Raw genomic sequence first — 288,358 nt, 5'->3', positions numbered from 1 at the left:
TTTTTCGTCGATCCCCTGAGTGAAATCGAAAAATATTCCGCGTTAAGATTGATCACGATTCACGGCCCTTGACAGCTGAGAATCCTATCTTTTAAGGGGAAACCTGTGAGATTTGAGTATTTAAATTAATTCAACGATTAATTTTCACGTATATACAGATGATTAATAACAGGGTTATGTCTCGTAACTCCATATTTTATAACAAGAAGACCGAAGAAGTCGCGGTCTATTTATTATTTTTAATTTAATAGATAGACAGGCTAACTATGGACCCCCTGATAGTAAGTGGTTATCTCGTAAAGAAATATTAACCATTCCCTAGATCACCAATCAAAATCAAAATAAAAATATACTATATTCAAGTAGGCTTTTACAAACACTTTTGAATCGTCATTTCACAAACTATATTAAGTGAAGCTACTACCGGGTCGGAATTTAGATTCTACCGAGAAAAACCGGCATGTAACTCAGTAGTTACTCTTTTGTAACATTTAAAATACAAAGGTTTTTTAGTTAATTATATACATTACATTCAATTATATATGTATAGTAGCTGTTAACCGCGGCTTTGCCCGCGTAGAATATGAATATATTTACAAATTAACTTAAAATATTACGTTAATGTAATACCTCTTTGTATACCACATTGGTGTGTATTTTAGCCCTTAGGGTAGAATATCCAGAAACGCTTAAATACGTATCTACTCATTTTTAATCAGTATACCCAAAAAACAGTTTTTTGTTTTTAATTTAAAAAATGATGGACTTCCATAAAAACTTTCATCCCTTATTTCACCCCCTCAGAGGTAGTTTATCTAGAAACGCTTAAATACGTATCTACTCATTTTTGATCAGTATCCCAAAAATAACTAAGTTAGTTTATAAATGTACAGTCTAAAATATAAGTTTTATGCTTCTAGTTCTAAAAATTCTAAACATGACAATACTTTCAACAACTTACAATATTTCATCCCCCTTTTCAACCCTTTAGCCTATGTCCTTTTTCAGGCTCTAGACTATCTGTGTACCAAATTTTATTTAAATCGGTCCTGTAGTTTTTGCGTGAAAGCGAGACAGACAGACAGACAGAGTTACTTTCGCATTTATAATATTAGTATGGAAGTATGGATAATATATCCTATCTGGAAGTCAAGAAGTATTAGCTCCACGATTTTTTGTCATCTATCAACCAATTATGATAACTAACACGATAATACGAGTATGTCCTTTTGTACCTGTTATAATGTGGGCTGAAATCCTTCAATCCAACTATTTATGTTACTAAACAATAATAAATAATTATTAATAATAAATATAATAATAAATAGTGCTGTTTGGTGGTAGTATATGTATGTATTTGGTGTTATTTATCCAGCATATACACACGTACAAACTCCTACAACAAAGTGATCCAAAGTTGCGTGAAACATAAGAATATTCGTAGCAATATAAATCGGTAGAAGATTAAAATCTTCACAATGTGTTTCCTTCAGCCCGTTTAAGAGTTGGCATAAACTCCAAATATTTTTCTCAATAGGGGAGGAGATCTTAGGCAATTAATGAAACATATTTGGTTGTTACTTTCTTTGTGTTTAACTAGCGATCCGCCTCGGCTTCGCACAAGTGTAATTTATAAATAAATAATATAGAATAATATAGATCTACCAGTGAAAAAGTTTGAATTGGGTCATAAGTCTCGAAGATTACCCTACATACAAACAAATTCATTTTACCTCTTTATAATATTAGTAGATATGATCCTATATATTTTAAATATGGTTGAAATGGAAACTTTGCCTTAACAATACTACCCTGATACTTTAAATGTATTCTTCCAACGTATGGACGAAGTTAGTTTTTTTTTACAGTAAGAAACAAACATAATACAATTGTTACAAATATAATATAAAGCATGATGTAAAAATTACTGTTTATATAATTTTACCGATAAGAATTTCTCATTTTAATCGTTTTGTTTTATTAATTTTTATTTTTATTTTATACTTACGTTGGTATTCATTGTTATGGTAAACTTCAAAAGCAGATACAGTTCCAATTAGTTTTCATTATTATTATTAATAATGTTTGTACGATGTCGCAAACGACGCCTAAAAATATATTGGTAAATTTATTACAAGGCAAAAAAAGTTGCGTTAAGATACCTACGGTGGATTTATGATGGACAAATATCATTTACAGAAGAAGGCAATACCAACTTAACATAAACCAGTCAAACAGCGTCCAAGTCTCTAAACTCAAAGAGACCAACATCCATATATAATAATGATTGAACCCTGTCAAAATTCCAAAGTCACAAAAAGTTTTATAATTACGGATCATGTTCCAATCCGCTTTTTATAAAGGAGAATGATTCGAAGTATTAAGGGTCGTAACTAGTACACCTCTCGACTGCATGATATTGAGTTTATAAAGTACGTATCTGCGGAAAATATACATCTAAATAAGTTAAAAAAATATTATTATTAAAGGTGTATTGTACGGTAATGTTGCAAATATTTTGTTATTAATGCTATAATTATTTGCCTCGTTGGTTTAGTGGTTAGATAAATGGCCACAGATTTCGAAGTTCAGGCTCAGGTACGGCTCATAAAAAGTATTGGTTTTATTCGCAGCAGCCCGGAGTATGGATGTTGGAAGCGTGTGCGCCTCGGAAAGCACGTGAAGGTTGGTCCGGTATCTAAACTCCAGTTGTGTCTGATTTGCTGTCCCATTGGATTATGAAAGTGAGAGAATAGAATTTTTTTTTTAAATGTGTATTGCTATTGGTCCTAATGGCCTCTACAGCGTCACCGGGCGGGATAGGCGAGCTAAACTACTCAAGACTTGATGTTGAGAACCCACTTAAGGGCTCCGAATACGCGCGTACTAAGGCTGCCTCCTGTGCGGCCGGACCTCGGCATAGGACACCGTCGTCGACGGGAGGGAGGAATGACGTGTGCATTCATCGTAGCACGCCTAGGTGTCGACGACTCGGTAAGAATAGAGAATAGAGTGCACCTCTTTTTGCATATTAACTTGTGCAGTATAATATGTCCCTGGTTGGTCTCACTTAAGATTGGACGTTGTGTCCTAAAACCGTTATACGGGTACAGTTATAACGAACTTACAGGCAACCTCGAATGTCTTAACAATATAAATATATAAACAAAGCTAAACTACATCTACTGCAGGACAAGTGTTCTAAAGTATTTGCAAATTTTCAAGAGGATGGTATGGCATTAACAATTGATCTTTGTGAAGAAAATGTTGATGCAACGATTTTGCACTGAATGTATGAGATTTTTAACTATTTCATTATGATAACTTATATTTTTATAATTGCTAAGCCTGTATTGACATTTATTTTATAAAAATGAGAAGCACAGTTATAGTACAAAGTTTCTGATTTCGCAAAGTTAAAGAGCATATATCGTGTTTTTAATAGGGGCATATTCATTCAATAAAATTTTATGTGTATATAAAGTCTGGCGTTAGAATATATGTAAAATTATGTAATTTTAATTTTATATGAGATTATACAATTGTAAATTATTGACATAATACGAGTATCTATGCAGCTGTAGCTAGTAGAAAAGATATTAATTTTATTGCTGATTGTCTTTGTTCTTTTCGGTATAAAATTAAGAGTAAAATTACAAGGTCTAAGTTTATTTATATAAGTTTTAAAATAATTTACTTGAGTCGAAAGTCGAAAAGAGGTAAGGGAACGGGCAAATGCGTCAGCTAGTGGTAAGTTATCGCCATCTCCCATAGACATAATATGTATGTGTTAAGTGGGTGGTACTTACGGGCTTGCCTAAAAGCCAAAGACCAAACATACTCATTCATGAGTACTCCAATGTACTCACTTTTTATTCTATAGAAATAGTGTATTATATTAGCGATATAATTCGTTTTGGACATGGGTAGATGTCATGGATCATTAATTTCCAACGACATTAATTAATCAACAATTAAACAACAATTAATCTTGTCAATAAATATTTTATCGATGATTTTATGAGAGTGTAGATGCACAGAAGATTTGGAGCATATTCCATAACGCTAATCTGAGTGAATACGCAATTGACTGACTTTCATCCGACGCATGTAGGTTTCCTTTAATCAAATGAACGTATCCACCAACTCTCCTAGGAAAAGCGTGACGATTTTTATAAGTGACTCAATAAAAGGGTAAAAACTGAGCATTAATTTATTAAGCTTTAGTCGACTAAGAAACACGGATATATTTAATCCCTACAGCCGTTTCGAAGTGACAGTATTGATTAGTTAAATATGCTAAGCATTGCTGATTGCGAGTTTGTCTTCATTGTTCATTAACATCAGGTTGATACAATGGATTCACCCGAGAAGATATCTTACGAAATGAAGTAATCTATACATACTTACATATATTGAAATTGTAATAGAACGGCGTATGGTTTAAATTGAGCATAATTTTATGATTTATTATTATTATTTTTATTTCTTTATTTTATGATATATGTTGGCGGACGAGCAAATGGGCCTCACCTTATGAGCTCGTCACCCATAGACAATGATATTTTAAGAAATATTTTTAAAGGAATGGTTAACCATTCCTTACATCGCCAATGCGCCACCAATCTTTGGAACTAAGATGTTATGGTTCCTTTTACCTGTAGTTACACTCGCTTACTCACCCTTTAAACCAGAACACAACAATACTGAGTACTGCTGCTGCGGTAGAACATCTGATAAGTGAGTGGTTCCTACCCAGACGAGCTTGCACAAAGCCCTACCTCCAAATAAAACAAAAGTTATGAAATAAATTCAAATCAATAGACACAGATTGAAAATATTTTTTTAGCTTTGGCACTACGAAAATAGCCAGATTGAACAAAATTTTAAACGGACTATCATTTGACTTAAACGACTTTATTGCGTTAGAAACCTAACAACGTTACATATGTAACGTACTATATAATTTACCCTTATAGCTTTATTGTATTTTGAGAGTGAAAGCATTTGTCACAATGCTGTTTAAAAACCAAATCTCGTATTGAGAGTATATAGATGTGGTAGATTTTAATTCGATTCGTGCATGTTTTATCATGATGTTTTCAATTGGATTTGAATCCGTGGGTATGGATTCAAATCATGGTAGGCTTTTGTGCAAGCCCTACCATGGTACCTGGATAAGTACCTCCCACTCATTATATATTCTATCACCAAATAGCAATATATAGTATTGTTCTGATCCGGTTTGAATGGTGAGTGAACCAAAGTAACTACAGTTCCCAAGGTTGGTAAGGAATAGTTAAAATGCTTACGATGCAAATGTGTATGGCAGTGGTGACCACTAAATATCAGGTAGCCCATACGTCCGCATACCTACGGTATAAAAAGATGCATTGTCGTCGGAACTGGACTAACATCAACATCAGTTTGCTAGATTTGAACGAAACAAACATTGCTAGTTAAATAAATGCTTATAATAATAATAACTATTTTAATAATTATTACTCTATAAAGCTTGATGTATTTTATCTAGAAAAGAGTTTAAATAATCACGAATTCTCGTTAATTGTACGTGAAATACGATTAATTTTCAATGAATAAGTGAACTAGTTTGAGGAGAAATTACAAAAATTATAATATCGAATGAAACTCCTGAATATTTAAACGAGCTCAGCAATTAGTAAACTTCAACTCATTACCGTCACTTATATGATTGATGATCAATTTCACTAAATAATTAATACAATTATATTGGATCTGTTATTGATGGAACAATCAGCGTAGTTATAAAATATCAATGAATTAATATATACTAGATAATCCTTACAATAACTTAAAAGCAAAATGCGATCTGTGGTCTACTTATTGGGTTTTTCTGACGGAAGTGTTTGTGAAGTTCAGGTGACTCCAGTGTTTCGGACAGCACGTAAAGCAGTTGTTCCAGTATCTGAACTCTTTCCAGTCTTGTCGGAATTGCATTCCGTCGGATTATGAAAGTAATGGTCACTTTGAACTCACAAAACGAGTATAAATCTTACATGAGATTTAAATTGTATGGCTTTGACTATTTTTATTCCATTTACGACTTTTTATAACATATGCTATTGAGATGAGTTTTGTCTATGTAAAAACATTATAAGTATTGAGCTTATCTTGCCTCTTGAAATAAAACTTGAATATTCGTTTCTATAAACAAGCCCGCAGGTCTCCACAATCAATTAGCGGGTGCGGCGCAAACGTTCGTTATTCCCGGTCCCAAAGTTGCAAACAATTCGCTTTTAAACGCCGAAGCTCTTAGTGGTTTTTGAATAATTCCCTCTACATCAAACGTTGGAACTTTGAACTTGGGAATTTCTGCGGTATCTTTGCCAACTTAACCGCCGACCTAACTTTAAATTGTAGACCTTAAGTATCGGTTTCGTTTCAAGAAGTTCTTTGATTTTATTCTTCGATTGGAGATTGATACGAGAGGAGAATGCTTGTCTACAAATAGCCGATTTTCGGCTGCGGTGTTTTGAATGTTTTTCTAAAAGTCGACTTAAGTATTTATCGAATCGAAATTGTATTGAAAGCGTAAATAATGTTTGTAAGAGGATTTACAGTCGTCGGAGTTTTAATATTTAATCAAATTTGATGAATAACTTTATGTTAACAAAGAAGAACGGAATGTGGTTATAGTAACAGTTTTTGTAAAGCTTTCCCGATTATTATTTTCATTTCAAGGCAAATGTTTGTATTGTTCCGTCGCTCTATACATTATGATTATGAAATCCCTAGTTCCATTTTACCTAATTATATTAAATAAAGAACCATTGTTTTTACATATTAAAATGATTATAATATTATTTAAAAATGACACATTTGTAATAAAAGACAAATGTTATTAATTTACAAGTAGACAAATATTTATTAATTATAAGTAGAAGATCTCCAGAGTACACAGGAAATTTAGTGACTAATCTTAACGTTACAGGGTCAAGACCCAGAGGACGACCTAAAACCAGATGGACAGATGTGGTCAGAAAAGATCTTAGTTCCTGCAATGTTACCGAAAACGATACGTCAAATAGAGCGAAACGGAAGCAAAAGACTAGGAAGGCAGACCCCACCATCAGATGGGAATAAATGTAATAAATGCACAGGATCTCTCCTGAGAGAGATAAGTAAAAAATATGTCATTTTAATAATATGTTCAATTAAAATGTGAGATTTTAATAAATCACAATGTTTGTTTTGAATTTAAAAGAGTACTTAGATAAAACGGTTGTATTTATAAAGAATATATTCCAATTATTTCTGGCATGTTCCATCCTTAAATCGCCGTCCTCGATTCTCCGCCAGCGCTAATTAGGCGTAATAATTCGTCGAAGCAATTACACGCTCTCTTTTATATTATATCCTAATGTTTTGTAAATAATTTGAAGATAATTTTGTTAAAACTTGAAACACATTGTTTTAATACAACAAAAAGCTTGGTATCTGTGACAAATTATTTTTGTCCTTTTCTAGTAGATATTTATGTCTGATCATTTGATATATGGATATATGATGATTTATAAGGCCAGCAACGTACCAGTAAGCCCCCAGTTGACGCTGTGGTGCTCACTTTCCATCAGATGAGACTCCTGCTAGTTTGCCACGTATGCTATAAAAAAAACCATTAAAAATGAATATACGAGTTTTCAATTAATTTGATTTTAAATTTGGTACAAGCCGTATTCGGCATTTTTATAAATATGTTAAAATATCCGGAATTAAATGAGATCGAAGTTGTTATATTCCTTGTGCTTGTAATTAGACAAGCCCAAGCTGCCTACAAATTTGATCGCAACAATACTGAAACAGATTTTATAAACGTCTCACTGATTTCTTATGTCTCCTCTCCTGTAATATAAGAAATTACGCGTGTATGTAACGGCAATAGCTAAAACTAATTTTAAAGAAAAAAGAAATAATAATTGTGATTGGAGAATAGGACTTTGTACTCCTGCTTCCATGCCAGATGTTTCACATTCTAGGCAAAGGCCTCCACTCTTCTCTAGGGAAATAGTGACTCAAAAATTAATATCGAATGTTATTTGGAAATCGCAAAAACATTATTAATTAAAATGTTGACTGGCATTTCTTTACTTTCAGAAAGTTGTATGACAGGTCGAATTTATTAAATAACGTTCAACTTTACAACTTCCAACGCCGGGTTTGTTCTAATATCCAATAATTTTAATTACTTTAAACTCTGTATTATGAAATATGAAACTGAAAATGTAAATACTTGTAAATGCCGTTTGGTCTCAACATTTTTTTGCATAAGTTGTCAGATTAATTATTAATAAGTTTGCTTGTATTTTAACATACATATATATTTGATATTGACGAAATCTGGGATCTTACTGTCGAAAATATTTCTTTTTAGGAGCGCCTCCTTGATCTTTACCTCCTTAAATAACATGATCCGATGGATATTATTTATAGGATAGGAGAAGGATAACTTTAAACACTTTAGTTTGAGGTTTCGTTCGTTACATTAACGATACAAACGAGAGGAGGATACGTCATACGTCAAAATCATACCATGGACAATTATTATCAACGTTTTAAATGAATGCATTATCCTAAATACGATACAGGACTATCTGAGATTTTTCTGAATTTTGTAAGCGACTTTTATCAGTTCATATGTTCATATCGTTTTCATTTTTGAAAGGCATGTTATCTTCTGTGAAATATGAAATTAATCGCTAGCACAAATCACAAGTTTCTGTTCACATTTATGACCTTCAGCTAACCACTACACTCCTACATTGTCCATCAAGCTATTAACGCTTTTGACAATGAACTATATATTTTTATCTAATATTATCTGGCTATAAATAAACGAAATAACTTGCAAAATATTCGAATCGCCGATTTGGCCACTAACCTTATTTCGTACTACCAATTAAATATTGGAAAATATAAGTTGCACTTGACTGTTGGCTATCGAATTCTGACTTCATCAAGTAATTGGAGCATGGATCTTCGATGGAGATGAACTCGTCAATTTACATTAAGGTTTTATATTTAGAATCGATTTGACTCAGCGGTTACAGTACGAATATTAACCATAGACTGTGGCTTTAGTGAGTCCTGATTACTTGTTTATAATTTCGCTATCGGCGTTTAAAGAAAACATCGTTAGGCAATATATCTAATCTATGAGTTAGATGAAATTTGCAGTATGTATAATGCAATACGAACACCGTCTCCGTTCCCGTAGCGTCGTGAAATAAGTTCTGAGTCTTATGAAGCCTTTATAGCCACAGCTGTTTTATATACATTTTTATATTTTCTGGAAATATTTTTGGTTTATTATATTTTGGAAATTCTTTCATAAAATGGTATATTTGACATCGTTCGCTTGTTTAGAACCTGCATACAAATGATAATTTCACCTATTTCGTTTGAACAATCTTAATTTCTATATTAAAAATATATACAACTATTTCTCACCTGCGCCTTCGCCCGCATGTTAGGATAGGCGGTCTTAAATGCTATATATAAAAAAATAAGTCTAAGTCCTTCCTGGTGGTTCAAGCTTTCTTCATACCAAATTTCATAAAATTCAGTTCAGTGATTTAACCGTGAAATCGTATTACACAGACAGACAAAGCATCTATAATATTAGTTTTGTTACTTTAAAAAAATATAATTTACTAAGTTCGTATTAATCAGATTTTGCGTTGTATTCAAATATTCGATTTTTGACGAACGATTAATAAATGGCATTAATGATTATTTCGATTAATTTAATACGTTAGATAAGTTAATGGTCTTTAGAAATGTATATCAATTAACAAAGGTTCCCTTATTTCTCTCCGACAAGACCATTTAAGTACCTTCGACATTATACCACTCCTGATTTAATTTTACTTTTTATTTTCACGTCTGTTCCATCCTCGTATTCGATTCCGCCGTTTCTGATTTTCAGATCACTTTCCACTAGACTGAATTCAACCAATACGAGTCGGCTTTATATACCAACTAATTTGAGGAACTTTAAATTTCATTGAATTTTTGGGAGCTCATTTGAATTTAGAACCGATTTCGACAAAATGATGAAATTGAAAGTTTCTTGAAATTTTAAAATATACTAATCATATAATATTAAATGTTAATAGTAATAAAGTTTAATCAAACAAGAGTTGCACACACATTGTTACAATGTTTCCAAAATCGACAAAAAATTAAAATTTATTGTCGTTCGCATCCTATAAGAAAATCACAAGATATCACAAAAAAAAAATCAAAATCTTTTAAGGCTATGACACAATACTCTAAATTAACAGCAATTTTCATTCAAGTTATTTAAATATATATTTTAATAGAAGTTAAGTTTTATTAATGATCCAATTAATATTTTGAAGCAATCAACTCAATATCAAAAGAATGACTAATTAATTATTTTTATATATGGAATGATATACAATAAAACTACAGAAATAATCTAATTAAAATGATTAACAATAGAAAAATAATTAGCGCAGTGACATTGAGAGTTGAGTTTTTAGATTGAACACAATTAGCCGAAATTGTCAAATCAGAACATTTCAGTGACAGTAAAGCCGAATTCGATCAATATCCAGCATTAGACTGCAAAGATTAGCATATGAACAGCCCTGCACTAGATCGAGGCTGCATAGTTCTGATAATCCTTACAGTCGGTTCTGCGTCAAAAGGCTAAACATTTATATTTTTTTCTATAAATAGCTTTACTTGCAAAAACCTTCACGATACCTAAATAATGCAAATGTCGTTTGTAAAGTGAATGAATGAATATTTCACTTTGAAATAAAGAAAAGGTTAACTGGGTTGGAAAATATAAGTTGGAAAGGTTGAAAAGGTAATCCTGTAATTTCAATTGTTTTGATACCTGGAAATAAAAATAGCAATTAAGATAATAATAAGATACACCAAAGGATGGAAAACATTTCTGTGAGACGTTGGTCAAAAAAGATATGAAATTTGTATTCATCGAGATTTTCCGTGAATATTAATAATAAAATATTGTTAATAAAATTAAACTTAAATTAAATGAAAATATTATATGATGTTTATTTTATTTATTAGTAGCAAATTAGTTTATTAATTATAAGTATAAATATAAAGATTCTTTAAAAAAATACATACGTTTACTTGTTGAACAATAACAGGAATATGTATGTATATATAATATATAAATTATAAAGTCAAATTCACAAATAGTCAATTAAATTGTTTTTTTTTTTAAATTAAATATTGATACAAATATATAGTTTTGATTTGACTAACAAACCAATTGAACTATATGAAAATTATAAATAACAAAAAAATATACGTCATTGATTTGGTATAAACAGATTAATTAAAATAATTATAGACCTAGTTAACAATAGAAATGAAATCGTTACCAGCGCTTTCTCTTTGCAAAGAGACAATAAAAATACTAATGAAAGCATTCGCGTTTCGAATGTTCGCGCTGTCGGATTTGTGTACAGTACGTTTTATTAAAACAGTATTGAAGGCTTTTACAATTTGGTGGATTGGTTTGCTTTATTAGCAAACGTTAATCGGCAACGAAGAAGGAAGCTAATGCAGTACAGTTAATTCGGGTAACATTGAATACTTTTTGTAATGTATTTTATATTATCAGTAAGAGTTGTATGTGTACAAAATTGCTGTAATTTTATGGTTTAATTAGTGTTCTCATTAGCTTGTTTATCACAGACAATAGAAAAAAATCATAAAAAGGATGATTAACTTCCGAAAATTTAATCTCAAATCGGGGTTCAAAGTTATCACGAATTTTGGGTAACTTTGAATCATCAATTTTCGGAGACGAAAACCCTTATTTTTATAGCTTTAACACTGGTAGCATGGGTTGAAGCGAACCATGAGAAGCCGGGATACGGAGAAGAAAGCCAAAATCATAAAATAAAATATAATAATGCATCGATATTTGATAGAAGTTTTATTTTATGTCACTTGTCATTTGTCGATAAAATTTAAAATTATTGCTGCATAATTATATTCGTAAATGACATATCTGCATGGAAATATGAAAAACATCAAAATTTTACAGAAAAAATGACTGAAGGGGTTGTTACTGGTCGGAAATGATACGTGCCGCAGGAATAACAAGTATTCAACGAATTATATCTGATTCGTTTCGCAAATTAGGATACACTTCGGATTGAGACTTACTACTTTTCATATTTTATATACAATAAAATACTATCTTATAAAGCTAAGTCATTCCAGCCACGTCTGTCGGTCTGAATACGATGAAGTCAATAATAAACGAATAGATTTTCATATGGCTTTCACTGATTGTTGCAGTTATTTATGAGGTTTAGGTATATAATTCATTAAAGGTTTTGTGTGACTCTTATTCTACCCTTGTTATCCCTACAGATATTGTTTTGATATTGTAGGGCTTTGTACAAAACCGTCTGAGTAGATAACACCCGCTCATCAAATATTCTACCGCCAAACAGCAGTGCTCAGTATTGTTGCGTTCCGGTTTGAAGGTCGAGTGAGCCAGTGTAACTGCAGTTACAAGTGACATAACATCTTAGTTCCCAAGGTTGGTGGTGCATTGATATTGAGTGATAAGGAAATATTAATATTTCTTACAGCGCCATTGTCTATGGTAGATGGTGACCACATACCATCAGGTTTTCCATTTGCTCGTCCGCCTACCTATATCATTAAAAATATCAAACAAGTTAAAATATAGTTTTAGTTTTTGTCATAACATATACAAATTTATCTTGCTATGATTGGAATGTATATATGAATCAAATGTATATTTTAATTTTGGTTTATTACAAGTAGTACGTACTATATGTATTAAGATTAAGGCTACCATAAGCCTTTAAGAAAAAAAAAAATCTAACGACTACAATTGATCTAAATTTTTGTTCCTTTTAATTAGAATCTTGTTATATTTATCATTAAAACAGATTAACGTAAAATATTTTATTTACGTTGAAAGCATAAAAAGGCCTTAGACGTTCTAGATTTAAGCGCTTAGATGTTACGTTTGGCATTACCAGTTTCGTACGCGTTTCGTTTTTATGCCCTCGTAAAAGATCTCCGTTAAACTGATTTCTTATGTCTGTGCTTATTCTTGCCGTGATTGAGGGATGAGAAATAAGAGTATGCATTACGTATTTAAAGGCTAATTTTCTATAATGCTTAAGAAGCTGTTAGAATTATATTCTTGTGATTTCAGATACCGTTGGAATGTTTAGTGTGATGTGTAAAGAATTATTAGACATGTAAAATATTAAAAGTATGTTATGTGGTTTACAATTAAGAGTTGAATAAATAAACCTTTGAATTAGAAAATTTAATGTTATTATATTTAAGGCACGTCGGATTACGTACTTAGTTTCCAACTTCGCAGGGTCAATACCTTTTTATTAAGTCATATATTTTTATCTGTAATAAAAGTCCACAGATATTCTTAACTTAACCTAAATTTAAATTCTATGTCAAACAACATTTTTAATTATTATTCAATTAAGGATACATTAAAAACATTATTTTATTTTATTTAATTATCGTACTTATGTAAAACAGAGGGAAAATGTAACTATTGAGTTTTTTTGCCCGTTTTTTTTATTGAATCTACATTCCGCTTGTAGGTTTACATTTAATTGAATACTACATTATAACCATTCAAAAGTATTTTTATGAGTCTACTTGAATGAAAAATATTTTGATTTGATTAAATTAAAAAAAAATAACATAAATTTCGATTTACGTAAAATTTATAGCACGATAAAATAAAGACTTTTTATAATGAAATTTTGAATGTCAAATAGTATAAGTTCGTTCATTTAGAATTTGAGTTTGTCGATAACAATTTACTTTAATTTTGTTTACGCTAAACTATTCTTCATGTACAATAATCGCAAATCAAATCAAATAACTGATATTCATTTAAAATGAGAAAATATTTTTTTATGTCACACGTCGGCGTTAGGTAAATGTAACCTTATGTTAAGTGGTACTCCCCATAAATATTGTCAATGTAAGAAATTTCTACCATAACAAATATCTCAAATGATCTTACGTTGATACGTCTGTTGCGCTTGTAATTACTGAATTACTTACCATTCAAAGCGAACACTTTGTATGTTACAAAATATTGCTATGCGATGAGTGGATATTACCTACCCAGTTGGCCTTGTACAAAGCTCTACCGACAAACAAATTCTATGTGTAGGTAAAATGGTCACAAAGTTCCATATGAAATATAAATAAAATATTCATAAAATTCAAATTAAAAATAAATTGTGACTCAATAAATATGTTAGTATATCAAACGATTCGAAAAATGTCAACTTTAAACATTCATGTTTTGTTTCGTATTTGTGAAGTTCTTGTATTGAGGCCAAATACACGATATAACTTCTTTGAATCAAAGCTTTGTACCATTACGAGTGTTCTTTGAATTTATAACGAGTATATTTTTTATTAGAAATATTTCAGAATTCAATAGTCTTGTTGTTTTAATCAAGTATTTAAATATATGAATAACCAGCTACCCGTGGCTTTGCTCTCGTAGAAGTTGAATATATTAACAGATTAATTTAAAATATTACGTTAATTAAAAACCTCTTTGTATACCACATTTGTTTAAATTAAAAAATGACGGACTTCCATATAAACTTTCAGCCCCTATTTCACCCGCTCAGGATAGAAATTCCAAAATTCCTTCCTTAGTGGGTGCTTTCTCAATAAAACGACCCTACTCACCAAATTTCATTGCCCTAACTAGTTTACGCTCGGCGATGATGAATCAGTCAGTCAGTCAGGGCATGTCATTTTATAATTATAGATATCTAACTAGTACCATTTTGTTTCAAGAGCGTAAATTATAACATAACACTATTAATAAACTCGAACTGTTATGTGCAGTGCAGTAAAGCCTACTCATCACTTGTTTTAACGCCAAACATCAATACTCTGCATTGGTGTGTTCTGGTTCGATGGTTGAGTGAGCCAGGGTAATTGGTGCCTCAAAATATAGAACATTATGACCAGTTTGAAAACACCTTGCCGATGCAAGAGTAGAGGTACTTGCAGTGTCGAAATATTATGACGTATTTTTTCGAAATATTTTATTACTTTCAAATTTTTTTGCATAAGTTTTTTATTGACTATAATAAATACAAATATTAATGTAAACCTTGCAATATTCAAATATAAAATACTAGCGACACGAGCTTACTTTGCAAGTGTGCAATTTATTAATAAAGGCAAAAAAATTATTGTTAGAATCAGTTATCCGACTGTCCATTTTGCAGTGAACGATTTATAGTGGCGCATAATTTGGAATCAGTGATATCTTCTAGAGATATTCTGTTTTAACAGGTATTTCTTTCTGAATCGTTAGATACAATTGTGATTGCTCGGCTACTATGCATACTATAAATAAAATTCATATCTCACAGATATCAGGAATAATAAGCTTTCTACCAGAGAAAGAAATAGAACTAGATCAGTTAACTACGCAGGAGATATTATAGTGCACGCCAATACAGATACACTCTTCCCTTACTTGCTTGCTGAGAAATTCTATAGAAAAACTAATAACTTTTTAACGGCCCGAAGTGGGGTTTGAACCCAGGACCTTAGGATCTGCGGCCATATGCCTCGTTGGTCTAGTGGCTAATTATATTATTCTTTCCACAGATTACCAATTATTATACACGAACAAACAAATTTTATCTCTTCATATTTTTGTACAGATGTAAAATGAGACAGTTAAAAATAAACGCCGCGTAAAAACATTTCATAGTTTCGCTTGTAAATAAATAACTTGATTTCAACAGCAGAAGCATGAAAAATAGAAGTGGCAAGCGTAGCTTAATAGAATCGTTGTGGAAAGAAAGTGGGTAAATATTCTGAGGAGTTTTTCGAGGAATTTACTGAGATATGTATTCCGGCCCGGCGCAGTGGAATAACCTGATAATGTACGCTCTAGATGTTTTGGATTCTGTACTAAATGTATATGAAATTTTGTTTAAGAAAACTTATTGTTTATCTACGTAAGTTATTATTAAGGTGATATTCCTAGAATATAGCATTTAGTAAAAGGAGTTTTGTAGAAGAACGGGTTATTGAACCGGCGATGTTCGTTTTGTCTATTTATGTTCATATAGTTGGGAAAACTCAATGCCAACAAATTTTGTCCATTTGCGTCAACCTTACATTCAAATAAAGATTAAAATATTATGATTAATAATACTATTATATTTTTTATTTTGTTTACAAAAAAAATTATTAGCATAAAGACCTTAAATATATATGAATTAAAAATAGTTACTGTATAAATCTAGACCTTGTAGAATGGTGGCAAGAATGCTAGTAGCATTTCCCCGTTGATTCGCAATTCCAATCCTCTGGGTAAAAAACGAACCAGCCCCCTTGTCACAAAGTGAGCCAATAAGGTGAGGTGTTAAACTTTTAATCAAACTTTTTGCATTACTACGCCAAGGTTCAAGTGTTTCAAGTGTTTCAACAGCAAATGAGACTATAATAATTTGACATAAGACTTTTATTATTATTAATAATAATAAAACGAAGTATTTCAATAAAATAAAAAGTTTGTCTTGAAGATAAAGTTATTGTGAATATTTACTATTTAGAATCTGCAAAAATTAAATCCGTATCGCACGGGTAAAAAATAGTAGGTAAATTTTGATGCGTGACACAGTAAGTCAGAAGAATGCTATAATAATAATTATCTTTTTGACATTTCACGATCGTGTTCTACGGTGAGTTTGACTTTGTTACAAATAATTTTATTATGAGTTCTTTGATATAGTTTTGAAGCTGTAAGATTATGTATATTGTGTCCATTGTTTTATTTTTTTAATATATAGTCATATCAATGACTTACAATAACATATTAATGTTTAATATTAATATGTTAATATTTAATACAATAACAGGTTAATGTTTTAAAATAAAATATGAGATAATGTCTACCATATTTTAAAATTAGCACTACATCTTCATTCATTTACATAAAAAATTTAAACCCTTCTGATATTGAACGTTGTAACTATCCCCTAAACTAATATATTAATCACATCTAAATGAGGTTAGTGTATAACGAGAGCGTACGTACTAACGTAATTTCAATAAACCCTGGACCCTTTGACACCTAATCGGTAGTGGGAAGGATTACCAGGGCCTCTTAAATCCCAACTGTTGTTTTAGGTTATAAAGTTATTTACGATTTGTGTAAAAACGCTGAATTTGTATCCTTACGTTCTTAATATATCAGTGATTATCGTAAAATTGTAAAATGTCACGTGGAATCTTTTATGGATAAAAATTGATTTCGTCTTCATCATTTTAAATTAAAGAGTATTTTTATGTCTGTATATACTTAATATTACTAATATATTATATAATTATAATATATACATTCCCAATTATAATATGTACATTCCCAAGTAACATCCATATGATACGGTGCAGTATCCAGATCATAAATCTCTCGAATGAGAGATAGATAAAGCAACATATCATTTATACGTCAAAGAAGATAAAAAAGCGGCCAAGTGCAAGTCGGACTCGCCCATGAAGGGTTCCGTAGCAGCAAGTAACAAGATTTATGTTTATGAAATTAAATGTTTTTTTTTATATTTGAGTTGATTGAATGAAAGGTAAATTGCTGTTTACAATTTATGAAATAAAAAAAAAACTACTTACTAGATCTCGTTCAAACCAATTTTGGTTGAAGGTTTACATAATGTACATCACATATTTTTTTTTAGTTTTATCATTCTCTTATTTTAAAACTTACAGGGGGGGGGACACATTTTACGACTTTGGAAGTATCTCTCGCGTAAACTATTCAGTTTAGAACAAAATTATGTTAGAAACCTCGATATCATTTTTGAAGGCCTATCCACAGAAACCCCACATGGGTTTAATGAAAAAAAAATTGTGAGATTCAGTTCTTAGTATGGGGAACCCCCAAAATTTATTGTTTTTTTTCTATTTTTGTGTGAAAATCTTAATGCGGTTCACCATCTCAATCATGTAATTAATAAATCAACACTTGGGCTAGACTTATATTTTTAACAGACAAGACCTATCTGCAACAGACATTAAAATTGCACCACCTAAATGTCCGAAAATCCACAACAGCGCGATTATTAAGACAATTTCTGCCTCGTACAACCCACTCTGTGGAACCAGCTTTCGCCGGCAGTTTTTCCGAACCGATACGACTTGGGAACCTTCAAGATTGTACTCCTTCCTTAAAGGCCGGCAACGCATCTGCAAGCCCCCCCGTGTTGCAGATGTCCATGGGCGGTGGTAGTCACATTCCATCAGATGAGCCTCCTGCTCGTTTGCTACTTATCATATAAAAAAAGACATGGTATAACATGACGTATTATAATGTTATTAAAATTTCTACGAAAAGCGCTGCAAATTCTGGTGTAATATTCATGTAGGTATATTTATTAAGAAGGTTTCTTATTTTTTAGTATCAGACTTAAATGATCGCGTAAAAAATGAAGTAATTTTATAAACTTCAAAGACGCGAAAACAGTTAGCCTTAAATATGAACTTATTACATTGCTCACAAGGAAAAGTTTCTCAGATGAACTAAACGACGTTCCGTTCTTTCTTTGAAAACGCTTTCAAATATATCCAAGCGTTTCTCCCGCAGTTCTAAAGGCGTCTTAATCAGTTAAATAGATCGAGAGCCCGCTCCAGATACGCGTAAAGGTTCTCCGGGATCCAATTACGTGGAACGAGAATTCAATAACCATTGGCCAAGTGATGCTTATAGTTTCCAATAATACGTAATTAACGACATTTTATAACGAGCTATTGTTTTGATGGGTCCATAATTCTTGCTGATTATTGTTTGTTGATTTTTTCGAACATACTTAATGTTTGAATTCTTAATTACTTGTTATATGAAGGTCTTGTAAGTTCAAGTATGATGTTATTATTCCAAGGCTTGCAATCATTTTGTAAAAGGAAAAGAAAAGAGAATTAGAATTTCATAATATTAACAGGTCTTCATTTTCATATTAATCAAAATGTTCTTTAATTTATTAAATTTTATATGTCGATACCCTACTCCCTTTGTCAGCAAAAAAGGAAGTACTTAACACCTCCACAGCTCACTGACGAGTGCTTAGCAGCTCCTACACCTGAATATTTTTCAAAAATATAAATATATTGAAAAGACTATTTGGACATGATAAAATTGTAGTTTTTCTGTTATCTTCCACCACAAGCCCAGCTGTGGGATATTCACAGATTGTTACTATACGCTATGTAAATTATTTTTATATTAGTCATTGTATATCTCTTGTTCTAAAATCTAATTCAGAATATCGTATGAAAATTCAATAAAACTTAACAAGTGGAACCAGTTCGGAGACGTACAGTCGCGCACGAAACAAAAGTTAATTCGATACGGAAGCGAGTCAAAGTGAAGTGAAATTCAAGTCTCCTTGCGAATACGTTGCGGACGTGTACAGTTTTGTACATATTGCATCTTGAAGAAAATGTTAAAAGATTTTTATTTTTTATTATTTTTCTTATACATAAAATAAACGAATGTATTCGTTTATTGAAAATGTTTGTGAATATTTCAATACCAAATTACAAGACGATACATTACTTAAATTTTTGAATTGTTCAGAATTTTAATTAGGTACCATTCAAAGAATGTAGCTCCATTTTTTAAATTATTTTCATTGGGTATATAGACTTTAAGAAATCTTATATCGTCAATGCGCCGATAAACATGGAAACTAAGGTGTCCCTTCTATAGTTACAGTTCAGCATTTTAACTTTAACACAAAAATATTTAGTATTACTATTTGGAGGTGAAAAAGATCTCTTCTCCCTTTGAGAAGGCTTGGAGCTAATTCCACCACGCTGTTCCAATGATACATACACATTAAAACACATGCAAGTTTCCTTACGGTGTATTCCTTCACTACTGAGCATGAGGATTATAAAAACAAATTAAGAATATCGAATATCGGTGGTGGTCGCCTTCTAACCACTGGGCTATCTCCTCAAATATATTGCAAGGAAAAATATAATACCAAGACCACATCTGTTCGGGAATATACCGCTACATTTCAGTTCGAAGGCAACGAGAACTGACGAGAAATCTATACATATATTATTGAACAATGTGTCTTTCTGTCAGAAAACTTGTGGTATTTAGAACAGCATTTGAATTCACAGCTTACGTTTGCGTGTATTCATTTATATAGATTTCTAAATTCATTTTTTCAGTAACAATTTATTGTTCTTTAAAAATTTTTGAATTGTATCAGGTTTAGTTAAGACGGTAATTCGGAAATTGTTTTCTTGTCTAGAGCATTTAGACTCAAAATTATTATTAACCTGAGCCTCCATCTCTCCAGACAGTACATATGTACAAAAACACAATTGGTTTATCTTGTCTTATTTTTAAATAGATATTAGAAAAAAAAAATTGTCTATAAAAATCTTAGGGTAAAAAAATTAAATCTTGTTCGATATTCGAAATAATTTCGAGAATCTAAAAAGTTTTAATTAGCCAAATACAGGTAAATTTTTTCATGCTATTATTCGAGCTTGGTATAAAATAAACATTCCTAAACAAACCTGACTTAAATCAGTTCTCAGCCTCAGTTCCCGGTAAATGGCTCATAAGCTCAAACAATGGACATCAATATTGACCACTGAGTACTTCTCTAATCTCTATGGGGAGATTCTGGACTCTATTGTTGATTGCATGCTTATAACATAACAAGCAAAAGTTTCAAGGTTTAGATTTGCCGTAGTTTTGCATGGGTTTAGTATTACATTTAGACAAAACCTTTGACGGTCGGATTACTTTGTTTTTACACAGTACTAGTTGTCCCGATATAGTATGGAAAAAAATCATACAAATTTATTCCTCCCACATCCCTGAAGTTGAAATTTCTAAAGATCCTTTCTTAGTGAGCGTCTGTCAAAGAAGTAACTATGATAAATTTCAAGACTATTGTAATTATAGTTTCGGAAATCTCGTGATGTGTCAGACATTGGTATTTCGTTTATATATATTGATTACCAATTTAAACCCGTGTTGCTTATATTCATAAATATTTATAAATATGTTACATTCCCTCGCGACGTGGGATCTGCTGATTAAGTTATTGTCCATGGCGTGATTCATGTGATGAAATGTGTTCATAAAATAAGATTTATGACACTAAATTTTGGTAATACTTTGTGAAATAAAATTAAGTAAAAATTGTCACTTTTGATTCTCGCATCGACCAATTTTCACATACATTTTAGATTTAATTAACAAAATTATTTTAAGAATTTTTTTTTTTTTGGAACCTACGCTACCGTAGGACATAATTAATAAATTAGAGATGTCTCCCACGCTGCCAACGACGTATATGGATTTTGTAAAATGTATTTTTCAAACATAGTCAAAGAAAAAGAATTAAGTGTTAAAAATTATAACCTGATTTTTAGGTCGCGTTGCAGGAAACTTCTAAACCGTTCAACTGATAGCTGCGACAATTGACCTCTAATTCACAATTTCACAATTGTGGAAGGAGTATTTTGACGAGAGATTTTTAACTAAGGGTATATGGTATAGAACAATTCAACCTCACGCGAATTCCTTGGTTATCTGATTCTACTTTATCCAGACTGAATATTGTTCTTGCTTTGAGACTTCGATCCGGACATATTCCATTAAATAGTTTTGCATTCCTAATGCCAAAACTAACACACCTGAGTGCCATAAAGTAGAAGACGCTTATCATGTCATAGTGTGTCCGGAACGAAGTTGAAAGGTCGCTTATGACATTTTAAAAAGGAATCAATTTATGTATATGAGGTTGGAAAATGTAAAAGCATTTTGGCTTCCTCAATCGGAAGAAGCACTAATGATGTATAAACTTGTTTTACGAGCTGTTAAGCGTAGATGATTATGTATGATGTAGTAAGGCTGTGTATGTTCCAATGACGGTGGCATGATCATATTTGCTCAAACCTTCTATAATAAAGATTTAAAAAAAAAAAAACTTGTTTTTTAAAAAATCAAGGGAAGAATATTAAAAATGAAGACTACTAAATATATATTGCATTACAAATTTTGGTTAATTTTGTTGTAAAAAATCCTTTTTTGTTTAACGAGTAAGGCTTTTCAAGTGTCGTATTTATATAATGATAAAGTTTTAGTATAAAGAAAGTTCTTTTTACCGTTACTTAGCTGGAAAGTTTCCTGGGGTTTAGGCTACATAGAATTCAGGAGTTGTATCTTAAGAGTTTTACTACCCTAAGTACTTAAAACATACTAAAGATGTCTCGCAGAGTTGCTTAGCCAATTTATCATTTTTAATAGCTTAACCTAATGGCTAATATTGCATGCAATATGATATTGTAATTATGACTTTAATTTGTAAGTTTATATAGTTATCAAATAAAATTTAAATATATAAAATATTTACATTTTTCATAAAATCAAATATAATGTTTAAATATGTTTGTTTAAATTTTCTTACTTTTGTTACTATTACCGATAGCGATAATATTTTAAATTACATATAAGTCAAACGTAACAGATAATTTTAAATTTTTATGGCCCTAAAGTAATTATTGTCTATGGTTTATAGAAAAATAAAAGATCAACATTAAACTCGCATCGTTACTATAAAAGCTTTGCTTGGATTTGTTCTAAGTATATTAATACTAGTATAATGACCACGTCAGTTTTCAAAATTCGAAATAAATGAACTAACATTTCTAATATTTGTATAATTATACATAGTATGGCAGAAATGTGCTTGTTGGAGAAGTTGAGACGACAATAGCCTGTTAATGTTAAACCCCTTAAAAGCTAACAGTGCATCCCGTAGCTATTAAGGGGTAAGGTTATTGATTCTTTGTATTACATATAAATATTATTGAATCTGTAAATATATTTAAAAAATATATATATTATTGTTCACACAAAAACCTCAATTCTGTTTCTGCAATTGCATTTGTAGCCACTTCGTAGTCACTACAGTTACTATCAGCGCAATTATTATGTTCCCTCTGGCATTTCTCTGAGCTATGTTAGTAAGTTTGTTCTTGGAAGTTTGAATGGTAAATCCTTTGGAAACATTTGCTAGACATATCTCTTAAACAATTAAAATTTTGAAAACTGTAACGGGCTGTTTTATGTTCGATAAATGAGCACTCTAACGGTCGCTCGGTTTTTCGGGTATAAAATGTCAACGGATGCCTTTGTTTTTCAAACTTTTCGATTTTACGATAAAACTGACGGATTATCAAAAATATGATAATTGTTATGTAATTTTTTTATTTTGACTTTTTTTATGTTATGTTAATTAATAATTTAATTTACATGACAATTGACAATGACAATTTTACTTGATGGTAAACCTTTTACTTGGTCGTAATGATTTGTACTTCTGGTAAAGCTTTGTACTTAGTCACAAGACATCTTTCTTGGTGGTAAGGCTTTGACCGTCTGGGTAAGTACGATCTACTAATAAGCTATTCTATCACAAAACAGCAATACTTAGTATTATAGTATTCCAGTTTGAATGGTAAGTGTGCCAGTGTAACTACAGCCACAAAAGACATAACACCTATTTCCCAAGGTTGACGCAGTGGCGTTATAAGGACCGATAGATTATCAATGTTATATAAAAAAATATTTAAAAATATATTATGTGTCTGTACATATACCTGGATTTGTGTTTGTTAGGAAGATTAACGAATAAAGGTTTCTAGTGTTGCCTTACTTTAAAAAAAAACTTTATTGATAAATATGATTTATCCATGTATGGTTATATACTTCGAATAAAAACAAATAACATTTTTGATGGTCGTTAAACGTCTTGTTCTAAATTCAACCATAAACATACTTATTAAATATATTCTATGTCTATGTTTTGTGCGCATTAGAACTATTAAAATGTATACTATCTTGTTGCAAGAAAAACATAAAAAGAAATGCTTTTTCCATAAAGGCATACCTTAACTAAATGTAAGATACCAAAATGATATTAAACCAAATCAAAATTCGTATATGGCCGATGTTAGATATCATTCTCTTCCGAAGATAATCTTTGTTCGATATTAGTAACCTAAGAAAAACGTTTGTCATTCCTTTAATATCATTCATGAATACGCTGCTAACCGGGAAATATGTTATTATACCTCGGAAAATGTTACCTTGTGTATAATAACAATGATTTTTTCTCAGATTATAAGTATAATATAAAAGGCAGATACAGAAAACTAATTACCAGTAGTGCGAAACGACACGTCATCTTGTTAATGCGTCAATAAAATTAATAATGACTATGATAGTACTTTTGACGTATTGAAAAAAGACGCGTCGTTTAGTACTACTGGTAATTTTGTTAATCAATTTGTCTTAACTGAGCCAAGATGGCCCAGTGGTTAGAACGCGTACATCTTAACCGATGATTTCGGGTTCAAGCCCAGGCAAGCAACACTGAATTTTCATATGCTTAATTTGTGTTTATAATTCATCTCGTGCTCGGCGGTGAAGGAAAACATCGTGAGGAAACCTGCATGTGTCTAATTTCAAGAAATTTTGCCACATTTGTATCCACCAACCCGCATTGGAGGAGCGTAGTGGAATATGCTGCAAACCTTCTCCTCAAAGGGAGAGGAGGCCTTAGCCCAGAAGTGGGAAATTTACAGGCTGTTAATGTAAAAAAATAATGTTGTCTTAACTATATACGCTGCCAGAGTATTGAAATAAGATATATGTGTTATATAAAAAATAAGATTCTTAGAATCCGAATATTTGATAATTTGATATAATAAGAATATTAAATCAGATTGTATAAGTAGTATTATTGTCAGTATTGTGATTGTATTGCTGAAAAACTACGACAAAGTAACTTTTGTACAACGTTGATTCTGTGATTTTACGCAATGACTCTTTAAATAATATTGTTTGTGGATTCAATAGTACAATATATTAAAATTGCTGTCAACTCTACGTATAACAAAGTTAATGTTCCCTCATTTCTCTGAGCTATGTTCAGTAGCCCCGAAGTTAGCGAGTGTAGTTGTGAAGTATGTAGACTTCAACTAAGTTTGGAGAAATCTTGTCGAATATTCCCTGTGATATTTGTCATGCACATTTCGAAGTAGAAGTAAAGCGGGTTGGACTCGATATGAAGGCTTTAAAGTATGGAACTTGTGTTCAAGTTAAGGAGTCCAGTATTAATATAGATTTAGAAAATGCATCTGCTTTTAAAGAATATTACTTGGTGACTTATAACTCTTTATTAAAGATCATTTTATCTATGATCTCACGTTCTACTGGCAAGGAGAACTGGCCTGATTTTATTAAAAAAAAAAAACAATAAGAGACCAAGTACTCCTTAGAAATAAAAAATGGACAGGATAAATGTTTTATTGGAAGATAAATTTCGAACGGTAAACCCTGTAAATGTCTTACTAATGGTCCAAGGTTTCCTCGCTTATTGAGGAGAAAGCCTGGACCTTATTCCACCAGGCTGTTACAATGCAGATTTATGGATAATCACTTGGTACATTTTCATCCCGCCTGTGCAGATTAATGAAGATTTTTTATTTTATATTTGTAAGAATAAGAGATTAATTATAAATATGCATGCAAATATCAACTTAGCGATATTTGGCGGCAATTTAACCTGTTCTTAAATTAACATTAAATTGGTGGCGCTTGTTCTCGGTTTTTTCACATAGAAATCTCAACGAAATCAATATGGAAGCATAGCACTTGCTTATTGATTAAAAAATAAAAAAAAATATTATGACCGGAATTATATTATATTTGAAATACTAATTGTTGTTTAAAATAAAATTAATATATTTTTATTTGAAATTTGCCTGGAAATGATCGCTGAGTTCCCATTATAAATAAAAATTACCTATAAAGCAAATATGGAACGGCAGTGCTATATTTTAAAGAAGGTTTTTCAGTATAGTAAGCTAATATCTAATGCTCTCTGGGAATATTGGATAGGACTGCAGTGTGCCAAAGTTTCGTTTCTCCCTCTTTTTCAGGAAATACTCTCGATCGCTGTAGTGACTATCAGGAAAGGAATGTTAAAGTGAGAATTTATATGAGCGATAATTTTTGTTTTTTCTGAAATTAATAAATAAATAAAACATCGGACTGTCATTTGTATCGAGTTGCAGAAGCTAATTTTTTTAATTGAATTTATACAAAAATGTCTCTGACACAAGATACCCTGCAAGTGTGACATATATAATTTCATGATTGTTGATAGAATTTGTTATAATATTATATCTTATTATAATAATATATAACAATGAAGTATATAGAGAAAGATACCGTACGTCATAAAAGAGTATCACGCCGCTTGCCGTCACGGCATACGTTTTTATTTAAAGGCATTGTATTCACTTAAGGTAAAGGTTTGAAGTTAATACTTTAAGAGTTGAGTATTTATATCGATTGATTTTTATATCAAATAATTTATACTTCAATTCGTATAAAAGGTGATACAATATCATTTTCAGAGTATGGCAATACGTATGCAAAGGTACCAAAATATTCTGTGCAATAATATACAATGTTGGTCTCCCTACACGGGACAAGCTACTGAATTTTTAAAGTGACATGGACTTTGAGCAAATGCAGCTCAGAAGTGTCTTGAATTTTAGAATTACATGCAAAAGGCTTCAATAGCTATATCGAATATTTTAAAAGATATGCATAATGTTACTTTTATATCCATACATTTTATCTTATAGATATTTCAAATCGGAGAAAGATTATGATTTTCACTTTAGATGTATGTTACTATATCTAGCTGTTCTTCAGTGCCCGTGTAGTGCGATTTATGCGAGTTATATAATTACATTTACTCATCAGATATTCTACCAACAAATTGCAATATTTCGTTTTGTTGTGTTTAGTTCTCAAGGTTGATGGAGTCAAGTCTATGGGCGGTGGTGATCACTTACCAGGTCTAATAAAAAATAGACAAATAAGGTATACTTAGCTTCGTTTAAGAGTCCCACGTAAAAAACTTCCTTATTAAATTAATCGTGATTAAAATGACTTGCATAATAAGTCAAACAAAAATAATAGACATAGATATCGGGTTTAGTATTAGGTAAGTGGACATAACAGATACAAAAAAAATTATAATAATTTAAACATATTTTTAGTAATTGAATTTTCGGTTTTTAAACACAGAAAATATAGCTGGTTTCATATCGAATTACCATTAAGTAATCTTCCTAAGAAATGGGAAGTGCCAAAGATGACGTGAGTGAAGGGAGCACCAAGTTGCGGAAAAGCAATTCAGATTATACGCAATTTTAATATTAAAGAATACATTGTAGTTACCACCATGACAGAGGCGAAGAAAGTCTTAAGTGATAAAATCACCAGCCGGGCGGAAGCGGACGCGATGGAGAAATTACTCGCAATAGCGTCGATCCTCGCGAATGCCATCAAAAAGTAAGACCGAAAACAGCGTAAACGGCTTATAGTTGACTTGGCACTCACGAATCACTTTCGAAGCATCGTGATGATATTGCGTATTATAAAAGCCGGCGAGCTCTTACACATCGGAGACGTCAATCAACTCCAATACATTGTCAGAGACAATCTCTTTGAGTCAACATATATTCTCGCACGTGATATTGGCGAAATAATCTGTGCCATCTCAGCACAAATAAAGGCCAAAATTTAAAAAAAGAAATCGTATATGTGTCCAAATTTCTTCAACCACATCAAAAGAATTGTTGTGCCCCTACACAGGTGCCTTACATATGTATGTATGTAGCGTACTACCTTAGTGAAATCTTCAGAGAGATATACTAACCCAGCAAAGTTAAATCAAAAAATAATAGTTTAAAAAACTAAAACACAGTTTTAGCACGCACTAAAAATTACAAAAGAAAACCCTTTCATTTAATACCCATATCATGTGGGTGCATTTAAAATAGCCTGTTCGCCATCTTGGACGTCCGCCATATAGGATTTAAGTCACGTGACTATTTTTTTCGTATTTCTGACAGCAAACACTTTCATTTAATATCCATATCATGTGGGTGGATTTCAAACAGCCAGTCCGCCATCTTGGGGGGGCCGCCATATTGGATTTGTAATGACGTTTCTTAGCTAGTCATGTATTGTCATCAGAATTCGGAGCGTGTGCAAAATGTCATCCTAATCGAAGACCGTGAAGTGGGTCATTAAGATTCCAAGGTTTTCCTACATAGATAGTTACAAGTGAACCTAATATAAGCGTGTTAAAAAAATAAAACATCATAAATAATCTGATAATAAATAAAATCACGATCGTTTAAAATTTTATAAACAACACATTCGACATATCTGAAAGCGATTTACATAAAAATTCTACGTATGCAAATACGCAGCAAATACCAGCGTCGGTAATGTTTCAATGCAATTGAAAAGCTAGTTTGTTTATACGTATTTTGATTACGTATCGTTTTCAATTAGCTTACTTGAATAGAACGAGATATTATATTAATATTTGTAATTAAAACTGTATGTAAAACTTTCCTACATTACTAAAACGTTCGTACGGGTATTCGTGATAATTTTTAATCAATGCGATGTTCACTAATCATAGATTATGTATGCTGTACTAATACCAAATAAACACAAATTGCCTACTTGTGTTTATTTCTAATATTTCTAAAACTACTAGTTGAAATATAATACAATTTACTTTGTGGTAGTACTTTGTACAAGCCCGTCTGGGTAGGTACCACCCACTCATCAAATATTCAACCGCCAAGCAGGAGTACTCAGTATTGTTGTGTTCCCGCTTGAAGGGTGAGTGAGCCAGTGTAACTACAGACACAAGGGACATAACATTCTAGTTCCTAAGGTTGGTGGCGCATTGGTGATGTAAGGAATGGTTAATATTTCTTACAGCGCCATTGTCTATGGGCGGCGCAATTAGCTCGTCCGCTTACCGATATCATAAAAAAAAAACAATATATGCCTATATAAAACGTCTCAAATTAAAGTGTTATCAATTTTGATAAGGATTAATGTACTGTAACAATATTTATGTAATTAAACTGAAGTAGCCGTTAACATTTCTCAGATTTTTTAAAAATATAAAATGTATAACTGGCCGTACCCATAACAGATATATTTATATATGTAGATAGATAAATGCCATCGCTGACTTTTATACACATTTTGTAGCTTAAACAGCATTCGCTTTGATAGCCCGGACCGACAATTTTCTCGGACCGTGTCACAATAAGCTATATCTCACAAAATCTACATATAAATCAACAACATAGCCAATATCCTCCCTAAAACTATATTTCTGTTTCAAGAAATGAGTTATTATATATAGTAAATATTTACAGACGAGAAAATACCGACCCTATATTTTATTTTATCTTAAGTTACCATAAGAGCATAAAAAATTAAAAGTCGACCCAAGGTAGCATAAGCCTATCCAAAATAAATATTATCGTCTAAGCCGACACACAAACCACGGACGTAATCTGACGGCGAATAAGAAGGGCCTAGTATCACTGCAAAGAATAATGTGCTATCATGTTTTAGTATTTAAGGGCGTGATTTGCTTAATAATTTTTCGGTGGTTATTTTTATAGATTCTTTGTATGTAATGCAATTATATTGATAAATGGATCATTGCTTACGAATTCCATCTTCTACATGAACAAATTTGTGTTTTTTTTTCAGTATATTAAATAAATAATGTTAAAATTATTTAGTACAAATGTTCAGTTGTGTTTCCAAATAGTTATGACCTCCGTGGTCGAGTAGTGTGTACACCGGTTTTCGTGGATAAGGTGAGGTTCCGGACTCGATTCCCGGCCGAGTCGATGTAGAAAAAGTTCATTAGTTTTCTATGTTGTCTTGAGTCTGGGTGTTTTTGGTACCGTCGTTACTTCTGATTTTCCATAATACAAGTGCTTTAGCTACTTACATTGAGATCAGAGTAATGTATGTGATGTTGTCTAATATTTAGTTGTAATTATAATTTAACAAAGTGAGAATCACAATTGATAATCCACTCTACTCATTTCTTCAATTTATGGAAACGACTTTTTGGTTAAATATAATAGAGATTCACACAGCTGGTATACTATAATAATTTTAAGTCGTCATGATTTGTATATTCTATTTGAGTTTTTATTTGAATAAAATTAGTTAAAATCAAAGTTACGATTTTGCCACAATATCTCTGGGCGGTAATGACTTTATAAGTAATGCTCATAAGTCAAAGACTAATAGTATGCCGACAGGAGACCTTAATTGAAGACGAAAGTATATTACTAAACTTTATATATAACTATCAAAAGCGTACTACGAAGATAGCACATGAACAGACACACCTTTTTAAATTGAATACAAGATAAACAAGACATCTTAATATTACTTTCAAGCACAATACTGACGACAAAGGTTTGTTGATCTCCAGTTACGAAGCAAATCAACGAGTGACTGATCATCTGTCTGTCCAACGCCGATAGATTAATTTTGATCGATTGACGACTGACTTTCTTCTGCCCATTACCTCGCACCTAGTTTCTATAGCATGTCATTTACTTCTTCCGGCATTTAGCCATAAATATAAGTCGTATTGAGGAACGGAATGAAATCATAACGTTTCTGACATATTAATTTTCCTTTATTTAATAATATTAAGTGATATCTGCGACTTCGCTTGATGTATTTTAGTAGTGTACTCTTTTTTCTATACATGGGTTTTTAAGTACGTTTGTGTAATCCCGAAATCATTTAAGACCATATTTTTTTGTTTAGATATCAATTTAATTGTACTTTTGAACAGTTCGATTAAATTAACTAAAGATTAAGTAACACCTCGTAAATTATATTTTCAAAAAATCTGGTAACTTTTTTACGGTAGGTGAAAAACCAAATGTGCTAACTGATGGTAAGTGGTCACCAATGCGCTACCAATCTTGGGAACAGATAAAAGTTTCTTCTGATCGTCGGTAGTCAGTCAGAACATATGTATTTATAGATTTCATTCAAATGAACAAATTCTGTGTCACCAAGGATGTCATGTACTGATATCCGTATAGAGGTTATAAAATCCTGTTGGCATTATTTACAATTCCTCAGAGTTTCTCGATCGCAGCTACTTGTGTTCCTCGGAGTAAATATTGATATTAGAAGTGATAAATCACAATACCCATAATAATTGAAATATAACTTCGTAAGTCGGTATGTTTTTTTTATTTTCGGTTGCGTTTGTTTTTATCACATTCGTTTGGAGTAGCCTCCTAAATTTCTTTAATTATACTTATATACATAATATGTTTACCTATTGATATATTATTTGGTAAATATACTTAAAACGATTGCTTATAATTATCAAAATTTTGTAATAGAAAACATTAAATTGTCAAATGAAATCTGATCAAATTGCACCTTAAGTTATTTTAGTTTTAAAACTGCAATGTTTTATTAATAATGAATGTAGTCGCTGATGTACATAAGTACATAATTAAATTATTGTTTAGTTTGTTTAATGATATCAAATTACACAATGGAAAAAAGTATGTTCATACGTGCCATTTTTTTTTTGTTTATAAAGACTAGTCTTACAAATGGTTCTCTAATATGCAGTTACATATTAGTGAAGTAGATTTACGTCACTTCTGCAAAGGTCTTTAATCTATACATATATGGAACGGTGCCGAATCCCTAGCGAGTTGTTCGCTTGTCAGAGTCAAAGACGACAGGTAACGCGTACCTTCCTGTCTCCAATTTGCGTTCGCATGTAAGTCTACCCCGTTTATGGTTTTAATAGAGGGTTGGATAACAACGTTGTAACCATATATACTAAAGTGTATGTTCACTGTTTTTTTTCATTTCTGTTTATGCTGCTCATTGTTTTTTTTTTAAATATTTTTCTGTTTCTGTCTATATCTTTGCTTACTTCTTGAACGGATTTTAATACGGAGGAACATTTGTTGAGATAATTTGTCGATAAAAAGTCACAAAATGTCTGAACTATGACGGTCATTTGACGTATAACAATGTTGTATACGCTTATATGACTAACTCTGGCTAAGTTTTAGGAGATAGGTCATAACAATGTACTAGAAAATTTTAGGTCTTAAAAAAACTTACATAAAAGACTTAACGGTATATGTTTATCTACTTAGGTACAAACATATTCACTCTTCTCTATTATTTATTATAGATTAATAAAAGTTACGTTGAGTTACGTAATATTAAAAGAACGTCCTGCAAATGTTTGTCATCATTAGCCCAGGCTAAGATCTCCTCTCCCTTTGAGAATAATCTTGAAGCTTATTCCACCACGCTGTTCGATGAGGGTCGGTGGATATACATGTGGCATAATTTGATTGATAGAATTTCAATAATGAAATAATATTGTTTAACAAAGCCATAGAATTAAAATAAAATAATTATAATTAATAGCAAATAAATTAAAATTTTAAACTATAGAATATATGCGTGTTCGAGTGTATTTATGTGAATTTGGGCGAAACTGGAAAATAAACTAGCAGCAAAAGAATTCTCAGCCGGCCCAGCTTTTCATAGACATCCAGCCGGCAAGATCTTCCAAGGCATTTTTTTGTAGTGTTATAAAATAAACTCCGTAAACTTCAAATTAATGGCGAAGAAAGGTAAACAATTGATATTCATGATTTACTGGCTACGCTTAATTGATATTGAACTGTTTACTTCCCTCGCAAAGCATCTTGGTAAAGTAATAAATTGGTTACGAGTTCAGCCACCTTTGTCATGTAATAAAATAAGTTGTATAAATAAAGTCAGTCAATGTTAAATAAATAAATATTTAATAAATTAAACTTAACAAATATAATCTGATTTGTCATTACAATTTATGGTCTCACACACTAAGTGTTACTGCTCATTCTGGTACACGTCTATAATAATTCACCGTGGACTTGTCTTCGTGAGTGAATATATCTAATATTGTTCAGTATTTAATTGTCACCTATGTACAGGAACAACATACTACTTTGGATAAAAACACACAATTTTAACTTAAGGCAAGGATGTCTATGGGGCCCTGAGTATCCCCTAGGATTTGGAGGCCTGCAGACGTGGACCTATCGTCGGGACGTACACGCGCAAGCGATTCTGTGACGTCTCCCGAAAAGACGGAGTGGGTACCGTTGGTTATTTAGTGGGTATTCCGGCGCCTCCAGCGCCACCGAGTTCCACATACCCCACATCATGTGGGGAAAAGGCGTAAAGGCTTTATTCCAGCTAAAAAAGGATGTCTATGTCTGTGGAAAAAAAGTAATGATAATCATTATTATACATAGTATAAAACAAAGTCGCTTACCGCGGTCTGTTCATATGTGTGTTTAGATCTTTAAAATTACACAACGGATTTTGATGTGTTTTTTTTCAATAGATAGATTAATTCAAGAGGAAGGTTTATATAATACGAGCACAATATAGCAGAAAAACACTTATAATTTTAGAGGTTTCTATAGTACTGTCGTAAATAAAAAATTTTTTTGCGGTTACATTGCAAACGCTGACTGAACCCTACGAGATAGATCAAAATAATGTACTACAGTATTTTACACCCTAAAAGGTCTTGAAAAAAGTTCTTGATATGTTTATCTCTTAGGGATAACCCACAACAACCATTTGTTATCCTTTTCATTTTTACGAGAAGTAATGGTTTATTTTCGAAGCGATTTTAAGCAATACAGCATTAATTTTATCCAATTAAGTATCTTAAATACATTGTGCATTTAATATAGATCAATATGGCCCTGTACAGCATGTAATTTAAATGAATATTTTCGAAGATATTAAAGATTTAAAACTCAGGGATATAGCGGTTTGTATCAGCAATACACCCGTGCGAAGCCGGGGCGGGTCGCTAGTAATTACTAAAACTGAATTAATCGGTAAACACGACATTGAAATTAACAAATGAAAAAAACATAATCTATGTTAATTTTTTACCTGACTTTTTAATGGTGAATGTTGCGAAGATGTCCTATGCCATCCTCATTGTATGTACATTATTTATATATATATATATGATAAACGCAAACGGACGGCCATATTTGCCACCTGACGTTCAGTAATTACCACCTCCCATAGACATTGGTGCTGTAAGAAATTTTAAGCCTTACATCGCCAATGCACCACCAACTTTGAGACTAAGCTGTTATGTCCCTTGTGCCTATAGTTATACTTACCCTTCAAACCGGAATACAACAATACATAACGTTCGGTGGAAGAATATTTAATTTTAATAATAGAGTGGTACCCAACTAGATGGGCCTATACAAAGTCCTACCAAGTAGAGTTATTCTATACATAGATATATATATTATATATACAACATTACTGATTAGATGGGCGACATATTAAAGGCAGGTATTGAGTAATTATCGTTCCGAATAATATATTTGACCTAATTATCCAATAAAATACATTAATTATGAATACAATTGCGCGCGGGAGATATCATTGCATCGGATAATAATTGTTCGTCTGCTATGCGTTCGCTCATCGTTCAATTTACGATACGTATGGCGAGCTAGAACCGAGGTGGTTAGAATTCGTGAATCATAACCAAAGATTGCGAGGTCTAAACCGAGCAGTCATCACTGAATTATCTTATCCTTAATTTGGGTTTAAAATTCGTTGCATTGCTTGGCAGTACAGAAACATCGTGATTAAGAAGGTGAGATGTATATGTTTGTGTACCCACCCACCACGTTGCAAGTCTCTAAAACCTTCTCCTCCAAAGGATATGAGTTCTTAGCCCAGTGGGATATTATCGGGCTATTATTTCTATTGCACACGGCGAACAAAATTACTAGGTATAAAAATGTTTGACTTTAGCGTAGCCCCACTTTAATCTTCAACTTAACCCGATCATCTCGTTCAACATGTAGTTCTTTCAAGACTAACAAAGAAGTCTATTTATGCAAAATAAACCCTTAGATAATACGAACGCTTATTCAGGCATAATATTTACTTATAGTATTTTTACTTAGCCTATTATCGAGTACAATTCTCGTAGGTATTCATAAGGAGCTGCTCCTGTTTGTTACTTAGATTATTATGTTTTCCCTTTGTTGACGTTTACAAATAATTAAACAGAAGCCGAACGTACAATATATCTTTGTTTGAAGTTCATTCAAAAACTTAAATCGATTTACAACTTCGAGTTCCTGCCTTTATTAAGGTAAAACAATAAGTTTTCAACAATATAATTTAAGTTTTAATTGTAAATATACTTAATCGAACTTTAAAAAAAGTTTTCATATTATTATAATTGTAAAAATCGTGATGAATTTATCGTGTTTTCTTCTTATACGTGTTTATAGAAATATTACTATAAATATTAATATCGTAAAAAAAATATGGTTGGCGACACGAAATACGATAACTATCTCGACCACACAATGGAACATAATTTAAATCGGCTCTTTGACAGCTTTCATTCGATTAATTAAAAAAAATATATTACCTTATTCTATGAAACGACCCTTTTCCTTTCATAGAATAAGATCATTTATTCGGCTTCGACCGCGCGTCATTGTTATGTATGTTCACGGCATTTAAAGTAATGTATATGTGCTGTTCCAGATTATAATTTATTCCTGCGTCAAATTTAAATTTCATTTAACTCGCAATGTAAGTATGTACGGATGCAATCTTGCAACTCAATTTGGAAGCAGATATCTTCAACCGATGGAGCTGAAATTATATATACACGTACAGTTTGAATGACAATGCATGGTTTTTAGTGCTTGCCTATAATATGGGTATTCAATGAAAGTCCTAATTTAAAAGTGAAAATAAATTAAAAGTAAAAAATATAAGCTTTTTTAAAATGCGATAAAAAAATAAACGTTTACACTAAAACTTTTACTGTTAACTTATAACGACATTTCACATTTGACATAATTTTTTATATGATATAAAAACTTGTCGTGGGATTTAAGTGCTCGTATTTACTCCTACTAAGTTTGAAAATTTGAATAGATAAAATAGTTCACATCAAATTATTTAGTTTACTTGTTCGTCTACACAAATAAATCACGGGACAAGGTTTATTTTATTTTTTAAATGAGCTGAAATTTACGGAAGTTATATGTTACACACAAATATTTTTTGAGTTAAAATTTCTTTTAATTTTCATTGAACAAATAAGTAACTCATTAAAAATAGAATCACTTAAATATTATTAATTCTATTATTTAATATTAAGAGCGCGCAAATAATCTAAACGTTTAAGAATAAATTATTTCATCTTGCTTCTACACTGTAGGTATAAGTATAGGATTTAGCCGAATTTAATTTCGACGTGTGGTTACAATGTCACAGAATATATTATCATCACTGCGCACAAGATTAATTCTAATCACAAACTAAGCAAGTGTAAACATAATGTTTGCCTCTCATCATTCACTAAACAAATATATTAAACATAAACGAAAACATGTTTTAAGTACGTATTTTAGCTTATGAAAAATATAAAAACGTTGCCTCTAAAACCCCATAACCCAAAGAGTTTAAATAGGGATTAAAAGTTGGCAACTCTTCTCAAAGTTGTTAAGACTTCATACTCAAGTTGCTTCTTTTAAACTTAACGAGCTATTTTGAAAGCGTTTATTCTGAATCATGTTAGTCACGTGACTTCTTTAATATGAAAACAGTTTAATAACAACTTAAATTATATCTAAAATTTGAACGTCTGTTACTGTTGTGTCTGTAAAAAACCAGTATTTTAAAGTTAAACAAAAAAAAAAAAAAGGCTTTCGATTTCGAAACGACCAAACCCAAAAAGGTTTTTCTGATCGGTTTATAATATATATAGGATTTTAAAAATAAAAAATAAACGTAGTTTATAAAATTACTTAGTGGTGCCATTTTATATAATCGGATAATACATTATCGAACGTGAATGGACATTTTTAATCTGACAGCTTATTAATTTTTTTCGAGAGATTATTTTATACTCATTCTGGTTACCTACACATACTGCACTTTATTTTTTTAATTTTGATATTATATTGTCAAATAATTATTATAAAACTATAGTATAACAAGCTATTACTCGCTGAAAGTTAATGGCGATCTCTAGTTGACTGTATACTCCTCTGAGGATAATCCATAAAGTAAAGTAAACTGAAGCGAAGTGAAGTCAAGTGATGTGACGTGAAGTAAAGTAAATGACTTAGTTTTAGGCTAAGCTCTCCTCTTAATTTTGAGTAAGTTTGAAGCTTGCTTCACCGGCTGCGGGTTGAAATTGAACACATAACGACACCACACTATATAATATTTATAAAATATAAGCAAAGCAGTTCTGCCCTCTTCTCCTCTTTTAACCAATTCATTTTGGTAGTTATCGAAGAGCATTAGCGTCATCAATAAAAACATTAAAATTAGAGTACAAAATATAATAACTGAAATTGTTTCAACCATAATGGTTGAATTTCGACCACTTGATGAATGCTAATATGCATAGAGATAAAAAAAAAATAACAGTTTTCAAACTACAAACTCCGGTATCCATCTAGTATAAGGGTTTATGTCAATCATTACAGCGAGTTGAACTCTACTTCATAACTTTGAAGCTGTAAAGTTAATTAGCTTCGGTTGAAATTACGGAAACTTGAAGTGATTTTACAAACGTTGCTCAGATCTTGAGTTGTTTCGTGTACGACATAATATATGAAGAATAGTACTTATATAAATGTAGATAACTTTTTTCTTTTACCTTTGCAAAATACTTTAAACAGTCCAAACCTTTATTGATTTATGAAAGAAATAATAGATAGATACCAAGAAGTTTAATAGATTAGACTTAATGACATTTTATTATGATTTCGTCCTCAGTGATTTCAGCTACAATTTCCATTGGAAGACTAGCCTGTACAGGATACATTATAGAACTCAAGTATGTGCATTATGTTAAATCGATCGATCAGTTCTTCTCAGGTCTGAGATGAGATTTTTTCCAAGCCTCTTGTAGATTTTTAAAAACAGCAAGTATAATGCTTCTATATTGAATAAAGATTTTGACTTTGACTTTGAACGAAATATCTTAAATAAGACTATATCATTCAAATTGCATATGCGTTATTCAATATATATACATCAACTATTTCCATTTAAGTAAGCTGAAATTGTGTTCTCTGTTCTCTATTCGATACTGACCTTACTATTTCGGGACGGACAGCTAACATCAGTTAAATACCAACGTGAACTAATATTGGAAATCGCATCAATAACACAAAAAAGAGAATTAATAGAAGATTAAAATATAATGGACAAAGAAGTGGCTATTTTAAAAAGGTTTTTTGAATTATTCATACGAATTCTAACTCTTGAGACTTCCTTTATCAAGAAAGAATATACTTTGATGCGTGAAAGAATTTCTTCGAAAGAACGCTTTGTTGGTACGTTGTGATTTTCAGCTACTGGTCAAAGTTTCAAACTTGAGGATTGACTAGAAATTTACTTTAAAAATAGTGCCGGAAGTATGACTCATGAGTTTCTTTCTGAAATTAAATAAGTCTGATTGTTTACGTGATGGTCGTGACCACTTACCATCAGGAGCATATTTGAAAAAAAAACGTTTTTTTGTATTGCGTCTAAGAGAACTTGAATAAATTGTTCTATTCACCGTTTATGCATTCAATTAGCTGATTCAATATATCATTTACTAGAATGTTCGAATCGTATTCAAAATGTTAAAAGTCATCTACACACCTCTTCACCGCACAATTTGTCAGTACTCAACAAATTGCTTCAACAGGTGAAATATAAAACTGAATCGGAATAGGCTCACTTAGTTTGAAAAATGAAAGCTTTTTCCTTATCTTATTCTGTGTACTACATATACATAGGAAAAAAGTTACAGTAAATCTTGTATGTGTGGTTTGGATTTTGGTCTTTCCACACGACCGTTTCGTTTCTATATACAGGGTTATTGGTAATTCGACGTATTCCCGTTGGGAGGTGATAGGGGTGATTATTTGCGATAATTTTAACCTTCATATGCATGATGAAAAAGTGAACCATTTGTGAGTTATCACGTTTTTTAGATTTTTTCAAAAAGAGTCGAAAATGCAACTTCAATAATTTATTTAAAAAAAAGTATCAATTAAAATCTATATTTTTCTTCTGACTTATAAAAACAAATAAACACTGGTGATTTGTCAATATTAAAACAATAATTATCGGTCCAAAAGTAAAAATGCGAGACGGAAAAAGATATTATTTCAATTATTTTTTTTCCACAAAAATGCCTTAAAAACAAAAAAAAATCGTTATGAAACTTGTCCTGCAGATTATTTTAAAAACATATCCGTTTTATCAGCTCTCCAAAAATATATATAAACTGGGAACTTATTTCAAAACAACCGAAATAAAATGACCACAAAGGACGCCGGTGGAAATGCGTATTCGAACATGAACGAATTCGGACTAAAGTTCGCTCTTTTAAATTCACACAAAATTAATTAAAAACAAATGTAAATAAAACTAAAATACAAATTTAAAATAAAATTTAGAACTCAACTACCGAATTGGTCAAATCATTCCGCATCATATTTGATGCTCTTTTTTTATTCTTATTTCGGGGTCTTCCGCGGATGACACGCTGAGCCGATGAGACGGTGGCAGAAATTCATATTCGAACAAAACTTAAATTCGCTCTTTGAATGTCTCGCAAATAAGTTTAATACATACCTAACCAATGCAAGATTGTGCGCGTCGGTTTTAACTTTAACCCTGTATAAAAATCTAAGTAAATTCACCACAATATAATCAATTATTATACGTTTTATAGATATTTCTATTCCGTTTACACCCACATAAAACCCTAATTTATCTTCAGCGCATAAATCTCGGCTCAGATCTGCTTATTCAGGCTGAGACGGGGATAATTGAGTTTAATTGTCAGATCTGTTTACTTAAATTACACAACGGAATTATTTACTAATGCCGAGCTATGAATAATGAATTTGGCTTTATATAAGACGATATTTTAGATTTATGAAGCGTTGCTGGTGATGTCAAAAGATGTTTATGGAACGTTTATGGAGAATTTACCTGTGAACCGGCGAAAGTAATAACACAACGGTTGACTTCAGGCCTATTTAGAGATCCATTTCACTAAGAATATACCTTCTATCTGTGATTCAAAGGGATCTGTTTCTTTAGAATCGTAATAGCCACATGAATATTTGCTCAGTAAGCGTAACTATAGCCACTATCGTGACAAATAATAGTAGCAATAAAATGTCCAAGTTCAAGGACGGTATGGTGATTTAACCTTTGACCCTTAGTGCGCGTTTCGTACTCAGATGTAATATTAAATAAACTGTAATGTTGTGTTAATAACATCAATGTCACGAATTCCGAAACGATATTTTCCCCAGTATTTTAATTGCATACTATTTCTTGCTAACTGAGAGTTAAAATTAGATCCCGTGACGGCAACTCTTACAATACCTATAGTCTATGGTAAACGCATTTACTACAACCAAAATATAACGTTTGCTCCAACGATTTTTTTATTGAAAAGCATGTAGCTTTTCCGGCTGATAATTTATGAAAAGATTTTTATCCGTACAAATATTTCGTCGGCGAAAATGTGATTGTTTCGCTTTTATAGCTCGCTTTATGAGTGCGGAGTAAATATATGATCAGATAGCCCATTTGTTATTCTAGCAATTATTTCTCTAGCTTTTTATTACTCTTGTATTTTAGCATTAATATATACTTAAAGTATATTATTCAAATACAGAAATATTACAGTACAAATATCCTACTTCAATATGTTTAAAATATACATTGGAATATTTTAAAAACTTTTTCTTACGATACTATCATTCTTTGACAGAATGCTGAAGTAAATTTAGTGGCTTCTGTATGTAGTAGTTTACATGTTTTTGTATCACGTTTTATATATGAAGTTACAAATTAATTTTATAGTGAAACTGATTTCATTAACTTATGTTTATGAAAATATTTATCTGATCGAGTTAAGATATTTAGAATCTAGTGAGTCTTTGGTAATATTTGATAAGGTCCATTATCACTTTATTTATGTTAGCAAAAATAAACAATTTTCGTTTGTCGTATTTTTTTTACTTTGTGTAACTTAAATTAGAGATATAACAAGATATTTGAATAAAATAGAAAATTAAATAAAAGCGTGTAAAATATTTTCTAAATCTCTTGACATGATAGTGTTATAAGATTGTTAATAAAAATAAATCAACACGAATGTTTTTCTATTTTCTAAGATGGTATGTCCCTTGTACCCTTAGTTAAACTACTTCACTCAACTTTCGAAGTGGAATACAACAATACTAAATTTTGCTGTTTGGCAGTAGAATTTATTGTAATGAGTGCGATCTACACTCTTGGGCTTGCACGACGCCCTATTATCAAGTGAACCAAGATTTCAGCCATGGCAGTTATTCTATTTATGGCTAAGGGCTACATCCGCACCACCTAGATTTTCTGCAACCCACAAACACACAAGTGAAACAAACTTTCGCCGGTGGTTTTTTCGAACCGATGTAACTTGGGACCTTGGAACCTTTAAGAACGAGCTTACATTTCATAAAGTCCAGCAACGTATCTGCAAGCATCCCGGTGTTGCAGTGACAGTCACTTTCCGCCAGGTGAGCCTCCTGCTCTTTTGATAAATATACCACAAAAAGTCTAGTCAATCACGCAAGGCATAATTATATGCACTCTCTATTCTCTATATACACAAATAGATGCAGTCTATACTTACTCAACCTCATAATCTATTGGAACGGCAAATCCGACACAACTTTAAAGGGTTCAGGCGTAGGACCAAGATTTTATATTTTTTTCGGAAGACTCGAAAATTAACGCACTTTTATACTCCTGCTACTGTGAATTTTCTGACATACAAAACCAATAACTTTTTATGGAATTACCCTGGGTTTGAACGATTTTACATATTATGACGATGTGGATAGTATAGTTAAGTACTACCTAACTAACTAATTTTAAAAATAAAATGATGAGTATTACTACATCATTAAAACATGGCACTTTTAAAATTTGTATTATTGTAGCAACCAATGCTACAACAAAAGTATTCCCAAAGGGAATTAGCGTCAGACAGCTAAAATTGGATGTACATAAATGTCTGACACATCCTGTATGAATTATGCAATATTATGAACTTACCACACCGACACCTGAAAAATTGAATAAGAGCAATGATGATGATGCTTTAACGATACGGACGTTTACATTGATTCCCAAAACTTTAGAGATGATTACTTTAGATACCGCGATGTGCCGGAATAGCCCAGTTGTTAGAACCCATGATTGCGGGGTTAAACTCAAGAAAACACCACTGAATTTCCATGTGTTTGTGCTTATAAGTCATCTCGTGATAGGCGGTGAAGGGAAACTTTGTGAGGAAACCATAATGTGTCTAATTTCAACGAAATTCTGCCACATGTGTATCCACCAGCTTTGCAGCAGCTCTGCAGCTATTGGAGCAGCGAATGAGCTTCAAACCTTCTCTTCAAACGGGAGAGGAAGTCTTAACCTAGATATGAGACATTTGCAGGCTGTTAGTTTACTTTAGAGATTCTACAATTTCACGCCCGTATACAGAGGTAATACAGATCATTCTCTAATAACAAACTCGAAAGAACACAGAACACAAACGAGTAATGTCAGAAAATGACATGGACCATTGACTATAATATTATTTTTATTTGAATGAAATACACATTTTATTTTTATGCTCTAATAAGCAGTTATGCTGTAACAATTCCCGTTTGAGTTTATCCAAGCATCAGCATTCGTGGATATTACAATTTTATACAATAAGAAAAAAATGTCGTATAATATAAGTAAATAAATACGTTAATAAGATAAAATGAAACGTAAACAGCGACTGATCATCAAAACTAATTCTATGGGACTTAGTTTAAGATCAATTAATGTACACGTTTTCCTAAAATTCTGTGGCGTGATGCAAAATAGAGAAAACTAGCGACCCGCCCCGGCTTCGCACGGGTGCATTGCTGATACTAAATATACTACAGAAAGTCATTAGACAATACAAACCGCTATATCCCTGAGTTTTAAATCTTTAATATCTTCGAAAATATTATTTTAAATTACATGCTGTAAAAGGCCATATTGATCTATATTAAATGCACAATGTATTAAAGATATTTAATTGGATAAAATTAATGCTGTATTGCTTAAAATCGCTTCGAAAATAAACCATTACTTCTCGTAAAAATGAAAAGGATAACAAATGGTTGTTGTGGGTTATCCCTAAGAGATAAACATATCAAGAACTTTTTTCAAGACCTTTTAGGGTGTAAAATACTGTAGTACATTATTTTGATCTATCTCGTAGGGTTCAGTCAGCGTTTGCAATGTAACCGCAAAAAAAAAATGTTTATTTACGACAGTACTATAGAAACCTCTAAAATCATAAGTGTTTTTCTGCTATATTGCGCTCGTATTATATAAACCTTCCTCTTGAATTAATCTATCTATTGAAAAAAAACACATCAAAATCCGTTGTGTAATTTTAAAGATCTAAACACACATATGAACAGACCGCAGTAAGCGACTTTGTTTTATACTATGTATAATAATTATTATCATTACTTTTTTTCCACAGACATAGACATCCTTTTTTAGCTGGAATAAAGCCTTTACGCCTTTTCCCCACATGATGTGGGGTATGTGGAACTCGGTGGCGCTGGAGGCGCCGGAATACCCACTAAATAACCAACGGTACCCACTCTGTCTTTTCGGGGGACGTCACAGAATCGCTTGCGATTATACGTCCCGACGATAGGTCCACGTCTGCAGGCCTCCAAATCCTAGGAGATATTCAGGGCCCCATAGACATTCTTGCCTTAAGTTAAAATTGTGTGTTTTTATCCAAAGTAGTATGTTGTTCCTGTACATAGGTGACAATTAAATACTGAACAATATTAGATATATTCACTCACGAAGACAAGTCCACGGTGAATTATTATCAACGTGTAACAGAATGAGCAGTAACACTTAGTGTGTGAGACCATAAATTGTAATGACAAATCAGATTATATTTGTTAAGTTTAATTTATTAAATATTTATTTATTTAACATTGACTGACTTTATTTATACAAATTATTTTATTATACGACAAAGGTGGCTGAACTCGTAACACATTTATTATACGACTAGCTCCTGCCCGCGACTTCGTCCACGTAGATTTCGGATTTGTGACAGGATTGCGTATCTCAAACGGAAACCAAAATAACCCATAAAGATACAAAATATATTTTTTTAAATAAATAGAAGTAAGAAGTAGAACTTTTTAAACTTTGCGAAAATTATGAAAACTTTATTACACTATACAGATCATGGATGTGATGTAAATAGTTATATTATGACTTTATTTCTGATCTTGTAAACTTATTTACCGACAATTTTTTTCTATACATATAATTAAGGAGTAAATCGACCGAATCTGTAGGTGTACACTGAATATTTTTTGAAAATTCAAAGCTTATTATGTTTTTATATGTTTAATAGCGGTCGCCCGCGATTCCGCTCGTATGGATATCGGTTATCGCTGCAAAAAGCCTACCCGGGAAAGACACGGTTAGCAAAATGATGCCCAGGTCAATTCACCGACACCGACACTAACATCGACGACGCAGTCATTATCCGCAGGCTGCATAGATTGTCTTTATGTAGATGTTAAAGTTGTTAATGATGAAAATATTTAAATGTAATTAATTCTAAGTTTTCACTTCTGCCGGCAGTCCCGGAGTACAACCCGTTGTTTTAGGATAGATAACTAAAGCGATTATTGTAGAACTTCTCTATACACAACATTTGATGTTAAATTATTTCCAGGTAACAAAATATACTGATGGTCGGGAGCCCCGGCCCGTGATGGGGCAACGTAAATTTGCCCATGTGTAAAATTTTTTTTTTTTAATTTTTCTTTAGTTATATTAATATAGATTTAACTATCTGTTTTGATATTGAATTATCTCTTTGAATGCTTTTTTTTATCAATCCGAAACGGTATAAAGACAAAAATTAATCATATTTACTGTGCTCTGCTTAGTACGTAATTCGATATACACATCAATTTGATCTTTACAGAAAATTGTCTGAATATGATATATGATATAAAGCATACGTAAGAGCTAGAAAAATAGAATCAATTTGATGATGGGGGTGTCTTATTAGCTGTATCAAATATCAGTTTCTCGGATTCGCTTATTATAAACTGATACATTGGGTAGCCGGCAATTAGGAAACAAACGCGAATAATCTTGCATTGGTTAGGTATGCATTAAATCAATTTGCGAGACATTCAAAGAGCAAATTTAAGTTTTGTTCGAATACGAATTTCCACCAGCGTCCTTTATGGTCATTGTATTTCGGTTTTTTTTAAATAAGTTCCTAGTTGTTATGCATTTTTAGAGAGCTAAGAAAACGGTTATGTTTTTAAAATAATCTGCAGGACAAGTTTCATAACATTTTTTTTTGTTTTTTAATCATTTTCGTGGAAAAAAAATATTAAAATAATATGCTTTTCCGTCTCGCATTTTTAAATTTGGACCGATCATTATTGTTTTGGTATTGACAAATAACCAGTGTTTAATCGTTTTTATAAATCAGAAGAAAAAATTCACAAATTGACGAAAAAAACCCGTTGAAGTTCTTCCGCCGGTTCTTCTCAGGTCAATGAATTTTATTTTCCGAACCGGTGGTAGTGTTTAATTTGACAATAAATAAGTAAGTGTAATGCTTCTGCATTGAATAAAGGAATAAAATTTGATTTTAATTGCAGTAGGCTTTATCAAAAGAAACACATAACATTCTAAGAAATCAAATTCAATGGTTTCTTTGTTTAAATCATCTAAGAAGTAAGTGAAATAAGAAAAGAAAAGAAAAAAAAAATTGAAATCTTTGAGTTATAAAGACAATAAATCTTTGAGTTATAAACATTACAACATGGGAACATAGTTATTCCGATACAAAATTCAAGGTTTATAAATATAAATATACTTTCAAATATCGGCTTCAACAACAAAATAATATAGACAAAACAGCGCCTTTAAATATTGCCCTAAAAATAGATAATAATATTTATAAAGAATAGGATATAGTACTTACTTAGTGCCAACATTAAATAATACAGAATTAAAATATTAAAACAATTTATACACATAGATATTAAACTCCGAAAAACGTTATCTATTTTATTTCGTTTTTGTTTTACTTTTTATCATGTTACGTTAGTTAAAACCTTATGTCACGTTACGTTACGTTACGTTAGTTTATATTTTAGTATTTTTTTTTTCAATTTAATATTTTTTATTTACTTTCATACATATCATTTTACTTTAAAGCAAGCTTCGATTGAAAAATGTTAAATTGGAGTGAGAACAACTAGATCTCTGTAATTCCACGATGAGTCAGCTTATAATTGCAATATACCGCAATTGTAGGATAGTGGGGCCTCAAATGAGTCAGGATCGAACTAGTGATATTTTACATCGCTAGGCAGCGCGTAAACCTTTGCGCTATTTACGTTTAAGTACAATTATATATATTTTACACATTATATATATGTATGTTATAAGTTAAAATATAATAATATACAATCCATGCATATAAAAATATACAATTTACATTGTGTTGCTTTCCAATTTAATAAAATTAAATAAAACCCTTTCTTGTGGTGATCAGAATAGACAAAATGAACAGAAGTTGATGTTTTTATGTAAAATATGACTTTTTGTGTGATATTGTTTTGAATAGTAATGTTAAGCATGTGTTGTTTTATCACAAATATTAATTTATTTATTTTGAAATTATTTACCAATTGGCAAAATGTGGGTAACATTTTACTTAAAACATTTACTTTGGCCCTTTAACCAACAGACCATATAATGATAAATTTATGTGAAATAATAAACAAACCAAAATAGGATATCACGAAGTGAGTTTCTTGATAACAGTATCGCTGTAAATATAGTGTTGATTTACGCGCGTGTCAGATTAAGTAAGAAATAAATAAATAATTAGACAATTACAAACAAGGCTTACACTATGTATTGTATGTTTTAATCAATTCTGTAATAATAATAATTTAATTTAAGTTATTTTTGAATTGTGTTGATAACATTGATATTAAATAAGAGGGTACTTTGACTTTTCTGTTCAATATTGTGAGTCACGTGATTTGTAGTGAGGCTTATATAAGTGATGGAAGCTCCGTACAGAACACTTTTTTACTTCGACTTTTACTTTACACTTTACTCTTCTTGTAGCAGCAAGGTGCTAACATTTAAGGTACGATATAATTTTGTGATATAGTGTAATTGTTATTGCTTGTTAAATTATTCATGAATATATATGAATTGTGTTTTTGCAATTATCAATATACAAAGTTAGTATTATATATACAAAGTTAGTATAGTAGTATTTAACTAACATGACTGTATTTTTGGATATTGAAAAAGTACTGAAAACTACTGAGTTTCTTGCCGGTTCTTCTCGGTAGAATCTACATTCCGAACCGATGGTAGCTTTACTTTAAATAGTTTGTTAAATGACTATTCAAAAGTGCTTGTAAAAGCCTACTTGAATAAAGTATATTTTGATTTTTATAATGGCTAAATAAATATTTGTGTTTCATATATAATCTTTTATTGTCTTATAACCTTAAAATATAATAAAATAATAAAGAAATAGAAATTATTCTTAAAATATCCTGACATAATGTATTAAATCTCTATAAAAAATCTAACACGCGCAACAAAGATTCCCCTGGTTGGCCTTTAGGACACTTCAGCTAGGGATGAGATTGCTCAATTCTACTCAGCCGGAAACCACACGGCTACTTGCTTAAGCGCACATAAGGATGCTTCACAGAAAACTCCAGGGACGAAAAAAAAATCAAAATTAAATCACGCGTTATAAATGGGAGGTTTCAAATGAATATTTGAGTACGCATACTTTATCATATCGCAATATAAAGCAGCGCATGGAGATTTTGTTTTTAATATTTAAACTTCAGCAACACAACTATAAAAATAACATTACACGTATATAAAGTTAAATTCACTAAGAAAGGTTGTACCTTATTGGTCAAGGTCTTATTAAGTTAACATAATTTTCATAATTCAGTATTTGCGCAACTCTTTTCAAAGTTGTTATCATCGTTCGACCCTAGTATGTCTTCAGCCTTCGGAGGGGACGCACGTCTGTTCCCGTGAACCCTCCTCATCGCGTATTACGACTAAATATATTGAGGTGAAATTGTGCTTTTTAAAAGTGTTTTAAATAATGTGAATGATGGTTTAGTGTGTGACATTCTAAAAATGGTCGTGTTACTGATCTTTGGCCTGTTTATTGGTAAGTTTGAGCGCGAATATGAATATACGTCGCTAAATTAAATATTCACAGGACACGACTGTAATTTATTAAAATCTAAGTTGTTTCTACACGTTGAACATGGAACAAAAATCATTTTACTCTGACACATTTGTATGGAATATTTTATAATAATGATGAAATTGGCGTCATAGTATTTAGGATCTTTTCTTTAAAATAAAATGCAGTATTATGCATTTATATTTTTAAACATAATGAGAACATGTTAATTAAAACAAAATAGCGGATTATTATTATGGATAATTAATTATTCCAATTAACCTAAGATTTAAGCCATTTATTTATATGTTTAAATAAATTTAAAAAAATATCACTAACAGAAAGATCGATCCAAAAATTACAATTAGCATATTTATAAAATCAAAAATAAAATAAATAATAATAATGATGACGTGATATTACTTTTAGTCTTTTTTGAAACTTACTTAAAATTGAGGTGACTAAAAATTTTATAGATAATTTTTGCTCATAATAGAGAAACAATTCCTTGATTGCAAATAGAATAATTATATTCGTGGTTTTTCAGAAGCTACGACTGACTGACTGGTCGCTTACTTTTCTTTAAGAATTCAATTAAAAAATATAAAATTATACCTTCTATGCATCCAGAATAATCTACGTTACGATTAAACACAAAAATTGTGAGACTTTGTGATACACATTGTTAAGTTTGGGTTCGAAGAGTGCGTGAGCCAGTGTAATAAAAGGCACATTGAAGGCGTAAGCAGGGGTTGATTACTTATTATCATCATCATCTCATTATGAAATTATACATACTGAAATTTACCAGAAATGACCTGAGGTTTTTGATTTTTGCTTTATTTATATAAAAGTAGGTGTCAATAAGTATGTTTCTACGAGCTATCCTAACCTACGTCATTGGTTGCCTGGAAGAGATCGTTATGTTGCGATAAGGTCGCCAAAATTGTAAGCCTCCCTCACTAAGGCTGGATCTATGTTATAATTATTTATTTTCTCTGTGTGCTATATAATTATGTAAAGTAAAGTATGTTATTTGCCTTTATTATTAGTATTCCAAAAAATTATCGATAATACACTGTTTGCCTGACATAATCAAATAAATCCAACATAAAGAGTAATTCTTAAACTATAATTGCGTGTACAAACACGGACAAGCAAGTCGTGAAGAAAACGTGAGGAAAATTTCTCGTAAATTAATACTGAGTAGGTTAGTAGAATAAGTATCATGCCTTCTCTTTAAGAACGTTTGTCTACTGTTGCATTGGATATTACATATTACTTTAACTTTCTCTACCCCTTTTCTAAGAGGTAGTGACCCAGCAGGTAATTCCACCAACCCGCATTATTCCACCAACCCGCATTGGAGCAGCGTGGTGGAATATGCTCCATACCTTCTCCTCAACGGGAGAGGAGGCCTTAGCCCAGCAGTGGGAAATTTACAGGCTGATTATGTTTATTATGTTTATGTTTAGTGACCCAGTGTCACATCTTGGCTTTGTATCGACGGCTTAATGAGAAGTTAATTCTTGTCAAGCCAGTGTCTAGAGACAATGATGTTCACGTATCATCGGTATGCCTTTTTGTCACCTAATATTATAAAAGAAATATATCAACTTCTATACCAATAACTTATAACATAAATATCAATCAATGAATATGCATTGTCGGAAATATATTTCAATAATCTGATACAATATCTCATACGTATGAATGCATTTTCGTCGTAATCTGGCAAGCTTGTGGTATCATTTCAGGCCGACTCATTAGTGAGCGAAACTTGCGGTGCTCTATGTCAAGAAGACAAATTGCATCTCCCACAATTCTACGTCTTGATAAAACGGCTCATTTATACAGCCTCACATTACTAGACGGATAAAATATATGTCTAAATAAAGTTTTACTTGTAGTGAATTTACATTATATGCCAAATTAACTGAACTTACCTTCGTAATACGTTCCGATTAAAACAAAAACGTAAGGAAATAATCATTTTAATTAATTTTGCTTAGACAGTTTGTGGTCACATTCATATCAACTTTATTTAATTAATTTTAGTAATTAGTTTAAATGTTATATTCGTGGTTTGTTGCTATGTTTTATGATAGTTTTAACTATCTAGGAAAGATAACCATAATAAAGCATGTCAACCTATTTTTTTTATTTTTTATTTCTTGGGTGTAGGGCTTTGCGCAAGACTGAGATAGTACCACCTAGTCGTCAGATATTTTACCGCCAAATAGCAGTACTCAGTATTGTGACCATTCACTATCAGGCTGTCCATTTGCTCGTCCGCTTATCTGTTTCATAAAAAAAAAAAAAAACATTTAATTGAATATACTTTCTGGTTGCAGCGCTTCCTATTGAGTCCAATCTAAACCATCCTACTAAAATACACACAAAAAAACTATCGAAATTTGGCCCAACAATTTATGAGGAGTTCAGTTATAAATGCACAAAATTTATTTAAAAAAAAATTACCGGTAATCGTTGTATGATGGCTGCATAATACTTTATTTATTTATTTATTTATTTATTTATTTATTTATTTATTTATTTATTTATTTATTTATTTATTTATTTATTTATTTATTTATTTATTTATTTATTTATTTATTTATTTATTTATTTATTTATTTATTTATTTATTGGAAAAGTTACACCATCAACTTATCACTAAGCAATTAAAATTAATATCTGACTTGGGTAACATACAAAGTGATGCGTCTTTAAAGGTGTAAACGCTATCTTTATTTATGTATATATTTTGTAAAGTACTTCTACAATTATTGTATCCCCGCGTAAATCTTGGACAATAATTTATGTTCTCCTTGAAGACTCTTTTCGTTATACGTAGTGCTTGGTTGAACCGCTGGCTCATTAGTTGTGGTTCACTCCGTCAGCGAGATAAATTGTTACAACGATTTATCTTGATAAACTGCCTAAGAGTAAATAAACTCTTCAGCTTCGTGATGCTGTTTCTGACTTCTTCCTATATTTGAAAATTCTTCGATTTCCTTTTTGATCCTTTAAAGGAATAGTTTTAAACACGCATAGCAGAATGTTATTTGATCTTTGAAGATATTTTAATTTAACGAAAAACTAAATTTGTTGTTTTACTTTTTTGGAAATATTAGAATGAGTTATTTGAAAAAAAAAACCATGCATTGATCTTTTTATATATGTATAGTCTAAACTATATCTATGTTTGAATTAGGTAACACACAAATATATTTGTGGTTAGAAGTTACTGCGTTCAAAAATTTCTTAATAACTCAGATTATTCTTCTTTGCATTACTATAAAGATTTTCTCACTTAACGCTGTTTTAATGATTCAACGACAGAATTTGAAAGAGTGCTTAACTTAAATATTTAAGTTTTTACACGTATTTAAAAATTTAACTTTGCAAATTCATTTTCTTCATTTCGGAATAACTTATAAAAAAAATATCGTAGACATTTTCTTTAAAACTTGGTAATAATGCTTGGTAGGATATTTTTTGCTAATAATTAAATTATAATTATTTTTTTAATAATCATTAATCATATACATTAATACACATAGTGAAAACATGATCATAATATTGCATATAAACACTACACATATGGTTCTGGGCTATAGCGTAGCCTTACTTTAATAACCTTTACAATTTATTTTTCATTAATATAATTGTTATTTATATGCAATACTGGCACTCAAGGTGGGGCAACGAACGACAGCATTAATAGATGTTATTTTTTTAATGTAATACTGGCGCCCAAGGTGGGGCAAAGAACGATTAAAATGCTGCTTAATTTAACTTTAGACTACATCTGCACAACATTATATTACAAACTCTTATAAAACGTATATATAGGTTGCTATTTAAATTATAGATTTTTACTCAACCGGGCGCATTCTAACTGAAACATCTATGTCAGACAAACTCGCAATTACTGCTATGTTTATTCTGATAGTTGATTGTTTGCTTAAAATCAAATCAAATAATAGAGTTGTTTGTGAAAATTTCATTCTTATGTCGCATAATCATCATTACAATTGTCATTTATGTTTGTCAACAATTATTACATTGTTCATCCGGCATTATAAACATACACTTCAGAAATAATTATATCCATGACGTGATTATTGACTTATCAAATTTGGAATGCTTATATTTTATCATGAAACATATTACTGTATGCAATCATTTAATGCTTCTTAAAGAAATTATAGTTTATTTGATATTTTACTACCATAAGCAATCAATATGATTGTTTATGTCTGGTTACTTTGTGTGAATATACATATTTATTTATTTATTTTATTTATTTAATCATTCGCAAAGACGTAAATTATCGATCTGTATGAGTATTTTTGACGTTCGTGCTTCGAGATTGCCTAGCGTACGTGAAATGATTAATATACGAAAAAGATAGCTAAAAATCCAAATTTAATTATATTTTGAACGCCGATAACGTGGAGGGTCTCGCCTTGGTAAGTGAACGGTACTATATCTTAAGCAGTAAATAATTTTGAATTACCCAATCTATCAATTAATTTTTTCTTACATAATCTATTTTCTAAAAAAAAAAAAAAGAAACTTGGAAATGTTATTATATTTACTATTGTACAGAATATTTCATTTCGTTGTAAATTATTTTGTACAGGATTATATTGAGGATGGAACAGCATAGAACTTAATCTACTAAAATGTCTGCTAAAATGACTTCAGATAGCTAACTTAAGAGTTTCTTACGGACATTTCACAATTTAAAGTTGTATCATCTTGTAAAACTATCATGACATATTTATTAAGTGACGATTTTATATATGAAAATGTAGAAGTTGTAAATTTTCCACCGAACAAAGGTCTAACCTTCAAGAGTCTGTTTAAAACTTTATTGCGATGTTACTTGCTAGGTCCCCACGATGTTTTCTTTATCGCAAATCACGAGATGAATTATAAACCGACATTTCTTTTCTTCAAACACAAATTATGTTACAAATTTCAACCCAAAATAATTGCTTAAAAACAGAGGCATGTTAGCATGTTAATACATATTTGTTATATCTAATTTCCTGCATTTGTAATCAAAAGTGACAAATCAAAAAACATAGTAATACCTACAGTATTTATTAGGATGAAGTTTTATTGTATTGTATGTATGTAATACTGAATATTAAGTTTGAGGTAGTCAAAATGGATGGACTGACGACGAGGAATTATAAGGGTTTGTAGCAGCTTAACTATGGAACCCAATAATCAGATTAATAATTTGTTAAACTATAAATCCTCTAGAGATTTGATTTCATCAACAAGTTTTGCTGAAAAATATGAATTCGGCATTGTATCGTGTCCACATCATGATGTTAAAAAGCGCAGTTTTCTCGAAATGTGTTGTTAATTCCACATTAAATAAAAAAATACCAGAACTTTTAATTTTACATATAAATAGATAAAGGTGAAACCATTTAGTACCTTTTTATGTTATGTTTGTCAACCAATTGTCTGTTTCTTTTTTTTTTTTTTTGTTTTGTAACTTTACTATTAATAAAACTTTGCTAAGTGATATCGCTTTGTACAAATCCCCCTGGATACGTACCACTCACAGATCATATATTCTAATTCCAAACAGCGAAAACAGTAATGTGTACCGGTTTGAAGAATTAATGAGCAAGAGTAACTACACGCTCAAGGCACTTCAGAGTTCCAAGGATTGGTGACGCATAACTGAAGTAAGAGATAGTTTTTTTTTTTTACAGTACCAATATCTTTGGTCGATGGTAACCAAAATTCAGCCATACTAACTATCCATAGTAAATAAAAATAATTATTATTATTGTTTCCACTCGTGTTGAATGAAATCGTAAGATGAATGATAATATACACCTGATTCAAAATTAGAAAAATTCAAGTTGGTGGAAGAACATACATATGACATGTATCACATATTGGAGGTAGGGCTTTGTGCAAGTCCGTCTGGGTAGGTACCATCCACTCATCAGATATTCTACCGCCAAACAACAGTACTCAGTATTGTTGTATTCCGGTTTGAATGGTGATTGAGCCAGTGGAACTACAGGCAAAAAGCACATAGTTCCCAAGGTTGGTGGCGGATTGGCGATGTAAGGAATGGTTAATATTTCATACAGCGAAATTGTCTATGGGCGTTGGTGACCATATGCTCGTCCGCAAACCTATGCCATAAAAAAAATACTTTCATACGATACTATAAGTTTCTTTACGATGTTACTCTTCATGACCAAGAAAGGGTAAATTTAAAAAAAAAAAATCATACAAAGTTCCAAATAAGGACCAAGATTTTTTATCAAAATTAATATATTATTATTCAGTACATGAGCCACGTACGAAAAACTGAGCTCGGAAATTAAATGCCTTTTGTTTTTTATTTAGCAGTAGTTTTTAAATACTGTAGTAGGGATAATCAGTATAACAAAAGAAGGTAGTTTACAAAAGTTTTAGTTATTGTAACGTTTAAAACAGGGTCGTTACTTTCATGTACAATATAAATCTATAAAAAAACTGTTTAAAAAATAAAAACAGTAATGTAATATTATAATATTATTTCTTATATTATAAGTTCTATAGAACTTAATGTAATGTTTTAGAAAAGACGGGTTGAAATGGATTTCAACATGTACATTAATATAAGTATAATTAATTACAATTTACTGGCGACCCGCCCCGGCTTCGCACGGGTGCAATGCTGATACTAAATATACTACAGAATGTCTTACAACGTTCACAGTTTTTCATCGTTAGACAATACAAACCTCTATGTCACTACGTTTTAAATCTGTAATATCTTCGAAAATATTCATTTAAATTACATGCTGCAAAGAGCCATATTGATCTATATCAAATGCAAAATGTATTTAACGTACTTAATTGGATAAGAATCGTTGCTGTATTGCTTAAAATCGCTTCGTAAATAAGCCATTATTTCTCGAAAAACCGCATCAAAATCCGTTGTGTATTTTTAAAGATCTAGGCGTACATAGGGATAGACAGCGGTAAGCGACTTTGTTTTGTACTATGTAATGATAAATAATTTTCTTAGTGGAACTAAAGCAATATAAGTTAGACGATCATCTTAAAGATTAAGATGGAAGGCAGATCTAGATAAATTAGATATTGATCGCGTTACAGACATTAAGATAGACAAAGTTAAATTCACCATTCTCATTCGATTTTAGAATAAGCACTTATATACCAGGTATATTCTAATTATTATTAGGATAATATTACAAATTTATTTGATTCACGTATTTTGTTAATTGTCGACGAGAAATTTCAAGCGAATTATTAAATACTTGTACGCTTCGTTAATTAAATATTCGATCATGTGTAAATACGCAATAACTTAATATCTAATTACAATTTCAGTTGATTAAATTATTAAGTGGTAGAATTTTAGAAAATTACGTTTAAATTTTGTGTATAACTGCTATTTCTTGTCGATCCTTCTCAGAATCATTACTTAGAAACGTTTAATTAATATTATAAAATAATGATTCAAAGAGCTCGAAAGTACCTTTTCGAATGAAATATGTCTTGATTCTAATGTATTAATGCAATTTCATTCAAGTTGAATGTTTATTATAATGAACACTTCACGTGTTTGGAGTAATTTGCAAAACGGAAATACGTGCAAATAGACTACATATAACACTCAAATAGTCTATTATTAATTATCAATATACTTCATTTAACATGCAATCATATAATATAAAAAATAATAGGATTCATAATAAAATTGATGTGTTATACAATTGGCAGACTTATGGCTATATAGCCATCTCTTACAGATAACCTTATCTGAGAGAGATAGTGCATAATACTACTTAATCTGGGTAGATGGTGCAGTCATAAACATAATATAATAAAAATATCCATAAATATTTGAAGACACTAAAATGCTACTTTACACGATTTTTTTTAAAATATAGAAACGGACTTTGTTTTATTTTTATATATTCTGAAAGAGCTTTCCATAACTTTGCCGCCTATACATTGAAGGAAAGAGTCTAGATAAAACTAGACTACAAACTAAGCTATAGGTTAAGTTACACATAATATTTTGTTTCGAAATAACATCGAAATTTATTAATAAAAAGAAAATCGGTCTAAATATTATCTTCAGAGTTCTGTATAGTTTTTATTGTCTAGTCCAGCGTTCCATTACTAGTATTTTCTTAAGAGTTCTTACACTTTGTAAATTTAAAACCTTTGATCACACCGTTGGTGGATCAGTACTTTATACTCTCATTATTAGACATATTTATAATCGCAGTATGTAAAAATTAAAAAAAAAAAACAAACATTGTAAGGCATGTGATATCTACGATCCAATGATTGATCGTATATGAATGACTTATTGGTAGATATTTCTGAATTTAAGTTCGATAATTGTATTGTTTTCATTTTATTTATTTTCTTAGTCAGTTGTTTTATAGTAATAAAAATTCAACGTAGCTCAAAATTGTATATGTAGTATGTAATTTTAATCCATGTTCTGATTAAATTCTGTTTATATACCTTTTTAGTATTTATGAGGTTAAAATAAGACATAAACTGGAAAACTCTTCTTGTTGTTGTGATAAGACATTTAGTGGAAAACTTAGCCAGTTTTTATGTTTCTCATAACACTTTTAGTTTTATTATAAGAGGGTTAGATAAAAAACCTTTATTAATTAGAGAGAAACTAAGAAAATGAGGATGGTAAATATTTTATCTAAAGTTTTATAAACGAATGTTTTGAATACATACGTAAAGCATTTTATGAACAAGGACTTTAAAATTAATGAATTAATTTGTATATAGTCGCATCGTTTGTTGCTAAAGTTCTTATGTATTATTATGTATAAGTTGTGAGACTATTTATCTGTTATAAAGCGATTTTACGTATTACTCACGCATATAATTAAGGTATTTTTAAATTACTAAAATGTTGAAACACAAGTATTGACGATTTGCTTTTGTTTTAAGAGTATATTTTAATTGCACATTATATAATATATATTACCGATGAACAGATAGACAACTAGATCCTAATGCTCATAGTACACTAATGTTAAACGAATATATTAATAGATGCCGCCGATAATTAAATTAATCTTAGTGCACTATATAAAAGAAATTGCGAATCTTGCCACCGCGATGTAGAAATATCAAAAATTTGAATTAGCGCCATCTAGTATTTAGAAGTAACAATCAACTGGTAAGTGCACAGCTGATATTAAAAAGCAATCATTGACATTAATTTCTCGTACATTTAAGAAAACAGACATTTAAATGTTTCTTTCTTTTTTTTTGTAAACCTATTATTAATTAATAGGTTTATAAAATATATATAATTAGTACTTACTAATGATACATTATATATATACATATATTATTATATATATATATATATATATATATATTATATATACATACATATATATACATACATATATATACATATATATATATATACATAGAATACTTATTCTACACAACGCTTTTACTTTCTAAGTAATTCCAAAGTAACTTAAGAAGCTATGTCAGGTTATTGGATTAATAATCAAAGGTACTATCCAGGTATATTGTATTTTAACGCTGGGGTAAGCAAAGTGCCCGGTACAAAAGGCTTCAGCGCTGTAGAAGGCTACGATATTACCTTTAGGAAATGCATTGTGTCGGTATATGTAAGGTTCTGTACTGAAGGTAACTGACGTGAAATATTTTGAATAACAAATTCCATAATAGGTTAATACCAAGATGAAGAAATATTTACGTTTTCTTACATCATTTCAAACCAACATTTGAGATATTACTTGTGTTTATTTTCAGTGCAATATGTTAAGTTATATACAGATGTAAATATTAAACTTAGTACGTTAATATTAAGGCAAATATAACTTGTATATACAATTATACAGACCTTATTATTAAGATATATTTGAGATTATATCAATGTTGTTTTTAACTTCAACTACTTCGACTCAGGAAGACGTTCTATTTTTAAATTAAATGAATGTATGCTTTGCGACTTTTTAAATGTTAGTAACCTGAATCTGCTGCTTAACTCAAAATTTACTTTACTTTCTCTTTACGTTACTTTATCATTTATAATATTTGTATAGATTATTTGTAGTGTTGAAGTGCAAAAGTAATTCTTGATCGCCTCTATAGGCTCAATATATAAACTTGATTGAAACATCGCAAAAGCTTAAAACTTATTAACTAGAGGCTCTCAGTCATTATCATTCAACAAACGATTAATTCACAACCAATTTTAATAATCAGTTAGATCTAAATTTAGCCTTACCTAAATACCAAACAATTTAGTACCACTGAAAAAAAATACACTATCGTAACTTCAATATTCTATTACAGCCTTTGTTAAAGGTTAAAATAATGAAGATCATTTAAAGATTTAAAAAAGTAAAAATATTTTATTAAAATAAGAAATAGAAAAATGTTAAGATACGTAAAATTGAAAAGAGACATGATATCATGCAAATTAAATTAGGCTTAATTTTAGGTCAAATTAACATTGATATGAATTTTGATAACTTCCTTCAATTCTAATTAAGATGCTTTGTATAAGGAGGAAGATTTGCGAAAAAAATATTATTATTATACTTTGTCAAAAGATTTCTAATGAGACACTTGACCCTTGAACATGACTGTATTTGAATAACAAATGATCTACTTTTATTTTTCTTTTAACATGATTATGGTTATGTCGCGCTCAGAAATTCATGACAGCTTAAAACATAATATTATAACGTCATCTTCATCTTGTTTTTATAGCTTTGTTTCAAATCCTATATGAAGCACTACACATTATTTCCCTTCGAACGCGATTAAGACTTGAAGTTTTAAAAATGGAATGTTAATGACGTGACAATTAAATCCCTTTACGACACGTTCCTCGCTACAATTATATTGATTACGTAATTGATATTTGTTTGATCACTACATTTAAAAAAAAATCGTATAAATGTAATTTTTGTATTTATGCTATGTAACTATCTATTGTCATTTTTTGGTTCGAAAAATGAACAACGCTCTTTTCACAAGTGGAAGCAAGGGCTGTTAAATATTTATAAATTATATATACATACATCATTAGATATATATTTTAGATATCATTGAACTCCTTATAAGTGGTTGGGTTTTTGATGAATTTGAGTGGGATGGGCTAGATTGGTCCCAGTAGGTGGCACGCGATCGGGACCCATGTTATTTTAAGAAATAAATATCAATCACTAATATCCTTCATCATCCTCCTGCCCTTATTTTATTTGGGGTCGGCGCAGCATGTTCTCTTCTTCCATACTTCTCTGTCTGACGTCATCTCACAATTAACATTCTTTCTAGCCATATCGTCTTTCACAAAATCCATCCGTCGTTTCTTTGGTCGTCCCCACTAATATCCTTTTTTCTTCTTATTACGAAGTCAGGGCTGGCACGTTGTTAGTGTTGTTTATTTAAATCAAAAAAACAAATAGACAAATGACTTCCGTACTGCAATACTATCTTTCAAATTCCTTTCTAATAATAATTGCCACAAAATGGTTAAGAAACACCCATATTTGACCTGAGTTTTGAATTCTGGACTTCAAGATAAAACCTCACAAGATAGCTACTAGACTAACGAGGCAGTTAAATCACCATAGAACATGAACAGTAATTTGACTACCACTAGGCGGAAATCTTAAAACCGTCTGTATAACGAGTTGGCTTCATTAATAATGTATAATGCTAACTGTAATTTTAGTCTATTCAACGTTTGCTTGATGGGCGAACAAACAAACACATTGCTATATTTTAAATTATATATATCAATGGAATACTTTGACAGTTTTGTTTTATTATAAGCTTATTTATAATCATATAAATAAATCGCAATATATATAATAAAATAATATATAAACACAATATCTCTAAAAGCGTTCATAAATACAAACAAAGTTACAATTTCGAAAAGATCTTTTAAAATGTTTCAACAGTTCACAGTACAGATAAAAATATCGTCGCCTTGCCAATTTTCAATATTCCAATAGCTGAGACTACATTATGTAAGGATATTATTTGAACTTTCGCAGAAATAATTTACTTAATGTCGTGACGATAAATCGATACCAGATATTATTCAAAGATTAAACACACATTTTTCAAATTTTTTTAGGGCATCTGTTGGCGCACGTTAAAATGTGCCACCTGATGGTAAGTGGTCCATAAACGTTGGCGTCGTATGAATTTTTAACCATTTCTTACGTAACCAATACGCCACCATCATTGAGAGCTAAGATGTTATGTCCCTTGTATGTCCCTATAAAGTGCAACACAATAATAGAAAATATTATTGCTAGGCCGTAGAATATATGTTGAGCGGGTAACCTGATATGAGGGTAGTAACCTATCCGGGCGGGATTTCACAAAGCAGATAGAGCGTAGACTCAATGTTCTAAGATGACCATTTTTTGTGTTTTTGTTCAAAGACATGATATTGGAGTTAAGTATATATTTTATAGAATAAACGCAATATTTGAATATAATTATTAATTTATTCCATTTACTTTTTAACTTTTCTCATTAAGTCACTTTTTTTCAAATATATTACTAGATATCATACAAAGTTTTCTGGTAAAATTATGTCGACATTTTTACAGTAAATGAGGTCGACGAAATAAACGTTGTAAAAGGTCATTCTCATGCGAACTTTCATAATGTTTTATTAATAAGTCTCTACCGTAATTATTGAAGCGAATAATTTTTTCAAATATATTTTTTTATGCCAGTTCTTTCATATTAGCATAAAGTTTTTTTTCAGTTATATATTACAAAAAAAAGTCTCCATATTTATTAGTTTAAATAGGGTAGAATAAGGTCTACATAAATCGTTCAATTCTTAATATTATTTTGGCTCACGCACGCAACAAAGGTCCCAGTCAGCATGATTTTTCTCGACAGATTCAATAATATTGATAATTGTAATTATCGTTATATTTCAGCGAATTTCCCAAGAAAATTAATGAATTATACATCGAAACCTTCATGAATCACTTCGTCCATTAGTGGAAACCGCGATGGGGGTTGGGGACTTTGTTTTATAATATGTAATGATTGTGATTTATTTGCTATTTAATTGTCCCCTTGAAGGCATATAGGACGTTAATGGGTCACGTATGTGTGAGTCGCAATTGTATCCTATTGCCGATAAACTGATAGCTTTTCGAGTGTTTATTATACAATTATACTATTTAACGTGTTATTTTATCCGTTAATGTATTATTGGAAGTAGAATTAATGTAGATTAAATAGGAAGTAACCGGTATACCCGAAAATGAAATCGAATTCCTACCAACTTACTTAAATACTTGGTGGTAGGACTCTGTGCAAGACCGTCTGGTTAAGTACTACTCAAGGATCGTATACATATATTCTAATCCCAAATAGTATGTATTTTATATGTTATGTATCCGAAGTATGACAGTTCCAATTTCGATGGCGCATTGGTAATATGATAAACTATTCATATTTACAGTACTAATATGGAAAATGGTGACCATTTAGGTACCATCAGTAGGCCCATTTGCCAGTTTGCCTACCTATATGATATAAAAAAAACTTACTAAATATAACTCCACGACGTAAAATACCAACAGTCACTGTCGTCGATAAAATGTCGTTACGACTTTTTGAAAACCCACTTTAAGAAAATTAACTTAAGTAACATTTGTATTCTGTACATACCATAGCTTTATTTCATATGTACGTACTATTTACTAAATAATTTTGTTATGGAAATCCATATCCGTCTTCAAATATGTATTTTAGTCGTATAATAAATGTCCTATAATAATATAATCGACGGCCTCCGTGGTCGAGTAGTGTGTCGATGTAGAAAAAGTTCATTGGTTTTCTATGTTGTCTTGGGTCTGGGTGTTTGTGGTACCGTCGTCACTTCTGATTTTCCATAACACAAGTGCTTTAGCTACTTACATTGGGATAAATGCGAAAGTATCTCTGTTAGCCCTTCATGCTTAAATTACTGAACCGATTTAGATGAAATTTGGTGTGGAGATAGTTTGAGTCCTAGATATTTGCTTCATTCTTATAGACATTCTTTAATTCACACCTCGAGGGAGTAAAATAGGGGGTGACAGCTTGTGTATAGGTAAAGATTTATAAAATTCCCGCAGATACGCCGCAGGTTCAGCCAGTGTATATATAAACTATAAATTGACATTTAAAAAGTCGCGTAGCCTGCATTTATTTATCTTTATACTTTTTTGATTCATCCCTCGAGAGAGTAAAAGGAAGGGGGGGGGGGGGGCGTAACGGTTATGTGCTATAGGTAAAGTTTTATAAATTTCGCGCGGATGGTGCCTAATCAGCTAATCCATATTAATATTATAAATGCGAATGAACTCTGTCTGTCTGTCTGTCTCGCTTTCACGCAAAAACTACTGGACCGATTTAAATGAAATTTGGTACACAAATAGTCTAGAGCCTGAGAAAGGACATAGGCTACTTTTTATATTGAAAAATGCTATAAAGGGTTGAAAAGGGGGATGAAAGGTTCTAAGTTGTTGAAAGTATTGTCATTTTTAGAACTAGAAGCATAAAACTTATATTTTAGGCTGTAAACTAACATATCATGACACCCACTAAGGAGCGATTTTGGAAATTCTACCCCTAAAGGGGTGAAAAAGAGGTTGAACGTTTGTATGGCAGTCCGTAATTATTTAAGTTATAAACATGAAACTTAAATATTGGGATACTGATTATAAAGAAGTAGATACTTATTTAAGTGATTCTGCATATTATACTCCTAAGGGGGTAAAATAAGGGTTGAGTTTTTATGGGAGTCAGTCATTTTTTAAGTTTCAAACATGAAACTTTATTTTTGGGATACAGATTAAAAATGAGTAAATACGTATTTCAGTGTTTTTTGATATTCTACCACTAAGGGGGTGAAATAAGGGTTGAAAGTTTTTATGGTAGTCATAATTTTTTAAGCAAAAATATGAAACTTTATTTTTGGGATACTGATTAAAAATGATTAAATACGTATTTAAGTGTTTCTAGATATTTCTTATATAGGATAGTTTGGAAGACCGTCATTTTTGAAGTTAGAAGTACCAAACTTTATTTTTGGGCTACTGATTAAAAATCAGTAGATACGTATTTAAGCGTTTCTTGATATTTTAGGCCTAAAGGGAAAAATAGGTGTTAATATTTCATATTCAGGTTAGTCTGGAAGTCTGTCATTTTGAAGTTAGAAGCTCGAAATTTTATTTTTGGGCTACCGATTAAAAATGAGTTGATTCGCACTTAAGCGTTTCTGAATATACTACCTTAAGGGCTGAAAAACCCACCAATGTGGAATACAAAGAGATATTACATTAACGTAACATTTTAAGTTAATTTGTAAATATATTCATATTCTACGCGGGCAAAGCCGCCGGTAACAGCTAGTAATTCTATATTTCTTAATGTATTGGACATTCAAAATCCTATAACCATATATTCTTAACAATACATAAGATAAGTTATGTAAAATGATTTATTTGGACTTATAGAATTTCACCTTACATTATCAAAGTTTTATTGAAAAGTTATCTTAAATGACCGTTCAAAAAAAAAATAGTTTATTGTACAAAATTAATTTTGAAACAAAACAACACGACCATTTTTCATTCGAGACGCCGAAAGAACATCGTACGTACTTATTTACACATACAACCAAAATAACACATAATTATGTAAATAAATCCAATTACAATGTTTATTCAATACAGAAAACTCAACAATTGTCAAACATTTATCGCAATGTAATCCTTATTTCATTCGCAATAGAGGCTCTATTGTCCTAACCATATTATGTGCGAGAATAAAACAGTGTTCGGCATGAACTTCAGAAATATGATTAGGGCCCGCAAGTTTTAACTAAAGCAAATAAAACCCGCCCGCCTGAACTTTTCTTTGAATAAGAAAATATTATACGTCTAAATAATGAATGTACGTAAATTTAAGAGAAGGTAAATGAGGGACGTCCTTTATCATTTGGTACGGTTTTAGCTTGTCTTCTCATTTTCTTTAGAGAATCGTATTTTGTTATAATAAGCTTTTAAATTACGCGTATTATGAGAAAATGTTGAAAAGAGACGACCGCTTCTACTTCTTCGAAATATTCCTTTGTTTCGTAAGCGTTGGACAGTCTGCTAAGTTATGTAGGATACGAGGTACTACTAGGTGCTATTACCCAACCATGTTTAATTAATACGCACGTGTTACGTGCACACATTCAAAAGTTTTAGTCTCATATTTGTGTTCTGAATCACAGCAATATTTCAGAAATAGACGTTTGTATGCGAGTATCTTTCCCTGCTTAATATATTCAGTGAATATTACGGAATGACGTCAGTACACACTTGTACTTTAGAGGTCAATGCACCGCAATGCTAAGTGTGTATAATGCTTTTAATGCGATAGATATGTCATGTCCAAATGTTGGTCTGGAAGAGATCGTTCGTTCACAAGAAAATTGCTACGAGCTAGTTTCTTTCTTTTCCTTTGTACATTGGTGCAAAGTATAAGAGAGTGTTTGTTACTGTATGTCGTTGATACATTACAGTGAGAACTTTATTCCGGTTATAACAACTTTAACTGACTCATTCGAAATGTACTTTGGTGAAAAATTTTAGGTTATGTTTTATTTTTGGAAGCGTGATATTTGACGGATAACATAACTCAAAAAGTACGAGGATCACACTGTCGAGTTATATATGTTACCGTTAGATTACAAACGTCGTTAGATTACATCTACCTCGTCAGATTGTAAACTGTCGAAATATTGTGAACCGTGAAATATGATTGCAATTTAACGCATTATTTTTAGCTATATTGTAATCTATAGCAGAGAACGTTCGAACATTCGATATTCAAAATAAAATGTAAAAGAAAAATTTCGGTCAGTAAAGCACAATTAATATAATATGTAATATATGAATTCAATGTTTGTCGCAATGTAACGTACGTTTAACATTTTTCCATGTATAGTTTTATTGTATTAGTTGTAAGCCCGATGGGATTTCCCCTATCGGCAACTTCTCAGTAAACATCGGTCTCTTCACAAATGTCAAAGTTTTTAAGTAACTTTCATGCACTCATCGCAGTCTTTCCTTTAGTTGCGGCGATAAACTAGTACCGAGGATTCTAAAATAAAATGGCGACGAATTTTCAACATTTCTTGCTACAAAAATTACGAACTTTCGTACAAACTTTCATCGCTTGTTTAACATTTAAACTACTATACTTCCTGTATTTCCATAACCACTGACAGAACTGACTGTTATTTGTAAGCAGTTAATAATCACCAATATCTATATCTCTTTCTTCAAAAATGACTATTCTCTGCAAAATCTTATTTTTCATACAAAATAATTTTGTATTTTATAATATTTCAATAACTCTTATTTTATTTTCACCAATTCATATAAGCTTTTATCACATATTTGAACACCTTTAAAATTTCCTCCACCGATCATTTCTTATTCCCGGAGTTTTGGGGAGTTATGTAAGATGGCGGTGGCCGTCTTAGGCATGGATCGAAGAGGCTGCTGGACCGTGTCGATATAACACATCCGCAGTTCTCCCGTGCTAAGCCTCGCTAGTGGCTGGGCAGTGCTCTCCTCAAGTGCCAATTGCCTTTTAGACCCAACGCCTTATACTGTGCATTTTACATTCGTCGCAGTCTTGTTATTCAGTTGAAGGCAAAAACTTTTTTCGACGAAAGAAAAATATCAGACGTGAAACTGACGAAAAAAATTCAGTATTATAAGAGTTTTATTCAAATATAGGTTTTACATCAACCTTTGTTTTGAGACTTCATTTTACACAAAACCTTGACCATTTTTCTTCACAGTGTGTACTTATCTAACATGATAAAACCCTTACAAATTCCAGAGTCAGTCGTGTAATGTTCTCGCGAGGACACCAACGACGCGCCGCTGAAATAAATTGCCTTTTCTGATTCTTGATATAAAAACTTACTTAAGAAAAATCTGTGATATTTTTCTCATGTTACAAGTAATGTTATGTCTCACAAATTATATATAATGCTTTGAAATATGGAAAAATACGATTATTTCAATAGACAGAATAGTCTAAGGCGATTACAAAAAATATAGGATTAGAAGTTTTGATACAGATATGTGTTTGAAGAAAAAGCAATGCTTTGAGTTGTGACTGTATCAAATACTACATTGTACTGTATTAAATACTGATTTTTTTGTATATCATTTTGGCTAAATTTATTGACCAATACAGGTTCGAGGGCACTAAAAATTTTAAAAGCGTTTAATGAGATTCTATTTCGATCGTTTGAATTTTCAATACGTATGGAACATTTACAATAACTGTAAAACAGGTGTATATAATACGTATAATAATACTACTAATATAATAATACTTACAATAATAAACTGAATTTGATGAAACATAAAGCGAGCTTAAACTCCAAGGACGTACATGGGCTACTTTTTATGCCCCTGATAACCTGACAACCAATCCTAAAACGCGATTAAAACCGCGGGCGATAACTAGTTGTATATCTCTGTATAACCGATATAGCATAGATACAAACGAGATTCCATTGTTTAATTGTATTATAAAATACATATCTTTTATGTTTGTTTTATTCATACATAATTTATATACACTATATATATATATATATATAACAGAGCGCGGAAGACCAATAAATATATATGTATTTATTATATATATAATTTATATACACTATAATGTAATAGAGCGCGGAAGACCAATAAATATATATATGTATTTATTTATTATGATTAATACGAGCATTTGTAGACGACTTTGCTTGGTTTGATTATTTATATCGGAGTTCAAGTAATAATAATAAAATACCAAATGTTTTAATATTTAAAGAGCTGTGCTGGTCTTATTATTATAAAGCGAGTTCTATCAGATGACCAAAGGGTAGAATGTAAATGTTGCTGGTTAATAAATAAAGAAGCAGATGCCAAAGTTAGTTCAGCAAATGATATCGAAGGATTTTGCACTTGTTCAAATTATGTAAGGTCATAATTGCGTTTGATAAGAGAAACGTCGTTAAGAAACGAATTTATCCAGTAAGAAAATGTCATAATATTTGTTTTCGGTATACCGCTTCGACTAGCGTGGTGACCTTCTAAACATGAAAGGTGACTTTTTTTCTTATTTATAGCTCCAGAAATGCTGTCCGTTATGTTGGTGCGCCTTCAATTTAATATTGTATTATTTTTTGTATTTTGTATGCGTACCCGTACTATCATGAAGCATCACAATTTAAGTTTAAGGATTCTTTTTTTTATCGAAATATAGTATTCATATTATGTACGCACATATACGCTCAAGCACTTTGTGAAACCAGCTTTCGCCGGCGGATTTTCCGAACCGATACGACTTGGGAACCTTCAAAAGAGCGTACACATTTCATAAAGGCCGGCAACGCACCTGCAAGCCCCCCGGTGTTGCAGATGTCCATCGGGCGGTTGTTTTTACTTTCTATCAGTTGAGCCTCCGGCTCGTTTGCCACATAAAAAAAATGATAACAAAAAAAAAATGTAATATAAATCTGTCAATACTGACGTTGAATTTGAATGTGTCATATGATAATGATTTTCTACAGTTACATTACTTTTTTTACTTTATTGTACTTCTATGTAGTTACTTTAATCGTAGGCCACACGAGACGCCATATTCAATCAATAATTATAAGATTACATGTGTTCAAACACCCTTTACATATTAAATAGATTGAAATTATCGTATGTCAATTCGCTTTGATTGGTTCTGCATAAGTCAACTGTTGCCTTAATAACATTCTTGGTGTTAATGAGTATTAAATTCTAGTACTGGAAATCAAAAATATGATTATAGGCAGGTACATGTAGACTGTCTAAAAATACATACGTTCAAGGCTATGTAGGAAACGTTTTCGTTAAACAAATTTGTTTTAGAAAAGTTACTTGTTGAAATTGACGATTTTAATTTAATAAAATATACCAACGTCCGCGAGGTGAATACAGAGGTAAAAATAGTTAAACAAAGAAGTACCGCTCCTTGTTGGCGAGATTTTAATTTAACTTGCAATGTCATTCACGAGATTCATTTATGATTCTCATACAATAATAGGACAAGTTTTTCCAAGTTACTTAAGAATTATTTAGACCTCGGTTATTTCTAATAATAAATCCTATTGTAAAATCTGTAGTAGGAAATTTTTTTATACTAAAATTATTATTATATTATCAAGCACCATTTAATTTTGATCTGCTTAGTTCGTGTTTATTATTCATCTCGTGCTCGACGGTGAAGGAGAACATCGTGAGAAAATCTGTATGTTTCGAACGAAAATCTCTCAGACCTGTATCCACCCACCCTTATTTGAGAACCATAGTGGAATAAGCTTCAAAATTTCAAAATGAGCCTTAGCCCAATACGCGGTGAAATTGACAAGTATTTAATTCAGGTAGGACTCGAATAGAATAAGAATATTTTTTTAGTTTACTTGTCGTAGACTTAACAATTATATTTTTTAATAACTCCTGATCCGATAGGACGAGGTTGTAATTTTTTTTAATACCAAAGTTTTACTGGCCGAACACAGAGTTTGGAACTAAATTCTCGAAATGACAGCCTAAACAGCTGTTAGATAAGAGGCAGTAAAACATAACAATAATATTATTATAATAATACACTTGATTGCCCACCAAGACGAAACTGTTATAATGGAAACAAATAAAACAAAGTAAAAGATAGCACAAAAGCCGGTCTTATCTCTAATAAAGGATGTCTTTCAGACAATCTTGAGGCAGAGGATATGCTCCAGTGTCAATGCGTATACAATGTACAAGTTTTATACAATACGTTTAAGAACATTGATATTATATGTATATTAAAACGTATAAGATTTACTAATAGCAACAATAATAATATTTCGATTTATTCCTTTAAGTGGCATTATTAATATAAAAAATCCTTAAATATATACAAATATACATTCAAAATAGTTATTGTATAAATCTTGACCGCGTGGAATGGTGGCAAGAATGCTAGCAGCAATTCCCGCATCGCAATTCCGATGCTCTGGGCAAAACACGAACCAGCCCTCCCGTCGCCAGTAAAGGCAACAAGGGGCTGTTATAACGAAGCTTTTTGCACTATTACTCCAAGGTCCAAGTATTTCAATAGCAAAGGCTGCAAAAAAGAAAACGAAAAGATAGATTTACTGTCATCGTATTAGAAATGTTTAAATTAGACAATGAAATAATTTCGTTTTCAAAACACTTTAATAAAACAAATAGTTTAACATTATAAACCTTTTGTCGTAAATTGCAAGCAGAACGCAGTTGATGAAGCTAAAATATTTACACTACAAAGAGACATGACAACAGACATTTAAAACTAATTGCGAAATGAACACTTCTTACGTCCTTAAGCGCTATCCTTAAAGTTTACTGTAACGTGACATTTGAAACTTTATCTTTACTAATAACAATTTATAAAACGAATGAATCCTTGTATTTTTATTGTTAAGCCGTTTTACGCATATCAGTTATTATTTGATTCCATTAAAGCGAAGTTCTAACGAGTGGAATAAAGTATGTTTATTATTCGAGTTTTATTATTATTCTTTATTACATATAAATAAATCCCACTACCTATTATAAATTATATATTTAAACTACATCAAAAACCTTAGTCCATTACAAAACAGTATAATATTATTCATTGGCTATTATCGATCACGGTGTAAAAATATCAGACTAACTGAAAAAAATTACTAAGGTCTTCTAAAAAATTTCCATTATATACTTCTGAAGATATAGCAAGATCAATAAGAAACGATCAGCCAGTGTCTGCGTCGTGACTTTGGTACCTCATGACACTCTTCCGATTGACTGAGGACGATTGTTTTTACTCTGTCCTAAAACAGTCAGTCTATCGAGATTCAACTGTTTTATGAATGTATTCTTTTTATAAAATTTTTCCTTTGCTATGGTGATAAATGAACTAAGAAATTATTTCACCCGAAGTCTAGAAATTAGATGGGATACCCACATAACACATTACTTGTTATGTGGTAATCCTATATGATTGCTAGACTATCGATTTATATTCAAAATATTTATATTTCTTTGATTTGTCGTTTTTATAAAATTATATTTCCTTTGCAGCTATTGTACCCACATTTACACCTTCATTTATTTAGGGTTAATCTAATATGACTGATAGACGATGTACTCAGGCGTTAAGTCCTTGATTCTAATAATTTATTATAAAGGTAATTAAAAAAACCTGCGTCGAATAAAATCCAGAAAAATTGCTTACGCCTGCTGTCGTGACGCTGTTTAATTCCCAACTGTAACCAGAGTTACTTTTAGAATGAATATTGTATCTCTTTATGGCGCGACATCCGTTAGTGAGAATGTTAATAGTTAGGAACTCTACGCCTGTAATTATGACTATCCCAAAGTTTATCGTCGAACTCAAAGAGCACAGATTTGACCGTTATAATTGGACTATAGTTTTTGATAGACATGAAATATTCATGTTGAATCGATTGTATTATTAAAGTGACTTTAAATGTGCTTTATTTAAAGTTCCTAAGCGTTATTAGCGCCATTGGTTTAAGGTCCGCCTAGCGATGTTAAAAGTCGCAGGATCCATCCTTACCCCTTGGGATATAGTCATGCCCACTCCTAACATACATTTTAAGCTACGGGAAAGCTAAATAGGTATATTAGTAATTTATTATAATGTGGCATTGCTACTATTCTTTAAAAAAATCAATATTATCTTATTTATCTTTTTGTTTTTCAATAGAATTGAAATTGAATTGGAAAGTTAATAAAAAAGTTTCTTTAAAAATGTTGTCAAGTATTGTAAATATTTCATATATTGTAACAGCGTCTACAGGTGACTGAAGTCAGTCGATTGTAATTTGATCGACTAAGAGGAATGTGAAATATTTTACAGCATGTTAATGACAATGCTATTGCTTTTCAATGTATTAACATTTAATGTAACGTAACGTATATTTAGATTCATGTCTAATGTGTAAAGAATCTGTTCAAATTCGAATAACGCAAATAGCTATTAAGATTCTGCGTAAACACGGTTCTTTGTTAACCATCAATATAGACAGATAAGGCATATGTTTTAGGAGATCGACGACCATTTTTTTCGTTCTGTTCGCTCAACAAAATTTTTAACGTAACATAAGAATGTTAAATATATGGCGCCAAGCGCCTTTCAGTTAGATGGACTGATGACCTGAAAAGAGTAGGGGGACCTAACTAATGCGGAAGGTCGAAGAATCGGGAGTTTCAGTGTACCTTGGGAGATGTCAATGTCAAAACTCTGATTGCTTGGATGGAGAAATATTGTTTTAATAAATAAAAAAGTGTTTTCGCGATTACAGCGTATGTATAAGACGCAGGATCGATCCTGAAACCTTGAGCTATTTTCGTTCCTACTCCTAAACAAGTAATAAGCTTAAAATGAGAAGTAAAAAGAAGAGAATGGAAGGAAAAGACATACTGCACCGACCCCAAATAGATTGGGCTACGGTCAGGGAACAGAAGAGTATGGAGTAATATTTTAAATCAAACAACGATATCGAAGTTTAAAAACACAATTGTCTACATGCAATACACTACAATTTACATGCAAATTAAATATTTCTGTGTACATTTAAGAAACCGACATTGTTTCGACATTCATACTACATTTTTCAGGCACAATAACTACAATATTAGAGTTGTAATTAAAAAGCTCCTAATTAAACATTTATTATCCTTAACTATTACGTATTAAACTACCTAGTTACTAACTTCCAGGTAAAACGAAATGAGCCCTATTTCGTTAGAGCTAAAACTCATTTTGCAACAAGTCCCCAGCTAAATGTGGATTTCAATACTTAATGTATTAATTTCGGATTCCGTTGTACCTCTGAACAGGATTTGAAAACGGGAAACTTTGTATACAATGGGTTAAAATATATTATGCTTTGAAGAAGGTTTAACCACAGATTGTAGTATTTATTAGCAAAAAATACATTAGAATTATTCGCTTTGAACGTTAGGTAATGTGTCCCTCGCCTTTTATTAACCCGCATTTACATCAGAATACATTGTTATAAAGAATTCGTATTTGGTGATAACTTTTCATGTGGTGGTGGTGATGATGTTGATAACAGATTATTATACAGATTAATTGATCTGATCCACGAAGGTTATTCTCAACAAATTCTAGCCAATTGAGCAGAATAGATATTATAGTGAACAGATACTCGTATTAGTACAGGTGCGCTCGGTTTTCATGGAGAGAGTTCAACACAGACTGTTTTACAAGCATTCGGAGACAAGGAAGTGTGATACCGGCAAAATCTCGAATTCAAGCTATATATATATACCAGCCGAATAGAACATAAACATTATTCGAAATAACTGAGCGACAGCTCGGTAGCAGCAGGGAAATTAGATGCTCACCCACTACGACAAATACATTATCTATACTAATATATAAAGCGGAAGAGTTTGTTTGTTTGTTTAAACGCGCTAATCTCAGGAACTACTGGTCCGATTTGAAAAATTCTTTTTTTGTTGAATAGTCCATTTATAGAGGAAGGCTTTAGGCTATATAACATTACGCTGCGACCAATAGGAGCGCAGCGACAGTGAGAAATGTTGCAAAAACGGGGAAAATTATTCACATTTATGGACTTTCGATGCGTGCGCAGCATAAACGTTTTAAGTTACTCAAAAAATGTGTATGAAAGATATATTCCTCTTTTAATAATAAAAAAAAAGTCCGTGACACTATATGTCTATTTGTTAAGAGTGTGCTAGCAGGCGGGGCGCGGCGGCGGATGAGGGGGAGGCGGGTCAGCCCCGCCGCCGCGCTCGCCACTCTCACCCGCGGGTGTAGTTCTGCGAAGTAGCAATGCACATAACGACTTAAAAAAATTAACATTCTTAATAGTTAAATTATTTATCAAAATTAGGTTTTGTTATCAGCTTATTTGCTCATTATTTTTTATCGTTTAAAATCGATTATATTTAAATCATAATCTGCTGTAGTTTTAACTTACGATATAAGATAAAATTTCAATGAACATTCCTTCGTACTTTGCAAGTAAACAATTCAAACGTTTCACGGTATAAATAAGGTATAAAAATTACATTACACACGTAAAAAAGTTCAAAATGGCGAGCGATACTTTCACCGATGCAGATTAATCATCACTGAGAAAATAAATTATGCAAATAAGCAAATAGGTGAATATCGTTTAAAATGACTACACAAATAAATTAGTAGTTCAATATTTCAAGTCATTTCTATTACGTTCAAGCATATTCAACACGGTTGTACTATAATCACCTTATGAAATAATAACACCAAAGGAGAAACAAATCTAAACTTCTTATTGTTCGGTTTGTTTATCTTATTACGTTTAAGTTAATATTATTTGTTTTCAACCGACTTCAAAAAGGAGGAGGTTATCAATTCGTCTGTATTTTTTTTTTATATGTTTTTACCTCATAACTTTTCACTGGATTTTGATAATTTTTTTTTGTTTGAAAGGTAGTGCTTCCCGTGGGGCCCCATTTTAATTTTATCCTGTTACGATGATGGTATCCCTATGAAAACGATATAAGTCTTAAATGTGCATTATGTATGTGCGCGATAAATAGGTGAATAACTCAAAATTGTGCCAACCAATTTTAATGATTCTTTTTTTATTATAAAGGATATACTTCAAGGGTACTATGGTGAAAGTTTGGTAAGGTTCTGAGCATAGGATCCTTGACAAAGTAACGGTACGGAAGGGAACGGAACAATTCTAAGGAGCACGTTAGCGATACTCGGCCGAATCTTTTAGAAACAAAAATTTTGACAAAAAAAAAACCGACTTCAAAAGAGAAAAAAAGTAATATGCTCTAAAAAGTAAAAAATAATTGCTTATTATTCTACAACTTAATAATCAAGTAACTTATTCTACTTACCAATATGTAGGTACGTTCTGTGTTTCCACGCAAGGAGATAAGTATGTACCTACCCACTTTAAATCTAACTTAACACAAACCTATGAATAACAAACAATGATCACAATATTTTTTAGATTTATACTATGTAAAATGAAATTAAAAATATTTAGCCTATTTAAAAGTCAGCAAAGTTATTACGATAATATATTATAGTTAAAATTATTGTTATTTTTGGAGGCGGTGTCAGCCAAGGTAGGTTTGTAAATATATGATATACTCCAAATTTGTAAATCTGGTCTATCGATAAATACACTTCTTCTTGATGTTTTTTTAAACCCTATACGTACATAGTGGTCCTATATAATGACAGAAAATTGGAATCAAAATTGAGTGTTTAAGCAAACATGTCTACCGTCAGGTATTACAATTCATGAACTTTTCTCCTAATCCAAGACAAAAAAAAGTCATTCAGATTTACTATTACATTTCCTGTTGAACGTTTTGTTTGTTTTGGCAGAGTATGAATTTTGTTTGTGATTTATTTATTTACAATTGACTTTTTCTTTTGTCTTACATCCAGATGTCGATACACCTGCATCGAATTGTTAACAAAAAAAATATTCGCAATCGTACACTATTGTACAATATTTCTTTTATGTTTAAGAAAAGGGTTGTCATAATTGACCGTATAACAATAAGCAATAAAAACACAGATGTTGGTAATTTATTTAGACAAACTTTACCGGTAATTTTAAGAGGAACTAGAGCAGACATTGTAAGGTCTTGCCTTAAAAGTTCACCGTTATGGAAATTTGTCCATACCTTAAAACTATCTACGAATATGAGAGCACATTTGGGGGGAGGAAGTACAAATTTTCCTTCAAAGTTACTTTTAATAGGAGATGGAAAAGTACCTCATTCTGAAAATAAAATTGAAATTGATCGCGATTTAGGAGAAAAAGTGACTAGCATAGAGGATTTAATATCAAAAGTTTACCCTAATATCGTCGAAATAGAAAATAAAGATTACCAATGGATGTGTCAAAGGGCAATATTGGCGGCGAGAAATAGTAGCGTTGACGAAATTAACGACCTAATTTTAACCAAACTTCCAGGCGATATAACTACCTACACATCTATTGATAATGTAATGGATCAAGAAGATGCTGTCCATTACCCACAAGAGTTTCTCAATTCTTTAAACCCGAGCGGCCTTCCACCACATTCCCTGAAGTTAAAAATAGGTGCTGCGATAATTTTACTCAGAAATCTTAAACCACCAAATTTATGTAACGGGATCCGCCTTCAAGTAAAATTCCTTCGCAATAACGTGATCGTTGCAACAGTTTTGACTGGTCCGGCAGTTGGTCAAACAGTGCTTATACCTCGCATCCCAATGATTCCAAATGATTTACCTTTTAATTTTAAAAGAATTCAATTTCCCATTAAGTTATCTTTTGCCGTAACCATTAATAAATCACAGGGCCAAACATTTAAACACGTAGGAATCGATTTACGTCAAGACTGCTTTTCACACGGCCAACTATATGTCGCGTTGTCAAGATCGGGTTGCGGGCAAAATCAGTATGTTCTTCTACCACAAGAAAATAAAACTAAAAATATAATCTACGCTGAAGTACTGTAAAACATATTATTAAATCTTATTGACGATTATAATAACAAAAACCAACGTGAGCAATCAAACGATAATCATGATAGTGTTTCCAACAACTACGCGAACGAAGTCGCGGGCACAGCTAGTGATTTCATAAAGAAAATAAGTGAACAGTCCATACAATAAACCTGAAATATCAACCGTTCATATAAAGTCCATACAATGGCTGCATTTATCGAAACGTTGACAGAAGGTGAGGCAATTTTCACTCGCTTAAATCCCGAATTCCTCAGCAGAATTCTTTTCAATACTTTGAAATATCGTGAATAAGCTGAAAATATTGTCCATAAGAGTACAGTCCATCGGTGCTGTCCAAACACATGCTTTTGAAATGAACTGTATTTTATACTTTTATATGTAATCTGTGCTAAATAATACATAACTCCATTATAAATTTATAACCACAACAGTTATAATACATATGCAGTTGAAGCGATTTAAATTTAACTTTAAAATGTCGTTTAAGTGGTTTTCAAAAGTATAATTAAATCAGTGAACTAATAAATAAACCGATACATAAATATTGCAAAGTCAGAAATTTGCGGTTGGTTTTTTTTTATTTTTTATTATGAGCGTACATAAATATTTTTGTATGTAAACAAATAGAACATAGGTCGCTAGATCGGTGAGACGCTACATCATACGAAGAATCTCAATACAGCTACGACATTATCTTTGACATATAAGTGCCGTCGTTACTTAAACGAATTTTCGATTTTTAAATTATGCATTTAAAAAAAGAATGTCTTCAGTTTTTTTTTTCTGTTGTGTCATATTTCGTTCATTAAATTTACAGAGCACTATTGGTGTCACTGGTGGCGGAATTAATATTGTGACTCATTTGAAAAAATGATCCACGTGATTCGCTCCACGATACCATAATACAATACCACAATAATATTTATACCACAAAAAGAAAACATCTTTATAAACAATTACATGATTGATCTAGGACAATAAGTCTCCGTGTATAATAATAGCTGAGATGGCCCAGTGGTTAGAACGCGTGCATCTTAACCGATGATTTCGGGTTCAAACCCAGGCAAGCACCACTGAATTTTCATGTGCTTAATTTGTATTTATAATTCATATCGTGCTCGGCGGTGAAGGAAAATATCGTGAGGAAACCTGCATGTGGTTAATTTCAACGAAAATCTGCCACGTGTATTCCACCAACCCGCATTGGAGCAGCGTGGTGGAATAAGCTCCATACCTTGTCCTCAAAAGGAGAGGAGGCCATAGCACAGCAGTGGGAAATTTACAGGCTGTTAATGTAATGTATGTAATGTATAATAATTATTATAGTCATCAAACGAAACACATATCAAGTACTGGCTATCCTAGCTAGGCTAATTAAGAAACCTGTGTTAAGGATAATCAGTCCTCTCCCCGAAAGTTAAAATAAATTAGAAACATATCGTATGTAGAGTGTTTGTAGGCAAATAAAATCGAGGAATGTTTTTGTGTGTCAATTTTTTTGCTCAAAACGACGTTAGTTTTAATTGTGATTCTGTCGAGACATCACTTTGGCAGGGAACCTCGTCAAGTTGAATGATGATGGACGATAAGGCATTATTCATCTGGGGTTTACATGATATATATGCCGAGGCTCGAGTTTATGAGGTACATTTCTCCTACCTGAATACGTTCTGGCTTGAACGATCAACAGATTGGAGAGATAAACTGCCCAACAATGCATTCAGTATCAGTATTTAGTTGACAATTTTGTTGATGGAAATAAATCGTAAAGATCTGTAGATCGTTTAAAAGTTTATTTAACTAAATAGTAACAATTTAGGTTTCAAGGAAATAACGTGTATCTTTTAAACATTAGAAAAACTTTCTCTTTTTATCGTAATTACAATGTATGAAAAATAAAAAATAAAAATTAATAGTGTGGGCTACGGCTTCCAAGAAGACGACTAGCATGAAGTCCAGCAAAGATCGGCAGGATGTTTAGTAATAAGATACAGTATAAAACGCCAAAATGTAAAAAAGACAAGGGCAACTGTGAGCCCGTCGATGTTGTTAAATTATAAAAAAAACGACATTAGAAAAGTCGTTATTTGTATTATTTTGTCATTTAATGTAGTTATTCGTCTTGAGTTTTTTTTTGTATGTTATTTTTTGTCGCGTCGTCGTGATTAATTACATTTAATGATAAACTTTTGAACTTATGTATTAAAAAAAAAATATTTAAAAATAGCAAGGCTCTACAATCGTTATCAAGAATCCTGTAATGACCAGTTTTTTAGATTCATATATGCTTATGTCATGTATATGTAAGTATAACTAAACAATCAAGACTATTCAGATAGTAAATTTTAAATCATATTTGTGTTTAACCTATTATGTGACGTTTCTGAAGTGTAAAAGTTCTACCATTTTTAGGGTTCCGTAGCAAAATGGCAAAAAACGGAACCCTTATAGATTCGTCATGTATTGCTGTCCGTCCGTATATCACAGACACTTTTTTCCGAAACTATAAGAACTATACTGTTAAAACTTGGTAAGTAGATGTAATCTGTGAACAGTATAAGATATTCACACAGAAAAAAACAATAATTTTGGGGGGTTCCTCCCCAAATTGAACTCAAAAAATTTTTAAAATATATGATGTACATTACCATGCAAACTTCTAACCAAAATCGGTTTGAACGAGATCTAGTAAGTAGTTTTTTTTTTAATACGTCATAAATTGTATACCTTTTTTTGCATTAAATGGTAAGTTAAAAAAAAAATTTTATTCCAAAAAAATAAACTTTTCTATATAAATTTTGCACGTGTAATTTTTAAATTAGATATTGAGTTTTCGAATTAGTTATTACTTTTAAATTAAGACTAAATAAGTTTTATTCGATTGTAATAGGAAACTTTTTATGTCGTTAATTAACAAATTTAAAGTAAACTTTTAAACTTCAACTAAATATCGAGAATACGGCGAAAACAGTTTTTTATCCGGTACACTTTCGCTCATCCAATTAGGTAAAATATACTATATAGTGTAGTAACTGTATATAACATGTTTGCAAAACAACGAATACTAATTCCACACTGTTTCACAATCTGCTGTTGATTTAAATTTCCTAACAAAAAACATTAATTGAACCTTATTTATATCAAAATGTTATAAGATAAATATATTTATTATTAGCCATTTGTTGCGTGTGGCTTCGCTCGCATTTTAGGGGTTGAAGTTCGAGGTTGCTTCATACCAATTTCATCAAATTCCGTTCCGTTCGTTTGTAGGGCCGTGAAAAAACAACAGATAAACAGAGTTACTTTTACATTCATAATATAAGTATAAAAGTAAAGATAATATTAATATTTTTTTTTCATTCTGGTTTTCTATATCTACTTACAGAAACTACCGAAACGAATAACTGAAATAGTTATTTTAATTAAAAATTGATACATGACTAGCTGACGTTTATATCTCTGCAATGCCGTTAGAAATGTTTTAATTGCCTGAACAATTATTTTATTGATAACAATATGACAATAAAATAATAACAATATCGTAATACAGAAATGAAAATTATTTATCCAGACTCACTTGGGTTCATGTAAGGATTCTAACGATAGTTCATACATCGGAATCTGTTCAGGCAAATAACACTTACGGTGAAATAACGATATAGATACATATATATATATATACTCGCGTAGTAAATAAAGTTTTTGTTTTTATATTCTTGCCTTATAAATAATATCCCAAGATAGTTCAAAAATAGTAAAAGGAACTAGAATTACAGTATACGATACAGCTGAGCTGATTACAAACAGTATAGATACGAACTTTGCCTTAGGATGCTTAAGAGAAGCAGAGTCTAGTTCGCCAAGGCGGTCAACAACTCTTCCTTTGAACAATCGTGTTGGCAATTCGATCCTCCCACGACACCAAATCCCGGGGCTTAAAAAGATACTCTCCGATCTATCTCAAGGCCATCGTAGGCATTTTAGTGGATAATATTCAGAAATAACTTGGTTCTGTCAGACTTAAGTATCTTAAGAAGTTGTGCGGAATACGAGTTTCATCACTCCTTTGACGAGGATCCTGCCGAAAGTGTGCAGATAAGAGTTTTAACACTTTAACGTTCGTAATACAAGGACTAAGTGACCTTTGAATATTTAAACGAAATTATTGCCGAAAATTGTCGTATTACTATCGCAAGGAAGTAACTAAAATTATAAAACAAAATTAATATAAAAAATAGCCTTCTGGATTTGCTGAACATAAATCTACCACTCGTTCGGATTGTAGATTCTACCAAGACGAAAAATTCACTGCTGAATCTTGAATTGTGTAAGTTAATGATTAAGAAGTACGTTTTTTTACATTATACATTAAAATCAGCGTATAATCATTTGACGTATAATTTATAAAATCTATCGACTTATAAACATTGCCAAGGGTGTGATTAGATAATCAATGCTCTGTCCTCTTCTATCGTATGTTCAATCGATGGTTATAAAAAAGACAGAAAGAGTTTTAAGCTTCTGCAAAAAAAATATTTATAAGCCCGAATATATAAACTATATTGGTATTATTGTTTAATATATTTAACTTAAAAGGTACAACCCACATATATTCTACCGCTAAACAGTAATGCATAATACTGTTGCAATCCGGTTTGAGGAGTGAGTTAGCCAGTGTGTGCCATAACATCTTAGTGCCCAAGTTTGGTAGCGCATCAGCGATGTAAGGAATAGTTTTAAATTCTTATAGTGCCAATGTATATAAACAGAGGTGACCATGTACCACCAAATGGCCCATTTGCTCATCCTCAAGCCTATATAATAATAATAATAATAATAAAATGAGTGCGCATGAGTATAGCCCAGTCAATTTTAAAGCTTCAAACTTATTTAATAGCAAATACATAAATACCAACGGAATCTAATAGAATCGAATACCTTAAACACGAATTTAGTTAGACAATGTTCTCAGAAGTAAATAATTATTATTGGACCGAAAACTTTTTCCGATACGTCCGTTAAATTTCTAAGTTTGTATAAAGTTGGAACGTGATTGGCACTTAGTTATAGGGATTTTATTTCCTACACATACATTTATAACTTTGTCATAAGCATTCACAAATACTGGTGTGTGCGTGCATGTGTCCAACTTTTTGATGTTACTATTTTTACTGATGATAGCGTAGAATATTTTTTTAGGAAAATATGTATGCAGAATTTGAAATAGGAATTTCAAACGATCCTCACCAATCTTCGTCGAGGATGGATGTCGCAAGGCTTTTAGTGTGTAAAAACTATACATCAACCAGTTTTTACCTCTAAGACCCCTAGTATCTTTCGAAGATTTCCTCTGAGCTAAAAAAATTGTACTTTGGATAACAGTGGTTTATTTGACCAAAACATCTAGACTACCATTAGTAGTGTCGTTTTCAGGATAACGGGAAGTATGTATATAATTTTGATGTTGTTATGGTAATTGAATAATTAATTGGTATAATAATATTTAAGTGAATTCATACACTATGACAAATTTTGAAAAAAACTATAGTATTCTTATGACCTCCCCTATGAATACGTCAGTTGTAACGTTTTTAACTCTAACCAGTTTTATATATAACCTGCCATAAAAAGAGGACATCCTATATTAAAGTATAAAACTGATCCGTCTAATCCTTTAATTCCCACTTCAACATTCCATATAACAACACATAACACATTGTAAATTACGTAATGTTTATTGTAAAGCAAACCAAAGTAAAGCAAAATCTCGTAAGAAAAGACTTTTTTCAGATAACACAGGCAGTTCGAGCCCTGGTTCACTTATAAGTTGTGAAGTAAATATGAATTTGCTAACTTGGAGGTTGTCAGATTTGATTTGTGATATCTTTGGGACTTTTTGTTGTGACTTTGTTTTAAAAATTTTCTTGAAATCACGATGTATGTTATAAAAGCTAAAGTAATTCTGTCTGTTACCTCTTCCGATTTTAATGAAAATTGGCTTAGAGATAGTTTGAGTCCCCGGGAAGGATAGTAGTTTTTATCGTGGAAATAATTCCTTAAGGGTGTGATAAGAGAAATTGAAGTTCGTTTGGGATATCAATCATTTCTTAAGTAAGGGAGACAAACCTCATTATGATATAAATAATATTTATTTATATTACCTTCTATCCATGACCTTCCGAGTTTTTTTTTATTTATAAAAATAGTATGTTCAAACAAACTATATTGGAATTAATTAGTATACTATTTTTTTTTAATATTTTTTTTTTTATTATTTTATAATAATTATTGGTAAAATATGTAAATGAAGTGAATAGTGAATTAGTAGCTACTAAATATTCCACCGTTGTCAAAAATGTGCTTTAAGACAAGCACTTGGAACATACAACCACGATGCTCTACTATGAGCTGGTGGATGAAGACGAAAATGGTAAGATATTGAAACGATAACTCATAGCCTTTTCAATAAGTTATGAAAGTAGCCATCGATTATAGTGGTTTAGAATCTGAAATATTAGTGGCTTTTTTTAAACTATTTTTTTCCTACATCATCATCATCAGCCCACATTCGTCCACTGCTGGACATAGGCCTCTCCAAATGCACGCCACTGTGGTCTTTCTTCGGCAACTCGCATTCAGCTCCTGCCAGCCGTCTTTCGCAAATCGTCACTCCACCGTGCCTGAGAACGTCCTACACTACGTTTGCCGAGACGCGGTCTCCACTCTAGAACACGTTTTCCCCAACGGTTTTCGGTTCTACGACAAATATGGCCGGCCCACTGCCATTTCAGCTTACTAATCCGGTGGGCTATGTCGATGACTTTGCCTTTTTTCCTACAATAAAAGATTTTAATGTCTGAATTGTTAAAATTATAATTTTAAATATACTGTGAATACGTTGTATTTATATTTAATATTACATTAACTTATTATCACGTTTTAATTAAAAACCAACATATGTATTATTTCCATACATAGAGCAACATTTTGTGTGAAACCACGCATTTTAAACAACTAATCCGGATAGCGTGATACATATTATGAATTTCACTTAATTAAATATAACAAAATAATTCCCTGTAATTTTAAATACTGTATAATGAGAGGGGCTTTATAGCTTTGTCATTAAATTATAAACAGCTTTAATAAGCTAATAAAATATTATAAATTATGACGTTGTTGTCCTGACCGATTCTGGTGACGGCGTTTATACCCAACAGTGATGGCTAGTTTATTTTTTCAATGGCTGAATAAGTATTTGCGCATAAACATGTATTTGTTTTCCTTAACACTCCATAATTTGGTAGTCCGAAGAGACTGGTGTCAGATCAGGCACATAAATAATTTTGATTTTCCAAGGCACGGGTATATTGTTCAATAATCAAATATTCGTCTGAACTGGTATTTAAACTCAGGACCAGACCACAGACTACTAAACTTTAAGAGAAGTATGTATACGCATAAAATATATTTTCATCAAATGTAAATATGGGTTTTATGGAGTCTATCTCGCATAACATGTAGATAAGACATTAATATTTAATCATATAATATATTCAAAAGCTGAAATGTTCAAAGCATTTAATTTCAATTCAATGAACTACTCACAAAACTAATTAAAAGTAGTTTGTAATGGCACTTGTGCTTAAACGTAAAACTGATATGAATCCTGCGCTTCATTTCTTGTCGGCCTGAAGCTGTCTCATATGACTATCAATTCGTACAAGTGTATATACACTGTATATACCAACTTATGCATTTGCAGCTGTATGGGTAAGTTAGTCTTTGAAATTGCTTACCAAAATTCGATCAGTTTGACTTCACTGAAATTCTGCTACATGTGTATTCCACCAACCCCCATTGTAGCAGCATGGTGAAATATGCTCCAAACCCTTTCCTCAAAGGGAAAGGAGGCCTTAGCCCAGCAGTGGGAAATTTACAGGCTGCTAATGTAATGTAAAAATACAATTATAGAATATTTAATAATAATATATGGTAAAAAATATCATAAACCAGAATATAAAAACAATAAAGTTACGAACTTTATATGAAATATGTTCATGCTTTTCTTAGAGAATTAAAGCAAAACGCATACTTTTCTTGTTTAAAGTGCACGCGAGACCGATATAAGTTACCGATCTATTTAATGACGGGAGAAATTATGTCAAAGTAAAAACAAAGTTCCGTTTATTATGCAAAACGCAAAATTCCCGGACACAGCAAGGCGACTTAAACAATATTAAAGTGTCATTTAATGAAATTTCTTTCTTCGCAACAGACGAATCGTATTTAAATTCCACTTAAGCAAAAGAAGCTTGGGCAAAAAATTTAATTTTCCCTTCACTTTTTCGATGGCGGAATGAAAGCGCTGAAAAAAGATTAGTTCATTTTTGATTGAATTTGTAATAAAAGCGGTATCGTGTCATAGCCCTGGTTTCTGAATCACGCTTACATTGTGTTCAGTTGAAAAGTATAAGTATAGCAATAAATAAAATATTCATTTTCCATTTATATAAATATAAATCAATGATTTAAATGAGTGTTGATGGAATTTAAAAAACTTTAAATAGAATAAATGATTTCAGTTAGTCGAATAATTATTACAAAACTAACAATATTTTTATGCTGCAAAAGTTTCGATAAACACAAATTTTCGTCGGTACATTTGAAGTTTGAATAAATTATGAACGATATCGGAAAACGGCAGCTGAAGCGCAATATTCCCGTGTTTATTTTATACTTGCAACACTCACTATTATGTAAATAAGAGCACTATGAGCTCAAGACTATTTTTCATCGTTCTAAGCCCTACTTTTTTATACTTCATGCAGCGTGTTCAGGCTAATGGGAAATGTTGGGAGGTTAATAAAATCTATAGTGCATTCGAAATATATTTTTATGAAATAGATCTTAAGTAACTTTACCATAAAGATTACTTTCATGAAAACAATATTAGAACAGTTCAATTATTCTGTAAGAAACAAATTCTCAAATGCAAACCTACAAACTGACATACTATTCTGATATGTTTATGAATTAATAAAATAATGTGTATTACAATTTTATTCTTGTCGATTTCTGGTCACTTTCTAACATTTCATAATCGAATTCGTGCCCGTTCGAGTTTGAACAACGTACAAATAATTGGGCGAATTTGAATTTGTCCAAGAAAGGTCATCCACTCGCGACATTATTTATTAAAAGTAATACAATATTTCATGTCTGTCTGCCTGCGCACACAAAAACGACGTGGGAAAATAATTACAATTTATCTAGCCCAAGTTGCATGCTCGATATGTTTTTCTATCGGAAACATACCATCTGGAATTTCTCAAAAGCTAGCGGCGGCTGGAAATTAGTTTAACGAAAATAAATAAATACTAAAATGAACTACGTAACATTGTCTCTAATATTTAATGAACACCCTTAGGTTATATATTTTCTAAAACGACTATACAACTAACTTTATACACAAACATAAGTCAAAAACGAATATTAATAATTCTAAATTTGAAATATAAATGAATAGTTAGCAAAAGTATTTACACCACGTGAATCATAACCAAATATAACGGGTTCGATTCTAATTTCTATTCTTAATTCATCTCGTTTAAAACATTGTAAGGAAATCTGCATTCGTACTGTTCAGCTTCGTGGATTTTCAAATTAGCAAATATTCTTATAAATAAGGGTTAACCTTAGCTAAATATATGCAATACAAAAGCTAATAAATATATTTTTAAATTCAAAAATATATAACTTTATGATAATATAAGAAAAGACAAGACGTATTATGTCATAACTCAAAACTCTTTTGTAAATTCTCTTGCTTTTAGACACACAGGCTTATGTTTTGCGTGGTCTGTTAATCAGTGTTTATTATATGTATATAAGATACATAAATTCATATATAGAAATATTATAAAGCTGAAGAGTTTATTTACGGGTGAATTTTAAATGAAAACATTTTTCTGGATTCATTATCATTTTGTTAATTTTACACCACTTTTGTAAGGCATTTAAATCCTCTTGAAGTTGTACAGAGTCTAAATTACTCTTAATTGGTTTAATAAGTTTTAAATCGTCTGCAAAAAGGAAAACCTCACTGTGCATGATTGTATTTGTTACATCCCTTATAAAAACATTGAAAAGCCACGGACCTAAATGTGACCCTTGAGGAACACCAGATAATAATTAGCTTTCTAGTTTGACTTTAATATTTTAAATATTATTGTTTAATTTTACACTCAAAATCATAATATTTTTTATTCGAATAGGCATTAAAGCACGTTTGAATCGTAGTTACAGTGTAGAACTAATTGTCAATGTACCACTGGTTCGGAAAGTAGATTCAACCAAGAAGAACCGACTACTTAATAAAAAAAACTGTTATTATAAAAATAATGTATCAAAATATCAAAATTATATAATATTCAAAACTAGCTGAACCTGCGGATTTACCCGAGCGAAATTGATAAAACTTTACCTAAAGCACGAAACCCACGTCACGTCATTAACATAATAAGACTTGTTATGTCCTTCCCCGGGACCCAAACTATCTCAAATCGAATTCCATCGAAATCGGTGGAGCGGTTAAAGCATGAAGAGGTAGCAGACATACAGACAGACTCACTTCCGAATTTATAATATCAGTATAGATTAATATTTCATACTTAAGTATAGTATTGTTCATTTTAAATTATTAAAGTGCAATTATGCTTCATTCATTCGTACGCCCGTGTAACGTGTACGTTCTAGTTCGTGATTGAATATTTTTTTTTCTATTGATTAATTATATACGTCATTATTTCGAATATGTTTTAATCATTCATCGCATTCATTCATTCATCACATACGCGATTGAGAAGATCTACTTATTCTGCGTAATCCATAATTTTTTTATATGCACGTAAATAAATAATACCATAAAATTTGATAATCCACTAAATATATTTATTTCCTTTTTCATCTCTACTACAAAACTGTCTCAAAATTTGAAACAAACATAATTTAAATTTGTAATAAAATAACATTGTAAAATAAGATGTGTAGTTGTCTACTCGTATTTTGAGTGACTCAATTAATTTAGCGAGCATTTTTATCATGTATTTTTCATGTCATAACAATGCAATCTAATCATTTTTATAACGCACCAAAAGGAGTATAATTCTGAAAATAAACTCTTCAAAATATTTTTTATTCATATAATATTATAAAAATCTGTCCTTATTGGCATAAAATATTAAAACTCTTAGTAAAAGTAAACACAGAGTAAAAAAGTACCTATCCAATCATCACTTCGAAATATTTATTTAAATTAGCGACCGGAGACTCTGCCTTCGATATATAAGATCTTTATAATTATTCGACTTAACAATTTTTCCTCATTTTCCTCAATATTTCAGACTTAACATACATATATAATGAAGTAAACGAATAGTCCGTTTTGAACAAATTTTATTTTTATCGTGAATATTTCAATCATATCAATTACATATTGCAATTATAGGAGATATGTGATATATCTCCTATTTAAAAAAATTACGATAACTACAACTACATATACTATATTGTTCGGGAGTCTCGTTTATACAAAGGTTGAATTTAGGTCACTTAAAGGATCTCTGAGTCCAGCAGAGTCTTCTTCGATGATATTTTGTTTACACCATTCGATATTGCTATATCGTTGAGCAAACCTACCATAAAGGATAAAGTCTATCTATCCACTAAAATCTAACACGTGAAGGCGAATCCATCAATTTTTCTTTAGATTCTTACAGAATACTCTTCATCATATTTATAGATTTACATGAACAAGATCAACATAAAGTTATCATATCGACAGCTTGTAATCCTTCTACTACGCCCCAATTTACTATTCAATAAAAACTTGCTATTCATCAAATGAATTATCGACTCGACCTCGACTAAGATTTACCTGTTCTAGTCACTGGACCATCTCAGCTTTATAAAAATGTCCTTTAATTAATAAGAGCAGTAAATAAAGAGCAGACCTCAAGTAAAGAATTATCGTACTAATTCGTACAAGAAAATAATAATCGATCACAGAGGTTTCCTTAAAAACCTCGATCACTATCATGTCTCGAGTCCCTTTGCAAGCATGTTTTAATTTGCATAATCACGCTTTGAGCTGCGATCAGACGCTAAATCTCGTTTACACGATATCGTGCGTAAATTAATTGAAATTTAAATTGTTCATGGATTAAGTGAGATTTATATGTTCACGTACAAGCTGGAAAAGGTAGCTTAAGTGAAAATTATACGTGACTCTCTAGCTCCGAATACATGAGCTCTAACACGTTACCATTTGCATAATCTGGCTTTGACCTTTGATTGTCAGTTTATGTCTCGTTTACATGTTGTCGTTGTGATATCAAATTAATAATTAATAAACTGATTCCTATTGACGTTATTTATGTAAACCTTATATTTCTGATAACCTACATCTTAAACAAAAGTATCACCATTTTACAGACATTAAGTGACTTAGATTAACAGATTTAAGGAGTATTATACATAGAACAGTGTTATTATTATACAAATAACTTGCGCTTGTACTACAAACGGTAGGTTTTATAACGCGGGATTACATTACATTGTAAAGATCTGTAGTATTTATTCATGTTCTCCAAAATGCTTTTAATAACTGATCTCATTTTAAAGTTTCAATAAACATTTTAGCATAATTAACAGCTTACAGAAAACAATATATTATAAGGATATAGAACCTTATTATCCGGTAAAGTTGATTTCATGAACATTAGAGCGATAGCGAAACTCACTTTCGCAAAGTGTAAACCGGATACAAGTTCTTATAGAAGCATTGAATTGCTCTGAACCAGCATCGACACTGCGGAGCGTTTACGTTTTACGAGTTTCTAGGGACTGATGTACGTCTGCAGTAATTTCGAGGTAACGTAGCTTATAACCAATATTTTATATACCTAGTAGTAGATTTAAATTTTTTTTTGTTTGATTTATGATTGCGTTACTTCTTGTGTTAGATAGATGACTATTTATGTGTTTAATTTGCAATAAATAGTAGTACGTTTATTGGCGTTTTTCTCTGTATAATATATATGCTACTTTCTGAAAAAGTTATATCTTTATATTAAAATGAACATTATCAAAAGCCGATTCAAAAGAGCTTGAAAAGTAATAACATTTATATTGTTTTTTTTTAATAGAATTAAGATCCATGGTCTTTGTAATAATTGCATAGGGACACAGTAAAGCAACTGCAAGATCGAAACTATGATTAAATAAAAAAATTTAATGGTAATATAAAAAAATATATATCTAATTTCAATACAGATGTGAAGCTGTTCGCACCTCGTACGTCGAAGTTTCTATTTGTTCTCCGATAGCGAGGGCCGGGAAGTGAGCCACTCCGAACCCTATTACAGAACATCACCCCAATATTGGAAATGTCGTAATAATAGGGAAGTTATTTGACTTGAAATTGTTTCCAAAAAGGCGTTTATTTTAAGATGAAAAGACGAAAAATGTTTCTTTTAACTCATATCTCGAAGTAAGTTCTTTATAAAATAATGTACTTTATCTTGAATCAAATCTGAATTTGATAAACGTAGTAAGGTTATTTATTCCATTCCTTTCAAAATGGAAGGATGGAATTGGAAAAATGGAGCTAGCTATAAATTTATGAGCTAGTTATTAGCTATTAATATAGGGAGCTAAAATTAATTTATATTACTTTTCAAAATACAATATAGACAATATTGTATTTTACGCATAGTCCTTTAAGCCCTTTTTAAAAAACTTGTATTGTGATTACCTTTAATCTGCTTGTTTAAACTTCAGTTAACATAACTTTTATTAAACTTAATATACTGGGCACTTTCACTTGGTAGTGGGACTTTGTGCAAGCTCGCCTTGGTAGGTACCACCCAATCATCAGATATTCTACCGCCAAACAGCAGTACTCAGTATTGTTGTGTTCCAGTTTGAAGGGTGAGTGAGCCAGTGTAATTACAGACACAAGGGACATAACATCTGAGTTCCCAAGGTTGGTGGTTCATTAGCGATGAAGGGAATGGTTAATATTTCTTACAACGCCATTGTCTATGGGTCGATTTTGATTACTTACATCATCAGGTAGCCCTTTACTCGTACGCCAACCAACATCATAAAAAATAAAATCTTTCGTACAGATGTATTCAATTATAAAATTTATAGTCTCGGATGAGTACATCTGATATAAAAAATCATGATGAGAATAGGCCATTTAACATTCAATTTAGATGTTGAAAAAGAGTAACTACTGAGTTTCTTGTCGGTTCATCTCGGTAGAACTACATTCCGAACCGGTGGTAGCTTTACTTTAAATAGTTTGTTAAATGACGATTCAAAAGTGCTTGCCTACTTGAATAAAGTATATTTTGATTTTGACTTTTGAATATATCGTTAAAATAACTCGGTTATTCGTAGACCGATTTGGAAACGTAATTTGAATGAAAACCTACTGTAACTGTAAAATATATATGATTTTTTGGAACGGTGTTCTTCACTCGGCTTACATATAAGACCGGCAGAAATCGTCAAGCGAAGAAAAAACGTTATACGCAGTCCAGGCGACCTTAACCCCTCTTTATCTCTGTATCTTCCTTTTATATACGGTTTTATCTATACTTATTTTTAATTAATGTTTTTACACGAGAGTTGTAATAATTTTTTTGTTTCTTGGCACTTAATTATTGTCAAACTTTGGTAATGCTTTGGAATGTGTCTATTATATAATACATTATAAATAGCGAAACTAACTTCGTTCCAACCGGATGTCCCACGACACCTGTAGTTTTTTTTTTAAAGGAAAGTTGTAGTTTAAATGTCCTTTAAAAAAGCCACTAAGATGTGTTATGTTACGGTTAATTTACAAATTGATAAAATAAAACTAGAAACGTTAATAGCTACAGGGAATACATCTTCCGGGTTTTATCAGTATTTTGGTATTATATACAAACGCCGACAATTTAGCAAGCAGGGGCGTGCCTTCCATAGTGAATAAATCTATATGTAGTTTTAAATTTGATTAGTATGAGATTTCATTAGAATATAATTAATAAGGAATAACTTTTACGTTATTACGTATTTAATGATTCAATTACTATATTGATTACCCAAAGCATAGTTAAGTAAAAGTTATGGTAACTTTAGATAAACATTAAACGACTACGTTAGATAAACCCGAATTCATGAAATGGCATTACAACGCCATCAAGAACAAAATACGAGACAATATTGGAGTAATTGACCACAGAAATAGCTACAGTAGGGTAAAAAATACGCCAAGAGAGGGTAATTTTATTCTACACCCGTCGTTTCGCTGATATATGACCATAATACGGGAATAATCTGACTGTTACAGTATGTTACTGTTCCCGCTGAGATCCGAGAACTGGATCGAACTGTTTTTTAATATGTTTAACAATCTCTCACGTATAATATAATACCAAGGTTTATTTGTACACTTCAGTGAGAAGTAAGTGACGGTTTGCGGGTAGATTATTCTGGGAATCATTCAGAATTCTTGAAACAAGATCAGAGACTGTTATTGTCATTGACATTTTTATTAGATTAATATTATTTGTATGTTACCTAAAATATAATTTAAGCTTTATAATATGAAATAAAAAATAAACTGTTAGTATAGCTATAACAGATATTATAACAGATATTTATCTTTAAAATCCTCAAGATCGGAGATCTTTTGTATATAATATTTTATTCGTATTTTAAATGCGATCATTTTAAATTTGGTCGACGACGTTTCGACAGATTTGCGTCTGTCATGGACATGAGTTGCCCGCACAGCGGAATTTTATATCGGTTTTTGCATATGTACAGTTAAATTTATATTTTATACATGAAAATCAACGAATACTAAATCCTATTATCAACATTATTAAATATTATCAACACTTAATAATATTGATAATAGTATGCCTTCATAATTATCGTCTACATTCATCTAATGGTAATCCACTGTTTGATATAGGCGCCAAATCTTCCGTTTCTCTGACTTCCGCATCACATTGGGTGCTTCAAATCATCAGTTCATTTGGCTGGAGGGCGCCGTACGCTGTATTTACTCGTATCAATCCGCGGTTTCCACTCCACTCAGATGCTATTACGGACATCGATTCTTCGACGTACATGATCAGGCCACTGCTACTTCTGATTTTAATCTTCAAATACACTGTGTTTACTCGTGGATATATATACGTTTCTAACATGAGCAGTGAATGATTAATTTATTTAAAGGTTAATGGAAACATGTAATCTTGAACCACTAATACAAGCCCGTAACAAATTACCTAATCGTCTAATTTGACGTATTTTCTAAAGTTATTAATGGTGCCATTCAAGGGACCATTCCAATTATTCCTTTCCATCCAAAGAATAAAGATCTAAAGAAATTCTAAATCGTTCAACGTGACAAATTATATATGTCACCTCAGATTCAGGGCACGCTACAATGTTGTTTCTTTAGAGTAAAAAATGAGTTATGGCTCTCCGGGGATAGATTTATTAAATACAAAATTATTTCTTATAAAATATTACGGTTGTATCAGATCTACTAGTTATTTGAATTTAGGCGATCGCAAATCTATTTTTTCGAATCACAACATTTCTCGTTATATATATGTACCTATATTCTATACATAAATTGGATGGAAATCTATTCATAATTCTAGAAGAATAGCCCAAATCATTTTATTTTTATCTTTATATTTTTGATCGATCAATCAACTTTATTTAAGTATATGCTGCTCCTAATTTCAGACTAGTTCCACTGGACTTTTTGAGCTGGTGATAAAACAATCTAAGTACTAAATATTTATAATATCTACATTTTTTATACACAACACTTTCTATGGTTATTTCATACTTTGATGATGAACGTCCTAGGTCCCCTAGATGGGGCAGAGGGCGTCCACAGATGTCCTCCATCGCGATCGGTCTTGGGCTTCAGCCTTCACCTCGCTCCAGGTCATTCCGATGCTCGCCGCCTCTGCCAACACGGAGCGTCGCCAGGTTTGACGGGGACGGCCACGCTTTCTTTTCCCTTGGGGATTCCAGTCCAAAGCTTGTTTGGGAATATGGTCGGGGTCATTCAGTCTGCCATTCTGATGCCTGTTCCAGTATGATTCGTAGAGTGTTGATCTGGTCCGTACATGAGCGGTTCCTCCGGAAAGCAGCCGCATGGGCTACTGCAACTTTGAGCCGGACTTCAGCAACCACCAGGTGGTGATCGCTATCAATATCGGCGCCCCTGCGATTGCGGACGTCGAGCAGTGAAGAACGCCATTTGGAACTAATGGCAAGGTGGTCAATTTGGTTTTTGGTGACCCTATCGGGAGAGTTCCACGTGTACTTATGGTGATCGCCATGAATAAATAATGTTCCTCCGATGGTAAGGTCGTGGTTCTGTCAAAACACAATAAATCTCTCCCCGTTCTCGTTGCACACTCCAAGTCCCTGTGTTCCCATATGATGTTCGCGGTTAGTGTTAAGACTCCCAACATTTGCATTCAGGTCCCCCATGACGATGACGATGTCTTGCTTCTTGATGCTCATAAGGGTGGCGTTAAGGGCATTGTAGAAATCATCCTTGGTATCCTCAGGTGTAGAAATCGTTCTTGGTTGGAGCATAGCACTGCACAATGGAAATCTTCCGTGCTCTTGAGTTGAAACGGGAGTAAATGGTCCGGTCTGAGATCGGTTTCCAGCCCAAGAGCCTTCTTTGCTGTATTAGAAAGGAGGAATCCCACGCCATACTCTCGCACATTTTCCTCACTTTCTTTACCTGAAAACAGCAAAGTTAAGCTCCTGGACTTTTTCAGCTCTCAAAAACCGTTTCTCCTCACTTCGCTTAGACCGAGTATTTGCAGGTTGTAGCTAAGCATTACTGCTTCTAGTTGGGCTAGTCGGCTATCATCGCTAAGCGTGCGTACGTTCCAATAAGCAATTCGTTTTTTCTGAGTGAGGAGGAGAAGAGGTCTTAGCTCAGTAATTGTACATATTATTAGTTAATACATTTATCACATTTTATGTTATTCATAGAATTTAAATGAAGATCCTGTTCATTCTGAAATATGCGACTTATTAGTATCGCGAGACAAACGCTGATATTTAAGATGAAAGTAAAAAGTATTCATGGAATCTCACAATAGGAAATGATTGCACAAATTCTTTTGAAGATATAAACATTTTTACTCACAGCGTCTTTGTTTTCGAGTTTTGAGAGAATTTATTTGGAGTTGAAAATATATTGCTTCGATTCGCAGCGTGCATTAGCCACGGTTTCGTAGTAAAAACTAGCAAGCTCTATTACAGCGTCACAGTCCATCTTTTTAGGCCAACCGTCGTATCTATATAGATTTTATACATTTTAAACAATGTGTGATTATTGAGATAATTGTAGGCATTCATAAGATAAAAGATTGTATGATAGTGTGGCCATATTCACTGCCATGAATGATCTACCGTGTTACTTAAATACAGATATTTCGCTCTCTCTCAGCCGAAGGACGTCCACTGCTGGACATGAGCCTCCCCCAAAGATCGCCACAACGACCGGTCTTGTGCAGATTTTATATTTACGTAAAATTAATTTAATGTTTTGAGTGAACGTGTGATGACTACTCTTCATACAGCTTTCAACAATATTGACCGAAAAACTTGTCCGAGCATTTTTTAATACAGTTTTTAGGTTCAATATGTTCCATCCGTCCAAAAAACACCATGTATATACCGCATTAAACATCATTTAGATATAAAAATATATGAACGTGCTATTAGCTGCTGAAGTTTGTTACAAAGTTTTTATATAGAAAAACTCGACAGATAAAAACTTGCGATATGAAAAATTATTAACTTCCACCCCCGCTATATCAGTATACCGAATTGTGAACGATGATTCCCTCAGGAACTCGAGTTTAAGCTCGATGCAGAACGTTGGTTCTGGTAAACTACTGAAAAGTTTGCGATATTATCGGTCTAGTAGACCATTCGTTACTTTGAGAGGATACTTCAACATTTTATATTCTTATTTAAAATTCTTTTACATTCAGACTCAATTGGCGTAACTGTGAGATGGCGATGTTGATCGTATTATGATCAGTTTATTGAACTATTTTTTGCATTAAATTTTAAAATTATATTTTAAAATTGCAATTTATGGTATTATTTATTTTTGTAAGATGATTCAAATGCAACAAATAGTTATAAGCTTAGCCGCGATTACACATGTGTGCGCATTTTTTTACATGTCGTGTAACTTACTTTTATTACCTACAATATATTGTTTGCCCTCGTCTAAATTATATATGTGCCCATTACGTATGACGAGCAAAAATTTTTTCACAGGTTTGAGCGATTGACGGTATTTTTATTGTTATAGCAGAAAAAAAATAATACGACTAAAATTAGGATAAATTTTAGTCGTATTAAATTTTTTTCTGAAATTTCGTCAATTCAATGGGACATAAAATTTTTTCTTCTTTAGGTTGCTTTATTTGTTTTATTTGTGACATCGATAATATTATAAGGCCGACGCTTATTAGTTTATTTTTAATTCTCATCTATTATAATTTATGTGCTTTATCAGAGTCAAAAATATTTTGAAACAAAATTAAAATAAATAATCCTACATGAGATTAAAACAAATAAATGTTATAATCGAAAATTACATTAATTATCTAAATTATTAAACAATTTTAAGAATATCACTTATTAATCATATGAGAGAAGAAAAAGGAACGAAGAGAAGAAAGAAAATATAATGTTTAAATGTTAAATTCCACTACAACAAAGAGGGTTGTTTTTGTAATCAAACGAATATGCTTGAATCATCAGGGATTCAGAATTTTCCGACGTCTCACAAAGTGTAGCAGTAACAATCTAAAACCGTATCTCAAGGGAGGGAGTCGGATGATGAAACATACTGCAAATCCCTTTATTAATCCAAAGCAAAATAAAGATAAATAATTTCGTCGTCGTTGATAAATAAGATTACGTCAAGGTAAGCTAGTTAGGGCACGCAAATCTTAAGGAAATTCTCGCAAGAATCACTGAATTTTAATGTTTAATTTGTGTTTAATTCGTTTCGTGATTGTGAAGAAAAAAAACCGTTAGAAAATATTTTAAAAGTTAATTAAGAATAAATAAGTCGAAGGTTCCCTTGGTATTGTTTTACGTAATATTCGTACGTAAATAGAAAAAAAATTGTTATATATAACTTAGGAAAAAAAAGCTAACAATAACAAATATTTATTTAAATTTATTATTTTGCTGTTATTTTTTTGCAAAAGTTGCTTTAATTTTAAAAAGGTACATATCTAAGATTATTGCAGCTAACAATTACCGAGAACATTTTTTAATTGTACGCCTAATGTTATGCTCCATATGTATGCAAATATTATAATATAATAGTGATGTACTGTGCGATATCTCTGTCCATCCCTTCTAACCTATATAGTGCTAATACAATACATCTTACGGAACGACTCGCGCCTTCTATTTACTTGACTGCTCTATATGGAGAGTAATGTTTTTTAAATATATCTTTGTGCGTCTATGTATTTTCAACCTAAATGGCTTGAAATATTTAAACATAATATAAGGTATGTGGGTAATATATTACGTGTATTTTATATTTATTTTAATTGTAGTAGTATAAACACCTACACTTTATGGAATTTATTATATAGCATGGAGTTAGTATTTATGGACTGTTGGGCAGGATATTAATATTGATATTTAAATTAAATCGTATTTCAAATAAAAGTAAAGAATATACTGAGTTTCTTATCGGTTCTTCACGGTACAACACTTCGAGCCTGTAGTAGCTTTACATATAATATAATTCTGTAAAATTACTGTCTACTTGTTTATAATACTTTATTTTATAGAATTGAGTATTTAATCTACCAGTACCGATAAACGTCCTCACTTTAAGACAATTAAAATCATTTATTGCAACTGAGTAGTTTTGTAATAAGAAGCTTTAGTACTTAGAAATACTTTAGACCTTTATCAAAGTTAATAATTTATTATTTTGAATTTAATTTGGATTTGTAGCAAGACTCGCTTAGGATGCAAATTGCTTTTCTACTTTAAATTTTAAGTAACTCATTAATGGTTCCATTTTCGAGAAATTTCGTTTGCTTCCTAATGAAAGGGTAGAGTTTAACTTTTAATATAATTATGGTTGGTTATTTGCTTTAAATATTACCGTTTTCATTGGTCTAAAATATTGTTAACGCTTTGAGGTACAGCACACAATAGCTAAGTGATTGTTATAACGTCTATAGTCCTATGTCGTCATAGAAAGTATAAATATTTTCTTGCCTTGAAACCCTTTCAGGCGTGATTAAATATCAAGGTCGAATTTGAGTACAATGGGTTCATTTATATTACTTTTTATATAAAAATTCTCGTGAAATTTTAAAATGAGAAAGTTTTGTTATAGAGAATTTATGTACATATATCTTGCTGCCACCTTAGAGTTTGATTAATATGAGCTTGAAATTACATTAAACAAGAGTTAGTTCTTTGATTGGACAGGACAGGACTTAACTTTGAATTTAATTTTATTTTGTATAATTACGATTCAATAGTGCTCACAATCTGTTTGAATAAAATACGTCTAAATTAAGTGCAAGCCCGTCTGGAATAGACTATATGGCGAGTGGGTACCACCCACTCGTCATATATTCTACGGTCAAACAACAAGACTTAATAATGTTGTGTTGAAGTTTAAAGAGTGAGTATGCAAGTGTAACTCCAGGCACAAAAACACTATCACATACACTGCATTTTAGATAATGAGTTACCGCCCGCGGCTGCGTTTGTGTGTATGATGATTGGGGGTGGGGTACATAGTGCTATGTAACCTATATCCTTTTCGGTACCTTTGAATCTAAGCAAGATTTCAATGTGATTCTTTGAGAAGATAAGATTTGAATAAAAACAGTAGTTAGTTAGAATATAAATATGTACAGCATCCACGTCTCATTGCTTTTATTGATGGTAGAATTACCTTCCAGAGAATCCGAATTGCGATTCAAAGGGAAAATGCTGCTGGCATTCTTGCCACCATTCTACGCGGTCACAATTTCCTCTGTAGCTATTTTCAATTCAGTTTTGTGCGTACTTAACATGTCAATATAAATTAAAATATATATTTATTATATGTAGTTAGCATTTTATAATACACATAACGATTTGGTTAGAAGAACTAGTTAAATTTATATTTACTGAATAACGTTCGTTGTTTTTATTTTTATTTTATTAAATGACGTCATAAAACAAGAATATTTATAGTGGAGCTTAATTAGACAAATTTTAATAGCAGTGTATATGTTTGTCGTTTATGCAAACCCGTCTGGGTAATTCGTCAGCAATAAATGGTACTATTGTTTTCATGTTGGAACTGTGGACTATAGTAACTACAGGCACAAAGGATATAACATCTTAGTTCCTAAAGCTGATGACGCATTGATGATGTAAAAATAGTTCATATTTTACTTACCATCAAGCAGCAAATTTGATAGCTCTACTCATTTGAAAAAAAAATCTATACTTATATGATACTTTTTCCTATAATTTGTTAATATTTCTTCTCAAAATCTGACGAAGGTTTAATTAAATAAATAGAAACAGCAGAACGTAGGCAGAAAACATTAAATTCAATAAAATTATGGTTATGATTAAAAATGTATGCATATAGAACATTAATACTGAGAACCTAGTTAATAAAAAACAAATGAAAATAATTATGACGCGCTTATATAAGTGCATTCTCACTTTGACTAATTTTTTTCTTCATTTAACGCATTCAGAAAGTTTTCCTTGTGAATTCTTGTTATTTCATAAATACTCTGATAGTGTTTTTGTGGAAATTAAGATTTAGATAATAATTAAACTTGAAAATCACAGGTCTGGATGTATGTAATAATATTAACATAATCTAACAATAAATTTCGAAACTGATTGATCAAATATATTGAAGTTAGATAGTGGAAAATTCCTGCTGTGTCTTGTTCGGTTTGAAAAGCCTTTCGACTGTTACGAACCACTGTCGATGTTTTGACCGACGAAGAGGAATTCGTAACAAATTCCAATGTATCTGGGTATCTCCATGTCATGAATACATAGTTTCTATAGCATAGATAATAGTAAATGACTACATTTATATTTATCACTAGTTTTCGCCAGCGGCTTCGCTTGCGCTTGTCTATGTGCAATTCTATGATACATCTATACCTAATTTCATTTTGATCCGTTCAGCCGTTCTGGCGTGATTGAATGACAAACATCGTAATATTAATAATATTCCAATCGATATAATTATAAAGCCTACTAACAAATGCGGGCGAAGCTACGGGCGGAAGCTAACGAAACTTTAAATGGGGTAAACGTGACCGTATCACGGTTATGTAAAACATGGAAATTGTTGGTTACTGAAATATATTACAACAATTTAAAAAAAATTAATCCATACTAATATTATAAATGCGAAAGTAACTCTGTCTGTCTGTCTGTTTGTCTCGCTTTCACGCCAAAACTACTGGACCGATTTTAATGAAATTTGGTATTTTCATTTTTTATATAGGTTAGTCTGTAAGTCCGTCAATTTTGAAGTTAGAGGCATGAAAACTTTATTTATGGGCTATTGATTAAAAATAAGTAGATACGTAATTAAGCTTTTCTCGATATTCTACCTCTGAGGGGGTGAAATAAGGGATGAAAGTTTTTATGGAAGTCCGTCATTTTTTAAATTAAAAACAAAAATCTGGTTTTTGGGATACTGATTAAAAACGAGTAGATACTTATTTAAGCGTTTCTGGATATTTTACGCCTAAGGGGAGAAATTGGGTTGACATTTCGTATATAGGATAGTCTGGAAGTCCGCTATTTTTGAAGTTGGACACCTGAAATTTTATTTTTTGGCTACTGATTTAAAATGAGTTGATACATATCTAAGCGATTCTTGATATTTTAGGCTTAAAGGGAAAAATAGGTGTTGACATTTCGTATTCAGGTTAGTCTGGAAGTCTGTCATTTTGAAGTTCGAAGCTCGAAATTTAATTTTTGGGCTACCGATTAAAAATGAGTTGATTCGCATTTAAGCGTTATTGGATATTCTACCCTAAGGGCTGAAATACACACCAATGTGGTATACAAAGAGGTATTATATTAACGTAATATTTTAAGTTAATTTGTAAATATACTCATATTTTACGCAAGCAAAGCCGCGGGTAACAGCTAGTAAATAAATATAGAGTAAGACAAAAACATAGCGATGATGGCGTCCCAGCCGATATCGGTAATAGCGGTCAATCTCTAGGGAGACCACACAAACACAGGTACGCTCTGTTTTCTCTCACTATTATAATCGAACGGGGTCGCAAATTCGACACGACCGGAAAGAGGCAGCCTTTACATGCTTTCCGAGGCACGGGTGTCAACATACATCCAACTGTCAGACTCCAGGCTGTTATTGAGTATTTTTTAACAGCTAGCAGTTTGCCGTGAAGTACACGAATCGGTCCTATTATAGTCGCAACTCATGTCTGTATATATTTAAAGAAGGTACCTGAAACAGTAGGGTTGTGTTACGACACACCAAAAATAATATTTATTTTTTTAAAACGTGACAAACATTTCGATAAACATTTCATTTCGTTAAAAATTATTACTTTAATTAAGAGAAATGAAATTCAACTCAACAAACAAAAGGAAGTTATTTGTCGAAAGTAGCCTTTAAGGTATTTCGAAGTACAATTGCTAAGACTCTTAGTCTATTAATTAAAACAAGTGCTTGCAAACAAGAAGGACTGCATTTTCTTCTGTATATTCTGAATATAAATTTAAGATTAGTGAGGTCAGTAATATTTCTATACATATTTCACCTGCGGTTTCAGCCAAGTGTATTTTGAACACTATGAGTGGATTGTAGAAGTCAATAATAATATAATGCACTAGTTTTCGCCTGCAGATTAGATCGAGTTTTAGGGGTTAGTCCTATATCCTTCTTTGGAGTTCAAGCTAGCTTTACACCTATCAAATTCGGGTTAGTTCTTTAGTCGTGAACAGTTAGACAGATAGACAGACAAATCATTGAAACTTTTGATATATCACGACGTATCAACTGTTATGCGTTTTAATTGTCGGAAAACAGACGATAAAATGCTTGATTTGTTAAATGTGTTCATCCTTTACAAAGATAAATAGAAACTATTCAACACCGTCAACCACGAATTTCAAGGTGTTATATCCCTTGCGTCTCGAAGCCGGAACATAGTATTACTATTGGAGGGTAGACGGTAGGACGGTTATTAATAATTGAGAATGACGAAACTAAACATACCTGTAAAAAGACCTACCTTATTCCATCTCTAAGCCCTATTGGTTTTCAGTCAATCAACCAATATATTGCATAATAAGTGCTATTGGTGTATGTTTATGTTGACGGTACCTATTCATCTATGAACAATATAAACTGTTATTTATTATTATTACAATAAATCGAGCCGAGATGGCCCAGTGGTTAGAACGCGTGCATCTTAACCAATGATTTCGGGTTTAAACCCAGGCAAGCACCACTGAATTATCATGTGTTTAATTTGTGTTTTAAATTCATCTCGTGCTCGGTGGTGAAGGAAAACATCGTGAAGAAACCTGCATGTGTCTAATTTCAACGAAATCCTGTACGAAACATAATTCTGAATTCACATGTGTATTCCACCAACCCGCATTGGAGCAGCGTGGTGGAATATGCTCGAAACCATCTCTTAAAAGGGAGAGGAGGCCTTAGCCGAGCAGTGGGAAATTTACAGGCTGTTTATGTTATGTACTATATAATTGAATCCTTCAAATGTTATTATTGTAAGCAAGCAAAACATTATATACATACATATAGTAGTTAACTTAATCAAAGGCACGGACGCAAGCAATGGAGATGAAATAAAAATATATTTACAATAATCCTTAATATAAATTAATATTATTTTATGAATATAATCTTGTTTTATTTTATTTTTCTTTTTCACTGTCAATTATTTAACTTTAACATGTTTTATTATACAGACAGTATCATCGATCACTTTGATAGAATCAGTGATAATCATTGTATGAACATGAAAAGTAAGGATAAGCTTATAACGCCAAGTTTCCAACTAGGCAAAGTCAATAAATCCTTCTTGTGGCAAGGTATTTCTTTCATAATTAAATTCCGCAGATATTTTTAACTCTACCGATTCATAAATTCAAAACTTTTGTTAAATAAACATTAACCAATAAGGTATTATTCGACACAATATTATAAAGATTATATAAAAGCATCCAGCTAATACTTGTTGATTTTAAGGCAGGATTATATATAATTGTATTTAACTGACATAACTTTGTTTTTCTCGGATAAGAATAACTACTGAGTTTCCTGCCGGTTCTTTTCGGTAGACTATACTTTCCGAATCGTTGGGTTTAAGTTTAATACAGTTGTCTTGAATGACGATTCAAAAGTGCTTGCTAAATGAAGTATATTTTGATTTGATACAATTTGATTTGACACAATTTGATTTGACACAATTTGATTTGACACAATTTGATTTGACACAATTTGATTTGACATAAGTCGTTTACTTAATAATTAATCACTACGCCACCACAAATATAGCCGCATCACAAGTTTAGATATTGTTAGCGAGTAACGCTAGCCTCCGATACGGTGTTACGTCGTAGGATGTCATAATTAATAAAATTATATCACATTATTAAATATAACGATTATAATCGAAACTATTTATTTAACATTATTACGTACTTATAAAGTTATTGTTATAATTAGTTGTTTAATAATTTATTAAACTTTAATTAATACTATTTTATTTGGCACACTATTTGATACTGGCACAAATACATATACATACCTACTTCTTTTTTTAAAAAGATTGATCTGTCACGAGAGATAAGGATATTGTTGGATGTTATTGAATAAATATATTTATTGGAGAATTATTATAAAACGTGATTTTATTTTGTCATCTTAAATTACTGAAATTACAATATATTGTAGAGATAGCAAAACATTTAATGACACAATTCATTTTTTATATCTTAATATACATTACTGTTAAAGTCAAAAACTCAGTATATTTTCGTATAAACGACCATCATGTTTCAAACGCTTCGAAATATCGCAGCCGATCGTTGTCATAAAATATGGCGTTGAATTGATAGGCAGCCTCACGTGATTTATTGTTTCATCACCCGGCGTATGAGTATGGTGACGGTACATTTTTCTCATAATGGTCTGTCAGTTCGTTATTTCGGAGATGATATTTTTAGGTCTCTTGAAATACGATTCGTGTTGATTGTTATATTTTTGACATCGTAAAGTCTATCTGCCTTTATGATTTTATTGTCTACGGTTTCCATTTTCGTATTAGACTTTAATTTTGCTTATTTTAAACTGGATTTGTAATGGTTATTATTATATACATGATTATGGAACCAATTAGCCTTGTTTCAAATTTCTCATTCTTAATTTAAAATTGTTCAATTAAAAGGTAGATAATCGATAAATGAAAAATATAACAAAAATTTAATAATAATAATAAACTTTTATTTTGGGACTACCCCATGTAGTGTTATTAAAACAATGCTTTCTTAAAAATCTAGTATTAGTACATTTACAAAATTTAACAACAAAACAATTACATCTTCACTTTAGAAGTTTTAAAATACAATACAATAATTAATAATTACAGATTTTAAAATAATAATAATTTAAAAAATAACAAAACAATTACTTTACGTTTTTTTTAACATTATATTAATTTGAATTAAGCAATTATTTAATTTAAAACACACCATCGTAAAAAAACAAAGCGATCAATTACAATAATTCTTAAACCTACTTTATTAATACGTGTGCACCATCCCAGCACCTCCAGAGGACTGTCCACAGTTTGTTGGAGCTGTTTAATAAGTTTAGCTTATGATTTTGTATTAAATTTATTTTATTGAAATAATCATAAACTTGATACATTTATTACATTATGGATTACATTGCTTTAAGTTAATGTTTAAGAGTGGTATACATTCGAACGTCACTGAGTTATATACTCCTGAGAGCATTCGTGTGTACAATTCGTCTAGTGATCAGTGAACATCGTGAGGCATCGTATCAACGATGTGTATGATTTCTGTGAATCCATATTTTTGTGAAACTACACTGGGTGCAATGTATGCTTACGAGATCTTATTTTCAGATAAATATGAATAAAAATAGCTAGGCCACCTTATGATGCGTGGTGTTAAGCTGATGATACTGATGAGATTACTGTAAGAAATATTATCCATTTGGGAACCTTGGGATCTAAGATGTTATGTCTCTGTGCTATTTATTGCCCTTTGCCGAAAAATTATGGGTGGTACCTACCCAGACGGGCCGTAACACCAAGTAAAGAATATCCTCAAAGTAGCTCGGTATTGCTGTATTCGGCTTTGAAGAGTAATTGAGCCAGCGTAATGAGCGTACAGAGAATAGGGAGGCAGTATCTTAGATCAGTTGGCGGTGCATTGATGTTGTAACGCGTTTTGTTTTTGGATGAATTGGACCACTTATTATTAGGTTGCCTATTTACTCGTCTGTCTAACTGAATGAAATATTTGCGACGCTAATTTTTAAACTCACTCGTAATTGTTCTAATTTTGAAATTACAAGATCGATTTTAAATCCAACGTTCTATACATATGTAACGGTTGAGAAAAAAATTCTAGCACTATATGATTTCTTACTTGCAGTTGCTCAGCAGTGGAACAAAACGACGTATCATTACAATGATAAACGAATATTTTATTCCGAATTTTTTTTTTATAATTAATAGCGCTGATTTAATAATTTCGTATTGTTGAAATGTATTTAATATGTTAATTATTAAATTAATTACTTTATTCGTTTCACTTAATAAATTTTCGCAAACATTACATTGTAGTTTGTACTTCATTATCATGTCACCACAGATAATATTCAATATTGATATATGTTACAAATACGATTGGATTTAATAAATAATCGTGTTATTTATAATATCACGTTAATGTGTTTATATAGATGAAAGTAAATATTAGTTTAAGCCGTTTGGGCCGAACGCTAAAATGACTAGATCTTTTAAACACAATATTGTTAGTTTTCGGTTTTAAAAATCGAACCGTGACAAAATATCTCGTAATATAAATAAAATTTATAGCAATGCTTAATTCACTTTCAATTTTTATCACACTCAATTTATTTTATATAAAAAAACCTACGTTTTTTTTCATTTATCGCGCTATATTGAGCTTTTATCATTTACATCTGAATGCTAGCAAAAATATCGATATCGATAAAAATAGGACCCGATTTATAATCACAAACTCGTGCAAGAAATGAGATTTTCAATACAATGGCGCCTGTATTCGTCTTGAGGCTTGCGATAAAAGGACATATTTTGATGGAATTGATAATGAAATGTCACTTACATATTAAGTTTAGTTTTATTTACATTGATAAAATACAATCAATCGATTTCACGCGATAATATTTTAAATCGATTATTTATTTTACGGATAAATTAAAGCACTGTTCAATGCACAGAGTTATCTATCTATAGATCAGTTGCGTTCTTTTTTTGAAGTGTCTGAACCAATTTTAAGAATAAATGGATTTGTTTGATACTCGAATGATACTTATTTCGTAGTAAACTTATATTTATTAGTAACTTATGTAACAGCCGGAATGTCAGGAAAAATATTTTGACGGGCTTTAATCAGCAACAGTCACACTTGATTGATTAACAGTGTGCGTAGTCAGTCATATTTCCTATTAACTCGCTGTATCGCACAAGTGAGGCCGTAACTTAAGTAATGCTACACGATAGTCACACATCGATATTGTGAGCAGCATATTGAGAGCTATAAAACTATCTATATAAATAAATGAGGAAACTTCTTTTTATAATACATTACTAAAAAACAACTAAACCAATATACATACATAGATATGTAAACTTATACCAGAATGTGCAACGCGTTTTTAGTATATCATTTTATTTTATAATCAAATGTGATTCCACTCATATTTAAGTAGGACTATTGACGTGACAAATTTCATGCAAAATTGAAACGTATTTTTAAATCAATTATTGGATAAGCGTGTAAAATTTAAATTAAAAACTTTAATAAATGGACCAATATATTCACGAAAAATATCATAAATTTACAATTAATATTTATTCAATTTAAGTATACATACGATGATATATTATGAACTGAAAGTTTGAACTGCAAACTATGACGTCATTTCCGGGCCCTCAAAATAGACGGAGACGCGATAGACAAATATGGACTTATTCAGGATTTATTTGTAAGAACAATCGAAAAATAAAACCGAGCGAAATATTTTTTAATTAAAAAGCCGGGCAAGACGACTTGTTCTTATTAAGTAAATGTCAGTCCCGGAATAACGCCTTAATTTAATTGTTTTTGTAACTTTCTTAAATATAAATTGGATATGATCCTCGTAGATGTTATCGCGATCTCAGATGGCCCTGTGTTTAGAACGTTTTGCCTGATGATTGCAGGTTCAAACACATGCAAGGTTAACTGGATTCCCAAGTGCTTAGTTTGTTTTTTATTTCGTGATCGGCGGTGAAACAAACGCCTTGAGAAAACCAGAATATGTCCAATTTCTATGAAATTCCGCCACATGTGTTTATCTTATCCTGCATTGGAGGAGCGAAGTGGAATAGCTCTAAATCATCAAAGGTAAAAGAGGTTTTAACCAAGCAGTATGACGTTTACAGTAAAGTAACAACTTTACTAAATGTAAATACATAAAACAATAATTTCAATATTAAAATAATTCGAATGCCTCGTTGATCTAGTGGCTAGCTTAAAATGATGCAGATCTTGAGGTTCTGGGTTCAATCTCTTGATCAGGCAACGTGCGATAACTCAGCAGCAACTTGAAAATTGTAAGATGTTATGTTTGTAAGAGTACACAAACTTACTTCGAAGAGCACGTAATGTCGTCTTACTTATCCGATCGTGTCGAATTATCGTCCCATCGGACTAGAGTATACTTGGGTTAGCGCACATATTTAATCACTATACCGTGATTAAGGAAGAAGAATTGAAGCGCCAAATTTGTGCTTTTAAGAAATGAGGTTTATAGTTTTTGCTTAAATTTCTTTTTCCCAAAATTACCATATTGGCGTTTAAGCCTTTCTTCCTTTCCACTGATAAAGAATGAAAGATATCCAAATAATTATGTTCTGATATTTATTTATTGATAAAACAGAAACTAACTATAAGTATGTGATTATGAAAGCTATGAAGACATGAAAATGAGGAAAGCAATATACAAAGCAAACCTTCCTCTAAAATATTAATATGATAATTCTTTCTCTCTTCAATTAACTCGCTGTCCTTGTCACACTAGATGTTACAGATCGTCGCAGGTCGGAATACATTTGCAAAATAATTTACTCAAAACGGGAGTTCCTTGAAATTTTAACTAATGCCGCTCTGAATATCATGAATTTATAATTCGAAGGTAATTATGTCTGAACATTCAACTACTCGCTTAATGAATAAATGTTTGTTTGAATTTCTTGAGCCGAGGTAGCCCGGAAAACTTGAACCTTGAACGATGATTGCTACGATGGGTTCAGGAAAATATCGTGAGGAAACAATCATGTGTCATATCCGAAACTGCGATGTTTGATGATCATGATGAAACATATGTGATGTTTCCATCCCACATTTGAGCTTAATGTAATAAGTTGCTCTACGAAAGGAGAGGAGGTCCAAACCCACCAATGCGATATTTACAGGGTTTATGTACTTTTAAGTTTTCTTCCAGTTACCTGTTTAATAATAATTTTTAGTGCATTTTATAAACTTGTTCACTATAAAAGGAAGAAGATGGCAACTCGTTAGATTTTTATGATAAATGGTCGAGCAATCAATCAATATCAATTTGTTATCAAACTAAAACGGATATGATTTAATTAAAAATAACAAACAACAATACGTTATAAATCCGAAGTATTTTTAGTCGGATAAATGAAACAAAGCTTGAGCATCATAGACCTCTATGCTAGTATTAGTATAGTTATAGACAAATGATCACAGTTAAACATTTGTTAACCAGATATCTAAGTTTTTATTAACCAATATATCTCGTTTTTGGACATATCTTGCGTGAGTTTCTAGATCATTTTCCCTTTAAAATAAGTTTTGATTTTATTATTGTTTATATAACGTTAAAGCCGCCTATACATCTATTTTGATTATATTTATTTCTTAGTTTATTGTTATACAATAATGAGTATTTTTATCGTAATTATCTTACAATAAAAGTAGATATGAAACAACGAATGCTGAAAGAAAAAATTGTGAGAAAACCTGCACGTGTTCGATAACTGCCGCATATGTATCCGACCATATGGGCAACCTTAGGGCGATGCTTCATCGGAAGAATTTACCTGTATTGTAACAGTTCAGATTCGAGCATTACACGAGTGATTGAAAATAACTGAGCTCGTCAATCATTGAGGCAGCACTGTAAGCTAAAGCTCAAAATCGAATACTTTCTTACATTACAGGTGAGTGCTGTCAGTGATGAACCGCCCTTACGGTTGAGAAAATAGACAAAAAGAAAGTGTATTACATTACATTTTACATTAGCAGCCTGTAAATTTCCCACTGCTGGGCTAAGGCCTCCTCTCCATTTGAGGAGAAAGTTTTGGAGCATATTCCACCACGCTGCTCCAATGCGGGTTGGTGGAATACACATGTGGCAGAATTTCGTTGAAATTAGACACATGCAGGTTTCCTCACGATGTTTTCCTTCACCGCTGAGCACGAGATGAATTATGAACACAAATTAAGCACATGAAAATTCAGTGGTGTCGTTATTTTAATTGAAAATTCATATTAAAAAATTTACAATGAACGAATGTATTTGAACCATATCGATGAATGCAAGTTCTGTTCGCTCGATCATCGAAATGTCGCATACGATACACGAACCGCCTCCAAAAGGAACACACCACAATTTGAGCGGCTTGTTCGGACGAAGTATCCATATTTATGGTTTCGAATGTTTCGTTCAGTTTAATAAACTAATAATCAATACTATTGGTAACAATAATTTAAATTGGAAATTAAATAAAAACAGAAATAAATAATTTCAAACTTTGCTCTCATAACACACGAATTTGAGACTATACATAATTTTAATTTTCCAGGCTATAATTCTAACTTGTACAGCAGTTCTTTTTTTAAATTTTGTTTTTTTTTTTTTGTTATAATTAAGACAGTCTCGACATTTTCATTTAATCTAAAAAGTATGCATATTTATCAAATATATTAATTCGAAAGTAATCCTAAACTTTGATGCAGTTTATGTGTCCGTCAGTGTTTTATTCCAATATTTTATTAGACAATAGAAGAGAATTGTCAAACAACTTTCCATTATACTACAATTCGCTCATCAGTTTTTTGCATATGGAATGCGGTTCCACCTGGAAGGGCGCGCGCATACATATATTGAGACATAATATGCATATGTTACGTATCTCTGTTCTGTGTATCCTGGATTGGTATTATATTTTTAAAGCTTAAGCTAAATTGAATATTTTTTTGTATATAAAAATCCTTGCTTTCGATTCACTTTCATCTTTCAAATAATATACGAGTCTGATGTAAAAAAATATTTGCTTTTCACAACGATGAATATTTTACTTCCGAAATAAATCAGACGTTTTTACAATAAATAAACTTGGTCGAAACGTGAAAGCTTTTAGTGCACGCCTTTTCGAACAAAGTTTAAAGGCTCTTTTAACCTCCATTTTGTGACGTCATAAATATTAATACAGTGGTTATGAAAGAAATCGCGTGAAATAATAACAGGGAAATGAAGTGCGTGACGTTGTACGTTACATTTTATGAGCTAAGAAAAAAAACAACTGGAAATGGCATGAATAATAATATATAATAATAGCTATGTGTGGCTTTTATCTATGAAATACAATTATTTAAAATCGATCTGTGTTTTAAATGGTTTACCCTAAACTAAAATAAGCCTTAAAGTACTTTGTAATAATCTGTGATTAAATACACTGCACTCGATTATGTAAATAACAAAGATACTCTTAAACTGGAAATGAAATAAAAAAAAAAATTGTCAATAATATTGAAATTGTATTTGTAATTAGAATCATTTAATCCAGACGTAATATACCGGCCGAAGTTGATAATACTGTTCCCAAAAAAAGTCAGTGAGATTACAGACCGACAAAACATAACAAGTCAGATTTATGGCATTGTTAGAAATGGTTCCTTCTTTTTTAAACACTAGAAGTGATCTTGTTTTCTTTATGAATTCTCTACTCTAGTAATATTTAACATTAATTTTAATTGGGAGTTTAGTCATAGGGACCGAAGCTTATCAGGCAGTAATTATGCGAAAGTAAATTAAACAACCTGAGTGAAAAAAACAATGAAACATCAAAAATAAGAACAATTTATGAAATTTTTCTTTTGTAAATAAGAACTTGTTAAAAATGAGTGTGTATGAAATTATATGTACACATTTCTAATAATAATAAATATGATTCTTGTGTGCTTTTATACCATTATGTATGTAACCCATTTACTCATTTCACGTTATCATATACATATATATCAACTTAAGTTTATTTACTATATTTTTAGTATGCTTAATTAAAATGTTAGAGTGCATTTAATTTTCGTAAATTTTACCCTGTACTATAAATATAATTTCATATACAGAGCTCGTATAAAAGTCTCATAAAAACTAAATTGCATCGCGAAACGCTTTGTAATATACACAGATATAGAATTGTAAGAATTGGAAATGACATGCGTCTGTCGGATCATTGAAATGTATGATGTGCCTTTCAATTATATTTAATTTCAATTTCAAGTAGATTCGAAACGTAATCGTTACTTAAAAAATATTAATAATTATTAATAAATATAATTTGAAAATGAATGTTATTTTTTATTATTATATATGTATATATATTATTAAATATTTTAACGTAATTTAATTTGTATAATTAACAATGTCAACTAAAAACCACTTTAACACAACTATAGATTAGGAATTATAAGCATAATTAAATAATGTGCCTATTTTAATTTAATTAAATTACCGTTACAATAATTATTCAAAGCTGTGATCTGAAATGTTAATAATTGCATTATGAGAACGGGAGTTAATGCTGTCTCCTAAGGAGAACTCCGCCGATTCACGAGAGGTGCCCCGCACGGGAGGGACCACGGATGCGTTATATCGACACGATCCCGCAGCCTCTCCGATCCGTGCCCAGGACGGCCATTGAAATGGTTTTAGTGCGTAGGATTCCCACATAAACCAGTCGTCGTCCCCTCCCAAGGGCCCCGGTACCTTTCTGAAGGTTTCCACTGTGTTAAAGCTGTACTCCACTGGGTAAAGTCTGTTGTACATTTATGGAAATATTTATTATATTATGTCACTCCTCCAAATAACACGACTCTTGAACTCTGGACTGACTAGAGTCAATGTTAAAAAATAAATTTATCATAATTTATTTCTAAACCGGCGAATACATGATGGATTATTTACACCAACTAAGCAAGTGAAAATTCGGTGGTGCTTGTCCGTAGTATTTGGTTGAAATAGACTGTCAATAATATATTATATTATACAGTCTCGTGAACAAGACATTCGTAGATAATGTCGAAATATCGAGCTCCACCAAATAAAAATAAAAAACATGGTAAATATCCCGTTTTAGATAATGTTAGTAATAAAAATAACCATGTTAATTTAAAATCTTATATATTATATTGTCTTGCAGTAATAATATCACTTAGTTCGTATATCTATATTTCTATTATGAGTAAAAGGAAATAACATCACGTCCGCCGAAAAACTTTTGCGACTTGCGACGATTGAAACATAATTGTCAATATATATTTAATATTTAAAAAATTAATAAAACGCTTGAAGCGAGAACTTTGTTTTATAATGTCAAGTGATAAAAGTTTTTTTAGTATAAAAATGTATACCATTTTCAAGCGATACTCTAGGGCATATAATAACTCTTGGCTATGGTAATTTATGAGAATCTGCGCATTGTGACACAATAATTCGTATCTCAAATGTGAGTTATGCAGAATGGGGAAAATAGAAGCAAAATTATTTATACACTGAAGAGAATAATTTTCATATAAAGCTTTTCGTAAAAACACAAGTTCCGTTTTCTGTTGATTCTTGTAGAATAGTTTGTGGCGACATTTCTGTCGTATATTTGTTTGTATATTTTATTTAAAAGTAATCAAAATTTACAGCATTTTTTTTTAATATTTGTATTAATATCTCCATAACTCTATTGTTATGTATACCTTTATTATAATTTATTATCGATCTATATACTATTTATTTATTGTATAAATTGGATTGGATCAATCTTTTCAGGGGCAGATGTAATCAGAGAACACGAACAAGAGAAAAGTTCGTAATATTCGAGGAGCACAATTATTTTTTTTAATAATAATTAATCTATGTTGCTACTTTTCATAATTTTAATTTGAAGTAGGTATTATTTCTCAAAACTCAAAAGTACTTTTACTAATATTATTAACTATTGTTCGACAAAATCTTTACAAATCAGGTCCAAAATTCTATGGACCTGGTCGACTTTATCTACATTTCTTAAGAATAAAGTGATTTACGAAAAAAACTTAGTAGGTAACTTTTAAAATACTAATATTTCAAAACATTTATAAGCTTAATATACATATACATACTTGTCAAACATATTTTAGTTGAAACTATTTCTCAAAACATTTTCGGTACACCAAAAGTTTAAGTGAAATATTTCATACAAAATATAATTTAAACATCTATTAAAACTTTATATTCACCGTTAAAGTGTCACTGCTATCGTTGGACGAGAAATTTTCTTCTCTCCGAATTTGATATAAACTAATAATCATTATCACTTCATTATAATACGTATTCTTATTAAAGAACGGAGGAAAATATAATCAAATAAAATACGTCGCTTTTTACATTTACGGACTCTTTTAGGGATATATACTCTTGACGTAACACAATTTGATAACTTGCATAATTTTTAGGGTTCAAGGGAATTTGAATTATAGTTTAGATTTTTTAATAAACGCATTTACACAACTTTTATCTTATTGTAGTCCTTGGTTTTGCTTCAGGTTTCTCTTACACATGTCAAAAGTCAAAATCCTGTGTTCAGGAACGCACGCAGTTGCACATACTCGTAGTTGGAATAGCAATGCCTGACGAGTAACATACTTCGGTTTCTGTAAATATGATAAAGGAAATTGGATTTCCCGATTTAGTAAAGTTTGAATTTTATAATTAGTACCCACAACCCGTGACCCGTGTCCATGTCAGAAATTTAGATTGTAATTAAACTTCGTGTTTATTTATTTAAGGAAGGTTTATTAACTCAATACGTGAAAATTTAATTATAGCGAAACTTATTTAATTTTTGTACATACGCTTAACAACTATAATTAAAACAAAGCTAGAACGCAATTGCAAATATAATTAAAAAACAAAATTTTCACTTTTAATTAAAGAAATTGCCTCTAAAACTGCACTGAATTTATAAAAAAACGTACGTTATATTTCAAAAGCCTATACAAGGAATGATTTAGATCTAATTTTTTTTTTTCGTTCCTTTGTTTAAATTCCTAAAAATTGATGTGTAATTGTGGAGAATGTTACAGTAAAATTGGGGTAAGAAACGATGGAGATGCCGTTTCTCCATGTTATTAATAACGCCTTTAAAATTACACACAAGTCTTATAAAGTTTCTACGTTGATATAATGACTATAATATATCAAAGTACTTCAACTTTTCGTCACATGATAAATGTCATAATTTATCAGTGTGTAATATCAGTATTTTTCAGTTTTATTTGTTCTTTTCAAGTTGAAATTATTTCGCATTCCATTTGAGTTTAAGGCATGCCGTATTACTTGGATGACGTTAATGTTTACGTCGTGATAAAATCACAATCAATAGTATCGTCTCCACGATCTATATCGTACTTTCAAGGAACAAAGTCAAACTGAGAGAAAATTATCAGCGAATAGATTTGGTATTATCTCACTTCTATCAGCGATTTGATCATCCAGATAATTTCAAGTTTTTAACCATTTATATGAACTTTTAAAGATATGTAATTAAAAATATAAAATTAATCTTTTAAAATGTTTAAATATAATTAAAAAATAAAATTAAACATCTTAAACGCCTCGCCATTTACTATTAAATAATTTGAAATTGTTTCCAAATCTGTCTAAACTAAATTTATTGAAAAACGTATCTAATATTTCATAAGCATATGCAACGAATGATTTTGAATCAAATTTATTATTTCGTTCTAGAACCAGTCTTTTTTATTTTATGTTTTATCCAGTAATATTTAATATTACTAAATAATTGCTTTTCTTTTACTATAATTCTTATAACAGCATACTCGTAAATATATCTAATTGCTTTTATTAGATGCACAGAAATATACGTGTAATTTTATTACCAAATTTTTAAAACTTTATCATATTATCCTGATGCGTTATATCACACCTTAATACATCTGCTAGAAAACTGTCTTTAAATTTAATGAGTTGTTTACATATTACAAGCCTGTACTCGTCATCAAACATCAAAGGTTCCTAGAACAGTTTCTAGGTTCCTTTGATGCTTGATTTAATTTAATGCGGGTACAGATTATATATAATTTCTTATAAACGGAATGGCACCCTTTAAGCGGCAGATCAGTGATGGTTAAGTTCTCCTGTTTATATTACGATACAATTATTGTTCCAATTGCAGAACACTTCATTCCTATTTTACTATAATTATTTCATTCTAAAATAAATTTATGGCAGTCTTTAAAATCTACAAAACTATTTGGTTCACATTCTACGTTTTGCTGATATTATTTCCCATATTCCTCCCGTACTTCCTGCAGCCTGAGTGAACTCACAACTATAGTAACTTGGTCTATATCATATATAACGTAGAGATTTATTTTAAATATTGTTAATAAACGTACTGTAATATCGAATTAGGACAACCATGTCCTGTAATTATATGTATACAGTTTTGTATTATAAATAAATAAATATTTTTTATGAAGGTAAATTTTTTTCAAGATATTAACATATTTCATTAAAAAAATTATTGATTGATAGTTACTTATTTAATCCTTGAATTATGATTGTGACTAGACAAGGAAAGCTAAAGAGATAAGAGTGGATATTTAGGCAATTTTTCGTGTTGAAAATGAATTAATAAACATGTATGTAGTACATACAAGAACAAAATCAAAAAGAATGAAATAGGGACGCTAAAATTGGTCGCGCGTCAGTGTTACGTGTCATTAATTAGTCGTGAGACTAATTAATATAGTTGACCATTAAAAATTCTGAAGTGATAAATTTGTTGACAGAATATATTTTATTAAATTAATACATTTCTTTCTTACACAACGAGCAGCTAACGCCGAAGTATTTAGTAACGAAATGAGTCTTATAATAATTGGCTTTGCGACCATTGGCACTAATCTTCTTAAGATGACAGAGAGGATTATAGTAAGATTATAGTGCTTACGGAGAATTATTAGATAAATGAACAAAGCAGCAAGTTCTTTGTTGAATATTCGAAAGAAACGTTGGTCTGTCGCGTTATCAGGATTCACTTGACCTATTCTTACAAAACTACGATGAGATCCTTAGATGAGAGAACTTAATAAAGGATAAGATATATTTTTTATATTACCACAATATACAATGTTCATTATTAAGACTGTAAGGTTAGAAATATATTTTTTGAAATACAATAGTTTTGATAACAGCAATGAAAGTAATCAAAATCTCGAATAAGAAAGTTAAAATAATATGAAGATATAATTGGCAATATATTTTTTATATCCAAGCTAAACTGTTGGCATAATAGATTGATATCTTTATCTGAGCCTCAAGCAAACAGTTTTAGTACAAGATAAATAGGTCAGGTCTGATGTCTCTTATTCAATTCCAAATGGCCGCTATTTCATGTCTTTTGTTATCAGATACGAAGCTTATAAGATAAACTTCTAGAATTTACTATTTAATTTATGAAGGATCGTGTGATATTCTTATTTAATCGCTACTAATATTTTCAATTCGAAGTTAGATTCTTTACCACGCAGCGACGTAACCGATCGACGTAAAATCTTAATTATAATTTTAGTTTATAAGTCGTCAGGTGATACAAGAAACCCGAAAATTTTAATCCCGAAAATTCATAGGATCTAAGTTTTGGGTAATAATCTTAACACATTTATGTTTGATGAATTTAATTCTAGTTAAATTAAACGTAACGTTGATAGGAGTAACGTTTTAACGACTTGCAAACGTTTTGTTTTTTTATAACTTAACATACCAAACTTATCTAAGTATATACAAACTAAACTATCGACCAAATCAATGTTCTAGGAAAATCATTTGTTAGTTTCCTTCAACAGTTTCAAACTCGAACTAAAATTTCAATTCGTGTTTACAAGAGATAAAATTTTAAACTTGCAAGGTAGAAAGTCTGGAAAATAGAATCATGTCTAAAGTCAGCGAGTTTTACATCCTACAGAACTTCGCTCGGAACTTGTAAGACCAGACGAGTTTTTCTTTTTATATTACTCTAGAGATATCATAGAAAACCTGACGAAACTTTATATTTTATATAATTAGCCATAGTTGGTGAGCTCTGTAATTAAACTAAGACTATATGTTTTACTTTTAAACTATTCAGAATTTCTGAGCGTTTCAAAAATGTTTATCAAAAGAACCGCATTTTTAAGTATCATTCGCATTTTTAAGTATTTACGTAAGTAGTCTGTAAGATATAAGTTGTGATAAGTTTTTGTGTAAACTATTTCAATATAACAAAATTTACCAGTCAATAGACCAATACCACCCGGTATTCTATTGACTGGTAAATTTTGTTTTTTTTTTAACGATATTATGGATATTATGGATTGATCACTTTATGAAACATAATTTATCTGACAAATAGTTTACATGTGAAAGATCATATGTTTGTTACAATTAGTTTTCTTACCATATCTAGCTACCATATTAAGATACATTTAACAGTCACTTAAGGCTCTCTTAGTATAGATTTGACTACTACACAGACGGCTTGACAAAGTGTCTGATCTGGAAAAAAAACAAAGAAACTTACCTCTCGACATTATTAGTATGATTACTATTCATCCAAATATCTTCTTTGCAGCTCGCAGTGTATGCCACACGATAACATTCTTGGACGTTCCACGTTGGGCAGATCCGAGAATAGAAGCCGAGTTGCGTTGTCATTACGCGAAACAACCACTCGATCCTCCACTTCACTCCGTCAAGTGGTACAGAGGCACACACGAGATATTCAGATACACACCACAAGAAGTAAGTACAATATTGCCTGATTCATATAACAAATAACGATAAATCAATAACGATAATAGTTCATCTAAATCCAACTAGTTTTTGCTCAGTGGTCGAAATGAACATAATCATCATTGAATTTGCATGCTTCGGTTTTTTTTAAAGTATTCTTTCGAAAACCATTTGACTAATAGAGGAGAAAAGGGCTGAACTGGACTGTTTTGTATTTTATCATAAATATTTTTTCTAATATATTTAATGTGTGGGGTTATATAAAGGGTATATGGGGAAAATAAACTTAACAACTTGTATAACAGCCTGTATGAATATTTTTAAATTAATGAGCAAAAGTTTTCAAGTCTCACAAATATAGTAATAGCTAAAGAATTTCTCTGCAACTAACATTTATTATACTTTATTTAAGTTTCCTTAAATAAAATGTATTTATTTTATTCGTCATATGCACAGCATGTCTGAAACATTAATATTATTCCATATTTTCTCGCGAACAAAATAATCCTCTACCAAAAATTTTAAATTAACAGTAGGAAGTGTTCTTTGTTGAACACCAATATTCTTTTTCTTTTAACTACAAGAATTACGGACTTGAGTCTAGATTTTAAAAGCGAAGTCCATCACTAATCCAATTTCCAGGTAACGTTTGCTAGCATCGTTTCTTGATACTAAACTCCCCTACAAGCATCCGAGTTAGGTTTGAAACTGTTTACTTAATTTAGTGAACTTGTGGCATGGAATTGCTTAGTTACTGCAATAAGCTATTTCAGGAAATGTAGTTGATCAAACATTGTCAAATCTATAAGTAGATTTCAAGGATAGTTTGAGTCGAATGAGTTTATTTAAGTATTCCAATCTGGTTACTACTTCGACTTGGTGACCGGGCTTGTGCAATCCCGTCTGGACAGGTACCACTCACTCATTAGATATTCTTCCTCAAAGCAACAATACTTACTATGGTTGTGCTCCGGCTTAAAGTTGGAGTAAGCTAGTGTAGCTATAAGCAAAATAAACATAACATCTCGGTTCTCATGCTTGATGGTGTATTGGTGATGAATGGAAGTATGGACAGTGGTGGCCGCTTACCTATATTAGTCGGCCTTTCTATATAATAAAAAAAAAGTAACTGTCTTGGTAAAATTACGCAACTATAGTAATTATGCTAGATTTATTTTGAATAATGCAATTGAATATATCTTCAAAATTTGGAATTGTTTTCAATAAATTAAATCGTTTAATATATTTTTTTATTCTAGTCTGTGTAAGTTAAGGTAGAAAATTATCTTAGTCTTGAAAATAATGAAATGCCAATATATTATAAAATTTCTGTTTATATATTTATAATTTTTCAATAAATTATATAGTAACCTACAGTAAACAATGGTAAAACTGAAAAGGTATACCCTATTTGAGTATTGACCATGTTTTACATGAGAAAAACATTTCTAATAATAAAAAAATACAAGTATAAAAATTCGGCGTCAAATGACGATCAATTTTCTTCAATTTTCAAAAAATACTGTTTTGTATTTTAAAACCAATTTCGCAATGTAATGAAATATAAAAAAATAATTAATGTATTTGTTGTATTATATATTACTAAGTCTGTGTAACACAATTGTATTACTACAACATATATTGCATCGTTAAAATTTGTCATGAATGTTTTAATGCCACTATACGGAATAACAGCTTACTAAAACGAAATGGAGACAAGAAAAGGAATTGCTTTCTGATGAAATAGTTTTTGGGATTCCGTAGTAACGTTACGCAAGCCTTGATTATGTACGGTAATGGTAACAACAGCCAGCCCGTAAGGATATTAAATTTTAAACGTCAACCACTTTGTGTAAAAACTAGTAACCAGTTAAAACTGGATTAGGTTATTTAGCAAACATTGGCGCTGTGCCAGCAAACTGCAAAGGTGATAGGATTATTGGAAACTGAGTTAATCAATATTTTGTGCCAGTTTTACATCCAACGAATAATGTGAAATAGTTTCATACTGAATACTTCTAAAGAGGATTGCTTTTAACCCTCAATTTCACACAAACATTATTGAGATTCTAAGTTTGTATTTACAGTTTATCTTGAAAAATATTAAAAAGGAAAATGTAACGAGACTAGTGTATGTCTGGTACGACATTTTGAGTTTATCTGTTAATGCGATGAAGTAAAATGGCCAATGTAACTTCGAATAGTTTTTCTCGACAAGAATGACTGCTTTGGACTTTGGCAGCATTGAAAGGCGTTTCATGGAACAATATAAAGTTATTTTTAGTTCACGTTATGTAACTCTGATACGTTTTAGTTACTTTAATTGAAAAAATATATACGAAGTTTATAATAACTAAATATTAAATCAAATATGATTCATGAATATGAAAAAGAGAATAAAAAAATTAAACATTTTTACTTTGGAATTGTGGGAATATTTTGGCTCGTGAGCTATAGAACACCATTTCTATATGATTTGTTCATATAACCGACTTTATCAATAGTCATAAGAGCATTATAAGACATTAAGGACAGCGTCTGCCACCGTGGTAGATAGTGCTGAATTAAATCATGTCATGCTTGTCGCTCACGTCTGCCTCTGACGCCGAAGTACCGATTACTTCTATAAGACTACGAGGTAGACATCCAGGGCTGTGACTTGACGGCTCTTCTATTTAAAATCAATAAGAGAAATGTCTACCATTTTTATTTTTGTATTCCGTGTCATCAATCAAATGGACACAACTATAAGTATAAGCAAATGATTTAGCAGTGTTTATTTGCACTACTGATCTTTAGTTCATTATTGAAATAGAACATGAACAAATAATGTATATATACCAAAACGCTCAATTTATTTGAAGCTAAATCAGAACAATAAGTAACACTATTATGGTTAGAGGAATTAGTTAGACAATACTGTGCTTCTCTGTACTTTTGAATAGCCAATCAATGTCAGAAATAGAGAAAACAGTGTTTAACTAAACACCCGCTTAACTCAACTTTTACAAGTTTACCCGTTAATAATAAATACTAACAGCTTTCGGTTAATTTCAGTAGTTCAGTTGATAAATCTTCTGTGTGTCATTTCAATTATACGAGGCTTTGGCAGAATGTTTTGGGCTCAGCAAGCGCTGATATAAAACATAAAAAAAAATAACAAAATAGAAACAAACTTAAAATAATACTCTTAAAAAATATTTTTGTAAACACATCCCGTATTCTACGCAGATGATATTTTTTTAACAAACTCAACGAGGATCGTGTAGGATATATGTATACATATGTATAACGTATTACATATGTATATTCCAAAATGGGGATAGAGGTTAGAAAAATAAAAAATAAAAAAACCGAATTACTTACTTCTTTTTTTTAAAGTCGATTCAAGGAAGCTGTTTTTATTTCTATAATAATTGTGTTTGAAATTGTGTGTTTTATTTTTAGTATTTTACTAAATGTTTATGATGGATAGTTGATAGAGCTTGGAGAGAGAATTTGCAATTTCTATTTCAAGGGAAACAAACATCAGAATTGAGTTCAACATTGTATCGTGTCCATCTAAAATAGTCCGAAATATGGTAGCAATTAAAATCTCTTTGTTGATATTCTAGAATTAACTGATATTTTTTTATGCGATTTTAGAAAAATGGTATTCGATAAACTAAACTGATTTAAAAAATATATATACTTTGTTGAATTCAAAGATATAGTTTATATGTAGATCTACAGACAAAGATCAATTAAATTTTTGTTTATAAATGTGTTTCATTAGATAATTGCCTAAATATTTGAATTTAGCAATGTCAATCCAGTTGGTCATACTAAGGATAACTAGCACTTTTTGAGTGATCAGATAGCACGGACATAGCTGTTAGCATAAGGAAATTTTTCTTTTACTTTCAACCTTAGGGCAAATGCTTAAGTGACGCATACAGGACAATGAATTATAATCATAATAAATCGGTCGCCATCAGATTACTAGGTGATAGGTTAGCGGATTTTGATTATACGACAAAATACATTGAACAGGTGAATATTTTTGTATTACAATGTTTTTTTGAATAATATGTAATACAATCTGATTTAAATTCTGCTCTAATCTAATTTGAGTATATATTAAATAGTAAGTGATCATCTCCTTTGAAATTAACTCTGCAGATCAAATAATCAAACAAATGGATGCAAAACGACGTATTAACAAAAGACTCGTTTCTGGGCAATTATATTCATTTTTATTGCTTGGCAAGCTCCATCTGAATTTTGTTTCATAGTGTTAACTCCAGAATACTCCACCATCTTCTTTCGCCGATAATGCAATTAATAAATACACCAGTACACAGAATATATATTTATTATTTGTTTTATTTTATAAATATTATAGTTCTGAACTTAAATATCCAATTCACAAAAATCAGCTATTTCATTCCATGCGCGACTCCCCTTTTTATTTTTAATAATGCTTTTGCGCGGGAAAACATCTTGTATTATATTGTAAAGCCATACGAATGACGTTCTTAAATCGATTATACTTTTATGAAATCAGATACAATAACAAAATATGAGTTTATTAAATATATAATTATAATATAAATGTAACTACATAAATAAGTATTTCTAACACAATTTAATACATTATTTCGAACGAAGTTAATTTATACTCTATTCCAATGAGAATAGAAAAGAACCAAAACAAACCGTACTTTTCAATATCACGAGTGTTTTGTTGATAAGTTCGCTTTATGATTTACTACAAACAGTTCTTGATTAATATATCTCACTTTTAATATAACAATATCACTTAACTACGTAAAGCCACTTAAATTTGACTTTCAAAGTAACGAAAACACTTTTGCCGACATTCAAAACGCCATTTTTCGATGAACGAACAATTAAAATGGAGGCCTCACTAAGGATGTCCGCTAAACGAATGGAGAATGAATAAATTTATACAGATAAAAAATATATTATTTTAGTTTTAACATACAGTTTAGATTTTTTTTAAATATATATTTATTTAATTGGTTATAATATGGATTATAATATAATATAGAAAGTTACATATTGTTCGATAAAAATGTTATTATTTTATATAGTAAGGTATAGACAAAAAATTTAAAAGAATTAATTCATTTTACAGAAATAAAAAATCTTAAAATATAGCTCAGTTTTATGCAAAGCAACACTTAATTTATAGTTTTGAAAATAATACAAAAGTAAGATATTATTCGGAATTATCAAAAGTTTTTTCCTTACGACCTGGCTTTGCTTAAGCGAACTGTAATTGTATCCGATTTAGTATTTACGACCTTTTGCTTTTGCTACTGACTTTTGATTTGCCATTAACACGGCCTACGCTGATTGAACATTACTTTTTCGGTTTGAAGATTAAGATAAGATGTTATTTTTAATTACATTTTTTTTTTTAATTTAATGCTAAGAAATGTATTTCAAGGTTAAAGTCGTTTTAGATTTAATATAAAGTAAGAGTTTCTTTGAAAGATATATAAAATTTTATTTATTCAAAACCTTAGTATTATACAATACGTCATATGTCTTGAAAATGCCACTTCATTATTGAAACATACAATGTTTCTTTTTATTAATGATGGAATAAAAATCTATTCATATAAATGAAATTGTGAGTGTGTTTCTATGACTTATCACTGAAAAGAACTACCTCTTTATAAGTTAATAAGGCTATTTGCGAAATACCACGATCCAAATCAAAACTAACGACCTAATTTTTATTTAAGCCTAAAAATGCTGCTATCTAAAAATTTTAATATGTACCTTTCTTGCAATTTGTATAAAATTTATTTAAAAAATTACGTAAAACCAATAAAATATATCGTTCCTTAGCATTCTTTACCCATTCGTTCAATAATTTTCTCCTCAATAGTGTGACTAAAGTGTCATGTCAATTCAAGGTCAAAGTTGTTTATTTATCTTTTCTCCTATTCCCATTGGAATAGAGTATACACTTAGTAGCTTGAATTGGAAAAATCGTCACGTATGGAGAAAACGTTATGCCCTAGACGACCTTTCCCTCTCTTTCCTCTATCTCTGTCTCTTTCTATTTAAACGTTTTTATATAATAATTATCATTATTTGTTTCGAACCGTTTATTGTCAAACGTTGTTAATATATTTCAATCTGTGTCAGTGATTTAATACATAATGTGAGGGTCGGATCTACCATACGGCTTTTTGGGCTTCAGCCCAGGGCCCCGTGGATTCAAGGGGGCCCCAACTAAGTCAAGTTAAAGTCAAAAATAGACGATAATGCGAAAGAAAACAAAAATTCATTAAATTAAACAGGTCCTATGGTTTCAAGTCTACGTTTAGATATGTCCTAAGTAGTGTTAGCCCAGGGCTCTCTAAACTTACGGTCCGGCCCTGCATAATATATCGCGAAAGAAACTTCGTTTCAACCGGGTGTCCCAAGACGCGTATCATTTTTTGTATTCATTAAGCCTACATTGACACTACTTTACTAACCTATAAACTATTGTTATTTATGTATAAAATATCTTCAAAAATATATAAAAGTGATTCATATTTTTCCCATACCAAATATCTGCTGATATTTTCAGACGATTTTAAAGCGGTCTTGAATTATGTAGCAGAGTATATCCGGCCGACTAAATCCGCGGCTGTAAGTTATTTTTCAATAACCGTCTATTTTCCTCGTCTTAGGAAGATATCGGACAGCATCCAGAATTTAATTTCCGTGTATGACGTAACAGAGACAGGTTAGAAACTTGGGTAACTTGAAAAATAAAGTTTCCTAAAGATATACTGGAACATGGCGAGATTTTGAAGATGTTATTTTTAATCTATATGTCTGGAAGATATTGTATAATTTTTTGTTACTTACCTTCACTTGTAAATTTAATGTTTAAAATTTATTATAGAATTTTATAACGAAGATGTTTTATTGTATTGAACAAAAAAAAACAGAAATGAAAAAATATTCTAAGGATTAATTGAGGATTAATTTTACTAACTACCGAATTGAAGGGGATGAACCAGTATAACTAGAGACATAACATCTTAGTTCCCGAGGTAGACGCATTGGCGATGTATGGAATGATTCTTATTTTTTAAAGTGCCAAGATCAACGAGTGATGCTTTTTTGCCTGCCAGCCTAACTTTACTATATATAAAAGTAGATAAGCCAAATCGTCACATAAGAGTAAAATCAATAATAAAAATGTAAATAAAGACCCAGTCATGGGCAGCAAAATGGCAAAAAAACAGACTCATGAAGTAATGATTTACTGTATAACTTGCCCTAACAAATCATCCATTTGTGTAATTTATTTCAATAAAAATGTATTAGGAAGCCTCGATGAGAACATCGTCGTATTTTGATTGGTATTAAACTTGACGATAAAGAGGCATAAATATCAAATTATTCACCAATACCTATACGTAATAAATATCGTTTAAGATGTATGTTATTTCAAATGTTTGCTTTGTCGATTATGAAATTTGATTTAGGAATTCTGTATTTGAAATTCGAAGGTTTTCCGAACCCTTTCAATAAGGAATTCTTATTAGGGTTGTCCCTTCGCGAATTTCTCGGAAACCATTCAACCAATCGGTATTCTTGCATTCATTTGGTTTTGTACTTGAAAAGGGATATTTGAGCTTTTATGGAATGGGCCTTTTATTACCTTCTACTACCAAAATTACCTTCTTTTATACTAAAATGACAATCATTTTTTCTGATTGTGAATCTTTTTTTAATGTTTGTTAAAGTCACGTTAAGAATATTGTATTTGTTTAAAGTTTGTTTTATATTTGTAAAATGTCTTTATTCACTTTGAATTGATAAAATTTTAAATGTTAAATTTATTTAATTTAAATATTACATCAAAAATATATATGTGTTCTAAAATTACCTTATTAAGTATTAGATTATGTCTATCCAGACTTAGACGAACATTTTACCATTGAAATATATGATTGAATGTTATTATATGTTCAAAATGTTGACATTGTAAGTATATTACACACTACTGAGTAAGTGCTGTATCAAAAATTAAATCTACATGGAAAAATAAACTTAAATGTTTGTAACAAATCAGAATCATGATCACAGTGAAATCGCTCACCTTGTACAAAGATTTTCATCCCAAAATAATGTGAATACGATAACGCGGTATAAAGCCGCATAGATTTAAATCCTAAAAAATGATAATATTCAAAACGTTCGCGTTAAGCCCTTTATTATAATAATAGCAGGCGAAATTCCGACATAATCAAATTCTACTTTTGCTGTTATCACTGCTTACCCCGTATTAACAAAATTTCAGCGTTTTCAACTCATTTTCATTTTTCCAGCATCGTTTTGACAATTCAAGTGTTATCATTTAACACGTATACTTTTTGCAACATACAATTTTAATTTCGGTTAACTGCAAACGAAGTATGAACAAATAAACAAGATTCAAGATTACCTGTGTAAAAAAAAATAAGATCGCCTTTTATTCATTTAATGATTACTATACCTTTTGCTATACTATTAGTCATTAAATCTTGATTAAATGTGGGCTGAGGCTCAGAATTGAGGTTTTATAGAAAAATATTTTATATAGTGTTATATTAATAAAAACAGTCTTCCCTCCCGTACTCTGCTATCACATCCGCTACTGATATTATACTTATCAACATATTTTACGCTTATTTTTTTCATGTGTCCTTTCAACATGACCTGAGCAATACGGTGGATGATCTAATCTATATTTAAGAAATATTATTTTTATTATTATTATAACGAAATTAAATTTTAATAAATTTTATAAATTTGAACGAAAGATTCTTTAATCGGAATTGATAATACGCTGTAAATATATGTTTTGGCTAAGATCATACATTTTTGGGAGATTTTTTCTATTAACGAAATATCGTTTTAAGAAGCTAATCGGAAGCGATGGTTGTCTTACCTAATAGAAATCAATTGCAGCTTTTTATAGAAGCTTATAAAAATATCAATAAATGTAATTATGTGTGTAATGTGTATTTGTATATATAGATATATATATAGACACAAAATAACATATCTCATCAAATAGCACAGACAAAATATACGTGTGGATATAATATTTATAAATATAATAAATAACGTATACAATATATCATAGTAAATTAAGAGAATATGGTCCTTAGTAACATAGTGCCCAATTTATGTATATAACCCAATAACGTAATATAACGCTCGGATATTCTCATACTTTACCCCCCGGGAACCGGGTTAATATAACAGCGTAGGGTTCACCTTAGGGGGTAAATTAGTTCATGCCATAGGCAATTTTATTCGGCCGAAATCTAATGATTAGGGAAGGCTTCGTTTCAAAAATAAAAATGTGTCCTTAATGGGACGACCAGCAGAAAACAACGAAATTTATCTATGAATTTTACTGTAAGAATGTATTACAGAAAAACAATAAAAAATATCATCATTAGCATATCAAGCCTCTAAAACTCGTAATACGAGGTAACTCAGTTCGAGAGTCCCAACTCTCCTTATTCAAAGTTAATTACATAACCATATTTTTATAATTAGTGTTAAAAATAAAACTAGTGAAGGCGACAAAATTGTTACGACGCTTATTGGATATAAATATTCTATTCTAAGTGCTAAGGCACAGGAACTTGATTTTGCGAAGCGCATCCGTCGATATATTGAAATATGAATATTTTTTTAGGTACACAGTCGTATGACATAAACGTTCACATGAAATATAATTCCAAAGATAAAAAATGAATAATTTTATAAAGTATGCAACACATACCTACACATGTAAAAACATACTTAGTAGAAATAATTTTGTGACTTAGTCTTACAGCAATAATCTCATCTTTTTCAGTTCTTAAAGTGTGAATTATATTTTTCTTAAAGTGTGTATATTATATATTTGATTATTAGTTTTAAGTTTTATTAAATTTTTAATATTTGTAATATAATCATATATATAATCTAAATTTATATTTAAGTTTTATGTAGGTATAAGCATTTTTTTTAAAAGTTCGCATTTACTGTAGTCAGTCAGTACTGTAACAGAACAAATTGTAAATAAGTCGGTAGATGAAGAAAACAAAATAAATAGAACTTTTTTGCATTATTACCGACAGTAGACTACTTATCTAACATTAGGATGTACTAATTTTAAACATGTCATATTTAAAATTGTATAATGTCATCGGAAGAGACTAGCATCTGAGACACAGGCTCGGCTTAGTTTAGGAACTTGTATCAATTGAATTAATACGTACCTAATTGTAATGTTATTGATAAGTTAAATAAATATTTAAATTCAGTTAAATTAAAATGGTACGTCCCTAGTAACTGTTATTAGTCAAGCGACCTTTGAATTCTGTGAACCAGAAAACAACAGAAGGAAATGTTGAATTGTCGACGTATATGTCGGCGATTCGCCAGAATTCTCACCGGGATTCATGTTGCAGAAAAACACTTTTTGCATTAATAAATTTAATGGTCTGAATAGTTCTACAATTGTCCGAGGAATGCCCGCCTGAACTTACTTTTCTACTAACTAAACTACGACATTCTTTTTATATATCAACAACAAGACTATATTTATTTTGTTACAAACATAATAACTATTAATGGCTTATATTAATAAAAAAATAATATAAAATTATTTTTTATCTTAATTAAAAATCGAAATATATTGTAATTGGCTTAATTATTCAATTCAATTCTTAGTTTAATGGCTTTTAGTTGTGCCGACAGGGCACAGATTATTTCGCCAATGTCACGTAGGAACTTAATTATTTATCACTATCTAAGTAATATATATTAAAAACATACCGGACAAATCAAATTTACACATTTTTTGACAAAAATAAATCATATTTATATTTCGAAATTATTAAAACAAATTTTATGACAAAAATAGATCATATTTATATTTCTAAATTATTTAAATAGTATTAGTTAATAATTGCCATAACCAAAACTTCTATTAAATCTTAATTTATTTAATTCCTTACTTATGATACATTCTACATTCCAAAATAAGAAATATAACTTAGTATATATACATAAATACATGTAAACAGTTTTTTTTTTCGCATACATATTTATACATTGTGTTTAAACATCATTGATAGATTTTGATCAGTTTGAATAATATAAATTCGACACAGAATTTTACGACAATAACAAATCTGTGCCTTTTGAAATAAGTTATTACTATTCATTAAATTTTCTTTCTCCAGTGCATGTCAAATGCTACGTCATCGCCTATATTTAAAATAGGATCTCATATTTCAAACCCTCCACCCACGATTATTCAGCATTAAGTCTGCCGTGGGAGGTGGTTCTCCCAATTCCTAAATGTCGAAATTGAATCTGTGACTATATTCGCGTTCGGGATTTTTAGCATTCCTATTTCTGAATCTGATAAAAATATCCGTGTTTATTTCATTAGCCGTGTCAAATAAACTTAGTTTATCTTGACGGAGATACTGACGCTATTACGTAATTTATTTGAAGTCCATTCAAAGGTGGTATCAGAATTATTAACGTAAACATCTTTTTTGAAGTCCATTTGGTACGAGCTATTAATTAGACGGGTTAAAGTAATTATAAAAGCCTTAAGTAACGCTTTTAAGTTGAAATGAGTTTTGTAATAAGTTTTCTGTTAAATTTGTAAATAATATTATAATTATTGTTGTTATGTTTCTTTATTACCTTTTACAAGATTCTGCTTCTTGTTTTAATTAATTCTGACTCAATACAAATACCTACCTCAGTACCTACTTTATTGGTTCAGTGATTAAATTACTTAAATCTTAAGCAGAGATTTCCGATTGAAACTCGGGCAAACACTATAGAATTTTCACGTGTTTTATTTGTTTTTATAATTCATCCCCTGCCCGGGTGTGAAGGAAAACATCGTAAGGCTACCTGCAAGTGTTAGTCCTCAGCCTAATGGAGAAGAACTTAGCCTAGTAGAGACATTGATAGGCTGTTAAAGGGTGAAGCCTTCTACCATCGGACAACCAGCTACCGTGATTACATATACGTGATCTACTACGTCATTGACAGGCCACTTTTTGACATGAAATGATCTGCATTCTTATTTTTCATCCGCATAGCGTCAATAAATATATATAAGTAAATGTTCTCTGGTGTATGTGTTACCTAAGCATGACAATACTTCTCACACTTACACCCTGACATCATATTCCCTTTGTGCAAGACAAAGATGATAATTACTTCGCGGTACGGCTTTATGCAAGCCAGTCCGGGTTGGTACCAGCTCCCCATATATCTACCGGCAAGTAGTTATGCTTAGAATTTTATTGTTCCGGCTTGAAAGTTGAGTGAGCCAGTGTAACTACAGGCACAAGGATACAAGTAATATTTAGATTGTACACTTCTTATACATGGTGATCTGCATACCAATATAATTTTCGCTATTGTACACTGTACTGTGTACACCGTCAATGGAAGTGACGTAACACGTCACGTCAAGCGTATTCAAACTACCAACCACGCTCCGTAACTTTTTGGAGATTTTTTACCTGAAATTCTGTATCATAGCTATATTATATGTATAAGTGTGCAATATTGGTCCCTCGAGCCGGATGTCATTCGAAAAGCCTTGAAATCTAACTTAATCGATGAAGTTCCTTCCTTTGGATAAACCTTTTCGTACCCATGCTGTACACTCATTCTTCGTACCAAATGACATAATTAAAAATAATAATTCCTATAGGCGTTAAGATACACTTTCTTTTAAAATCAATTTATAGTATATTTATATTGATAAATCATTCTATTATATTGGTTTCTGATAGAAAGTTCGTTTATTTACTTGTATTTTACAATATTTTTGTTGCTTTCTATGATTTTCCAATAACTAACCAAAACTAATCTAAGTTACAACTTTCTATACAGTGTGATTGCCATCTTATTTCCGCCAACCTTTCCAGACCAACCAACCAGTAACATTGGATTAGTATTTTTTCCTTAATAAACGTTCACCCAACATACAAACATATTAAAAAAAATCTTCAAAATGATTACATGGAAATATTGTTCGAGGCATATAATATTACTACATTTCATTTACATTACATTAACAGCCTGCAAATTTCCCACTGCTGGGCTAAGGCCTCCTCTCCCTTCGAGGAGAAGGTATGGAGCATATTCCAACACGCTGCTCCAAAGCGGGTTGGTGAAATACACATGTGGCAGAATTTCGTTGAAATTAGACACATGCAGGTTTCCTTACGGTGTTTTCCTTCACCGCCGAGCATGAGATGAATTATAAACACAAATTAAGCACATGAAAGTTCAGTGGTGCTTGCCTGGGTTTGAACCCGAAATCATCGGTTAAGATGCACGCGCTCTAACCACTGGGCCATATAATATTATTATACACTATAATTAAAGTATAACAAGATCGTATGTCTACGTAATAATAAAAAATACAGTAAAATACAGTCGGCTTTGTCTGTGTGAGTGCACACCACAAGCGAAAATTAGTACATAATCAGTATGATTGCGCACACATTTGTGCACGTACTATCGTACCTCCTGTGCAGTTAGTCTTTGAGATTGGCAACTGTACCTGAAAGCTGCCTCTTATAGGGACGCCTGTAAGCAATCAGTAAGTCTGCCATATCCATATTTATTATAATACAGATATGATTTTCCAATGTAAGTTTTATGTTTTTCTTCTTTATTTTGAACCAATAAATATATTTATTATTATCTCTAATTACAACAACGAAATCAAGAGAGATACTCATCGATTTATTTATTTTGTTAATAAAGAAAAACATAACATTCAAATATTTTAATTAATAATTTTACGCACGAATAGTTTCATTGTAATTCATAACAAAGTGTACAAAACCTGCTGTTTCGAGCGCTTTATTAAAAAACGTATAGCTATTGCACATTGAATTTTAGCCGTTGCTTAAAATTTATAGCCTATAAATTCGTTTAAAGCTTAAAACTTATGACGGGGAGATTATTAATAAAAATTGCCTTGACACGCTCTTTAGTCTTTAAGTAGTGGAAAATTGTATCTTATTTGCAACGAAGTCGTTCTATACTTAGATATAGAACTAAACAAAACTTATTACTTACACTCACGATGGTAGAATTTATGCAAATTGATCTTGATGTTTTGTAATGTTGTGTTTTAGTTTGAAGTTTGAGTCAGCCAGATTAACAAATGCAATGAAAATAATATAGAAGAATATGAAAAATAGAGCCGAGATGGCCCAGTGGTTAGAACGCGTGCGTCTTAACCGATGATTTCGGGTTCAAACCCAGGCAGGCACCACTAAATTTACATGTGCTTAATTTCTTTTTAATTCATCTCGTGCTCGGCGGTGAAGGAAAACATCGTGAGGAAACCTGCATGTGTCTAATTTCAACGAAGTTCTGCCACATGTGTATTCCACCAACCCGCATTGGAGCAGCGTGGTGGAATATGCTCCATACCTTCTCCTCAACGGGAGAGGAGGCCTTAGCCCAGCAGTGGGAAATTTACAGGCTGATTATGTATGTTTATGTTTTATGAAAATAATAATTAAGATCTTATGTTTGTATGTTACAACGATGGGTACATTAAATGTATTAGTGCCATGCTCTATAAATGGTTAACCGCAAGTGACTGATATACATATCAATGTTCCAAAAAAAAGCAATCAGCATCATTATACTTCTCACTATCCGATTTATTTCACGGCCGGCCGCCTGCCTGACACTAACTCTCTTGGGATTTACAGTAGTTCCATGCCACACAGGCCGTTAATTCGCCGACGTGGTCAAATTGATTGAAGATACGCTTAAAATAGATTTTAACGTATGTTTAATGATTGTGAGTCGATTGCAATAAATTAATTTGTATCATTACAGGCACCACCCACTTACCGGATATTCTAGCACCAAACAGCAATACTAAGTATATTGTTGTTTTCTGGTTTGAAGGGTGAGTGAGAGATATAAAAAAATCGAAATCAATAAAAAAAAATTATCTTATTAAAATATAAATTTACAAACAGTTTTGAAAAGATAATTCAAATTTAAAGTTATTATCAATTCGAAATGTAGATTCCACCGGAAATATCACAGCAGTCTCAGGAGTTATTATATTTCATCAATCATATAGTATCGCAGTTAAAGATTCTAATAATTTAAGTGGTTAATGGGAGACGAGATGGCCCAGTGGTTAGAACGCGTGCATCTTAACCGATGATTTCGGATGCTCGGCGGTGAAGGAAAACATTGTGAGGAAACCTGCATGTGTCTAATTTCAACGAAATTCTGCCACATGTGTATTCCACCAACCCGCATTGGAGCAGCGAAGTGGAATATGCTTCAAACCTTTTCCTCAGAGGGAGAGGAGGCCTTAGCCCAGCTGTAGGAAATTTACAGGCTGCTAATGTTATGTTTATGTATGTTATTTAGTATGGAACCGAATACAATTAAATTTATATTTGTAAACAAACGATCAATACAAACTCCAAGCTGTTTTGTTATCTATATAGCCTTGTACAGAATAATATGCCTTCGTAAAATGTTACATTACGAAACAAATAAATCTAGTAAACAAATTTTTTCTCGCAATATATTAAAATGAAAATTAAACGCATCGATATGAATTGATCAAAGTTGCAGATTCTGTAATTGACGTAACCACATCAGTTCCACACATTCAAATCAGTTATATTTGCACGTGAAACTGACATGATAAATAAAATAAATAAAGACTGTAATGCATTCATGTCATTTTGTTTTTAATCGGTGTAACAAATATTTCGTTCTCATAACGAATTCGTATATTAGCATGACAAATACCGATCTTAAACGAAGTATTATACAAACTAATTTAGCAGAAGTAAATAAATGTGACACAAGTTTCTATTTTATTCAGAATAAAAATACCATTAGGGTCGGCAAACGAGCCAAGTTCTTGGCTTGATGGTATAATTCAAGATTTGAATTTACTTTTTATCTTGACGAAGATCAGTTATAGGATTATGCTGGAACATTTTAATTTTATTTAAATAAGAGCTGCGCTTGCAATTTAACATTTGGATAGACTTTGGACGTGATAAAGAAATCGATCCAAATAATGAAAATCATTTCTTTTTTTATAATAAAACTAGTTTTTTTGAAAAACGAAACAGTTATAACACGCTATAATTAATTATCAGCATATAAAATTTCTTTATAATCTGTTATCTATGCTAATAATAATATAGATTTATAAGATTAAATTATTGCTACAAATTTTATTATTTATCTTAATTGCATTAATAATATATTGTGTATTAAATACACACCCTTATAGTAGCGTCCAAATTATAAAAACAATATTACTGACAATATTATAACATTGCTTAAAAAAAAACAATAAATTTCCAAACACAAATCTTCATTTAATTTTATACTAAGGTCCTTGAACATATTGATCACTAACAACCACCTCAGTATGAAGCATCTAATTGTCTTCCGAAGCCGTGGCAATCTAGGCTTCGATCCGAGCATAACACTTTAACTGCGCTTATGGACGTTTCAGAGGATATTAGAAGTGCTCTAGAAAATTACCAACTTATAGTTGTTATGCTAATGGACTTCGATAATGCATTTAATTCTGTAGTCACCAACAGTTATTTTAAGTATTTTACGATCGTCTAATATTTGTTCGTTTCTCTAACGTTTAACTGGTTTGGTGCAGCTGGTTCGAATTTTATGTACGTGGACGCTCGCAGTGTGCACAATTATGTGAGCGTCACATTTGTACTTTAAGTTTTGGTGTTTCTCAAGGTATATTTTTCTGTTCTTTAATTTTTTTATGAACACTTACGGTGCTTATTTCTTGCACAAATTTGCAAAATTCCAATACTAAATTTTGGTGAAAAATAATCACTCTGGTCGTTTTATAAGAAGTGACTTCATGACTTTTCATATTCTAATAATATCAATAAAATTTCCTTCGTTCGCTTAAATATAATCAATGCCTTTTTATCAATCTTTTTCCATCTCTATTTCGTTCACTTTTGATTATGCTTATTCATGCTATCCTGGTACTGAAGTTAAATATCCTTTGATATGGAACTAACAAAAGTCTGAAATGTCTGCTTGATAAATTAAACTAGGTTCGAAAAGCTTTCAACTGTAGCTCACCTAGGATGGAAATTACTTGATAATCACAATACATTAAACTTTGTAACAAGCTACAAAGTCAACTTTAAGTTAAAGTAGGTTTAAGTTACAAGATCCCTAAAAAATTAACTTTTCTAGCAGTATTTGGTAGAGTAGCATATCTATTATATGTCATATATAACTAGCTCTATATTTTGTGGAAGACCGACATATTGTGGTTTTAAAGCAAGTATTATTATAATTGAAGTAGATTTTCGATATTCCAAATTCAAACGTCCTTCATTATTACTTAAAGAAACGAAAAGGTGTAAAGAAAGATACGTGGGCGGTTCGTAATACTTGAAATCTATCAAGTTCATGACTTTTTAATTTCTTGAGAATATTCGGAACATTGTTCAATCCGAATGAAACTCCTTATATTCAAAAATAATAAGAGACTTCGATTTATAGTCAAGATCCACTTAACATTAAGTACTGCTTAATTCGTTTATTGAGCTACCTCCTTATATCCTGACCTTATTAATACGATTTATACTTCACAATCTGGACATAGATATACCTACATAAGTATGTTTTATTATAAGAGGGTTATATATAATACACATTAGGGAATAATAATAATAATATGTAAGCTAATTTCTATCGTCTTAATACTTCACATCGATACAAGATAAGGCAGTCTTAGGTGCTTAGAACAACAACAACAAACAAAGTTTAAAATTGTATATTTGTGTTCGCAACTTACGACGTTGTGAATCGGGAAAGAAGAAATATTATATGAACACCAGTATAGGTCGAAAACCCATTTAGTATATGTATTTGCAAATACACTTCACAAAGTAGACGGTGGATAAAATTCCGAATATGACGAGCTCTGAGTAAGAGCTCAAGTCTTAAAATTACTTTTTTCTTTATCATTAGTTGATATATTTTTATAATATTACCTACGTTACAGATATCGCGAGTTTGGATAGTCCAGTGGATAGAAAATTTTGGTCTATATATTTTGGGTCATACCCGGAAAAGTAACATTGCGTTTTTGTGTGCTTAATTCGTGAAAGTTTGCATCTTGTACTCGAGGATGAAGAAAAACATTAAAAGAAAAACTATATATGTTGGCTGAAGTTCTGCCACATTTATAACTTGGTCTAATCCGTAGACAATTAGCCTAGTGGTAGAAAGTTAACTAAAAAAAATATGCCCAGCAGCGTATCACTGACGGATTGTTATATTTTTGTGACCGTTACCCGTATAATCTGGAGACCTTTCTTGGCATTTGGAGTACATTCTCTTTTACCCAAATAAGAAATATTAATAGAAACTAGAAAGTACTCACAATATAATTTAACAAGGTCACACTTTATGACTCTTTCGTGAATAATACGCTCTTATTTAGAAAAAGCACCCGATTTATTAATTTAGGTAGGTTATCGATCTACCTTAATTTATTCGTCGGCTTAAATGCGATTGAGTTACAAGCTCGAGTTTGATTTATTACTGCGCTTAATAAAATCGAATATATTCCAGTCAATGTTACCTACATTGCAAATTCCTAATACCTTTCCTTATTCCAGAAATAAAACGAACGGCGAATATCACTTGGCGGTTCGCTTGGGACCTTATTCAGGTGTTAGAAAAAGCGTAATAAAGAAGATCCGAGCGATTTTAACAGTTACTATGATTTATTTGATAAAATTATACGCATCGGACATATCATAAGTCTAGTGGCTAGCTTATTAGGCCGCAAATCTTGAGGCCCTACGTTCAAACCGTGGGATTGACAAACAAATAGTTGGGTTTTGTTAACAAAACTTCAATAGCAGCAGACTTTGGAAGTTAGCAATGTTTAAAATTGCTTTGTCTTGAGGAGCTCATAATGCCATTAATCCTGTGTTTGCTAACTTCCCGGTTGTGTTAAATTTTCTGCTCCGTGAGAATATGAGAGTGGAGAATAGGAATACACTCGTGCACTTTAATATATCCTGTGCAGATTTCTAGTCCCTTTTAACAATGGCCAAAATGGAGGTTGTTATCATGATACATTTCTTATGTTGTCTTTCGAAAGTACCGTAAATTAAGCATGTTATAATACTGTGTGAATATATAAATCTGGCTTTTCTTATTGTAGTTTATATGATCGTCAAGGTACCATGATTCGCTTCGCTGGATCTTACTTCGCTCGGTTGTTCTGGTGTATTCTTTATTACTTCAATCTAATCTTTGAGTGGATAAGATAATAGCGCAATGAATCACGATTCGACATCCAATTTATCAACCAGTGGCCTGTATACCGTTTACAGGTATTAAGATGAAAATATTATCAGCATAGATAAGTCACACCAAAATTTAAAGGTATGTACGTAAATTTGGTTTGTTTGTACCGCCATTGTGATAAAAATTAAATTAAATTCTTTATTAAAGTACCGTACAAATATCTCGTTTTAAAAACATGTACTGTCAACGCAATTGCAAACGCAAATTAAAATATTTTCCGATACTTCTCTAACAGATTTGAAAGAGCCAGTGTAACTACGAGTACAAGCGACCACATACTTTAGTTCCCTATGATTGAAAATCTTTATTGTAAACATAATTTTTACTACTTACTTGAGTTTGTTTGCTTTAAATAATCAATATTTTTTATATATTTTAATGTAATATTAACCTGCAAAGCAAGATTAATATTTTTTACTTGGCTGGTGGCACTGACGTACGCGCAAAATTTTCCGATATATGAAAAAAATGTTTGGTGAATTATTGCGACACAATACCTTTTAAATTGTACCACATCGAGTTCCGGTCGAGTGAAAAACAATTCTTCAAAGGATCATGGAACAGATAAGTCTTGACAGAGCAGCGATTTTTAACACGGGTTTAGGGTTGTTTGTTTCGGCTCAAGAAGGGGTGATCCGCGTAATTTACTTTAAAACACCGCTGTTGTTCTGCGACTGATGAGTCTTGGAACAGATGGTCGTGATTAATGATGTCTTTTTACACACAGATTAAAATTTAGGGTGCGATTTAAATTAGAATATTTTTAGATTTTTTCAAGGTTTTTGCTTACAACCCTTTCAAACAAAGGAAGTGCTAAGCTTCATAGCCCAAGGAATTTTTTACTATTAATAAATAATTTTATAATTAATAATGTAATAATAATTTGATTATAAATATGAGTATAATATAGATAGAATTGGTCGTGCATACGCGGAAAGATTCTTAAAGCTATCAAAAGACAAAACTTATAAAATCATTTTTTGTTTTTTTTTTGTTGGCAAAAATAATGAATATGCATAAAATGTTATATAAAAAATACCGGTAGCAGAGACTTAGGCACCCTGTGTTTGCTTTGCTTTAAGATTTCCTAACGCTATCCTTTTTAAGAAAAACACTATTTCAGACACTGACTCAGACTTAAATTAATGTCCGTGGAGGAAATACAAGACATTAAATTTACATAATTGCCTCGTGCATTTTGTACTATGTAAGTAATTGCAAAATATTGTAATTGTAAATAAACACTAATATATATCACAAGCTGTGTTGAACAAATAAATACAAAAATAAAACGTGTGATATATACGTATAAAACTAGCTGAACCTGCGGCTTTACGCGCGCGAAATTTATTAAAAACAAACTTCCAAGCTCCATTTTACCTTCTCAGGGGTAGAGTGTCGTAAAATTTGTAGGTGTTATAATTTCTGAGATTTCGTGATTAATCAGTGAGTGGTATTTCACTTTCAAATATAGATTACATGTGCAATTTGCGGGTTTTCTTAGTATTCATGAGAGGAATAGGATAAAAAGTGCACTTGCATTCTTAACCGCAACATTGTGCAGTGGCTAGTATATCTCTCGAGTACGATTGCCATGACCAGAATCGGACTAAGGATCTATTTCATCATTAAAACCCCGATACAAAAGTAACACTGTCGAATAAAGTAAGGTAATTTTAAAATAATGATGAAAAAGATTAATTAATACTTTATTTTTTTTTTATATAATAAGCTGTTGTATAATAAAGATACCAAGCATTTATTGACAAATACATTACGTTTATTTCATATACAGACTTCCATAGTCTTTAGGGTTCCGTACCCAAAGGGTAAAACGGAACCCTATTAATAAGACACCGCTGTCCGTCCGTCTATCCGTCTGTAACCAGACTGTATCTCATAAACCGTTATAGTTAGACAATTGAAATTTTACGGACGATGTATTTCTATTGCCGTTATAATAACAAACACTAAAAACAAATAAAATAAATATTAACGTAGTACTCCCATACAATAGACATGATTTTTTTTTGGCGTTTTTTATAGATAAATACGGAACCATTGATATTATAGAACACCTATTAGCCTTTTTCCATTTCTTCACTAACACATTCTACCTTGCGTGTTGGTGTCTCGCTACCAAGCTTATGGTTGATCTATTAACGTACGAGATTAATAAACGCAATAAAAAAGTATTACTTTATCTGACTCACATGTGATTCGGTTGATCAGTTGGTTCTGTTCTAAATTTTTAAGTTATTTTGTTTTGTAGACTGTACATTTGATGTAAAATTTAGAAATATTTCAAGTTTCAAATGTTATATTATTCCTCGTTTTCCTGCTTTGACTAAAGAATAATTTACAATTGAAATACGCGGTAAATGGAAAAAGTTTTAATTGAATAAATTATAAATACCTATTTGTATATTTATATTTTAATTACTGATTCCGAAGAAAATATATTTTATAATATTGTTTAAGAACATTAATATGAACATGACAAGGACATGATATAAGTATATAGGAAATATTCCGTATATTGAGAACTAGCCGAGCATGTGACTTTACTCAAGAAAAATTTATGAAACTTTACCTGAAGCACACAAACCGTAACTCCAAATTTTACCCCCCGAGGGGTGAATTAAAAACATAGCCTATGTCCCCGGAATCAAACTATCTCCATACCAAATTTCATCTAAATCTGTTCAGCGGCTTAAGCGTGAAGAGAACAGACAGAGTTACTGTCGTATTTATAATATTAGTATAGATTTATTGCACAGTAGCTCTATTTGAATGTTATATTTAAATATTAAGTTTGTATGAAATAAAGATCGATCGACAAGACGAAAGTTAAAGATTTGTGTACGATAATTAAATCTAAATTTTATTATCAATTAGGCATTTCAAGTTGGACTTCAGGGTGAAAATATATATATATATAACCTTTCAAAATAAAACTTAATTTTACATGAATTTATTCTTATTATTTGTGAAATTTCTATGTTTTCTTTAAATCCTTAGCTTTCAATTACATGGGTGCTATTTATTATTTAAAGTATAAAATTACCAATACAGAAACTGGTCACTGTCGTCTTTAGGTGAACATTTATATTTATGACTCCGCACGGTATTGGCTAAGTTTAGCCATAAAAATGTCTAGACTCCAGTTTACATATTTAATTATGTAAATTCGTTGAAAACATTTTCGAGGCAAACAGATTGTCGATTTGAATATATTTTTATTTTGATTGTACTCTCATTTTATTTGCATTGAAGGTTTATTATATAATTATAATATACGCTATGTAATAGTTATATGTATAATGATGCTGACAAGTCTGAAAACCTTCAATAGGCATGAAACTAAGTTGACGATAGTCTGAGCCTAGCAGAACACAAATTCTGCTCGAATTAAAAATAAAGCGTTAATTTTGAGGACACCTAAGCATATGTATATCAGTTATCTTGTTTCTTTACTAGGTCTTCAGTGCAGATTTTAAACAAGATCTGGAAAAACAAGATGATTGTCATAATCACTATGTCTCAAGTTATACACTGATTTATGCGTTGAATGTTTCTTTACGGGGTAGAACTGTTAATTAACATTATAAAATCGATGTCCTAGACTTTCGTTAAACGATTATTTACGAATAATGACGTTTTCAGTTATGTAAAACGGAAAACTTGGCGTATATCTATCCGATGGAATATAGTAAATAGAAAATCATTACACTATGATCCCATACGGGAAACGGAAACCGATAGCAATTAATTTGATGTAATGTTCGTGTATCACTCTATTAACTACGACCACTTTGTTGAGAGTTCACTAATATAGCTATGATAAAATAAATATCTTACCATTTCATTTCACCCTATTAGGCACATCAATTATTTTCGTATAATATTATATACGATCGCCTTAATTATATTTATATACACTATTTCATATATTTTATTCGTTTAACTTATTTTCAGTACGAAACACGAGCCTTCAACAGCAGCGGGGTCTCAGTGACGAACAGCTCTTGTGACACTTTCGCTTGTGTTATCACCATAAAACCTGAACCCGGTACTGCGAAGTACACTTGTGAGGTTTCCAGCGAGGGCCCCAGATTTGCGGTGGATAGAAAATCGGCTAACATGACATTAGGTGGTAAGTGAAGCTTGAAAGTATTAGGACACTATAAATTTTAAATTATACATACACGTTTCGTGATTGCAGAATAAAGATTTGAAAATAAAGTAAATAAGGATTATCTGGGTGTAAATATACTCCTGTCATCAGTCTGTGTAAACAATGATACTTTACGTGTAATCCTTGAATGTATTAAGATTGTAGCCTGAAATGTCCAAGTATGATATAAATATACACTCGTACTTTAGAAATACGCAATAAGTCAAAAAACAGTTGTCTCAATATACTATAGTCTCAACTATTATTTAAGCAACGCAAGATTATAAACAATATATTTGTTTAATCTTAATTATAATCAAAGTTAGAGAGCACTTCGTATCATTGATTATGACCTTTCGATACTAGGGTAGGGCTATTATAAATTTCAATAGTAAATTAAGGATAACAGATGACTAAAGTTTTACTGACAGCATGTCCATTGAGCTTTGAATAGATATAAATTAAAAGTTTCCTTCCTAAACTAGTAGTTTAGAGAGAAGATTATGTATTTGATTTTTTTTTTTTGTAAGTGATTCGTTCGGCACAAGTATGAACATCTACATTATTTAAATAAAAAATATCCAATCTAAAAGATTTATGCCGCAAAATTTGTAGTAGGTTCTCTTTGATTGTAACTTTTATTCAATTTATTTTATTTAGCACATACAACTGCTGACTCAATTTCCATAAAAACCTTGTCACATTCATGTCTAGTTATGCGAGTTTAGCATTAATCTCTAGGGACCTTATAATATATATTGACAGTGGAGATATTGAGCCATAATTTAAAAAAAATAATCAAATTAAGTTTCTCAGGTGATTATATGATGTATATTTCGACGGTGACTCTCTCTTCAACAACTTTTGACACGATTCGGTAACAAGTAAGTCGAAAAGTTCAAGCATGAATCTTTAATAGAGACGTGATGTCCCAAACGTAAGCTATAGTTACCATTTTCTTAAATATGATAATTAATGGGATGCTAGAAAAAGCAAAATCACCGCTCCCAGCAATAAAATAAGCGTGTACCCAATTATTATTTTTTGTTATTCAACAGTGTTACCTGAATATGAGCCACTGATAACTGGTCTTCCCACATTCGTGAATGCGGGCGAACAGGCACTCGTCAACTGCACATCTGACTATTCACTGCCAGCTGCTACAATAGACTGGTTCGTGGATTCTGAACCTCAGGAGGTGAGAACACATTTTTGTCATCATTACAGTATTTTACTTTTGGTAGACTTTGTGTCCTATTCTGATAGGCTATTTTTAACAGGATCTCTTCAATTTTATGTAAACAAATAACACGCTAGAAAGTAATTGTTAGTGTTACAAGTTTCCGATGTCAATCATAACAACCAGTTTGAAAAATAGGATTGAAAAAATAATCTGCTATTAAATGAATAATATTACCGAATAAACTCTAATATTTAGATATGTTCTATTTTGAAAGTATTTTCTATTATAATATAGGAACTATAAAAAGAAGATTTCATGTCTTTTTAAAATAGCTTGAGAAAGCAAGCTCTTTCCGATTGCATTTCAAATGATCTTCAAACAGTATGATATCATTAGAATCGACCTGTTATTATCTTGTTCCGATCTAAAAAAGCAGTTCCGAGGAAAACCTCATCTGATAACTTTGCCGTGAGCTCTGTTAACCTTTAGGTTAGAACTTTAGTTCTAAAATACTAATACAAATATAAATTCATCTTGTATAAAGTTGAATAAAAATTTGGAGAGATTCGAGAAATATTCATTTTTATTAGGAATTAACCTAACCATTTGTCGAAGCGACGAACAATCTATTATATCTATTCTAGTTTATTGCAAAACAGAGGACATCAGAACTTTTGGTACAGTAAATCTAAATTACAAATATTTCAGGAAACATACAGCATCTTTCATATTTTCTTGTCTTTAATCAACGAATACACATTTTCAAGTATTCTCGTTCTTTTGTCATATTTGTTAACGATTGCGTTGTCATTTGGTAACTCAGTGCTGGTCCTTCTTTTTCAACAGGCTGTAAGTTGCCTACTTTTCGAGAAGAACATAATTACGATGAAAGTTTAGACTTCTATATTTACTGCTAAGATTGTTGTACTTCTTTGGTAGTTTTTTTTACCATGCATCAAAATATTCGCTTTTAGATTTGAAAATTGCATTGTTATAAATGAGTGAAAATATTAATGTATTTGAAGTATCACTTGACGGCAAATAGACAAGGAAAGTGATTCAAGACGATCCATCAATTCAAGGCAGATATTGAAGAAAGCCAAGACAAAGCTCAAGGCCACTTTCGTTTAATTTCGATGGTCCAATTGGAGCCACAATTTACACCAAATTTATCACAAACTATAATGCCAATAATAAAGCCGAGTTGGCCCAGTGTTTAGAACGCGTGCATCTTAACCGATGATTGCGGGTTCAAACCCAGGCATGCACCACTGAATTTTCATGTGCCTGATTTGTCTTATAATTCATATCGTGTTCGACGGTGAAGGAAAACATCCTGAGGAAACCTGAATGTGTCTAATTTCAACGAAATTCTGCCATATGTGTATCCACCAACCCGCATTGGAGCAGCGTGGTCGAATATGCTCCAAACCTTCTCCTCAAAGGGAGAATAGGCCTTTGCCCAGCATGATAAATTTGATAAATTTACAGGCTGTTAATGTAAATATAATATAACCAACTGGCTAATCTCCCTTGAGATTCAGAGAAGGAGACATCAACATCTCATACAACATATTCTGTTAGTAATTTTATTACAGTTTTATTCGTACTATTCTCAATGAAGTGATAGATGATTTAAGAAAAACTTATACAAGACTAAATTCATTACTAAAACCTTATGATATGGATGACCTTTAAGACACAATAAACCATTTAAACCGTCGTTGCGCTACAAACCATCGAATTTAGGCTGATACACATATAACAAGCTACCTATAAATAATTCTACTAAAGTCTACTTCAACTACAAAAAGACAAAAGTCACATAAACAATAAAATTTCTCGAGAGCTGAAATAATCTAAGATATTCACTATGAATTTGCGTATAAAATGGCGATTTGAACGTCGACGAAACGATTATTGGAACTTTGGAATTAAAATTAAAGTAGATAAGCGAAATAGTGTGGTATTATAAATAAAGATCTATTAATCAAGAACTTTTAGTTGTGAACAATATAGGAGAACCACCTAGATGTCCGAAAATCCACAACAGCGCGATTTTTAAGACACTTTCTGCCTCACACAACCACTCTGTGGAACCAGCTTTCGCCGGCGGTTTTTCCGAACCGATACGACTTAGGAACCTTCAAGAAAAGAGCGTACTCTTTCCTGAAAGGCCGGCAACGCACCTGCAAGCCCCACGGTGTTGCAGATGTCCATGGGCGGTGGTAGTCACTTTCCATCAGGTGAGCCTCCTGCTCGTTTGCCACCTCTACCATAAAAAAAAAAAAAAAACTATTAGGTAATCGCGTACATTAGGTAAATCTATGTTTATCTTTATTTCTTCTTCGATTGCAATAAACTGTAGGTCTGTATACTTAAACAATATCAGAAAAAAAACTTTAGAATAAATGCTATTGAGGCGAATTTACAAAAAAAACATCACCTCCAGTATTTTTAAATACAGAACGAATATTAACAGCTCTGTAGGAAAACAGATGCAAATAATTTATTCTGAAATAAAAATACATAAAACCGCTTTGGAAAGAGTTAAGTTGCGAATGTAAAAACGCCCGTTTATTCTTGTTTTTCTTTTACCACTTTTGTGGAACATAATTATATAGAACCTGTTCTATATTCTTTGTTGCGACTGAGTGTAGAGAAAACTATTGTCCTCAGAAATAAGATTATTATCAGCAAAACTGGCTTTGAAACTAATGAAATGACTTCTAACTCCAATTATCGTTGCTGGGAATGAATTTTATTACTAAAGTTCTGATAAAATACGATCAAATATTACAGAGATAAATAGACGATGTTATTGCATAATATATAATATTTTATACGTTATACAATTTATGACAACATTATAAATATTATTATAAAATAGTATATGAAAGCAGATTGCTTTTAGAAAATATTGTTCATTTATGTGCGCTCATACACGATTGTATGATTTTTAAATAAAATCATGTATTCCATTTTATCCAAAGGAATAAAATAATTTAGAACGTATTCATTTATAATAAAAAAATGTTCGACTATTTATTTATTAAAAATAATTTTAGTGACACACGCTGTATTTTTGTTGTAAGACTGTCACTATTTCTCCATTAATTTGATATGAGCCGAGATGGCCCAGTGGTTAGAACGCGTGCAACTTGATCGAAGATTGCGGGTTCAAACCCAGGCATATGGTGGGATATGCTCCAAACCTTCTCCTCAAAAGGAAAGGAGGCCTTAGCCCAGCAGTGGGAAATTTACAGGCTGTTAATGTAATGTAATGTTATTGGATATTGTCCAAAAATTAAGAACATTCTAATATAACCTTTTTTGTTTGGGAACCTTTTTTTTTCAAACGTATAAATTATAGAAACGCTATTCTCGAATCCCTAGAATTGTGTAAGTGTACTCTCATCGCTCTCAGTGAAAAACTAAGCCCTGAGGTTCCATATCGTTATAAAAGCTTTTAAACAAACTACTCTCGACCTTTTTTTATTACAAAGTTTTGAAAATGGAACAGCCTAAAATAAACTGCTTTAATAACCGCCAATATTTCTTACAAAATTTTGACAATTATGTCAAAATTACGCGCTTTACAATAAATGAATTCAGTAACCGTAAATGGTAATGAGTATGATTGGTTATATGACAGCAGAACTGTATACTAATAATTCAAATATAGAGCTGGAGAAACATTAGGGTAGGTTTTACCCGTATGGTAAAATTCAATGAAATATTTTATGTTATATTATAAAATATGTGTTTATGTGGGGCTAGGTGGTGGACATTGTTACTTTATGAAATATTAACCATTTCTTACATCGCCAAATTGCTACCAGCCTTGGGAACTGTAATGTTAAAGATATTATACGATCTATTGTGCCTTTAGTTACACTGACTCACTAAATCAAATCGAAACTAAATAATACTAAGTATTGCTACTTGGTAGTAGAATACTTTATGAGTGGACTGTACCTATACAGAAGAGCATTCACTACCACCAAGTAAATCTAAAGAATATATACAGGGTTATTGGTAATTCGACGTATTCCCGTTAGGAGATAATAGGGGTGACTATTTGCAATAATTTTAAGCCCCATATGCAATGTGCAAAATTGAACCGTTTTTGAGTTATCGCGTTTTTTACATTTTTTCAAAATAAGTCAAAAATGCAACTTCAAAAATTTATTAAAAAAAAGTATCAATTAAAATCTATTTTTTTCTTCTGATTTATAAAAACGATTAAACACTGGATATTTTTCAATATTTAGTCAATTCAATAATTATCGGTCCAAATTTAAAAATGCGAGACGGAAAAAGATATTATTTCAATATTTTTTTTATTTATTTCCCTCAAATATGCCTGAAAAACAAAAAAAAAAACATTATGAAACTTGTTCTGCAGATTATTTTAAAAACATAATCGTTTATTTAGCTTTCCGAAAATGTATAAAAACTAGGAATTTATTTCAAAGCAACCGAAATAAAATGATCAGAAAGGACGCTGGTGGAAATTCGTATTCGAACATGACCGAATTCGTACTAAAGGTCGCTCTTTAAAAATCCCACAAAATTGATTTAAAATAATAACCAATGTATAAAAACTTACATATTTACTTAACTTACTTACTTAATACAAATTTAAAATAAAAGCTAAGTATAATAAAGACACAATAAATACAAAGGGTATATCACGATTTTGTCTTATCATTGAATTTATTTAATTTACTAATTCTATTCTGATACCTACACTCTACCATAACAGAAGATCGTCTGAATCGAAATCACTGCACGTGTTGCTTATAAAGAACAATATGTATGTATGTTTGAGTATAGTACTTATATAAGGTTGCTACTAAATACTAACGAATATGCCACATTTAATTCAACTTAATAATACAATACATCACATACAGACTTTGAAAAAAAACCGGCTAAAATATTATGACTACGTAGCTGTAAATTCCTTACAGCGCTAAAATTATTTTCAATATCGAAAAACATAATGGACCTCTGTATACCTCTTGCTACACAAAACCATTTTTTCCGTTCAATCGTCCATTGTTCGTAACACAGTCGCCATTTTAATTCTGACGTGTCATTCGAACGATTATTCTTTTTTGACGGTTCGAGGAAATTATAGCGGTGGCACACTTTATAAATGAATAATATAAATAAGGAATAACCATTTTTCTATTAAAGATTACGCGGAATGAATAAAGGGGGACCATTATTCGGTTATTTCGTTTTAATTTTCTTATTGTTACTTCGATTTTTCACGCAATAGTAATTACTTAACATTTGGAGCGTGTTTTATTAACTGTTGGTCGGATTTTGACTCTCCTTAATATTTCTTAGTAGATTGAGTAAGTCGATTACATTTTATAACGAAAACAAACAATCATTTGTATATAATCTAACTACTAAATGATAAGTAGGGGGTACTTGTATCGTTATTATTAATCAATACAGATTCAGTTTATTTATTTATAGGTACGCTTGATATGCTTTAGGAAAATTACAGTTTCCATAATCTTAGAGCGAATGCGTTGAAATCTCGCCTCATACTGGTATTTTTTTTGGAAATACGTCACAAGTGACTTAAGTTGAAATTGCAATACTATTAGTATCCTTGCCACATTTGCATACCTTTATTTACTTTAGACATTAATTAGTTATACATGAAATTTGAATACATAGTGATGATGGTGGTGATGATGATATCCTTTTGACCGATTCGTCCACGGCGGTTATTCTCAAGGAAAGCGTACAATTTGCTGAACATAGTATAGTTAATATAGTGCGTGCACTATTGCGTAAGATTTTAATTCCAATTCAACTGGAAATAGTTCAAGTAGGACCAATAGTTGTAGTGTGAAACTCCGGTCCTCGACTTAAAAGATCTTTTAAACTAGAGACTAGAACTAAGAGGCAGTCAATACGTACTAGAGACTTATGACTTGTGGCGACCAACACGTGTACATTATGCATACATAAATTACACACACAAACATAAAAGTATACATATTTACAGACATACATACATATATACACTTCACTGATTTTAACTCAACATGAGATAAGGGACGATATATGTACCCAGTGGACAAACCCATTCCTTAACTCCGTTGTGATGTCGTCCTTTGTCTTAAGTTGTGAAACCGCCTACCGGTGCAAGCGCATAAAATCGTAGAAATTGTAGATCACCAGTTATTCCAGCAGTCGCGAACAAAGCGTCGACTGGTGCGAACCAGACATACGGGTGGTCGGGTAAAAGAATGGTATCCGAAGTCCGATGTTAAAAATTTCAGACCGTTCACCGTCAGTACAAACGCGCTGCAGACTCACAGGAAATAATTTTTCGCTCTCATATTATGTCTTAGATTCATGTCTTTTAATTTCATGGACGCTTTTTACAAAAATATTTATTCTCACAGTATATTTTTTTTAGTTTGATCTGCATTACTCGAAAATATGAGTAATTACATTTTTCTTATGAAGACTGAATAAATAAGAAGCTCATTAGCCACTATAAAAATACTTAGTCATTAAAAATTCCCTCTGACTCAGCTGAGCTAACACAGTTTAATATTTTAAAGGTCTGCGATCAAATACACTTCTATTAAAAGAATAATATTAGTCCATACTTTAATCTATCTTGATGTATAAAACATAACATATTTAAAAATGGAATTATTCTTCATGCCAGTATTTATATATTTTGAAAACGGTAACAAATATATTACAGCTTATTATTAAGTACATGTAATAACCAAGGAATGTGTTATACACACATAATATCATAGAGCGCTTCGTTTATCCAGTAGTTAGCTGTAACCTGTTAGATGTAATTATGTCGGCGAATAATATAATGTAATTAAATTTAAATAGAAACACTGAAAATAATAGACGCTTGTACAATGTTACATCGGACGTAGTAGGGACGCGAATAACAGGCAGTAACTGCTACAAATATCGATTACAAAAATCCTTATTAAAGAACATTGTTAAGTTATTGTTACGAACGGGGGTCCTTTTGGTTGGGGTCTCTTTAGCTGGTACAACTCTATTTAGAAAAATAGGTTAAAAAAAATTGAATTCTAATTTGAATTATGCATTCCGTCGTTCCATCGACTGTTATATATGTTATATTTTCTGTTTCTCATCACTAGCCCGTCTGTCAAAAAGATCAAGCTAACTTGAACAGGGTATTATAGCAGATATCGCCACGTCAGATTATTTCCCTCTGGCTGCAGTACATAACATAAACATAAACAGCCTGTAAATTTTCCCACTGCTGGGATAAGGCCTCCTTTCCCTTTGAGGAGAAGGTTTGGAGCATATTCCACCACGCTGCTCCAATGCGGATAGGTGGAATACACATGTGGCAGAATTTTGTTGAAATAAGACACATGCAGGTTTCCTCACGATGTTTTCCTTCACCGCCGAGCACGAGATGAATTATAAGCACAAATTAAGCACATGAAAATTCAGTGGCGCCTGCCTGGGTTTGAACCCGAAATCATTGGTTAAGGTGCACGCGTTCTAACCACTGGGCCATCTCGCCTCTAGCTGCAGTGAACTGACAGACATCGTTACGTAAGGAAAGGCGTTATATCCCTAGCGACCTTTGCCTCTCTTTCTCTACGTCCCTTTCTATTGTATACGGTATTATATAACATTATTTAGATTAATTTATTGTTACTTTTTTTCGCACTGAATTCTTATAACATTTATTTTCATTCTATTTTATTTTACATTTTCAAAATATGTTAATTTATTTAAATGATTCTGTAATTAAATACATAATTTATATCAAATCAAATTCCTTTATTCAATGTAGAAGCATTACACTTACTTATTGATTGTCAAATTAAACACTAACACCGGTTCGGAAAAGAAAATATCCTGGCCTGAGAAGGGTCCTTTTTTGTCAATTTCATTATTTACAAATATTAAATATCAAAAGAAATAGCCAGGAAGCGTTCGTTTAATTCCCAAGGTTTGCTATCAACCATGAACTCACTAATTGTATAATAACCTTTCGCACACAAGCGTTCTTTTACGATTTTATTTAAATTTGGCAACAGAGGCATTTTACATACTTTATGGGATCCTGATACAGAACCGGATACATTACCCCACAAAAGAGTTATGGACTCTAAGCAGGAGTAACTGTAGTAAAAGTTTGTGTTTGTTCCTTGTACCAATGCGTATGAGTATCACATATTCTCGTAAAATCATTAATATTTTTCTGTACATACATAAGATTACAGAATATATATTCATAAACAACAGTTAATATTATTTTGAAAAGTAATATTATTAAATTAATAAATAATGTTAATATAATTAAATTTATATCTCAATAATTCTTTATATAGCGAAAGCAACTTCGTTACGACTGGATATCCCACGGCATGTTTTTTTTTTATGTCCATATTTTAAAATTAATTCATTTCAATTAAAAAAATGACGTTAAGAAATTTGTATTTTTACAACGTGTTCCCACTCCTAAAATCAAATCTTAGCGCTACACCGCTATGAGAGAGTAAGACGGCACTTGATTCTGTGCACGTTCTTGCTCATTCATTTTAAGAATAAAAGTTTTACCTGTTAGGCAGATCGAACTAGCCTGTCTAACTTCAAGTAAGTTAGAGTTGGGGACTCTATAACCTGCATGAAAAAAGGATTTTTTTTAATTTATTAAATAAAGTAACTTATTCTTTCAGTGCCAATTTTAATGGTGGTAACCACTTACCGTTGCCCACCTTACAATTTTAAATAAAAAAACATACTTTGAGGGAAAATATTTGAAAACGAAAAGATTTTTTATCAGAAATAAAATACCTCGATTATAGCGACTGGTGCAAAACGATATTCCAAGACATATTTCGACATTTCTCGAATTAAATTGGCTCAGACAGAAACATAGATCATGTATACGATCAAAGTTATTCTGGAAGATTTTTCATTTATTCTTTATAACTTTCATAAATAAAAATGTATTCCAGTCATTGCGATTTGAAGTTGCTTTATGAAGAGCGTCGAGCTTATAATACTTTAAAAATACTAGAATTATAAATATGAATAGTTTATGTTATTAGACGTGCTATTCTCAAGAAGTGACAGTCAAATTTAATAAAATCTTCTATGACGATTTATTATTAAAGAAAATTCTAGGCTATACAACTTTATGCTATAGCCTGAAGCATCTCAGTTGTAAAAATACCCGTCCACTGAGTAGTAAAAATACAATCGTCAAATGTCAGAAAGTGATACTTTTTTTATTATTTATTCGGTTTACTAACAATCACTTACAACACGCAACAAAAAATACTTAGTTAATCAACATAACTAAATGTAGTGATTAATTTTAAGTTATCAATATCATGGATATAATACTGGAAAATATTAAAGTGAAATAATTATCAAAGTAAAATTAAATTACAACAAAAATAAAAGATTTTTTTTTTTTCTAAATTAAAGCAAGATAATATTGATGAAATAATATAAAATATCACTTTCTGACAACCGTAAAAGAAAAATATTTTCTTACTTACTTCTTCGTGAAGTATTCGTAGGACGCAAGAAATTTAACTTGGTGGTAGGGCTTTGTGCATGCCCGTCTGGGTAGGTACCACCCACTCATCAGATATTCTACCGCCAAACAGGAATACTCAGTATTGTTGTGTTCCGGTTTGAAGGGTGAATGAGCCAGTGTAATAGGTACAAGGGATATAACATCTTAGTTCCCAAGGTTGGTGGCGCATTGGTGATGTAAGGAATGTTTAATATTTCTTACAGCGCCATTGTCTATGGGCGGTGGTGACCACTTACCATCAGGTGGCCCATTTGCACGTCCGCCTACCGATAACATAAAAAAAAAAATCCACGATTTACATTTACTTCGGAACTCCTGTAAGAAAAATATCAACAAACTTGATATTATTATTGAGGATCTTACATAGTCTTGGAAGATGGGAATTCGCACCAAGCATAATTCCACGTAGAGGACAAATTTACTATAAGAATTACAACATTTAAATAATATGCGCATCTAGATATCGTACAACGGTTTTCTTTAAATCAAACTACATCGTCGGGCTTTAATTGTCTGTGCCTTTTTAACAGTTTCTTTTGTTTTGTTTCTTCTTTTATTGGCTTACTTAACGTATTATAACAATATTTCGTAAGTACGTACATTATGTTATTACAATACTGTAACTATGCCACACCAATATTTCTTCAACTGAAGGACTAGTGAGAATTCATTTTTTTTTTGATAAAATGATATTATTATGCCAATTCGTTGCCAATAAATCTTAATTACATAAATTACATGTCCACACACTCATTTGCAAACGACTAAACGACAGCGAAAGTTGCCCCGTAACGAATCAGAGAGAGCACAGCCTCAGCGACTGTGTGATCTTGCTTGGGAATTGCCATTCCAGGCTGTGCTCTATGATGGTATTTGTAGAAACCCCACCGTTTGATTTATGAAATAATCTCGTACAACGTTAGCAAGCAACATTTCACGTCTGAGATACGAATTGAGTTCTTACAGAATAGCACTGCTGATCTGGTAAGACGTAGGCAAGTGGGCTAAGCGAGAACAACAATAGGTGAAATGGTTGCGACGAGTCGGCGGCAGTCCAGAGAATAGGACGTTTCTTATATCTTGGTTTAGTCGTTGCACTTTGAAATGATGCGAAATGTAAACAAACCTCTGAGACTTTGATTGTTAGCTCATATCTTAATACTTTGCAGCGGTCTTTACTCAAAGTCAAAGTAAAAAAGTCTTTATTAAATATTCATATTATAAATATATATATAAATTATATTAATATATATTTAGCATTACACTTACTTTTAGACTGTCAAGACAAAAAATCTATCACTGTTTTGAAAAGAAACACCTCAGACCTGAGAACTGGCGACACACACAGCGAGAGTTTTCTTTTAAATTATATATATATATTAACAATTGTTATTAAAATATAAAAAAAAATCATATAAAAAAAACCAGACCAACAAAATATTAAGATTTTATGCAGCAAATATTTTTACAAGCACATAATTTCACCTATTGAGGAAACTTGATTAATTGTACATTGATATGATTTGAATTATTAATTTGAAACCAAATTACGCACCTGTAATCTATATTTTAATCTGTGGCATATGTCAAACGCCATTATTGTTTACTATTGTTTTTATAAGTTTCCCGCTTCATTATATGCTTATGCTGTATTATGCTTTGTGATAACATAAACATAGCAAACATATCACAGTTTACGTCAAGCCGGTTTATTTTTAATGTATATCACAATCCAAATATTATCCCAAACCATTATACCAAATATTATTAATAGTCTGGAAAATAATTACAAACTGATACGTCATTAATAATAATAAACCATTAAGTGTTAAATTATATTATAATCAGTTAATTCCTATTTAAAATAATTATTTTAACAATGACAATTAATACACAGTATTAACATCTGACTTATACAACAGCCTGTATATAACGGCGATGTTTTCCTTCACTGTTTGCACACCCAGTGATACTTTTACATATGTGTTCGTTGGCTTAAACTGACGTATTCTATTTATTTATTCATAGATACATAAACAAATTATAAACACAATATATATTAAAATTACGGACTTCTACAATTATGAGCTAGATTACCCTCCTAAGCTTATTATCCAGTAAGATGCCTTTTTATATAAAAATAAAAAACTGCATTAATTACAGTAAATAAATAAATAATAATAATGAAATTATCTAATTAACATTGAATATTTATTACTTTATAACTGATGACAATAATTCATCAATTTAATTGATTTCATTATGAAAATAAACAAAATTGAAATAATATAATTTTCGACATATCTGTCCACTTAACCATGTCGTTTCAATCACAGATTAACTATTTCTTTCTAAATATTTAATAATATCAAAATTGTTGACCTTCGTGGTCGAGTAGTGTGTACACCGGTTTTCATGGGTACGCCACTCCGAGGTCCCGGGTTCGATTCCCGGCCGAGTCGATGTACAAAAAGTTCATTACTTTTCTATGTTGTCTTGGGTCTGAGTGTTTGTGGTACCGCCGTTACTTCTGATTTTCCATAACACAAGTGCTTTAGCTACTTACATTGGGATCAGAGTAATGTAATGTGGTGCCCGATTTAATTCATAAGCGCTTATGAAACGTAATTCCATGAAATATTTCGGTTTGCTATGTATTTCTACAACTTTTGGTTGATCAGGCCAATCGTTTTTAGAAATAATAGCATCCCGTTGTTGCTTAGCCATCTGGCCACGCGTCATTACATTCATTACCGTCATGATTCATCTCTTTCAAGTTTTCAGAAGTTAAATGCAAACATGAAAGTGCGTCAGCTGCAGAATTATTCTTCCCTCTCAAATATACAAGTACAAAATCATATTCTTCTAATGTTAACCTAAATTTAATTAAACGGCTAGATGGATCCCGCATTCCAAATAAATAGATAAGTGGCTTATGACCGGTCTGAATTTTGAATGTCCTACCATACAAATATGGACGAAAATGCTCCACGGCCCATACAATCGCAAACAGTTATTTTTCAATCGATGGGTACCTTTTTTCTACTTTGTTAAGACTACGACTAGCATAGGCTACAGGCCTGCCGTCGCTGTTGCACAAAACTGCACCTGACCCATATCCTGATGCATCTGTTTGTAAAATAAATTGATTAGACTCCGAAAAATCAGGGTATTGCAATACAGGATGGGATATTAAATTTTGTTTCAATAGTTCAAATGTTTTTTGGCATTTCTCATCCCATTTAAAGGTAACATTTTTCCGACACAAATTATTTAATGGATGTGCTTTTGTAGCAAAGTTAGGAATAAATTTCCTGTAGTAATTTACAAAGGCAACGAATCTTTTGACTTCGTCGACTTTAGTAGGAACTGGGTAGTCTTTAACAACTTGTATTTTATCAGTATCTGCTATAACACCCTCTGCTGACACAATATGACCCAAGTAAAGTAGTTCCTTCTGTAAGAAAATACACTTCTGAGGATTTAAATTTACGTAATATTTCAAAAATGGATTGCAATTTCTTAATATGACTATGTAAGTCTCTACTATAACAAACTAAATCGTCTTGGTACACCAATCATTTTTCGTATGTTAACCCTGTCATTGCCATAGTCATACGTGAAAATGAACTAGGACTGATCTTTAAACCCATAGGCATTCTTACTTGCGACTGTCTGAGTCTCAGCTTACATTATAGTAACCTTGATGTAAATCTAAATGAGAAAAATACATGCAACTAGATAACGAATCTAAAATTTCTGTTATATTTGGTAGAGGAAATTTATCATCATGTATACTGTTATTAAGTTTTCTGTAATCTATGACCAAACGCCATTTTTTGTTTCCGTTTTGGTCACTTTTCTTTGGCACCAACAAGATTGGACTGGACCATTCACTTTGACATGGTTCAATAATATTTTTTTCAACATTTGATCTATTTGGTTTCTAATTTCATTTTTTAAAGCATGAGACAATCGATAAGGTTTTGAAAAAATTGGCTGTATATCCGATTTTACTTTAATTGAGTGTTCATAAATATTAGTGGTTGATAACTTGTCTCCTTCCAAATAAAAGATTTCGGAATATTTCGCACATAAACTTTCTATATTAATCCTTTCTTCTTTATTTAAATTATTTAACTTTAATTTTGACACGAATGTTTTAACTCGCGATGCACTTCCCTCGATTTTATCAAAGTTACAAATATTATATTAATTTCAGACAAAGTTATATCTTTTGATGTTGAATTCAAAATTCGAACTGGTATTTTGCCTTTGATTGGATTCCTCTGTTAAACTGGTATTAATATAGTGAATTGATTCTGATCTGACAGGTAACGACAATAAATGACTACACGAGTCTATTAATTGCAAAGATATTTGTTTTGATTCACTGACCCATAAAGATTGACTATTATGTTTCATATCAATTAGCGCTCCATACTTTCCTTTTCATTTTCCTAAAATGCCGTGCGATTTACAAGGTAACGTGTCAAATACATAAAACTTATGACTAATACTCTGCCCATGTACTGTCAACTGTAAACTTACTACTTACTTGGAATGTCGAAATCTAAAACATGTTTATGTTTTATAGCCGAAATTGAGGCTCCCGTATCTATGAGCCAGTTAAACGCGTATCTTTTTTTATAAAGTAATTTTATGAAGTAACTACTATCGCTAGCTAGAATACTATATGTTGTAGGCACGAAAAAAATCATTTTCAGGTTCCGAATTCTGAGTGGATGACCTCGATCGAGGCTGTGGCTCATCAGTCACTACTGCCCGAATCTGTCCCTTTGAATGGTCTATGACCCCTAGAATAATTATTAAAATTTCTACCTCGATATGGCGCTCTGCCCATAGCTGTCATCGATCTTCAAATCGGGGTAACCCTGGCGCCGTCGAAAAGAGAGTTGCCGCACCCTGCTGCCGCTCGCGTTCACCTCAAATTCCTACCGTATCCACATCAGATGACATTTCCGATATATCCGAAATACCCCATATAGGACTCCCAAAACTAGACAGAGTACCACCACGCATAACAGGATACTTGACGTTTTCATATAAAATCGGAACTCCTCAACTGGTGCATCATTTGTACCCCCAGCTGTATCTTCTGCTATCACGATGTTCTCTTCTTTAGACTGCTGCTTCCCCATTTTCGAAGCACACTTTTAATACAATAGCGTCGCTGTCATGAGTTTTAATCGAATTCGTTTCATTATCCGACGATTGCATTGTGATGAGAGCACGTTGTTTATAAATCACACTCCATATATGTAAAATCGGTCGGCGACGCGGTGGCGGACGGTGTCAGAATACTCGCGCGCGTGAATCTACTTTAGGCAGGGTCGCCATGTAATATGGTGCCCTAAGAGAGGAATGAAAGCCGAGACTCCTGAGTAGATACTGCCTTTATTTGCAATAGATCGTACATTAAATAGGTACAAAAGTAGGTTACATAATGTATAATGGTTAATAAGTATATTTAGTTAATATAATCTATTCACTACATCTCAGTGATGTTGTCCAATATTTAAAATAAAAAAATATATATTTCGTTGTTATGTAAATAGAAACAATAAATCGATTTAATAAATTCCATTAGGCGTAGTAACATTGGATTTGTCCACTGAACCGGAGGCTCGATTCTAATGGACCGGATGAATCGACTGAGTGCCCGTAATATATTACTAAATTACCACGAATTACGACCGATTAGTGGATCAGTGTAACATCGATTATGCGCTTTGATGAGTTACTACATTAACTGATACAAAGATCGGATTACATTTTATCATTCATTGGTTTATTCATTGTCATTATATAATTTATTAATATCACATTTAATTGGATTATCAAATGAACTTTGGTTTGATTTGTTGTCATTTTATTGTTGATGAAAATATATTCGATATTATAATATATTATGTTTGTCCGCTATTCATGTATACCGATTATTTGAGTTTATAATACTGTGAGAATAAACTGTTAGAATTCACGACTCTCTTTTTGATAGGTAGGTTTAGTAGGTTGATTTTACACCACATATAAAAATGAGCTTTACCTTATTAATAAATTACTGAATAACTGCTTGAAACACAGTTTTTTTTTAAATGAAAATTTCAGCACATAGATAACTCAACTTGAATATTTCCTAACTTGTGTTCACATTTCATCTCACGCTCGGTGAAAGAAAATATTGTACATAAAACATATGTTTATCTATTAACTCGTAGCGACTAACGTAACCTAATACGATAAAATAGCAAATATTGAATTTATTCATTGACGAAATCTAGCACAATCTTGTTATTTAATTTAACTATTAAACGAATCCTAAGTGTTCATAATATTATAATATAGTCACTATTGGTGATTCCGTTTTATTGGTTAATTTATGTTTATCGAAAAATGCGATATATATTTCAAACAGTACAATTGGGATTATTTCGGAACGGACACATTAAATCACATCCAATACATAAATAGCTGCTCGATATATAGATTTATCTGAACTAATCCTATATATTAATAGCGTAAGCAGATTTTTGTCCCAGTGATTATGGGACGATAGCTGCATATAAGAAATCGGTTTTTGTCTCATTTTGTAGAGCTCCAGACACAGATGTGCAGAAAAATAAAGAGGATTCTTGATTGCAATTTATTAAATTGTTATGATTTAACAAAGAATTTTAGAGAGCGAAAAAAAGTTACTGGCCACGTAGAGAGCGACGCTATGGCTGTATAAAAAACAAAAACAAATTTAAATCTTGCGAATAGGCGTCGTCAGTTTACAATGAAATTAAATAAAAAAAACCATAGAGTCATACGTTTCGAAATTTGTACAAATCTGTTGAATAAACGAAAAGTTTCACGAGCGACCCACTAGTAAATAAATGTTTCCACGTTTTCGATCGAGCTCAAATTTCGAGGTTGTTCAGGTGATAGCACAACTGTGTTAACGAGGGCTTGATTAGTGCTTCAGTACTTAAAATCATCTCGTGCTCGCTATTGAAGAAAATTATCATAAAAATCGACATGTATGGCTTTATAATTAGGAATATCAAAATGTGACACTGGGTGGTACGTTGTCCTCACACCCCATATATGTATATTAGCAAAATTATCCATTTCTTACATCGCCATTGCTCCATCAACGTTGTCGCTCACAATGGATGTTACGTCATCGATGCCTGTGGTTACACTAGCTTACTTTCTTTAGACTGTTACAAAAACAATACTAATTTCTGTTAATCAGCAGAATATCTGATGAGTCAGCTACCATCGAGTGGCTTAAAAACATGCCACTTGAGCGGCAGAAGCGTTGAGAATTAAGATCTAAGCTTTAAGTTGAGAGGAGACTTTACCAAGTAGTTGGACATTTACATGAAGTTACTCAATACTCTATTTCGAGATTACTAGGAGAATATAAACGAAATTGAATACGTATATCCTAAAAATGTTCAGCATTGCAATATTTTCAATCCCTACACTTTGATGAATAATTGAGTCAATTATTCGATCAATTAATAAAAAGACTCGTTAAGTATGGGACTGTTCAGTCTGACCAATTCAACGGACGTCGGTCTTTAATGGGTCGGATGTGTCGTTTGAGTGTCCGTCATTATCGAACAGAGGAATCTCTGGTAATTTTGAAAATAATATACTATTTTTTCCAATGGATTATATAACATAACGAATAATATTTAATCTTTCACGATGTATGCTATCAATCCTGTCGGAATGTCAGGTAAAATAATAAATAAAGGCATGACCGCGGTTATAAGCCGAATATAACGACTGAAACAGATATCAAGACATTTAATTCGTTCGATTTAAAATAATTGGTATTTCGAAATTTAAAATAATTGGAACGAGGTAATTTATTCTCTCATATTATTCACAATATTGAGGGAGTCGAGCTAGCTCCGTGGTGAACCAATGAATATATTGAATATTCTTGTTTAAAACCCAGACAAGTTTATTTAATTTTCATTACGTGCTTAATTTGTTTTATATATTATATAATTAATTCGTGCTTGGCGGTGAAAGTAATCACTGTGTATCGGATGAAGATCTGTCATATATTAGAGAAGCGTGGTGGATATGGAAAAATTAATTCAGTATTCTTTAAATTATCAAAAGGATAGAATAGTATTTACTTTTACTTTTATTCCAAATATGGGCCTCCTTAAATTATAAACGGGTCAAAGGTTTGTATAATAAATTTAACAATTATTTGTGTCATATATTTTGAGAATCTATTTTCTGGTCGACCACCGAATAATCAATTAATTGGTTAATCCATAACAAACACTAATTAAGCGTGAAACTAGTTATTTGATCAATGTTGTGGAATTTCATCGTCAACGGATTTCTTTAAACGATAATTTCACATTTCCAAAACGTGTTTTAGAGTAGACTTTTAAAATTATTAATACTAACACTTAATCTTCTTTCAAAGTTAAAGGTAAGAAATAAGAAATTGAAGCTTATTTCATCACTGGCTCCAATTTATTGCATCGTATTTAAACTGCATAGATGGATGGATTCTTAAAATTAATTTATAGTTATTCGGATTTGTGCTCTGTCCGAAATTTGATCTAGTAAGACGTTCTATTTATTGAATCGTTTTATGTCTGAGACTTCACGTATTTTTATTAGATTAAAAACAGATATAGCCAAGCGGGAATAAAAAGAGGATCATAATTGGAATTACTACCGATTAAAAATTAGCTGTTTCGCATTTACGCATTTTTGGATATTTTACGCCTAAGGAGAGAAATTGAGTTGACATTTCGTATATAGAATAGTCTAGAAGTCCGTCATTTCTGAAGTTAGAAGTTAATTTGTAAATATATTTATATTCGACGCGGGCAAAGCCGCGGGTAACAGCTAGTGAAGATATAAAGATTATGTGATAAGTCGAGTGTCAAATTACCTATGAATGTGAAATGTGGTGGAATAAGCTCCAAGGCTATGAGAGTATAAGTTTTGTATATTCTTTCATCCAATGCCTTTGTTAAACAACCAGATATTTGGCAGATGTTTGAAAAATAAGATTTTAGAAAAAAGGTTTAATACATTGAAAATTGTACACACAGTCTACATTGCGGTTTTATTATTTTATCACAAAATAACGAACCAAAATTCTTTCGTAAGCTGTTCATGAATAATGAAGTCTGAGATCTACATGCCTGGCACGAACTCTTTCGGACGAACATGATTTAACATAAATTAAACATAAAATTAAATAACATATTTTTAACAGGATCCAGTTATAACCGGCGAAACTCATGTCTCGGGTGCAGACGGTGACGGTCTCCGTGCATCGTGGAGGACTCTACACGTATATCCCGACGACTACTCCACGCATCGGGGTTTTCTCGCCCTGCAGTGCCGTGCGACACTGCCCACGCGGCCACCTCACGTCCGTAGCATGGCCGTACGGCTTTATGTCGCGAGTCGACCTCACATATCATCTTATATGTTAAGTAAAAATAGTAAGTATTATTAGGAACATTTTATTTAAATATTTATACACGTAAAAGCGAAATAAATTGTGAATATTACGTGACAATCTATAAGTTTATATATCGAAGGCAATTTTCTAAATGATTATCATTTTATTCAACACGCAGCCTAAGCTACAATAAGAATAAGCGCATCGAGACTTGGTATTTATAGAGACCATACGGTTTTATATCGTAATATATGAATATTTTGCGAAATATTGATTTTAGTACTTCATCGTTGTTGATGTTTCATTCTTTCCAGCTCATCGGGATAAAATATTAATGTGTACGCTTTTAGATGTGACATATATAGATCGTACGGACCCTTGTGGGCCGGTGTCCCCTTGTTTATAAAACTGTGTTCCGGTTAGAAGATTGAGTGAGCCCGTGTAATTAAAAGAACGGTGCACGTAATATATAAGATTTATTGACTGAGTATTTACAGCGATAGGATTTAATACTCCTTATAAATTAATGTCTATAGGAGACAATTAACATTCACCATCTGGTGACTCATTTAGTGAATAACATATCCTGGTTATGTATATATTTTGTTATACCAATTTGTTTTCTGACAGTGAAAGTCCCGTCTAAATCGGTCCAGCCGTTACAGAGATTAGCCGGAACAAACAGACAGACAGACAGACAAAAATTGTAAAAAATGTTATTTCGGTATATGTACCGTGTACACATACACATGCATTTAGTAAAAAGCGGTTATTTTAATATTACAAACAGATATTCCAATTTTATTATGTCTAGATTTGTAAAAAACATCATATTTTTACATAAACTAAATTCTTTTATTCGATCTCATTCAGTATTATTAAACATTAAAAAAAAATGGTTGTGTATGGAAATAAATTTAATGTTGCTTTTTACATTACAAAAAACGTCAAAGATGAGCGATAATACTTAAATTGTATAAAGATGAATGCAGCTTAACCAGCTAATTATGCATTCTATGTCAAGAATATCAGGCTTTGAGTTAAGACAAAATTGTTCCCTAAACGGACAATAATTATTATTGTTCGAGCAGCTCGTAATTTTTTTTAGATAAAAGTAAAATAAGAAAAAACACCAACAGAAGAATGTCGCTTTTTTAACATATTTTAGAAAGGCCAACCATATAATAAGTGAAAATGACCTCTCACCGTAATCAATCGTACCTCGTATCTTTGTGTACCGTTACTATCTGAGATGTATGTGAAAATATGTTTCGTATCTGTAGTTATCACTCGACTGTATTAGTGGCGATTGGGTCACCTAAACTTGCCGGCAAAAAGTTTTGCTATCTAAAAATATAATAATATCTGATGAGTGGGCAGTACCTACCCAGACGGGCTTGCACAAAGCTCTACCACAAAGTAATTATTATTAAAATAAGTTCCAAAATACATTATTTATTTTTATATAGCATTTTCTTCAATAGTCCATTAAATCATTGAAAAATTGGCTGCACTTTTAACCTCAAAATGTCTAAGCTCTAGGTGTCATTTACCAAATACATGTAAATCCATTTTTATATTATTAAAATTAACAGTTTACTTAATTTAATTAATGTAATATAGCTCATAATGCAATTATATTACTACGCGTTGGATGAAATTGATTTTGATTGATGGCAGATCCCAAAGTCTAGGTCGAGGGCATTATCGACAAAGTTAGTGTTTTAATGTTCCAACGGCTCGACGTATTTATTAACTATCCACAGAAGAAATAGTATAAAGGATTATTTTGTAACCACTCATCAATAAATAAATTATTATAATTTATTTAGTATAGTTACAAGTTTTTTAACATTAAATACTTTCCGAAATAATATAATATATTTTTTAATACTAATAAAATATAATAAAGAGTCAATAACTTTTTTCTTTACAGGTTGCTTCCATGTATTGCAAAACCGCTTCTGAAATATACCTAGTTTAATATTATTTCGATGCTTAATTCGATATTATACTAAAGAAAATTTTTCAATATATTGTTGGACGAGTTCAGAACTGTAATCGATGAATTGAAAGTCTAGTCACGTTAAGGGCACTGGAAGAGACCTATTGCTGGGGTATTTTTGTATGAAAGTCTTGTATTTTTTTATATTAGGATTAATTTCTTCGGTATTTAGGTTACTCGTTATATGAAAACATCAAACGAATCCTTAATATTTAATACTGTTATAAATACGATATTACAAACTACAGACTATAATTATTTGTATAGTTAATAAAACAATATGTATAAAAAAAACAATATAAAAAGAAGGAAGATTTCTTTATATATTATAATATATCTTTATGTATAAAACAAAAATATTCAACATTACTTGGTGCTAGGGTTTTGTGCAAACCAGTCTGGGTATATATAGGATACTCCATCGCATAACAGCAATACTTAGTATCGTGTTGGTTTGAAGGGCGAATGAGCCAGCGTAACATCTTAGTTCCCAAGGTCGGTGGCACATTGACAATGTAAAGAATGGTTAGTATTTCAGAGCCAATGTGGTTGTTGTTGAACTATAGTGACCACTTATCATCAGGTGGCCCATTTCCATATCCGCTTACCGATACTATAAAAAAACTTTCCACTTCCACTCCACTTTAATTTTACTTCCAAAGTTTTTATAACAAGTTCGCTGACATTCAAAACGCAATTTTTCAGTACTCCATAAATTATCTGTGGTATAACACAGATAATTCAAGATGCTAACCAATGATATCGCGTTGGTTTAATGTTGAGTTTATTTGTATTTACGCCTCTGTGATTGGAATAGCCACTAGTCCGTATTCGATACAATTTATAGTGATTATGCTTCGACTGCATTTTATACGAGAAACTACTGAGATCGGAGCATATTTAATGACACTACTTAAATATGTTTGTGGTACATTTTCATTTTACTTAGGTAGGTATCCTTACGTGTTTCATTTCCAGACACAAATTAAGCATATAATTGAATAAATGTGGTTGGGCTTACAGGATAATTACCTATTTTATTCACAAATATGCGGTAACACTAAAAGTTTCCCTAGTACTGTACGGTTTGAGGAGTGGCGCTCTCCTACTCTACTAGGAACAACACAACTTACGTTCCTTATGAAGAACAAGTATAACTTAATTGTTAAAGTAATTATAATATGATGTAACGGCCATTTTATTTGAATTGGAGACGCGACTATGGGCTCAAGTCATTTGCATGTGGGAATCATGACAACGTGGGTTTATGTTGCACGCGTTTGAACGAGAGTAATAATATGTTACTTTCATAATTAGTAAATAATAATGCTGTCATTAAAAATAATTATTTTAATTACGATTAGGATATATCAATTTATAAACTGTTCTTTGAAATTTTCACGACTGCTCGAAAAAAAGTGTGTTCGTGTAAGTGACTTTTTTTTTAAAACCAACAATACCTTTTAAGTGCTAGAACAGATTGAGATCGATATCGTTGGAATCGTTAATTCATCCCGAATGATTCTGACTATAAATTTATTCATTCAGCTAGTCCTGCTTTTTTTTTTACTTGAGGTAAAAATTATTATTTTTTTGTATAAGAGACAATGATAGTGTCCGACATGAGTAATCCCGTTCGGAGTTTGGGATAGGATGTGCTCAACGTGACTCGTCATATATTATGTTCGGCTAGGGATATCTAACCTTTCTTGAGAAACTTCCATCCCATTTACATTTTAGTGATTACACGCTTCCAAATCCATCAAAGTAAGTCGCTTACGAGGTCGTATTGAATCAAACCTGCTGTTTTGAATCGAAAGACTTTGAGCGTATATCGCGCTGGTCTAGTGTGATTTCGTTTATACACAGGGTCCACCGTTTCATACAACACTTGGAGATTATTTTTCACCAATGTTCACGAGTTTAATTATATACTCGAAAACAGTGTTTCTCTGAATGTAAACCCACGTCTGTGGTTAAAAATAACGACATTGAACTGAAATTAAGATTAAAGTTATGTGACAAAAAAAAATTCACCAATTTTAATTTAATACCTAATAAATCTTAAAGATCCGAGAAGAATCTGTTTTACTCACTTTTGATGCTTTTCTAAAGAATAGAATATCGCGGTTAATGAAATGGCTACAATTTTTTTATTTATCTCGGCGCCGAGCAGTCTCTAGAACAGAACGCAGTTTCAAACTGCAGCAAAGATATTGCTTGCATATGCAAATATCATGAAATACTGTTGCAATAAAGTTATTTAAGACATATGAAGGAAAATGAATTCTTCCATTTTATTTCTTTGTGGTCTCGAATGTTATTGATTTGATTTCGTTGGGGTTATTTGATGCGGGTCGTGTATGACTTTGCTCACGTAATATTTGTTATGGATAAAGAATTTTTGAACAAAATAATCCCAAGATATTGTGTAAGAACCAAATCAAAATATACTTAATTTGAGTAGATTCTCACATGATATTTTCTATTTTCAATTACCAAGATTAAATAATTAATTTGCTTATTCAAGGACATACTTCGACTTTGAAACCATCCTTTAAAAAAACCTACTTATGTTTTTCTGTTCAACAAAAGGTTTAAGGCAATTATACCTAATAATATTTAATATTAACAATTTTATTAAATGTTATTATATATGTAAATGTAAGTAACGAACCAAAATCAGCTATCTCATAAAATCGGACAAAAAATCTGTGGAGATACAATAATAATTAATACATGGAGAAGGTATATAAGGAAAATATACAAGAATAATTCATAAATGAAAAAATCTACCCTGCTTAACTGCTGCTTCTTATTTTGTATACTCACGTCACAAAATTTCACGGATGTAGAGTCTCTTCACTGTGTTTCCTTCGCCGCTCAACACGAGATAATTTATAAATACAAATTAAACATGCGTAAGCTCGGCGGTGTTTGCGTGGATTTGAACTTGCTATGTTTGTTGTTGATGTTTTTGAAGTTAAGATCAACGTGATATATAAGTCGTGTAATCTTTTCAATATACATTTTTGTATTTACCCAGCCATGTGGAGTATAGTTGAGTGATCACGTTCAGGTAAATTCTGAGCCCTAATCCAAAACCGTAGTGAACTAAGCTCGGATACATCTCCTTGATAAAGAGGCCTTATCTGGCAGTTGGAGGCTAATTCTGTATTACCTTACTTTTCTAAGGTAATAATTTCAAGCTTGAAACATATCACTGACATTGATTTTAAAATCTTCACCTTTATACTATAATAAAACCCGAAATAAAATACCCTCCTTGCGCAGTAAAATTAAAAGCCCTTCGCCCTATAAACCCCACTTACCTTACGGTCAATGAACTTCATTTCCTTAGCGTAATGTTTTCGGTCAGCGTATTTTTTAATGTCACTTAAACCGATAATTAATCTTGTGTTAAGGATACCATTATATATTTATGGAGTGTAACAACTTTACTCTTATTAATTTAATTTAAATTTAGTATAAATCTAGAATCATACTACACTATTTTTTATCTATACGGGCTTTTGTTTAGTAGTCATTATAAAAATGTCGAGTTTGTCTGACAATAAATTTGGAAGTAATGTGGCTATTCCCTGCCTGTCATAATTAAAATATAATTTTACGTTTATATTTCTTATATTTAAATATCGGTTTGGCTCGTGATCTCGTCTATTTAGTTAGGATCCATATAACGTTGACTTTGTGTAATAACCGTGTTCTTTTAGAGCGTCAGAGATTATAAGTTCAATCGACTATAGAGAAGTCAAATAAAACCAGATTTATCTTTTAAATGCGTTTTTAATATAAATATTTTGTTTAATTAATTTGAATAATAATAATCGAATGTATGAGATACCAGTCCCATTTCCTTTAACACCTCTTACGAGATGCTGAAGGATGTCGCTCCTACCTTTATATATTTAACTGTTTTGAAAAATATAAAAGAGGGAGGAGGTTGAATTGGCCCCGCGCCCGCCATCAACTGTAGATTCCAACCATAGATCGGTGAACCTTCCTCGAACATGGGAAGTGCAATTTTATAGTGTGCCAACACTTTATTAAATAATATATTAACTAGAACTAAATTCCTGCAGGTATCACAGCCGTAGCTGAGGTATATAAAAGTCTAATAGTCTTATTAATAAACTAGACCGTAGTCTAGCGGTCATTTGTAATAATCATTTGTATTATTTATAGGTAAAGTGCACGAAGCACATTCTCATTATAATTATATTTTGCCATGCATCCACCATTGATATATGAGTAGGCACTACACCGACACACGGATCTGCGCCACTCCCATATTTCAGAATAATCAACCATAGCTAGCAGCCTCGCAGTATAACCCGCACAGCTGCACCGCCTAGTATCATTTCTAATTATGTAATTTGAAATGCATTATTGCACGCGGCCGATGCGGCGAGCGCATCACTCCACGCGTCCAATTTGAACCGAGCTATCAAGCGTCATACCCCTATATATGCGCCGCAACGAGTATGACATTCGGCGCGGGTCAACCTGAAATCTATAGAATTTTGTATGGAAAAAAGCTGGCGCCGAGATTTTTCCTCAGAAAGTGGCACGTCATTTTCTTCACCAATACACGAACATATCCTTGAATACACGAATGATTTCACCAAAAACGTATGAAAAGAAGTATGTTTAATGTAATATCGTTCCTTTTAATATCCTTTATTATTCCATGTATATGTATACATTTACTATGCAATCTCATAAATTTATTTGTATTTATGTTTTTATGATTCTATATATGTATGTATGTAAACTCTCCAAAACAACTCGACGAATTTTGATTAAATTTTAATATGTGCTTAACTGGGTCTACGGACGGCATATATCGAACCCGGTAGGTGGCGCTGCGACAGATGTTATGTTTAAAAAATATAATGTATTAAAATAACAATAATTAATTGTCATGTTTATTTGTATATAGTATAGTATAGTCCGTTACAGTAAGCAGTGTTGCACTGCCGTAGCTGATCGTTTCTTCATGGCAGATATCTAACATCGGGCTATTCAATTTAAAATAAATAAGGTATATTAGGTATATATAGATATATACACAGTCCACCTAGTGGTGTTAAAGTTGCAGGATCCTGACATATAGTCTTCGCCACTCTTTACTCGAGATATATGTTTAATTGAAAATATAGAGGGAAGAAGATAAGACTAATTCCTCCAAAGAAAGAAAGAGAAGAAAGATCCTTAAAAAAGTAATGTATTTGATATTGCACTTGTCTAGTCTACGTTGTAAAGCTATCCTGGTCGACAATAGGTCGACATTATTATTCCGCTCGACGCTATAAATTCGAATACTTACAGCAAACTCTCATTAGTTATTTAGGTCTTAGCAAAAATACTACCGCAAAAAGCCCTGAAGTTAACGGATAACTTTTCTTTAGAGATTTGTATATACTTTAATTGAAAATGCGGTTTTTAATTAAATTTATAAAAAGAATATACTTTTTACAAAATTTACTTAAGATGAGTAACCTTTTTCGTATTATTGGTGTAAAATTATAATTTTATCTGTACAAATTCAACTTGTATCTGATATAATATACCTTTATTATAACCTGTCCTCATATCGTCCACACGCCACCAACATAGGAACTAAGATGATATGTACTACGTGACTGTTGTTATATGCACCCTTCATACTGACTGTTGTTATAGTCAACAACAACAATACTGAATGTTGTGCTATTTTTAGTAGAATATTTAATGAGTCGGTCGGTCATACACGTGCAGTTTGGATAGACAGTCTTGCATCACTGAATTAAAATCTAAATAAACCAACCACCTATCTGGGTTCTACTTACTTACTAACTCTCAGTCCTTTTTTTATTACGATTATACAATACATATATATTTACATACATAATCGTGATGACCCAGTGGCTACAAGACGAAAATCTTAACCAACAATTCTGAGCTCAAGCCCGGGGTAAGCGCCACTGAATAATTCTGGTTTCTATTTATAATTCATCTCTTGCTCGGTGGTGTAAGGCAACATTGATAGGAAACATGCACGCAGCGGATGAGAACTGCCATGTGTATCCACTAACCTGTATTTAATCAGCGTGATAGAATTAACTAAAAACTCTTCCTCAAAATGGTGAATGATTAAACAGACTGACTGACATACATAATTGTTGATTATATTAATAGTTTTGACATTTTCATACGCATATTGTTGCATTTATGTTTCTTAGCTAAAAGCTTTTTACCGTAATTTCGAATACGTAAATATAATTGCCATTAAAGATTCTTTACCATACTAATAATAGAACCTGTTCAAATATTTTACATGAACTTTTTATTTATTTATTTAAATACTTTATTTTTGAATATAGTAAATGGAACAAAAGGCGGACTTAATGCCTGAAGGCATTACTGCCAGTCAATCTTTAGGTCAAACAGAAAACCATGAAGGCATTGACAATGCATAACAGTATACATATATACTTATATACACATATAGTATCTACAAAATAAATATTGATCTATACTATCTGTAGTGAAAACATATAAATAAATAAATAAATATTGGACCACATAACATACATTACTCTGATCCCAATGTAAGTAGGTAAAGTACTTGTGTTATGGAAAATCATAAGTAACGACGGTACCGAGCACTCAGACCCAAGACGACATAGAAAACTAATGAACTTTTTCATTGACTCGACCGGGAATCGAACCCGGGACCTCGGAGTGGCGTACCCACGAAAACCGGTGTACACACTACTCGACCACGGAGGTCGTCATATAAATAACAATAATTCATAATATTAGAAGCATATTAGAAGTCATGAGATCTTTCTTGGTGATTGAGGATTTGAAAGCTTGTAAACATAAATTAATTTGAGTTTATCTTCTTTATTATGCAATAGGCGTACGGGCACATGGTAACAGGCGAAGCTTGCACACAGCTCTTCCTGATGGTAAGTGGTCAACCACTTCCCATAGACATGTAATAACCCAATATATGTACTTCTGAATTAGTATTTGAAAATCGTAACTAGTAACATTTACCTACTCCGTCTGTACACACATTGTGTAATAATAAAGTAAGGGTTCAATTTTGTATAATTGTATGCTGCCTTTATTGTCTGTAATTAATTATATGTACCAAATAAATAAATGTAGATTCTATCGAGGAGAACTCAGTAGTCGCTGCTTTTCGCCATTGATATTAAAAAACGATAATCTCAATTGCAACAAAAACGAATCCACGCTTTTCAATTACTGTTTTTTTAATTAGAAAAGCAATATTTAAAATCAAAAGATAGTATTTATTTATAAATATTTTCCGTAGAGATACGATCCCATATTACGCATACGTATTATAAGGGTAGATAAAAAAAAAGGTTATTCTTGTGTTTAAGCTAACCACACAGAAGTCAAATTCAACCGCTACGTTGTCGTAAAAACATGTTTGGGGTTTTTACCCTTAGAAAAAATAATATAGATGTGTTAGTAGGAAAATGTTATATTTTTAATATTGTAGGCAAATACAAATGCAATTTTTCATTTTACTAGGTGGTAGGGCTTTGTGCAAACGTGTCTAGGTAGGTACCACCTACTCATCAGATATTCTACCGCCAAACAACAGTACACAGTATTGTTGTGTTCCGGTTTGAAGGGTGAGTGCGCCATTGTAACTACATGCACAAGGGACATAACATCTTAGGTCCCAAGGTTGGTGGCGCATTTGCGATGTAAGGAATGGTTAATATTTCTTACAGCGCCATTGTCTATGGGCGGTGGTGACCACTTACCATCTGATGGCCCGTATGTTCATCCGCCAACCTATACCATAAAAAAGTATGATCCTCGATCGTTTTTCGTCGGCCGATCTCAAGGGAGACCACGCAGGACGCTTGTGTGTGCAAACAGAGGTGCACACTCTATTCCCTCTCTCATAATCCAGATGGGACCAGAAATACGACCAGAAATAATTCAGACTCAGGACCAACGGCTTTACGTGCTTTCGGAGGCGTGTTCATACTTCCAACTTCCAAACCCCGGGCTGTTGCTGCGAATTGGTCGATACAAAACCCAATGAGTTATTTCGGTCCGGGATTCGAACACAGAACCTTGGGATATGCAGCCACATATCTAGCCACTAGACCAACGAGCCTCCATTATCTTTATTACATAGACTTATCACTAGCCTCAAAACATAGCATGTCATTTTAAGTTATTATTATTCTTTGAACTAATAAAACCGCTACGCTAATTATAGTCCATAAGAATTGCTAAAGGGTTGTAAACTGTTATAGATTAAAGAAACACGTGGATAAATTAATCTATATTTTCAAACGAAACCCATTACTTATATATGACGACTCTGTGGTCGAGTAGTGTGTACACCGGTTTTCATTGGTACGCTACTCTGAGGTCCCGGATTCGATTTCCGGCCGAATCGATGTAGAAAAAAATCATTAATTTTCTATGTTGTCTTGGGTCTGGGTGTTTGTGGTACCGTCGTTACATCTGATTTTCCATAACACAAGTGCTTTAGCTACTTACATCGGGATCAGAGTAATGTATGTGATGTTGGCCAATATTTATTATTATTATATAGTAAGCTTGTCCGTATTCATATTAAAAACAAATTAACAGAATCTTTATTTTATTAATAAATGTTATATATCAACTTTTATCTTTAAATCTTAATTAGAAGGCCCAATGAGCAAATAGCGCGATTGGAAGTAATATCAATAAAAATATCATGAAGAGAATTTTTTTTTTTCTTTGTATGTAAGGGTTAATCTTTGGAACTGATGATCCGATTCTAAAATTGTGTTCACTAGTAGAAAGTTACATTATTCCTTATATTGGGTATTAATTATATTTATATCATATCCTTTTCGGAAACCAGAAACCTACCCGAGATTGCTAGTAATAAAATCTTAGCCGACGATACTGACACAAAACCAAGTCAGGACAGAAATTATAAAGTACTATATACACTCTGAATTGCTTACCATAGAAATTAAGATGTTATACACAATATACACACCTAGTTTCCGACTTCGCAAACTAAAACATCCTTCCTAGGGCACGATATTCGTTTCTATAATAAGATTCCACAGATATTCTTAACTTGGCCTATTAAAAAATTTAAAGCTCATGTCAAAAAAATATTGATAAATAAGGAACATTACTCGAGATTGTATTTAACATAAAAAAAGCGTTGACAGCATTTATAGATATCTAGGCAGGATATATAAAAGAATAATTATACTTTATTGAAATAGTCTATAATTAAAACGGTGAAAATGAGTAACTACTGAGTTTCAAGCCGGTTCTTCTCGGTAGAATGTACTTTCCAAATTGGTACCTTTACATTTAATCGGACACCATAACGTGACGGTTCAAAAGTGCTTTTATGAGTCTACTTGTATAATGAATAGTTTGATTTTGAAAGTGAGAAAGACATTGGATATTGATATTGGAGAACCTAGATGGAATTTTTACAATGTATTTACGTAGTCTACGTGAAATGATAGGAGCTGCAAAATTTCATCAGATATGTTCGGATTAAATGGGCACGGGAAGCATTATAAATACAATAGTCTTTACTTTGATTTGAATTCACAAATTTCAGTTCAAAATTCTATGGCTTCTGTCCATTGTGCTATATATGCAAAAATCTTCGTGTTGATAAATATTAGGTATTTTTTATAATATGTATATTAGTAATAACTTTTTTCTTTAATTAATCAAGTAGTCTAATTCATTTATCCGTATGGCAGAATAGACTTTGATATTAATTAATTAAAGTATTACATACATTGTAATAATCTTGATCTTCTAGCTGGAGGCAAAGACGTAAAGGCCTATACATGATTATGTACTGAATTAACGTAACAAAATAATAGCCGACTTCGAAAAAAGAAGGCGTTTATCAATGCGGTTGTATTTTTTTTTTTCTTACATCAGAACTCCGTCGTATTTTATGAACCGATTTGGATTATTTTTTATTTGGGAGTGTGTACTTTACGTTTTTTTATTAAATATAATTTTCATGCAAAAACACATTTTCTTTTCGAAATACATCTGATAAAGTAACAACTGAAACATTTGTATTGTAATGAGCGCTATTGTATTAATCAAGATAACAAATAGAAAGATTATTATAAAAAAAATATATTTATTTTATTATTAACTTTATTTTTATGTTTCGACCTCCAGAACAGTCATGTAGCGTGTCAAGCTGTTCTTTTTAAGTAGTATATACTTTAAAAAAAAAAAACAAAATTACTTTTTCTCGTGGTAAAAGGAAGTCAGTTTTCAGGGTTGTGTACAACCGAAAAACAAAAACATTACAACTCTGTCTATCCGCCTAAGATTTTCTTCGCTATTACTAAACGAAAACAGTTCAAATTTAGCACTCATTCAGTCTGGAAACCTAATAAATATTTTAGAGCGCCAAATAGAACGTAAGCAAATATTTTAAAGTATTATTTGGCTTGTAAAATATTTATAAAAACTAAAAATACAGAGAATAAAATACACGAAAATTGAGACATAATTATCTCTGATAGTGAGGTTAAAATTTCGACGAAAATATAAATAGTATATTAATATCGTATTTGCTAGGTAAAAATAGGTGCGTATTATAATATATGTATATAATTTTAGCAAAATATAATGATATCGATTGGTGTACTGGGTTCCGCAGTCGCCTATTATCGTTTAATTTTTTTTATAGTAATGCTCGTAATCAAGAACTGGTACAGCATTATCTTTCTTATTAACTACGGAATATATATTCCTAAATTTATAAAATAACGAATTTCCATACCAACGTTCATCCCCAATTTTACCCCGCTAGGAGATGAATCCTGAAAAATCGTTCCTTATTATTTCCATTATGGAATTACTTTGCAAAATTTCATCCTGTTAGACCCACTGGTATTAGCGGGCGTTGTGTCTCAGTAAGATATTTTAAATATTTTATTGTTTATATATGGATAGATATGGATGATTTGGATAATAATTCCGAATCCACGTCCAACGCGTACTAGATCGTTTTAACGTGTCATACGTAACTTTGTCTGTTGATAATCAAAATTTCGCAAAATTGATTTAGTGTGCCTTTAACAAGTTTCAAATCATTGTCTTGAAACTTAGAGTGTTTTAGTTATACATCGAAAGCCGGCCTGGCTTTTCCAGGAATTTTCCTTTTATATAAATATATGAAATATGTCTACATAATATTATCATATTGTATAATGTTGTAAATGAAATTAAAGTTTAGTGTTAGTACTTTTTTTTAAGATGTACATTAAGTCAGTCATAATATATATTGATTCTTGTTAAGTGAAATAAATTTATTCTAGAATATATACATTTCTATGAAAACGATTTATCTCTTAAATTTTCTATCTTTAAGCAGACATTAATACATAAATCTTGATTTCAGATGCTGTAGGGAAAAATAACGCAATCAGATTACAGAACGATCTGTGTCTATGGACGTTATTATTGCTCGGGAGAAAACTTGTGCCTTGTCTAGTGAAATAAATGTATGACTGAATAAACGAATTACTATGGACTTAAGTTACGTAATGCTGTGGACGTAATATAGACTTAACATATGTATATTTAATTAAATTATCAAAACCTTCTCTCAACTACTGTAATTGTTTGTTAGTCACAAACATATTACAAAATTATATCTTCGACTAAATTCGAATACGTATTTCTTAAAAACAGATTACTGAAATAAAATCTCATTGAATAATAATGTTCAAAAATGATAAATGAAAATAATTTTCGTCCATAAATTGAGATCTAATATGAAGGATTTAGTCAACGATATATTAATGTCAATTAGATTATTAAGGATCGGTTCGGTAAAATAGACTTGTGTTATTAATGATTTTCATATATTTCTCGTTTTATGTTTGTTAAGAAGATTTCATTAGATTTAGTTACGCACTATTTTTTTGTAAATGTTTGCTATGAAATATTGTATTTTTTTTTTTTACTGTAATCTAATTTATGTTGTGACTTGTATATGACAAAACATTATTTATGTTAATTGAAATAAAGCATAAAGTTACTTAAATTTTTTTGGTGAATGTATAAAATATTTTAATGAAAAATTAATCTCTAAACACACTTCTATTGTAATATCGCACCTCGTATTGTACAGAGATTATATAGATAGAATCGTTTGTGTAACAACGATTTTTAATATGATATCATTTGTTAAAGTTAATATATTGTGGTACAGTGTGATATTGTTTATATAAATAATTGTCAATGTGCCAATTAACAATGATTCATTTCTAAATATTATATTTATAGTAAATGTGTTTGTATGGTATTTTTTTTATTTATAATTGAAATACATATTATTTGATCGTTTATACAATTTGAAGTACATTATAAAATCATAATATGTAACAGGTTGAAAGCGTGCAGAGGCGGACTTATCGGTAAGACATCTCACAGGCGACTTTTGTTACAGAACATAAACTATAATATACAAAATACGAAATAGTGTAAAAAAATAAGAAAATATGAAGCAAGATAGAGTCGAATGGGTGTAAAAATACGATACAATATATAAATATTAGTGTATTGTAGTGATGAGCCAATTTTGGGTGTAAAAGTCGAAACGTCATTTAAAACAATATCTAGAAATGATCAAACAAGAACAACTATACAGTTCACATACATAAATATATATATATATTTATAGCATTGGTAGGGTCGGTTAAAAGAGTGAAGCCACCACTCACAACACAAGGTGGGTACCATGAGACATTATAATCATTCCTTCAAAGAGCACAATTGAGAGATACTTGCAGATATTATTATGAATTTGCTAAATAAAGTAAAATATGTATCTAATACATTTTGTGAGCGAGCCAGTTTAACTAAAGGCACGTTGGACATAACGTCTTAGTTCCGAAGTTTGGTGGTGTATTGATGGTGTTAGGGATTGTTTTTATTTATTACAGTACCAATATCTATAGGATTCCTATATTAAGTAAAAAATATATACATATATAACATCAGTGGCCAACATGTCAAGCTGCAGAAACCGAAGTGAATATTGCAATAAAATAACTTCTTTCTTTTATTTGAACAAATATTTACGTCTTTTTATTTAGATATTCAATTGAACTCGCTCAGTTAGATCAGAATATGAGTATATAATATTTGAAACAAAGGGAATGAACTCTTTTTTATCTGTTGTCGTGAGTCTGTATTTGTATTTAATCAAATGAAATACTCTTCATGGTACATATTTAATAATATTATATAAACATAACATGAACCAAATTCATTATTAAATATAAGTTTATATAGAATAGTAATATATAGCAATGATTATTTCCACGCATCGCGCTACAGTGTATTAACATCCTTATATTATAACACCATAATTTTTTTTCTTCTTCTCTCTAAATTCCATTAAAATTATTTTTATTTATTAACTAGCTGCCCACGGATACATTTACAACTTTACAGACATACTTTAATTAGTTCCTTAGTACTATATAGCTTAGTAGTATATTTAAGCGTACAAACAGTGTGAAGCGACTTTGTTTAATAGTATTTATAGTTATAACACAATTAAATTATTACAAAAGAAGTGAAAAAAAATAAAGCTATAATATTTAAATGTAGCATCGCATTGCAATGAAAGATATACCTTAAAACATTTCTCTTTAAAATATACTGAGTAAATACAAAATGGGTTTCTTTCATTTATTATTTATTAGGTTAGGTTTCGGTTACATGAAATATATTTTCCCTCTGCTAGTTAGTTAAGTAAATTGAGTTGCTCAAACTAGTTAAATTGTCGAGATTTCGCCAACGTTACGTTTTTGAACACAAGAACTATTTGTAATGGACGTCACTCAAACTCCAGTTCCACAAAGTGATAAGTTTTTCTTTGAGACACAGTTTTTTGTATGAAATATAAAATATTGTACTGACGATACCTATACAATTTCCAGAGATTCCAGACATACACAGATTTAAAAAGCCCTGTAAGAAAAATAAAAATGTACCTGCTGTAAATTATTTATTCAGAGTGACCAGACAACTTTGAAATTGACACAAATCACTTGAATATTTAGTTACTAAAGAATTATTTACACTGAAGACTTATATAAGTATATACTTCTATATATTTCGTTTAATTAATCTGTATACACATATAAACACATTTACTTGTTAATAATATATTATTGTTATGTATATATAAATAATTATGTGAAAATATAAAAATGTAATATTGTTAAAAAAATAATTTAATTTGTGGTTAATATTATTTAATAACAAATCTATTGTAAATAATGAATAAAAATCTGAATGTCAATAATAAAATTATTGAAAAAAAAAACTTGTTTTTTTTTTTATTTGACATAGTTTTTGTTCAATGAAGTTAGCAATTTTTGTATGTTTTTGAATTTAGAAATAAAAATATTTCTATTTGACGTAGATACAAGTAATAATAAACTAAAAGCTATTAAACAGATTAAATAACATCCTGTAAATGTGCCTCTGCTGGGCTTACGCCTCCTTGAGGCGAGGCTTTGGAGCTTACTTCGCCACGCTGCTTCAATGCGGGTTGGTGGATACAAATGGCAGATTCTCATCCGCCACAACCATGTTTCCTCACGATGCTTTCCTTCATCACATGAAAATTCAGATTTGAACTCAGCCTTGAGTAAGAAAATTGGCATCAAATTCTGGACCTTGGACCAAGAATAGTCACTAGTCCTACTCCTGATTTTCGCTTATATTGAACCGTACCAGTGGACAATGAAAGTCAAAAAGCATCTATGTTTATTCACATATATGTGCACTAAAATTTAGTCTGCGCAACTCAAAGACCCATTTTGCTTAAAAATGCCGATAAGTGGTACTAAGTATTGCTGTTTGTCGGTAAAATATTATCTGATGAGTAACTTGCACATAGCCTTAACCACAAAGTACTTTTCAAGAACATTATATAAAATCAGGCCGTAATTTTGATATCATCTATTATAATATTGGAATAGAAATTTAAATCAAATCGTAACTTAAGCAATAACTGAGTTCTAAGACAACACTGACCCCTCATTTACACTCTGATAACTAAGCGTCTATTATAGCGAACAAAAGCTTTTATTATGCAAAACATCGGATTGTTCTGTAAGACCTCCATCTTCAAATGCAAATTATAATTGACGTGTTTATGTATCTGTCAAAAACGTCCGAACTAATTTATGTTTTATTTTTTTAATTAACTTTGTGTATACAAATATATACGTATAGTAGTACTCATTTTGGCACTTGACTAACAACGAATTTTAAATGAAATGAGTGCGTAATTTAATTATTTAAATAAAAAGTCATTTACATGCGACAACTAAAAGAGAATCTTCTTTATAAAATCTTAAGCGGTTTATAACAATATTAATAAGAGATTTTTATTTTTTTATGTTAGAGGTGGCAAACGAGCAGGAGGCTCACCTGATGGAAAGTGACTACCACCGCCCATGGACATCTGCAACACCGGGGGGCTTGCAGGTGCGTTGATGATATATTATATTGATGATAGACGGAGTAACGAAACCCTTGTAATTATAGTTAAAGCATACAAGAATAGTTGAAGTCCAAAAAACATGTTAAGTATTGAAGAAAACCTTCAACAACAGACACAATGACTACAAAAGAGGGAGAATAAATGATTTTTAACAATTATTCGTTATTTATTAATAATTCTTTATTATATTAACGACGTTTAATGTAATTAGATTAATATTGTTTTTGGTACATATTCCAAAACAAATTTAAACAGTGATTTTTCTATAGAATTAGTAAAATCCATCTCAAAACAACTCAGATAGACGACGAATACACTTTAACTGAAAACTATATTCTATTGTTGACGTACATGTCACTGGCGAAACCTGCACCTGCGGGCTTCGATAGAGTAACATCAGTGACGAATTTGAAAATGTTTCGTCAAATAAATTGATGGCAAAAGAAAACATTTTTTACAAATATTTACATCTATGCCGCTGACTGTTGTACAGTTCCTTCATTTGGAGCTTATCCTAGTTATAGAATCATATTTACCAAAAAATACTTGGCACTGAATCGATATGAAAAATTTTAACTCCGTAGCATAAGAGGAAGTTGCTCTAATTCACCGTGCATGATTTGACCCTCTCAAACCAATCAAGTTAAATAAAAACTTGTAAATACAAATAACATAGATATTGGATATATCACGTAATTAAATTCACCAATCACGTTCGTTCATTTGTACGTGATCAATCTTTCCGACATTGTTTTAAAGGATCTTTCGACAGGATTCCCACTTATATACTAAATAAGTGATTACTGTCAAAATAACTTCTACGTGATTATAATATTTTATTGGTCAACAAATTTTGAATACTGTGTAATGATCGTTAAAGATTAATTTAAAAATTAGGTTCTAAAGTTAGTAAGTACTTCTGCTAATGCAGCGATCATCGCTGATTTAGAATGATGATGAACACTTACACGTAAAGGCCGATAACCCTGTTTTGCAGCTGTGCTTGGGCAATGATAGTCATATTCAATCACGTGAGCCTCCTGATTTGTCAGGTATACCATGAAAAAAAAAACATGTACATAGCGAGAATTGTCTTGAGAGACTCGATCTGAACGTTCTTTAAGCTATATATTTTACATTACATAACAGAAACAGATTATATCAATCACAGGACAGATTACAGGAAGACAAATAAACGAAGAAGTGGTATTCATAATGGATTCTTAAAAATGACAAAGCTGTTATTGGATGTCAGGAAGCCAATTTAAAGATTTAAAAATTCATTTGTAAAATAGTGTTGTATTTTATAAAGAACTGTTTTAGTAGTAGTAGTAGATCATATTGCAGAGCTAATGACAAATATCCTTCAATGTTGGTAGGTAAAAAAACGAAACAAATAAATGCAATTATTATTAAGGAATTTTATATATTTAGTAGAGAACATTAAAAACACGGCAAAACGCAGTCTCAATGTATGACATAGGGAGAAGGATAGTTTTGCCATCTGTCATGAATATCAGATGCTATACTAATACGTTTATAATAATTTTGAACATGGAATACGTAAATCGAAGGTTTGCCAGTCTACTCCTTCTGAGATTAAAATTAAGAAGGTAAACTAGGGCACAGGCAGGTCGCGAGTCTAAGACGTAAAATATGAATCACAGATTTATATTATGTTTACAATACGTCATATTACAATTAAGCATTATCATGGTATAGAAGATTAATAGTAATTTTTACTCGAATTCGGAAGGAATTAACAAAACTTACCTTTTAGTCATGTTAGTGTAATAAAAATTACAATAAAACAAGCATCAAAAATAGTTTTTGAACCATAACAGTTACATGGTAATTGCATTAGTGTGTCGCAGTTTATTAGCGTCCATCTCCAACGTAACAGCATCTAAGTACAATATCATGTTAAACTACAAACTTCAGATACAAAATAATACATATTAAATTACATTAATATCATAAAAAAGTGTGCGTGAGTACACATGAACATATGTGAATGTGTGTAGGTCAAAGTTACCGTTAATGCGATCAATCAGGTCTATTTGCCTAAAAATTTTACTAATAAAACTATAAGTAATGGATATTCAAAGCGTATTTCACCTTCTTCAAGAAATTTCTCACACTTTACACCCTAGTAAGGAAAGTAACGACTACTTGAAAGGTGAAGTTAAAATGAGGTTTTACTAACTAAACATTCCTGATTTTAAGTGTCTAGTATAACGTTATGGACACAGGTGTATCTTTCAAGAGGGCTTGGATGACCAAATCTAAGAGCGCACAAAAAATACTCAAAAGAGTAACAAATCCAATTTGCAAGCCAAAAGTTAAAAATTTAGTGTAATAAGCGACAATAATTAGAAGTATACGTTGTGGTATTTTTAATGTTTCATTTCGTTTTTAACTTTTTTCATTTTACTAATTTGCACTAAAATACATAACATCTCTTATAGAATTAAACTGTCGGAATTTTAGTGTTTGAAATATCGGCCAGATAAAAATGAATTTTCAAAAATCTAATGCCGAAGCTCAAACTAATAGGGACAGAAACGACTACTGAAAATTAATTAAGATAAATTGTTAAGACTGTACTTGGCAGTTGCCTCAATTGTTTAATATTAATTGTTGTACATACTTGGTGTTTATTAATGTATAAGTTTCTACTGAAAGTAATTCACTTAACGAAATAAAATATAGTTTAGAAAAGAATACTTTTATTCGTATAAGTGAATTGGTTAAGAGAAAACTGTCAAAAAACTTGAGCTTCGTATTCTTATATTTTATAGTTGCAGACACAAATAACTCGTAGAAATGTGATTGAAATGTGAAAAAATATATATTCTATTACTTATATTATTTCGGGTACTGTAACTTTTTAGTTATTTCATTTCTTTAATTACTTTTAATGTCAAATTTGCAGATGGACTGACAAATGTCCCGCTTGGTAATAAGTGGTCACCATCGCACATAGACGTTGAACTGCGATAAATATTAACAAACCATTACATCACCAACGCACTACCAAGCTTTGGAACTAGGATGTTATGTCCTCTGTGCCTCTTTGACTGGCTCACATAACTGCTAGAAGAAGTAATAAATAGATGGTATCTACCCACATAGGCTTACCCAAAACCCTATCACCAAACGCCTTTAAATATTTTTTCTTTTATATCAATATCATATTATAATTATGTTAATTTTTTGAGTTCCGTTACACAATAATCGAAACGCAACATTATATTATTTGGTTATGACGTCATTTCGTTCGAATCAAGGATTATATTTATTGTCATCTGTATTGTTTCACACAACGATTTTTGGATTAATCAATTCACAATTGAAAATTACGCTAAGCCACATCAAATATTTAGTTTATGCAACCGCTATTTAACTTGATTAACAGGAACTCGCGTTAAATGCCGTTAAATGAAGCGCAGTTAAATATTGCCCGTTTAATAGTGGATTACTTGTTGAATAACTTTTATAAATAATTGTCACATTTTCGACATATTTTTATATATTATTGGGGCTTTCGTTTCTATATGGTTATTATTCTCAGCATCCAAATTGGGACGAAATACCTTATCGTACGCTATATTCCAGACACTTAGCACTTAGCAAATGAAGGCTAAGTCAAAATAATTGGAATTATTTTACCTTCACAACACTTCTGTTCAAGTAAATGTGCTTACAAACGAATGTCTATGTATGATTTTATTACTTCAATAAATATTGTATTGGCCTTTTATAAGCATTGATATTGAAATGTATTCTTGTAACTCCTTAAATATATGTATTACAATTTTATTAACATCCCTTCATTTAGTTCTTATATTTTATTTAATCGCTCTCGTTCTAAGTTCCTCTAATTATCTATCTATCTAGTCCACATGTGTGTTCACCGCTTTAGCGTAACCAAAAGCAAGATTTATTTGGTGATCGAGTTCAAATAAATATAAAATGTGATGTCAACATGTCACTTCTGTGACACCAACTAAACTAACCTTTAGTTTTATGTACACGCAGCTTTAATTCACATACCCATAACATTTTTAAGTATACATATGTACATATATAGCTATCCTTTTGTTAGTACAACAAAGTTGTGAATACTTTTTCGTGTTCATAGTTTGAGATTAAATTTCAGGTACCACCCACTCATCATAAATATTCTATGGCCAAACAATAATGCTTACTATTGTACTACTCCAGTTTGAAGGGTTAGGGAGCTAGTTTAAATACAGACAGAGGGGACATGACATCTGAGTTTCCAAGTTTGTTGGCGCATTGGCGACATGAGGAATGATTAATATTTCTTACAAGACTAACGTCTACGGACAATGATGGCTCATTCGCCAATCCACCTATGACATACCAAAAACCTTCGGCTCTACGTCACTCGGTATACAAGAACGCACTTTTAATTGATAATTATTGTATTGTTAAGGGTCTATTTATCTTAGTAAATTATTCCCTTGTTACTTTGTTACGGATAACTCACTTTCTTAGAACACTTTTAATATAAGTTTTTCAAACATAAAGTTATCTCGTTAGTACAACGTTCAACTTGTTAAGGTTTCGAATAACGTTATAAGAAATTATCTTTTGTTTACTTCGAGTTTACTAATATAGATAAACTACAAAAGAAATGTATTTATAAAGTCTTATTTTGTGTGAAAATGTTCAGGCGCCTCGTCTTCGAATACATATTCAATTGAACGATGATCGTTTAAAAAAAAAACACTCTTGTCCGATGACGATTTCACTTGACAAACTTCAGTCACCGTAGCCTTTTTTAAGAGATATGAACCATCAGCTCAGGAAATTTTATAGTGCAGACAAGTATTTACCGATGACGCTGCAAATCTGTCATAATGGGAAATAATTCAAGCAATTTTACTTGCTTTCTGAGACACGAGTAAATACTGCTAGATATAGGCCTCAAACAGGGTGCGTCAAAGTGATGGATCCTTTCCTTTTACAGATATCATGGAGCTTTCGCTTAGAGTCGAGTCCTGGCAGTTTTTTCAGGTCATTGACTTACATAGCTGGTCATACGCTGGACTAACTCAAGGACTCATCTAGAGAGAAGATTATAGGATTCTCCGACGTCGATCAGAGTCTCGACGTATATGTATAATATATATGGTGTAGGAAACCAATGTATGGGAACAGGTGTGTCGAATTAAATTGGTTATTGGCCACCAAATGCCAACTGTGGACCAACTCCCACTAAAGCACTGTGGTGATATAAGCTCCAAATATAGACTTCTTTCCAAAAAGATAAGAGGGTCATGACCTTACTTACATTAACATTTATATAAAAGGAGTTGGGTACTAGCTAATAAAATAAAAAAATTGCATAATAAATTGTACGCACAAATTCTGACTACTTATTAATATAGGTATAATTTTTAATTATGTTAAATAAAAAGATAAAACATTGTCCAGATATCCCGCGGAACTCTGACCACATTTATAGCGTTAGGGACCGGACGCGATCACATTAATCATACAGTCCTACATCCGTCTGATACCACCTTAATGTTAATGTTACAATTTATGTAAATGCATTTTTTTAATTAGTAGTTTTAATGTATGAAGCTATATATATTTACTATATAAAAATAAATACATGGTGTTCACCTGTAACCGAGAAGCTATCTGGAAACCGGCTGTCTTGGTATGGGCATGTTATGCGGAGGAATGAGGACCATGTTGTGAGAAAGGTTTTGAGAATGGATGTGGATGGATATAGAGGTAGGGGACGACCCAAGAAACGATGGATGGATTGTGTGAAAGACGATATGGTTAGAAAGAATGTTACTTGTGAGATGACGTCCGACAGAGAAGTATGGAAGAAGTAGACATGCTGCGCCGACCCCAAGTAAAATTGGAATAAGGGCAGGAGGATGATGACATGGTGTTCTCCAAAACATAGTACTTATAAAACACGTTTACTTTTGTATTTATCGCACTTTTAACATTAGTATAGATTTATAGAAAATATTTAAGGACCGTTTGTGCTAAAATATAATAGAAAATCGACGACTTTTTATGCGTTTTATTCCAGACCATTTAAAATAAAAATATAATTTTACAGATTATTATAATGATCTCCGAGGACTAAGGTACTTAGGCATATGGCCGCAGAACGCGATATCGTAGATCCAAACCCTAGGTTAATCCGATAAAAAGTTTTTGGGGTTTTTCTATCGAATAATTCTCAGTAATAGTACGGAGTCTAGAAGTTGAAAAAGTCTGTACACTTCAGAGCCTCAAAAACTAATAAAGCCGATTGGTCCTGCGTCTACTCTCTTTCCGGCGATCTTGTTGGATTCCGTTCCATCAGATTATGAGTGTGAGGGAAAATACAGTGCACCTGTGTTTTCTTAGTCAAATCTACAGCAGTATACATATAGAGCTAAAAGGTATAGATACATTGTTGTGTTGGTCTAGTAGCTGGCTTTTTAGACCATAGAACTAGATATTCCTCGTTTCAAAAAACTGACTATGACGATGTGAATGGTGCATTATCACGGATACACGATTGGTTTACAGTAAATAATTTAGTTTTGAATACTCAAAAAACGTGAGTACATAAAACATACATAAACAGCCTGTAAATTTCCCACTGCTGGGCTAAGGCCTCCTTTCCCTCTGAGGAGAAGGTTTGGAGCATATTCCACCACGCTGCTCCAATGCGGGTTGGTGGATACACATATGGCAGAATTTCGTTGAAATTAGACACATGTAGATTTCTTCACGATGTTTTCCTTCACCGCCGAGCACGAAATGAATTATAAACAAAAATTAAGCACATGAAAATTCAGTGGTGCCTACCTGGGTTTGAACCCGAAATCATCGGTTAAGATGCACGCGTTCTAACCACTGGGCCATCTCGACTCTTGCAAAAAGCTAATTATACAAAAAAGTTATTGGACGTACATATGTTTATGAAAGATGAATAATGTTATGATTAATAAGACTAACATATAATTATAATCTATTCTTTATCATAATATCAATGCGGAACTCCAAAGTACTATCATTTAATAAGAAATGAAAGGAAATGAATCTCTCCCAAGACAATGAGCTCAGCAAAAGAATAATCTTAAGTTTCATGATTGTTCAGCCTTCACAAATTGATTTATTCCTCTATTCCCTTAATACCTACCAACTGAAGCGTATTTTGTTCGAATTTACGAGACTGTATAACTTTTTCTAGTTATATTATAAGCAAACACATTGCAATTATTAAGTCGTTTTTTTATTTTATTTATAAAGATTACTATATATAATAACAAAATCAACCGGTTTGAAATATAACAAAAAATATAAAACACTCAATAACATGCATATATGTGCAAAATCTTCCCTATTCGTTTCTAGCGATTTTTTCAAATATATTGGGGTTATGAAATGCATTTCTAGATATCACATAGATAGATAACATATAATATATACTAACATTACATTTTTTTTACAATACATTAGCAGCCTGTTAATTTCCCACTGCTGGGCTAAGGCCTCCTCTCCCTTTGAGGAGATAATGTGTGGAACACATACCAAAACTACATACAAAACGATTTCATATCCAATCACGACATCACTTACGATACTCACAACACGATGTCGCATCTCGAAACTACGTCACAATGGGCCGTGATGCAACGCCGTATCTTGTATTTGGGTTTTGGCCCCGAGGCATTGTATTTTTCGACCAAGGTTTCGTTGTGTCTCTTCCTGTGCTTATACTTTCGAAATAAATATCTAGTCCTGAGTCTCGTGACGGTCATTTCGGATTTCTTTTCGCTTTATTTAACGAGCTAAAGAAGTTCCTTTTATTGTTGAAGTATTTAGTGAATTATATTAAATCTCCAAAAAACTGTTAAACATAAATAATATAAATCCGTAATAAGTTTAAGTTTGATTTCATTTTACTTACATTTTTCAAATTTTATATGTAGCTGTGGATTTTTGTTATAAATAAATAAATGACAAATAAACGATCACAAGTCATAAATAGTCTGTTCGTTTATAATACATACTTCTACACACTTATGATGTAGATGATAGATATTATTAATAGCTACTCAATTCGGTATGGTATACGCAGGATTAGGACCTATATAAAACATTTAGTTTGAAGGACTAATATACAAACAAACATTCTAATAGAGTCAGTGACCTTCTTGGAAGTCTGCAGAATACTTCAATATCGGATCAATATCGAAATAAATATATTTAAAATAAATTACATTATATCATTTCAATGATGGAACGTTAAATGTCATACATTTTACTCCTTAAAATATTCCGAACGGTGCACATTTACACGTGTTAACATCTAATAAAATATTTAACACAAAAATAAAAAAAATGTTTCGCCGGCGGTTTTTCCGAAACGAAACGACTTGGGAACCTTCAAGAAAAGAGCGTACACATTTCTTAAGGGCCAGTAAAACACATGCAAGCCCCCGGTGTTGCAAATGTCCATGGGCGGGGATAGTCATTTTCTATCAGGTAAGCCTCCTGCTTGTTTGCCACCTTTGCCATAAACAATTAAAAAGTCAACTACCTAAGTATGAAAAAGCGCAAACTGAAAACGACCAAAAATATACATTGTATCGGTAATTATGTACTATAAATCAGCGTACAGTAATACAAAGTATGTTGTGTGAGTAGGCAAATAAGTGATCAGTAAATAGTATCTATCAGGGCGCTAATTCTACAAACAAATAGTCACTCTATTTCACACTCGAATCAAAACGTTAGCCGTTTAGCGGTTCTTATGGAACAGTTCCCATTCGGTCGAAGTTAGATCGAAATATAATTGGAATCATATCATAACCGATATAAATAAATAGAATTGGCCCTCAGCCACGATTAAGCTGTCTTTTTTTATATCATAGGTTTTATAACTGGGACGAGCATATGGGCCATTACCTCGCCAATGAACCAACCTTGGGAACTAAGATCTTATGTCCTTTGTGCCTATAGTTATACTGGCTCACCTTTCAAACCGGAACACAACAATACTTTAAATTTTGTGAGGAATAGTCGAAGTTGGATCAGAATAAAATCGGTAATATACAATACCCTCTATATTAGAACTGGCACCCAGACCAGATGGGGTTACACCACCAGTGTAAATTTTAGCATTGTAGTTAAGAATATAGTTTATATTTTGTGACGACAGACCATGCATCATAAAATACCAAACATATTACATATAATCGGTCATCGTGCCACATCAATAAGCGTCACGCGTTTCGCTTGTCACGTCATAATAACTTGTTTAATTTCCTTCTATATTATAATATTTAACATTATTAATATACTTTTTCTAAGGTATATAAAGTAATACTTTTAAAAGTAAAATAAAACAAGTAATTCAGTCCTGGGATGGGACATATATTCTAAAGTTTTTATGACATCGGTAGGCGGACCTATGTTCTACCTAATTTTAAATACCGCCGCCCATACATTGGCACCGTTTGAAATTGTAAACGTTTCTTACACAAGTAATGTATCACCAACTTTAGAAACTGAGATTTATATTCCTTGTGCCTGTAGTTACTTTTTCACTCGCCCTTCAAAACTTATTATTGCTGGCCAGTATCATTTATAATGAATGAGTGCTACCTATGAAAATGGGCTTGCACTAAGCCCTAACACCGAGTAAAATTTAGATGCTTGCTCGCTATGATGATTACTAGTCTTCAGACCTTCATTAAACTTAAAGAGGTTTGGAGCTTATTCCACTACGCTGCTTCAATGTAGGCTAGTGGATATATGTATGAATTATCAAACTACACTTATAGGATCCCTTACTTTTTTCCTATTTCTTACCTTACTCTTATACACACGAAAAAAAAACCACGAAAATTCAATATTTATCATAAATATTACGCACACAAATTACATGAAAATTTATTATCATTTTGAACTATGATCCAATTATTAGATTATAATCAGAGGTTAGTTATATTTCATTAACAAATAAATATTGGGATGGGACAGTTAATATTAATATTTCACAACAAATATTTCTTACGAATGTATGAAATTGGGCGAACGACCCATTTCTGGAGCACGAATATCAGTATTAAAAGCGGGTACATTACCCCAAATTAGAATGCCATGTCAAATTATACAGTGGATGCAGCTAAAATATACTCAGCGATCGTATCTACAACAGTTAAACGTCTTATCATTTTTATTTATTTAAAGAAGGCAGACAGTAATGGACCATTTAATGGACCACTGGCAATGCAACTGTAAACAGCTACTTATACTGTCAATGAACTGCCTCGCGATCTAAATCTCTAAATATCTATCCCATTTAGTTGTAACTAGTTGTCGCCCGCGGCTCCGCTCACGTTTTAGTGGCTGGTCGTGAAGTATAAAATAGCTGTAGTTTAAATGAAGGAAATATTGGGATTAAAGTTCGCTTCATACCAAATGTCATCAAATACAATTCAGAGAGAGTTACTTACGCATTTATAATATTAGTAAAGATTACACTGACTAACTTTAAACAGGGACTTGGAGTTACTAGGTGTCTATGTTTTGCTTCAAAATAACTGATGAAACCAGACGGTAGAGTAAAAAGCCTTACCGACGATAAACTAAATATTTTCCACGAGCTCAACCCCACATGTTATCAAAATGTGAACTGTTATTGTTTGATCAGCAGTGGTATCGTCAAATACCCGTATAACATTGCCAGTTCCAATAAAACAAAAGTACAATGAATGACATACGTTTCGTTTTACGCTACACATATATATTTATAATATGTATATAGTTATCTGTGTACGTATAATGCACGGCTTCTGTTTCTGGTTCAATTGTCATAGCTTTTGGTGATAAGCAACGGCTATCTATCAATAATTGAAGAGGCCGACTTATATTTTTATGTTTTTTTCATACATGGCAAAAATCAAAATATTAATTTTTCAAGTAGGCTCATAAAAACACTTATGAATCGTCGTGTTACAGTGTCGAATTAAATGTAGAGCTACCACTAATTTGGAAAGTAGATTCCACCGAGAAGAATCGGCAAGAATCTCAGTAGTTAATCTTTTCCACCATTTAAATTACAGTGAAGTACATGAAATTATGAACCTGATAATAAGGCTCATATATCAAAATGAGCCGTTAAATTAATCATAATTTGAATATAGAATATCTTACATTCCAAATTTTACCACCACATAAATTATCTGAGGAATCGGGCCCAAGTGACGTTAATAGCACGCAACAAAGATGAGTAACATCCTGTTAACGTCCCGCTACTTGGACTCTTCGCCCTTTTGAAGAGAAGTTTTCGAGCATCTTCGACAGATTGGTGTATGCACGTGGCAATTCCCATCCGCCACGTGCTAGCTTCCTCACTATTTTTTACGACACCACTGAGCACGACATAAATACAAATTATCACATGAATTCATGAATGCCCCAGGTTTGTACTCAGAATTATCGGTTAATACACGCCTTGTAACTACTAGACTATCACGGCTGAATAACAAAGACAAAACAAATTAATAATAAAGACATAACAATTTTATTGCACGTTAGTTAAGTAAAGTAGTTCACTTATAAAAGTTCACTTACGAGTACAATCGATTAATGGAATAGTAGTTAAGGTAATCGTATGGAAAAGGAAAACATTCTTTTTCCTGTAGTGCACGATATATTACCAACTATCTACTCGCATTTCGAGACATGCATGCATTACAATAAAATGTTTCATGTAACATTCTTTAACAGTGCTTAAACGAAATCGTTTCGTACTTGTATACTTGGTACGCGAACAAATATCATGGGTTAATGAACTCATTTATGATTCTAAATTTTGTTGTTTTTCAAGTTACGTTGATTGTTAATTCTGCAACTATAAGGAATAGAGAAAAAAAATCCATGATGATAATAATATTATTTTGACAATATTATATCAACTGAAAACTTCGATTAAAAAAAAATAACTTCTGTTTTTTTTTTTTAAATACATTTACTGAAGAGCTTCAATAGACATTTCTTGCAATATTTGACTACTTTTGCCGATTTTGTTGCTTTTTTTTTCTTTGTCGCGTGAACAAGACATTCGTAGATAATGTCGAAATATCGAGCTCCACCAAATAAAAACAAAAAACATGATAAATATCCCGTTTTAAATAATTGTAGATTTTGTTTTTCTTAAAAATATGCTAAATCAATATATATCATCTTATTTAGACAAATAGTTTTTATGATGTGTTTAATCTTTTTAATAATTAATAAATTTAACATATTTTTGTACCTATTCGCCATAAATAATTATTGTATACACATGTGAGCCTTCAAATATCATATAAATTTGAAAAGAATGTCTGATTTGTTTTGTAAGTAAATTGAAAAAATTATAAATAGAAACAATGTCTGATTTTAGATTAAGCTTACAAGAGCCGAGATGGCCCAGTGGTTATAACGCATGCATCTTAACCGATGATTGCGGGTTCAAACCCAGGCGAGCACCACTGAATTTTCATGTCTTCGTGCTCGCCGGTGAAGGAAAACATCGTGAAGAAATCTACATATGTCTAATTTCAACGAAATTCTGCCATATGTGTATCCACTAACCCGCATTGGAGCAGCGTGGTGGAATATGCTCCAAACCTTCTCCTCAGAGGGAAAGGAAAGCCTTAGCCCAGCAGTGGGAAATTTACAGGCTGGTAATATTAATATTACAAGGTATAGACCTGGGATGGATATGTTTGTTTGGCGTCAATATTCAGAATTGATTAATTAATTTGTCTATGAATTCAATTAATATACTTAATTGTATATATGTATATGTATATAAAGACTAGAGAAAATAAAATCATTCGCTTCGAAACGAGTGGTCGGATAAACAATAAAACTTTGACCTCGGTTTGGACCTTTGAAAAATTATCTAAATTTAAATCTATAAGCTGTGTACATAATATTTTAATCGTTAACAATAAAATGATTATTCATATTTCTCATTATATCATAAATGATTTATATGAAAAAATACATGTTTAAAATAAATGTACTTATTAAATATTCTCTTGCAAGGTGCACGTAGCACTCCTCGTTTTCTTTAAGGTGGGTCGCCAGTTTAACAATAATTGCATGCTTACTAATAATTATCTTGATTATGTCTAGATATTATTTTGTTATTATTGCTTTATAATCATATGGTGGCGGTTACAACTAACATATGAGTTAGTCTGAAATTTTATTACGTAGTCAAAAGCAATCCAACTGTACGATGTTCACCATTACAATACGTGTTGAAGGATTTTATCGGACCGTCAAAAAAATTTTTTTTTGTATGGGATAGTTGGCAATCGAGCGTCTGCAATACTGGGATCTTGCAAATGCCGGTCTAAAAGAAACGTTAATGTGAGATTCATGCAACAATTTTTCAAGTATCTGTACGGGCTCAGGTTAAGAGTCACACTAGAATATACCAAGGCTACATTTTAAACATAACTCACTACGACTTCCATTTCATTAATAGTGATTTCAAATGCTTACAAAAATAAATGATTTAAAGCGTTATGTGAAAACAAAAATCAAAATATATATTATTCGGCTTTTGATCATCGTTTATATACCCTTTCTAAGCATTTTTTGGCAATTGCCTTGGAACGTAACTGTTGCGGATAGCGCGTGGGTTAACTCTAAAATGCGTGATAAAAAAGTTTATAGACTGCTTATTTTATTTTATTATTAAATTTATATGTGACGTTTTTTTATGAATGATATATTTACAACATACATACACATGTCAATTATCATCAAACATAATAATAATTATACATATTAGGTATATGTATGTTGTATCATAAATATAATCACATTATATGGCACTTAGTGACGCGATCGAATGTATTCGCAAATGAATATAACTGGGAAAAATTTTAATTAAATTAATATAAAAATGCTATAAAACCATTTCAAATCGGAATTTCCAAAGTAAAACGTAAAATAATAGGTACCTTTTTTATTTCTAAAACTCGCTTTAATATAAAATTTGGTAAAAATATTTTACTTTATCACAGACATATCCGCTGTTGACGGGTTATACGGATAACTCCCAAGAGGCAGCGAGAGCGTTAAATTTATACACGTACAATTTAAGATCAAGTAAAGTCAAGCAGGAATTATGGTTAAAACGGAAATTGCTTTTATCTTTCAAACCTTCCATGGTGTTAACTCCTGTGAGACATATTCTATAATTGCTTTGGAGCGAGTGAACAAACACTTTGATTATCATTATTTATTTGCGATATAAAATTAATATATCGTACGTCAAAAATGACGTCACTGTACTACGAGCACGGAACGTAATATGCAGCATAACGAGCAGAGTGCGGCGTATAAATAAGGCAAGATATCATCTTCTGGGCCCACGCCAACCACACCTGCATCTAGGGTAGCCACGACACAAGTTAAAAGTTTAAATACTTTGACTTGTAACATTATTATGAATCAATTTGTAAGTTTTCCGTCTTACGCTTGCAGGCTGATATTGAACCGCGTATCGTGAATTTTTAATGCCTGCCTTGACAGAATTCACTTTACGTTTCAATGATGTCGGTGTGGGTATTGCAGAAAGAATAGAATAGAAAAAAATGATTTGCATCAGCACAAATTGCAGACAAAATATAATGCGAACAAAATAAAACGTCAAAAGATATATAACGCCAATAGAACCATTTTTTAAAATTTTAAATTTTAAAATATTTATAAATAGTTTCAATTGTCATCATATTTCGAAATCGTGGTTCGTTAATAATATCATTTAATTTCTATCCGTCACTAATTGACAAGCATGGTAAACCTACAATACACCTGTTATAATATCAGACCGAAGCAAACAAACAATTAGTTTATATTCTAAAACTTCTAGAAATAATGTGTACACATTGGAAACAGCGATTAAGTTAATTAGCGTTAAACCAACAACTATTTTGATTGCTTTTTAATTTAGCACACTCACTGATATTGATTTTATAATGCTTCGTATAAGTTTACACCGCTACTATGCCTTCCTTAAAGGCCGGCTACGCACCTGCAAGCCCCCCGGTGTTGCAGATGTCAATGGGCGGTGGTAGTCACTTTCCATCAGGTGAAACTCCTGCTCGTTTGCCAGCTATAGCATAAAAAAAAAGTTTAATTTGAAAGGTACGATGGCGCGGGAATGTTTTGTTTAATTTTAAGCAACTATATATAACAAAAACCAATCGCCAAGAGGTAGTTAATATTTCTTAAACATTTAATATGGTACAAGCAAAAGTAAAATACTAATTATATTATTTAGAATTCGTATATCCATACTAATATTATAAATGTGAAAGTAATTCTGTCTGTTGCCTGTTCACGCTTAAACTGATCTGATTATGATGCCATTTTGTATCGAAATTATTCTGTAGAAATGAAGGCTATGTCATAGCCTATTTTTTTTAATTCACCCCTTGAAGTGGTAAAATAAAAGGTGACAGTTTTTATGCTATAGGATTTTTTTTATAAATTTTCCGCGATTTATGCCACAGTTTCAGCTAGTAGATATTATATAACGAAAAGTCACATGAACTTAATAATTATTCTATAAATAATTATTTATGTTACTTTTATAAAAAAAATGTATATCCAATGTCAAACCTGATAAATATTTTTAACGTGTAAATGTTACACTGGCTCATTTGTGACATGACTTTAAATTATATTACGTTAAAATATTTTTAATTGGAATGCTAACAAAAAAAAAGATTCATAACGTGTTCAATTAAAGTCGTACAAGAATTGCGTGATTTAAACATTAATTATATTTTAAAACATTTATAATGACTAGTTTAATAAAAGTAGTTTTTCTACTGTTTTGTTACAGTTACGTACATAAATATACGTTTAAACGTTGAACTGAACCGCAAATTACTGTTATTATGTGTTTAAATTGTGAAAGTTTAAAACTGTAATTTAGTCCCTATAATCCCGAAGTCTGTGACTCAAATAGTAAATTTAATGTTATTTAAGTTATAATTATTTTTGGGTATATACAAGATGTACTATCTTTGGTAAATTATTTGAAAGGGTTATATAATTACTTGAATTTCTTTTTGTTTATTTATCAAAGGATAATGAAATTGAGTTCTATTAATAATATTGTCATAAGGTTTACGGCAGAAGAGTCGAGTTTATCTTAAACAGTTACATCAACTTGTACCGATTAAAGGTTTTTTTCAGGTTAAGACGAAAAGGAAAATATTATTTAAAACTGGAAATTGTGTTTTCATTCTTAAAAGTAAAAATATAATATTCTTTATTACAACATATTATGTTTTATATATTAATAAAACAAATATTTCAATATTTCTTTTATTTAGTTTTTAAGGTGCAGTTGAATTCTGTAAGAACTTGGTAACTCACTAGTGAAATTTTCAAAAACGACTTATGGTGATGTTGATATGTATCTTTGAAATATTATTATAAATAGTAAATATTAAAATCACGTTTTAGCGTTTTACGATCGGGATCTGGAGTGACTTTCTAGTTTGTTCTTCTATCGTAATATCTCTAAACATTAAAACGCAACACGCGTTTTGAATGTTAAAAATATTATTACATATTTATATACGATCATATTTTTAACATATTATTATTATATTATATTTTATATATTATTACTATCATATATGTATATATGTATAATTTATATGCATAAATGTTATAAGCGTAACTCTAAAGTTGTGACATAGTGTGCCAGACGTTTAAAAAAACAGTTATAATCCTAGATCTAGAGTACAGCAACAAACATACACAAATATTGAACAAATTCTTCCGCCGAGATAGACAAAGCATTTGAATGACGAGGGTCAGCTATGGGGTGACAACATTGCCGATATAGCCTTTGCTAATATTTAGATTAGGGCTCTATATAACATGAAGCTATGAAACAAGAATATTACGTTGGAATTGGAATATTCTTTTTTATCTCATATACGTAGGAAGGGCAAATAAGCAGCCGTATGGCAAGTGGTTACAACTTTCGATAGATATTGGTTTTGTAAGTAATCATAATAATTCCTCATATTACCAATATACTAAGAACCTTGGAATATTCGATGTTATGTCCCTTGTGCCTGTAGCTAATCTGGCTCACTCACATTTCAAACCGAAACACAATAAAAAGTATTGCTGTTGTGCGGTATTGATGACGTGTGAGTACCTAGGAACACGGACTTGCGTTGAATCCTACCATCAAATATAATATGTAATATTTATGAAAATAGATAAATTACTTGTGAAATTGTATTACAGGTTGTTAAACTTTTTTATAGCAGGTACGACTTACCGTCTTATAATATTTACCATCAGTTTGCCTCTGAGGCGTATGACCCGTCCTAAAATAAACAACAAAAAATCAGATGCTATATGAACGAATTTCAAATTGTTCTATTTTTAGTTTAAACAAATTTAATTCAACAATTAATTTTATCAGCTTACAAATGGTCCATTAACATAACATGTTAATGTATTATTAATAAATCACAAAAACACAACACAATAGAATTATTAGTTCGTAACTCATTGGCTGACGTTACAATAGTGTCAGGTTTAGCAAAGAGATTTCCATGGGGATTAATATTTCATTACACAATGTTTTATCTATTATAATTACATTTGATAGGATTATGTTTCTAAATATTATATTATAAATTGGCTGAGTCTAGTGGCTAGCTAGCGATGTTACATTGCATGCTCTGAAATGTACAGGAGTTTTTCATTTCAAGGTAAAAGATAGTGCAACTGTGTTGACGGATAGCATTATGTTATATAATATTATCAAAGTTTCATCCCTTATGCTTTTAATTACTGAAGCTCACTTATCATTTAAGTTGGAAGATAGGAATACGAAGTGTTCTAGCGATAAAATAAATGCCGAGTGGTTAGTAATAACCTAGCGGCATTGCACAAACTTCTACAACCGGTGCAATCTATGTATATATATATATAGCTGTTGCCCGTAACTTTGCTCGAGTGGAAGTTGAATAAATTTACAGATGAACTTAAATATTATGTTCATCCCTCCAATCGTGCTACGGACATGTGTTCCCGAGTTGGCACCGGTCTTAACGCGTCTTTTCCGGCAATCCTACGCATTAGGCGTCGTCCCGATCTCTTGGAAGACTGCTTTGGTGCATCCGATTCCTAAAAAGGGTAACCGATCAGACCCGTCTTCTGCGGTATCTAGAGGAGTACCAGCTAATTAGTGACCGCCAGTACGGTTTCCGTCGGGGTCGCTCAGCCGGTGATCTTCTAGTTTACCTTACTCATAAATGGGCGGAAGCAGTTGAGAGCAATGGGGAGGCATTAGCAGCCAGTCTGGACATAGCGAAGGCCTTCGATCGCGTGTAACACAAAGCGCTTCTTTCGAAGCTTCCTTCCTTCCTTCCCGCTTCCCGGGCTTCCCGGGCTTCCCGGGAAATTATGCAATTGGATTACCAGCTTTTTGGCAGATCGGAGCATCAAGGTCGTTGTCGACGGTGCATGCTCCGACCAAAAATTCGTCAATGCGGGTGTTCCACAAGACTGCGTTCTATCACCCACTCTGTTTCTACATATCAATGACTTGTTGCAAATCAGGAACATTCGCTGCTATGCAGACGACAGTACCGTAGACACCTCATACACCGGCCGTGCTAATATTTCTCAGGAAAACGTCGAAGAAAACCGGAACAAACTTGTGACTCAACTGAAATCGAGTCTTCGTTAAACAAAGTCTCGAACTGGGGCCGGCTAAACCTAGTCCATTTCAACCCCAAAAAGACGCAAGTTTGCGCGTTAACCGCCAAAAAAACACCATTCGTCGTATCTCCACGATTTGAGAACATTCCGATAGCCACCACAGCTAGTATCGGAATACTTGGCGTTGATATTTCGAGCCTCGTTCAGTTCCGCGGTCAATTGGAAGGCAAAGCCAAATTGGCATCAAAAAATTAACTATTAGCCCAAAAATAGAGTTTCATGCTTCTAGCTTCAAAAATGACGGACTTCCATTCAAACTTTCGACGCCTTTTTTTTTTTTTTTTTTTTTTTTTTTTTTTTTTTTTTTTTTTTTTTTTTTTTTTTTTTTTCTCGCTGGAAAAACGCGTTACGCGCTTCCCCCACGTGATGGAAGGTGGGGGGGTGTGTGGGACTCCCCGGAGCCCTGGACGCCGAGCGCGCCCAGGTACGCCGGGTTTACCCACTAAAAAACCAGCGGTACCCTCTCCGTCTTTCGGTGGGCGCCACGGGATCGCTTGCGCATGCTACCGTGACGCCCTGACGGTCGGCCCGCCTATGCGGGCCTCCAACACCTAGAGGGGGGTTCTCGGGGATTACTGAGACCCCCCCTAGTCCCTGCGACGCCTATTGAGGCGGGGGGAGAAGGTGCGCGTAGCGCTTTTTCCTCCTCCCCGGTCGTCTTCGGCGGAGCGGGTCTGCAGCGGCATCCTCTTCCCGCTCCCGCTCCGCGGCTTCCTTCTGCGACATCACGTTTTCGCAGAAGGAGCGCATCTCCGACCAGCACGTCTCGCTACCGAGCATTTCGTTGACGATGCTCGGCAGCGAGAGGTCTCCGCCCACAGTCGCCGCAAGGGTGTGCCTCTGGGGCCCCCACGCAGCACACTCACTCAGGGTGTGGAGCGCCGTGTCGACTGGCGCACCACACTCGTGGCAGGAGGGTGACACCTCCCGCCGCGCTATCCCGTGCAGGTACTTACCGAAGCATCCGTGCCCGGTAAGTACCTGTGTCATCCTGAAGGTGAGTGTGCCCTTCTTCCTCTCGACCCAGCGACTCAAGTGGGGGCGGATCGCCTCCACTGTCGCCAGGCCCGCCGTGGGTGACCCCAGGTCCTCCTGCCATCGGGCGATCAGGGCTCGCTGGGCTAGAGCCCTGATCCGCCCGACCTCCGCCGACCCTGGACGGTCGCCGCGGTTCCTCGCCTCGACCCGGAACCGGTACACTTCCGCGAGCACCTCCGCCTGGAGCTCCCAGGGCGGATCGCCCGCGAGAAGTGTCGCCGCAGCCCACGACACCGTACGGTACCCTCTGACGCCTCTCACCGCTATGACCCTCTGCGGCTTTCGCAGCAGGGCCCGGTTGTCAGCGGTGAGGGCGTCGACCCAGATCGGGGCACCGTACAGCGCCATCGACCTCACTACGCCGGAGTAGAGACGCCGGCATAGCGATCCCGGCCCCCCCACATTCGGGAGGAGGCGGCCGAGAGCGGCGGCGGCGTTGATGAGCCTCGGGCCGAGATGGACAAAATGCTGCCCGAAGCTCCATCGACCGTCCAGGATGAGGCCCAGATACTTCATCTGGGCCTGCACCTTGATCACCGTCCCCTGGACGGTGATACTCGCCCCTCGTGGGGGTCCTTTCCGTGGACCGTGGAAGAGGAGGGCCTCCGTTTTGGATATGGAGACCCTCAAGCCCAGCATTCCCATACGGTCCACGGTGAGAGCAGTTCCGACTTCGGCGAGGCGAGCCGCCTCCCGAAAGTCCCGCCCAGTCGCCGTGACGAGGGTGTCGTCAGCGTAGCACAACACCCCCATCCCGGGAAGGACGGGAGCTCGCAAGAGCCAGTCGAAACCGACGTTCCACAGAATTGGGCCGAGAACCGACCCCTGTGGAACGCCGCAGCCTACCCGACGCCGGACCAGCCTCCCGTCGACCCCCACCCAGAGGACCTCCCTGTCCTGGAGGTACGCCTCCAGCAGCCTCCTGAGATAGGTCGGCACCCCATGGTATCGGAGTGCCTCCCGTATCGTCTCGAAAGGGAGACTGTTGAAGGCGTTCGCCACGTCGAGCGACACCGCCAGGACGACTTGCCCCCGGGCCACCGCTTCCGTCGTCCGAGTCTTCAGGGCGTCCAGGGCGTCGACCGTCGACCGGCCCGCCCTGAACCCGTACTGAGCCTCTGAGAGACCCGGACCGACCTCCTCGAGGTGCTGAACGAGACGGGCTGCGAGGACCTTCTCGAAGAGTTTGCCCGTCTCGTTCAGCAGCACTATTGGCCTGTATGCCGAAGGGGAATCCATCGGCCGACCTTCCTTCGGCAACAGGACCAATTTTCCCTCTTTCCAAGGCTTCGGAAACTGCCCGCTGCACAGACACTCGTCGAACAGCTCCCGAAGCCTTGCACCCAGGAATTCCAGGGCGTCGCACAGAACACGCCCTGGAACCCCGTCCGGACCCGGCGCCGTGTTCTTGGCCCTCAAGCGGCCGAGGGCCATCTCCATCTCCCGCTCCGTGATCAGTGGTGGAGCCACTGCGTCTTCGATCACGGAGCGGGGGGCCATCTGCGGAGGGACATGCTCGCCTGGATGGGGAAAAAGTTCCCCGACCAGGCGCAGGAGGAGTTCCGGCGGCAGCGTCTCAGTGACGGGGGCGCCTTGGGTGCGGAACTTCCCGCGTACGCCGCGGTACGGGCGCCCCCACGGGTCTCGATTGAGACCCGCCAGAAGCTCCTCCCTGGCCTTCTCCTTGGCCTTGCTTATCGCCAGCTGCAGATCTTTTTTCAGCTGGCGATAAGCGTCCAACATCTGTCCCTCCAGGTCCGTGTCGAGGCCGTTGCGCCTTCGACAGCGGACGTAGGCCCTCCGCGCCCGGCAGCACGTCGCCCGAAGGTCGGCGATTTCGGGCGACCACCAATAGACGTGCCGGCGCGGAACCCTGCGCCGGGTCCGAGGCATGGCCGCATCGCAGACCTCCTTGAGCGAACTGCGCATGCGGCCCGCCAGCTCCTCTGCGCTGGCGCCCTCCGTCCTCCCCGCGGAACCCCACCGCTGCACGATGGCGGCCTCCTTGACCAGCTCTCGATCGACCTGGCCGAGAGACCACCTCGGCAGCGTGGTCGGCACCCTCTGGGGTTCCGCCGGCCTGCGAGAGGTGGAGATCTCGAATCGGATGTACCGGTGATCCGATAGAGTCTCCACCTCCTCCTCCACTCTCCAGTCGACCACTCTGCGTGCTACGACAGGGGTGGCGAACGAAACGTCCACCACGGAACCCCCCTGATGTCGCACGCAGGTGTGAACCTGCCCCCTGTTGAGAAGGGACAGGTCGGAGAGCAGGGCCCACACCTGGACGGCCCTCCCTCGCGGATTCGTGGCGGGGTTGCCCCAGGCACGCGACTTCGCGTTTAAGTCGCCGAGAACCAGTATCGGTTTCGGCGACTGCCTGGCCAACGCAGCTCTGACTAAGCCGAGATAAGTCTCGAACTCAGCCAGGCTGCGGTTAGGGGAGAAGTACGTACCGATGACGACGTACTCCCCCCACCCCACCACTACGTAGCCCGAGCCCCTCTCGATGAGTGAGAGGGGGGGCCCCGTTCCGCTCCTCGTGAGGACCGCCACGGTGCCGTCCGAGTCCCCCAGCCAGTGAGGTAGGGGAGGGACGTAGTAGGGCTCGCAGGCCACCGCCAGGTCTATCTGCCACTCCGCCATGGACTGCAGCAGCAGGTCCTGCGCTCCGGCGCAGTGGTTTACGTTCGTTTGGAGGAAGCTCAGTTGTCCGTGCATTTTTTGGTTCGTTGAGCTTCCTCCGAGGCCTGACGGCTACATTCGCTTGGGGCGGTCCTGGTTCCTTGGACCGCCTTGCCTTTCGTGTGGGGAGGGTTGCAGTCCCTTCCGCCCATCGAGTGCCCTGAGGGCCTCCCAGCCTCTGCACAGACTGCGCAGTGGGCTGTTGCAGAGCACGACGGTGCCAGGTGTCCCGCACCTCCGCACCTGTAGCACAGCGAGCTCCTGTCAACTTTTGACGGGCAGAGGGCTCTCGTGTGCCCGAGGCCAAAGCACCGGAAACAGCGAAGAGGTTGCTGCTCCAGTACCCTGACCCTAGCAGAGCTCCATCCCACTAGAAACCTGCCGCTGTTGGCCAGGGTCTTAGCCGCCGCCGTTGGGCACCTCACTGTAGCCATGCCCACTCCCGCAGGACCTGTGCCGACAGCCCCGACCCGGACAGAGTCAACGGGGCAATTGCCAACTCTGGCGATGGCTGCGGCCAACTTGGTCTTTGTGACGGAGTCGTCCAGCCCCGTGATCCTCAATTCGGTCATCCTCACGGGTAGGACGACGTTGGCGACCAGTCGCCCAGCCTGCTCCTGACTCTGCGACTTGGGCAACTCTAGGACCCTAGCACCGGTGGCAGCGCGGCGGATCTTGATGCCCTCCCCTATGCCCAGCTGCGCCAGATCGACGCTCTGCTCGGCCTTCTCTAGCACCTGGGCGTACGTCACTCCCTTCTCTTCTGCCTCAGGCTGCAGAGAGATGATGACGGCAGCGGTGCGGGGCATGGATATTTTGCCCTTTTTTGATGTTACCGCCGGGGTGGTTGTGAGCTTGCTTGCCACTGGTGGGGAAGGTTTCTTATCCTTTTTCCCTTTCCGGACAACAGTGGCCCAACTTTCCTCCTGCCCCGCACCAGTCTGAGCTGAAGGGACGGGCGTCCTAGCTGCCGGTGGGACCGTTGCAGCCGGAGTTGTCCTATTGTTTTTGGACTGCTTCTGCTTTTTGGGAGCAGAAGCCGTGGGTGGCGTCGAAGGCCTCGGTGCGTCCAGCTCTACGGTTGTAGCTGGTGGACTGCTTAATCTCGGGGGAGGGAGTCTGGCGTCCAGCATCGCACCGATCGAGATCGTGATGAACTCTCTCAGTTCATCAATCATAGCAACGGTGGATGGAGTGGCCGCAGAAGGCCCACTCGAAGCCGTCATGGTCGCCCTCATGTCGGCGAACTCCCTCCTGTGGGCCTTCAGGTCCTCTTTGAGGTTTTCGACCTCCCGGCGCAGGCGGCTATTGTCCGCCTGCAGACGCCGTGTCTCTTCCGCCTCAGTGCGAGAAGAGAGGACCTCGACTATAGCCTGTAGGGCGGCAGCCGATTCCTTCAGGCTTTTAATGTAGCCGCCCTTGAGGTTGCCCGATTTTTTGGCAACCGTGAGGATAGCGGCTACGTTGCGCTCCGCCTCCGCGTGGAGTTCCTCCGCTCCGAGCGTCGCCGGGTCCGCCATGTTTTTTGTTACCGACGTTGACGGCACTACTGCGTCCTTCTCTTCGGTTGTTACCTTTTTAAAGGCACGGCTACGGAGCGCCCTCTCGAAGGCAACTTCCCGTTCCTCCTCTTCTTTTTCCTTTAATTCGGCCCTAGCCCGGGTGAGGCCGTTACCGTTATTTTTGCCGCGGCGGTTGGCAGCGGGTCTCGCCGTCTTTACTCCCTCGTTTCCGGAGTCGGAGTCGTCCGTCTCCAGCGGTCGAAGTTTTTCGACAGAGGCCTCCGAAGCGGTCTCCATCTCCGAATCCATCTGGATATAACTAATCTGGTCACAGACTAGATTATCCCGCACGACAGGTACGGTCCATAGGTGCAGTTAATGCTGTTACGTCATTTTTGTGTAAGGATCATCAGCCGGAGAAGAAAATGACCTTATTAAAAGTTAAAAATTAGCCTAATGTGTAACCGAAACGAGATGTTAATTTGGAAGAAATGGAACAAAATTCAGATGTCCTTTACAAGGTCATCTGAGTCGATATACCAAATGACAGACGGGAGGGTGGGGGGGCTTTTTTTCCGATTTCCCGAGTGGAAATCGAGAAAACGAGTGCGGGGCGATGATCTGGGGGTGGATCCGAGTAGGATTCACGAAAAATTGCGGTCAAAATTGAACAAAAATTTTATATGAAAAAAGATTAATATTACGTAACGGATAGGACTTAGCGAAATTAAATAGAAAAATTAAAATGTCAAAAAATATGAAAAAATATGAAATAAACGATGAAATTAATTAAAATAAACAAAAGTAAAGCGAAAATGTGCAGTGAGAAAATGCGATATCTCTAATATTTTAGAAGATAGCAAGCCTGTAAGGAGACCGTGTTACGATCGCTTAGGTAACCTCGGTTTTGAGAGTGAGTGACTTTTCCGATTTCCCGAGTGGAAATCGAGAAAACGAGTGCGGGGCGATGATCTGGGGGTGGATCCGAGTAGGATTCACGAAAAATTGCGGTCAAAATTGAACAAAAATTTTATATGAAAAAAGATTAATATTACGTAACGGATAGGACTTAGCGAAATTAAATAGAAAAATTAAAATGTCAAAAAATATGAAAAAATATGAAATAAACGATGAAATTAATTAAAATAAACAAAAGTAAAGCGAAAATGTGCAGTGAGAAAATGCGATATCTCTAATATTTTAGAAGATAGCAAGCCTGTAAGGAGACCGTGTTACGATCGCTTAGGTAACCTCGGTTTTGAGAGTGAGTGACTTTTCCGATTTCCCGAGTGGAAATCGAGAAAACGAGTGCGGGGCGATGATCTGGGGGTGGATCCGAGTAGGATTCACGAAAAATTGCGGTCAAAATTGAACAAAAATTTTATATGAAAAAAGATTAATATTACGTAACGGATAGGACTTAGCGAAATTAAATAGAAAAATTAAAATGTCAAAAAATATGAAAAAATATGAAATAAACGATGAAATTAATTAAAATAAACAAAAGTAAAGCGAAAATGTGCAGTGAGAAAATGCGATATCTCTAATATTTTAGAAGATAGCAAGCCTGTAAGGAGACCGTGTTACGATCGCTTAGGTAACCTCGGTTTTGAGAGTGAGTGACTTTTCCGATTTCCCGAGTGGAAATCGAGAAAACGAGTGCGGGGCGATGATCTGGGGGTGGATCCGAGTAGGATTCACGAAAAATTGCGGTCAAAATTGAACAAAAATTTTATATGAAAAAAGATTAATATTACGTAACGGATAGGACTTAGCGAAATTAAATAGAAAAATTAAAATGTCAAAAAATATGAAAAAATATGAAATAAACGATGAAATTAATTAAAATAAACAAAAGTAAAGCGAAAATGTGCAGTGAGAAAATGCGATATCTCTAATATTTTAGGAATTAGCAAGCCTGTCAAACTTTCGACGCCTATTTCAACCCTTAGGGGTAGAATTTCATGGCTCTAACTTTAATAGTTTACGATCGGCGATGATGAATCAGTCCGTCAGGACAGATTTCTAATTTTTTTTTACTTTTCCAAAGATAAAAAGCATTTCTTAATATACTTATTGTAATTATTTTGTACCGTAGAATCTAATCAAGGGTAAGAAATCTTGATTGCGCTACGTAAAATTTTGATCATTTGCATTAGTGTTTGTTTAAATCCATGTTTAAATTAAAAATTTATATGAAATAAGGTCCACATCTTTGGCTAAGAAGAGAGTGAGTGAGTGAGTGAGTAAGACTTAGGACATTTCGGATTTGTTTATATATTTCTAGTAATTGATGTATTGTAATGAAAATATCGTGAATTATTGTGTATTGTCCCAAAGCAGTGTAATGGATTCGTTAAGCTTAAAAAAACGTCTTACTCAACAAAATGATTAATGCTCTTTTTAGCCAAAAGCCCGTCAAAGTTATCAAAAGACGGCTTCATTATATATTTTTTTGGTTAAAGTTATTTTATCTTCTTTGATAGTAAATTAGAATGCCTAATTTTATTATTAATTTTATGCAAATTTTTTACATATTTAATCTTATATAGGAAAGTATACTAGCTTTTTGTTTGGCTTCCATGCGACCATGGATTATTTATCCGATTGAATTGAAACTTTGTACAGTTGCGTAAAAGTTCCTGGTATAGATGATCGACGTATATGCCAGAAGTAGGTCAGTCCAGAATAATAGCTGGTATGCAAGTTCTATAGGATAATTTTATTTACAAATAAATATATATATTTTTTTTATGGCATTGGTTGGCGGACGAGCATATGGGCCACCTGATGGTAAGTGGTCACCACCGCCCATAGACAAAGGCGCTGTGAGAAATATTAACCATTCTTTACATCACCTATGCGCCACCAACCTTGGGAACTAAGATGTTATGTCCCTTGTGCCTGTGATTACACTGGCTCACTCACCCTTCTAACCGGAACACAAAAATACAGAGTACTGTTATTTGGCGGTAGAATATCTGATGAGTGAGTGGTACCTACCCAGACGGGCCTGCACAAATCCCTACCACCAAGTAGTTAGTGTTTCGATTTGGTACTTCTGTGAGTTATGTCATCCGCTCTTTTTTATGTCATAGGTCGTAAAGAGCAGGAGGCTCACCTGATGGCAATTAACTACTACCGCCCATGGCCCATATCTGCTAACACCAATAGCTTGCAGATTCTACTTTAAGAAATAAGTAGTTTCATTTTTTAAGGTTTTGAAGTCGCATCGGTTCTGTTCTGTTGTTTTTGGATTCCGGACATCAACATGGTGTAGTTGGCAGACAATGGAAGGTGAATTTCTGCGGCTAAAATTAATCCAAGCCAATTCCTCGGATCATTACCCGTGACAAACGCGGTGACACCGAGTGATCCAAATCTTGGCGCAAAATTAAAAAAAAAAGACATTTTTGTCAATTCACATATTTTATCTTAATAACAATATTCAATGATAATTCATAAAACGGCGCAGGAAAACTGAAATACGTGTACTTTAGTATAGTTTAGTATTTCATCAACATACTATATTTTTTATACGATTTACTCGTATGTAGTATACATAGTTAATATGTCTATGACAATATACAATGATCATAGTTCATTGCTGGGTTTTTAAACATCTATATAATTATACGATTAATGATATGTTTATTTCCTCTTGGATCTAATAGCGTTTTGTTTCTGTGAATTAAAAAAAAATATTAATTTATATTTTTCAATAAGTTTATTTATTTACTGAAAGTGCACGTAAGTAAAAATAAATAAATTATTGTTATTAATAAATTTATGGAGTTTATTTTACATACCCAAATATAATATTATAATAATATTTTTAAATGTTAATTATATTTGAATGCGACGAAACCACTATCGAAAAGCGTTTGTTCATGTAATGGCTTTCTTTATATAAATACATATATACACTAATAATAACTGTCACATGGCAAAATTACCTCGCCGACGTTAACGTGCTTTTCGGTTCAATTTTAGTTTTTTATAATTTTTGCAAGATTCTCTATTGAATGAAGAGAGATTAATACCAATATATTTCGAATTCAAATTCAATTATTTATATTCAACGATTTCTTATTGTAAAAGTTCAACCTCCAGTTCGGAAAGAAATACCTCAGACCTGAGAAGAACCGGCGAAAGAAACTCAGTGGGATTGTTTGGTAGATAAAACAATAAACAAGAACTAGCTTCCGTGTATTCTTTGTTTTCATGTTTTCTTTTCCATTCATAATTATTATTATTATCTAAGAAGTGCCTCAATATGTTTTCTATATTATAATTTTTGCATTCCAATGAATACAAAATATGAATATGGCCTTTGTGGTAAGCGAAAATGTATGACGGGGAAGTTTTGAATAAAAGCAGTTATGTATAGTAATATTATAAATGCGAAAGTTACTCTGTCGGTTTGTCTGTTGCCATTTCACGGCCAAACCACTGAAAAAATTTGATATAAACTATGTCTAACTTCTGACAACTAATCTCTAAAACGTGAGCGAAACCGAACGACATCTAGTTTATATGTTACTGTAAAAGCTCGAACTACGGCAAATCTTAAGATTTTCCAGTAAAACCTAAGATTTACCGATTATGAATGGTAAATGTTCATAAAACTTTGGGATTCGAACTTTTACCATCATTCACTTAGTAAATCTTGGGATTTACATGTTAGGTTAGGTTAGGTTGGAATGGTAAGGGGTACATGTCAGTCGCCTCCTCGTGGCGTACCCTGGGCAACGGGGCCGGCTTGAGTTTGCTCGTCGGCCACGGCTAAGACTGACGCGGAGGGATGCCGCGGGGTCGCTCCTGGTACTTCTCCGACCAGCGGAGTGGACTGTGTGAGCGGCCTCGTTGGCAAGAAGGGGGGGGCTCGTTATGAGCGTCGGAGGTGTGGTAGTGCACCGGTGGTCAGCGGCGGAGCCAGTCATCCTATCCGCCGCAGGGCGTCAGCCCTTGGCGCCCGGCCTCCAGTGGCGGACTCGGGGGAGTCCGTTACGTTAACGGGACGGAGGCAGCGGAGGAAGGCGCGCCTTCGGGCGCGCATTCATGTATTTGGCCGCCTTACGGTGGCCGCCGCAGGCGGGGCCGCGGTGGTAAGCCATTGCGTTCCCGTAGCCCCACCATTATGCGGCGCGGTGGAAACCCGAGGAGGTTTTAGTGGGTAGGACAGGGCATTGAGCGTGCCCTGGCACGGGGCACTAGGCCTCGGTTGAGTCCCACATACTCGTCCCGGTCCCCCGACCGGGCGGCATGCGTAAATGCATTTCCTCCTCGTAAAACAAAAAAAAAAAAAAAAAAAGGTTGGAATGGTAAAAGTCCGAAAAAGTCGTCCCTTTATAATAAATACTTACATTTACCAACTCATGTCGGTAAATCTTAGGTTTTACTGGAAAATCTTAAGATTTACCTTAGTTCGAGCTTTTACAGTAACATATATATAGTAACAATAACTTTATGACCGACGTATCGACGTACAGTTATCAATTAATTAAACTAATAAAATCCAACACGAGAGGTACTCACTTTTATTATCATTTAATCTGTGTAAGTGTTTAACAACACTTACTTAAAGATAAAATCTTGTGTTTGTTACTATTCATTCAAATAATTTCGCCGGCATTAATCAGATATTCTCGAAATCCCAAGAGACGTTATTGATAAGAGGTGATTTTCACGTTTACAATTAATGTTCACGGATCTCCTGCGAGGGTTCTGTTGATTGTTATTTAAAGCTATAGCACTTTAAAGTAAGTAAATATATTGTTTAATTTAGAAAATGAATCATAATTAACAATGAAAGCAAAATATTAAATGTAAAATAACCATAGCTTATGAATTCTACACAAAATCATTGCCATAAAATTAAGTAGTTATTAATTTCCACCAGTTAAATTACATAATTAAATACAATGTTAAATATTTATGTCGGAGACGCAGGATGCGGAACAATTGGGTTCCGGGATTGATCCGACATTTGGAAGACTATGTGGGCGTGAAATGGATATATTCACAAAATAAAACGTATTTAATATCGTCTAATCATTGTATTAATTCATTCAATAATCGTACATCACAAAAATATCAAGAGATTAGAATAATTCATCTCGATTAAGAGCAAATGGGTTTGCAAGCAACCATCGCATTCGAGGCGCTTGTCCAAACATAACGACTCACGTTGCCATGACACTTACAACTCCATTCGGGGTGACCCGCTCTTAAAAGTAAATCAGCCATAAAACATTGCCAAGTACTCGATTCATTAATTATCCAAATCAACAATCAAAGTAACCGCGCCCCGTTATATATTTATTTAATTTTTCATTGTAGGTCAATCACCTGAAAACTGCTGAACGTATCGGATTGAGACTATGAGCAAATTTGCGTATATTGAAAGCTTGTTGTAGGCAAATTTTTTTTAATTCGACCTTTTTATGGAATGCCCAATGAAGCGGGCCATATGGCTTGTATTAAAATTGACACAATAGCAAAACGTCTTTATAATTTTGGTTATAATATTTTTAACTTATTTAAATAAGTAGTATTTACGTTAAGGCTTTAATTATACATAAAAAAAATAGAAATAGTTCCTGCGCAAACGGTGGTCACCGTTGCATGGAATGGTCGCAAGAATTATATAATCTTGTAAAGGGGAGGTTGGGGAGGGATGGGCACTTTTTCACAATTTAATACATAAAAAATTAGATTTTATAGACAATCAACATTTATTGCTAATTCTTATTGCACCACACATTTGGCTACATATCTAAGAAATAACTTTCTTAAAATATAATCAGTGTCAACATTATGAGTTAATTTCAGAAATTAAGTCAAAAGAGCCTATTGTCCCCTATGGCAGGGGCAGGGAGGCTTGGGCATGGCCTATAAAACACTTAGATGTTTTAAAGATGCGATTTTTTTCTTGATCCATTTATCAGGAATATTAGTTTTCTTGATTTACGTCGTTGTATCTTTGTCAATCCATAATTATGTTTAGAACAAACTATTATGTAATTTGACAATTTTTGTTCTTCTTCGTCGGTGAAAATTTGTGAGGTTATAAATCTCTGTGAAGAATCCTTTACAGATTCTTGTTTCAGGTACAGTTGCAAACTTGATAGAGGGATTTGATATTTTTCAGATGTTGTTTTTATTTTTGGTAACTCTTCTACAGCTCGTAATATCAAATCTTTAATTTTTTATCTTTATATTTGCAATTTACATAGTTTAATTAAAGCAGGTACTTGGAGTTTTAAAAAGATCCTCGTATACTTAACATATAGGCAGCATTGGGCATACCCAAACCACCCTAACATCAGAATGCCCATTGGAGCAAACTGAGTATATTTTCAACATAAGTTACCGGTATTTTTTTTATTTAGCTATTGAAGCGTGAATTTCAGTTTAATTTATAATTTAGTAAATATACAATAGATATACAATAAAATATAGACATACCTTTCATTAGTTTTCTCTTTATTACGATACGAAACCACATCAAAATATTCACAATTACGAGCGCTTAACCTTCAAACGTGTCTGTGTTTAACAACTGACCGAAATGACACATATTAAAAGATGAACAGTGATGGCAGTCGGTAAAGTAAACTACCAAATTAGGAAAAAATTAAAATCTGTGACCAGATAAGAATAAAAGGGACGTGCCCATGTCTCCCGACTGCCCGTCCCTCCCCTACTTTCCCTACATGTAAATAATGTTGATGAACATGAGGCACTTGTTAGATTTATTTATAGTGACTTAACACATTACGTTACAATATTTAAAGTAAAATTTATATTTCCTTATTACTTTATAATATTTTAAGGCTATAAGACAATAAAAGATTGTATGAAACACAAATACCCGAAGGAAGTCTAGCTCTGAGATGTTTTGTTATGTAGACGTACAATATATGTATGCACCATTTTAATTTTAAATTCAGAATAATATATTTCATGGTATGACCAGCTGAACCTGCTTTAACCGCTCGAAATGTATAAAACTACCAACAGCACACAAACTTATCACCAACATTCTATCCGCTCGATGGATCAATTAAAAAAGTAGCTCCAGACCAAATTTAATCCAAATCGGTTCAGGGGTTCAAGCGTGAAGAGGTACCAGACAGAGTTACTTTCGAATTTATAATATACACAGCAAAATCCTTTGATATATAAAGACTATTTTTATATCAACATCATAGGTAAACGACGAAATTCACAATTCACATCGTATGTTCCTATGAGTATCCTAAAAAAAATAGCTATATTTTTATTCCTTCGAACTTTATTTTTAAACTGTAACGAAATTGATTTTCTGTTAACCAATAAGTTAACGTACCAGCAAAAATTTTGAGTCAATCACATTTTTTAACAGTTTCACATTTTTCAACATTTTTCTATATATAGCATAGGATAGCATTTTAAAAAACCTATAATCGTGTTAAAATCGTAATATCCAAAAACTTCACATCCCCGGTGACGTCTAAACCGCGTCAAAGCCTTTGAAAGTTTCAAACACCAATCCAAAATCAAACTGCATGCAAAGAGCCAATTTGCTTATAAACCGTTTTACATTTCTAACTAACACAATATTGATGAATAAAACTAAAACATTAATAAGACGAGGGAGAAGAGTTTTGTTTTCCATTATATGCAGTTCCATATTACGTAATGAGTATGACGTCGACGGCGACCAATCTCATGGGAGACCAGCCAACCACGCAGGACATATTATAGAGCACTAGTGTGTGTGTGCCAACACAGGTGGACTCTCTATTCTGTCATTCTTATAACCCGACGACAGGGCAAATCCGACACGACCGGAAATAATTAATGCAGCACAGGATTACACACTCACTTTCTTCTTCCAGACTTCAGGCTTGAAATGAAACAAATTCAGGCGAAAATCCCAACTTTCTATCTATATGAGGTTTTAAACCTAGAACCTCAGGATCTGTGGACTCTTATCAAGCCACTAGATCAACGTAGCAATTATTATAGAGTATTATCTACTCTGTAATATAGAACTACTTTCAGCAATGTATCGTTTTAAATTATAAAATAAAAAAATGAAAATAAAAAAATACCGACGCTTATATAATTAAATATCACATTGATATTAATATATTTTCGTATATTAACATCGTTTTGTAACCTAAAATACTGTATCAAAGTTAAAGAAATATAATTACTCAATTAAGACATTCTCGTACATACTAAGTGTATATATTCATATTTTGACTAAGATGTAGACTTAGTGAAGTAAAGCCTTATAGAGTTTCTAACTCTACACGCCCTAACTCTACATACGATCTGATAACTTCTTCAAAGTACGAGTCATATGGTCTCGTCTTCATGAAAATGTTTTTGGTTTACATTATTAGTAAATAGCAAACATTATACGCATCATTTAAATCGAAACATAAATGAACATATCATATTCACTCATGCAGCGTCATGAACATTTGTAATAATTGTCTTCATTAATACCGAACCGATATTATTCGGTAGACAAAGCGTCACCTAATGAGCTTACTTCGCTTCCAAGTCTTATTCATTATTTTCTGTGGTTTTGCTAAATGGTCTGTTACTGATTTTATGAATACTTGATTGAAATAAGGACAACCAAGATGGCTGAGTGGATAGAACAAGGAACCTCATTCGAAGATTGCGGATTCAAATATTGCTCCTTAAATTTTTACACACACGGCATTTATTCATAACAAATACAAGTTCTATATTAAAAAATACCCATTTTTAAATATTGTATTATCATAGTTCTAAAGTAAGATGCATTTTAGCTACACATTTCTTTTCCACCAGATGTGTGTAAGACTATGTGTTCTGGATGGAAACCTTCTGTCTTTCAGTTATATAACAACAAATACGTACGGAACATTGTATCGCTATGTTCCGGTTGTAGGGCCAGTGTAGTTACACCACAGAAGACATTCCATTGTACATATCATCTACAATGGAATGTCTTCTGTGGCTAAAGTATAAACATGAGGTGCACTATGCGCTCTTTTGTCATCCTTAATTAACAGTCTAACAATCTGTAAATATCCCACTGCTGGGCTAAGGCCTCTCTCCATTTGAGGAGGATATTTGGCGCTTATTCCACGATTCCACCACGCTGCTCCAACGGTGGATATACAAGTGCTTACATTTCACATTATGTAAGTTTCTTCATCATGTTTTCCTTCACCGTCGAGCAGGAGATGAATTATAAAAACGAATTATTCCGTCATACTTCAATAATTAATTAAAAATGTATAATGTAATGCTCACAAATACGAACCTATTGGTCATAAAATCAATTGCGACACATTGAATTGGGTATTTTTTACTAATATTGGAACACAATGAACATGATGCGAACGTGACACGGTCGTAAATCTTTTACACTTATTAATTTTACCGTTCAATCAATCAATTGGATATAATGAGGTTGTGCTGCGAGCGAATCGATTGCGTTGAAATTTATAAACCTCTTTTCTTTAAATTGGAAACAATTGCTTTCTAAGAAAAACAAAATACCAAAACAATTCTGTTCGGAATTAGAAATGCAATTTATCGAGAACGTGCTAATTTTAGTTTGTTTTAGTTTATATTTATAAGGATCGTCTATATAATACATTTAGGTACATTTGGGTTAAAACAATCTTGAATAATTATTAAATTAAATTGAACAGTCAACAGTGTAAAGTGTGTAAAACATTATTTACATGACTACATAAATAGAAAATATAAAATTGCTGACATTTTAAATGACCTTGAAATCAAAGTTTAAGTTATATATTTATTACAAAAATATCATGACATTTTACTTGGTTGTAGGGCTTTGTGCTAACTCGCCTGGGTAGGTACCAACCACCCATCAGATATTCTACCGCTAAACAACATTACCCAGTATTGTTGTGTTCCGGTTTGAAGGGTGAGTGAGCCAGTGTAACTACAGGCACAAGGGACATAAAATATTAGTTCCTGAGGTTGGTGGTGCATTGGAAATGTAAGGAATTTGTAACATTTTTTATAACGCCATTGTCTATAGGCGGTGGTGATCTCTTAACATCATGTGGCCTATTTGCTTGTCCGCCTACCTAAGTCATAAAAAAGATAGATTAAAGTAAAACTGCCAACCGCTAGTTAATATGGAATCTGTCAGGTAACTCTGCTTTGAAGGAAATGTATTAACTTTTTTTTCTTCTATAAGCTGTTACTCAATTTAGATAAAATCGTCTAAAGATATCTGTAAAACCTTAGTGAAAAAAAATCTAAAGTAAAATCTAACTAATTCCCCTAAATATTACGTAAGTGAAGTTATCCACATTAGGACATTTGGGTTAAAAAATTATTACTTGAAACGTAAAAAACTTATAAGTAAAGTATATCAAGTATTATTTATATATATTATACTGTTATTTACAATACCTATAATTATTACTGCGAAGATTTTTATCAATTAAGTCCAAAACACAAGATAAAAAAAAATTACAACACGTACACGACCTTGAAATTATGTTCGTTCCTTACAAAGTTAACAATATCAAGTCTATCAACGCATTAACCACACAGAAGCCATTAACTTGGTAACTAAAAGTGACAACTATCGAAATCTGAATGACGTGGGGTAGCATGTTTGCTCATGTTGAGTGTGTTGTCCAATTTCGAAGCAATCTTAGTTCCAGCACAACATTCCATATATCTATCTATAAATATTAGCTAAGGCTTCGATTTTATTATCCTACGATAATTCAGTTAAGACAAAAGGCAAGGGAATGTTCGTAAAATGTAATTGAATTTTCTGCTTAAAAAGATTTGTACTTAAGAGCTGAGTGAACGTTTTTCTTTAAATCGAATGCCTAAGTTTAATTAAGATTTGGACTGAAATAGATCTCGAATAAGAAACAGTTTATGCGACGATTCTTTTCGAATCAAAAAAAACATATAATTTTGTTTTATTATTTTTATAGTCGCCAAGAGATAATTATATTTTAGATGACTATGTTAACATATTTTTATAATACATTAAAGACCTTTCGAAATATTTGTCAAAGGTCAAACTCTCGAGTTTTTTTTCGATTGTGCTCGCTTATTAAAATGGCCGAGATAAGCCGAGATGTCACAGTAGTTAGTAAATGAAGATTGCGGGTTGATAACCGGTCAATATATTTCCATGCATTTAATTTGTGTTTGTAAAATCATACTTATTGCTGACAACCATAGTAAAGAAATCCGCATAGGTTGGATAAAAATCAGTAGTGTGTCATTTAAAGGCTGTCTCAGACACATATTATAAAAAGAAATGTTTTAAATAAACAATCAAAAATAAAAAAAAAACTGCCAATAATCTTCAACGTCAAAGGTCAAAAGTATCAACTCCTTGCATTGTTCTCGTAAACAGAGACTGTTATCAATAAAAGTTTACATACTGTTTCCTAAGAATCACCATACCTGAAATAATCAATCACTGATACCATTACTTCTGGTAAACCTAGCACTACTGTTTCTGTATTTTGATCGAACTAAGCGAAAAGCTAAACAAGACCTGAGAAAAACCGGCGAAAAAATCCCACTTGTTATATAAATATTTGATAAATGATTACAAATAATAACAAAAACATTTTTTTATCTACATGGTCTGGTCGCGATCGATTTATTCCCAAAGTATGCATTAGTCTAAGGAGACATTTTTGGAATAACCCCTATACACAATAATGGGATCCTAAATAACATATCGCAGCATATTATCACCGGTTTACATTTAACATGTTCAGTGTTATTATATGTAGCGGCCACTTGGCACGGTACAGTATATTATGTATATACGCGTAATAAATAGCCTCATTATAACTGGCCGACTCCCCGCGGCGCCACGCTATAATTTATTTTAACGCATGCCCACTGCGGTGTTATGTATAGTTTATACACAGATACAGGCCGATTTTTTAAATGACACTGATGAGTTTTATGTTTATACGTTCCGTGGTCCAATTCTAGCTGTAATATTTTTAATTACGCAGCTATTGTATTTTTTTCTAGTAAATAGAAATTCAATTTTAGATATCTCATGACCAATTAAAAAGAACGAATAAAAGAATGGAGTTTCAAATTTACGAAGCTTGGTTCTATAAAATCTGGTTATATAACCTTAATTAATTTTATATAAAATCGACAAAAATTTTTTTTAAATATAATTGATTTTTTGTTTTCGTCGTCGATCTCTTCAACCTAATTAATCACTTATTTAAATAATAATAAAACTCGTAGTATAAGACGGTATTACTTGCCAAATTTTATAGTTCTAAAATACTCTATAAATTTTGATTCCGTTTGAGATTTTCGAAATATACGTTTTTTGCTTAACTAGTATAATTTTTTCACAACTTTAAGAGACGGTAGACCTGAGTAAATCGTTTTAATTCCAACTCGATATGATATCTCCACGTGTTCTCTAGATACAATGTCTGGACAGACAGACGGACGGACTACAAAGTGAGCCTATAAGGGTATATTTTTCCTTTTGAGTTCAGGAACTCAAAGTAAAAATATTAATAAAATTATTAAAAATATATTACGTATACGTATATAATTAACTCAATTTAGGTTATTTATTTTAAGTATTTTTTGAGATATCAATAATCGTGTCAACATTGAAATGTAAATATGAAATAAAATAAGTTTCTTAAAACACAATTGAGGCAAATTATTTAAACAATTTTTACTTATAATAAGGCTACAATTATTCAAACAAAGGAACTCAAATATACATACATATATTAAAAAAAAACACTTTTGAAATCCACACCTTATTGGAAAATCATAGGAAATTGACACAAACAGGCAGACTAACTATCCGTCCCGACTTCGTACGAGTAAAATTCCAAATTCCAAAAAATATTTCTTAGTTGATGCTTATTTTATAAAATAAACCTATGCTCTACAGCTTACTAGACTCAGTAGGACTTCTTTCTAGGCTTTGCGTTCAAGTATGAACAAAGTATTACAAGTATAGATGCGAAGTCTCGATCGGGACTTCAAAATATTGAATAGTCTTCATAACTGTTCTATAATGCCGCCCAAAGTGTCCCGATATAGATTAGTCAGAGCGTTTATCAGTTTCAAAACATTTCCGTCTCCCAGGGGTGTCATTCGTCAAACTGATGTATTATTGCATGATTAATAGCAAACATCCGAATTGGACCCCGATATCGTTCGTATGCATATTTCGTATACAACTGACGTCTATCACATTATCTATAAATGCAATTTTTTGCATTAAATACTTATGCAATTTATTTAACAATTTGTTTAGCACACGTTATTGCCAACGGGATATAACATATTAGGAGTATTTTGACGACTTCCAAAATTAATTGCATTTTATTATTTATTGACAAACTCTGTAAATAAAATAGTGGAAAAGAGTGACTACTGAGTTCTTGCCGAATTCTCGATAGAATCTACTGTCCGAATCGGCGGTAGCTTTAAATTTGATTCATTAGTGTAACATGACAATTCAAAAATGAGTTTATGAGCCTACTTGAATATTTTGATATCGAATATAGTAATCTAGAGCTTATATATTCGTTTTTATATTCCCTTATAAAATATATGAAGGTCAATGTGAACATAGAGACCTGCACCACTAAACATAGGCGTGGACACTTTTTCACACCAATATCTGAGTTACTACCGTCGTTCGCCGGTCTTTACTCTCTGAGTGTGCGTGTTTACTTACTTTACGTGTTTACTTACTTCGATGCTTCTCAGTGTGAGTGTTATAAAAAAATCAATATTGGCTTGGGTTTCTATATTTTAAATATGACGTCACACACTTTGAAGGGCCTTGTACACTCGCGATCCAAAAAAATATTTCGGTAGTTTCGTTTAAATGTAATTACCACACGTGGTGGTTTTGTTTAACAAAACACAGGGACCAGTGTTCCAAAAATTCTATCATTATATTTTTACGGTCAAAACCTTATCTATATTAGCGCGAACCAAACGCTAGCGTGATTCAGAACCGGGGGCTGGTTCTGAATACGAATACAAAATTTCAGTACAAACATTTAATACATTTTTTTTACGTCTTAACAGGTCTGATTTTAATATAAATATGAATGAAAAATAGTCAATTAAAATTTAATCTGAACTTAATAAATGTTTATATCTTCATATTTCCAAGTCACTCCAAGAAATCTCAAGTGTCAAATAAAAGTTTCTGAGTGTATACAATAGCTGTGGAGTATTCCGTCAGATGTAGGTCGTGTAAATCTTAGGGCTAGCATTGTTGAGACGAAAATAATTCGTGTTTGGAAAATACAATGCGGTCTGTTCGCTTACTTATTCTGTATTATGAGGTTCGTCAGAAGATATATTTTGGAATTTGATTTTCTTTTTTGTATTTTAAATCACTGAATTTTATGTAAAAAACTGGATTGAGAACATTGGATCGGTCTGAAATGCAGTAGTACGGCTTTTTTATTACATAGATAGGCGGACGGGTAAATACACCACCTGATGGTAAAGTATACCTTACATCACCAATGCGCCATCAACCTTGAGAACTAAGATGTTATTGACCTTTTGTTACAATGGCTCACTCTCACTTCAAACCGGAACACAGCAATAATAAGTATCTACCGTACCGAGGATGCCGTCATTTGAAATAAAAACTTTGTTGTAATATACTAAACAGTAAACAAAAAAGGTTGAAATTTTAATACAAAGTAAGTTATAATTATTTATACCTTCTGTCCAATTTTCAACCATCTAACAATTTTTTTCACAATGTTATAAACAAAAACGCTTTTTACCCTCTCAATCCCCTAGCGTTCACCCCAGAGGGTTGAAAATTTTAATTTGTTGTTATTTTAACGTCCCAAACCATATATCAATAAATCATAATGATACTAATTACTTGACCTTCACGGACTTTATTGACTGGCCTACATATGAAATCCCTAGTATACGACGTCTCGTCTGTTTCATCCGCGGAAGACCGCAAAATAAAAATAAAAAAAACGCAATATGAAGCGGAAGAATTTGATTAGTTCGGTAGTTGAGTCACAAATTAGGAAAATAATGCGTGCGCGTAGGGGAAGTCACTTCGTGCAAGAACTTTAATTAGGTTAAATTACAAAATTTCTTACTTATAACTTAGCTATTGAACTGTTTCTAAGTCTAAATTTTATTTTTAATTTGTATTTTAGTTTTATTTACATTGAGTATTGTTTTTAATTAATTTTGTGGGAATTTTACAGGGCGACCTTTAGTCCGAATCCGTTCATGTTCGAATACGAATTTCCTCCAGCGTCCGTTGTGATCATTTTATTTCGATTGCTTTTAAATAAGTTCCTAGTTGTTATACATTTTTAGAGAGCTAAGAAAACGGTTATGTTTTTAAACTAATCTGCAGGACAAGTTTCATAACGATTTTTTTAGTTTTTAAGGTATTTTTATGGAAAAAAATCAAAAAAATACAGAAATAATATCTTTTTTCGTCTCCCATTTTTAAATTTGGACGGATAATTACTATTTTAATATTGACAAATAAACAGTGTTTAATCGTTTTTACAAATCAGAAGAAAACAATAGATATAAATTGATACTTTTTTTAAAATAAATTAATGAGGTTGCATTTTTGACTTATTTTGAAAAAATCTTAAAAACGTGATAACTCAAAAATGGTTCAATTTTGCATTATACATAATGGGGTTAAAATTATCGCAAATAGTCACCCCTATCACCTTCTAACGGGAATACGTCGAATTACCAATAACCCTGTATTTTGTAATTCTTTAATTGTGAACCGATTTTAATGATACTTTTTTTATTTAATAGATTATACATTGGACATAGTCACGTCCTAATTAAAAAGAAAATTTAAATCCATAACAGTGGATAATTAAGGATTTTATTTTTAGTTTCTCTAAGAATTCTCATTTGACTATTCAAAAAGCGCTTTACATACTAAAAATTAAATTACTTATTTAAAATTAAGAGCCGAAAAATGAAGTTTATTTTACAAAGTGAAAATTACGGTCGTTAGTATTTTTTGGTTTTAACTAAAGCGAGGCTAGGTAAGCTAGTGAGATATGAATACTCAAAAGGTACATCAAGATATTATAAGAGCTTTAATTTACCGAAATAATTTGAGTAGCTATAAAACGACACGTAGCAGATGTAATTATAATTTAATCTTTTTTGTTATATAATGTTTTTGTGTGTTTAAATAAATAATTTATATAATTTAGTAATAATATTTTAAACATATATTATCCGCTTGAAAAATATAATTATAAAGTTTTCAGTTTAAGTGTACATATAAATATATAGGTTAATATTTAAACTCTGGTATTTTTGGCAACACTTACTCGCATTCTATATTACTCGACTAAATAAAGAACATAACTTTTATTTTGCCCGGCTAACATCAGCGGCGGTCACGTTCTCACTGGTCCGGATTTTCGATTAATTAAAGAAAACGCCATTCAACTATTCAACTCAGCCAATATATCTATTTATAACATGTTAAAATAAGTACTTGCGGAGTACAATTCTCATCCAGACAGCAGCGAAATCCCGCCAACCACCAACCCTCATTAATTACTCAATGGACCTAGTTTAGTATTTCTGATATTTTAAAATGAGTATAGCTCCTAACATAGTTATTATTGATGTTTAACATTTTATATATTTGATAAAAAAGTAACGTAACAGCCCGTCATTTTGCTGGATTAAGAATTTCATCCCTGTGAGAAGAAATTTTGGAGCACATCCCATCACATTGCTCCTGCTCCTGCAATGCTGCATATGCCAATTTACATCCGACACATGCAGATTTTCTTACGATGTTTTCTCGAATACAATATTTATTATAAACGCAAATTAACCACATGGAAATTCAGATATGCTTACCCAGTTTCGAACCCGTAATGTCGGTTTATAATAATAGATAGGTAGACTCAAAAATAAGCCTTCAAATAGTAAGAGGTATCCTCGATATAAATATGTAGGATAATATATTAATCACACAATTGTAAGTTATTTCGTATCTTGTACTTGTAATCATACTGGCTCACTCAACCTTTAAACTGAAATAATAAAAGAAAGCAAAGTTGTACTGGTTGGTGATCAAATAACTTATGAATGGGTAGTATCTGCCCCGATGAGCTTGCACAGAGTCGAGTGCTATAAAGCGATATATTAAGCTGGAAGAAATATACACACACGTTTATATTTTACGTAAAAATATACACACATACATTTTCTTGTATGTGTGTTTATTTAAACCTCCGAGTTTAAAAATATCTGACAGTTATAGAATACCAAAAGTGTTTTTTTTAACGGTACACGTAAAAACGTTGCAATCAAATTTGACCTTGAAATTTTACACTCGTTACTTTAAATTTATCTTCAATAAATATTAGAACGAAGTAAGATTAAAAAAAACACAGTCGACTTTAAATCATAATTCTCCTTTATACCACGTTTTACGTTCGTGGAATATAAAAGGCACATCAGACGACGCCGTGGTACATCACTAGGTCGGTATAACTGCGGGACATATATTATTGCTCAGCTTACTTAGACACGTGAGCTATTCATGTTGCTTAATGTCTCTTCAGATGGACAGCTCCGAAACGTCCTTCCTAGATCTCTATAAATTTGATCAATTTTATTAATGAATCCTTTCTCTAAGATATAATGGTGTTCGATTTTTAACAAATATAACTATATAATTTGTAACTTAATCCTACTTATAATAAAATAAAATTATGAAAAAGTACTTATATAATGGCAGAGATCTTTTCAATAATTGCGGTCGCAGCTCGTTTTGGAACTAGCGCTCCAAATATGATTTGCCAATTAAGCAATTCTTCAACGTCCGCCGTTTGCTAAATCTTGATTATAATCCTAGAGAAATTTTAAAACGAGCATTTTTAAGCGGATAACGATGACGATCTGAAATGTCTTAAAGTACGCAGGAAAAATGAAGCGCAAAGAGAGATACGTCTATGAATTATTTAACACGGCTCTGCAGTACGCGTATCTACGTACACACATTGGGGGCTCGTTTACACATTTCATATAAACTTAGTTATACATATAATAAAACATTTTATCTTTGTGTGTGTACATTTACTTTTCACTACATAAGCAATGTTATGCTCAATTTAGCACCGATGTAGATATATTGATATTATTAATAATTTTCATCAATAAATTAAACAAATATCTACGAGTATCGTTTATTCTGTTTATTACTCTTATATTTTGAACCAGTTATTTGTTGCCAAGTAATAAAAGTACGATGACTAAAAACTCCCTAATTGCCTTTAAACTAATAAGCCGCAACAAGCCATTACCGAATTTTTGGTTAACATTTATTTCCAAATTGTAATTTATAGCCGGCGCTAAACAATTAAACAAAGATTTTTATTCGCTCTTCTATATTATTTCTTTTATTTCTCGGTATCATATATATTCTGATTATTAATGTAAATGTCGAAATATATTCTATAAACATGGAGCATGAGGGATGAAGACAGACGCATTAAGTAAGCGCTGTAAAAGTAACATGTGAGGCGAGTTTAACATGATCCACTAGGATTGAGCCTGGCCCCTCATTGTATTAGTTGGGGAATTACTATCACGGGATGCGATTGTCACTTAAAAGTCCTCAATTTTTGCTGAACCGGCGAAACACTCCATATCAGTGGTTTACAGGAGTTCAGACGCTTCAGTTTCCTCTGAATTGTAAAGATGACCAATGCAATAGTAAGTATATGAAGTTTACATATTCCCCACTTGAAGAGTAAACGGTATACATTTTTCGCTCGCTTTTATTAATATTTGTATATACATAGTAAGGATCTCACTCTCTATTGTTCGTTTATATAGAAACTGAATTTTATTAATTTTTAAATAATAAATTATATTATAATTATAATATTTATCTACAGTACGCTAGAATAGTTTTAAGAAATACGTACGGTGCATTCTTAAATTGTGTATTTTATGGTTGTAATTAAAGGAATTTGAAGTTGTGTGTTTGGCAGCGGATCGATGGTGCACAGTTCGACACTTCTTACAGTTTAAACTATGAGGAGCAAATCGATCGCCGGCATGAATAATCTATAAATGAAGAAAAAAAAGTATGAGTTTTAATTAAAATAAAAGCCCAATTTTTATAACTATTCAAATCGTTGAAATTCGTGTTATTTGAGTCCTGTGTCCTTAGAAGTTTATGATTTGAGCAGACCCAATTACTCTTCTTCTGAATTTTCCGGCATTTAAACTGCGTTGCAATTAATTTTATATTGAACTAAAATACGTAAATAGATATTACCAGTTTACATACATTGCGTTCGATTTTTTACAAATGTAACTATGTATTTTGTACTGATAATAATGTTCTAATAATAATTATATAATAATATTTATCTTTTCAATAATTGCGGTCGCGTCTCATTTTGGATCTAGCATCCTTAAGCAAAAAATATTGTAACTTCCGTTAAATATTTATCTTCCATTAGATAATTTCACGCGGTACTTGTAAACTTCGATCGTTGAGTAACTTTACATTTTATTAAGAAGAGCAACGTAAAGTTTATTATACTACCGAATTCTGCGCCAATTGAAACATATTTTATTTCAGAGGTTTACCGGCTTTCCTTCGTCTTTGTAAACTGAACGAATGACTACACATACCGGTCATTTAGGAAAAGATGAAGGAAGGGAAACGCCGCCGTTTAAATGAGTACTGCCGGATTTTCTCAGTTTTCTAACTGGTAACAGATCTCACGCGTGCTTATTTTAAAATTTCATGCCAGTTTTAAGATGTTCGTTCACCCGGAATCCATTTTGCTGTCTCTACTGTATAACTTATATATATAAAACGACCGAATAAAGTATATACGTTAATTTATCTTGGTGACTTAGTTAATATATTATAGATCTATGTACTCACGAATGCACACCCCTCTATGCTTAATTATCGGTCTATATAAGTATGCGTTACGATCGTGCTAACAATACGTCCCAGTGTGCGTGAGATGACTAATTAAGAATAAAAACATTAACAAAAATATTTAATTTATACGTGAATGATTGTTTTGTTGTTGTTAAGTTAGGTCAGATGGACCCGAATTCAGGACCTTCAGCCTTGCTTAGCCTGTCCTCTAATTATGTGAGGATTCTTAAACAACCTCAGCCTATAGACTTAATATAATTACCACTACAGAGAAAGAGTATCACTACAAACTTGCAAATAGTTAAGTGTTTGCAAAATTTTATTTAGACAATTATATAATATATTCTAGTCTATAGCTGTTTACATTATATTTTATTCTATATAGTTTCTTATCCTCTCATTATTTGTTAATTTTATGTTACGTGTTTTACGGAATTTCGATGTGACTGACCATTATGATTTAAGATTAAAATTTAAATGTTCTTAACCTTTAGTAAAAGGCGAAAGATTTATACGTCTTGAAGGGAAACCAGAGTCGAGATGGCCCAATGGTTAGAATGCGTGCATCTTAACCGATGATTTCGGTTTCATGCCCAGGCAAGCACCACTGAATTTTCATGTGCTTAATTTATGTTTATAATTTATCTCGTGCTCGGCGGTGAAGGAAAACATAGTGAGGAAACCTGCATGTGTCTAATTTCAACGAAATTCTACCACATGTGTATTCCACCTACCCGCACTGGAGCATTGTGGTGGAATATGCTCCAAAACCTTCTCCTCAAAGGGAGAGGAGGCCTTAGCCCAGCAGTGGGAAATTAAGTGGCTGCTAATGTATAATGTACGATATGTAACCTTTCGTCAATTTTTTTTTTCCACTTTTGGTAACAACGTAGAATTCAACTGAAAAGCGAATTTTTGTATCCAATGTAAAGTCTGCTCGAATATAGATCAAATAAAACATTGTTATTCAAACCGCGCTCAAAACACACTTTGTACAAATAAATGATATTGCTCTTTTGTTAGAAATTAACGCGTATCCCATTTCAACACAACAATTACATTTCTGCAAAGACTATAAATAAAAGCAGAAATGATATGTGTACGACTATGAAACGTATAATCTAAACCAATATTATAAATGCGAAAGTAACTCAAGGAGAGTTTGACTGTCTGTGTGATACTCTTTGACGGCCAAACTGAACCGAAATTTGATGAAATTTTGTATGAAGTAAGGTTACCCTCAAGGAAAAGCATAGACTACTTTTTATACATAAAACACGACGACCAACTCTTAAAACGCCAGCAAAGCTACGGGAGATGACTGGTAAATTTATACATATATACAAGCTTCTTAGGGTGCGATTGAATTATAATTTATGTAACGCTCGACTGAAACGTTACTTCTGAAGTATCTTCAATTTAAATAAATTAAACAATCTTTACAAGAATTTCAGAATTCGGAGGGCTAAATCACATAAAAAATGTTATGTCAAATAAGTAAGGTTACCCTTTAATTATATGTGTGGCCGCTTAAAACCATTAGTGTGTTTCCTGAGTGACAGCGGATCGCGCAAGTAACTACTAGAAATGAATCTGAATCCGTCCGAACGCACTAAGAATCTCTAACCAGGTGTCATATATCTAACATAGATGTCCAACCAAAGCAGGAACAAACATGAAAATAAAGATTTTTAACTTTCAGTTTTACTTTATTTTTACATAGCAACATATGTATATAGTTCATTAATTATACAAGATTTTATACATTTCTTATCACAAAACTAATAAATTTAGTAGCTAACTACAAAATTTTGAAAAAAACAGTTATAAAATGTCTTCTTAAGTTTGTATAATTTGATGGCTTCGAAATTTTTAATTAAATCTTGTAATAAGTTAATTGTAAGTGTACCTATTTATACTTTCGTATATTATAGTTGTTTTTCGATAAAATAATAAAGCATTTTTCTATTTTTGATGCGGATATGAAGTGAGGTAACTCACAATGCTATTGACTTATTTTCATACTTTCTTTGTTCTTTAGCCGAGGTGTTTTTCCTCGACCCACACTTTGTCTTCCTTTGATCTTGCCCTGTACGATGAGTCGTATCTCGTATTTTCGGTTTTTTACGTGGCCTTTCAAGCTTTCTTTTCTTTATAATATATAAAACTTCTGTTTTCTTGGAGAGTAGAGAGAAGTTGCCTTAATGATCGCCGACCTTCGTAAGAAGATGGCACTTTAAGAAGAGGAAGAGGCTCCCAGTATTTATTCAAGATCATTTTGTTTTCATCGAGTGGTAACACTGAGTATTATTTTTATTTCATATTTAAATACTCTTAAGACTACACACACTATGGCCATCATATACAAAGTAATTTTTTTATTCAATTACCAAGTACAAGCTTCTATAATGTGAAGTGTATAATATTACAAGCATACAGACAGCCCTGTTACAACTTTGTTATATGTTCATATGAAAGTGATGCTTTCCATTGACCTCAGTTGGAACCATACGCCTCTATTGAAGGACAAGGTGTATGAGAAGACAGTAATTCAATTCCCTTGAGATGTAGTGTAAGCATACATTACATTGTCGCGAGGACAATCCTGATGATTATTTTAATAACAGCCGGATTGAGCTATCTACGTCCATATGATTTATTTAGAGGGTTGCAGGCCTGGTAATGAAAATCAAAATCAAAAATCAAAATCAAAATATACTTTATTCAAGTAGGCTTTTACAAGCACTTTTGAATCGTCATTTAACAAACTATTTAAAGTAAAGCTACCACCGGTTCGGAATGAAGATTCTACCGAAAAGAACCGGCAAGAAACTCAGTAGTTATTCTTTTGCGATATCTAAAAATACAGTCATGTTAGTTAAATACAATTATATATGTATGTTATGTCTCCTGCCTGGAAGTCAACAAGCATTAACTCCACGCTTTTTTATCATCAATATAATCTTGTTCGAATGCCTTCTTTACCAATGTATTTTTTACAATTGAGTTGAATCTATGAAACGGCAAAGTTAAAAATGTCTGCGGAATTTTATTAAAGAAGCGGATACCTTGCCCCAAGAATGATTTATTGACTTTGCGGAGTCGGAAACTTGGCGTACTAAGCTTATCCTTACTTCTTGTGCACATACAATGATTATCACTGATTTTTGTATATACATAATATTGTTGTAAATATATTGTGACGCAATAGTGAGTATTCCTACTTTACTTTACTTTAATATCTAGCTTTCATGTTTCGTGGGAGCATGTCCACACTGCGTCTTCCGATTCGTGGTCATTACTCAAATATACATGAATTATAATAATTACAAATAATTATATTTTATGAAATGTTCTGTATAATGGTATGTTATTATTTAAAGAGGAAAACGTCTGTCACATTATGTAAATCATTTTATTTTCTGTTTATACGTGGAATGAGAAAGTATTATATTTTAGAATTATACATTTTGAGTTACTCCTGATAATGCTTGGTACGGAGACTTTATTTAATTCATTTTATTTAATTTTCTTTATAGAAAAGTTATCAAGAATACCAAATATATTTGTCACCCTATTCGGGGATTGATCTGGATCTGAATAGGTATCCAATGTCCACTAACGTGATTGATAGACGGGACTACCGCGTTACTATTCAAGATATTTCGTAAATGTTATGTACACACAGGCACATACACTACACTACACATAAAATCAAAAACTCAAAATCAAAATATTCTTTGTTCAAGTAGGCTTTTACAAAAGCCGTTTCAAATTATCATGTTACAGTTTTGAATTCAACGTAAAGCTACCATCGTTTCCGAAAGCAGATTCTACCGAAATTCATAGACGTTAAATTCCGAAAAATAGCAAAATGATAAAAATAACAGAGAAACGTGATCGCTCCAGTATATGTTTTATTTTATAGAAGGTTAACAAAAACAATTGCACAAAAAACCTATAAAATGTTTTTTTTTATATAGGAAAAGTACCCGAGGCAATGAATGAACCACTTGAGAGATAACAATAACATATTCACATAGATTCGTTAACAACGATTACTCAATCAATACCCTTTGTAATTATAATAACTTACCTTTTATATATAAACAACAATACAAAACATAATAGCTACAATACAGATTATATATTAATCAATTCGAACTGCTGTCACATATTTGCCGTAAATTATTGTACAACATGAAGTGATGGAAAGTTATCCCCATAGACGATAACTGGCTTAAAACGCTGTTACAGTTGAAAGACCATTAGCGCACGTTCAGACTTAAAAATGCGCGATTGAAAATGTTGCCATTATTACTCTGTTTGGATCGAATTTCTATTGTTATTCATGTAGCAGATTAGGACGTACCTGATTGCCGTATGGATATAATCGATTCCAAAATTGAAACAAAAAACAATATTGAGTATACTTAATATCAAAAATAGGTGATCAAAAATACTTCTATTCTTTTTTTTTACTTAATTAATAAAATAATTCAATTAATTTCCATTCCGTTATTAGTTCATGTTCTTTTGACCTGTGAGTTATGCAGCTTGCAATGGAATGGAACACGCTCAAAGAACGTCATCCATAGTAAGAAAACTAGGAGATTAAAACGCCGTGTCTGAACATATACCATTACAAATGCAAATTGACTTCAACCATATACGTGAAATGTAATTAAAATTATTAATATATGTAATTATAATAATTATTCTATTATAGATTGTATAGAGTTATATTTTAAACAATAAACATAAATGTATGTAATGTATCTAAGCCTTATAGAATTAATAAAATCAATGAAAATTATACATCATTTTGTATAATATGATTAACAAAACAAAATTACTTGTAATTAATTTATTGCAAGAATATATTAATTAAAAAATTTATTTATCAATTTCTGGTTTACAAATATTTTTACAAAACAGTATTACAGCCTGAACGTATTTCGCGCTGGCTTTCTCGTTAGCCTGAGTAGGTCCAGCTTCTTTATCACCTCGGTCAAAAGAGTTGATGAATTTCTTATGGTCATTTATACTTGAGTAGTACGTATTTATTGTTACAGCATGTAAATGTCAACAAGGTCAAGTAGACATTTAAGCAAGACTAGACGTAAAACAGCAAAGTCTAGTAGATAATCACATAAGACTAGACATTACACAAGGTCTTGTAGATATTTATAAAAAACTAGACATAATACAGCAAGTCTAGTGACAAACAAAAGGAATAATTTCGTAGCAAATAAAGCAGCACACTCATCAGGGGTTCATTCTTCCCTCCAAGGCACCATATACTGAGCGGCAGCATAAGTCACCTTGCCATAGTCTCCAGCCATAAGCAGTAACTCATAACGTATATTCTCAAGAACTCTTGTCACCTTATAAGTGCCACGCATTCCGGGATCCAATTTTACTTTAGATTGAGAGTACTTAATGACAAATACAAAACCATTGACCTGAAAAACACGAGGCGATTCACGTCCCTTATTGGCGTAGTCATTTATTTTGTTGATTTTCATTTTCTTTGAGACGTTTGGCCGTCCTCTGCCTAGCTAACTCCGGTAATTATTGGGGATTTGATCCCAAACTATCGGTAGCACTGACTAAAGCTTATAATACAAGAGTTGTCCTCTTAAAAACAAGATTAAAGTGTCGTCTTATAGTAGAGGATGTCGTTATTTTTTTGGTAAAGACAAGCCTCTAACTATTCTTCGCCTATCCCAAAATTTTAGGGTCTCTTCATCCTGATTGTGAAATCTGTGCCCAGTTGTTCGGCCTATCGATTCTATTTACTACTCGGCTAGGATTACGACTCAAATAGTTAAAACACCTTTTCGACAAACGTAAATGAAAAATCCTGTAAGTAAACCCTCCACTTATCTTTAAAAGCGTTATAGTCAATGATAACCTTGAATTCAATACTTATGAGATAACGGCGAAAGTGACGCAAAGTTTTGACCACCGCCATGGTCTCTAATTCGTAAGAATGATAACATCTGCCCCCTGCGTGACCTGATTATTAAAGGCGAAGACGCATTTGCTACCATTTTCACGAATCTGAAGCAAATTAGTACCGCATGCTACTAGCGTCTGTTTTGTCGTACTTCTTCCTGTTCCATTCCTTATTTAAATTCAACATTCAACAGAGGTTTTAAGGGCGTAGTATTCTATGTATTTTTAAAAAATCTAGTTAGTCTAACTATTTAACCTATCGAACATTCACAGGCGTCGGAGATTTTACTATTTTTACTTTATTCTTTTGGACTAAGATGGCCATACTTCTCCACTTGAAATAATCCGACCTAAATATAAAATTTCAGAAAGAAATACTGACATTAGTTAAAGTACGCAAAACGTCTTGCAAAAGCTTTAACCTTTCCTCAATGGTATTATTATTATGATTAAAATATCGTCGATACACACTATCACCTTGTTGCCATTTATAGATAAACATAATGTTATTAATAATGCATTGAAAACCTACCGGTACGTCATAAAGTCCGAAAGTGCATTTTTAAGAATTCATAAAGTCCCTTGCGCGTGACGAGTCCTGTTACCGGAATTGACGTATCGTCTAAGCGAATTTGGTGAAAACCATGTATAGTGTTGTAAAATAACGTCCTTCACCTAAACTATCTATATAATCCTCAAACCTCCGTAATCGCCAACCTATTTAATGCGCGGTAGTATGTAATTTCAGGAATTCGATCCGTTCCGTCTATTTTCTTTATTAAAAGATTTGGGTAGCATACGCTGATTTGGATTCACAAGTTATTGAAGAGTCTTGAAAAATTTCTCCGATTATCAGTCTGGTAGTCCGAGAAATATTTCAAGACCTCTGATATTTAACTGAAAATTTATATGGTATTTAATATACAGGCGCATAACTGTTCAAGCGAATGTGCATGCTACCCATAGTTACAGTAGAAGTAGCAGTTCCACTAATCCTACATTTTGAAATTTATTTTAAAATTTCGTAAAATTTCTCATAATCTTTACCAACCGAGGGGTTTTCATAAAATTCTCATTCAAATTTACAATTGACACATTTGCAGAGGCTACAGAATGGAATGCTATACGTACGTACGTTACGTCTTCATGGTTGAGGACATTGGCACTGATTATAATAGGTGCGTTCTTACTCACACTTACAACTAATAAATCAAAAATAATTTCTTCAAACTAAATAAAGAGGATAACATACGAAAACACTTGAGTGATAGCATGTCCGAATTTTTAATTTACGGTAAAGCGGCTTTATTGCGCATGCTAAATTACTAACCAACAACAACAGTAACAGCCTGTAAATTTCCCTCCCTTTCCTTTGCTTCCCTCTCCTCACCCTTTGAGGAGAAGGTTTGGAGAATATTCAATCATGCTCTACCAATGCGGGTTGGTGGAATACACATGTGGCAGAATTTTGTAGAAATTAGACACATGCAGGTTTCCTCACCATGTTTTTCTTCACCGCCGAGCATGAGATGAATTAATTACACAAATTAAGCACATGAAATTTTGAGTGGTGCTTGTCTAGGTTTGAACACGCACAAGTACTTGTAGGTAAGTAGGCCTGGAAAGGAAAAACATTTGGCGTAAAAAGTGGCACCCGCTTGGTCGTATGTGGTATATTATTTGTCTTCGTGTTGCAAAATGAGTGGCGAGGAATTTGATTTTTTAACAAATATTGGTTTCACGAACAAGTAATTAATTAAATCACACGGCGTTTTCCATCATTGGCTGACGCTTTTACATGTGGTTCATTAATTGCTCGTATGACAGTTGCGCAAATTAATTCCTCACTTAAACCTTTTACCGTACACAAATGTAGCGAAGATCGACGAGTGTTTCCGGCAAATGTAGGGTAAGCGTCATAATTTGTACTCATAACGTCATACAAAATCTTAGCCACATCGATATTTTAACACAATATAAGGATTTAAAATTATATTTAAAATTATTCAATGAACGATCCGTGGTGACCCAATCATTTATCCAAGACTTGCGTCTCCCTTTAGACAATGCCCTACACGCGACAAACATTAAATATCACCATTTATCGTACTATGTGCGCGATCTACCGCATCAAACCAAGAATCAATATTGTGCACATTATGATCAAAATTAGACACGCAATAGTCGCTAGAAGTCCTTTTTAAATAATGGATAGCCTCAAAAATTTTCGTAGCAGTATCACTTGTCGTAAAATTATTATCGATATTAATATTATATTAAACGATACAGGTACCGATCATCCATATTTTAAGAGCATTTAGTCGAGTGATAATCTCGACTACTCACGTAATTCTTGGCTATTAGAGATACTTCTAGATCGCGAATTAGTAGAACTAGAAGGAGTAGGTAGAACGACTACGGGAACGATGACGACTTCGAAACGTTATAATCCCTAAAATGTCACAACATAGTCACAAATTAAATTAAAAAAAAAAGGCTGCTTCAAATAACTAAAATATAATTATCATTGTACATAATAATGGTTTAAAAAAAAAAAAGATATATATATATATATATCCCGCTGAGTTTCTTTCGCCGGTTCTTCTCAGGTCCGAGGTGCTAAATTCCGAACCGGTGGTAGATTTTTGACAATCAATAAGCAAGTGTAAACACTTCTATATTGAATAAAGATTTTTGACTTTGACTTTGACTTCAGTACTCTGTTAAAAAATTTTATTAAGAATACATAGAACACTAAAAACCGTTAGAGAAGAATATATTAATTAATAACAAACTACTTTTGTCAATTTCTAAATATATATATTGTATTGCATATCTATCGAATATCGAAAAATTTTTGTTTCGCCTATCAAAAAAAAAAATTAAAACAGAAAACTTCTACCCGATTTACATATGATACAGAGCGCAGTTTCAACTGCTTTAAATTGGGAGTTGTAATAAATAAATATAATTTCAACTTTTACGGCTTCACCTTTAAAATGTTGTTAAGGGATGCTACAGTAAACAATGCGTGGTCTCTCTCTTCTTTCAAATGTCAAAACCATGAACGCACTCAAAGCTTCTATAAAAAGATAATATTAACAGTACCTCAGTACCGTCAGTACCGTTAATATTTAAACAATTCAACGTAAAATCAGTTGTTTTTTGCCACGATAAACTAAACATTTAAAAAACACTATCATTTCTACAGTACGCGGAAACCGAATACATATCTCATTTCATACTTTTTCATATGTTTTAAACTAGGATATATACAAAAAATGTCACAATAACCATATGTTTCGGCACAATGTAACGCTAGCTGGAACGCGGCCATAACAAAGTATTGTTATTCGAGCAACGCTTAGCGCGCACTTTGTTACCAGAATGAATGCTGTCTCCCTCTTTTGTGATACGAATTGCCATATCTCTTTTCTACAAAACAATTATATTCCATGGACGAGATATATGGTGACAGTTTTTACCTAAAATTTTACGATAAAAATATTAACAGACTGATAATGTTCCACTGGATTAAGACTTTCACACCTTTTAAAGTATGAATAGTATTTACAATTGAGTCAAAAAAGGTTTAAATAAAAATATTTAAATAAATGGAATTAATTATATTTATTTCTAAAAGGACTTGAAATTCACATTTGTCTACTACTTATATATTAATATTATATACTAAAACCACAGATTTATAATAGGCTTGATACCGTATGTTCATTAGGTAGTATTAAAACCGAACGTATTCGTAAACGTATGTTTTTTTAATACCTACGATTACGTCACCGCAGCCATACTTGAACATCATATCACTCTTTAGTAACAAAATTACTTACCTATGGTAGGTACCTAATATCTCTATTGACTCGATTTTAACAGAAGAGATATTACAGTTTATAACGACACAATTATACGAATCCAAACTAAAGTAGTTGAGCGTCAACATTGGGCGCGCACGTCGGACAACTTGCGGTATCTAAATATGTCAATAAAACTGTCTTCAGAAGGCGCTCCATCTTTTGGTATAAGTTTACGTATCTATATAGTTTAGTTGTGCTTTAAAAAAATACCGTTTCCTCTTTTTTTATATCGGTAGGGGGACGATAAATGGGCCACCTGATGGTAAGTGGTCACCACCGCCCATAGACAATAGCGTTGTAAGAAATATGCGCCACCAACCTTGGGAACTAAGATGTTACGTCCCTTGTGCCTGTAGTTACACTGGCTCACTAACCCTTCAAACCGGAACACAACAATACTGAGTACTGCTGTTTGGCGGTAGAATATCTGATGAGTGGGTGGTACCTACGCAGACGGGCTTGCACAAAGCCCTACCACCAAGTAAATAATCATTTAATAGAATATCCTCATTTAATAGAACAGATGAAATTAATGTGAATGAATAAAATAGGTTAATCAATACTTGTTGACATTGTATTTAATTAACATAACTTTGTATTTTCAATTTTAGAAGAGAGTTACTAAAAGTTTTTGCCAGTTCTTCTCGGCAGAATCTACATGCCAAGCCGGTGGTTGCATTATTTAATATAGTTTTGGAAAATTATATTTCAAAATTGCTTGTAAAAGTTTACTTGAATAAAGTATATTTTGATTTTTAAAGTTGTATTTCCTTTTCCTTACTTCTCGTGCATACACAATGATCATCACTGATTCTATTAAAGTGATCAATGTTACTGTATATACATAATATTTTTTTAGCATTAGCAGCCTGTAAATTTCCCACTGCTGGGCTAAAGGCCTCCTCTCCCTTTGAGGAGAAGGTTTGGAGCATATTCCACCACGCTGCTCCAATGCGGGTTGGCGGAATACACATGTGGCAGAATTTCGTTGAAATTAGACACATGCAGGTTTCCTCACGATGTTTTCCTTCACCGCCGAGCACGAGATGAATTATAAACACAAATTAAGTGACACACACAGTGATTTTCATCACATGAAAATTCAGTGGTGCCTGCCTGGGTTTGAACCCGAAATCATCGGTTAAGATGCACGCGTTCTAACCACTGGGCCATCTCGGCTCAGTATTAGTAATATTGTTTTAATATATTTTGACGCAACAGTGAGTATTCCTACCGTTAAAAACATTCCGAAGAGAGTCTCTAGCTCCAAGATTATTATTATTTTCTAATAGACGTTACGGAAACAACAGACGCGCTGATCATACAAGTATTCATGACACAAATACATATATACCTACTGGCTTAATAAACGTCTTGCGTCAATGTAATACGTATAAGTTTACTGCAAGTTAAATTTTCATATTATTTTACATAGCATGAACTTTGAACTTAACGTATTTATCTACGACTATTCCCTGGGGAATACTTCCTTTCAAGGATAAAAATCTTGATACTGGTTTTCGTAATACCTAAGTACAGTTTGAGTTAAATAAGAGATCGTAATAAGGATTATTTTAAAGATAACAAATGTTTTTAAATTAAATAAGTCAAAAAAAGTTAATTTTAAGTCAAAAAAATGGAATGAAGTTTTTATTAGTTTAGTTTTATTTAAAAGTTCACCAACGACACCTAGATGTCCGAAAATCCACAACAGCGCGATTTTTAAGACATTTTCTGCCTCGCACAACCACTCCGTGGAACCAGCTTTCGCCGGCGGTTTTTCCGAACCGATACGACTTGGGAACCTTCAAAAAAAGAGCGTACTCCTTCTTAAAAGGTCGGCAACGCACCTGCAACCCCCTGGTGTTGTGGATGTCCATGGGCGGTGGTAATCACTTTCCATCAGATGAGCCTCCTGCTCGTTTGCCCCCTATAACAAAAAAAAAAATCTTTTCAAACTTCAGTTGACACGATTATATGTACATATATCTCATGATTGGATATACATATTACAGAGTACCTTATAGGTACACTTTTTTTAGGGTTTGAACCTAGGACCCTAGGATTTGCAACTTTATGAGCTATACCACCAAGGCAATCACAGCCAACGAGTTTTGTCGGATATATCATGTCCTTTGAAGCCGGCTTTCCAATAATTGCGCACTTTGCGACCGCTACGCGATTGCAAGTTTTAGTAACCTGATTATGGATACGTAGTTCCTTTTTGAATTGAACATTTAACCCAGCAATAGCGAAGTAGATAAAAGGAGACTATTCATTAAATTTCTTGCTTTGATCAATCGAATTACAAAGGTGAATGAATACTCGATAAATTTGACTTTTCAATAAAATACCTAAACTTTAGTGAATTAAATTGGTGTGAATATTAAGAAGTGTTTGAACATAAAAATGTCTTTTTCCTTAATCGCTTGATTACATATGTGGACATAAACTCGATCACTTACGATGGAAGATCAATTCCATATTAAAAATTAAACGTACTTTCTTATGACGTTTTATAAAATACGGTTGTGTTCCATAACGAACGACGTATTAATCTTTCAGCATTTCTAAAAATATATGTAAGTATCATCAATATATTTAAAATATATGACACGCTAATTTTTCTGTTGCGCGCACAGTGAGTAACATGAAAAGTATATAAGGAAGCTGCTCGCTAAACCGCCAATTAAGTGTCACGTTGCTCGAAATAGACAATTTCTCGTTCATTATTTTGAAATATTTATTTTATTACAAATTTAAATTTGGAATGATTAAATTTGCGAGTGAGTGTTAAAGTAGTGGTGAAAAAGAAATTACATTTATCATAATAATAATAATTATCTTATGTCAAGTTACTTTTTTGTCCCATTTGCTGTCGAAATACTTGGCCCTTGGAGTAATTATGCAATAAGCTTCATCAAAAGTATAACACCTCGCCTTATTGCCTCCACTGGTGACTGGAGGGCTGGTTCGTTTTTAGCCCAGAGGATCGGAATTGCGATTCAACGGCTGAAATTCTGCTTGCATTCTTGCCACCATTCCACGCGGTCAAGATTTATACAGTAACTATTTTTAATTCATATTTGTATATATTTAAGCACTTAATGTTATCAATAATTCTTATGTTAATAAATATCTTTTTACAATTATTATTTTATTATTAGCTAGCTTTCGCCCGCGGCTTCGGTCAAGTTTTACTGGTTAGCTGTCTGGTGTTAGGAATATGAGTAGCCCGAGTCCTTTCTTGGAGTCGAAGCTTGCTTTATATTAAATTTCGTCAAAATCAGTTCAGGGGTTCGGTCGTGAAACAGCAATAGGCAGACAGAGTTATTTTCGCATTTATAATATTTTTATAGATTTTATTGTAATTAACTTTTTGCATGCAATTGAAAATGCTTTTAATTACACCGAAATAGTAGGTATAACTTTTCACGCGTGTTAATATATTCCAATTATTTTTTTCAATTTAAAACGTTTCCGTCGTTTCTTTGTTATTTTATATATAAAAATGGATGCTGATAAGCCTGTTTGATATTAAAAAACTTCTATTCCGTTCAGCCGATTATCCTAAAAACACATTCACTGATCACTACGACAATTATTTCGCGGGTTTCGGTTTAATTTTAAAATCAATAAGAGAATATAATTTTATATTTAATAAAGGAATTTGATTTGGTTTTATTTTGACACTATTATTATATTATATTATAGTAAGGCAGTTTATATTGAGACTGACTTCTTGACAATCACTAATACATATCATAAAATGTTTAAAAAAATTTTTTTTTTTTTATATATTTATTAACCTACTGTAAAATCATTTAAGTTAATTTTATTTATTCGCGCAATTTAAGAACAAAACCGTGACAAACATATAAATAAACGATGAAACTCCAAATTTTTCTCCGTACATTACGCCAAAAATAGTCGCTGAATTCATGATTAATTCATACTGTTACACTTCGCTGGAGGCCGAAAACAAGATTGCAAATTAGATGGGATCTGACTATTTCAATGGAGGTCGTATTAGAGAGTATTCTTTGAATATCTTGCTAGGCTTCCAGATGTTATACGCCGACGATAACTGTACTATGACGATTCAAAAGTGCTTCTATAAACATACTTGAATGAAAAATATTTTAAATTGATAAATTTTGATAATCTTATGGCGTTTACTCATCGGCAATATTCGCCTTGATATTACAATCTAACTAAAATTAGATTTTAAGCATTTGTTGCAGTCTAGTAAGTTGTTTTTACAATAGCAGACAAATCATATCATGACAAGTTACGCACTATAAAAGTAAGTTCTTGTAACTCGCTTATGTAATTTTCGTAATGCTCCCTGTAAGGAGTGCCTTAACAGGAATGCTGATCGTTTTTTGTCACAGAGGGCATTTTAATGTCGTCTAACTGCGTAGCTTATATACATTATATTATAAAGCACACATATTCGGACGTACATTCTGTATTCCGTCACTATTATAATGTATTCGGACACGACGAGAGCGATCTTACGTCCTTACCGAAGCAAGATATGCTACTAAGAATTAATTGTTAGAAAACTCCATGAACTTTTATTTGATTGAATATTTTGTTATATAAGAGAGAATTTTTTAGTGAAAATCTATAAAAACGATTATAAATAATTAGAATAACAGTAAGATAAAAGAACAAAAGAATGATAGGGTAAAACTTACAAGGCCGGACTCTTCTTTTCGCTAAAAACTAGAAATGTAATGGAAAAAGAAGAAAAAAGGACTTTGTCAGAAAGCACACCGAAGTAAAAGTATTCTATAAATATTAAAACATAAGGATTTAATGGAAAGTTCACGACTGATTGAACATAGATCGCTACCTTAACAGTGAATAAAATAATAAATTTAAAATACTGAACATAATTATAAAAAAATTATAATTTTTATTACTTTTATGTTAAAATTAATTTGTCTATTGTTTTTGTTGTTGTATTAGCGCCTTACGAATCTGTTTAGCCTAAAGGTTGACTGGTAGAAAATACCTTTAGGCTATAAGTCCGTCTTTTGTTACCAGTGACTAAAGTTAGATTATATACTATTGAGAATATTTATGAAGCAGCATTATTAAAATGCTTTCTACATAATATGTTCGTTGCATATTGTGTTTACATTGGCTGCTTGCGGTGTAAATGGTCTGAAACTTTTGCTTATTTTTACATATTTTTGTCTCCAATTCTCGTCTGAAATAACGTAAAACGTAGCAATGTTTTAACTACGTCACGTCCAGCGAGTTTACGATGAAGCGTTTACAAAACTACTCTGTATGTTAGTGAGTTCCCAGATGACTTGAGTGTCTGGAATGTTTTGGAAATTTGATATTCCGTGCTATAAAAGTAATGCAACTGAGCAGTATGTTCAGTACTTGTGTTTGAACTGACATTTACATCTATTAAAACTAGTATTCTCTGGTATTTTACTCGAATAAAAAGTACAGACTGCAAACAAAATTTGTTATTTATTAACATTATGTCCTTCTATCTGAACGCGAAAAATTTAGCTTAAACTTTATTTTTGAGCAGACGGTAGCAATTAAATAAAGTTTGCTCTAATGTTAGTGGTGTATTTAGGTTAATGCATATATTGCAACGTTAATTATTTTCTTTATATGTTTGACGTTTGACGTGTGACGTATTTCCCTTCTCGAGTTGGCCGTGACAATATAAGTATGTGAAATAATATCACACATCCCTCGGCTCGTGTTATTTAAGCGTGTGAAGATCAAGGGAGCGCTCTAAAGAAGAAAAGTGTCTTCGAGAGTAAGAGCCCGTAGCAATGAGCAATGAGCTACTTGAATATAGAATATTTTAATTTTGATTTTAACTGTCTGCACTCACGGGGATGTTGAGAATTGCGAAGGAGAGGGGGCATGACGTCATAAGTAATCTTCAAGCCAAGACACACGAGTCAATTTTACTCCCTCATAAAGCTCGTGCGTATCCCTGATACGTTTGTACAAATACATGAAAAATGATATAAAACTGTTAGCAATATTCAATAACGTATTGGTTAATTATAATTTAATTGGTTAACCAGATTCAATTAATTTAAATTGCAAACAAATACGTTATATAATTGATATATCATTTACACAGAAGAATTTTTCGTTAATAATAATATCAACCTTACATTGTAAATGTATTATATTCAATGGGAGTGTTTATTTAATTTAATATCAGATTTAAATGCATTGCATTGGGAATCATTTTGATTGTATTCATTATACGCGCATATTTTAAAAATGATTTTGATAATTTCAATTCTTACTATTATATCATTAATATAATACTTAGAGGGCTTTTTGGGAGCCGCTACACAGCACTATTTAGAATCTTTGTATTTCGATTTGATAGGTGTAATGACAGCCACAAGACACAATGCAGATATTTTCTTTGTGCCCAATTTCGGTGGCGCATTGGCGATTCAAGAAAAGTTTAATATTTCTTAGTAGTAATCTATAGTGACTATATAATATCAATTGGCTCAATTTCCAGCCAGCCTATCACAAATAATAATAAATTCATAACAGTTTTTATGTTCAATAAAAACCTATGACAATTAAAATATTGTTCATATGTTGCAATTTTATATTCAAATCATACTTGACCAATATAATTAATTTACTACTTTTCTAGCAGAAACACAATTTCAAATATTTCACTATAGTAATATCAAACGCTGGTCCATTCAGCGTCATCAGTACTTCAGGGTTCTGTGTGATTTTCGATTCAAAAGTTATAGGAATAAATATAAATGAGAACAAAAACACAAAGTAAAAGTTTGAACGAACACAGTTTTTGAGGTTGGCAGGGGTTGGCATCCAATGTTGACTCTAAACTATTCAAACATACACATACGATACATACACGATGTCATACAGCTAAATCATTGCATATAAAAAAATATATATTGACGCACCTGATAAAATTAAAATGACATGGAAAAATATTAATTCCGAAACTGGAAGAGTCAAAAATAACATCTCCGACTTTAGCTTATCTATTGATAACAATTTATTTTCCCCAAATCGGGATGTCGCAACTGTTTTTGAAAAATTTTTTAGTGACATTCCATTTTCGACTACTAACTCATTAAATTCCTCTCCTACCGTTACTGAACCATTATTAAAAAACAATGTGGAAGAATGTAATATTAGTTTTAAATTTAATACAGTAAGTGTAAATGATGTAATAAGTTCCTTCAGCTCACTAGATATTAAGAAAACGGCCGATCTGTGGGGGATCTCTGTTAAGGTAGTCAATTCAATAATTGATGTAATCGCACCCTACCTTATCACTATATTTAATAATTGTATCCTTAGTGGCGTGTTTCCTGACCTCATGAAACATAGTAGAGTATTACCAATATTTAAGTCAGGTAGTACATCAGACCCCAACAACTATAGGCCCATCTCTGTACTACCAACTCTTAGCAAGATCTTTGAAAGTTATTACTAAATGAAATGCTAGTACATTTTAACAATAACAAGTTGTTACACAAGAATAAATTAGGATTTACAAGGGGTCGCTCGACAACTGACGCTGGTGTTGAGCTCGTAAAAATATTTACAAGGCCTGGGAGGAGTCACAGGATGCGTTAGGGATATTTTGTGATTTATCTAAGGCCTTTGATTGTATTCAACACGAAACTTTGGTCAGGAAGCTACGTCATTATGGAATTAGGGACACTGCACTTAGTCTTCTGATTTCGTATCTGAGCAATCGGATTCAAAGGGTTGATGTAAATGGAAAGAGATCTCCCGGGTCTCCAGTTACTGTGGGGTCCCTCAAGGATCAATTCTTGGACCATTTCTCTTCCTTGTTTATATAAATGACCTGCCACATCTCCTAGGTGATAAACTCGAGATAGTATTATTTGCTGATGATACTTCTTTAATTTTTAAAATAAAAAGACGTCTTTCAATCTATGACGATGTGAACAATACTGTCTCTGAAATAGTGAAGTAACACTTAGTGTTAATAATTTAATGTTAAATAGTAAAAAGACTAAATGTATTAAATTCACTACTCCCAATGTAAGATGTGTCAAAACGAGTGTACTTTTAAACGAGGAAGCATTAGAAGTTTTAGAATCAACAGAGTTCCTTGGTATGACAATAGACTCTAAGTTCCAATGGGGCCCCCATATAAATAAATAGACTCAGCTCTGCAGCCTATGCGGTAAAAAAAAATTTACTTTTGACTGATGTGGATACGGCTCGCCTTGTGTATTTCAGTTATTTCCACAGTATAATGTCGTATGGCATTCTACTCTGGGGTAATGCAGCTGACATTAATACCATTTTTGTACTGCAGAAGAGGGCTATTCGTGCAATTTATAACCTGGGCCCAAAAGATTCGTTAAGAGGTAAATTTAAAGAAATTAAAATAATGACTCTCGCTTCTCAATTTGTTTTTGATAATGTTATGTATGTACGCAAAAACATAAATGATTTTCCTAGAAATTGTGACGTACATTCTATTAACACTAGGAATAAGAATAAACTTGTTACTCCAAGTACCCGATTACACAGGGTTAGTAACTCGTAGTTTTTGGGGCAATGTATATGTTTTTACAACAGGATCCCAGAAAACGTTCAAAATTATTCAATTATAAAATTCAAAATAATCGTTAAAGAGCGTTTGTGTGCTAAAGGATATTACAACACTAATGACTTTTTAGTTGACTGCACACCTTGGGAATGAAATAATCGCCTCCGGGCTGTTTCAAATAACTAAAACATAATTATTATTGTACATGCAATATGGAAAAAAATAAATATATCCCGCTGAGTTTCTTTCGCCGGTTCTTCTCAGGTCCGAGGTGTTAAATTCCGAACCGGTGGTAGATTTTTGACTATCAATAAGCAAGTGTAAACACTTCTATATTGAATGAAGATTTTTGACTTTGACTTTGATTTTGACTTTGACTTTGACTATGACTTTGACTTGATATTGAAAAATATGTTTCCATTTGGTATCACTGGAAGCTAAAATGATTATATGAGTTTTGTAATTATTTTACGTATGGCCTAATAGTTCTTTGAACAATTCAGGTATATAAAAGGTTCTAATTTTAAGCTATTTGTTGCAAAGTCATTTAGAATTTATTTTAATTATGATGTGTTAGATGTGTATTCACTGATTAATTTCACAAGCAAGCGAAACATCTAAACTTAAAGCGAGTATAGATATTGGAACTTCAATAAATAATAATTATTTCTCAATGCCTAAGCAATCATGGGAACTAAAATTATGCTCTATGATAATTACACTGGCTTACTCACCCTTCAAACTGGAACATAGTAATATAGTATATTTGGCGGTAGAATAATTGATGAGTAGGTGGCGCTTATGTGGGCCTACACAAAGGCAGCGATAGTTTGTGGATGAATCTAAATTACCTTTGAGAAGTCAGCAACTTGAACAATCGCATATGGTTAGTTTACCTTCGTAACGTATTATAATTAATTATTTTAAATAATTAATGAGAATCGAATAATTTCAAACGTTAATTGTTTAAAGATGTATATGTATTTTTTTGCTACAATACAATCAGTATTTGTTAAACTGGTTGCTGCGTATACTATTTCTCAAATGTTTATTAATATATGTCGTAATATTTCTAACAACGTCATTGGTCTATTAGCTATTTTAATGAAGTTTATGACTGTTGATTTTAAAGTTCTTTATTTAAATCTCGGGTTGAGCCGATAAAACATAATATCATACCTCAGATCTATAAAACAGAAGTAAATGAAATGTGTGGAAAATTATTGTAAAGCAAACGTTGCGTGTATGTAAATAATAATCACATACGTTCCACAAGTAATTCCTATGCAAAACTTCATCCTGCTAGAACCACCGGTTTAGGCGGCATTTTAAAATCGTATGAACTATATAGATTGTATAAGAAGATACCACTATAGATACAAAATCTAACATCAAACACTCATATTTGCAATCAGTATCTTTTCCGAAGATCAGCCAAATGGCATGACATAAAATAAATCGTTTTATGCGATGTGTTATCACCAAACTATAACTATTGCTTATTGATCGCCGTTAGGGTGACTATGAGTTTCATAAAAAATGATATTGTCCTAACATTTAGGCACACAAGTAATTCAGTTCAGTAATTAAACGTAATGTTGTCTTTTGAAATTCAGTTCAGTAATGTTGTCTTTTGAAATTGATCGAAAAGTGTTTTACAGCTTAAAAGACAAATTATTGAAAAAACGACACGTGTCAAGGGACGCTCGGTTGCAACGAAGTCCTTTATATGTATTGAATAAACGGCACAATAAAATAAATTTACTTTTGGAAATAATTCAATGACAATGACAAAATTTGTAATGAAAATCCTGCGCAAATTAAAACAATAACAAAAACGAAGTTTAAATAATATTATATAAAGTCGTAAGCAGTAGAAAGAGACAGAGAGAAAGAGAAAAAGATGGAAGGTCGTATGAAGAGGGCATAACGCTATTTCATTGCGTGACGATTTCTGCCAGTTCGTTCTACTGTATCCGCGTAAAAGAACTTCGTTCCAACAAATGTCCTATCGAGTTTCTTTCGTCAAATATTATCAAACCTGTAAATCTTTAATAAAGTAATATTTTTAATAAAAATAAATCATAATCATGGTTATCACAAGAATTATAAAGGGAACATGGGTCATGTACTGAACCCCTAATCTCAAAGATTTATTTCGTTTCGACCGTCCGACATGTTTGTTATACGCTGATTTATGCTGGCTATGCAAAAATATATCTGCAAATTCCGTATGACCTTTTTGCAGCTATAAATTAATATAAAGATAGATATTTCATTTCTAGTTCTTTCGATAAAATATCTGTATGAAAATTATTTTAACAGCAATCACCAGTTTGGTTGCTAAATCATTATTTCTTCATATTTTGAGCACAACTATTAATAAATATGCACATTTCGAAAAAAATCCGAGACTAGTGGATAAAGAAAAATAATTTATTTCATGCTCGGTTGTGAAGCAGCAAAACATGTAGAAAAGTTGGTTACATTTTTAACGCATGTTTAATTTAGATAATATTGGAGCAGTGAGGTGCGATAATTACCAAAACTTCTCAATAAGAATAGACCTACTCTCATTCGTAGGACATTAACGAGTTGTTACCTTATTACAAACAATAAAACTTCTTTTAAATAATAACAATTACTAGGGATTTTGATAAATATTACTTGGTCTACCAAAGACCGATAAGTACTGCTGACATTTTATACGCTCATCTGTATAAATGTTTATTTTTTCGACGATGAAAGAAAATATCGTGAGAAAACTTGCATGTGTTGAACGTAATTCCAACGTATATTAAATCCACCAACATTTATTGGGACCGTTGAAGAAGATGCCAATCTATTTCCTAAACATTTAAGTCATAAATTTCGGTTCACTAATTCTTATTTTTTTGTTTTTTTTTTTTTATATAAAATATGTAGGCGGACGAACAAATAGGCCACATGATGGTTAGTGATCACCACTGCCCGTAGCCATTAGCGCAGTCAGAAACATTAATCGTTCCTTACATCGCCTATGCGCCACCAATCTTTGGATCAATATATATTATTATATAATATTCTTTCTCATTCCTGCAGTTACACTGGCTTACTCATCTTTCAAATTATAACGGTACTAAGTATTGCAATCTGGCGTTACAATATATGATAAATGGGTGGAAGTTACAACAGTACCTACGTTTGCACAAAGCCATTAAGTATATTTTGCTAAAATGTATAAGGTTTGTTTTTATAAATATCTTTCAGTAATATTTTTTTTATGTGCTAATCTTCTTAAGCCGAGCTATTTATATAAGACAAACGACACCGATCCAATATCCGTCGAATAATGCACCTGCCAGATAAGTTCCGACTTCCGAAGTAATACTTCGCGTGAAATTTTTTTGCTTTTTAAGTCTTAGAAAAATTAACATTCATTAAAATATTTATTTCGTTTTTTTTACATTTACATTAGCAGCCTGTAAATTTCCCACTGCTGGGCCAAGGCCTCCTCTCCCTTTGAGGAGAAGGTTTGGAGCATATTCCACCACGCTGCTCCAATACGGGTTGGTGGAATACACACGTGGCAGAATTTGGTTGAAATTAGACACATGCAGGTTTTCTCACGATGTTTTCCTTCACCGCCGAGCACTAGATGAATTATAAACACAAATTAAGCACATGAAAATTCAGTGGTGCCTGCCTGGGTTTGAACTCGAAATCATCGGTTAAGATGCACGCGTTCTAACCACTGGGTCATCTCGGCTCAATATTATTGCATACAATACAAGTAATTTAACCATTTGTAAATATATATATGAATACATAACTAATAAGTTTGTGAGGCACGGACAATATTTTTTTATTGTCGAGCAACTCTCCAACAAACCGACTCCAAGGTTTTTATACAAAGATCCGACCAGATGTTCTCAACTTCTGGTAGTTTCAGTTAACTGTCCGATTTCATCGAACAAAATTTACAGATATTTTTACAACTAATTTTAGCACTCCTCAGCATGATGAATAATTTCCTTAAAGTATATGTCAATTTATTATCAAACTTAATTTTTAAATTTCGGAGACGCTACTGAGAGGGCTACTGTGGGATAGTTAGTATTAAGTAGCTTCGGGATGGTAGTTACTTGGTATGTCGGGAAGATCGCTTTGAAATACGAGTTCAGGTCAGATCAAACACCAAACTATGTTTTATTAAACACTCCAGGGACAGACCCACTGAAATTCAATTTAAAACTTTTTCGTTCGACTTTTTGTATAAACGGAAATTCTTAAACACAAACATTTAAAAGATTGCTAAGGAATCGATTTTATACAAGATAAATTTTCTTTGATTTATTTGAAAATATTTAAGTATCATTCTATCGTAGTCATGATATATATACCATATATCGTACTAATGTACAAAAGATATATTTATAAGATGAATTACTATAATGAAATCCTTAACTATATAAAATAGTTACTGTACAAATCATGATCGCGTGGAATGGTGTTAAGAATGCTAGCAGCATTACCACGTTGATTCGCAATTCCGATCCTCTGGGCGAAAATGAAGCAACCCTCCTGTCACCGGTGAAGGCGAGTTATTATACTTTTAATAAAGGACTTTGTATAAAAGTATATGTATATGTCGCAACACTGACATCGAAATGTCATTGGAACGCTAGCGCCCACTGTCGGCGCTCGACGGAGTCAACGATTGACCGGCTGAGCGGCGCACTCGACACTTCTCGAGCAGCAGCCGGCCAGTGCGGTCGAATATTGAAACCGACGCGCGTTCCAACTAACTTAAATTAACAATAAACGAGTTCATTGGTTTACTGTGTTTCGTTGCGCTAACACTACCCATCGACGCCCAGTGCTTGAAACTGAAGTATGGACCATACCGCTGAAGCTGAGGCTCATCCTCCGTCATATATATACAACATGAATAAAATGTTATATACATAATGTAAAAATAGTTGTGTATAATTCATTACATTGAGTAAATATTTAACCGTTAATATAAAATATTATTAAAATTAAATGAATTTCGAAACGAAAATACAACCAGCCGTCTTGTCTCTAAAAATATTGTGTAAGTTTTCTTGTGAGACAACGTAATATGTTATGTAACTATTACCATATTTAGTGAACTTCATAAGGCTAATATCAAGTTTCAATACATTTTAATACGGATAATTTGTATGAACTGGAAAACTCTTAATATTTTAAGTAAACGTAAAGGTTTGTTTTTTTTGCACGTAATACGTATTTTGGCGTCGGTGTAGTTTTAACACTAACAAAAATAAGTCATGATTTTATAAAGAATCGCCTGCGTGATGCTAACCATCCTTGGTAATGCGTCTGCTGTTGACTTGATTTCCAATCGCAAACACAAAAACTATTTTTTTTAAATCAATTATCAGACACTCTTGTGTCGTCAAGGACTGCCTCTCGAAAATCGGATATATATTTGTATCCAATATGTAGCGCGGAGCTTCAAATTTCAATAACATTAAATACATATTATCAATAACAATTTGCTCGATTTTCCATTTGTATAAAATTATTATGATTATGTATTTGTATGTTAAGACTTTGGTTTTGAACCCACCGACGTAATTATTCTAAAATTTAGAATGATACGGAATTAACTTTTTAGAACGGTATTAAAATATTCTAATGAATATAATAAATAAATAAATATTGGACAACATCACATACATTACTCTGATCCCAATGTAAGTGCTTTACACTTGTGTTATGGCAAATCAGAAGTAACGACGGTACCACATACACCCAGACCCAAGACAATATAGAAAATTAATGAACTTTTTCTACAGCGACTCGGCCGGGAATCGAACCTGGGACCTCGGTGTGGCGTACCCATGAAAACCGGTGTACACCCTACTCAACTACGGAGGTCATCTATATATATAAATTCAATGTATATTTACAAAGATCATCTGTTGATGTTACCTTTATGATAACTTTTATAGTCAAATATAGAGTCACAATGCTTAATTGATTGATTGAAACCCTTTATCACTTAAACTAAGAAACAAATATAGGAAATGAATCTTTGGAAATATTACACTCTTATGGTAATTTATGTTACTTTTAGGAAAAGTCTTTCTTGGTGGTAGGACTTTGTGCAAGCCCGTCTGGGTAGGTACCACATACTCATCAAAAACATTACCGCCAAACAGCAGTACTCAGTATTGTATTCCGTTTTGAAGGGTAAGTGAGCCAGTGTAACTACATGCACAAGGGACATAACAACCTAGTTTCCAAGCCCGGTGGCATTGGGGATATAAATAATGGTTAATATTTCTTATAGAACCATTGTCTATGGGCGGTGATGATCACCATCAGGTGGCCTATTTACTCGTATGCCTACCAATATCATAAAATAAAAAAGGCTAATATTGCCGAAACGTCTTGTTGGCTTGTGTAAGTGATGGTGAAATAATGAAATACCATAAGTAGAAATATCCGTTGAGGAAGTAGGGTCAGAGCATCTTAGCTTATTAAATATATTTTTATTCCTACCGAAATAGACACAGATAAGAGACAAATAAAAACTCTGAAGACTTACATAATGATACATTTTATCCAATAATACGTGGGCTTATAATTATATTTTATTCACATAACGACAATACTACATATTATATACTCAGTTTGTTGGCTAGCAAGACTAAAGGCCGATGTCCAGTGGTTAGAACGCGTGCATCTTACCTGACGATTGCGGGTTCGAACTTAGGTAAATTTACGTTTATAATTTATCTTGTGCTCGGTTGTAAAAAAAACATTGTGAGAAAACCTGCATATGTTAAAATTTCCTAATTGTTTAATACAAACTCGCATTGGAGCTGTATGGTGGAGTAGGCCCCCAACCTTCTAATCAAAAGACATTTACAGGCAGTTACTTGCAGACTGCAACTGTCAATCAAAAATAAAAATAAATAAAGGGACCTAATACGACCAAGCGATACAGGAATGACCATAAAAAGGAAGCGCCTTTAAGCTATCAACGAATTTTGTTGTAAATATTTTATTTTGTTAATATAGTTGTCTTATCTCAAAAAAACCGATGCCTCGCGTCTGTTTCGAAAACAGCTTTTATGACTTGTATCAATTTATTGCAAACTATTATGCCAATATCATATAAGACTTAATATATTAAATATTAGAACTAATTGTGCTCTAAAGAGAAGACGTTAGATAAGTAATCAAAGTATTATTTTTAGCGCAGTGTTCCAATCAATCATGTAATAATCGCTTCGTCAAAAATTCAAAATATAATACAAGTCTTACAACTTTTTTTATTTATATACTTGGAATTTAGATATTCGAATTTATTCTATTTTACCAATAACAGATAATTTTATTAATTAAAAAAATATATGTATTAATTACATTCTGTTAAGAGAGTGATTAGTTAAACTGTGATCTTATTTCAAATGTTAAGCTGCGAATAGTGTTTATATGTAAGTAAGGCGGTTGTCATTAAATAAATAAATTTGTGAATGATTATTTAGGTATTTACATAACAATTTATACAGTACATAGATTCTAAATTCTATACCACTCAATAGTTAGTATGATTAACTTGTCTTTTAGTTTGCAATAAAATACGCCAATTATTTACGTGTTGGTCATGAAAGTCGGACGACAGATATGATATTTGTGTGTGTTTTCAATTGAAATATAACTTTTAAAATTATTTTAGAGAGTGCGTAGACTGTATAATGTGTTTGTATATTTGTAGATGTAGATAGCTTCATTTCTAGAATACGGTAATCTCACCGTAGTATAGGTAGATAGCGGGTTTGGGTCCAAAAGTGAACAGCAGTGGAGTTTTCATTGGCTATACTGTGTTGTAGTTATTAGTAGTCGAAAAGAGAACTTTTTTTTATGGTATCGGTATATGGACGAGTAAATGGGTCAGCTGATGGTAAGTTGTCACCACCGCCCATAGACAATGGAGCTGTAAGAAATATTAACCATTCCTTACATCACCAATGCGCCATCAACCTTGAGAACTAAGATATTATATCCCTTGTGCCTGTAGTTACACTGGCTCACTCACCCTTCAAATCGGAACACAACAATACTGAGTACTGCTGCTTGGCGGTAGAATATCTGATGAGTGGGTGGTGCCTACCCAGACGGGCTTGCACAAAGCCCTACCACCAAGTAAACTGTCCGTGTACTTGTTGCACGCTGCCTTGTTTGCTTTCTTAACAATTTTACAAATACATTGTTTGAGGGATTATCAAATCTTAATAAGACAAACACTAACAATTAAAGTAAAGAAAATAACTATATTTCTAGTTTATTTTATTTGTCACGTTGTAATTTTTACTCATAAAAACCAAACAATTATTTAACGTCTCCTATGTACGGATAAAATAATCATTTGGTTGTTTTATTATAATTATTTGTAATAATAATAGTTACAGATCCGAAATAAGATAGTTAATAGTATCCGTGGCTAGTTAAATAATAAATATAACGTATTAAATAGCTGTGCCAAGTGAAAAAAATACTTTAATTTTAACGTACTGTCTATTCAAGAATAACGAGATGGACAGGAGGCGAAAACTATATAGATAGAGATTCGTGCATAGCGCAGTCACGTGCTTAAAAGCTTGTCTTTAATTTTGAATTACAAAAAAGTTTTAGGTTAGTGAGACTTAAATCTTTTTTTAAAGCGTTTACACGCTCTGTTTAATATAATTTATTATATAGTATGATGCTATGTTGCATCTTTTTTGAGATATAGTTTAACATGCTGACAAATGGGTGAACATTTTCGAAACAGGCGCTTTCGAAGCAAACGCTGCCAAAACTATAAGAGACGTTTGTGAGTTTCCAAAATGTCTACAGAAAAGGCCGTACATACTGTATTTACAAGTATTTATTTGACTTGCAATATTTGTTTGTTTTATTAAAATCTTAGAAGTTGAATTAGAACCATTTCTTCTTATCAAAAATATTTTATTTCTTAAGATTAAAAGAAATCGGTTGTGTTTCAGTTCCGACAACTAAAAGGACCGATTAAATAAACATCATACTAATCGTGAAGATTGTAATTTTTATAAATTAAACAGCTCAAGGAAATATTATTCTTATATATTTTATGAATACCACGTAGATTAATTTTGTAATTACCAATGAGAATATTCTTGTTCAATGACAATATTTTACTAACCTCGTTTCTTGGAACTTTATCTTTAACTACAGTTTATTTTAATATAAATACAATTATATCGTTTTAATATAATCTCGTTAGGAGAATTGAAAAAATAAAGAAACGTTATTAAATATATTAAATACATAATATGTGAGTGCTACGAAACGAACTCGTAGGGTTTGTAGGGTGTATTATTGTTCTACAAAAGTGTTCTTCATAATTTATCTTAGATTATATAAGGAATTAATATTATATATTAACAATAATACACTCTCGTGTAGGTTATTGTGTATACTTTTACGTTCATTGAACAAGATAAATATATATATATATATATATACTTTATCGGCGTAATAAACAAACGAACCTCAAAAAGCTACAGTCGAAATACGAGTAGACAGTTTCATTGCTCGTACGCTGAAAGCTCGTAATCAAAAGCTCGGTGGAGCTTTCGAATGCTTGAGCTTTCATTAACAAAGTGTAGCCCCCCTGTGTGGATTTGAGAAGCACTCATGAGTAAAAGAGATATGAACACAAGTTTCATATTTCCGATAGGTGAATGTATATGTTACAAAAATATACAATTAAGAAATTATCGAATATATTATATTTTTACCTTTAATGCAATTTAGCCAACATTTCCCCGGAGGATACACTGACTATTGAAGTTATTTAAAAAAAAAAAACATGTTATTTCTTTTGTAAATTTGTTACACGAATTTAGTCAATTAGGTCAATATTGTTGTATTTAAAATACTAATAAAAATCGTAAATAAATATATAAGTCTCGGCATATGCACGACTTGTATGTCAGTTGGCTATCAATAAACATACAGCGTGATATTTGCGTCAGCGTTCCGAGAAGAAGATTGATCATAACGAATGGCGACATCTAAAAGCGGGAACTATAACCTTTGATAGGAATATCATAACAATATTCATGTCATTTACTTGGTAGGGATTTGCAAGCTTGTCTGGGCAGATCATCCCATATTCTACCGCCAAGCAGTAGTACTCAGAATATTTGTGTTCCACTTTGAAACATAAGTGAAGCAACTGAGTACAAGAGAAAACATCTTACTTTAAGTTAATGGTGCATTGGCGATGTACGAGATGAAGAAATATTTCAGAACCAATGTCTATAAACGGAGAGACAATTTACCATCACAGTAACAGCCTGTAGATGTGGCAGAATTTCGTTGAAATTAGACACATGCAGGTTTCCTCACGATGTTTTTCTTCACCGCCGAGCATGAGACGAATTATAAACACAAATTAAGCACATGAAATTTCAGTGGTGCTGGCCTTACTTTGAACCCGCAATCATCGGTTAAAATGCACGCGTTCTAACTACTGGGCCATCTAGGCTACTAGCGAACGGTACTTAATTATCATCAAGTGGGTCTTTCTAATATAAAAAAGGCAAATCGGTAACATAAATTTTAAAATTCCTCATAATCTCTATGCACATAACGTTAAATGTGTCGCTTTTATTAAACAAACTATTTTGAACATGCTAATTTAACCGATCGTTTAATACCACCATATTTATGGTATGCGCATGGATTTCCTATAATACATATTAGAATAAATGGATAAACAAAAGGTTAGATAAATTTTATTTGTGACTATTATGTGGTGTCAATAAATTTCAGTTGTTTGGCTCGCCGGCGAGTTGTTGATACACACGTCAGTTTTACCACTGATTATCTGGTTAGAATCATTTATCGGACGGGTATAATTATTTTATTTTCCTGAGAATAATTCTACGATTGAGAAATTAAATAATAAATTGAGGAAAGTTTGAACAGTTAAATTTTATAAGAAGGTTTTGATTGAAGTTTTGGAATTTAGATTGTTTCATTTTATTTGTCAATTAGTAAATTTCATTCTTCAGGTAAAATTTAATAATTAAATCTTTCCCTTTTGGATATATTACTTGGTGCTAAAGCTTTACTACCCACAGATAAGATACTGATACCGTCAAATAAGTAAGGTATGAAATGATTAATATTTCTTAAAGTGTCGTTGTCTATGGGCGGTGGTAAAAACTTACCAATGGGTGGCCCTAATAATCATAAAAAAAAAATTGCGAGATCAAAGTTTTTCAAACCCGTTTTGCAACTATTATTCTGTCATTACATGTTTTCTATAGACATCGAATATTTTTTTCTAGCTTGAGCAGTAATAATACTGCTACCTTTTCGATGGTAAAATTCTAAAATTCACCAAAAATTCTAAAATTTATATTCCATGTTTGAAAAGGTATGACATAGAATCTTTTACATAAGTAATCCTTGCATCGTGTATCATTAGTAATTATTCTTGTATTCCCTGTATTGTGGAACTAAATGATAAAGCGGCTTAAGTGTGAAGGTGTCTTTGAAGTTTTATCGTGTATTTATGTCATTATATAAGTTTTTAGATTTTTATACAAGTATAATAATTATAAGATGGTCATTTAAACCATTCAAATGTTTGTTTCCGGTGAAATCTATACTAATCTATATCTATACTAATATTATAAATGCGAAAGTAACTCTGTCTGTCTGTCTCGCTTTCACGCCAAAACTACTGAACCGATTCAAATGAAATTTGGTACACAAATAGTCTAGAGCCTGAGAAAGGACATAGGCTTTTTATTTGGAAAAAATGGTTGAAAAGGGGGATGAAAGGTTGTAAGTTGTTGAAAGTATTGTAATTTTTAGAACTAGAAGCATAAAACTTACATTTTAGGCTGTACACTTATAAACTAACATATCATGACAACCACAAAATTCTACCCTTCCTTTTAAGCTTATCACTTGTGTTAGGAGGCAACAATAGCCCAAGGGGTCCGTAAACCATTGCGTTTGCATTGCATGCTTTTGTATTGCATTGACGCTCCAATTTAATTTTAAGCTACGATCACAATAGACTACGTTACCTTAGCAGGGCCGAAATTGGTACATACACCACACTATGACCGTTTCCGTTGCTGGACACGAAATCCTATGTTTCCGTTGTCTCGTTGACAGGCGTGACAACCGCCAAGTTCCACACGGTACCTCCATCATGTGCGCTTAAAACTTTTATCTCATTGAGCCCTCACAATAGCTCTTCTATTGTCACCTGAATCTTAGTATTCGGTCCCCCAAACGGTGATACTGTAAGGGCTACATGACAGAAAAAACCCAACATGACTTCAATAGTACAAGATACCAGGATTTTATTACATTAGTTCAATATTCAATAATAGTAATAATCAATCACATAATCTTTGATCGGTCAGTTATTGTAGTTTACGGCAGTGCTCAAATAGAATATTCAAGAAAAACATACGAATGATGCTACAGAAAATCTCGTGTTTCATTTTAAGGAACAATATAGACAACGAACTATTATCCGTGGAGGACAAAAATCCTCGAAGCGTGGAAAAAATGTTCGCTAGCATTTGCTACAGACTGTGACTCGAGGCATATAGCGTAAGATTATTTGTTCGTAGCTTAGTGAAACGTACGCTTTAGAAGCGAACATTCTGAGATTACGTTACGCTGCAATGTACTTGAAGCATACGAAAAAGAAAATACGATTCCAAAGATAAAATGGATTTGATCTATTAATCAAAGAATAACTTTGTCACTTAGTTCTTAACGGATCAAAGGATTCTTACGCTCGGACGCATAACGCGGATTAAAGTCTAAATTCCGCCTTATATTGGTGTTCATTTGATATTCTGGACATTCCGTGAACATAATATGTGCAGTCATATATCAGTATAGATCGGTTCACTCATGAATGCGCGAATCACATTGTACAATGATTTCCAGCGTGCATTAACAATAATATATGTTATCTAATTTATAATCCTTTTAATATCTTTATTCTTACAAAATCATCTCACCCACACTAAGACATCTTGTTGCATGCTGAGGGTTTAATTTATCGTGGAGGGGCGTGTCATAGTAAGTGAATAGATCTATAACCACAACTGAGAAACTTCTTATACTCTGTTCAGTCTAATCGGTGACTCGTGTGACGAAGTATCCCTCATCTGCACTTACTACCAGACGAACCAATTATAGTTGTACGTAAATGAAGCGTATTTTTTGCTTTGTTTTTAAATCAACTTAAATAATATAACTGTAAAGCCGTTTTCTTAATTAATATTAATTATCTGGGAACGTTAAAAAATCATGTTTATTAAAATAGTTCGAGGTCAAAATAATTTTATATCATTTTCATATGTTAATAAAGTTTTGCTTACTGAAATGGATAATGTAGAAATCTAACGGATGTATATTTAAGTCTTCGGCCGTGATAGTAGCCCGTGTTTTTACCGGAGCTTGGCAGTGTTTGCATTTTTGATACGTTCCGGTAATCGACTCTGAATCATGTATGTATTGGTATGGTGGGAATTCCTTGAATGTTTTGTAGAACGGGTTTTCCTTGTGCGCTCGTTTAAAACGAAACATATATAGAATTGAAAATTATTATATATTTGGGCAGCATGACTTTATTTTTATTTTATATATAATTCTAAAGTTAAAGTAGCCTAAGTTACTCCTTATTATAGTGTATCTGTCAGTGAAACTCCCGTCAAAATCAGTCCAGCCGTTCCAGAGATTAGCCGGAACAAACAGACAAAAATTGTAAAAGATGTTATTTTGATAATATGTACCGTGTATACATACATATGCATTTAGTACAAAGCGGCTATTTTAATATTACAAACAGGCACTTATTTTATTATATGTATAGAAGATTAAGATATTAAACTGAAGTCATAGTGAAAACTTAACCTAAACAAAGTGCTTTATATATATTTATATACATATATGTTTGGATGGTGAGTAAGTAGTTACTGACATAAAAAATATTATTTTAATGAAAGTGTCTATGGTGTACCAGCAAATGTGTGATCGAATGTTACGAAAAAAAACATGCGATTTAAAAATATAACTTCTTACTTTAATAAATATAGTTCTCAAGCATAGTTTTTTAAAATTAAAATGGTTATAAGTTAAAAGTAAGTTGGATATAACCTGAAAGAGGTTTTCATTAAAATATTTCCGATTTAAGCGTTATAAATGTCAAGATCTTTGAGAAGATCGTTTCTCAAGTACTCACTCTCTGGAATATTAAAGTGACTATCTAAAGGAATCGGCTTCTTGATCGATGAATTATTTAGAGCCTTCGATGAAAATGAGCCTTTACGAGATTCATAATGGACCAAAGGTCGCACTATTAATATAAATTCTATAATACTAACATGAATTACTAATCAAAGGGTATTTTAATTGATAAAGGAAATATAGTTTAATATGTAATTTTGATACTTGTGCTCGATCGTCTGATTGATACTTTGCAGGAGTCGCCCAAGAATAGAAGGAGAAATTTAAAAATTAGCGTTACAATTACTGGTTGGTAAGTGGATCCAACAACCAACCAATAGTCTAAGCAGCTAAACTTAATTTGATTTGATATTACAGTGATCACTGCGCCAATATCTAAACTCTAGTTTCTCATCAATTATAAAAGAAACATTAACATGAGAGTATAATGTTTCACTTTATTATTACCATACTTTTTTGTATCTGTGGTTGTGTATTGCTGTTGGCCCTACTGGCCTTTACAGCGTCACCGAACGTTGGGGCGAGTGCTAAGACTCTGCCTTGAGGTGAACCCTTTTGGGCTCGAAAGTGACGTTCGTCCTGAGGGTGTCTCCTATGAGATCGCACCTCGGCTCAGAACGTAGTCGGTGGGGTGTGAATTTAAGCACTGAATGAATTTACTGACGTCACGGCCGTCTCCGTGACGTCGCTAATCTGGGTCCTCGTTTCCGCCGGCGGAAACGCTGTGAGTGTGAGTTGTGTAGTGTGCTGGTTTTCCCTACTACTAGTGGTGCGTTTGCGATAGTGAAGCTATCGTCGTTGTCGTTCAGGACGTGCATAGGTCGCCTGAGTCTGTTGGGTAGATTACCTCTTAGGGAGGTGTACTGGCATGCTTGTGCTATCAGCGGATTGCTGTGTTGTTTGGCTCTCTCAAAATACGCCGTGGAGAGTATTTTCAGATGTTTCGCGATCGAATCGATGTCGAAGTCTTTATGTAGGTCGACGTTACGTATGTACCACGGCGAGTCCGTGGCGATACGAAGGAAACGGTTTTGAATGGTCTGTAGTTTATTTAGTTGTGACGCTTTGATGTGGGCAAAGACAGGGCTCGCATAGGTCATGATAGGACGAATGCAGGCTTTGTATAGTGTCGTCTTATTTCTAAGAGACATTTTACTCCGCCCGCATAGTATCGTATACAGTCTTCCTAGTACGAACGCTGCTTTGTTTCGGACTCTGGTTATGTGAGAGTGGAAGTTTAACTTTCTATCTAGGGTGACTCCAAGGTATTTAGCTTCCGATTTCCACGGTATCGGTTGGTTAAATAATTTAATGTCTCCCGGTTTGCCCTGATTCCACTTGATGTAGACGGGGTTTCTAGTGAAGTGTACTGCTGCGCTTTTGTCGGGATTTACCTCGATCCTCCATTTCCTAAACCAGTCGCCTAGTGCGTTAGCTGCGGATTGGAGTCGTGTGGTGATGACTTTGGTCGAGGCCGAGGTGGTGTATAGTGCGGTATCGTCCGCGAAGAGAGCTAGGTTGACTTTTTTAGTGACGTTCGGTATGTCGTTGGTGAAAAGGCAGTACAGAATCGGGGATAGCGCGGAGCCCTGAGGGACTCCAGCCCTATTACCATACTTTAACTGAAATATATAAATATCGGCAGTGACAGTTGCGCTACCCTGACTTAACGGTTTGCTGTCTCTTTCTTTTGTTTGTGGTCAAAAGGAGAAGTAAAAAACTACTGCTAGAAAACGGCCTCTTCTTAAGATGTTTAAAAAAGCCTATTTCAGTGTCAGTTCGTTGCAATATTCGACTAATTTCTAACCAGCAAAAATCTTTATTACAGCTTCGCTTTCTTATGAATGAATCTGATTTAGAGAAATTACTACAATTTTAAATGTTTTATCGGGTAAATGCTGTGACTTTGATTTTAGCGTTTAAATAGGTAATAAAACTTTTCTTAGATTTCCGTTATTTGCATTGATTTTTTGACATAAAAATATATTTCTTATTCATTTCTTTAAGTGTACAATTAATTATATTTGTTTTGTTATTTAAAATGCATGTTGTGTGTGGCTTTCAAGAGTCCGACGCACCGACGGCAATCTTTGACAATACCAATACACAAAAACAGACTAAAATACTACTTTAAAAAAAAAAACTTTATATAAGTAGGCTTTTACAAACACTTTTGAATCGTCATTTAACAAACTATATTTGAAGCTACCACCGGCTCGGAATGTAGATTCTACGGAGAAGAACCGGCAAGAAAATCAGTAGTTACTCTTTTTCAACATTTAAAAATACACTTATGTTAGTTAAATACAATTACATATGTTTGTAATATAAGCCTGGAAGTTAACAAGTATTAACTCCACGCTTTTTTATCATCTATATAATCTTGTATCGAATAATATGCCTACTGACTGTGACAATTGCAATCGGCTCGGTTTAATACTATATATTCTATAAATTTCTTATTCTTTATTTTATTAAGACTATACATATAATATTAATACTATTATAAAACTAATAACTAGTCTATACTAATAATACAAATGTTAAATTTTGTATCCGTCTGTATCTCTTTCATGGGCAATCTACTGAACTGAATCTACTGAGGCAAGCTTGAACTTCAAGGAATGACATTGGCTATTTTTTTGACTGACCACCAACCCCCTAAAAGACGAGCGAATCTTAAGACGGCAACTAGTTTATAAATGGATGAATAATCTTAAGAAAATTAACTATAAGAGAAAAGTTAAGTATCTTATAAATCAACAACGCTTTAATAAAAAGAATACTCTTTCAAAAAAATATATTAAATTTGAATAAAAACTAACTTTAATAAAACGTTTAACGACTATATCGCTTAAAATAACCTAAACGCCTCGAGTTCAGAATACATATTACACAGAGTTTAATAAAAAAAGTGTATTTTGTATATTTAATAACCAAATTAAAATGATTTTATCTTCATATTCATAACAAAAATGAGTTATACACATTATTATCTATGAAAGTCTTTGATTAAAACATAAATAGTTACACAGTTTTATCAATATCCATACTTGAGAATAAAATACACCAAGAATTGTATAATTAAGCAAAAACTATATTACATACGTTCAAAATACTTTTTTTTTTTTAATATAAATTATCATTAAACCAAATCGCAAATACAGCTCGTCAATACTAAATCCTCAGATTAGTATGATACAGGTGTGTCTGACTAGGAGATGATATCTTCTGTTATTTATGCCCTACGTAGCATATTACATACCGTCTCCATTGCCTATGCGAAGCTACCTACCGTACTAAAATTACAAGTTTGACCAAATAATATGTACTATCTTTTGGTCGAACTTGTAATTATTTTTTTTTGTTTCACATTTATGACGCGTTTTTTCTAGCATACGATAGTTTTAATAAAACCGATACGCAAATAAAGTGCTAGTTACCACGATAAAGCGAGAGAATTCTTTTTATTTATCATAGGTAGGTAAACTGACAAAAGGTCACCCACAGCCCATAGACAGTGTAATAAATATTAACCATTGCTTACATAGCCACTTCTCCACTAACCTTTGGAAGTAAAATTTTATCTCCCTTGAACCTGAGGTTTCACTGGGTCACTCAAACCGAAACACAACAATACCAAGTAACGCTGATGGCGTTAGATTATGTGGACTACTGTGTAGTTGCTTCAGATCGGATATGTAGTCATCATGATATTACCAGTGTAAGGACGCAAATCTCTCTATTGTTGAAATAGATATTCCGGTTAAATATATTGTTTGCTCAAATTACTATAGTCAAAGTAATCCGTCAAATTAACCGTCCAACAATGTAACCAGGTCATACAATGGTTAGTTACTTAGTGTTGCATAGTTACTACTAAGTAATGAGATTTCGGAGTAGCTCATAGCTCAGTTGCAAATGTAATCAAGTAAACGTAGCTATAATCAAGCTAAGGTAATAAAATTATAATTAGATTAAAATTTACTTTCTTGCGTTATATTCACGACGAATAGTGTTGTAGATGCAGTCGACTATTGCATCTTTGAACCTTAAGATAAGGTTTATTTTTGTTTACGGTTGAATTTTTGTAAACATTTGTTTTATAAAACAATTTTGTATTTTGCTTAAGTCAAGCAAAACAAAACACTAATGTGTTATCAAGATTATAAATTTATATAAGTTTTGTAGAACAGTCATATTGTTTAGCTCGCACGAATATCTAATTTTATGTAACTGACGCAGTAACAAACAAAAGCCTCAAAATTTAAGTTTGTATAAATAATTATGTTATAACTCCCTCTGAGCCTTGATTAAATATTGGCAACTCATAAATTTCTTATTATACATTCAAAACGATTCACGTATTTAAAAATTCAGCCGAAAATAAACTTTCTAGCATCCTATTAGCCACGGAACATATTCTATTGTAATACACATACGTAACGTGGGATTCGTACGATGTGAATGCTCCTCTCATTTGCATGTAGAGTGTTTCGGCCAGATAACAACAGCCTTGAAAATAGCCCATAAGTCCTTGTTACGAACACATGTATAAGAAACTAGACGAAATAATTCGTCGTCATTGAAAAGTTAGCCTTGTGTTGGGTTGTTGCATGCAATTTACATCAAATTTAAGAAAAAACTTCAATAGCTCAACAGTATACGAACAACCATGTGGATTTCGCAGATACGGTTCTGATTACTTTGAGTGTTGTAATAGACAATCCTTAAGGTGATATGAGACACATTCACTTTGACTTTACAGACACGCTCACTCGAGTTAATTTTCATTTTTATGTTGACTGACATTATCAAACATTGTTAGATCGGTCTTATAATGACACATTTAATTTAATTTTTTTGGCTTTGACTTGTCAATTTTAGTAAAAAAACAAAATTAAGATGCAAAATGAACCAAAACGTCTGACGATTTTTGCACTTCACTGCAAACAAAAAAAAGTAGTTAACAACAACAAAAAAAATAATGTTAGTTATTCTTTAGTTCATTCGTATTGGATTTTGCTGTTTATTTGGTTACGTTGCCCCAGTATTGTATAACACTGCAAGAACGCATTTTTTGCGGTTCTTCAAAAAGCCACTTCTAATTGGAAATGGTTTCGCTAGTACTTTGGTTTGCCATCACAACAAATGCTGTCGAAAGGCATAACAGTGAATACATTTTAAATGAAAATCTCGTAGTAAGTCGGCTTAAAAATTTCCATTCATTTTACATTTAAATACTCTCCAAAAAAAACAAGAAATGTTATTGGTCCTACTAACTTTCTAATATATATGTTGATGATGACGTCTTGACCGATTTCAGATATGGCAGCCAACATCAAAGGTGAATAGGCAACTAAAGGCAACTAAGCCAGGACGTGCACAAGTGCACTCTTATAATCCGATGAGATGGCAAATGGGGTCGGATTTGCCATCTCATCATTGGGCATCAAAGACAAAATACCGATAATATTTTGGCTTTTATGACCACTGATGCAATTAAATCAAAATATTTAAAAAATAACCGATATCAAAATTAACAGAAATTAAAACTAAAAATTAAAAAATATCACAATTGGGTTTCCTATCAAAATATTTAATAGTATAACAACAAAAAAATAGAATGTTGTAGACTAATTTAAAGCTATAATTACCCGTCGTTCTACTGATCGTGTATATCATTACAAAATATAACGAAATACGTATGAATAAAACCGCTACAAAACAGTTCGAGAATGAATTTCGGAGTCTGTTATTGAGGTTAGACACAAATCTATAAATATAATATATAGTTAAAACAATTATTATTTTTATCAGTATTTGTACAACGGTGAAAGAACGATTTTAAAATTCTCAGTTACCAAAATACTATATATCAATTTGATAGCGTTAATATGAATGTGAATCGTGAATTTGAAAAAGATGGCCGATATCTTTGGTGGGAAAAATAGAATTTATCTCCTTTGTGAACAAATCCGCTAGTTTTATGACCTGAATTTATTCGGATCGTGGAATAAGTCTTTGTTAAGGCAAATATCTGAACTATTCGTTATGCATAAGGGTTCTCTGAAACGAAGTATTTTTGTCAAATCAATCGAGAGATTGAAATGCTGAAAATTTGTTCAAATTCAAATTTACTTGGTGGCAGGGTTTTGTGCAAGCCCGTCTGGATAGGTACCATCCACAGATCAGATATTCTACCGCCAAACAGCAATACTTAGTAATGTTGTGTTCCGGTTTGAAGGGTGACTGAGCTAGTGTAATCGCATGCAAAAAGAACATAAAATGTTTGTCCCAAGTTTAGAGGCACGTTGGCGATGCTTCTTTGAACGGTGGTTTGCACTTACTATCAGTTTATCCGTCAGCTAGTCTGCCTATATATATCAAATAAAATAAATATTCTTGCTTATATTAATGATGCCACACCAAATATGTGTAAGGGCGTGGGGGGGGGATTGTTAAACAATTACTATCAGGTAACCACAAACCAACTTTCACAATTACAATATTAGTTAGAAAAATCGTGTTATTCTTTGTTTAGTGAAAGTATTTTTTTTTTTTATTATAGGTATTTATAGATAGTATTTTTTAATGGAGAAACACTGTCTTAGAGTGGTCCTGTTTACCTAGATTTACCTACTAAAAGACAAAAGTCATTTTTAACATTATTACATTAGTATGAAAGGTTGAATTGCTGAAGTGGTGTTGTGTTATAGGACATTACAGTAACGATAATGTAAACAAACGCCTCCATGCCTAATTAACCCTCGAATACAGAGCACACGAAAACACCGATTGCGTATAAATTGCTTTCGCCGTGTCACTGAGGTTAAAAGGGCATTATTATTTTGAAGAGATGTTTGTACCGCCAGTTGGTCCACGGATTTATTTTTCCTTTACTGAGTACAATAACAGAAAAAAGTATATTACACTGTATGTATGATGATGTTGTCTTAACCAATTTTGCCCACGGCAATCAATAAATAATAAATAAATAAATAAATAAATATTGGACAACATCACATTCATTACTCTGATCCCAATGTAAGTAGCTAAAGCACTTGTGTTATGGAAAATCAAAAGTAACGACGGTACCACATACACCCAGACCCAAGACAACATAGAAAACTAATAAACTTTTTCTACATCGACTCGGCCGGGAATCGAACCCGGGACCTCGGAGCGGCGTATCCATGTAAACCGGTGAACACACAACTCGACCACGGAGGTCATCAATCTCAAAGAAGACTACCTAACTACGCAGAAAATATTATATTACACAAGTGTGCGTGCAAATACAGGTGCACTCTTTTTTCCCACACCCTTACAATCCGATGAGACGACAAATCCGACAAGACTGGAAAGATTAATTATCGGCCCAACCTGGGGTTTAAATCTAGGATCCTCGGCCTCGGTACTAGACCAACGCGGGAACTTCTCTGTATCTATAATAATCACTGTTTCATTGATCTTTTTAAAATTATAGTTAGGTAATTGATGTTCGTTTCTAATTTTAGCTTTTCCAATTAATTTTGCATCTCATGTTTCAAAAACATTAATTAAAAAAAAAAGCGTTTAATTTAATAAAAGCTGTTTGGTTGATTAATTGGATAAATTGATTTTCAAGCAGGATATTTTGTATTCATAGAATTGTATTTTATTAACATAATTATAATAATATGCTATTTAAATGGTAGGAAATTTTTTGCTCACAGTTTACTCTTTTTCCCCACATAATCTTCATTACTAAATTCATTCCTATTTTAAATTATTTGTCTTAAATGAAATTAATTCTATTCGTACTTGTCAAAAATATATTTTTGATTCGATTTAAAATTAATTAACTTTTATTTATTATTAGACACACGACTGAATAAGTTATTACAAATATCAATATAATAATAGATTTCATTTTAGCAAATTTTACCCACATAACAAAGTAGTTCTCATGGGATCGTCCAGAAACTATATCTCACAAACAATGATCATGAAAATGAAATTTACTAATGAAAAATAACTTCAAATAATAAATATACATTATAAGTTTACGTACAAATGTAAATATTTTCCATTTCAAGGTCACGAGGGACTGAACTATCTAAGGCTATAATTCATATGCGGTAAGTCTCTGGACTACATTTACATAAAGTAAGATAAGGGCGGCCATTTGTAATTTATCACGTGATCGTTACCTCGATATCATTCTAATATTATTAAAAAAAAAACTAACAAGCCAAATAGTATCTTATCCCACAAAATTTTTTAACTTCGATCTTTCAATTTGCTCGATAACAGTGATTATTAAATCTAGAATCTGTAACTTTCTTTTTTTTGGTTTTAAAGTAAATTTTCACACTCCAATATTTTAAAATAATTTAGAGTAACGCTGCAGACACAGAACCTTATATTTAATCTCTTCCCTTCTGTAGCTTAATATTAGTAACCTTAATCAAACGTATACGTAAGTTACAATTTTCATCTCCGCGAAATCAATACATACTTCCTTTGACCAGATATTCGTTTCTGTAATTAAGTCCCGAAAATACTCCTAACTTGCAGGTTAATAATTACTAATTGTTTAAATTATACTGAAATTAACAAATCAAACAAACTTATACCATTGGGTTTGTAATTGTATTCCTTACTATTAATTTATGTATTTACTTTTATTTTGATAAAAAGAATATAAAATTCACGCTTTTCCAATGATAGTCTTATTTTAATGCGAGTATAACTGCACAGCACGGCTTCTTATATAACAATAACTAAACCTTCTCCAAAACGCGCTACACCTTCTGATATAAGTTTTATGTGTATTGTGTTAATAATTATTTCAGTTAGACGTTACAAAAGACAACATCTCCATATTTTCCTATAAAGGTATTTTAGATTTCGTACAAATAAAATATTCTACGTGCTATTAACATGTATAGAGAATTAGCTACATACAATGAACTTAACCGTACAGAAGTTGCGTCAGTAAATCATACCCAACTCTGTTAAACTTCCACGGTTACTTGGCTATCGAATGACTTTTCAAACGTTATCTCGTGTTTATTGTAAAGGTTTGTAACATTGATATTTCAAAGGGTGTAATGGAGTGTTTTAGAAGGTTGCTATAAATTTAGTAGGAATATTTTTAAATACCAATCCTAGTTTGTTTTTTTTTAGTTATTTACAAAAATACAGAAGTGATTTGCAAAGTTTAATGATTCATTATAATTGTATAAAATCTTAGGAATGTTACCAATTTAATAACTAAGTCATATTCGAAAGAAATTCTTGTATAATACGGTGGAGTTTATGTAACACGCTTAACGTCTAAATGTTCTGTAAGAACTAACTTTATATCTCGTGAAATGTTAAATCCAAATAACGCGGACGCTATTCTGTATCCTGTAATATCATCGTTATTATGTCGTATACGACTTTCTGTCATTTCACGACCATGTTCTGTTTCTGCGTTAAGTTTCAAGTAAGTTCAAAGTTTTACTTGGTGGTAGGGCTTTTTGCAAGCCCGTCTGGGTAGGTACCACCCTCTCATCAGATATTCTACCCCCAAACAGCAATACTCAGTATTGTTGTGTTCCGGTTTAAATGGTGAGTGAACCAGTGTAACTACAGGCACAAGGGACATAAAATCTTAGTTCCCAAGGTTGGTGGCGCATTGGTGATGTAAGGAATGATTAATATTTCTTTCTATCAGCGCCATTGTCTATGTGTGGTGGTGACCACTTACCATCAGATGGCCCATTTGCTCGTCCACCTACCGATACCATGAAAAAAAAAAAGTTCTAACAGAATATTCCCACTAACCCTTAAGTAATTTAAAAAGTACAAACATATCCAAAATCAATAACATTAATAATTAGTCCAAGATAAATTCCTAATAAATATCATATAAAAACACTGGATAAAGTGTTGTATGAAAAAGTAGCTTTAAAAAGATGAAAAAGTTAAAATGAAAGTCTTTGAAGTGACCACTTATAGTGGAAATTTACACCGTGACATCTTGAAACATATTCAAGTCTCTTTCTAGGTCAGATCTAGATCAATGACATAACCTACAAACAGCCATTTCAAAGATTCACAGATTTAATTAAGTGATTGTGGGTAATAAAATTGTAGGGTAACAATAATTAATTTAGGTACACATCAATCTGTACCGAAAGTTGATAATTCAAATCTCGTACAAGGCCAGTGTCCATTTGTTTTCAATCCATCTCGTGGTCCGCTAAGAAGGATGACATTAAAGTAGATGAAATGTAAAGATTCTGTAAAATTAGTGAAGTGCAAAGATAGCAAATTGTTACCATCAATCTTACATTGCCTAAAAATGATACACTGCTGAGCCTTTAGATAAATTTTGGACTCTTGTCTATCACGCTGCATTAATGCAGATTTGAAAGATCTGGAAAATTTTCATCCGCTACGCGCAGGTCCTCACAATGTTTTCCTTCACCTTATATAAAGACGAATTAGGCTGATTAAAAAGTAGGTTTGATGGATTTAGAGATTTGACTGCAGCAAATACAAAACGAACCGTACAACTGACGTATCCCGTTTCAAGTTCTTGTCAGTTTTGTCATACATACTGATATATTCGAGCATAGAATGAAATAAATCTTACGTTGTTATGAAATATTCGAAATAATACTATCAGATTTCATTTCTATTTAATGACATAGCTGAATAGTTTTTATTAGCTATGATAGAATCAAGATAAAATTACGTGGTGGGCGGGCGTAAAAATTATAAAAGGGTGTATTCTTAATGAGAATTTAACGACATAGGTGTGGCGCTTGTTAATTAATACGATGGTGTTTTAATGTTATGTGACGGCTAGGAAGAGCATCATGAAAGTTCTTTTTGTGAAATTTAACAAAATAGCAAGTTATTAATACACATACAAATATTCTAAAAACCACTATAGTTTGAAATTGATACGACAATGTCAGATTGCTGTTACCGATTTTTAAAGAAAAACAACATTTTTAAACAAAAACATTGTAACAAAAAAAAAACTAAAAATAAGATAGCCTTAGAGTTATTGAATATAATGCTACTATGCAATATTAACTCTATATGCACTCGAAAAATGGGTTGGTATCATTTGACGGTCAACTCAACACCACACATGCCAATTGGTCAAACCAAATAGCGCGAGCTTATTCGGCTTCCTGTGTACAATTCCGTCCTTTTTCACGAAATCACACCCACAGATTGCAGAAAAGCGAGCGAACACATCAAAAACACCTTTTTACAAATTAGAAGGCACTTTTGTTTTGTTCATTTAAAAAAAAAACAATTCTTGCACGTAAGACAGAAATTAAACACACCAGTCACCCTATATTTCATGATTCCTTTGGAATATATAAATTGAAATTAAATAATACTCTGAATTGTTGTAAAATTCTTATACTGTTGTGATAAAATCGAAAATGTAAACAATAACTTTTAATTTATGAAAATTACTTAATTAGGTACAAAAAAGTTTCACTCTCTGACATTAGATTATTACTTTACGTGTATCAAAACACGCTAAGCGCCCTTTAATTTGTTTCTTTAGGTTAATTTGACTGGTGCAAAATACTTTAAACAAGACAATTAAAATTCACGTAAATACTTCATTAACAATAAAAAGTTAACATTTCCGATTATAATAATGTCGTGTATGCAATTATAAAAACAAATACATTTTTTTTTCTATTTTACTTAAAATAGGTAGGCGGAAGCGTCTTCTGGTGGTAAGTAAATTACTATAGAACAATTGTAATTATTTTTATGCCACCTGCGAAATATATCCTCCTCCTTTATATTTCACGTGTTTATTAAAATATCATCAAATAATAGGCTAAAAATATTTTTAAAGCAATCAGTGTCAGTCGAGACTTTTTTTAAGCATTTAAACATCTGAAACTAGTAGTCTTAATTGCAAAATGTAAATATTAATTGTTATTTGTACAAAATCAATGAGTTATTTAATTTAATAAGAGTTTATACGCCGTGTCAAATAATAGTTTCTAGTACTTTCGGGGCGTGGGCGGATGTTAATAACTTAGTGAGTTAATGTAAGGTGCATTACTAAGTATATAACTATGAAACTGTAGAGGTATTCTGTGAGAACAAACTCAAAACTCATCGCAGAAAATGATGGTGAAAAGCCCGTAAATTATGTGCGATGTTGAATATTATACAACATATTATCTATATAGTATATAAAATAACAAGTCCTGACTGACTGATTCATCATCGCCAAGCGTAAACTATTAAAGTTAGGGCCTTGAAATTTGGTAAGTTCTAAGAAAGACATTTTGGAAATTCAACCCCTAAGGGGGTGAAATAGAAGTTGTACGTTTGTATGGAAGTCCGTAATTTTTTAAGTTAGAAATATGAATCTGTATTTTTGAGATACTGATTAAAAGTAAGTAAATACGTATTTAAGCGTTTCTGGATATTCTACCCCTAAGGGTTGAAATAGAGGTTGAAAATTCGTATATAGGTTAGTAATGAAGTCCGTCATTTTTTAAGTTAGAAGATTGGCGTATCAATACTTTTATTGAGGGGTTTAAGACCTCCAAAATTATGCAACGGCGCCAGACTAATAGGAACGGCACTCCATCGTAAAGACTAGTTATCGGTAGATGATGGATGGATGAGAAACCTTTTTAAGTTCAAAAGAATACAGTTCGCGTCTGCTTCGTGACAATTATTAAAGCAAGGATACTTCTAAATAGCCTGTTCGAGAATGAGTTTTACAAACAGTCTGGTGGATCTAGCCCACGAAAGTTGAACCACAAATGTGATCTACAAAGCGGTTTTAAGTTAACGTAACACTTTAAATTAGTTTTAATTATTTATAACCAATTTCCACGCCATCAAAGCCGCGGGCAGCTAGTTAAGAATAAACACATTTAAAAGATTTCGAAAAGTAAAATAAACAAAATCCATTAAAACATACTTATCTAAGCCTTATAAATAAAGGTTAACTAGATTTTTTGTAAGTCAAATAAAATATTACAGCTAGACTAGACTGATTCAAATCAAATCAGTCTAGCCGTTTCTAATAATCAGTGATCACACAAAAAACGACTTACAAATCAATATAAAACCTCCACCTTTTTTGAAGTAGTTTGAAAGGAAGGCCACAATTCAATTTCACTTTCTCAAAATCAAATAAAGTGTTGTTTGTATAGCGTTCGAATGTTATCGAATATCGCGATAAGGTCGTAAACATCTGTGAAACATCGCCGGCGCGCTCAACGAATACAATATTAATTCTCACTCGACCTTAAGCGTCTGTCTGCGAAATGAAAATACGTATTCGATATTTTATTATGGTAAATAGATTTATGGAACGATATTGAATTATTAGTTAAACGTGGTTTAATAAAATGGTAATTTATTCGTTTTTATTCTATTAAAAATTAGTTAGTATTTGTAGCATTAAACTTCGTTTAAACATTTTGTTAAACTGTTTTTTTTATTCTATGTCAACCAGTAAGTATGAAAATGTTCTATCCTAAGGACTGAGCTGTTTTAGAGAATTTAGGCCGTATTCTACTATTCTATTCAACTGAAGGAAAACACTTAACCGATATTAGGGCTTTGTGCAAACCCGTTTGGATGGAAACTAACCACTTATCAATTATTCTCCAGCCAAATATCAATACTTTGCTTTACCTTATACTAACGGGAAAGATCGGTGAGGCTGTGTTTACTGCGCCTTCGTAACAGAACAGATCTACAATGGCGCTTATGCCTCACTAAAAAACAAATCCGTTTATACATATGGAGACAGAATTTTATTTGACACATGCATGTTTTCTTATTGGGTTTCTTACTTATGATTCCGGGAGCGAGTGAGACAGAAAGATAGTTCTTCTTACTCACAAACTTATCTTCTTCGGCACATATCGTTATGATATAGGTAGGCTGATCACATAGGCCACCTGATGGCATGTGGTTACCACCGCCCATAGACAATGGCGCTATTAGAAATATTAACCATTCCTTACATCGCCAATGCGCCACCAACCTTGGGAACTAAGATGTTATGTCCCTTGTGCCTGTACTTACACTGGCTCACTCATCCTTCAAACCGAAACACAACCATACTGAGTACTGCTGTTTGGCGGCAGAATATCTGATGAGTTGGTGGTACCTACTCAGATGGGCTAGCACAAAGCCCTACCACCAAATAATACTGAGAAATGTTATGTATATTCTAGAAATAAAACACACTAAATATGTACTCTGTTCGACTTGGTGCTAATAAATAAATACGGTTAGTTCAACAGGAAATGAGGTGTCATACTATATCAATTCTTGCGTTTTTGAATATTTATAGGAACAAACGAATGTTTTCAATAAAATAACACATGGGTAAGAAAATGAATACAAAAAATTAATCGGACGGGTGCATTTTTCCATTTCTCAGTTATTCCTTTATCAATAAAAACTTATTTCATTTGAAATGCAGATGTAGCTAAATAAATTTCGCAGAGAGATAAAATATTTGAATATCTTTAAGTTATCTCAAACAAATTCTTTGTACTATTCTTTTTAAGGGCAATCAGGGCATCATGAAATAAATTCAAATGAAAATAGAGTTCGTTAAATGATTTTAATATATTTTTTTTTAATATTTCATTTATGTTCTATTACTATTTATAGAGCAAGTTTCGGGTTCAAACCCAGGCAGGCACCACTGAATCTACATGTGCTTAATTTGTTTATAATTCATCTCATGCTCGGCGGTGAAGGAAAACATCGTGAGGAAACCTGCATGTGTCCAATTTCAACGAAATTCTGCCACATGTGTATTCCACCAATCCGCATTGGAGCAGCGTGGTGGAATATGCTCCATACCTTCTCCTCAACGGAAGAGGAGGCCTTAGCCCAGCAGTGGGAAATTTACAGGCTGATTATGTATATGTTTATGTATGTTAGAGCAATTATATACATGTCTTCTGATATATTTTATTTTTACTCAAGCGTACGAATTAGGTATGTCTTGAACAGGGTTAGGTTAATTGGATTGGGAGCTTAAGACTGTTTGTAAAAGGTTATACATAGGGTATGGCACAATTGAAAAAAGTACAAACAGACTATTTAATTTAAAAAAAAAAACACAACATAAAGAAAACAATAATATAAAAAAGTGAGTTCCAAACCCAACACCGATTTTCAATGGTATCATATGCAGCTGTGACGGACTGTGATGGGCTGTGACAATCTGTCTATGTTAATATTGATAATTTATTTAGTGTTTTATAATTTCAAGCAATCCTAAAGGAGCTGCGTAGCGATGTGTATCTGCCTTCTTAACACACGAAAGAATAGCTTTGACAAGGAGTATTTATACGAAACATACTAATAATTGAAATAACGCTTTTATAATCCGCTACAGAAATCCAGACAATAATCATTCTTTGTGAGTGGTTTCGTCAGAAACAATTATCTCGGAATCTTCATATTATTTACGACTACAAAGAAACGGTATGACAGGCCTTGTTGTGTGACGTGGGTAGTTGGTGTCCCTCAGGACTATCTGAGAACATTTGTTTAGTATAACGTGAGGGGAAAATGAAAAATAATATTTTTCGCTTGTTAAGTAATGGAATATACCATAGTTGAAATGAGAGCGTTTTAAAAAGGACTACAAAACGAATTCATATAATCATGTATGTTGTCACAAGTACGGATATGTTGTAAATCTGTTATATGAAAGGGCCTGTCACGTGACGCAAGCCAGATGTTGATGGTAACCGAAATCCATACTTCCATACTAATATTATAAATGCGAAAGTAACTCTGTCAGTCTTTCTGTCTGTCTCGCTTTCACACCAAAACTACTGGACCGATTTAAATGAAATTTGGTACATAAATAGTCTAGAGCCTGAGAAAGGACATAGGCTACGTTTTACTTGGAAAAAAGTGCTGTAAAGGGTTGAAAAGGGGGATGAAAGGTTGTAAGTTGTTGAAAGTATTGTCATGTTTAGAATTTTTAGAACTAGAAGCATAAAACTTATATTTTAGGCTGTACACTTATAAACTAACATATGATGACACCCACTAAGGAGGGAATTTTGGATATTCTATCCCTAAAGGGATGAAATAGCGGTTGAACGTTCGTATGGAAGTTCATTAGAAACATGAAACTTTATTTTTGGGATACTGATCAAAAATAAGTAGATACGTATTTAAGCGTTTCTTGATATTTTACGCCTAAAGGGAAAAAGTAGGGGTTGACATTTTGTATACAGGTTAGTCTGGAAGTCCATCATTTTTAAGTTAGAAGCATGAAATTTTATTTTTGTGCCACTGATTAAAAATAAGTATTTAAATAGGAGCTTGTTTTTTAAAAAGGTTATTTACTTTTTATTTATTTTTTACTTTTTAGCAATTAAACTCGCATTCGTATTTTCAGTAAGTCTAGATATGGTTTTATAACGAAGATTTTACCATTCCTAGCTCTATCAATTTCCTATCAATCGCTTGTACTAAGATATTACGCCTTGTGCTTGTAACGAAGCTAGCTCAGTCACCCTTAAAATTGGAATGCAGAATTGCAGAGTATTGCTATTTGGCGGTAGTACAACGCATGAGTAGCTACCCCGACACATTTATTCTAACCACATACGTACATTTATTAAGCTGTCAAAGTGACAGATTATAAAAATATATTTAATTTGAACTTCAATTTTAATTGCAGTTATAATATTTTTTACTTTTAATTCCAACTGATTAAGGAATGTATAAAAGTTCTTATTGTTGTGTAACATCTTTTATCTCCCTTCCTGCAATCTGTGGGAATGATAACGTGAAAGGGACGGAAGCTTGTAACAGGAAGCCGGTGAAGCGCGCGCTATTTTATTTGACCAATATGCGTGCGCGGAGCTCGAGTTAACTGTCAGGTAGCGCTAACCTTTTTACGAGGATATAATATTAATGTTGCTTTTATACAAGGTTAGATATCAGATGTTACAGATCATAGGCGACTACGGTAAGGTTCATTGTGACCTGAAACATTAGTGGTTTAATTTGTAAACGTTCATATCTTTTATTTCGATTTGATATTCAAAAGAAGACAATATTTTTAGAAGCGTTTATTCAACTCGCAATGTTTGATTGTAAGTTAGCTGAAATCTTGCAAGATTAATTAGAATCACATCCTACGGAATCGAAATGTCTATGTTACCTAATCACTTACCATCAGGTGGTCAATTTGCCCGTTTACCGACCTTTTACATAAAAAAAATATGTAAGTTCAGTTCCGAGGAAATTTATATAGTAAGCATGTCCTGATAACACCTAGGATTGGATTCAGTAGAAGGATCTCTTCAGCGGTTAGAATAAACACGATTTTTTGTATGTGTAAGTTTTTTCCCATTAATTTTTTTTTAATTAATGTTTATAATCTTTTAAACTTAACCACATTAAATAACATATAATATAATATTTTGACACAATTAATACGTCTATTAAAATGATCAACTCACCGTACAATATTTTACTGGAACTGGTAACTTATAGTTTATCGTTGAATGTATCAAAAATGCAAAAGTGTTTAAAGTGTAAAAGGGGAATTTTGTGAGTGCCAACTTGCCAAGCCACGAGGAAGAAGCAGTGGCATCAAGTGTGACCAGGGTTGACAAGAAGCGAAAATACCAAAATGATATTATATTATATTAATAAAAAAGTAGCAGCCTGTTTATATCCCATTGTTGGGCCTCTTCTTTTGAAGGGAATGTTTGGAGCTTATTCCACCACGCTGTTTCAATGTGGCTTGGTGATCAATAATACGCAATTACATTGAAATTAAAACGTCCATATTTCTAATTTAAAACAAAATTTAAAACGCAAAAACGAGGTTGAATTTCAGGCAAGCACCACTGAATTTTAATAAAATGATATAATCAATAAATAGACTATAAAAATTTTCACTTGCAATTATGACACTATATTTTTAGCAGGCGTGTGAATATGTTAATGCATTACATACTATGTGTAATGTATATGTGAACAAACGTAATTGTGTTTCTAATTGAACTTACAGTGTAATAACGTGCTTACAATTTATTTGTTTTTGTCCTCGGCGAAAAGGCAAGTCAAACAGAGTGGTACATTATTGTCATACAAGATTATAGCGTACAATTATTTTTAACATATTTATTTATTATCATTTAATATTAACATTTTAAATATCTTATTTAAAAAACCGGAGCGTTGATAACCCTAAACACGATTGAGTATTGTGGTGGCGAGCCAAAATAGAAGATTTATTGGATCTGCTTTAAGCCACTCTTTCATAGTTTTGTGGCAAAAAACAAATCTTCAGCAACTATAAAACGTATATAAGTAATAAAAATAAATTACATAACTCCATTATCGACTTGATTGATTACTAGCTGTGCCCGCGGCTACGCTCGCATGGTTTTCAGTTTAAAACTATAAGAGCCCTTACAGTAACACATACATTCGCACTTTTTTTTCTGATTTTCTTTATAAATACAATTTGTTTAGCCATTTGTAAAGCCTATATTGCCTCTGTATAAAGTAGCTTTCAAATGGTGAATGGAATTTTTAAATCGGTTTACTCGTTTCAGAGTTTATCGATTACAAGCAAATAAATGTTTCCTCATTATAATAAACGTTATGAAAATATCTTTAAAAATATTAACTTCGTAATTCCTGTGTTTTTATATATATATTTAACAAACTAATGTATTACAAAAAATACATACTAAGAATAACGCTTCAGACTGATTGGAAAGTTTTCCGTATATGTATATAGTATATGTTTATGTATATTTCATATATTATATTAAGAAGAATTAGAATATTTTATTATAAATTAGATACATTTATTTTTTATGAATTTTAACTAAAATAAAAATATAGATTTTCAAGTTCGAAATTCGAATCGAAATTATTGACAATTCCATTTTAATATGTTTTTCTTACTCTAAATATATAAAACAAACACGTAAATAACACAGTACAATGCTTTCTCTCTATAATATTCAAATTTAAAGTGCTCACCGCGTCTATTAATTTATCTATACGAATATTATAAATGCGAAAGTAACTATATCCCTCTGTCTCTTTCATGACAAAACCACTGAAATAAATCTGATGAAATTTGATGATTGTATGAAGCAATCTTAAACCCCAAGGGGTCATCTCTTATTATACATAGACTATTTTTTATACATAACCTCTGACGAACAATGAAACGCGAATAAAACCGCGAGCTACAACCAGTACTTTATAAAGTACACTATGACTTACAATGTTAAACTGAAATCAGATTTGTTCCCCTTTCAGTTCTATGAAATGGGTCGTTACGAAAACGTTATGTATTTTGTATACGTAAAAGCAATGGTTAAATATTAACAGAGAACCTTGATATAACATTATCACACACGTTCTAAATAAAGCCAGCATATAATGGTTCCTTATAAAATAAACTTACAAAACGACAAGCAACGGTAAGTAACAGCTGTAAGTCTCCCACTGGTGGGCTAAGGCCTATTCTCATATTTAAAGTACCCTTGCTCCTTTCCGAGTCAATGGATACACATCTGAGAGAATTTAATTGAATGGCTCTACTACGCAAGTTTCCTCACGAGATTAGCACAAATTAAGTACATAGAAATTTAGTATTTGCTTGGGTTTTAACCCGCACTCATCGGTTAAGATGTTAATGTTCTAACCACGGAACCATCTGGGCTCATAATTTATAACATAAGCATAACTTTAGCTTGATATATAACTAGTCTGATCGAGATTCGACGAACTAAAATTTTTATCACGGACAAATTGCCATCCGAGCGCCATGGCTCTATCTAAAGCAGTAACATAATGGCATTCAATTTTATTTGGAAAACCATCTACGAAGGTTATTTTTCCAACATACAAAATAAAAAAACGTATTAAAATAGATTAATAATTAAAATGGAACATCAAAACATGTTATAAAATTATTATCAGATATTTTAAATTGAAAAGAAATCGGTTAGTTGTAAGATTAAGTGTTTGTAAAATTATTTATCTTAACCATCAGCGCTTCTCGCATTAATATCAAACTGCAGTACTTTCCCGGATTTCGTTATAGGTTTTTTTCCGATAAGTAACATTCCAATTATATCCTTGTTTTTGTTTTAACGTTTTCGTATTTGAAATATCGAAATGTGCATTTAAACTTCTAGAAGGTCTTGTTATCAGCAAAACCGAATTCCGAATGTATTTTCGATATCCAGAATTTCCAGGTTTACGATCGTAGAGACGTCAAAAGCAATAAAATCGAAATTTTACCTTTCTTCGTTTTTCATCAAGTGCTTTAGAAATTAATGCCTTAATTCGACTGCTTTTAAATAAAATAAAGGTGTCTGTGTATACCTATGTGTTTGGCTTGAAGTAAGAATAACCACTAAGAATAAAAATAATGATTACAATTAATATTATTAATAATGTTTTGTATCTAGACGTTTCTATTAGTGTTTTAAGCGGAAAATCTTCTAATTATTAATTAAAATAATATTTAGAACTTAGAACAGGGCAAGTGGATTTAGCCTCTCTTGGTAGCCCAGCTGACACAACATTGGCGATGTAAGGAATAGTTAATATTTCTTTCAGTGCTATTGTCTATGAGTGGTGGTAACTACTTACTCATCCGCCTATCTATATCATATAAAAATAATAATAGTAAATTGCTGAGTATATACCATCAGGTGACCCATATGCTCGTCCGCAAACCAATGCCATAAAAAAAATACATATTTCAATAATACAGAGTGATAGTTAAAGGACTTTGATGAACAGGCTTAAGGTTATGAGTTGACATCCGGTCACTTTGCTGCTAGCATGGGTGACAGATTCCATTTGATTTGAGCAATTGAAATAAAGCTTTTTTTTATAGTGGATAGAAACAACGATACACTATTATTAGTAATCTATTAAAAAAGAAAGAAATACAGATAACAAAATAAAAAAAAACTTACTACTCACATACATTGTCATTAACAACATAAGCAACTCCCGGGTAATGCATAATATGAACACACTTCGAACATGTTTTTTATCAAAATAAATATACTCATTAGTGGATATAATTAATATAGACTATTATAGATACACTACAATAGTAAGGTGATTTTGATGTCGAATTATGGCGACCAAATAATTAATTAAACACTTACGACCTCTGACGCGATCTACTGTTGTAATACGATCATCCCCCTCGACCTCTTGGTCGATGCTTTATCCCTCAAGTAATCTCGGAACCACAATTAATGCATCTCAATTCGATTGATTTGAACGTCCCTTCTATTAATACGTCTTCAGTAGGATTCAGTAGCTCACCCATGTTTAGTTCGAGGACAATATTTGGGCATAAAGTCGCAATAAACAACGCTGATATCCACAAATTGTAAATTTAAAACTAAAACTGAATAACAAGCAAAACAATGAATACACCAAATATTCATTGTTTTATTTTTGCTATAAAAATATTGCCCATAAACAATTTAATCTTTTAAAATGGTAGCTTTACTTAAAATAGTTTGTTAAATGACGATTCAAAAGTGCTTGTAAAAGCCTACTTGAATAAAGTATATTTTGATTGATTGATTGAAAGCGATAATCAAAAATTTTATATCGAAGTTGGTGCATGTAATAAAACATCTCTATTTCAATAATTTTAGCGATTAATAATGCACCGTATGTTCTACGCAATTCGGATACGGTTTTTAGTAAAACATTTTGACGATTGAACACTAAATTTTAATTCAGTTAAATGATATCGATTCAAAATATATCGTCGAATATCAGTAGAAATAAATATTTTTTCTATGCCAGTAACTCGACTCTCAAAAACGGATGTAAATAAAAATAATTTGAATCAATTAAAATGATTATTAATTGTTGTTTTCATCGATGCAAATTGTTACAACTAAAAAACATACAAGTTCTTGTTTTAATTAAAAAATATTTTTGTTTGAATTATTTTCTAATAAATATTCCGTCAATTCCGAGCCAGAAATGGACAATGCCCTTTAAAGTTTGAATCGTCAATTATATTTATAATGACCATAAAATCGACAAGATGAAACTCAATAGGTTTCTTATATTCAAAAGATAACAAATATATTTAAATTAAAATTGTATATGTATTATTCAAACGACATAATATTACCAAAATTAATTAGTTTTGGGTTGTCAAAGTTTTGCACGAGATCGCTGACCAACAATTGAAATAAAACAACGGCAATCACAATGCTTCCCGCGCTATTGTAGTGCTACAGGAATGTTCGCATTGTCATACGACGACTTTTTTGTTTGCTATCAGGAGGAAACGGGCACCATAGGTGATGAAAAAGCGTAGCCAAGTAGCATGACGTTAATAGATAGGCAAGTTTCAGTAACCTACCGCCATTTTATATAACAAAGTCTTAATCACAATTGACATACGTAGAAATATATAACTTTAGGTGATTGATGAATTTTATATTTTGCTTTAAAATTTTACTATTTCATATGCATTTAAATGGAATCTATTTTATCTCTAGGTATTGTTTTGGTACAAAACTTTAAAAATTTCTAAAAGTTAGAGTATATAGTTTTACTACAGTAGAGGTATATAGACCACGCCTCAATAAATATGAGCAATGGATGCGGAACACTTAATTAAAAACGTGTCTGCAACTAGAACATATGGTGATAATTATTAAAGAATTGTTTTGTTTTGTACCACGACAAACATTTATCCTGCTTCACCTCAAATCACTGAAATCGTTAGATTATCTACAGCGATTAATGATTGTTATGTATTGAATATTAAACTATATACATATATATATTTTGTGTAATAAGTAGGCGGACCGGCAAATAAGCCACGACGTTTAATATCACCACCCATAGACATTAGCGCTCATAGAAATATTAACCATTCCTAACATCGCCAAAATACCACCAACCTTGGGAACTAAGCTGTCCCTTGTGCCTGTATTTATATTTATAATTTAAAAATTAAGATTAAATGAGTAGCGCTTTATCATAGTAAGTTATACTTGCATATTATAATTTAGCTAAACATATATCGCACTGCAATTGTTGAAAATACACGTCTTAAAATATATTGCCAACTTTACGATAGTGCTATCACTATAAAGATCTTTGTTTTGAATTTGGCAGCGTTTAAACAGAAAATGAATGCATATATCATATGAGCCACTTGTAGTGTGATGTTAATTCTGACTTTGTTAATTAAATATCTATTTACATAAGACGCTGTTTGCTGGGATTGACTCATAGTCAAACTCCTGTCAACGTTGAATTTTGCTGGCAACCAATCCAAATCGCGTCAGAATTCTGAGTTTCAACTGAATCGCCTCGATGTCCGGGAATCCACTAAAGACCGATTTCTAAAGCATTTTTGCTTTCTAACTTGCTTAGTAACTGTGCGAACCGCTTTCGCTGGCAGTTTTGCCGAAAATTAAAAAAAAAAAGGAGAATATTGTGCTAATCACTACAGTATGTTTTAAATACCTATCGTTAAACGAAGATTCTTCCTAACCCTATAGTCCATGTTGAACTTTGCGAAAAAATTAACAGTTATTTTTTTGCAATTGTCACGTGACCGCGAAAAGGATTAATTTAAAGGTTAAATGTGAAAGCAACGTTTCTGCATTAAAAAAAATTCGGCGCGAAAATGTTTCAATGATGTTACGTGGAGTACGCGCAAGTGCTTGAATTTGCTTTTCCATAGAATAATATTGAAAAAATTAAATATACATACATATGTACATATAATTTGTCGCATATGTTTAACGACCTTATTAAATGGACTTCGAAAATTTAGACGTATTTTTAGGTTTCATTTATTTTCGGCTTACTTATGCTGGAGAATTTAAAGCAAGCGGTTACGTATAATTTATATGGTATATGTGGCCTAGTGAAAAGGTATCCAAGTTTTAACTAAACATTTATTACACAAAAATTTCCTTAACCCGACACAGCGCTATTCGAAGTCATTACACGAACGCGGTAAGATCTCCAGACCGTACTAAAAGTACTCAAGATTAATGAGCGAAACCGTTTTGCACGGAATAAAACTATAGTCGTAAATGGTCGAGGGGCGAGAGCAATTCTGGCCCGGCAATGGAGATTGAGCGCGGAATAGCCGGCGTACGTCTGCCGCCGGCCACAATAAACACGACCGGCTATTTTGTCACAATTCATTGAGCCTTATCTTGACCGCGGCCGCCATACACAAAGGCATTACAACTATTTTTAACCATAATATCGCGTTGTGTCATATCCATTGCGTATTTTCTTTAAATATACTATTTGTTATTGGTATAAAAACTTCAATGTATAATTAATTTATAGTTAAGATTGTCAAAGAAAATGAACGAAGTGAAATATGTCTACAACAAAACAAGACGCAGTTGGCGATACAAAGCCGTATTTGGCCGTTTATTTCTTAATAGAGAAGAAAATATTTCTTGAAAGGCCACATAAAATACATGAATAATTTGATCTGATATTATGATTGCTGCTTCGTAACAAAAACAAAAAATATCGTGCAATATAATAAATGTGACCGATGCCAAAACTTTTAAATATCTTTTGCTAGAAATGCGAAGATATTTTTATTTATTAATAAAGATAAAATATAAAGACGCAATCCCTCGATTTATATACAGTCCTGCATTAGTAAGGTGACTAATATTACTTACATTATCAATATCTGGGAGGGGTAACCACTTACCACCGGATAGCCCATTTTCCCAGCATATTTTAAATGCAGTAATATTTAAAATGTATTTGTTTACCCATCTGAGTCCGCTAGATAATAAAGACAAAAAGGCAGACGATTACCACGACTACAATTCATGTTGGTATTATTTTACCAGCTTAATGGCTGAATAGAAATACACCTGTGTTTAAACACACACTCGAGCACTATAGCCTGCCATACTACAGCTGGCTAGTATCGTTTGAGAATAAATAGCACGTCTGAAATTAGGCCAGGTGGTTATTATTATTACTTACTAGTCCTAGTTCCGTCCGCGACTTCGCTCCCAAAGTATTCGAGGTTAGTTCTTTTTTGTTAAAAAAAAAATTAACCCATGTACGCTATTTCCTTTGTCATCTCGTCTCAAATATTTATCAAAACATCAATTTTATTTAGGATTTTGATTTTGTAATTAACTATCTATCAATTGCAACTATCATTTATCAGACTGAAGAGAGATCGTCGGACGCTGTCTTTATCAAAGTTCCAACCAGTCGAAATGCTGTGGATTCATTGCATGCACACTGGAAGCTCGTAATCAAAAGCTCGTTGCAGTTTCCGAGCGCTTTCATTAGCAGGTCTAACGTATATGTGTATTTGTAAGACTCATTTGATGAAAACAACCCAAAATAAAAATAGATCTAGATCTCACTTTACAAAATAAAATCTGAATGAAGTCTGAATTTATGTACTTACTTTTTTAAAACGTTTAATCGTCTTTGTCATAAACATTTAAAAAAAAAGTCATATGAAGACAATCTACACTGTAATTTTATTAATATGTATTTTTATTGAAATTGGAGATTGTCTGACTGACTTATACTATTGTTTTTAACAATTAATTTTAATAAATTAATAATAATTTATTAAAACTAATTAAATTCTTCTTTTATTATTTTTTATATTGTTTTAATCTTACAATAGGTATGTAAATGCCTAATGTAAGAAATTTCCACAGTTACACTCTGAACGGAAACATGTTATTTCGAAACTATAATAATATTTATTATTATTTTTATTATTATTTACAATATAATTAAACAGAAACATTTGAATATACCGCAAGACTAAATATTTCGATTTTCTTTTTAAATGTTTTACTTAAACTGTATACAGACCAACTTAAATGGAATAAATGATATGAGAACAATTTTCGAAATTGTTTCACTATTAAGAACATAACGCAGATCTAGGTCTAGCTTTATTCCACGATAAAGCGAAGCCTGATAACTAGAAGATATTCCGGAGAATGTTACTCTGCGAGACAATTTTCAAAACAGCACAATACGTAACGAAGGCACGATAAAATTTTAAGAGAACCATTTAATTTTCTATTTACAATTTCACGGGAGTTTCGTTGCAATAATACGATAGTTCCAGTACTCCAGAACGAATTAAACTTTAACATTTTGCATTAAGATAGTTTTGTTTTCCAAACGATTTCATTAACTATCGAATAGAAAACTTATTGTTTTTAATTATTGCATTCTTGTAGCAATTCTAACTTTGAGATCTAATTTAGTTGTTACAATTTCTATAATCACATAGATAGAATATGAAGTAATGAGAAAAAAAAACTATGATATCATGAACACATTATACGCCGTTAGAGGCCGTTCTGTTTTTTATTACATAAGATATGAAAATATGATACAATGAACGCACACTAAGGCAAATTATGTTCGTATACACTTAACGTGTCACACACACTGATGAATATTTCGCCACTATAGAAAGTTGACATCCGATGGATATCGCTTCGTAACAAGTATCCGGCGAGGTACATTTGGGGTAGAAAAGCAGCCGCATAGCAGAGCTAGTGTGTAGGGTGAGCAGTTTGTGCCTCACACATGCCTTTAATACGTATGCACTTTAAATATATATATATTTTTTTTTTTTATTTATATGACCCGTCATTGTAGCAATGTACTCATTAAGACTGCATTATCAGTACGAGTACTTATAAAATTATTAATATAGTCCGTAAAACTATCGCATATTAATTATACCTAACAATAAATATACTATAAAATAAAAAACTGGCAATATACACTATCATAATATTTAATACATATATAACGAAACATTATGAAGTATGTATCTTGGCTCACTACAGCAAACATCTGAACGCGTGCTAACTTGTGACCCTGAGAATCTCCACTGCGCATCCGGTGACGCTAAAGTTTCGTTTCCGGTATAATATCATAATTTAAAATAGAAAATGCTCTTTTCAATATCCGTCTTAACGGAATTTTAGCTACATATATAAATCAATCGAACATATTTATAATATAACAATTAAAATTTCATCGAAATTCTAATTATATTAAAGTATTTATGATTAGCCTTAAGGTTAACTGTTAGAGAATGTCTCCTAGCATTGAGTCCGCCTTTTGTATCATCTTCAATTATTCGGTCAATAGTTTTTTATAAATAAAAATTAACTCGTAGTATGGCAATATCTGTATTGATGTGTTCAATAATTGTGTCCAATAATTGTGTTAACAATATTGGTAGATCTTTCGTACTAATATAAAAAAATTAGTTATTTGTCTTTATAATTAAATTAAAAACTTCTTTTAATTTAATTTAATTAATAGCATCAAGCTATAACATACTAGTAACCCAAGAAAATTATATGATTTAAATATAACTTATACCCTATAGCACTTTGAAACAATATATATTTATACCAGCGAAAAAAAAATATTTCATTCGTTCCGGAGATTATCCCTACATGTATACAAACAAACAAATTGTATCTCTTTATAATATTAGTATAGATTATGTATTTGCTGTATTTATTACTTACTAACACATCGTCGAAAAGATGGACGTGATAACATGAACACGCTGATAAAGATTCCAACTCCCCCAGGAACCTCAAACATTTCTCCATAAAAGTAAAAGTTTATTTTTGTAGTCTTATCTCAGTTATATTTTCAGCAACGAATAAATTATCACGCTAAGCTTCTATGATATAAAAGTAAAGTATCAGCATTAACGTCCCACCGCTGGGCAAAAGCCTCCTCTCCATTTTGAGGCTTTGCATTCTACTCCACCACGTTAACAATGCGGGTAGGTGGATAAACGAGGTAGATTCTTATGCACCATGTGCTGGTCCTCACGATGTTTTCCTTCACTGCCGAGCACGAGACGAAATATAAATACAAATTAAGCTCATGAATATAATGTTACTTGGGTCGGTTAAGATTCACATCTTATAACAGTGGCTACAAGTAACCTAGTAGGGTCAACACGACTCCCTTTTTTGTAATTATAATATGAAATTACGTTCCTTACTTGGTGGACTAGAAGTTAGCGGAGCTGCACATGAGATGCAGCTACGTATACCTGCTGAGTAACAGTAATAATACTTATCGAATAATTGTAGATTTATAATCTGTGAGGAAGTTAAGAAATTGGTAGTTATTCACTTTTATATCACAGCAAGTGCTTTGAGCTATTGGTCCTGAATGTTACCTTTCTTTGGTAGCCCTGTTAATTCGACCCTCTCTGGTCATCTCTGATGTATTTCTGATCAAACTATTGTGAGTGATTGCACCTGAACTGATTATTTCAAAAGAAGGGGTAGTTTTATCAAAGCGGTGGAATATTTACAGGACGACAATTTACAACGTCACAAAAATAATATAACGAGTATTCGTATTAAAAAATACTAAGAATCTTTATTTTTATGTATATTATGACCATATCCAAAAGTTACGTTTATCTACTGTTTTTTTTATACAATAATCTTATTTGTTTTTCTTGTACTTATAACCTCAGTTATTAATTGGTTAAAATAAATAACAATGTAGGTTTTGTATTATGTATTATAATTGCTCAGTATTCATCGCACGCAATAATCTGAATGTGTCATTTGTAAGAATAAGAATTTCGCTAACGTAAAATTTGATATCGTTGGAATATTTGCTATAAGCTGCCAAGCCGCGGGCAGAAAGAAACGCCGACCGTTCCTATCGAGTGACGACTGCGTTTTATGCGAACTCCGAGCCAAAAAATACTAAATTTATTGACTCTCCCTATCCATAACTTATTTAACAAAAAAAAATATAGGATATTACGTTTTTGGGGAAGAGAATAAAGTACTTTATGTGGATAAACAAATTTGTTACAAAATATGATTTAGTTAGACGAATATATAATACAAAAAACATAATAATAACAATACGACGTTTATTTAAAGTATATTCAGTGATTATTTCAGAATAAATTGATAGTAACATCTTGGAAGCTTGACTCGAAAACTTTCCTATAAGCTTTTGAATACGAAACTTTGAATGAACATGCAATGCAACAAAATTAACTTAACTAGTCTATTTAGATAGTTTTGCGTCCTGTAAATTCGACTTTATATTATATTTCTACAATACTGAAAGTAACTAATTTGCATATATTAAGATATTGGTTGCAATGCTAACTTTGCAAATATAATATCTTTTGTACGTTTTGATATTCGAAATCGTTCTTTGTCCAAAAGAGTATATTTAACATTTCTTTTTAACATATTTTTATAATAATTATTGCAGAAACTAAAATTTACCAGTATAGATATTAACATAATATTAATTATAGATAAAAGATCAATCATGGGTTTTTTTTTGCTTTTTGTAAATAATGAAATAAATTTATATATTATATATGAATGCCTACGTCTACAGTCTAGTCTAGTCTAGTCTACGAATGCCGAGGTACGAACTCAATAAGGATTTTATTACATCGTAACTCTATATTAGAAAGTAAGACTAAAATGTGTACTTGGTTTAAATAGAAAAAAAAAATGTATATGTACATATATAGATCGGAAATTCGGATCCGTATATATCCGAATATTTTTATTTTGAACCTTGTGCTTAGGTATCAAGTATGTGAAGAAAGTAAACCTCATGTTAGATAAACTACTACACACGTATTTCCCAAATCACTTTAAAAAAACATGGGAAAAGTACCAAATTTATTTTTTAATAGTCCGTATTGTTTTACAATCAGTGAGACATTGACAATCGTAAGCTAAAATCTTTTAACTGCGAAACACATCTAAAAGATTTTTCCAAAATACTTTATACTAATACCAAATAATAATATAACTTGGTAAAAATATATTTTTAATAATATAATTGTACTAGATAATATTCCCTAAATATTAGAATTTATTTTTTGACCTAAAAATACTTATTTAATAGTTTTAAATGAATAGTTCAGCCATTTTATTTAATAAATGCCGTTGTATGCCTAATGAACGCAACGCATCAAACAAACTAACCAATTTATAATATAGGCTGGCTCTAACTTTAAATACACTTACACTGAGTACACTCTGTAAATATTATATTTTTATACACGACCCCAAATTGACAGCCAAAAATGATAGGCCAAATCAAACTTGACGCTTTAGAAAAAAAATAGTGACGTCATATTCTGTAAAAAATAAATATATGATTATTTCCCCAGCGTAAAAAGTAGATACCCAAAATATGCCGAGCATAATCAATCCATCATGTCAAATCCCACCGTACGCGTCACGCTGGGTTTCATCGTGGAATTCCCATTTTTCTATAATATTTTTCGATAAAATTACGTTTATAAAAAAATGACATCTATTACTGATGATCAGATGTTTGTATCAAATAGATGCAGTCACAGGGAATTGACTGGAAAACGTATCACAATCAATTTCACTTCGTATTTAAAAAGGAAGATTTTTTTCAAGTTTTAAATTAAGTAGATGAAATCTATTGGAACGAAGTTATTTTACGCGGCTCGCATAAATCGTCACGTAAGGAAAGTGCGTTGTGCCCCGTCTAGGGAACCTTCGCCTCTCCTCCCTTTCGCGCTGTCTCTTACTGTTGTATACTCAAACTCAAATTCAAACTCAAATTCCTTTATTCAACATATACGGTAAATAATACGGTTTTATATATCTATTTCCTACTAGTTGTCACCTGCGGTCGCGTTTTATGGGGTTGGTTGCCATGTGTTAGTCAAAAACTTTTACTAGTGGTAGTGCCACACTGCATACCTTCGGGTTGCAGCCGAATGGGCCGGCACGCCCGGGGAAGTACCACTCTCGCACTTAAAATCGGCGTAAAGTGGTACCTATGCTACCGCGTTTCGTCCGGTATGTGAGAGTCCCGGAGGCCCGATCCCCCTCCCCCCCAAAACATAATGGTTGTGCAGATTTGGTTTCATTACCCCAGGCATCTCTGGGCATCCATGCTCAGGACGTATACCACGTGAGCAGGGATGCCCAGGCTGCCCTCCGAATTCTGGGGGGCGGGGGCAATTTTGCGCTCGCCACTGTTCGGGGCAAGCGGAGCAGGCATCATAAGGCAAACCCTACCACTCACACTGTGGACTTCTGCAACATAAGGGTACACATCTTCTACA

The 288,358-nt window shown here is 32.4% G+C and overlaps 2 protein-coding genes across 2 annotated transcripts; one reads left to right on the top strand and one right to left on the bottom strand.

Moving 5' to 3' along the window:
* Positions 1 to 48,364: 48,364 nt before the first annotated feature.
* LOC113394873 (uncharacterized) lies at positions 48,365 to 175,702 on the top strand. Its single transcript, XM_026632323.2, has 6 exons — positions 48,365 to 48,533; positions 117,710 to 117,879; positions 141,292 to 141,469; positions 142,549 to 142,688; positions 161,558 to 161,789; positions 175,225 to 175,702. Exons 1-6 carry the CDS (start codon positions 48,500 to 48,502, stop codon positions 175,323 to 175,325), a joined length of 855 nt encoding a protein of 284 aa, XP_026488108.1. The 5' UTR covers positions 48,365 to 48,499; the 3' UTR covers positions 175,326 to 175,702.
* A 26,236-nt stretch (positions 175,703 to 201,938) lies between these two features.
* Positions 201,939 to 203,729, bottom strand: LOC135193426 (uncharacterized). The gene has a single exon (XM_064215843.1). It carries the CDS (start codon positions 203,727 to 203,729, stop codon positions 201,939 to 201,941), a length of 1,791 nt encoding a protein of 596 aa, XP_064071913.1.
* Positions 203,730 to 288,358: the final 84,629 nt, after the last annotated feature.

The sequence above is a fragment of the Vanessa tameamea genome, chromosome 9, assembly GCF_037043105.1.
Source record: "Vanessa tameamea isolate UH-Manoa-2023 chromosome 9, ilVanTame1 primary haplotype, whole genome shotgun sequence".
In the NCBI taxonomy this organism is placed as follows: domain Eukaryota; kingdom Metazoa; phylum Arthropoda; class Insecta; order Lepidoptera; family Nymphalidae; genus Vanessa; species Vanessa tameamea.
Note: the sequence above shows the minus strand (reverse complement) of the source record. Positions and strands in the feature narration are given on the sequence as shown.

What these genes read in the sequence shown, in the direction of transcription:
- LOC113394873 (XM_026632323.2), top strand. Translation starts at nt 48,500, where the DNA reads ATGGTCGTGTTACTGATCTTTGGCCTGTTTATTG. An exon ending in GGCTAACATGACATTAGGTG is followed by an intron (nt 141,470 to 142,548) that starts GTAAGTGAAGCT and finishes GTTATTCAACAG; the next exon opens with TGTTACCTGAATATGAGCCA. An exon ending in TTATATGTTAAGTAAAAATA is followed by an intron (nt 161,790 to 175,224) that starts GTAAGTATTATT and finishes TCTTGATTTCAG; the next exon opens with ATGCTGTAGGGAAAAATAAC.
- LOC135193426 (XM_064215843.1), bottom strand. Translation starts at nt 203,729, where the DNA reads ATGGATTCGGAGATGGAGACCGCTTCGGAGGCCTCTGTCGAAAAACTT.